The 251,331-nt window shown below is 41.3% G+C and overlaps 10 protein-coding genes and 3 long non-coding RNA genes across 35 annotated transcripts; 7 read left to right on the forward strand and 6 right to left on the reverse strand.

Moving 5' to 3' along the window:
- Positions 1-5,036: 5,036 nt before the first annotated feature.
- Positions 5,037-25,449, forward strand: SLC39A13 (solute carrier family 39 member 13). Of its 4 annotated transcripts, XM_053945175.1 has the most exons (11): positions 5,038-5,121; positions 9,622-9,720; positions 10,917-11,216; positions 11,653-11,766; positions 13,414-13,532; positions 14,773-14,916; positions 20,070-20,159; positions 20,699-20,749; positions 20,986-21,118; positions 21,253-21,352; positions 22,766-25,449. In XM_053945175.1, exons 3-11 carry the CDS (start codon positions 10,949-10,951, stop codon positions 22,839-22,841), a joined length of 1,095 nt encoding a protein of 364 aa, XP_053801150.1. In that variant the 5' UTR covers positions 5,038-5,121; positions 9,622-9,720; positions 10,917-10,948; the 3' UTR covers positions 22,842-25,449. The 4 variants fall into 4 exon arrangements, with proteins under 4 accessions (XP_053801151.1, XP_053801150.1, XP_053801153.1 ...); XM_053945176.1 differs by lacking the exon at positions 9,622-9,720 and having other exon boundaries at positions 5,037-5,121; XM_053945178.1 differs by lacking the exon at positions 14,773-14,916.
- Positions 25,450-27,290: 1,841 nt separating this feature from the next.
- LOC128789334 (transmembrane protein 178B-like) lies at positions 27,291-39,317 on the forward strand. Its single transcript, XM_053945179.1, has 4 exons — positions 27,291-28,210; positions 35,010-35,123; positions 36,380-36,517; positions 37,677-39,317. The coding sequence occupies exons 1-4, from the start codon at positions 27,691-27,693 to the stop codon at positions 37,919-37,921; spliced, it is 1,017 nt and encodes a 338-aa protein (XP_053801154.1). The 5' UTR covers positions 27,291-27,690; the 3' UTR covers positions 37,922-39,317.
- A 442-nt stretch (positions 39,318-39,759) lies between these two features.
- On the reverse strand, positions 39,760-46,873 carry PSMC3 (proteasome 26S subunit, ATPase 3). Its single transcript, XM_053945155.1, has 12 exons — positions 46,478-46,873; positions 46,320-46,400; positions 43,437-43,562; positions 42,602-42,706; positions 42,446-42,508; positions 41,855-41,992; positions 41,585-41,728; positions 41,212-41,360; positions 40,620-40,716; positions 40,326-40,471; positions 40,101-40,182; positions 39,760-39,979 (listed from the first exon to the last, which is right to left on the reverse strand). Exons 1-12 carry the CDS (start codon positions 46,775-46,777, stop codon positions 39,869-39,871), a joined length of 1,542 nt encoding a protein of 513 aa, XP_053801130.1. The 5' UTR covers positions 46,778-46,873; the 3' UTR covers positions 39,760-39,868.
- On the forward strand, positions 46,772-47,435 carry LOC128789335 (uncharacterized). The gene is made up of 2 exons (XR_008431382.1): positions 46,772-46,858; positions 47,232-47,435. It is a non-coding gene; the product is annotated as an uncharacterized LOC128789335 (long non-coding RNA).
- RAPSN (receptor associated protein of the synapse) lies at positions 46,836-56,497 on the reverse strand. Its single transcript, XM_053945174.1, has 8 exons — positions 56,282-56,497; positions 53,318-53,656; positions 51,940-52,098; positions 51,510-51,608; positions 51,291-51,413; positions 48,656-48,709; positions 47,864-48,063; positions 46,836-47,083 (listed from the first exon to the last, which is right to left on the reverse strand). Exons 1-8 carry the CDS (start codon positions 56,495-56,497, stop codon positions 47,011-47,013), a joined length of 1,263 nt encoding a protein of 420 aa, XP_053801149.1. The 3' UTR covers positions 46,836-47,010.
- Positions 53,595-122,480, reverse strand: CELF1 (CUGBP Elav-like family member 1). Of its 18 annotated transcripts, XR_008431381.1 has the most exons (17): positions 111,499-111,585; positions 110,640-110,724; positions 105,780-105,820; positions 89,326-89,513; positions 88,457-88,539; positions 88,008-88,056; positions 84,733-84,867; positions 84,457-84,536; positions 83,902-84,063; positions 82,472-82,553; positions 79,357-79,485; positions 72,902-73,015; positions 72,536-72,721; positions 71,507-71,650; positions 69,740-69,908; positions 59,268-59,371; positions 53,595-53,656 (listed from the first exon to the last, which is right to left on the reverse strand). XR_008431381.1 is itself a non-coding variant. In XM_053945158.1 (16 exons), exons 4-15 carry the CDS (start codon positions 89,501-89,503, stop codon positions 69,781-69,783), a joined length of 1,470 nt encoding a protein of 489 aa, XP_053801133.1. In that variant the 5' UTR covers positions 89,504-89,513; positions 105,780-105,820; positions 110,640-110,724; positions 122,327-122,357; the 3' UTR covers positions 61,027-64,023; positions 69,740-69,780. The 18 variants fall into 18 exon arrangements, 17 of the variants coding, with proteins under 17 accessions (XP_053801133.1, XP_053801132.1, XP_053801137.1 ...); XM_053945158.1 differs by lacking the exons at positions 53,595-53,656; positions 59,268-59,371; positions 111,499-111,585 and adding exons at positions 61,027-64,023; positions 122,327-122,357; XM_053945157.1 differs by lacking the exons at positions 53,595-53,656; positions 59,268-59,371; positions 111,499-111,585 and adding exons at positions 61,027-64,023; positions 122,220-122,293.
- Positions 122,481-122,583: 103 nt separating this feature from the next.
- PTPMT1 (protein tyrosine phosphatase mitochondrial 1) lies at positions 122,584-124,826 on the forward strand. Its single transcript, XM_053945449.1, has 4 exons — positions 122,584-122,812; positions 122,883-122,963; positions 123,500-123,691; positions 124,572-124,826. The coding sequence occupies exons 1-4, from the start codon at positions 122,642-122,644 to the stop codon at positions 124,701-124,703; spliced, it is 576 nt and encodes a 191-aa protein (XP_053801424.1). The 5' UTR covers positions 122,584-122,641; the 3' UTR covers positions 124,704-124,826.
- Positions 124,827-124,988: 162 nt separating this feature from the next.
- On the reverse strand, positions 124,989-133,019 carry KBTBD4 (kelch repeat and BTB domain containing 4). Of its 2 annotated transcripts, none has more exons than XM_053945446.1 (4): positions 132,936-133,019; positions 129,842-130,462; positions 127,207-127,313; positions 124,989-126,628 (listed from the first exon to the last, which is right to left on the reverse strand). In XM_053945446.1, exons 2-4 carry the CDS (start codon positions 130,431-130,433, stop codon positions 125,768-125,770), a joined length of 1,560 nt encoding a protein of 519 aa, XP_053801421.1. In that variant the 5' UTR covers positions 130,434-130,462; positions 132,936-133,019; the 3' UTR covers positions 124,989-125,767. The 2 variants fall into 2 exon arrangements, with proteins under 2 accessions (XP_053801421.1, XP_053801420.1); XM_053945445.1 differs by having other exon boundaries at positions 132,874-132,963.
- A 33-nt stretch (positions 133,020-133,052) lies between these two features.
- On the forward strand, positions 133,053-137,394 carry NDUFS3 (NADH:ubiquinone oxidoreductase core subunit S3). Its single transcript, XM_053945448.1, has 7 exons — positions 133,053-133,138; positions 133,246-133,308; positions 134,075-134,172; positions 134,438-134,587; positions 135,390-135,515; positions 135,802-135,921; positions 137,147-137,394. Exons 1-7 carry the CDS (start codon positions 133,093-133,095, stop codon positions 137,312-137,314), a joined length of 771 nt encoding a protein of 256 aa, XP_053801423.1. The 5' UTR covers positions 133,053-133,092; the 3' UTR covers positions 137,315-137,394.
- Positions 137,395-142,446: 5,052 nt separating this feature from the next.
- Positions 142,447-146,356, forward strand: FAM180B (family with sequence similarity 180 member B). Its single transcript, XM_053945826.1, has 3 exons — positions 142,447-142,513; positions 144,388-144,455; positions 145,015-146,356. Exons 1-3 carry the CDS (start codon positions 142,447-142,449, stop codon positions 145,456-145,458), a joined length of 579 nt encoding a protein of 192 aa, XP_053801801.1. The 3' UTR covers positions 145,459-146,356.
- Positions 146,357-148,068: 1,712 nt separating this feature from the next.
- On the reverse strand, positions 148,069-174,630 carry C1QTNF4 (C1q and TNF related 4). Of its 2 annotated transcripts, XM_053945749.1 has the most exons (3): positions 174,505-174,630; positions 169,643-169,774; positions 148,069-149,595 (listed from the first exon to the last, which is right to left on the reverse strand). In XM_053945749.1, the coding sequence occupies exons 1-3, from the start codon at positions 174,536-174,538 to the stop codon at positions 148,487-148,489; spliced, it is 1,275 nt and encodes a 424-aa protein (XP_053801724.1). In that variant the 5' UTR covers positions 174,539-174,630; the 3' UTR covers positions 148,069-148,486. The 2 variants fall into 2 exon arrangements, with proteins under 2 accessions (XP_053801724.1, XP_053801725.1); XM_053945750.1 differs by lacking the exons at positions 169,643-169,774; positions 174,505-174,630 and adding an exon at positions 168,560-168,711.
- Positions 174,631-189,607: 14,977 nt separating this feature from the next.
- On the reverse strand, positions 189,608-192,082 carry LOC128790208 (uncharacterized). Its single transcript, XR_008431662.1, has 3 exons — positions 191,999-192,082; positions 191,082-191,193; positions 189,608-189,874 (listed from the first exon to the last, which is right to left on the reverse strand). It is a non-coding gene; the product is annotated as an uncharacterized LOC128790208 (long non-coding RNA).
- Positions 192,083-192,128: 46 nt separating this feature from the next.
- Positions 192,129-196,166, forward strand: LOC128790209 (uncharacterized). Its single transcript, XR_008431663.1, has 3 exons — positions 192,129-192,203; positions 192,311-192,559; positions 194,319-196,166. It is a non-coding gene; the product is annotated as an uncharacterized LOC128790209 (long non-coding RNA).
- The last annotated feature ends 55,165 nt before the right edge of the window (positions 196,167-251,331 follow it).

A 251,331-nucleotide genomic window follows, 5' to 3' on the forward strand; every position in this document is an offset into this window, starting at 1 on the left:
AATAACTGCACTGAAAATTTGAGTGGTCAATGCTAATAATGGAACCTCTTGAATTTAAGAAGCTGGGAAATTTAATTCTGTCTCTGTTGGCTTGAGGTAGGCATTGTTCTGAACCATAGTAGTAGCTTTGGAGATACTTCATTACAACCAACCCCTTCATTATAGAGGCCTGATATTTAAACCTTCTCTTCACACCACGCCTTACAACCACTGCTCTTACAGCTCTGCCAAGTGATGGCTCCTCCAGTTACAGTCAGTAGCTCTGTACAGTGTGAAGCCTACAGTAATCAAGGTGAGTGACAGCACAGGCCTCACTACTTGCAGTAGCTGAGAGTGTGAATCTTGGCACCAGCATTCAGAATATGGCCCTCACTAGGGAGGGATGTGGATCACAAGCTTTGCAGAGACTGGAAGTGTGAATGGTTGTGAAGTATGTGTGTGCCTGCAGCACTGATACTGAAACATGCATACAGAACTGCAGCCTGTCCTCTGCCAGCTGAAGGGCAGGAATCAGAGCTGGGTCTCTACCCTGGAGGCATGAAGCTGTGCTAGGTTATAGAAATCAGGTTTTCCATTACTGAGCACTGAAAAACTTAAGGAAACCTTCTTTAATGGTCAGAACCCAGCATTAACTACATTTAGATCTAAGACAAAGACAATTGTGTATCAAACACAAAACACATACCCAGCTTGGTAGGGTAGTATTGTGACCTCTCTAGTTAAGTCTGAAACTCTAGTGAGGAACAAACACATGCTGGACTTCTGCTAGAGGTTTAGATTCTGCTAGACCTTCCATCACTGTTTGTTTTCCGTGATTGCATAGATTTCCCTCCCATTCATTGCTTACACTTGTTAAGATGAGGTAAATCAGCATGAATCTCCATTCTAACTTTTGTAAATTGTCTATTGTTCATCTGCCACATTTTTCCCATCTGCCACATTTCACTCATCTGCCCTAACCTGCTCTCTGGCTTTTTCCTTCTCAGACCACGCCCATTTTTTTTCTTCTTCCTCCAGAATGACACTGAATTCTGCCCAGATTAAACAGCACTGACCAGACAGTTCAATTATTCCTTACAAACACTGGTAAAGTGCTAGTTCTGAGCTCCCAGCTGGAAGTTGTGTGTCTGTGCATGGAATCAGGCATAAAAGGAATTTTTTGTCCAAAAAATTCCAGTTTGTCCACTGGGTCTAGTGGACAAACTTGAGGTGCACACAGAGTTAATCTGCTGACAGAAATACCGAGCTTTACATCTGAAAACCCAAATACAAAAATAATATGATGAGTAAGACTAAAATTCCCTGTTCTGAGCTTCCATGGGGCCAGCTCCCCTCCCCACCCCCCTTCAGGGCTCAGCAGTCACTTCTCCTTTTCTGCCTTGCCTTGCAGAAATGTCTCCTGGGATGAGTCAGAGCAGGACTTCCAGGCAACAGTGTTACTGCCTTTGGCCCCACCAAACAGTGGGCAAAAATGCCTCTGCTGGGGCCTCACAGCTCCTTTCACATACTTTGAGAGCTCCCTCTGATTCACTTACCCCTTGATACTGTTTTTTTTCTGAATCAGAGCATCATAGAAAACATTAGGTTGACATGGATCTTTAGGTCATTTTGGCCAGTCTCCTGGCTCGACACTTCACAAGCAGATCAAGTTGCTCAAGGTCAGGGCCAGCTGAACTGACTGAAAATCTCCAAGAGATACCACAGAAACCTTGGACATGTCTTCCAGTGTCTGACCACCTTTACTGGGAAATTTAAAAATCATTCTGCCCTGTCCACATTCATGTTCTGCCCCTGTTTCTCAGCTTGCCCATGCCCTCTGTCAGTGCTTCACATCGAGTCCTCCACATGCAGGAGGATTTCCAGAGATGTTTTGCTGTGATGTCTCCAGAGATTTTGCTGGGGCTCTGGTACCTTTTCTCTGCAGCAAGTGCAGTTTCAGGGCAGCGCTCATGCCCCACCCTTTTACAAAAGTGAGCTTCTTACTGTACCACAAGAAAAACTAAGTTTTAGATGGTTCTGGGGACAGAGTACAGAGAGCACTATTAGGTGCAAGGAAGCATGAACTTGCTAAGCCACTCTGACCCCTTTATTAGCAAGTTTTTTGGTGGAAATTCAGCTGTCAAAGCGTTTTTCTGGGAAAGATCATTCCCCTGCGGCGCCCAGGGAGCCAGGCTCCTCTGCAGGGCCCCTGTCCTTCAGCCAGAGCAGAAGCTTGCCAGGCTTTCTGAGACACTCGAGGCTATGTCTGGCTAGAGGAAAGCCTCCCATTGCACCGGAGTAACCTGGGGAAGATGACACCATCCCTGAGCTCGGGTTGTTCGTGTCCTGCCAGCACAACGCGGCGCGTTCGTGGGGACAGGGCACCAGCGGTACCGCCTCGCTCCCCACGCCCGGCTGGGCACTGCAGGGGCCGGTGCCAACCGCGGCTCCAGTCAGGTGCCATGAGCTCAGCGTTCACACAGCTGTAGCTGCTCGTATCCGACAGACGGGCTCCCACCCACCAGGCCACAGCCGCTTCCCGGCGGGCGGCATTCCCCGCACTCCCCGAGGACGCTCCGGGCCCGGCCCGCGGCTCCCGGCGGCGCCGTTGGGCGGGCGGGCAGCGCCACCGCGCGGGGCCCCCGCGCCACTGCAGCCCCGGGGCTCGGTGTCCTCCCGAGCCTGGCGCTGCCGCCAGCACCCCCCAGGAACCGGGACAGCGAGAAAAACTGATTCTGCGCGCTTCCTTTTGTAGTTTTTAATCTTGGTTTTTTTAGCCGAAATACTGTAAAAGGATTTTTCATATGGGTGGCACAACTAATAATATACTCCTTTGTCAATTAAAGTAGGGCTTTAAAAGATGATGATGATGATAATAATAGTAATAATAATAATAATAAAATAAAATATGTAGCATTTGTCATGAATTGACCAATACTTTTGAGTGACTTAATTTTCAGTAACCAATGTATGTACCGTGCTTCACTCCTATCTCTTGCCTTCTGTGGATGCATAGCATACCAGCCTTTGGGGGCTGTGCATGAGGTGCATGGCTCTGCCTTCATGGTGCCACTGAACTATAATGGGCTTACTTTACACTGAACTATAATGGGAGCTTCTGGAAAGCTCCCTCAATGCTTTCCATCCAATGATGGAAAGTTCCATCATTGTCCCGCTCCTGCGAGAATGATACAAGAAAACTACAAATGTTGTAAATAAGGGTAAGCATTGGAGGCACTCAGGTAAGGACATTAAGGAGGCAAGAGCATCAGTTACAAGTCAGAGAGAACTGAATATATAGTGACTGTTTTGCTAGTCTACCTTTAAAAGTGATCTGGTTTTTTTTGTTTTGTTTTTTTTTTTTTTTTTGTTTGTTTGTTTGTTTTTTACCCTCAGCTGGGGAAATAATTCAGTAGAGAATACAGAAACTTAAAAGTAATTTTCAGATAAATTATACTGAAGTGATTCTGTGGCTTGGAGGAGTCAGGTGAAGGTCCCAGATTCCTGATTTTTTCGTATGGATCTCTAGGCTATCACTAGAAATTTCACTGCACAGCCACCAATGGTGTAAAAACTCCATTTGATGCACAGAAGCTGACACCTGATGACACGAGGTACAGAGCGAACATTTAATCCAGAATACTTCCTGTGCTGACTTACAGCAAGATGTCATAAAAAAAACAAGAGCCTTGGAGTGAGTTCCTCCAAGGATTGGAGTGAATTGACAAAAGCAAACTCCCACTCATTTCACTGAGACCATGGTACCCCCACTGCTTGCAATAGTTGAAATTCTTGGTGTGGTTTGGTTTACCTGAGGGGTTGCCTGTTGTTACTGTGATAATCACAGCTATGATCCATCAGCACAGGGAACTGTGTCACTGGAGCAAGGCTCAGGAAGGCTGAGGATAGCAGTAGGAAGGCAGCTGTGGAACACAAAAACTATACATCATACAATTTGAGAGCAAAATGCTAAATACTTTAAAGTTTGCTTTCAGAATTCAGCTTCCTATATAAACGTTCTACTTGTAAGAAAGAAAGATACAACTTATCTTTAACTGCATTTGCAGCGCAGTAGCCTGGAGGACTGTGCTGCTGTTGCACGAATGCAGAAGGAGTAGCTAAACCATTGCAGGCGACTGCGGCTGACTTAATTCCTAACTCCTGCTCCAGGGCATGACATTGGTATGATGTAATGAGATCGGGTGAAACCGTAGCGGGAAGCACCAACATCAGCACTGCCTTCTTGGGAAATAGGATTCATTCCGAAATCTGGAACGAAAATCAAGTTCTGTGTCTCAGGGAAAATGGTAAGAGATGGAACTTAAAGGTACATCAATACAGTTTGGAAAGTGTCTGTATTGGAAACAATACAGGTCCAACCTAGCTTGGCTTGTATAAAGGTAAATATTTATTCTCTTCTGACCTAGTTTCCTAAGCACATGCAGTTTCTGCAAATCTCTGCAAGAACCGCGGGTAACCTTCACCACTAACAGGACACCAGCGCTTAAGGAGCTCTGGTGGTTCACAAGTTATCCTGAAGATTGCAATGAACCTGTGAGGAGGAAGCAAATTTGTTTAAAAGTCATTGTATCTTTCAAAAGCATTTCGAGGCTCAGTCCTCAGCCACACTTTCTTCTGCTCTAACAACTTCCAGAAATTCTGTGCAAACCTCGGTTTCACACTGTGCTTGTCTCTACACATCTGTAGCCCAAAGAATTTATAATCCATTTAGGGAAATTAAAAAATAAAGAAAAAAAAAAAAATCTCAGCAAGCATGTTCCAGAAGTCCGGGTCTCGCACAGCACGCGTCCCCGCAGCCCGCGCCGGAGATGTGCACAAACACCGCTCCGCCTACGAGCCGCGAGGGGCCGTTTCCCAGGACTTTGGTTCGCCGTGTGGCCGTGCCCGTGCGTAGCCCGGCTCCCGCCCCGCCGCCCCGGCCCGGCCGGACACAGCGGCGGCCGGAAGCGCAGCGCGACGGCGGCGGGTGCCCGGCGGGGCGGCGGCGCTGGAGCCGAGGAGGCCGGGACCGACGTGGCCGGCCGGGGGAGGCGGAGCCGAGGGGCCGCGGGCGGGGCAGGCCCGCGCCGAGCCGCGGCTGGATGGCAGCGGCGGCCCGGGGCACGGCGGCGGTGGCGCACGGTAACTGCGGCTGGCGGTCCGGGGGCGCAGCCGGGGGCGGGGGTGGCCGGGCCACGGCCGGCCGCTGCTGCGGTGCGAGGGGGGACGGCGGGGCCGGGTGCGGCAGCGCAGCTCAACTCAACCACGGGCGGCGGGACGGGGTGAGCGGGGGCGGGCAGCGCCACACGCAGCGCAGCCGAGTCCGGCTCTGGAGGGGTCCGGCCCGGCCGAGCGAGGGACAACTTTGGGAAAGACGTGGCGGGGGAGCGCCTGGCGGGGCCGCTGCTGCCGGCAGCCGTGCCCCGGGCCGGCGGGACCGTGGGCTGCCCGCCGCCCGCTCCGGGGCCGCGGCGGCCCCTGGGCTCCCGGGGCCGCGTCCCCCCTCGCAGCCCGCCTTTGCCGCAGCTCGCCGGGGAGCGGGGCTGGGCGGCTACCGCTGCGGGCGTGCCCGGAGCTGCGAGCGCAGTCCCCGCGGGACGCAGCCGACAAAGTTTTGGAAGTCCCTCCTCCGGTAGACGATGCCGCGGGGGCGGGCCGGGTCTGCGCGGCCACAGTGGCACAGGGACCCCGGGCGGCAAGTGATGTGCTGCTCCAGAAAGGTGCGTGAGCAGCGTTCATTACTAATTCGCCCCGCGGCAAACATGTCTCGCTTTGCATAGCTCAGCGTTCCTCTAATAGAAAACCCGCGCTGTCTGTCCCATCCGCCGCGATGTGACAGACAGTGACACGAGCGGGCCCGCCGCGTTAATCGCCTGCGGTGAGAGCGGGGCCGGAGCTAGGCCCGGGCTGGGCGAGGGCAGCGGGAGCGGGGCGGTCTGCCCGGCCTGTGCTTCGGGCTGCCACGGAGAGTAAGCTGGGAGGAGAGACGTCCCAGCTAGCCCAGGCGGAATGAAGGCCATTGCCTGGTCCTCAAACTTCCCTCTCATCCTAGAGATGAAAGGATGCAGAATGGGGAAGGAGTCGCAGTCTCCCAAGCTCCCATAGTGGTCAGTCGGTTTCAAATGCCTTACTTGCCAGCTCGTAGTTTTGCTACGGTCTGTAATCTGTTCTGATCTGCGACCCATTGTTTGTAATCCTGTGCATTCCCGGCCTTTAGCTGCGCACGCTGTCATTTGCAGAAATGTGCTGAGTGGTTTTTAATGAGAGGGATGGGGCAAAAGGGAAGGGTCCCACCATAGCAGTGCATTCCTTAGAGATGGGCAGTGATTCAGAGAGAAGGGAGTGCTCAGAGAGTACTGGAGACCTTTTGTGCTTCTGCCGAGGTCAGAGTTTCCAGGAGGAATTCAAAACTCTTCACAGGGGCTAATGGAGGGAGGTGGCTCATGCAGAGTTTTTTTGGCTGAAAATTATGCTTCCTCCCTGGAAAATAACTTTTTTCCATTCCATGCAGTACTCTTTTGCAACTGTAAGACCAGGCAACTGGCTTCCAGGGAAAACACTGGTAAAAAAAGCCTTTTATTTTAATTTTTTTCCTTTCAACAACATCTAAAATGTTACTATGTGGCAATGAGCAATTGCATGGAGAGAAGAAATTGTGTGGTCTGAGAAGGCAGAATGTCTAGGAAGAGAGTAATAGTTAGAAGCATGGTCATCATGTCAATGTTTCATTTTCTCTTTTCCAGTAGGTTTTTGCCTTGCCATTTTAATTTTGTCCATGTTTCCTCAGTCACTGCCTGCTACAGAGGTAGGGGAGGCCCTGGGAGCCTCATGGATCTCCTGGCTTGGTGTGCAGCTTCCTCTGCCCCTGCTCAGGAGCATGTAAACGACAAATTCTCATTTATTTGTTTTTTCTGGGCTGGGAAAAACTAATGGTTATTCCAGTCCTGAGGCCGTTGCAGGATGAGCTGGGCAGACCTGAGTCCTGAGTGCACACACACGTGGTGCTCTGGAGAGTGCTGCCAGTGGTCATGGTCACCAGGCTGTGTATCAAGCACAGCTGGGAGCTGTGATCCCAGACGGAGAATTGTCAAAACTGATAAGTAAATGACCTGCTGGCTATTTTTCTCCCAGAGCTGCATGCTTTTAAGGATGTGATAAACCCTACTTGAGAAAACACATCTCTAAACCTGCTTATGCCTCTGCTTTGTGATCAGACATGTCTCTGAGAGCCTGCAGTACTTTCTCTAGAAATTTCTCAAGACATTGTCTGTCTGGGTTCCTAAAACAGATGCTGTTGTCTAAAACTAAGGGTAGATATAGACTTCCTCTACCCTTTGCAACTTTTTTGACAGGGTATTATTTTCCTCTTGAGCAGTTTTTTCCCTGTGACTACACCTTCCCTGCTTATTTTCTTCCTCTTAAAGGAAGAAAATATATATTTGCCATAGGGGTAACCAGTTTGAATGTTTGAATTTAGAGACTTTGCTAATGTTCTAATGAGATGGAGAAGCAAAGAGACTGTAGAGATAAAAAGCTGCTTTTTTTTTTTTTTTTTTTTGAGCAAGTGGTTATGATGTGTTGGGAATAAGGAAATGCTGGGAATATGCTCTAAGCAATTAGCTGGACACAAAGAGCAGTTCAGGTGTGTCCTGGACAATACACTGAGTTTCTCATAGATGTTTTATAAACATGAGGAATTTATTGCATGAGATATAGGGTTGTTCTTGAGGTATGATGTAATGATGGTCTGGCAACACAAGAGTAAAGAAATGTGCTGCTTTTTCCTCATGTGAGTAACAGCAGAATAAAGACCTGTGGGCCACAGAAAGTTGACCAACACTAATGTGAGTTAGGGGAATCAGTTTTCTATACTGTATACCCATTTGTTTTCCACCACCATCCCCTTTTTGAGGAACCGGATCCCTTTTGTGGCTGGAAGAGCGACATGAAGCCAAGTATGCAAACCTTTTTCAGAGTCCTGGACATGACCTTTGTCCTGTGTGCTACTGCATTTCAGTCTCTAAGACCCTTTCAGGTGTCTCTTGGGACTTTTGTGGGTTTTGAGTGTGGAGAATGAAATGCAAGAAACCGACCTGTTGAATCAGTTGCAGTGTTTAATTTTCCAGATTGATTCTCAAAAGCTGTGACAATGTTACAGAGGAGATTTGTGCTGCTTCCCATCATTGCTGAGCTGTATGTGTGTGTTGCTTCTTCATAGGCATGTATAGTTGCATAAATTCTGATTTATTTTTAGTGCGTTCCTCACAAAGTTCTCAGTCATTTTATAGATCTAATCCTATCATAAAGGACGAGGACATCCATCAGGCCCAGTCCAGGGTTGGAAGGGTTTAGGCCTGAAGGACTTCAAAGAAGGGGTCTAATCTTTGCAATGAAATGGTATCTACATGAGCTGTTTCTTTTTCTCAAAATTAAAAAAAAAGCCAAACCAAAAAAACTCCAACAAAAATAGTGCTGGAGATTCTGCATCCTAGATCACCTGTTTCAGTATATCCCCACTTTGGCACTATATATATTTGTTTCTTCATATTCAGGCTATATCTTGTTTACCATTTGAACTGATGTGGAAGAATCGTTGAGTACCTTCCCCCTTTCTTGTGACTCTTAATGTATGCAGGCTGTTCTGTTCCTTTGGTGTTATCTTTTTAAGAATAAACACACCCAGGTCCTTTGGTCGTTTTTCCGGGTCATGCTCTCTATACTCTAGTTTTGTTTCTTTCCACAGCAGTGTCTCAGATTTTTGCATGTGTTTTATGAGGAAGAATATGTGGGGCTGGATGTTGTCTGTTGGCTAAAGACTCACCTGTGTGAGACCCACAGTGTGACTACTATTATGTCCCAGGATGATTTTTACCCTTTTTGTAGCAACATAAACCTGCTGGCTTGGAATTAATTTCTCATTCAGTCTGTGCCTTTTCTTTGTGGCGTGTTGGAATTACTGTTCTGTCATTTCCACTTGATTTCACACCTGCCTCCCCTGCCTTTAGTGTACTGCTTTGTACTGATCTTTACTGAGATTGGTTTGATAGTAGGTTACAGGTAGGTGTGGGGTTCCTGCAGCCACATCAAAACACTGCAATAAGATGCCCCAAAATCCTAAGCTGGTTTGAACTTGCTGTGTTGAAGGATATTAGTTTTTTTGTTGTAAGAGAAAAGTGATAGCATTAATGGTCCTTGCTCAACTAGCCAAGCCAGTGTCTCACTGATTCCTTCTTGCATCCCTGCTCCTGATGCCCATGGTCACTGTGCTTGGAGATTGGTGTTCTCCCTCAGAGAAGCCATGGGACCCGGTCCCTTTATTTCTTTTTGATTGCTTTTGATTGCAGCTTAGCCTTCCTGCAGTGTTTTTGTTCATGGACTGAAACTGGCAAAGGACAATGAGTTTAAAAAAGCAGTTTTTCCTGTTTGTTTGTTCTGATGCTGTTCACTGGTGGAGTCTGGTGTAAGCATGGAGAGGTGATGCTTCGTGAAGGTGGGGGGGGGGGCAAGGGGCAACACTGCCCTTTTCATCCACAGCCTTAGATTGGCTCCAGCCTCCTGAATTTTGTCTTGAGAATGGCAGGTCCCTTTCTATCTGGCTGTTACTTAATGCTTTGATATCTTTATCAATTTCTTATCTTATAGGTAACTACCAACTGATCATTTAATTTGATCAAGAGTCCTTCAGAGGATTGAAGTTACTGGTGTGTAACTTCTCCCACCTTTTTTTTTCCTTTTATAAAGGTAGGTGAGGCATGATGCTTCTCCAGCCTTCTTGTGGTCTTCCCATACTCCTGTAAATTTTCAAAGATGGTCACTGATGCTTCAGAGATTAGACTGATTTCTTACATGCTTTTGGGTGAATGCTGTTATTACCTCTCAAGAGCTGTTTTGTGAACATTTGTTAGGTCTATCTTTTTCTAACCCACCCTTTCCTCCCATTTCCAAATTATTTTTGCTTGTCACATTTCACTTTTTCTTCTGGAGATTGAAGGAACATTTGTACTTCAGCCTTTACATCATTTGCTTTCTTTCTCTCTTTGTCAATGACTGTAATTATCTTTATTTTTCTCTTCTAACATGCCCTCTTCTTCAGTTTTCTTGTGACTGCAGAGCTCTTACTAACAGCTGTTCTGGTTTTTGCTAAGAAACCATCTAATCCAGTATCCTTCTACAAAAGGATAAAAACAGGAAAAGTAGATATGGTATTTTTCAAGTACACTTCCATTCTCCCACTCCTCTCATATCAGGGAATTTCCTTAGTCTAATGTGAGCTGTTTAACCATTAACAATCAATATATTTGTCTTTCTAGTACTTGTCCTGTCTTTAGATAAGTGCATGTAAAATTTGTCATCATTTTTGGAGAGGCGCTATCACACAATTTAACTGCTGATGAAGGGTCATATTTGGGTGTTTTGAAGCTGACCCTCACTGGCTCCACGTGGATGGGTGTCAGCACTTGTGTCTGATGAGATGGTGAATAATCTACCCTGTTCCCCATCTTTTCACCACTCATGATTTTACAGACCTCTGTTATGTTGCCTGTCTTGCATCCTAATTTGTTACAGGGGTGCTGTTCCTTGCCAAAGAGAAGACTTACTTGGTAGCATCTCTAGTCAATACCTTTTGCTGAAGCCTTGGGACACTGAAGGGCAAGAACAAGGGTAGTTGGAGTCCTTGTCCAGCCCATCTGAAGGGAAATAGTGAAAGCCCGATGCTTTCCCAAGATGTCTCAGTTTCATGCACCCATTGATAAACAGCCTCTTTGTCCTTTAGTGCTGTGTTGAAATCAAGAAGAGTTTCAGGTGTTCCTCATGGGTATTCATACCTGTGCTAAGACATTGAAGGGAGGGCTTGGTGTGGCCAAGGTTGTTCCTCTGGGATGGTGGAACAGAGGGTTGAACATGTTTTCAGGACTTCTTTTCCCTTATCTTTTCAGAGATTGGCCAGCCCGGCTGAGACCACTTAGCAATGACAAAACAAAAATTCCTGCTTGATGGGACGCTCTCCATATTTCTGATCGTGGCCTGTGAAGCTCAGCAGCTCCCGAGGAGTCATGTTGCTGCTAGTTCTGGTTCTCTATGTGACAAGGAGGCAGAGTCTTGGGGACAGCTGTTCAGCAGCGAGCGGCTGGACGCTTGGATCTGTTCACTCATCGGTTCCTTCATGGTGGGGCTGAGTGGGGTCTTCCCCTTGCTGGTGATCCCCCTTGAGACAGGAGCCGCGCTGCGCTCCGAAGGTGAATCTGCCAACTGCATTGGCCTTTCTGAAGCCTCCTGTCCTGGGATGTGACAGCAGCACAGTGGTGAACAGGACCTTGTCACAGAAATGTTGTTCACTAAAATAGAAAGTCTGTTTTCGGTGCTTTAATCCATGCCTGTGAATTTGAAAGGGAAACCTTTGACAAATATAAGCCCTGGATGGAGCTTGTACAAAGAGTACTGTTTTTCACCCTGCATGGTTCAGGACCCTCCCAGACACTACTGTCCCAGCCAAGTGGTGTAAGGGCTTTTTCTTGCACTCCATTTGGTTTGTTCTCTCTCCTTCGAAAGCTTGCTTTGCAGATGCTTCAAGTTTGGGTTTCTTTACGCAAAATCTCAGCTGGAGATGTTTTGGTTCCTGGCTGAGTAGTGATCAGTTTTTTTCTTAGTTTCTTCTTTTTTTTTTTTTTTTAGCTGGGTCACACCGTTTAAAGCAGTTGTTGAGTTTTGCAATTGGTGGACTGCTGGGAAATGTGTTTCTCCACCTGCTTCCTGAAGCCTGGGCCTACACATGCAGTGCAACAACAGGTATGAAAGCCTGATGTGCCTGGAAGCAGTTTGTGCTGTGCCTGTTTTGAGTCTGTTCCACCTTGAAAGCCTAAGACCAGCCAGTCTGGGTCAGCCCAAAAACTGGCCTAGGCTGGTATCCTTTTTCAAATGATTTATAAAAGCAAATGCCTAGGGAAGGATGTGAGAATAAAAAAAACACACATGTAATACTTGATCTTTGTACTCAGCAATCCTCCAAAGACTTTGAAATTAGAGGCTTCCTCAGTTGGCCATGGTTTCTTTATGTTTAGTAATGGTTTAGAATGGTTTTCTTGTTTATCGACTTTTTCTGTCATTCCTTGGACTCCTGTAAATCTCTGTTGATTTTCCTTTGTCCCTTCTGTAAGGAAAGGGAATGCTTCTTTAACCTAATGGGAGGTTATGGTTGTGTATGTGGTCTGGTACATGAACATGTTCACCGTCTTATTTGGGGATCAGGTGCACCTTTTTTACAAATCTGTCCCTGTAACAATGTTACTCCTAGAACGTCTTTCTTGGCACTAACTGGGGCCCTTCTGTTGGATGCTTTGATTTATGGGAGCTCATGTGTTGCAGTTCTTGCTCCATGAGAAATCATGGAATATTGTCTATAGAGCCACAATTAAGATTGGAGGGTGGGGCAGGGGAAGAAAAAGGAAATGGAGGTGTAAGAAACTTGTGTTTGCCAGCAAACTAAGCACTGGGCTGGTATAGACCTTTTGGTATCAGTGTAGCTTCTTCATCCCTCAAATAGCCAGGGTTGCTGGAAACCTATAATGTTTGTATCTATCTGCTTCAGCAAACTGGTGTCATAGATGGCAAGTGCTGCTGCATCCCACCTGTTGAGAAACCAAGAAGTCATTTTTCTGCTGAAAATGTGAGAGAGGGAAGATGATGCCCTGGCTTTCCCAGACTTTCTTGCACCTATGTACTGGGGTTTCAAATCCCGGGCCTTTAGTCCTTTTCTTCATCACAGCTCTAGCACTATCAGCAGAACTTCCTGTACTTTTTTTCACCCTTTCTACAGTGTTTCCCAAATTACTCTGTCTTCCTGCTCAAGCTTGTTTGCTTCTGCCAGACTGTCCTGAAGTGTAAAGGTTTCCTTGACCCATGTAAGTCCTGTTACAGTAGTTCTGTTCTTCCATTGCAATGTAATTTCTATTTCTGGCAGTGAGGCTGAATGGATTATCTCACAAGCTTGACTGTAATTGAAAAGAAAGTTTATAGCTTTGGGCATAATAACTTACTGAGGTGTGGCAGAAAGGAGAAGGTGAGTTTGTAACTCCACCAATGGCAGATTTCTTGTCAGGGCTTGCTGCTCAGTAGGTACAGCTGCTGGATTTTTGTTGATACAATAATTCACTTGCCTCTGGAGCTCAGGGAAGTTCCCAGTGTTGTCAGGAAATATTCTGGGTTGAGCTGATGTGGAAAAAGGGATGGTAGCTCTTACTCTGAGTGTCTCGAGTTGATGATATCCGTTAGATCAAGAATGAGCAAGTTAAACTAATCTGTTTTGAGATGTGTTTGCTCCTCCTACATCGCAGGGAGTTTTTCCACTGTTGTTTATTTTTTTTTTTTTTTGTCTTGGAACGGCATGAAAAACTATGTATTTAATAGAGACATGAAGATTTCTCTTTTGTCCTTCAGGAGAAGGGCAGAGCTTTCAGCAGCAGAAGCTTCTGGGTCTCTGGGTGATCATTGGTTTCCTGACCTTCCTGGTGCTAGAGAAGATCTTCCTAGAGAAAGAGGAGGAATATCCTGGTGTGGTAAGTTAGCAGTCTGAGATGAGGGAGTGCTCTTATATTTGAAGCTCTGTACTAAATACCTCATGGGCCCTATCTGACAGTGTCAGGAAATTATCCTGTAGCTGTGAGTACCTTGTCATTTCCCTTTGGGAGATTTTTGCCACTTTTTTGCTACTGGTCTGTAGGAGTAGGTTTCATCTTCAGGCTTTTGTTTTGTGGTTTTAACTGAGATTTCTCACTTCTGGTTTGGTTTTGTTCTTTATGTGGTAAGTGTAAAAGAGAGCTCCTGTTCTGTGGGGGCTGGGAGCTGGAGGACTCTGCAAATCAGACTTTTGCTCAAGTAAGCTTTGAGGAGTGACAACTTGCTGATGCATGTTCCATGGGCCCATCGTGACATTCTCTTTCTGGGTCCTCAGTCAGGACAAAGACCAGTCTTCTTGAAGATGTTTCTTCTTGGTTATGTCCTGGACCAGATGTTTGTTTGGCTGACTTTGTGTGGTAGAAGGGATTTATAACTGGCTAGGTAATCCTAAGTTCAAAGGAGTCACCCAGCTGCAAAGAGGAGATGTAGATGAGGTAGCAGAAGGTAATTCCAAGACAGAAGAGAGCACCTAGTCTTCAGACATCTGCACAACTCCTAGTTGCAGCTCCTTTAGACTGTTCAGTCCTTGCTGTGCCATGACTTTTGAGAGGTGAAACTGCAGGTCAGGCACTACATAAGAGCAATTAGCTGTTAATTTTTACTCAATGTGAGACTTTAATGCCCGAAAGGAACTTCATCTTCTCATTTAGAGAGAGGCTGAAATTCTAGACAAATACCTGATTGTTTGGAAGATGATGATCCCAGCTATAGAATAATTCCGTAGACTTAGTTGTTCTGATGCACTGGGGAGAGCAAGAGTCTTTTCCCCATCTCCTGCCAAGATGGAGTTGTATTTCTCTGGGTAGCAGCTACTAACAGGAGGCACAGGCTCAGTCCTTTATCTTTCTAGTGGAACTTTACTCATGCCAAGGGGCTGTGACTCCAATTCCTCCTCTTTCTATTTCTCTTGAGGATTGGGAGGTCTTAGCTCTTGTTATCTTTCAGGACAGATGTCACAATGTTCTCTGAATCTGTCTCATTTCTGGCAGTTGTTATTAAACTGGGGTGTCAAAGCTGCTGAGTCACATTGTAAGGACAAAAGGATTATGGGTGAAGGTTGGATTTCTGATCCTGATTCATGCTTACTCTTCATTGACAAGTCTGTTTCCCCTAATTTAGGATTGTGATTCCAAAGCACCATCTGGAAAGATTCCCAATGGAAGTGGCTGCCCCCTGCCAAAGGGGTCCTCTCAGTCCCAAAGAGCACGAGCTCAGTGTAATGGCTCCTCTCTCCAGTCTGGTCCAAAAAACAACAGAATCAAAGTAAGAGGCCCACAGACTCACCTTCACTTGTTAGTCAGGTATTGTCTGTGGAAAGACTGTGCTTGAATGGAGAACTCAACATCTGAGTTGTGCTTAATTTTGCTCGGTCAAAGTGTGTCCTGGTCACAGCAGGGAGGAAATAGAAGACTCGGAGAAAATCTATGCTGCAGCTTATGTGGAAGAGGCAAAGTCAATATTATAAAGGCACAACTCCGATGATGTGTGTTTTGGCTGAATTCTGATAACAAAATACAGAATTTTTATGTTTTGTTACTCTATATTTTATAGTCAGTATGTCTTTTTTTTGCTTAATTTTTTTGCACCATGATTTCTCTGTTCTCCACTGCCTGCATTGTACCAATTCTGAGCTGCACTTTTCCTTTTAAGGCACCTTTTGGAAGTGTTTTGACATCTTTAGGAAGTGTGTTGAAGCTACCCAGTGTAGAATTTAAAAGTTCGGTTTCTCAGATTATCAGTTTACCTGCTGCCAAAGAGGACTTCTTGTCCACTTCTGTCTCCAAACCTGTATTTCCCATCGCTTCCTTTGCACTGGGTCTCATCTGACCTCACAGTGAGCCTATTCAGGGAGCTAAACAGGCAAAGAATTTGCTTGTCTACACCCACACACCCACCTCCCACCCCCTGGTCTATTTCTCTCCTAACTTAACTTCTTGAATCAGCTTGGCATGCAGACAGGCAGCCTGTAGTGCTGGGATAAGGGAGATCAGCAGGCTCATAGGACTGGAGATGGAGGAAGAGTCCTGCACCATGGGGAAGTGGATAACCTTTACATTGGCTTTACTTCCTGTTCCATGTTACTATCTTTGTATTGTGGAAAACCCTTTTCTAGATGAACATTACAAGAGAGAGAGTAAACAACCACTTTGGTGAAGGAGGACCTGCAATTTGAGTTTGAAAGCCCATAAAAATGTGCAAGATTGTATGAGAGTAACTATGGGCAAAAAGTGTGCTTGCATGAAGTAGCCCAAAGTTGGATATGTGGTCAGGCAGAGGCTCTTCAGTCTTTCTGTTTTAAATCTGTTTTGCTGTAACTTTATAACTCTTCCTACAGAACATGAAAGTTATGCTGAGGTCACTGAGTATTTTTACATCTGTCACATTCATGTAATTTGTACATAACACTGCACAAACTGCAAGGTGCCACGTGGATGTTTCTAGAGGTAATAGTAGTGAAGACACCAATATTACTGCGTTATGAAACATTGTGCTCTAATTTTGGAAGGGTTTATATAAGGAACTATAGACTACTGATTTCAAGTAGAAATGAAACACAGGTAGGGATACAGTTGCTCAGGGATACATAAAATAATAATGTAATTAATGCTAATTGATATGATTTTATATAAGATGAATTCTTATCAACGAGATATTTTTCCTGCCTCTTATTCAGGCATAAAATTGTTTCATAAAGGTCATGACAAATGTATGTAAAACAACTTTCTCCCCCATTCTAATCAACTTTGCTAATATTAGCTGTGTTAAAAATCTGTTATTCTATGTTATAAAATGGGACTAGTTTAATGCAGGCCCCCTCAAATCTGTTTGGGTTATGATTTTTCTAAGTTATTATTTATAAAAATAGTATATCTTCACATTTGCAGATACTGTGTTACATAAATGGCACATTGTGACTGCATGAAGTCAGCAATAGCAGCTAAACTGAGTAACTTCATCAGAAAAAAGTGCTGAATTTTTTAACAGGTTTTGATACATGCAATTATAAGGAATAGATTAAGAAGTATCTCAGATCATATTTACAAGATAGGGATAGTTTCTAGTTAGTCAGTGCCTTGGAAAAACACATGAGGATTACAGTAGGAAATTGTCTGAACACATTCTTCCCTCATGGTGCTACAGACAGGATGGGTGAGTAGGAAATAATATGTAAGAGGAGAGGTGAGTTCTTCATTCTGTATAGCAGTAGTGAAACAGCTATCTGGCTTTTTCCAGTAGTGCTATTCCAAATATCCAAAATACTACTAATAATTTGTAAAAGAGCCCAGAAAGAGATGAAATAATACTTTAAGTTTGCAGTACATAAGAAGTGGCTTTCTTTAGTTTAGCTCTGTAGTCATGGCAGATCAAGGGTAACTTAGAGTATACAAATGCCCATGTTAGAGGAATGACTAAATTTGAATAGTTACAGCTATAGCAAACAGTAGTAGACTAGAACTTAGAGATAACTCTCTGAGGGTAACTTGCCAGTGGGCCAACTTGCCTTAGAGATAGCAGATGTTTTTGGCACTTGTGAGCTGTAAGCTGTGGTTTAAGCTGCTCTCTACAGAGTACATGATAGCTTAAGAAACAATTAAATTTGTGCATAAATTAAGTTCTTTCAGTTGTGTTACGTGGAAGGTGTAGGCAACCATGGAGAGCCCTTCTAGCTTTTAAATCCTAACACATCTGTTCAATTTTACAGATGGTTGTTGATATGCATGAATTAGAAACTTAATGGGTGTAGTTTTAACTTTTTACCTTCTGATCTTTTAATCTGAATATTTTAATAGTCTTCCTGGTAGGGTGGAAATTATCAAACCTACCAAGATACTCCTGTGTTGTTAGCCTGTTTCCTTAGGCAACAACATAAGCAGTCATTCCATCTGTCTGTCCATCTGTTCTGCCCTTCATTTTCAATAACTTTTGAACCCATAATTAATTTTCCTTGAGTTCAAGAGAGGATAGGAGTCTTGAGGGTGATCAGATTTCTGCAAGTTCCATAAAAATCAGCATGACAGTAGAGGGGGAAGACTAAAGGGATGCCCTGTTGAAAGCCATAACTGGAACTGGGTGCCACATGCTGCCTGGCTGCAGCTGATGTGCCTGGCTGCAGCTGGGACAGAGCTGCTGTGCAATGTGTGCTGGGCAGGGCACGTGCAGGGAACTGGCGTTGCTGGGAGTGAACAGAGAAGGTACTCGTGAAGGAAAGAGTGAAATCCATAGCATGACAGATTTTCTTGGTTCCATTCACTCAGAAACCCCTGTTTCTTCAGCAAACAAAAAGGGAAAGATACTATTTAAATGAACAAAGTCACCCTTCAGGACTTAATTATTAGTAAGTTGTAGTGAGCTGACTGTTGCCCACGTATATATATTAGAACTTCTGCTTTTTAGCTGCTGCTAGAATTTGTCCTAGCTTGAAAATGGCAGATGGGAGGTTTCCTTTGCATGCAAACATAAATCAGTTCTGTCCCTCATTGCAGCCTTTATTCCCTCAACAGGTAAAAACATTGTGTTTGGTACTTTTGCCTTGCTTATTCTTTCTTTCTCCCTGTGGCACATGGGGTCCTGGTAGATTTGTGAAAGTATGTTTTGTTACACAGTGACATTAATTCTGAAGCATGAACATAAACACTTCATCTGCCTGTGCTCTTTATGAGCAACGAGAACATCCTATTAGGGATTTGCAGAATGTAAATGTCAGAGTCTCATAACTGTCAAATCAACCCAATTTATTTCTGAGCACTCCAAAGCTTTGCTTCTTTCAGTGACAGCTTTTGCCCAAGCCACTGACAACAAAAAGTCATAATGTTTTAATCATGAAGTCTATTTTTTCTCTATATGGTGGTATGGGAAAGCATTTTTATGTAAAACTTCTGTGAATAATTATTATTATCCTGTGGGGTAAACGCCATCACGTAAAAAAACAACATGAAAAGGAGAATTTTAGTCATATTTGACTGTCTAGGAATGAGAGTATGAAGAATGAGAAGTAAAACTGTTGCATTTTTGTGTCTTCCTGCATGCATTTATTTGGGTTTCCTTTCTTACAAAAACATGCAGGGATCTTTTTTGCCTTCATTGTGGAGATGTTACTTAGCTTATTACTTAAAAGTGGGATAGGCTTTGCTTAATTCTTAGTTTTTGTATTTAATCGTCAGTGCACTTTAAAAAACTTAAAGGCTACAAAGGTGCCCCAAGATAGTGCAGTAAAAGCGCCCTGCAGAAAGGTGGTGCTTTGGGGAGAGAGATTTGACAGAAGGCTCCTGAGCTGTGGCATACAACTGACAAAGATGCCCCAAGCAGACTTGATAGAAACAGAGAAGAGCACAAGACCAAAAATAGCTGATGAAGTCCATCAGCACTTGTGGTTGTCCAGCTGAACTTTGGCATCTGATACTGTGGTGAAGTAAGAGGTTAATGTTTCCCAGTTTCCAGACAGTGTCTCTACTCACTGGACACTACCCTGTATCTGGAGTTCTTGCAGTCCAGAGATGGCCTGATATACCTGGTTTGATAATAATTTAAACTGAAGTGCCATATAGTGAGCTGCAGTATCTCAGGACCAACATGCAGTAGTTTTTGTTAAATATGATGGAAAAATCCCCAAAAACATGTGAGCTAAAGAGCTGGGGTGGTACCCTTGTAAATGACTTTAGGTCAAATACGCAGATTTTGTCAGGAGATGACCTTAGTTAGGATGATGGGGAATTTTAACTTGTAGATGGACTTGTGAGGAAGACAGTTGCATTATGCTTATAATGTTAAGAAATGTGTTTATATGCAAATGCTGATACATGCTATCCAGCCTTCTAGTAGGTGTTTTTTTGGTGACTGTCATCACTATCTTCTCTTTTGATTTTTTGTTAAGGGAAAGCAAACCCACAAGCATGAACTTTTTTGGTACAATGTTTGAAGATTTATTTAGTTAGAGAAAGCAATTCCAGCAGCATTTGTTCTGTTGCATTGTTCTTGCCAGCTTTTGAAGAGGAGATATTTAACAGTTGGATATTAAAGTGCATGAGTTGAAAACAAGATCAAGTCATACTTGAATCCAGTCACCTGTGTAAATCAGTCAGTGTTACCTAAAATTGGTTTGACTGCTTTTTGGCTTTCTTCTTCTTTTTTTTTTTTTTTTTTTTTTCTTTTTCTGTTTCTAGAGCTCTTCATCTTTTGCATACAGTAATTATTCTAATCTCAGACAATACTTGCCTACCCTAAAACTTAGTTTACTCTAAAACCAGAAATTACATTTAATCCGTACTCAAGCAGTGACAGTTCAAGATTTTCAGCAGAAGCATTGTGCTCTGTCCTTTCCCATCTGACGTGGGACTGCATAACCCATGTCTAAGCCGTGTGCTTTTTTATCTTCTTACATCTCTTCCTTTATCAGGGGTTCTTTCTTCTCTTTGCAGATTAGTGGATACCTCAATCTGCTGGCCAACACCATTGATAACTTCACACACGGCCTGGCAGTAGCAGCCAGCTTCCTGGTTAGCAAAAAGGTAAGGTTCTGTCCCAGCTGTGTACTGAAATGAAGAGGCCTTGTCTCAAGTATGATACAACGTGCAGAACAGCCAAAAATGCAAGGAGTTCCTTCCTATTTGCTGGAATTTTCTGAGAAAATGCAGGCTACAGTAAAACCCAAACCTATCCTGATCCTCTGATGCAGAGCTTCTTTGAATTTGGGACACATTAGTCATTTGTACTGGCATTAGGGGATGGATTAGCTCATCTACCCTCATCTACTCAAAAGGCAGTCCAGAAATAACATGATGAGGATGGTCACCTCAGAAACTGGGACATAGACAAGGCAGAGACATTTATTACATTTTTGCTTTGGTCTTCAACACTGATGATGGGTTATGGAGTCCCCATTGCCCTGATCTGGAGCACCATGACTGTGAGAATTATAAACTCCCAGTCAACCCTGCACTGATGTGGTATCTGCTGCTCCAGCTGGATCCCTGTAATTATATGGGACCTGATGAGATTCAGCCAAGAATAGTGGGATTGTTTCCTAATCACTTTCTCTCTGCTGCAGGTTGGGTTCCTAACCACAATGGCCATTCTCCTGCATGAAATCCCACATGAGGTGAGAGGGCTTTGTATCCTGCCATTGTGAGGGGGATTACAATGTGCTTCATTTACTAAGAGGAGGTCTTGGTCTGGTTAACATCTTCTTGTCTTCTTGAAGGCTACTCCCTCTGGGGAGACTGACAGCATTGAAAACCAGGAACAGTCTTGAAGCACTGGCCTTGTTGTGAATGACCTTTGTAAGTGAGAAATTAGTATTCAAGTTCATTAACTGTCAGCTCTTGGTTTTCTTAGGTTGGAGACTTCGCAATCCTACTTCGGGCTGGCTTTGACCGCTGGAGCGCAGCCAAGATGCAGCTTTCCACAGCTCTGGGGGGAATTCTAGGAGCCTGCTTTGCAATATGTGCTCAGTCACCAAAAGGAGCAGGTAAGGCTCCCTGGGACCTCTGTAGAAATGGGGGAGGAGGTAGTGCTTGTCATCCTTCTGTATCTTCTTTCCCTTCTGTGTTGTGTCCCATGGTTCTGTCTCAGTAATAACTGAAGCTTTATCTATTTGTGCAGGAGAAACAGTAGCCTGGATTCTCCCTTTCACTTCTGGAGGATTTCTGTACATTGCCTTGGTAAATGTTGTGCCTGATCTCCTGGAGGAAAAGAATCCTTGGTAAGTGCTCCCTCCTGTTCTTTCCTCTTCTGGAAGTGTGTGAATGCCAGCTTTCCAAATCCTATGGACAAGGCTGGAATCAAAATAGACTGCTTGCTATCTATTGTATTTGTGGGACTACAAAGACCCTCTATAAATGAGAACTTTCACCTGGGTGAGTCCCAGAGATTGTGCTGGCACAGTATGCAGCAGGGCCAACTAGATCAAGTTCCTGGGAAACATGTCCAGTAAGGACACCACTTTCCAGTTTGTGTTTTCAGCTTCCAGTACATACTGGTGTAGGGACTGTCTGAACCAGGGCCCCACAGAGGTGTGTATGTCTGCTAACCACATGTGAATCTATCCTTCCATGCTTCTCTCATCCCTTTCTGACCCTATCCATTAATTCTCACCTCTGCAACCTCCTTTTGGCAGCAGTTTGCAGAGTTTGACTGTACTGTGTTAAGTGATGCTTATTTTTTTGGTTTTTACACTCTTGCGTATTGATTTTTTATTTTTAAATCACTGTGTTGCTGTGTGAGTAGAAAAATAATAGTTTTCTTCTCTTTATCAGTCAGCATTTCATAGCCTGTCATTGTATTCCACCTCAGACATCTCTCTTCTGCACTGGTGTATATATTCTAATGTATTTGGGTTTCTCTCATGTATTATTTTAGTTTCTTGCCGTCTAATTAAGGCTGTAGCAGGTCCAAATCCAGCTGTTCCACAGCAAAGGCCCTCTCACATCTGTTGGCAGAGCTGCTCCTGAATGTTCCCTCCTATTTTAGTTGTAATAAGACAAGTAACTTTAGTAGTTTAAATAAGATGCCTTGGTTCACCTAGTTAATTTTGACTGAAACAGTGCTCAAAAAAACAACTCAGTTCTTTCTGAGGAGGTAGGAACTTTTTGTGGAGAAATGTTCATTTGGGTTGGTAACCTCTTGTGTTGGCAGAGGTTGCTGGTAGAATATGCAGAAGTGGGAGGCACACAGTCACTTAAATCCAACATAAACCTGAGATAGTGCTAAAAGAATGGCCAATTTTTTTTTTTTTTCTGTAACTGTAGTTGTTAGCTGGATGAGGTCCCTAAAGTGTCTGTGCACATGCTGCATAAAGGCTGGTTTCCTCGTGAGTGAAAGGACATGAATATGTATCATGAATATCAAGCTGCATGACTGAATCAGCTTGAATTGTTTTGGAAGCCTGGAGTTTGGCCTTGCAGCTGAGTGGAATAAGTCCATGCCAGTTTATAGACAACTCCTTTGCTTCGGGTGCTGGGAAGGTCTTCTCATCTGTGTTAGTGACTTCATACAGCTGTTGTGCTCTCCACGTGGTAAATTTGGAAGGGCAAAGAACAAATCATTGGAGAGTTCTGTGCAGCTGCCTATGGAGATTGGTTTATGGCTCCTCCTAATTTTGCTGTTTCTTTCCCAGGAATTCCCTGCAGCAAATTCTGCTCCTGTGTACGGGCATTACAGTCATGGTGCTACTCACGCTCACAATTGAGTGACCTCTGCGCAGACCTCTTGATGCCTCCCAGAGCCACCACAGTGACTCTGAGCTTTACAAAGCAATAAGGAACACTAATGTTACTTCCCACGTGTGTGCGCACAGATCTGGCTGCTAGTATGAGAAGCGGGTGACAGAGAGGTCTGGTTGTGCAAGACTTCATTCCCTGGCTCTCCTATCCCTGTTCTGCTAAATTCCACACATGAGGGCTTCTGTTCTTTTTTTGCTTGGTTGGTTTTTACAGAGCAAAAGATACACTGGGCAGAAACAAACTGAACAACTGCTCCACTGTGAGTGAATGATGTTTCATTCGGTTCATTCTGATGGAACTGCACCTCCCAAGCTCTTGTGTGAAAACAACAGAGGTGAATCCTGTAGCTGATGAAGATAAAGGATTTTTCCTACTACTTTAAGGGGGCTGGAGGCAGAACAGGCATGACAAAGCTTTAACCAGAACCCCCTACCTATGAGAAGTTGATGGTGCTATGAGATAGAGGGGAAGAGACCCTTTCCAACTTGATCTCCAGCTGTTCATTGACACCACTTGTTCCAAAAGGTAGCATTGGCCTCAGCAGTCCAGCTCTTTTGGTCTATTTTGTTTACATTGAAATTGAGCCAAAAGCTTGAGGCATTTTAGGGTAGGTCACTAAAATTAAATGACTCAGCTTGGAGATTACTTGCTTCAGCCCTAAGCACTCCAGTAGCCAGCACAGCCCAACTGTTTATCTGATAAATGATCAGTAAATGTTTCTTCAGTTGCCAACTACCAGCTTGCTCATGTCTGGAGGGAAAGCCATGTAGCTGTTGTGACTGAGTTCCCTCTCCTCATAACCATTAGTTGAACATGCCTCTGAGCCTGCTTGTGAGACCTGATTAATGCACCATCTGCCCCACACCATGTTTCAGAGCTTTCTTGAGGTGTAGCATGTTAGACCTGCCCAGCATGCTACAGCACCCCTAGACTGTCATGGCAGAGGTGCTTGAACACTACAGCCTGGTCAGCAACTGATAAGTCCTGGTTAGCTTTTCCTCTGTTCAGAGTAGACGATTAAAGAGCATGCTGTAGATGGCAGCCTATTTCTGGGGTTCTTACCTCACAGTGGAGTTCATCTGTTGAGGACGAATGAATAAGAAAAAATAGTGACAGCTTTTAGATGGGAAGGTTGAAACTGCTGGTGAAAGTATTTTTAAGTAAGGTGAAAAAGGGATATGAAAGGGTGACAATATGTATGCTTTAAGAGGAGTTTTCTGTAATGTGATGCCTGGGATAAAACCTTTGGCAATTTGAGACTAATAAAAAGAAATAAAATTTCTAGTGCTTTCCTCCATCCCAGCTCACAGGGCTGACCAGGCCATAATTTCACAGGGATGTTTTATTGCCACGGAGATGCGCACAATTAATAGGTCATCCCTTTTGCAGAACTTTGCTTTGCTTAGATTTGTTTAAAAACAGGTCTAATTGAACTAAGAGAGTCACTGAACGCAAAACAGGTGCCACAGTGTGATTTACACCAACTTAGCTCAGTCTTATAACAGCTTTTGTGAAGCAGTACAGCTCTCCAGTCTGCCCAGGACCTTACCAAGAGGACTTGTGCCTTGAGAGGGTGATTTGGGTCAGAGCAGCAAGGCAGGTATACTGCCCACAGCAGAGGCATTACTTCCCTAAGAGATTCCTGAACTGTTGACACAGTTCTTTTTTATGACAGCTCCTGTCCTACTTTTCAGTGACTGCTGAGAGCTATGCTTGCAGTTCTGTCTACCCAGGAACTGCTGTCTGAAATTTTTTCAGCTTTCCTTTCCCTGGACTTACATTAGTAACTAGTTTCACTGCAATGAGGAGAGAGGCTTAGTGCAATTGTTTATTCCTCTTTTACAAATTTGCCTTCCTGTGCCAACTACTCTCTCCATCATTCAACTGTTGTGAGGTCTGAAGGTAGCATCCATTTCCTGCTTTCCTGGAAGGATGATTAATCCAGGTAGCCTGCAGGGACTGGGGGAGCATGCCAACCCTCTGGTTCTAGCTTTGGGGGTTCCTTCTGCCCAGGGACTGCAGCTAAGCAGACCCTTTAACAGAGCTCTGGAGCTCTGCACAGAAAGTTATGCCTGCTGTTTCTCAAGATGTCTTTCCCAAAATAAGGCTGGCATTTAAGTTGAGGCATTGCCAGGTGAGTGCCCATGAGTTGGCGTTGTTGCATCAGCACTGAGCCTTGCCAAGACTGAAAACTACAGTCAGGATTTTATACTCAGCGTTCAGGAATGTGAAGTGGATGACACTGAACAAAGAATTTCTGAGCTGTTTTTCTTGGCTGCTATCACAGGCATGGATAGTCTGTGGTTCTTGGGAAGATACCCTGGTAGGAGGTAGCATGGGGCTTGTGGGAGGGAGAGGTTCAATAGACTTCTACTGTGTCAGCCCTTGGGCTGAGGATTGAGAGCCTTGGGAGGAGATGGAGCATCACTCCATTACATTCGTCACTTTTGGAAATGCAGAGAGAATTGTATTTTCTAGCTCTATTTTTTCAGCTGCTCTTATGCATTTTCCCCCTTCATCTGTATTGGCCTGCTCTGCATGGAGACAATAGAGATGAAATAAATGGTTTTCCATGTCAGGTTGTGTTGTTGGGTTATTTTATTTGATTGGTTTAGGCTTTTTTTGAAGTTTCTACTTTCCTTTTATTTAAAAATTCAATTTAAATTCCATTTGAATTACACAGACATATCTCTGGGTTAGTCTAGAGTAGTTTGGACTCTGGGTTGCTGTCAGACTTTCCCCAGACTTTCACAGTTGAAAGAAAAAGTTCTATTCCAATTTCTTCTTTCTGCTGCCATGGAACTGTTGTCCAGGAGCAGTGTGGTAGAATTATAATTCTTGAACTGCTGCTCTGGGTTCTCTGAAAAGCATCACCAAATAAATTTCTCCTCTTTCAGGGGGGAGCTTGCATGGTAACTTGACTGTTCAGAGAGTTTTGTAATCATACTTGACTGTAATAGGTTATTTTTTAAAATCAAAAAGCCTCAAGGCCTGTCTGGTTTCAGTTCATACGAAGCTGGATACCTGCCATGTCACATCCATATGACAAAGGTGCCATCATGAAAGGTTGTGTGTTCCACTTGCCCTGAAAGGACTAAAAGGAAATTCTTTACCCTTCAAAAACATGGGTTCAGAAAATGTCTTATCCTACCCTTCATTTGGAAGATTTTCAGCTATAAATGATGCATTTATATCTCTTCTTACCCAAAGTCTTCTGTAGAAAGAAGGAAAACCATAACCCAAGAGCTGGAAAAAGATGAAAGTAGGTAAGTGATCAAGGGCATGATGTCACAGTCTGTGGATTTTGCTGGTAATCTACATTTTGGAATTTCTGTCCATGGATTTACCACACTGCACTCTTGGGCTGTGCTGGTACTCCTGCCCTTAGGACTGTGCTATGAGCTTTTCTCCCTCATCCCTTTTTCCTTCTCAAAAGTAATCAAAATTATCATCAATTAATCAGCTATCTGTTTCACGGGCTGTGGGAAGAATGGCTCTGACACAATTGCAGTAGCACAGAAAGGAGAACAATTAAGAATTTAATTTGTGGGAACTTTCTAAGATGATGGTTGCTGAAGCCCCTGTCTTCTGAAACTAGCCTGAGGAGCTCACATGGAGATTAGGGTGACATAATAGGATTGCAGACTTAGGAAATGTGAGTATTTGGATCTTTCTGGGAAAGAGCTATTACAATTGAAGGATTTTTCCATGTTAGCTAGAGCAGTGATTGTATTTGAAAATTATTTTTCATTCTTGCTGTGGAAGACTTAATTTAGCTGGTATGTGTAAGAAAATTCTTTTGACAGCAGCCCTTTCAATTTGTCTGCCTTGAAGGCACCAGTGTGCAGCTGCATGGATGGTAATCCCATCTGTCCAGTGCAAACTGCGGAAGAGGATCATGCAGAAATGTGGTTAGAACAAGCTTTAGTTGTGGCTGCTGCGTGTTTCCACCAGGCAGAGTGCTCAGGGGAGATAAGCAGTACTTTGTTCTGGGCAGTGTTGCTGGGAGGAGTGCTGGGAAGGGTGTTTAGGTTGTGCTCAGTGTGGCCAAGAGACCAAGAAGTGACAAGGGGGAGGTGGTGGTGGGGGGAAAGGATCAGAATCTCCTACAGTTGAGCATTTGCTCCTGGGAACCAATTAAAACTACTTGTAAAAAAAAAAAAAAACCCAAAGCTAAGGATTTGAAAATTGGACATTAAATTAGTAGTTTAGGCATAGCATTATCCCTAGATCATTTTATATGGAGGCCAGAATTGATGAGATGATGCCCTAACAACTGGCTTTGGGGACTGACTGATAGCACTGCAGCTGGAGGAACAAGTCCTATACAACAAACAGGATCAGAAAAGATTTTGTGCCCCTATAAATTCTGCATTTAACTGATGGCTTGGATTTAATCTGTTTCTCATTGCATAAAATAGATGGACATTTTTCAGGCCATATTTTCCATTAACTTACAATGAAGGGTGGAGGAGAAGTCAAAATCCAAAAGCCAACAAATGATGCTGCAGGTGGTGTTTGCATTTCGTGTACATTTGAAAAACTGCTGGCTCCCGTGGTCTGAGCAGAGCTGGTCTCTGCCCTTCTGCCCTGGGCAAGCCAGCGGGACGGGCGACTTCCAGGCCAGAGGAGGCCGCGGAAAGGCTCGGAGAGTCCGTTCACCCCTTCCTCCGGTCACCCATCACCCGGCAGGTGCCCGCGGCCACCCCCGCACCGCCTTGGACACGGGCTCCGCCGAGGGGCCCTCGGTCCGCGGAGCAGGAGCCGGACACCGCGGCGGGGGTGGGGTCCGGGACCCCCGTGAAGCCGTGTCCGGGGGATGGCGCGGCACGAGACCGAGCCCACCGCGGCGCAGGGGCCGCGGGCTCCGTCCCTTCCGGGGGCGGTGCCGCGGGCGGCGGCCCCAGCCGGGCTGCAGGGAAGCGCCCGCCCCTGCCGCCCCCGGCGCGGTAAGATGGCGGCCGCGGCTCAGGCGCTGAGCGGCACCGGGCTGCTTCTGGCCGCCGCCGCCCTCGCCCTCCTGGCCGTGGCCATCGGCACCGACTCCTGGTACGAGACAGACGCGCGGCGGCACCGCGAGCGCTGCCGCGGCTTCGGCCACAAGCGCAGCGACCCGCCCGGCTCCATGTCGGCGCCCAGCTCGCACCTGCCGCTCCGCGCCCGACCCCCGCGGGCGCTCCTGCCCGGGCGCCCCCCGGCCCCCGCCCCGGCCGCCGCCGCCGCTTCCGCCGCGCTGGACTCGCACTGCGGCCGCCGCTTCAACTCCACCGTCTCGGGGCTCTGGAGGCGCTGCCACCGCGCGGGCTACGAGCCGGACAGCGAGGAGCTCATCCGGAAAGGTGCGGGGGCGGGGGGCGGTGGCGGCCCCGCCGCTGTCCGTGGTGCTGAGCGCGGTGCCGCCGCGGCCGCGCTGGGGCTGCGGGCGGGGCGGCGGCAGGCGCTGCCGGAGCGAGACCGGGCCGGCGGGCGGGCGCGGATGGAGCCCGGCGGAGCCGTGGCTCACGGTATCCCTGGCGTGCGGGAAGCGGCGAGCGCGACCCTGACCCCATCCCGGGGTCCTGTGCGCCTCTCTCTCTGCTGGAAATGCTGCAGTGCTGGGTGGGACCACGTCCTCAGAGAGCCCCTTCGGGGGCCCAGTCCAGGGCCTGACTCTCGGTGGGCGTCCTCCTAACCCCGACACTTTCTTCTAATTGAGTGCTAAGAAACGTACAGTGTTGTTTATAACACTGTGATTTTTGCAACAAGGTGAAAGGGACCTGTTGTTCCCATTCTAGCATGAGGGAGTTCTCATTGCTGCAGTAGATTTCCAGGCTTTCATGGTGGCAGATGTCACTCAAGGCCCCCAGGGCGAAAGGAGAGAAAGCTATGGATCTTTTACTATTGTGGCACATGGTACAAAGCCAAGCAGGCCATGAGGTATAAATAAAAGTTCTGCATTTGATGGCACAAATAACGTAGTGGGCTGACCCATGAAGTCAATGGGTTATGTATGGTTAATGATAAATAACAGGACTTAGTGTTCCAGCAGGTACATATTAGCACAGAGAGAGTAGGAGTTGGGAAAAGTGCTTCCATTGAGGCACAAAATGGAAATGCTATCTTAAGAAAGCAAGAGCAGTTCTTCAGCTTGGCTTCCAACTGTGACGCCAGTCCTGCACAGCAGAGGCTGGATAGACTGGCACTGTGAATCTCAGCTCGTCTTTGTCCCTTCTTTCCAATGCACAGCAGTGACTCTTACTTCTCAAAACTCTAGTGCTGTGTGCTTAGCTTCTTTCTCTCTTTATTCTCCTAGGATCCATTTTATGTCATTTCATTTTTATTTCCATGCTGAACTTCTTCCACTAAAAGGGAACTCATTAATTTCTTTCTATTAATTGTGGCTGTCATGTAAAATATTCATCTATTTTTTTTTGCTTCACATCAAGAGAAATGCTTTCAGCTCCCACTGAGATTAGCTAAGATGGGGGAACAGGTGGGAAGAATACTAGTTTGGTCCTTAATACTTCTGTTTCTGAGGTATTTTCCCAACACCACCACAAGTCACATAGAGAGTCTAGAGTCTGCATTCTACATGCAGGCCATTACAGGGTGTTGAATGGTCTTTCTCAGTGTCTGATGGGTAAAACTAGAAGGACTCTAAATACAAAATGTTTTCTGTCTACTTTATTTCCTTTTTCCCCCCAGCTGTTCTAATAAAAGACATTGCCTTTCCCTACAAAAAGCATTGCCCCCCTTATATTCTTTGTCTATTAGGTCTGCAGTTGCTACTGTAAAGATTTATGTGTCATCTTATAGAGAGAAATTATTAATAATAGTTATTGTAGAATCAGATCTTTAAATAGCTGTGACTCTCTTATCCCTTCTCCTGACCTGCTTTACCAGCAGCCTCTCCTTGTTCCCACTGTGTCTGTCTTTTCTCTGACAACTGTGATTAAGCAGCCTTTTCTGACTGATGGTCAGGTGTGGCTTCATCTGAGCTGTTCTCTGAAGCATGAGACTATGTCTGGTGCTTCTGAAAATTCAAATCAGGTATTTTTTCCCCTGGTGTGACCTGAAGATTGCTCCTGTGCACTGTTGTAAGTCTTGCGTCCTCCTCAGTTTACATTAAGTTTTCAGCTAGCTCTTTGGTGATGTGTAATGCCTTTCTTTATTCCTAGTATTCCTTAATCTAGGTATTTTTATGGTCTTTTAGTGACAGAAGAGTAAATTTTACTTTTTCTCACAGTTCTGTGGTAATTTTGGTTTGGGTTTATAGTCTCCATTTTTTTTCTAGTCTCTCTGGAATAAGATTTCTTTCCTTTCTGCATCTCTCATGAATTCTGAATAAATGACTCAAGTCCATAAATACACTTACCCATATAGATAATTCCATAATTTTCTAGTCCTGTATTTATCTACTGCTATTAATACAAAGCACTTTCATGGAAACTTGCATACTTGAACATTGTAGGTAATGATGCATGTACAAGCATCCATTTATATACCTAGGATATTTAAAAAAGCAAAATATATTCACTTCATATATTTAAAAGGAAAAAACTAGTCAGAAAATGTAGTGCAAAACTGAGAGGTGGGAAACGTTTAAATGTAAGATGGGAATGATATGTGAGATTTTTCTTAAAATGCAAAATGACTATTCTGGAAGTGTGAAAAAATACAGTTTCATTTAAAAAAATACAATTAAAAGGCAAAAGAAAGAATTATGTAAAAACCACATGGGGAAAATGGAGATTAGCAAGAAGTAAGAGATAGAAAGCAAAGAACTGAACCATTTGGTGGGAAAACTGAGAGGATCTCTGTGCACATATGGGAGGTTCTCTGAGTGTAAGAACATGAGCACTACATGTCATCTTGTAGAGCCTGTGCTATGTGGATTCCACATTCAAAAACTGACGCTACAACAAAAAACATCTGCATGGACTGTTCTTAAGTAGTAAGGTCCTGCAGGGATTCATTATATCTTGTTTAGGGGGTCTTCTCTACCTATTAGTAGAGTAAAATAGTGTTGCTTACAAAATGGTGACAGTAGAAGATGATGAATTGGGAAAGATCCATTCTAACAGGCTGCTTTGGATGACTTGGGCTCATTGAACAACATGCACTTTAACATCTCTAAACTGAAGGAATTAAAAAATAAAAGGTTCAGCACTGTTGGTAAACCAGGGATTTTATTGCTTTTCAGGCTTGCTCTGAAAAGTCTCTGGGGTGGGACTGATACATCTCATATATACTGCAAAGACTTCTTGATACCACAGCGTAGCTGAGAAAGTGAGGAGAACCACTGGATGCTTAAGCAGAGGAACACAACAGTTTGGGGCCACAGTGAGGTCCTTGAGAGAAAACTGCTCAGTCATGGTGTCTGTACTTCCCATTCTTTCTGGCTGATGGTAAGTGGGAAGAGTTACAGGATTGCCTGTGAGGTCTGTAGAGGATCTATGATAGTGGTATGTTTAATAAACTTGATCTGTTTGGTCATTGCCCTTGGTAAGTATGTTCTGTCAGTGTGATCTGTAAGAGCTCTCGTGGTATTTTAAAGGAAGGTTGATTCATTTGATCTGGTGGCCTTTGGGTGACACTGTGGACAGAGTGAATGCTTGGCTGTGGTGCTCCTTACAGTCCTGGGCAGAAATGGGAGGAAAATGGCAGGAAGCTTCAATGGCCAATTGGTCCTGGGGCATGAAGGAGGGGAGGGCCAGGCCTCGCATGGTATTTAGTTGTTAACTGGCCACGGCTGCTCATGGGCAGGAGAGGGTCTCTCCCAGCTGTGTGAGAGTCGAACTGCTCTGATACTGGGCCACGTAGCAGAATTGAAAATGAACCCCTCCATTTCTTCATAAATCTGTGGCACATTGTATAAAGAAAACCCGCATGTCTCGAAGTTGGAGACAAAAAAACTGAAAATGAGGGTGTGCTAAGCCCAGGATTACAGACTGAATGTATCACAGCAGGATTGGTGTTTCCATGTTTCTGGTAGTTTAGGAACAAGGGGCCTGTGCTCTGCCTGGGTATCTGGCTAGTCTAGCAAATATCCTCTGACCTTTCCCATCCTTCATCTTCAATTAGGAGAAAGGACTCGTCCAGAGACACTCACATGTACTCTTCCAAGGGCTGTGTGAGTTCCAAGGGGAACCTGTCTGCAGTTACAGTCCTGAGGGGTAAAAAAAAACTTGTTGAAGACAAGGTGTTAGAAACAATGTTGGCTGTGAGAAGGCACAGGAATGTAGCTGGGCCATGAAAGTGTCAGTGTGACACTGCTGGATGCCGTTTATGTTTATTTTTTAATCAAGAAAATTGTACATGCGGTGTGACTCTCACAGTGTTCTGTTAAAGCCCTTAGAAACGCTGGCATCAGGATGTCCATCTAACCTTTTTCTTGGATGTGTGCTTTATGGTTAGCTAATGACCTGGAGAAGGAGGCACCTGCCTCCTTCTGTCCTGTATTCCCAAGGTACTCGTGTGCCAAAACAGACAACACACACTTGTTGTTCACCACACGACTCTGTTCTATTCAAGCCCTTGCCTGAAGGCAAAAGTTTTAATTTTGGCAGGCTTTCTTATGGTGCTTATCTGAGTGTGTTGTAAACAAAAAGGAAATCACTTTGCTAGCAGGTTTCTGAAATGGAGGGCAGGATTCTTTCCCTATTTTATAGACTGCGATTTCAGGTATGTAAGGCTCAGGTCCAAGGATTTAATGGAGTACCTTTAAAACACCTTTTACTTAACAATAACTTTGGAACTGCAGACCTGATTTTGATTTTTACTTTTTTTCTTGAGTACTTGGACAACAAGGTGTTATATGACTTTAAATACAGTCCTGTGGAGTACCTGGCCATATCTGAGTGCATGGCATCTCTGCAAGTAAGACCTAGAGATTCACTCAAAAAATGGGAAACACAGACTAGTGATGGCAAATGCAAAATCAAGGTTCTGAAGGTTGCCTGAGTGCATGTTAAAATTTCCTGGGAGTAAGTGGCTTAGGTATTCAGCTGAGATCACACTCACTGCTTCTTCAGGTCCCTGACTCTCTTGCCTGCCTATTTCAACTTTTCTAGAAGATCTGCAGAGCGAGGCCTCCCTTGTTTTGCCTATAGTGGCTCACATTAGAGTGGGTCCAGCCTGTGCTCTTGGGAAAACGGAATCTTGTTGGGAAAATGACTTGTGCTGGTGTAATCAATGGCTGTTACCAAGTTTATGGATTAGAGGTCAGCACTAAGCAAAAGCCCTGAAATCTGTGCACTCCTGAGCTTTTTTTTAATATAATTGTTTGTGCTAATGATATAAAATTAGCACTTTGAATTCTGGGGAAGAAGGAAGAAAGGATTAGGAGTACAGTTTTTAAACCAGAGGCAGAATTAATTGCTAGCCAAAAATTTCTAAATAACCAGTTTTGTATGGGAAGGTGGAGAGATTTTAGTTTTAGTTTGCATGTTAAACTCTTGGAATAATAAAGGGCAAATATTTTTCTTAGTGACATCTTAGCTGAGAAGTACATAGCTTTGATCATAAGGGATGTGTGTCTCTAGTCTTTGCTTTTTCTTTAATGAGCTATAAAAATAGTAATCCTTGCTCTTCTTTAAAATGCTGCTTCATATGTACTACTTTTATGATCAGGAAATGTAAGTGCATAAATCATACTTTTAATGAATGCAGTGCATTATAATCTGAAATCTGATGTCACTCGGTTGTTCTATATACATATTTCTCAACAACACATGCAAATCATGTCCACATTGAAATTGAGTTCAGTCAGCAGTCACAGGTGAAATTTGATTAGATACTGTGATGTGTTGTACATGGCCTAAGTTCTTAACCCAGATGTCTGCAGCCTTTGCAAATGAACTGGCACCCTCTGACACTGGATTGTCTTGCTGATCATTGGCTCATGTGGCTCCACAGCTTTGTTCTGAGGTAAGTGCGAGGAGGGAGCACTGCTCAGCAGGAGAGGGCCACTGGCTGCAGGTGAAGGGCAGCACCTCTATGTATTGTGTGCAGCTGGAAGTGCTCTGTGGTGCTGGGGAAGCAGCAGGGAGCCACAGCAAGGGAAGGGGTGGTGGGAAGCACAGCTGAGAATTGAAGCCCACTTGAAATGGGAGGAAATTCAGAACACCTTTCCCTCCCTGGCCTGATGGCTGGAATTGCCTGGGCCTCTCATATGCAGCTTCTGAACTTGTGAACTGGGGGCTTCCTCTTTGCACGTCCTTGCAGAAACCAGGTCAGTACAGTCCCAGTGAACATTGTTAGAGAACAAAATCAAGCTTCTCATTGCTGTGGGAGCCACAGAAAGCTCAGTTCTTCTGCTGGGTTTTCTAGTGTCTTTTGCAAAGCTGATCACTGAATCTGCAGCTCCCTGCTAGTGATTGTTTACCAGCTTAATTAGCTCACTGGCCAGTTGATTGTTTTTGAATGGTTCTTCTGCTCCAACATTCAAATAGCAGTAATGGCCCTGTAGCCAGTGTTTAAGAGCAACTTTTTCTACTATTTAGCTCTTTTACCTTTCTGGTTGCTCTCTTCTACTCCACCATCCATGTTTATTCTCCCTCAATTTCTAAATTAAAAATCCATTTCAAGAAGAGCATGCTTGTAAGTTCACATTTACATCTGGGGTACACTTTTCTTTAAGCTATAATGAAAACATAGTATTCTACCTGGATACTACTGTTCATTGAAAGTAAAGCAAAGAGCCAATGACTATTGGAGTGAATTCAAAAGGTTCTCCTATGCAGTTCACTTTCTAGCACTCATTCAAAATTTTCAAAGTGTTACAATTCTGTCTTCTTAGAGATGAAGCGGTCGTGTTGGTGCTTGGCCACGTTCTTGTCTCCTTAGACATTCCAAAAAAGATCATAGCAGTTCCTCTAGAAAGCTTTTAGAGATGTTTTTCCTGACTGTCATTACTGTTTAACTTCAGCTGTTGCTTCTTGGAGAGAGCATCTGGCTCCTGCTTTGCTGGTGTTTCTTTGTAAGTTCTCTCCCCTCCTGATCCCAAAGCCTTTGAAGTAAACAGCTCTTTTTTGGCTACATTTGCCCTGTTACTGAGTGAAGGCTTCCCCTGTGCAAGCTCTGCTGGGCTAGCCAAGCCAGCAGCAAGTGCAAGGCCAGAGGGGTTTCATGCTGTTTCACACTGATGTCTCTTTACAGGAGTTATTCAGCGCTGCACTGCTGTGAAGTACCACTACACCTCCAGCTCTCTGCCTCGCAATTTACCCATCAACATCACCAACACCATCCGGCAGGATGAGTGGCACGCGCTCCGTAAGTAGCCCACAGCAGGGCTCAGGAATGTTTGGATCACTAAATGCCTTAATGCAATGCCAGCTGAGAGCTGGGGATCACCTCATCTAAGCATGGCACTGGGCTCTAAGCATAGATACAGATTGATTAGTGAGGAAATGCAAGTAGCCAACTATATGATTGGAAGGGGACATGGGATTTGGAGGGACTTAAAGCTGGGAATTCAGGAATACAGATGTGTGTAGTGAATTGCAAGGTGTTGTCGTATTCTGGATCTGGGCACAGACAGTTCCTAGCTGACTTACAGCAAAGGTGCTGCATCACTGTATAGATCTGTAGCAGTTTTCTGTGTGCACACCAGTGACCTGATGCAACCCCCTGGTGACTAGTTCTTTTAGGGAACATCTCAGTTTGTCTTTGCACCAGCACCTGGCCCACAAGCTGCCTCATGCCCAAGTCCTTCCCACACAGATAACTGACCTGTAGCCTGTGACTGAGAATGATTTAATCAGTTTTTTTCTGCTCCTGATTCTCTCTGGTTTTGTTCTATTGCTCACATAATTCAAGATAGACCCTGTCATGTGAGAGTCAGCACCAAGGAAATCCTAGTTCAACTGGAGACTGAACTAGGAGGAGACAAGAACAGCAATTTTACTATGGATAGCAAAGTGCTGTTCATGACACTGGTATCCAGGCTTTTTTTTAGAGCTTGTTACTGGAGTTGTTCTCATAATACTGTATTGATATGCTGTCTGCTTCTGTCCTCCCACTATTCCTCTTTTCAGTTCACACTATGTGCCTTCCATGCACTAATCCTTTATTCCTCTCCGGTATCCCCTCTTGGTTTTTTTGTTTCTATTTTCAGCAGAAAATTTTCTCCCCCAACAAACTCTATCCCAAATAAAGACGCCACACCAAAAATGAAAAAAAAAAAAAAAAAGAAAAAAAAGCCCTTGCTGTACTAACATGAGTTTGTGATGTACCCCTTCTGTCCCATGCTGGGGAGTATTTGGCTGGTACTTTGGATCAGAACAGAAATGCTCTCCAGTTGCACAGTGGCCAGCACAATGGAGCCATTTTAGATGGATTCCTTTAGTTTCAGTAGTTTCAGTGTAATGGGCAAACTATCTACCTCAAAGAAGCTATGGGAGGAGCAGTCCATGGCTGAAGTATAAACTTTAGAACCAGTAAATCCACATCTGGCCTCTGCGTTGGCTGTTGTCTCTAGGTACTGCCATCTTCATGTCTTTTGTCTTGCTTTTCTCCTTTTCTTTCAGATCTGCGCAGGATGACAGCTGGCTTCATTGGCATGGCAGTCTCCATCATCCTGTTTGGGTGGATCATTGGTGTGCTGGGCTGCTGCAAACAGCAGGAGCTCATGCAGTACGTGGCTGGGCTGCTCTTCCTAATGGGAGGTGAGAGCCTTTCGCTTCCTTAAGTCACCACATTCAGTATTGCTGCCTTGTGCAAACAAAAGTAACGTCAGCCCACAACAATTACATGAAGCAGTTACTTAGTGCAGCAAGCTGCCAGCACAGTGCAGTTACTACTTCCACCACTGGGCAGGACCTGTGCTTGTGTGGGTACTGCATGTTTCTCAGTAGACCCTAATGTGTGTGTATGAGCCTTCTGCTCTAGAGAGCTGGTGTGTAGCCATGGGGACCATGTGCACAGTGAGCACAGTCCTCTGGCTTGCTCCAAGTGTGCAGCCTGTGTCTCCTGTCAGACAGCTCAGCCCAGCTTTCCCTAGGAATCATAACAAACGAACATAAGTTAATGTGGAGCACCTTTCTGATACTCAGAGATGCTTAGGTCTTCATGTAATGATGAAGTCCAAACCAGCCAAGCCTGGGAGGACATTTGGCCCAGTGATAAGGATGTGAGCTCAGTGCCTGCCAGAGGTGTTACATCTGTTTGTCCTGGGTGGGAGCAGACATTCTGTATGGCCAAAGGTTTTTCTGAACTTTGATTTTTCAACCTGAAAATGGCAGGATAGACCTGGAGTCTAGTGTACTAGTGTATATTAAACATACTAGAGTGCCTCGTGTCTTCTTAGGCTTTTTTATCCTCTATATAGGTGCTCAGCGAATGTGTAGCAGATTACAAAAATCTGGGCACGCTTTGTAGGCCTAGGGTACAGCTGGCAGAAGTGTGGGTGTTCCTAGTAGAAACCAAAAAGTGCTGCACTATGCAGCCCTGGTATTCAGTGAGCTAATTACCTTTCATAGGAGAAACTTCCCAAGTACTGTCTGGAACCTGATGACATTAGACACTGGAAATAAGTCTCAGGAGAATCAAAGGATGATGAACTATGACCGAGTTCAAAATTGCAATGAAAGGTGCTAAGGAAGTACTGGTTATTTGTGAAGCAAGGTATCCTGTAGTCCTACATATTTTCCCTTCTTTTTTTTTCCTCTGCCTTATAAGGAGAGTGGCTGGTAGGACTGCAGAAAAAAACCCAAGGGTAATTCTTGATTTTTAAAATTCATGACTTTGAAAATACTGAGGGAAAAAAACAGAGCATAATTAACCTGTCTGAGGGCAGTGTAGAACCCTCTTGCTTTTTTCCTGCAGGTACTTGCTGCATCATCTCACTCTGCACATGCGTAGCTGGGATCAATTTTGAGTTATCCCGCTATCCTCGCTACGTCTATGGGCTGCCAGAGGACATCAGTCATGGCTATGGCTGGTCCATGTTCTGTGCCTGGGGGGGCTTGGGCCTCACCCTGCTGGCTGGGTTCCTCTGCACATTGGCCCCATCACTCAACACCTCCCGGGCATCTGTACAAAAACCCAGACATGAAAATGGGGCCGTGTGACCCCAGAGAGAGGAGAGACTCTGGAAAGTGCAGCCTGGGCAGAGCTGTGGGTTAACACCAGGAAGAGGTGGCATGTCAGCGTGTGGAGTGCAGTGCCAGAGCTGTTGAAATGCCAGCCCATGGGATGCTGCTGCAGCCTCCAGTCGCAGACACGGACATTGCAAGTAACTCCAGGTTTGAATTATTGGCAACTTGATCATTGATGGTTTAAGGGAGACGGTTCTTTCAATTTGTTTTTCTTCTGTTTACAAGGGATTAAGTCCAAGATTGTGTCTTTTTTTGTGCTGTTTTTTGAACTGTACCTCCATGGTCCTGTTATTGTCCAGTTGTAAGGGATGTTTACGCACCAACTCTATTGCTGCAGGTCTGTGTAATTCAGACCCAAGTTAGGACAAGGAGCTAAGTGAAGTTGGCTTGAACACTTTTGCAACAGGCATGTCTAGTGTTGGCTCAGGCCATCCTTTCCCAAAAGAACCTTGATCTAAGCCGAGGTTTAGGCCAAAGAATTAGCCCATTCTTAGTATTAATTTATTTAAATCAGAAACCTGTGCTATTCCATGCTGTGGATTCAGCTATTTACTCACTACTCAAACTGTTTCCAAAAGGAGCTAGCTGTAACTGAACAGCCAGACTCCAAGAAAATTCTTACGGACTCTGGGAAAGCAGAGGAAGGTTTTTCTCAGCTTCTTACACCGTGAAGGTTACTCATTTGGCTAACTAACATACCCTTGTTTTAATGGGGAGATGTATGCAACATGCAGCTTTTAACTGTTCCACCAGAGATACATTTTCCAAAATGTGTCATAGTTTGAGCTGCCAGCTGGATCAACTTTCACTTCTGAACTAACTTCTGGGTGCAACTCCTGTTCTGTGAAAGGAGATGAGTAATTCTCCCTCAGCTCAAATAACGCTACTGCTAAAATAGCAGATGTACGGCCCCCTCTAATATTAGTGTCCAAAGGAACCACAGTGTATTTTCCTCAGGAATGTGTGGCTTCTGCCCCTTCCAATGTCAAATGCCCTGTGCGCAGCGTGTCAAGAACACGCGTGTTCTGCTGGAACAAGATCCCTCTCCAAAATGAGCACTAAGGACCTTGGTACCAGCACAAGTACTAGGGCTAACTCAGGAACATCAGCCAAAGTACTTTGGAGTGCATTTTTCTTTCATCCATCTATTCTTTTTTTCCTTCTCACATCCCTGCCCCTCTACCAAGCGTCCAAAAACTGCACAGGTAAAGATGAGATGGCCAGCATTTGGAGATGTTTACATTGTATTTAAAATACAATACAGTGGCATGTAAGATACTTAAAGCTAAAGTCAGTGTATTTATGAAAAGTGTAATTTTTAAATGGAAGTTGTAATTCTCAACTGGCATTAAAAGTACTGAAAGACTTGCTCAGTGGATGAAACCTCAAATTCTTTATGACTAATGACCTGACTGATTCCCCAGAGAGCTCACATACACGTACCAGCAAGTGTTAAAGCTTCAAGAGTCAAGTTCAAGTGACAAAGTTAAAACATCGTTCATGTGTGAATTATGTTCACCCTTGCAAAGTGAGTGGTCAAAAGTTTCAAACTCTAACCAGGCTGTTCACTGGCTGCACAGGCAAAAACCGGGGATGCTGTCTGAGCTGCAGGTCAGCAATGTCACAGTACACTTACTGCAGTATAGCCTCTTGGTCCTCATGAGGAAGTATCAGAACAGGGTTTAATCCAATTCTGGCTGGAGGAGGGTCCAAAGGCAGCATGGTGGGCACAGTGGACAGGAGGCTTTTAGCATCCCTTTACACAGATGTAGAACCACCGAGCAAGGGCGACAGCCTCAACACACCATGGATTTGTTTTTAAAGGGAAAAAATGCTTTATTTTTTCCAGACAGAAAGTAAGTGATACAGTCCAGTCTATTCCTGTCCTCTGCCAAGGCCACAACTTTGACTGGGCAGGGATCAGGCATAGTACTGCAGATTGGCTTTTTTCTTTGCTTGAACCTCCAGGATTCCTTCCATGTAGTCCTCGTGGGTGAGCTCTGTAGCTCCACGGCGGAGGGCAATCATCCCCTGCCCAATGAGAGGGTATTTAGAGAGGGAATGTGAGCACCACACAAGTTCCAAATAACTGCTCCATTCTAGCTTTCACATTTCCCTCCCATCAGTGCTATTCCTATGGAGGAATACTTACCGCTTCGACACACACAGCCTTGCACTGGGCTCCATTGAAATCATCTGTGCAGCGAGCCAGTTCCTCGTAGTTCACGTCAGGGCTGATATGAGCAAATGGGAAAAAAAGTCTGAGAACATGTACCAAACAGAAAAAGCAACGTAGGGAGTTTCCTCAGCCCCACAGTGAGCCCCCAACAAGTGACTGCCAACCACTTCTCAGCCCTGAGGTACCAGAAGGCCATACCTGACATTCATTTTGCGTGAATGAATCTGCATAATTCTGGCTCTGGCCTCTTCATTAGGCATTGGGAACTCAATCTTCCGATCTAATCGCCCAGAGCGGAGCAAAGCTGGGTCCAAGATATCAACCCGGTTGGTTGCAGCAATCACCTAAGCAGAAGTAGGATCATCAGTGTGAGGCACCTGGAAGACAGGCCTCTTCTCCCCAAAGATTCACCAAGCTTCTTCCCTGGACATTGTTTTCCATCCCCTGCTAGAGTGCCCTGGACCTCAGCAGCACTCCCTGATAGCTCCCAACCTTGACTTGTGTATTGGGCTGAAAACCATCAAGTTGATTAAGCAGCTCCAGCATAGTCCTCTGCACCTCCCGGTCACCGGCCTTCTCACTATCAAACCTGAGGGGAAACGAGTAAAACTATCAGTATGAACCTGACCACCCTCTGTCCCTATGTTTTTAATCACATCAAAACACAGAATGACTGCAGTTCATGCTCCTTGGCTGAGGTGTTCCAATTTTTTCCTTGAAACTACGGTCCTACCATGATGAGGACTGCAACTAGAATAAGTGTCAGGAGCACCTAAGACTTACTTAGTCCTTACAATGGGGCTTATGTTGTCCAGGCCCACATAGTAAATGAGGGTGAACATCTCCAGGTGCCTGCTGGAGTGATCAGAAAACAGTTTTATGCAGCAAAAGGCTATCAGACAGATCCCAAGTCTGACAGACTTTGCTCCTGAGCCCAAGGATTGTGGCAACTGCTATCCATCTGTGACTATGTTCACACTCTCTTTCTGAGTAAGCCATGCTTTAAAAGGCTCTGCTTATGTACACAGGCAAAGGAGGCTGCTAGGCAGTTCCCAAGAACTTTACAGCATGGACTACAGCTCACCTTTTAGTGCCAATTGCATCCAGTTCATCAATAAAGATGATGGAAGGAGCTTTTTCCTTTGCGAGAGCAAAAGCATCCCGTACCAGCTTTGCTCCATCACCAATGAACATCTGCACAAGTTGTGGACCTGCCAGCTTCAGGAACGTGGCCTGGGAAGTGAAAGAGAATCAATCCTAGGCCTCATTCCACAATAGGGTCACTTCTGAGTACTATAAGAAGCCCTTAATTAAAACAAGCAAGCAATCAAATAGACAAGAAAATCCCAGCCTTTGTAACACCAATTTGTGTGTATGACCTTCTTCCCCTGGAGGTGTTCTTACTCTTTGTCAGGTACTATTCTACAGCAGCACACACTTTCACAGGTTCCTTTTACCTTGGTCTGGGCAGCACATGCTCGAGCTAAAAGTGTCTTCCCTGTTCCTGGAGGCCCATACATAAGGACTCCTTTGGGTGGCTGTATACCCAAATTTTCAAATTTCTCCTTATGATTCATCGGCAAGACAATGGCCTCCACGAGCTACAACACAAGAAAAATATTAATACATAAAGCCATTCTTCTCCACAGATCCAGGCTGTCTGCTTTTGAGTTGAAGTTCAAAGATGCTGTCCTCAGTCACACCAGAAACTATACACAAAGTATCACCTCTTGGATTTGTTTATCCAGCCCCCCGATGTCACTGTACTGCTCCGTGGGCCTCTCATCCACCTCCATGGCCTTCACCCGTGAATCATACTCAGTAGGCAGAGTCTCCAGGATCAAGTAAGAGTCTTTGTTCACCCCCTGTAAAAACAAGTCCTTTGCTTTTAATAGGTTCCCTCAGATAGCACTTAATAAACATGCAATCAAAGCTGATTTACTAGACCTCAAGGTTGCAGGAATAACCAGCTTTGACACTGGCATTCATCAAACCACCCCAGCTTGGCAGAGTGGACAATGTTACGGTCACATTTTAAATGAGTGGTCCAGTTTATTTACAATAAAAAGACAGGGTTTAAAAAACTTACTAAGTGGTCTCTAAACTTTCAGCATCTAATTGTATGTATAAAAGACACACAGCCCAAACTGCTTTTCTTTACTACAAATTTAACTGAACCCATAATACCTATCTATGAAAATTTTAGTAGAGAAATGGTCTTGGGGAAATCTGGACAGATTTGTCTTCTTTCTTAAAGGCAAGACATGCACAATTTTCTGGCCACCATCATATCCAGCTATCACAATAGTATCACTCACCACCAGATCTCCAGGCTTCAACTTCTCAGCATCAACCAACCCAATAACAGGCAGGAAATATGTCTGTAAAAAGAAATCAGAGTGAGCAAAATCAGATATACCAGGAGAAGATCCTTTGCATCATTCCTCACACCTGGTTGGGCACATGGGTCTTACCTGACGTGTAGAAGTCTTGATCACAGCACACTTGCCCTTTCTCTGGGAATCCAAGTCAATGTTTGCTCCATCCTCCTCCTGGTCATTTGGGTCAACATCCAGTAGCTGAAAACCAGAGTGAAAGAGTTCATAACTATGTAACCAGGCGAGCAGGATGACCCCAGGATTAATGCTTCTAACATACATGCATTGGAAGAAATAAAACTTTCCATCATCCATCAGCAGTAGAATCCTGAAAGCATTAAAGCTCTCTTGTAAAAATTGATTTCTTATTTTCCTTATGAAGCAGCACAGAATAGTGCATAGAAAGACATTACAAAATTCAGAACAAAGTAGTAGCTAATGGCACTGATTCCTTCTCCCATACAGCAGCTCACATTAAGGCTTAAGCTCATTAAGTTTTAAAAGAGTAGTACAAAGCAATCCCATTTTTAATAGCAAACTATCAGCATTCTTTTTCCTATCATCAGAATTACTGAATTACAAAAAGAATGTGATAGACTAACAGAGTCACAGCCTTTCATTCACTGTTTCACAAGTTTCAGAGAGCATGCGTCCAACTTCAGATGCTCAAGTTTATGCTCAGAAGGGCTGTGCCACCCTCTGATGCTTGTTAAGTACAGATGAACAGTACCCAAAGCCTAAGGAATGACCCAGAGAACAAGTGGGCAAGAGACGTGCACTTAAAACCAACAGAAAAACCTGAAAGTCCTGGCACTGGCAGCATTGGTAGTCTGAGAGTATTCCATCCAGGTCTTGGATCCCTGATGAGTTCCCTGCCACAATAAATTGCACACACTTCTCATATCACTACGTAAAAGCTCACCATCCTCACCTCAATAACATTGGAGACAAGGTATGGCAGGGTTTTATTCACTTTGATCTTTTCACTGTTTTCTTTGATCTTGTCTTTCATGGCCTGAAGCTCGTGGGTCACTCTCAGTACCTCACTCTTCATGATCTGCAATTGGAACACAGAAGAAAGAAAAAGGAATAGTGTCAGAAAACTGAGGCAAGATAAAATTAATAGATTGTTCCAAAAGCAAATGGTTACAGAAATCTAAGTCTGAGGAATAAAAGGAAACGTAATATAAGAAAAAAAGCAAAGCCAGTGAATTAGCCAAAATTTGTTAGGAATCGAGGCTACACAGTCCATTCTGGTCTCCAACTAATCAATAACCCCAAATAATTTCTTCCCAGTGTCACTTGTAGCCTCAGCCTAATCAGTGCAACAGCTTACAGGGTTGCAATGTAACCTACATAACAATATGGCCCAGATATGGCAACTGTGGTTTGGTTTGGATGTGATCTTTTAATATATACAGATACACAACTATATATACACACCTATTTTAGTTATGTTTTGCAAGGTGGTTGGAACTAGATGATCTTTAAGGTCCTTTGCAACCCAAACCATTCTATGATTCAGCCTGGAGAAGAGAGGGCTCCAGGAAGACCTCGTGGTGGCCCTTCTGTATTTAAAGCTGTCTTGTAAGAAAGATGGGGACAGACTTTTAGTAAGACCTGTTGCAACAGGACAAGGGGTATGGGTTTTAAACTTCAAAAGGGTAGATTTACACTAGATATAAGAAATTTTACAGTAACAACAGCAAAACACTGCAACAGGTTGCCCAGAAACATGGTGGATGCCCCATCCCTGCAAACATTCAAGACCAGGTTAGACAGGGCTCTGAGCAACCTGGTCTAGTTAAAGACATCCCTGCTTATGGCAGGAGTTGGCCTTTAAAGGTCCCTTCCAAACCAAACTATTCTATGATTCTATGATCGTACTAACTGTAAGGAAAAAAAAAACACTAAGAAAGAAAATTCTGTACTCCCCATCCAACAGTGAGTACATTTACACCCAACACAGATGTCTGCAGTGCTGTCTGGCTGACACTGACAGGCCTTTTCCTCCCTTTCCTGGTTAGTCACACAGAGTGCAAATACACACTTTGTGATCCCCACTGAAGTGACTGGAACACCAAGAGATCTCAGGAGACCTGGTCACACCTGAATTGGGAGTGTGATTCTGTTCAATGGGGAAATCCACTCTTCAATAAGAAACTATCTTTTTAAAAGTCTTTATGCCTAAGCATAATACTGTGCTATAACACATTCACAGGACAGAACTGTTACAGGAGCCAATACAGAATCTGTTAAATAAAAATGCAAAAAACTTAATAAATTTGATTTAATAAAACAGTCTAGAAAACATTCAAGGAAAAGTGCCTGAAGGGAAAGTTCTGACAAACATTTTGCAATTATAATGCTCTTACTATAAAATGAAGAAGGGTACTTCTACTCCTTACTGTATTCTGCAATTTAAAAATAAGGCACATATTTACCTTTACTGTCTTTAAAGAATAATAAAGGACATTAGTAAGTCAAAATTACTTGTGGAGCCTGAAGCAGTATAGGATGAAGTTACTCTGTAGAATTTATGAAATATTTTATCTCAATACTGCTAACACTGGGCAGCAAACATTCTAAATTTGTAAGTGCTCTTTTATGCAAAACACGTCTATCTCAAGACAGGTCTATCTGTTTAACATCTTCATGAATGAACAAGCAAGGGGATGGAATGTTTTCTCATTGTGTTTGCAGATGACACCAAATTGGGGGCCATAGTCTCTGCGTTCAAAGGCAGAGCTGCCACACAGAAACCTTACAAAAAATGAGGACACGTGTAAAGCCCCGCTGCAGGGAGGGAAGTGCATCTTGCAGTGACACATGCTGGTGACTGTCTGGCTGAGGAATGGACCTGGGGGTCTCCATAAGAAAATAAAATGAACAGGAGCCAGCAATATGTCCTGACAACAAGGGTGGCAAACAGCATCCTGGGCTTTACTATCAGGACTGCAGGCAGACCGCAAGTGTTCAGTCCCCTTTATTTGATACTTTTAGATCCTACCTAGAGCACTCAGTCTAGTTTTGGTGTCCTCCCCCCCCACCCATACAGCAAAGACATGGATAAACTGGACTGAGTTCAGCACAGGGCTACCAAGATGGCTGGGGCCTGGAGCATGGGCCCTCCTGAGGGAGGTGGGTTTGTTCACCTAGAGAACAGAACAGCTGGGGAAAGAGGTATCAAAGAGACTGAACCAGACACTTCACAGGAGTACACAATGGGCAGATGAAATAACAAAGACTGAAACAGGTGCGGCTCAGACTGTAGCAAAGCAAATCTTCATCCTCGCGAGGTCTGTCAAGCAGCAGCACTGAAGACCGTGCGAAGCAGTGCAGTATGTGTCTTTAAAGGCTTTCAAGCTCCAACCAGACAAAGCCCTGAGTAGCTTTATCAAGGTTTATCAGGGTTATGGCTGACCCTGCTTTGAGAAGGAGTTTGGCCTGGAGGTCTGCTCAAATCCCTTTCAACCTGAATTACCCAAAGATCCTACCTGACTGAGGCCACAGAACAGACTTCCTTCTCCCTTCTGCCTACCAGGCAGGGAGGGCCTGTGTAACTTTAGCTAAAGCATCCATGGCTGCGACGAACAGCCGCCCCCTCAGCTTCCTCGTGTCGACGCTTTTCCAGTGATTCTTCCCTACCTTCGTGGTTCAGTACTCCTCAATCTGCTGTTTAACCGTGTTCAATTTTTTGCTGTCCCCGTGGCTGTGCTAACCCGCCCGCCGCGAACAACAGCAGCACAGAGCTCCCGGGAGGGCGGCCCGGCCCGGCTCCGCTCCCCGGCCCGGCGCGGCCCCCGGCCGCTACCTTGATCTCGCTGTCGAGGAGGCGGGTGCGCTGCACGATCTCCTCCGTGGACATCTTCAGCACCTCCTCGCCGACGCCGTCCTGCGGGGTCACAACGGCAGCGTTACCTTCAGCCCAGCCCGCGGCTCGCCCCGGCCCCGCCGCCCCCGGTCCCTCACCTCCGACTCATCCCACACCGACGCCATCTTTCCGCCGGCTCGCAGGCGCGCGCACGGCGCGGCGGGTTCGGGGCGGCAGATTCCGCACCGCGGCTTCCCGGCGGCGCAGGGCGGGGACAGCGCCACGGGCGGGACGTGCGGCCCGGGGGTTCCGCGCACCCTCCTCTCCCCCGGCGCTGCCGCCGCAGCCCCAATCGTGGTCCCCGCCGCCCGCGGCCGTGCCGAATCTGCCGGCGGGGCGGGGAGCGGCGGCGGGTCACGTGCCGCCCCAAACCTGCTGAGTGATGGCGGCGGCGCCATCGCGGGGCGGAGCGCGGGCGGTGCCCGGAGCCCGGCGCTGGCGGCAGACGGTGCGGTCTCCCGGAGAAAACCTTTATTACAGTCAGTGCCCGTACACAGTTGCGAGGGGGAAGGGAGCGGGGCCGCGGGAGCGGGTCAGCCCCGCGTAGGAGAGGCCGAGGACGCCCCCCGCCAGGCACAGCCCGAGGGGGCCCGGGAGCGGCTCCGTCAGTCCCCGGCCGAGCCCGGGGCGGTCAGACGTAGCCGGGCTTCACCGACAAGCGGCGGCAGTTGGGGCAGCCGCGGGTCCCGTTGGTCTGGAGGCACCTGCAACGGGAGGAGGTCGGGTCAGGGGGGCTCTCCGCGGCCGGAGGCTCCCCCAGGGCGGCTCCACGGCTATTGTACGCCACAGAGCTGTTCCCCGCGGGCCCTCCCGCCACGGGCAGAGACTGCATCTCTTTCCCATCCCTTCCAGGGAGGCACTTCGGCAAATTCCTGTACAAAAGTTTGTTCCTGTACTGCTGGAGACAAGTCCACAGAGCTCATCGGGCATATCTCACTGCCCAGTAGTTTGATGCTAATTCTGGTGTCAATGTGAGACTTTGTTTCTAAATTCTTAGTTTTCAGAGTGTTTTGTAACACTCGTGTTTCTGCTACAATAAAATGATGGTGCAGCTAACTTCTTTCATGGCAGTATCATGATAAGTCTGAACAACTTCTTCAGCTATGTGTGCCACTAGCCAAGGGAGAAAGTGAGGGGAGTCAGGAAAAACCCAAACTGCCCGTGGGAGTGAAGAACTGATTCCCCAGGAGGAATCAAATAAGAATCTGTGAACTGAGTTGACCACCTACAAAGTGACGACATCAGTGAATAATTATTTAGAGGACAAGTGGGAGTGTGATGGGTATGATGGCTAAATCTCACCCTCCAAGGCTGTGAGACTCTTAGCACTGCAATGGGATTCTGCAAGGCAGGATCAAGACAAAGGTAAGCAGTAATCAAGACAAAGACCTGTGGAACAGCATGCATAGGACTACTCTGGGCATAAGCAGCTCTTTCCTGTGACTAATGTCATGACAATCATTTTAGTACTTCCAGCTAATTACTTCAAGTGGAAGAAGTGGGAGCAAGGTAGTGCCTGGAGCTGGTTGTTCTTCTCCCCAATGGACTCTCCACACATGCCACAGTACAGCTCCATCTCCTCCACACATTCATGGAACTTCACTACATGGTCACGCAATTCTTGCTGCTGCTCCTTCGTGCGATAAATCCTTTCACACAGGCAGTGGAGCTTCAGCAGGCCGAGCTGCACGTGAAGGACAGAAACATAAGACAAGTGAACAACAGGGTGAACACAGACCAGAAACAGGAGTGGGAATGCCACAGCCCCATCAGCCAGCTGGAGAAACATCAGCAGGCTCAACAATTCCTGTCATTAACCCTTCTTGTTTGTGTCACAAAAGGTAAGACCAGGTTTGAGACTCTCAGCAGCTCTTCCACTCATGGTTTCCCTGAGCTACCTCTGACATACAGTATTTCACTTTCCTTTGCCTCCAGCCAGCACACAGTTCAGCAGCTGTTCAGGGCAAAAATGTTTTTCAGGAAGAGACCTCTAATCCTCTAGTTCTCTGCCTGTTTCACACCCCATTTTCACTGCTTCCCATTCTCCTTTGCCTATCCCATTGTGACTCCTCACTCACTTTTCAGACTTGCAAACTGATGATTATCTGTGCAACTGCCCACAACCAAACACTTCCTGACAAAGGAAATCCTAAACACTCACTGGTTAATAGGAATGCTAATGAGCAACAACAAGCCTGGATAATTCAATGTTTCACATCTTATATTGCCTGACACAAGACTATGAAGAGTGCTGAAAAGAAGCTGCAGGATCCTACCTTGTTGCCTAGTCCCTCTGCCAGCTCCTGTGCCTTTTCAATGCTCTCCAGAGCCTGTGAATTGAGAGCAATGGTCGTTAGTTCTCAGTCAAATATATGAAAAACAGGCTTGTATGAATGTCCTATGAGAATTATTTTAAAAAAGAGGTAAAGAAGTACAGAGTAAAATTTGGATTAACAAGTATCCTTGCAACACTGGAGAATCAAAAAAGCTTTTTCTGGGAGGGCAGATTTCCCTCCCCTCCCAAAAGTTAATCCATGAGAAAAGGTTGGTTTCTGAAAGACCACAAGTAATGCAAGAGCTACATTTCTGTCACAGACACTCAGTGTCAGTGTTGGCAGAAGCTGGTCCCCAAGCAGAGAGAATAGAGACTTATTTAAACTCAGTCCCACATGCTCATTTGGGGCTGGGATGGAGCACTAGCAAAGCAAGCCTTGTCCCCATCCTACCTTGAAGGCTCAATAATTGTTGGGTAACTTCAATTTCACTTGTATCAGAGGTGAGGAAAGGGATCACCAGCACCAATACACCACACTCATCCATTTTTTTCCCTGCTGTTCATATATCCACCTTGCCTTACTTACACATGGTGTGATGTAGGAGTGTTCTGGTATCCATTTTTAAGATCTGAAGGAAATATTTAGCATAGCAGCTGTCATACCAAATGACTCCCTGCTTTCATCTAGATGTCACAGTGTTCCTTGCTGTTCTGATAATTAGTCTCTCTTTTCCAGAGCTATTGAGATCTGCTTCCTATTTGTCCAAGGGGAAGAAGAGGTCTCCCTTGTGATGCAGTAGTTTTCAGGAGGAACATTATAAAATTTCTACCCTACAATTTGGCATTACTGCTATTGTAGGAGGAGAGGACCAGATGAGATGGAAAAAAAAGTGCTGTGAATGCAGAGGAGATAGCATTAGACTTGTGGTGGCAGCAACAGCCTAGGATAAGGAAATGGTAGGAGAGGGAAGCAGGAACTAAAGGCCAGCAGGGAGAACATAACTGGGAACTGTGCTTAGGAAGACTGAGTGTGTACTGGAAACTCCTGAAATTAATGACTGTGAAAAAGAATCAAAGTGAAATGTGTGGGGTAGGGGAAAAGATGTTGACAAGTCTAGGAGACAGTTTGTCTTGGACAGGAATATGAGACTGCACAAGAATGAGGGCAAGCAAGCTGTGAGCAGCCTGTGAGGATCTGGAATAGCATTGATTACATTACATGCAAATGAAATGGACTAACTGGCCAAAGAGACTGGGAAGATGGAGGAAGCTTGAGCAAAAATAGGGAATCTGCAAGTGGAAAGTCAGCAAATTGCTTTACTAAGTAACTGATATATAGGGATGAGTAGCATGAGAAATGGAAACTGGGCCTGGCAAGTTGAAGAACAGGCTTGGTGAATATTCAGGGATGTGACATCTAAGGAGGTCACATTTGGTCAACAGACATAAGGTTCCTGACCCAGCAGGGCAGACTTCTCTCTAATGCCTGGAACAGAATACAAGATTCCTCCACTTTCTTCTTCTGTGGGATTTGGTGAGATTGGAATTCTGTGCAAAACCCTCATCATGTTCTTACAAGTGAGAGCTGCTTGATATCACAGTGGCTTGACACAGAATCAGTGAATGGAAGAGTTTGATGAGTGCTCTGAATATTCTCTCCTGCAGAGGACTACCTGCTGTGTCCTGTCCTGTTCTTTTGATACTGAACTAACTTTTCAAGTCCATAGTTTCTTATCTCATTGCTAACACTGTGTTTACTTACTGAGATTGAGCAGTGTGTCTCACCCAGCTGATTCCCTGATGGGGGCACTCAGACCCTGAACTTGTCTATTCTGACATATACTGGACATACGAAGCATCTGGGATGCTTCATTTGAGCTAAAATTCTTGGTGTCTCAGTATGAGTGATAAGAGTGAATTTTCATCATATTTAGACCCAACCAGCATCTTGATGTGGTACTGTGCACAGTTGTTCAGAGCTAGTTCAGGGCTAACCTTTGAGCATTTAATTCTGTGGGTGAGTAATGTGCTGCCGTGCAATGTGCTGCATCTAGTGCAGTCTGGACTTTAACACACATACACACTGCTTAAGCATTTTCAAAATAAGTAACTTCACCCCTTTGTTCTATATTGACTGGTTGTCTATCCCCAAATAAATTCCCGCTCTCATTCCTCTGTTTCACATCAGAGTTTACAGACCGTCAAAGTTTCTCCAGGAATTTTATGCCACATTTGCCTGCAAAGCACATGGTGGAGCTGTAGAGCTGTCTAAATATCATTAGCACATCAATGAGCTTAGTCATCTAACCAAAAAGTAAGCAGGGGAATATATTTCAGAGCATAAGGCTTCCTTCCTCCAGTGCTGGTTTCTCAGCATAGAGCTTAAAAGTCATCAGGATTGACTAATGAAGCAATTATGTAATTTAGCAGTCTGACTCAGAATGGATGTTCCTACCATTAGTTACAAATTCCTGGCTGAGAGAGACCATTCAGAGAAATATAACTCTACAAGCAACGGACCCCGTTGGTAGAACCAAGGGGGTACAGGTCTCTTCTGAACTGTACCCTCACCACCATGCAGTACAAGACTGTAATCTTGTCCTACAAACCTCTGTAGAAACAAGTTTGCAACTGACCTTGTCCAGCTCCTTTTGAATCATCCAGCACTTAGTCACTCCTAGTAGCACCTGGATCAGGCCCAGGCGGTTTCCAATCTCTGTCATGATGCTCATGGAAGAATCATACCGAGGGAAAGCTGTCTGCAGAAGCAGGGAGGAAAACACATGTTTTGCTATGAACTGCTTTTCATGCCCTCTTGCTATTCCCCCATCCTTCCTGGCAGGAAGGAACTGTACCTGCACGTCCCTACGACTGCGATGGATATCTGCAAAGCAGAGCAGACACAGTGCTTGCAGTGGCCGGTCACCATGCTGCAGGGCAATCTTCATGGACTCCTGAAAGAAATTGCCTCTGGTCAGTAGAACAGCTTGTTCCTGGTTCAAAACAGCAAGGCTGGGACTTTGCACTCCAGCCACTGAAAGCTCAGCTCCAAAGAAGTGGCACCATCTTTTAAGGCAAGGAAAAAACTTTTCGCATGTTCCTAACCAAGGGCCATTCATAGACCCAAATTCTGAAGGCCTCTGGGCTACAGAAACCACAGCTCTAAGACTGGAAGGCAGCAGGAAGATCTAGAGTCAAGTGTGAATGGCAGGGTATCTCTCTTGCTCCAGTCCCGTGGCAGGATGCCCTGGCAGAGCCCCCCCCAGCTCTGCCCGTGCCCTGTACCTCACAGCAATCCATGGCGTCTGCCAGGCGCCCCAGCTTCCGATAGGCCACGGCCATGTGGTACTGGCTCATGGCACGGTACTTCAGGCTCCAGCCCTTCCCGTAGTCATTCACCAGTTCAGCAGCTTTACATGGGAAAAACAAGGCTTTCTCATAGTCCTGTAAGGCACACAAGCACACAGACAGCAGTTACAGCAAAAATAAAGTAGAAAGGAGAGAAGGAAAAAGCCCAGCTACCTTTTATTTACTAACACTGCAATAGTTACCAGATTTCTGTGTATCTTTAACTCATGCTGCTCCTCTTCCATGTGCAGTATTTCGGTGGATATCAAATTGTGAAAGATGGAATTGCCATATACTGAATTCTTATTATTCTCTGGGTTCAGGACACTGGGACAATGACCAAGCAAAGGAATTTGATGTAGTATGCCATTAACTTTATTCTGCAGGAACCATTTGCCCTCCTCTAAAAGCAAAGGCTGAAAACTTTCTCTGCTTTTACATCATCTCTACTTGTAACATCTACGTGGAGCCTTCATTTTCTCTAAACGGTGAATTTGGATCTCCAAGAAGCTCATTATCCATCATTGCAGGAAAGAGAAACTCCTGGCCTCATCAAATTCACAATAAATAATAATACATTTTAAACATATTTTTTTTGCATTAAAAGCATGTTAGAAATAAATCTTATTTTACAGTAATTATGTAAGCTATATTAATATATAAAATCATTCTCAAGTAAGTTATATGAGACTGCAGAAGTGAAAAAGTCCTTAATTTTTTTTAATTCTCCACAATACAGAAAGGAAACCACAGCTTCTCAAATTTCCTTTCTCCCTTATTTCACACCTGAAAAGTATTCAGCACAATGTTATTTTCTTTATTTTTGGTCACCACACTTCATGTGATGATCTTCTGTGAGTGAAGAAATCAAGACTTTGTGAGAAAAACCTATTTTTTGCTGTTTGTACCAGAAGTTAGAATTGGCAAATCACCCCTGTGCTCAGTCCCTGCCTGATTTTACCTACAGCTGCTTGCTGGCAGCTATTTGCCTACAATAGTGGTAGAAGTAGAGAATCCATGGGGTTTGGCTGCCAGCCCTGTGTCTCTGATGTGATCTTCTTTGAAGCTAAGTTTGATCTTTTCAACACACATATTCACAGCTGCTTCTGCTGTGCTGTGTAAACATGACACTAATCCTCCCATCCTTACTGTGGAGGAGAATACTCCATTTGGATTTTACAAAGGGATTTTAGCTTACAATGCTCTCTCAGTACTTCACTTCCTATAGGAAAGACAAAGGCTGAAATTCACGTGATTTCCAATGCTTCCCTGAATCTGTGGGGCAATCACCCTCCTGTCCCTTAGGTTACTGTACCTTTATCTGGGTGTAAAAGTTCCCGAGGCTGCAGCAGACTCGACACTCCAGCATCTTGTCATCGTTGTTGTGTGCGTAGCGTAAAGCTTTCTCAAAGCACTCCAAAGCCTTCTGGAAAATGCTGAGGCCCAAGAAGGCATTGCCCATGCTGAGGCTCACCTGGCCGTTCAGCTGCATGCTCACAGTGGTACCCTGCATGTTCAGGCACGTCTTACAGTAAGAGATTGTTTTCTGGAATTCACAGAGTTTCTCATTGCTGCGAGCCAGGTTTAGGTAGCTCTCTGTAAGGAAATCTGGGTCTTCCAGCTCCCGTGCTGTGTCAATCTGGACCACTGCAAACTTTTTGAGTAGAGAAGATAGTGTTTACAAAAGTGTGTAGTTTCTTTAAATACAGCTCAAGCCCCCACAGAGTAGCATCCTGTACTGGAGAAGAGGGTTGTCTCTGACCAGGGCAGACAAGGCCATCAGCACATGGAGAAGCATTGTATGCACTGAGCAGTTATCTGGTGGTTTAAAAGGCCTATGAAGACCCAGAAGAAACCTCTCTCCCTCTTCACACAGTCTCTGGGCAGGGAAGATGAACTAGGCTGGCAGTAAGGGGAAAATAGCTGTTAAATGGCCCTAAAGAGAAGCTGGTGAAGCAGGAAACATCTGAAACAACACAGTTCTGTTTTCTTTCACTCCGTGTAATGTATCCCACTTTCTCTGGAATTCCTAAACTATTAAAATACTCTATTAATAGAAGAAAGTAAGCTACTTCTTTAATGAATTTTCTACTAACAAATTGCAGCCTCAATATTGACAGTTTTAGTTCTATAACCTCCAGGATTTGATGAATACTATTCTCTTAAATGAAGTCTCTTTCAGGTGGCAAACTTTTCTAATCAGTAACTCTTATGTTTTGTGATGAAGCAAGCACATTGCTGGCTTGATTTAGTATCAGTAGCAAAGGTAAGTAGTTGGCAATTTTCATTAGACATTCTCAGTTAGGATTATGGAAGGCAAATTCCAAAGGAATCAATTACTTCCTTTTTATATTGTGGCTACACATAATAATTTAGGCTACTAGAACATTTTACATCCTTTGGAAACAAAAAAAAAACCCAAATAAAAAACCACACACACAAAATCCCCCAAAAAACCAACAAAACAAAACAAAACCACACCAAAAAACCCCACAAACAAACAAACCCCCCAAAAAAACAAAACAAAACAAAAAAAACAAAAAAAACCCCAAACCCAAACAAAGCCCCCAAACATCACCAACCATAAATTGTGTACATTGAGTTTGTAATTATCTTCTCAGTTTCATTACAGTTTAGGAAAGCTTTTATGTGGACTCAGTGATGCACACTAGCTCATGCTTCCCCACATTCCCTTAACTTTGTACAAGTTCTTCAGCATTTCCTGATTGCCACAGCCTCTTCTCTTGGTGTGAAGTAATTTTTCCTCTCCAAAAGAGGTTGAGCATCACAACTGTTCTTAAATCACTTTTTATTTCATGCCTTTAATTCTGACCCTTTTTGTCCTGATATTTCCTCTCTCAATGGCTTATTGCTAAAGTTCTCCTTTCTCTATCCTTTGATCAGTTGCTGTGTAAAATCTTCAGTTTGACTGAAGCCATTTTTCCTTCCTAATACTGTGAAGAACTAAAATTCACCAACTCTGATCCCACTTTCTCATCTCTTCTCAGGTAAGGAATTATGTTTGGGTATACTAAGCTCACTCCTTTGCCTTTTTTTTTTTTTCTCCATGAAGTCTTCAGTATTTCCTTCAGGTAGCTACAGTCTGCTGTTTTTGCCAGCACCTAATTTCACACCACTTAACAGAATTGTTTGTTTTCAAATGTTTTCCTAGTGTATTAATACCTCTCCTTTCTTCTTCATCCTAAGTATTTGGTTTCAATATAGGGCTTTGACATGTACATGGCTTTATCAGTAAGGTATACTCCTCTCCCCACTCCAATTCCAAACAGAGCTACAAAAAACTTTTCAATGAGATGTAGACACCCCTTTCATATTTTGCTCTAAATGCTTATAATAGCCAGTCTAGCAAGAGGCAACCCAAAACATCAGGACGAGAATATCAAAGCCCTTTAGTAAGACCCTATTTCAGGCTGGGATAGTTTCTTAAGACTATTACAACACTCTCTTGCCTTGTCTTACAGATTCTTGAGTTGCTCTCCCAAATGCTGCCTGCTGCTTTCTGTACACATGCTCGCTCTTCTCAGATCACACACCAGCTTCTTTTTATTCATTTAATTAAACTGTTTATCCTCATGTGCTTGAAATGTAACTTCAGCTGCTTGTTACCACTTTTCCATCAAGCCCCATATCCTTCCTTCTTTCTTCCATACTGTCCTGACAACTGGAAGCTGCTCTCTGACCTCAACTGTGAGACATCTGGGATGTCCCAATTACCTCACCAAAAGAGCATCTTCTTTTCCCTCTTAATCAGCCCCCTGGCGAACAAATAATTGCAATTAGAAAACCCCCATATAAGGTCTGTATTAGATATCAGCCAGAAGCTGAACAAGATAACAGACTTGTCTCCACAAGATCAATACTTATTCTACAGAATCCACTTGGAGTTCTACTTTTATCCTGACATACACACTGTAAACAACTTGTGGACAAAGGCTCTGTTCTCATATCTGTTCCTGGAGCCTGATAACATGGTGTGCCTGTATGTGGGAAATAATCAAGACAGCTTCCCATGAATAACTGGAGAACTTAAATAACCCAGGAATCCTGATGAACCAGACCCAGTGAAAAATCATATTCTGTGTATCTTGTGGGCTGAAGCTCTTGGTGAGCACAGTGATTACAGCAGCCCAGAACATGCACTCAATAGCTGCTATTTTCTGTTACACACAAAACACCCCCCACTTCAGGTTCTGATCTCCAGCCACATTCCATCGTGGGTGCGACACAATGGCATGCATTCATCTCCAGTTCACCTTACCTTCAGCATGTCTTTGTATCTGCCCATCTCTGCATGAGCAGTGATGAGGCAACCCAAAACCCGAAACCTGCCAGCAGGATCCGCAGACTTCTCCAAAACCCTCATCCAGACTCGCAGGGCCTTTTCAGTCTGGTTAGACTGGTAAAGATGGAGTCCTTTCTCTATCTGTTGCTTTGTCTGGTCCTGACCCATCTCCCATGGATTAAAAAGCCTCATACACTAACCTCTAAGGATAGCAAAAAGGACGTGCTTACAAGAGAACACAACAATGCCCCACTAGAAGAGGGCAGGTTGTGTGCTCAGAGGGCCCAGAGCCGTAAGAGCCCAGCCATGTCAGGGGGCTGGAGCTGTGGTAGGCAATAGCAAGAAGTGGTTGCTCAGCACTGAAGGCAGAATCCCAAATCCACTAGGCAAACATCTTGCTTGCTAGGCCTCCATCAGTGCATTCGTCTGTCCAATCCCGTAAACAAAGAGGAAAAGCACGACAGGGAGAGAAAGAGAAAAATCTCAAGCCACAGGAGTGAAACTCAATCTGAACAGCCAGTGCTGGTCTCCTCCCCATTGGCTGCAGCTGCTCCTGCCAATCCAGCTCACGTGGCTCCCAGGAATTCTAGTCAGGCTCCCCAGCTCCCAAGGTCATGGTGCCAACTGCCCACCCCTGCCCACCAGTATGTAGCTTATAAATACCCCAGGGAGAGACAATTGGCTGCAGTCACAGCCTCAGGGTGCCTCGGCTGTCTCTTTCCTCTCTGGCCATCCCCTTAGACAAGCACTGCTGGTGGTGGGCTAGCTTGGGAGGAAGCAGACTCAGGTAGAATAGTAGCTTTAGGAAAAATAGAAGTCAGGTGTGAACAAGGTAACTTCAGTGTGTACACATATGCAGTGTTACACTTGCAACAATACACTTGATATTTTGCTAGGCACGAAATCAGCCTCCCTTTTGAGGACCTCATTTGTATCATGGACTGTTTTATGGACATAGGTCAGCTCTGTCACGGATATGCTGCAAATACACCTTTGACTTCCTAATTTTAGGGACAAGGAGCTAACCATCCTGAAAACTTTTGTTCTTGACTGAATGTTGTTCCCTGTCATCAGATGAGTGTGGTAGTCCTCCAAAAGTTGTCAACAGCACTGCTTGAGTTCTGCATCCAGAACTTGATGATCTTTTATGATGAATAACAATAGATACAGAACAACAGGTATCTGCACTTTTGGTTGCAGGAGAGGTGTTAGCCCCATAGCTTTATGTCTCCTACACTCTGTTGAAAAAATCAGACTGGTTCCTCCAGGAGTCACATTTAATACTCTCACCAATGTGCTGCAGCCTTGGTCACATTTAATACTCCCACCAATGTGCTGCAGCCTTGGTGGTCTAGAGATTTATTCAGTCCTTCTTAAGAAGATTCACCAGACCTGGGAGGAGGGTGGCAGATGGAGAATGCTACAGGGATACAGGATGTTTTTCAGATGCAGAAGTTCCAGGAACCAGTTTTGTGATCCTTTTATTGGGCAAAGAGAAGCAATTTGAAGTTTTAACAGACCTGCCTGCAAAACCAGTCATGTCTCCAGCTGCCTCCCTGCTTCTTGGTGAGTTTGGTAGCAGTTCTTCAAAGGTAAATACCTACAGAATCACCTTAAAGGGTACCAATCAAACTATCCTGGTCTGTCAACAAAAACCCAAGGGAGCCTTCCTGAGGTAACATCCTTAAGGAAAGCAGGACGCAAAATAAGCAACGGTGGTCTACCTGGAGGTTTTACATCATAGCAGTCATGATCTTAAGGGATTACTTCTGTCCTTTATCCAAAATTCCCTCAGAAAAGTATTTAAAAAAGAAAAATGTTTTAAATTGTAGAAGGGTTTTGCTACAATAAGACTGATTTTCTTTTGGGAGCTCATATACACTATGATACTTGCATTATTTAACAACTTTGTTTTTCAGAGATGTAATATGGTAGGTGACATTTCAGCATAGACTCTATGTAGTCTCATACTCTGGAAGTAGACACTATGGCAAAATCTACAGAAGCTGAAGGAAACTAATGGTGAGGCACTGCTGGTTAATGTGCAAAAATCCCTTCAGCAGCACTGTTAAAATTATTAGCTAGGTACTTTATAGATTTGAGGACTTGCATAAAAGTCTGATTCAGAATATTAAAAAAAATCTCTCCTCCTTGCAGTAATTCTTTTACATCTCTCTAGATGTAAGTGGTGGGATGGAAACAAGATGCATAAGATCAGTCCCCACGGAAAGCATTGACAATGGTGAGGCCATTCAGATTTCTAGACTTGGAGAAGTTAAGAGGCCAGGAAAGCAGCCAATAGGAGCCTGCTCTGTAACAGAATCAAGCCAGGACTCAGGAATGGGGAAAAAAAAATTTTATCATTCTTGGTAGATCAGACTACTTTGCAAAATTAAACTTCCACAAGTGAGCTACCTGTAACGCAAACTCATCCTGAGATTCTTTTGGACCATGTCAGCAAAGCACTGCTCCCTTCCCCACACAGCATAGCCAAAATGAAGAGGGTGCCTTGCAGCCTGACAAAACCCATCTAACAGATGATCTGCCTTGCATTTTGTTAACCTCACTTTAGCTCCTTGCTTTTGAGCACTATGAAACAGTGCTTAGTTTCTTAGGAATCAATTTGCAACTCACCTGTTGAGATAAAAACACCCTAGTAAAATAAGGGCTAAATCCATCAAGTTCAAACTGGTCATTTTCAAAAAATCAGGAACATGCTCTGATATGGAACATATCACTCTGAGCCAGCTGCAGCTGTTTAAATAAGGACGGATAAAAGATGAACACTGCCTGCCTGTGCTACTTCAAAAAAGCAATGGCATCTGTCTATGGCTCAAGATAGTTGTAATTCATTCAATATTCAGGTACAGCTTCTACAGTTAACAATCCACAGTTTCTCCTCAGGAAGTGCAAATAAATGAGCCTGAATGGTGCTTGGCAACATCACATTAGGGAATCTTACCTGTCATACATGTAGCGTGGCTCATCACGCACTCACTTCTTCAGTGACCACACTGACCTGCTTCTCCTCCTCCCCCCTGCTCTTCATAATGTCTCTGGTGACTCCTGGCCACATGAAGAGAGCAGAATGTGGCAAGTAAATTCAGGAAGACTGGAGTCAAAACAAATAGTGAAAGGTGGAGGTGGATGTGAGAGGAAAAAGGTTTCTCCTAAAACATCCAGCATCAGGATTTCATCTACAACTTTGTGTATTTCCTACAAATGCTGATAAATGTAACAATTCATTTGAAAATGCTGATTATTTTCAGAGATTAATACACAGACTCTTAGGAGTAGATTGATTGTATACTGATTGGTGGTGGCCTTTTGCACTGAAGAAAAACCCTTCAAAAAATTAAAAAACACCACTGACCCAAGAGGGATCTGGTATCAGTTCTGTAAGATGTAGCTGGCAAAGCTTTGATTTTGTAAGACAAGGTGAATTAACTTTCTGCACAAGCTGGAATCTTCCATTCTGCCTAAACAAACCCTTTTTCTGATTCAATTGTTTCTCTCCATCCTTGGCCTCAAGTTGTATCTCAACTGAAATCCCTCCAGCCTCTCTTCTCAACAGCTGCAAATTAACTGCAGGGATCCCAGCAATCTGTAACAGGTGGCTCTGTGCCTCGTGCTGCAATTGGTGCGCTCAGGGCAAGGAATGCAGCACTGAATCCTGATGCTTTGCAAGTGCTCTCGGATTTACAATCATGTAGGAAGTGATGGGGTGAAACAGAGAATGTCAGATAACACAGGAAAAGGACATGGAGGAGAAACATAGCTGTCCTAAAAATGCTTGCAAGTCTCCAAGATGCAAGACAGCAGAAGGAAGGAATAACATCAGGGAATTTTAGGAGCTTTCAGAAATGCAGCAAAATCATGGCCATTGTGGTACTTTCCTTCTGAGAGAGAAGCAATATTCGTGTCAAACTTGTGGCAGGTTTGTAAATGAATTATGCTTTGGCTATGCCAAATACTTTTTATTAATTTGAAATAAGATATCATAAAAGATATCTTAGTTCTAAGAGCAAAGCAGGTAGCCTTTGGATATCACTAGTAAGTAATCCAAATCCATTTGCAGTTTCCCTGTGTAGTATTTCCAGGATCAGGAGCACTGAGGGCTGCAGGTACCTTGATGCTGCAGAACCAGGATAGATTCAGCCAGCTTGGCTGTTTTCCTGGAAGGGGAAGGAGGCAGTGGCAAGGGTGCAGCTTGTGAGAGTGGCATAAGCTGGCTCCTCTCTAATTCCACACAGCACCACACACTGGTGCTGCTCCTGCAGAGCTGAGGGCTGCTGCTCTGCCCAAGGTATTGAGCCCCTGAAATGCCCTGAAGCACAAGTGCATGGACAAGCAAGTGGCTGCACCAGTTCTGTGAGGCTGGATATGCCTACTCCTCACTCCCAAGTGTTGCACGTATTTGCATTATCCAAGATCCTCAGCTTTTCCATATCTAAAGGGGACTTAACTGTCAAATGATCCAAAATGGACGTATATCAACCAGAAAACCTTTTCCATTTCTACTCAAAGTAGCTCATTTGCACAGAAGTAAAAATCCAGGGTGATATTGTACATCCGGAACAAGTGGTATCAGGCCATGAATATTTTTGTGTCTCACAACTAAGAAACTGTAAAATAGTTCTCTCACCTCTCTCTTCATCTTCTCACCCTTGGACCCCCAAAAAGAACCTCAAGTTTAAGACACAAATACAACACACAAGGACTCTTCTCAAACAGTTTAATAGCAAATAAACAAAGGAAGGTACCACACTTGGCATATACAAAATGACTTGTTGTCGGTGTGTCTGTGCAATTAAAACAGCTTTAAGTTGCCCTTTGGGACAAAAAGAAAAAAAAACACACACACAAAAGGAAGAAAATTCCTTTAACACATACTCGCTTGTTCCAAACTTGTAACAAATCTTTTCATTTTTAAATCCACTACACAAACTCTGTGATCAGATCAGAAAAGCAACATGCGCTCCTCTGCTTTTTAAACCATTAAAGTAAAATCTGTAATTCTCTACAGAGTACAACACAATTTCACACAAAAAGACATTTTGTTTTGCAAATCAAAACAAGAAAAAAAAGGAACAGTTCAAACAAGGTAAAGAAAAGCATTTCTACGACTGAACCACGACTTTGAGTTGATTAAATCCTGTTAACTGCAGAACAGACTCTACATTTGGTCATAGTGGCAATTTGTTTTCTCGTCACATTGTGAATCACTTTACATTGTTTTCTAGTAGAAAAGGCAAAAAACTGTACAAAACCCCTAGTGTTAAATACAATGTTTGTACCAATAAAAAAGCCCACAGGTTTGTCTCCAAAATGTAAATTTTCTTTTTAAATTATTCACAAAAAGCAGCCAAAAATCAGAAAGGCAGCTGCTGCTCCACTGTCTCAAATCCATTAAAACCACCACAGAACAATTAAAACAACCAAAGGAAGAAAAGGAAAGAAGAAAGGAAAGAAACATCCAACATTTGGCATTTTGGTTTTCTTCGGATATTTTTCCACAGGTTTCCCCGAGGTTCCTTACGGAACCAAATGCACACGTACAGAAACGTACGGGCAGCTCCTCCACACACTGCAGGCTATCAGTGCCCCTGGCACACAGCCCTGTGCATTCAGACTGTGGGACTAACAGCAGCCAGCCCCCAACCCTACTTCCCAAATCAATGAGTCTCTACCCTTTTTCATTCAGCCTCACGATTCACTCCCAGGTACATTTATCATATTCAAATTGCTCTCTTTTGTAAGCAGATTAAGGACTGTCTACACAAGTCTGGTCAACACCTAATGAGAATACAGTATCCTCAACCAACTCAGAAGTAGGACAGAAAACAATCTTTGCATCTTTACATTATCCCAAACACTGGACAAAATGAAGTTTTCTATCCAATCAGACTCTACTTGTTTTCTCAGCAAAACCCCTTCTCCTGGAATTCCATTTCACATTATTTCAGCCGTTAAGATACCTACACTAGCTTGCTGCTGCTTCTGACTGAAACTTCATCACAGCACACCCTCTTCAGGTGCCTTCATTTAGAAGCTACTTCCCAGTTTCTACCTGTGCAGATGGGATGTAGGGCAGGGGAAGCCTGCTACCCAGAGAGCAGTAACCCATTCTAGTTCATCCTGCAAGCCATAAAAACTGCTCAGCTCATTACCCAATTAAAAACTAAACAAAAACTAAAAAAAATCTCCGCAGAGATTCCCCAGCTAAGGCCCTTGAAAAGATAGCTGGGGATGGTACCCTGTTCAGGTAACAGCTTCAGAGGCTGTTGTATTGTGCTTGTCATTTGGGAAAAGAGCCAGCAGTTGTAGGACCAGTGTTACAAACAAATGCTTTCTCTGGGAAATTTAAAAAACTTTATTTCATGAGCTAACCTAGATCCTTCCAGAATCCTGTCACCAAACTCTGACTGATGGTATTAGATTGGGGCTGGACTTCACAGAAATGTGCCCTGAGTTGTACAAAATGCTTAGTATTTGAAATGAGCCCTAGCTTCAGACAGCTTTGGAAACAGAAATATTGTGAGTTCCCCCCCACCTTCCTGCTCCCAGCTATCCCCTTCCACCAAAACTTCCACTAGGGGGACAGTGTAACCAAGCACCCTCAGAGCTTCTGACGGCACTGGAGATGGAGCAAGGTCCAGGTGCTCTGTCAGGCAGACAGTCTAAGTGCACAGGTAGATGGCCTCAGGTGGCTTCTGATCAGATATTTGTCATACCAAAACCACCAATTTAAAGGATACCTTTGAAACCCATTAAATTGCTCAGTTTTTGCACAAACTATAGAAAACAGAGAGGTGAAGGTGATATATACGAGGGTGTGAAGAAAACAGCAGGAAACATGCACAACATTTCTGGGCACTATCTTAGTTTGAAAGATTAAAACAAAAACATCACATTTTGCTGAAGAGATTGTAGTTACAAAAAAAAAACCAAGCATGCCAGAGCTTAACAAAATACAACATCAATTTTGATCAAATTTTCACTGCAGACTGATAATCACACAGGGAAGCAGGGGAAAAATAAAAATAATAATTAAAAAAATCAGTAAATATCAGGGCAAAAATGTAGCTACAATCAGAGGAAAACCTAGTTCAAGTGTTTTCTGTTGATGCCACTTCAAGTCACAAGTTTGAACTCATAAAAACACATGCTGTCTCCTCAAGCACAGAAACCAGATCAGCAAAATGTGACTAGGAAGTCTCCTGAAAGATTGCATCACACCATATAACTGACTTTTTCTTCAAACTGTGTTTTTAAAACTAAGCACACAGAAAAAACTAAGCCTAGGAAGTGATTGGCTGTATGTTCACAGAAATACAAATACTCCACAAGGTATGCTAGCAAGGCTGCTCTGAAGACAAATTACAAAGAATCAGATTCACAAAATCAAGTGGTTATCTTACGAAGGTCTAGAAAAATAGAAATTCTTTTATATTCAAATGCAAGTTTAAATATTCCCCTTCAGCAGTCTTTCTAGCAAAACCAATTTGGCAGCACAAAAAAAAAAAAAAAAAGAAAAAAAAAGAAAAAAAAAGAAAAGAAACAAACATAATAAAAATACACATCAGCATCAAAGGTCAACACAAGGTCAAAGGTGAGAGTTCAAGCATCAGAGAAGCTGAAGAGACAAGGATTTGGACGATGTACTTGAACGCCACATCGACATGCTTTAGGCACAACGATGAACAAACGGCAGGAATCTAGAAAAAAAAACAAACCAGAAAGAGGGAGACCCACTGAGTTACACAGAGCAGTACATCCAAACACGGAGAGAGAGAACAAGAATGGGCACTGTACAATGAGATCTCCTGGGGAAGGGAGTTGACAGGGAAGGGCAGCACATGCCAACGATGGACAAGTAAAAGTCAAAGTACATGAAGGACACCAAGTAAACATCAAACTGCCAGAAACCAAATGGAAGCAGAGGCCTGGATTTTCCTCTCAGCACCCAGTCTGTGGAGCATTCCACAGCCTAGTGACACACTGGTTAGAATGCATTCACCTTGCCCCGTGCCCAGTGTGTCTACTACTTCTGTTTAGAACAGAGTAAACTCCCTCCCCAGGAGACAGATTCAAAAAAATATGACTCCAGGGCAAACATTTGCCCACAGAGACTGAGACCATGAGACAAGACAGAGGACACAAGGGATTCACAGGTGGTTTGACGTTTGAGACTTTTCTTGCACTCTAACATGGGAAGTTCTTAGGCAGTAGTAGCCCAGCAAATCCACGTTTTTTCCTTTAGCTACAGTCTCTTCTCATTCCCTAGGAGCCCACGTAACTGGGGGTGGATGATTTGGAAAAGGGAAAAAAAAAAGATTATACAAGACAAAAAGCCCACACATCAGAGAAGAATTCCTTAAGACTTGACTGCAAGTTAAGACTTGTCCTAGCTGAGCACTTGTCATACCATTAGACCTGCACAGGGATTTTCCATTCCCAACCTTTTATGTAACAGCCCTCAGCTCCCTGGCTTCATGAGGAGGAGATTCTGGGCTCTGAGAAGCTCTACAGTCACTGTTGCCAGTTTGATGAGCAGAAAAAATGTGTTTCCTGAAATTTACTTGAAGAGTTTATAAAAACATAATTCTTATATTAAGTTGACATAAATATCTCTCTTCCCTCCCCTCAGCTTGTGAGCTGCAAGAGACAAGGAACATTTTGGGATCAGAGTGGGAGGCAGAAGAGAGAGGAAATGGTTTGTTTTCTTATTCTGCCTCCCCACATCCCCAACTCCCATTTAGCTTCTGTTTGTGGCCTTGATCTTCAGCACATCTCAAAGCTTCTGGTTACAGACTAGAACAAGGTGAGATTTGGATATTATGTAACATAATTTGAGACTAGTAAGTGTTGCATTCTTGTTCCAAAGCAACAAGAAACACATTGTCTACTAAATCAGCAACGCTCCTCTTATTAGAACTGCTGAGATTAATTTGCTTTTCATGCTTTCCAATAAAGGGAAAGGACTTTAGTACAGAGTTTAAACCAACTCCAGCAAACAGAGTACAATGCAACTCTTGCACTTGTTTCTATATTTCAGGAAATACTCTAGATAATTTGCAGACAGGTGCAAGATTTTACTCTTAAACCAGAAAAGCAAATTCATCATGAACTGAGGCATGAGAAACAACAAAAAGCATGAAATCAAGTGACATCTTAGCATGCACCACTGATATCCTCTGAGTGATTTGTCTGGGGATTTTCTTGATATGGATTTTTCAAATATTTCTCTCAGCTATGTTGAGGGCAAAGACTGAATTTTATCAAAGCCCTGTGGAAAGACTGGCCTATAAAACAGAACCATGAGATGCTGGACAAGTTCTTAATGACTTAGAGAAAGTTATTCCAGTTTGTCTTTGTTTTATTCTCACAACAGTGATAATTCTGCCTTCTGTGTTTTCTATTTTGTGGCAGGTATGCTAGGGATATCAATTATCTTTAGGTTTAAATGTCTGCAACAAGAAGCTTTCAAAGCATTTTACCTGTTCATAGTTGCACCCTTCATTTGCAATTTCCTTCATCCAAGTTGTTTTTAGGTATTTCCAAATAAAATAGGAACAACTTCATTCTGCTTTGTTGTTCTTCCCTAACCCACAGCCATTACCAGTTCAGTTGGATTCAGCATGCATGACAGAATTATCGTAATATGTGACTGTCAGTATTCAGGTGAAAAGCTTTTTCCTGATGTATTTGCCAGTAAGATTCTTCTGAGCTGGAATTTTTTACTAATGCCAGCTTTGTATTATAAAAAAGCTAAACTACAAAGAGCTATCCTATTTTGGACTGTTGTTTATCTAGGGGACTGAAGAAACGATGATTTCATTTACTTTAGTACTGGCACTAAGCAGTATCAGACTAAGTTCGTAATTCTTTCACCTTGTTACAGCAGTAAAATCAAATATCTCCTGAGAAAAAGAATAAATCTATGACGTAGACCATTTCCACTTTGTAAACTAAAAATATTTTAAGTATTTCCTGGTGGCACATGTAATAAGGAATTCTATTTCATCGAAAGTTCTTTTAGCTTTTCTTGTAGAAAATCAGGTTCTTTGGTTTTAAGCATATAGCATACTTTGTCCATGTGGCTGCTTCAGCCAACCTTCTGCAGTTTATTTGAACTCCCCCAACTCTTATCTTACTATCCAGGAAATAGGGCATTTGACACTGATTTGATTTGCACTTGAATGGGAGCATGATATGAACTGAAAATTTAAAAGCCCCAAGTCCCCAGAATCCCAAACTTTCCTGCTAATGAGTGAGGAAGAAAACTGGCTTAAGACTGAAAGGCAAGAGCAGCCTAAATCCCCACAATCAGCAGCAGCCACCAAACAGACACAGAAATGTTGACTTTATCTGATCAGTTTTGTTATCAGAAAAAAAAATCTGCCCAAGTCACAAACTTGATACATTTATTAACTTTGGCAACATACACATTGATATACCAAGAAAGGGAAATCTGAAACAAATACAAAAAAAGGGCAACATCTTCAGCTGGTGAAAACTCATGCAGCTCTACTGTGTTCAGAGAGCTGAACTGCATTGATTCAAACCATCTGAGGATCACATCTTTTAAAATTTAACCTGCATAGATTTATTTTCTTTTTCTTTTTGGCAATACTTATAGTTACGCCAGTAAGGCACAAGAGCTAGCCCAAGTTAGGTGTCTTCAGGTGATTATGTCTGGGAGGAGTCACTGATCAAACTAAGCTACAGTGTAAACTGGTGAATCTCCTAAAATTAATAGGAGTCACACCTATTTGCAACAATGCAAAGCTTGATCTGTAAGTTACAGTATTGAGGACACAGTACAGGATGAAGAAGCTAAAATATCTAATTTTGGGCAACTGAAATGACTAGTAAAGAGGCCAGAGCATCAGGTTAAAACAGGACGAAGGTCTTGGATAGTACAGTGGGGTAGGATGCAAAGAAGGTAAGAGTGACTGTAGAGACCCCAGAGCACAGTGCTTTCCTCCACTGGTTCACAGCATTCATCTTCCTTGTTTAGCAGTTGTTGGGCTGCAAACAGGCCACTGAAAATCAGTAGTTTCAATCATGCACATCATTATGTCTGTAAAACAATCACATTCAGGATTCTACAAAACCCTGGCCTTTTTTTCCAGTGAAATAATTTAGGCAATAAATATTCTCCACCCTGGAGTGGTATAAAACTTCTATAAAAATAGAAACAACATTCTTGGTTACAGCAGGCTGCACTTGGAGCAGTTGCTCCCAACTATGTTTTTTTATGTTTTTTTTTTCCTTTTTTTGAAAAGTATATAATTTATATATATATATATATATATAAAAAATTCCCATTATCACCCTGGAGGCCTTCACACTTCAACACTCTTTTCTCAGAAAACCAGGACACATCTTTCCTATGGTGCAGAATTCAAGTGTACATGGTTCACTTCAGTGTATGTTTACGTTTCTAGAGAAATTCAAATAATTAACATAGAAGGGTACCACATGCCAGCATAACTGGGAAATTTGGCAATCTGGCCTTTGAAACTTTGCCACCACAAAATTATTTAAATAATACTGACAGATTTATATGTCTGCCATCAATACGGACAGACTGACATCAACTGTTTGATTTTCAATCTAAAAACTGGAAAGGGCTCACCTCGGATGTTACGTATCAGGCCTTGTAATTCTGAGGTTTGAGATCCCAGGGGGCCCAGTCCCTGGAAATGCCCAAGATTCCCAACAGATCACGGCACACAAGTGGGGATTCGGACCCGAGATCTCAGGTTTGATGGGTTTAGTGCTCCTCCTGCTGGAGCAGAACACGAAGTCCTGACCCCATGTCTGACGGACACACATCATTTAGCAGCTGGCTCCCAGACTGCAGTGTTAGCTGGAGCCCTGGGAAACAGCCTTACAACTCAGGAGTACAAAGAAAACAAGGAAAAAGAGATATTATGAGGTAAATCAAACTTCTGTTAAAGACACAGAAATTGTAAACTTCCTCTTGTCATAGAGGTGGATTTTCGTAGTTATAAAATGGAACTCTACACAGATTTCTTCAAACAGCTCAGGCCAGAGTGTCAAAAGTCCTTTGAGCCCCCTAAAACCAGTGAATATCAAAGGTCCTTAGCAATGCACTAGCAATTTCACTGGTGTGCAGAAAGTGTGTTCAGTTAAGGGGTAAAGTTCCATTTTCCTTCAATATAAAAGATACCAGCTTGTACCAAAAGGCAGAAAAAGACTGAATGGCTCGATACTCTGGTTCTGCAGCTCCTGGTTTAGCCTGTTTAGCACTGGTACACACCACCTTAAAGGAAAACTGCAGTAGAGAGATACATCTAATTACTAGACCAAATCACTGCATGAATTTTGTTCATTTAAAAAAACACCAACCAAAACCCCCAACAAAACAGGAAGTTATCATTTCAATTAACAATCAGCACTTACATTATGCTTATGAAAAGGAATTCATAGCAATCTCTGCAAAAAAAGGACATTATTCCATAGAAATGGGCAATTGGATCAACGGTTAAGAAGAAAATTTTTCAAAAATTTCTGCAGGTTGCCAGGGATCTAAAGTTTATTGTTTCCAGATCCAGATGTATTCATCCAGACTAAGCTGCCTCTACCCTTCCACAAAACCTAGATGAAGTATATAGGTTAAGTTTTTTTATACATGGAGAAATTCACTGCATCTCATTACTATTCCACTGTAGACAGAGAGTGAAATTTTCTGGGCAGAGACATTATCTAACAGTTTTATAAAGCGCTGTGTACATTCACACTGCTATATAAACCCTAGTTTATATACAGCAAAGAAAAAATGATCACTGCAGTTTTCCTTTGGCTTGTTAATGTGTTCACCCTTTTAGCCCATCTCTTGCTTTAGAGATGATTTAATAAACCCCCACCGTGGCATACAGTTAAGGAAATTCCAAAGAGCGGATGGGGCATGACAAAGGCTACATGGAGTCAGTTCTTTCTCACCCAGGACTCTGTTCTCCTTGCCCATCTTTGTTTTCATCAGCTGTTCTGTGTTATTTCTGCTTTCCCTTCTCCTCTCTACCCCAAGGCAGTGTGGTGTCAGTTTCTGCTGCTCCCTTTAACTTTCTCTCCCCACCCTCAAGGAGCTGGCATTGGTCCTTCTCAACACACACTGGTTACAAACACAGCAAACTTCAAATAAGGGAGGAAAAAAAAAAAAAAAAAAACCAACAAAACTAAACAAAAAAAAAACCCTCAGCGATATGGCACCTAAACTCCAAAGTAAAACACTGGAAACAAAAGCACAAACTTGTCCTCCATCCGAAGTGGGATTCTCAGCAGAGGCTGCAGCAGAGTCTTCAAGGGAAGATGTGCCAGATAGAAGGCATGGATCAGCTTCCAGGACTGTAAAAACACAGCCTTAGGGCTTCGAATCACTAAGTGCGCTCCTCTCCAACTTACCAGAAGATCCTTCTCACTCCAGTCCCGGAGGGGAGGGGTGCTCAGTATGGCTTGCTGTCGTTCTTGGAGCGCTTGAGCTGCACTTTCAGCCGCTTCATGCCGATCTGGAAGCCATTCATTGACTGAATGGCAGCCTGCGCAGAGACAGGATTGTCGTAACTTACAAAACCTGAGGAGAGGAAAACACAATTACCCCATGCCAGAGCTGCCCACAACGGCTACTCACAACTGGAAATGAGGCACTCACAAGGTCAGAGAAGCTTGCATGAAGTGCCATTTTCAGAAGCTCACAACTGTTTCAGTCTCCTCATAATAGCTTCCAAAGGCTCTCAAACAAAGCATTGCTTTCTGACATATGAAACTTTGGCCAGAAGATATACACAGTTCACTTTATCAACAAAATAAGTACTGCTGTTTATAAGAACTCATACCTGGGAGAAAACCAAACCTGGAAAATGTTCATCCAGATGCAAAAGCTCATTAAAGATACAAGACGGAAATCACCCTCATGACATTATGGGAGCAGATTTGTTTGAAGTGAAATAGCTGCCAAGGAAGGGCAGCACTGGTACCACTATTGTGTTTAGGTTGCTCTCAGATGGGAGGTTGCATAGCATTCCTGGAAAAGATTATCCTGAAAATAAACTTCTCCAGTGTTTTGAAGGAGCCTATTTTAAATAACTCCATTCAGTGTCTGAAGTGAGAATAACTCCCACTCCAGTCAATGGCTATGTGTCCATATATAGGTGTTATAGATAAATGATCGGCATATTTTTGTGCTCTCACAAAGCATCAGAGCACATCTTTTGGCTCAAATAGGAAAAAAATCAGGATTTTATGTAGACACAAAGCTATCAAAACCATAGAGAAAGGCACACCTCTCCTATTCCATCACAAGAAATCTCCATCTATCAAAACAGTCACGAGATCTTATGGCACTACAAAAATGCAATATGGTACCCACAATAGTTATATCTATAAAGATATTAATAGAAATAATTAATAATCATCATGTACTAAGTAATATATACAAATTATTATTGAAATTATTGAAAAGAAAGGAAGAGGCAAGAAGAACTATCTCATTACAGTCTGCAAACACAAGTATCAATCACATATCATTCTGAGTTAGAAGGGATCCACAAGGATCAAGGAATCCAACTCCTAAGTGAATGGCCCAAAAGGGGATTGAACCCAGAACCTTGGCATTGTTAGCACAGTGCTCTAACCAACTGAGCTAATCTCAGGGAGAATTATCTAGGGCCAGAACACTATAATAGGGCACAATAGTTTGAAATTGTGAAAAGCAAAAAGGCACATTGAAAATCAGGAAAATACAGTTTATTGCTGGAAGCATTTGGTTTATTTATTTATTAGGAATATATAGAATTCCCCACTTCCTTAACAGCTAGACTAGACAATATACTGAAAAAGAGATTACTATAAAAGCCACCTTTTTACAGATAATGATTTATTAGAATGACAAAATATCCTGAGTTGGAATGGATCCACAAAGATCACTGAAAAGAGCACTTTCCAAACACTTCTTGAACTCTTGTCAGGCTGGTGCTGTAACCACTTCCCTAGGGAGCCTGTTCCAGTGCCCATGCACCCTCTGGGTGAAAAACCTTTTTCTAATATCTAACCTAAACCTCCCCTGACTCAGCTTCAGGTGTTTATCTCAGGTCCTGTCATTGGTCACCAGAGAGAAGAGATCAATGTCTGCCCCACTGCTTCCCCTTGAAGGCAGCTGTAGATCCAACATACCAAAACACTTGCTTAGATTGGTCTGCTTGTCAATGAAAACCTTGGCAGAGACGACATTTCCAAATGGCATGAACATCTGCAGCAGATCCTGATCCCCAAACTCCTGGGGAAGATGGTAAATAAACAGATTGGCTCCCTCTGGACCTTCAAACAAGTAGGAAAATAAATTCAGAAAGAGCATGGATACCACATACCCACTACACAAAAAAAGGTGGAAGAGCCAGTCAAGACAAATTTTCTAGATAAAACAATGAAACTGCTGTTTACAGTACTGCAGAGCACTTGATTCCAGAATAAATGAGCACGACCCTTTGCTGGGATTGATCACTCAAATAATTCTAGCTCTTTCTGAACACTTTTGTTTTTGCTTTACACATCGTGCCAAAACTGGTTCACAGATATTTGCTGTAATGACAGCTGAACAGTAAGTTTGAATGCTAGATGTTGACTGAACAAAAAAATGGCTATACAAAACCTGTGGTCCCAAAGCAACTAAGTAAATTTCCAAACAAAATACAAATAATCACATGGCTTGTAATCTGACAGATTCTCTTCTAAACATGCTACATTTTGCTGAAAACTTACTCCTACATTTTACATTACTTTACATTACATATTAAATTTAACCTGAATCTGAAGGAAAGATTTAACCTCAATCTGAAAAGACTGGCATAAGTAGCTGTTGGAAGAGGTGAAGGACCCAGAAAACAACATTAACAAAACCACATCAGATTCTCTGACAGTGGGATCTGTCAGGCTGTAGACTCATGTTCTCCTTCCCTCTGAGAACATGCAGGAGTATAATTAAGGAAGCACTTAAGACTAGACAAATCCCATGAGAAACATCCTGTATAAAAACTACTTTGCGCAGCCCTTAGTAGAACGATCCCACAGACCTTTTTTATCTTCAGTAACTCCTGGATTTTAAAAAATGACACCCAATAAAAATCTGCAGGTAAGGTAGGTGGAAGGGCTAAGCTTGCCCTTTTAAAAACCCGTCTCAAGTAGTTTCTACAACTTTCTGCCTACCTTCTTTTTGACTTCCTGCTGCACCAATACTCTGCTGTGTTAAGAGACTCTGGTTATAGAGTGTGGGCAGTGCAGCAGCAGCATATTGCTGGATTCCAGAATAAGCCTGTGTAAGGGCTTCCATTGTGCTACCTGTCCCATTTGAGAGACCACCACTGCCAAGTCCTCCATTTAAGGCTGCCATTCCTGTATAAGAAAGAGGAAATAAAAGATGACTGAGTGCTTCCACTGAGCCAGATCAATAACCTTTCAAATGCTCTGCATGATTACAAAAAGCAGGGAGCAAAAAAATCACCCCAGACAGATATCACAGGCTGAGGAATGAGAATCAGCTATTTTCCCAAGCCACCACTACACGTAACTTACCTGCTAAAGAGCTTACGTTGAGGCCTGCTGTAGCACCTGCCAGCGTCTGCAAAGCTCCAAGAGAAGCCATTGGATTAACAGAGGAGCTGCTACTGGAACTAGGTGAGGAACCTGCTATTAAAATAAAACAATTAAACTTCAACCAATATTTTTTAGTTTTGATAATTCAATTTCTTCATTAAGTTATTCCAGTAGAAAAAACTAGTAAGGAACAGATTCAGGCAACACAGGATATTTTATGTAAAAAAAAAAAACCCAAATCCACACAACTTGATTGATCATACTGCTTATATGTTCTAAGCACTTCCTACATTTTAAAAAATTTCTACTTCATCATAACATCTACTCTTTGTAGCAATAACAATGCCAGTAAGTGTAAGACATGTAAGATTGAGACATTATACATATGTTGGCTAAACTCTGTATCTCAACATAAGGTAACCCGCAGTGATGCCCTGTTTCCTGCTGCCTAAAGTAAGAGTCACTTGCTATGTATTAACATATATCCTTGAAACATCACTCAAAGTGACAAAGACCTGTAACATAGGTACTGGGGACATTAAAGAAGGCTGAACATACGGTTTTCCCATACTGCCAGAACAGGAACACCACATGCCCAGATTTTTTTGACACATTAAATAATTTTCTATTAAAAATCCTGCTGCCACAGCTGGGGCAAGGACTGAGAAAAGTCTTGAAATGTGCATCCAAAAATAAATAGTCTGTCCTCTATTCCAGCAACATCTTCAACTACGTTGACTCAGTAAGTCTACCAATACAGTACCTAGGACAGTAACAGCTTACATGGCACACCAAACTGTACACCAGGTTGCGTTAGTTTCACAGAAGTCAACGTCAAAATCATGAGACAAAAAAGTTGGTATGTCAAAAGAAAAAGAAGTTCACATTAAGGTCATCTACAAAGATTTATGGACATGATAAAATAAGAAATGCATAGTATTTTTATGATTATATAGCAGTGGTTTTTCTAACAGGTTTGTACATGACTGTAGAAAAAAGCTATATGTATTGCTATTAACAAAGATGTTTATATTTACTGCATAAGATGCACTAGAAAATATTTATGGCGGCTAAAAATTAAAAGATAATGAAGACTGATTCTGTAGAGGCATCTTGTAATCTGCTTGCAAGAAGAATTTATCAGTTTGACTAAGGAGGTAAGAGAAGAACTGAATTTGAGGCATTTTCAGTTTTCCTCATGTTTTTGTGATTCTCAATTATGCTGCATACATCCATAAAAATTTAAAAGAATTTTTAGCATCTTTCAAGCAGTTTCACACACACTATATATGTACCACTTCATGTTTGTGGCACAGTCTCTGCTGGGGTGGGATATTAGAACTATTTAAATGGAATACAACCTAACAACCCCCTAACTAAAGTAGTTGTACCTAACCAAAGCTGCATGAGAAACAGAGAGCTGCACTTCATACCATTTTTGTAATAACAGATGGAATGACAAACCTCCTCTAGTACATGTTAAGACAAACTGTCCTAATAAATCAAAAACCGAAAGACAAAATCCCAAACTATTTTAAGATGCTTATTCTGATGAAAAAAAGACACTTCCTGTCTTACTATCAGTAGAATATTAAATGTTGGGAAAACACAGGGAACAAGTTACAGTACAACCCTCAAGCTGGTAGAAAAATTAGCACAGCTGGCTGAATAGAAGCCAAAGTTCATAAACTGTACAGTTACCTTGATTGCAGAATATCACTTGTTTCTACAACATTTCATTGCTGATCTTTATAATTCAAAAAGACACTACATTTGATAGATGAGAACACCATTTAAAAACCCTTCCAAACCCACCCCCAATAAAGTAGCAGTAACTAAGGAAAAAAAGGCTAGAGAACAAAGTGAGAGAGAAAATGGATACCTCCCTACTTTAAAAGGCTGTGATTTAAAATAAATTAAGTTAAACCACTATAAAAAGCTGATCACACAGTTATTTTAGTTTAACTGCCTTTATCAGAAATTTCTTTAGACAAAACAAGAAATGCTTTAGTACTGAAAATGCCAAGAGAACTGAAGACTTGTCTGTATTTTCTTTATCCTGTGTACACAGGAATTGAAGATAGCATCCCATTTCTGATGATGACAAAAGGCAGATAAGTAACAGTAGAGCAGAAATACAGGGCAATTACAAAGGAATGCTTCCTATTTACAGCCTATATACCAACAGAGCCATCTGTGAATCTAGGATTTTTTCAGCCAAAGTTAATGTCTTTGTAATACAGTTACAATTTTCATTCATTAATTTCAATGCAATGTGAAAACCAAACTGTTGGACTTTACTATGTTCTACAACTTATGCAATTTAATCATGCACTATGCTAAGAAAAATTTGTTTTTTAATTATCAGGTGACAACTTGACCTGATATCCTGCAATTCTGTTCTTGGAATATCTAGTGTCTGTTTTTTCCCTATTCATTTCATTACAACACTAATGTAGGCTTTAATCATAGCCTTCTCACATGTCAGTCTTCTGTTTTTCAGACTATTCCTAATAGTGAAGGAGTTCCACTGTTCTAGTTATCATTTCTGTTCTTGTTTTTCTTGTGTTGTATTTTAGACCAGAAAAGAGAACAAAGCAATGAGGATGGAAAATCAGTATTGTTATACATGTTACATGTTACAACATGTAACATGTATATACATTATACATGTTACAACATTATACATGTTCTTTACTCTATCCCTAATTCTTAATGTTGTTTCTGTGCAGTTTTTGATGGGTTGTTGGGATTTTTTCTTGCTGCTAAGATTATGTTTTCTAAGATCTATATACTGAGTTATATCTAGTCAAAGAGGTGAACTCTAACATAAATAGCTGAAAATGCTTAAGAAGGTTTTAAGAAAATTTGAATATGTAATAAAGAACGGCTTTGTAGAAAGATATTGAAAGACATATTATTAGAAAGATAATGAAACTCAGACAAGGACATCAAGTAACAACTTGTGGAGGTAGGTAAACTGACAGAACAGTACGTCTGTCCTAATTCAGTCATGTAGCATCCAAGTAATGACCTGAAGAAAAGTTAAATTCAGACAATGAATCTGACTGAACTGTACCTGAATTAGTTCCAGTAAAACCAGAAATACTCTGCTGTCTCTGAAAACAATTTTGCCAGAGACACATCAAGGCCTGAAAAATCATCTAAGTTTTGAGGTTGCCTTTATAAGGAAGAGAAATGGAAACATACCTCAGTGTTTGCAACCATTCTATTTTCCTCTGAAGCAGATAATTCTTATTGGTGCTCAAGTCGAAAAGCTGGCAGACAAGACACTCCTAACCTGAGATACTTCTGTAGTATTTTCTTGGATGTTTCTTTCACAAGCTAGCAGTTTATTTATGGCCATGGTCTCTGCAACAACAACTACATAAAGCAGCAGATTGTTGTGTTCCAAGAGCTGATCTTCAGCAAGGTTGAAGGTTTTACTTCATCCCATTCTACATCAAAACACACAACTGTGCTTGGAACTATCTGAAGAAAGTTGTCTGAAGTGGGTTGGAAGGCAGCACAACAACATGTAACACCTCTGAGTTCCACCATTCCAACATGTAACCCATCGCTAAGTCCATGGACTACGCTGTGTGGACTTCCAAGCTCCTCAGATACAAATTATATCAGAGCAGATGAAAGAAAATCAAGAAGGCAACTATGCAGAACGACTGTCTGGATTTTTCCACCAATTATGCAATCTGTCCACATAAGCATCAGGTGAACATTTGGATGACAGATGGAGAGAAGTCAAGGAGTTAGTCACCTCATCTGCCGTTAGGTTTAAGAGGCTATCATAGTAGATGTTGCCATATGTCCCTCAGACAAGGCAGGCACTTACTAACACATGTACTGAACTGCTGAATATACTGAATTTCTTCAAGGTCTGGGTGTGGTTCAGGAGGGATAGATGTTTTCTGTGTGGACCCAAGAGCCTTCTATGTGAAGAGATACAGAGTGAATACACTTATGAATATTAATCAAAATAGAATCTCAAGTTTACTTGAAGACTAAAGAATCAAAAAGCTGTATAATTACAGGAAATATCATGGGATTGAATGTGTCCGTACTCATTGAGGCTTCCCCTCATCCCAGTTTGGGTGTAGTTCTAAAAAGTGAAGCATATTTATACCTCTAACAAAAAGCACTAGAACTGTTTCAGAATTTGATGTCAGTGACTACTTATAGACAACATGCCCTCCAAAACTTTTTAATTCTTTTGAACAAAGCTAATTTTTACTCTTTAAAATGATATTTGAAATTAGGTTTCAAGAGCAATACAATAGTGTCTGCTTCATGTTACAGGCCTGTGAAGAGTTAATTGATAAATCTGTATAGGATATAATACAAAATATCCACCATAACAACTGAATTGTTGACACACAACCATTTTGTGATATTACTGAGGATCAGAAGGTTATTTGAATTCAGTACAGAAAGTACTGGAAAATAGGCTGCTTCCCACCCCTGAGCCCCTCCACGAACATGATAAAAAATGGAACAGAGTCCTGAAATATGTCTCTCATCAAGGAAAAAGGAACCTGCATAGTTCTGTGGAACTCCCAAAATTCACAAAGGGGAAGCCAATTCCAAAGAATCAATGAATAGTAGCATAACCTCATTTGAAAGGCACCTCTGTAAATTATCCTAACAGTTTGCTCAAAGCTGATCTAACTTCTGAATTTCAAAATGTCCTTTCCAACTGAATTCTCAGCCTCTGAAATTATGGAGATTTCTCAGCCTCTCTGGCCCCTTGTTCCTGAGCTTGATCACTCTTGCCAATAATTTTATTTTTCTATCTAATCAGAATTTTCTTGGCTGCAACTTGTGTCCATTGCCCTTGTCCTTTCACTTCACACTTCTGAGAAGGGGCTGTCTCTGCTTTTTCTAGCACATCTGACATTTGCAATTCACAACCTGCCAGCCCTTCTCCACCTCAACAAAATAGAGAACAAACTTGATGCAGTCATCAAACGAGACAGCCAATAAGGAAATCTTAGTTCTAAATGCCAATCTCAACAAACTGTAACCTGACGAAGCATGAGGAAATATAGGAGAACCTGTTAGATATTTTCACCTTCATGCTTCCTTTCTCATGAAGAAGCATTAGTGGGTTATGAATGCAGCTCTTCTGTAGTCTGAACTCTTCATAGTTTTTTTGTTTTCTTTTGTTTTTTTAATTATAGAGTAGGATACAAACCTGTGAGTCAAGATAAATTTAAAAATTTCAATATTTCAAGGATTGCAGACCACAAAGTTTTTATGTAAAAATGTCCTGCAACAGAACACTCTTTGGACTAATTCTTTCTTGGGAATTTCTTTAAGTAGAAAACTGTGCAAAGCACCATGGTTTAACTCCCAATCATGTGACAGAAGGTTTTTTAAACAGCTTTTCCTTGTAATCTCTTTATAATCTCTTAGCCTGGCTCCTTGGTCCACCTACGTAATTCAAAATCTACCTGTGGAAATTTAAAACCCCTTCCCTCCAACCCTCTTTGGTCTGTCACCATCACAGGTGAGGATGTCAACTCTGTAGGACAGAAGCCAGAGATGCTGGAAAACTGACACCCTGAAAATACAGGGTCCCCCTTCTCAAGCCAGGATTTAGTAATAACTCAAAATAGGATAGAAATAACTGAGCAGAATACTGATCCTCATTTGTGATAGAAATTTAGTATGTCTGCCATAAGCACAATTGAATTTATTTTTAATTTTTTGCTTGTTCTATTTAATGATCACATTTAACAATAAGGCAGCAAAAGAACACTACTTGGAGATTCTAGTATCTCTGGTTAATGTACCTAACCTGTAGTTAAATAAACCCAACCCAAAACAAACAAAACACAAAAAAGCCAAGCAAAAGGAAGATACTGATTTTTATGTGTAACTTGTACACTAAATTCTAGACAACTACTTTCCAGTAGAACTGCTAGGTGTCTGTTTATTCTACTTTCATGAAAAAGTTATAATATCCTTGTCTTCATTAATGGAATATAAGCTGTACTGTTCTAGTGCACAGAATGCTTTATCTCACGCTAAAGGCATTTTCTCTTTCCATATTGAGAGGAACAGGGTGTATTTACCAGTGCCTGCCTAAAATCACAGATAAACCAAATATGTGACGAGATTGTAATAATATGACTGGAAGGAGGTCACCTACCTTTCTGCTTCACAATGACCTCAAAAATTATTTTTACTCTAAATTAATCTGACCATTTGAAGGAAGAGACACAGCAGGTAAAAAAGCTTTTGCTAGTGGCAAAGATACCTATCCTAAACAGAGGCCAGTGAATCCACTAGTAAACTGTTTCTCTATTAAAGATCAACATGAAAGTGCCAAAAAGGGACAGACAAACAGGTGACATCTATCCTGAAAGGACTTCCAGGGCAATGCACGCCAGGCTACAGCAGGGGCAGTCTCTTACCTGAGCTGGTGAGCACACTCAGGGGGCTGCTGGAGGAGGTGAGCGCAGCGGTGCCACTCGGTGTGTTCTGGGCTGCGCTGGCCGCGGCTGCCAGGGCGGCCAGGTTCTGTAACTGCATTGCGTTCAGTCCTGCAACACAGGGAGGAATGACGAGTGTCTCCTGTCAGAGCCACCATCACCCAAGTGCGACAGATCCAGCAAGCTCATCATGAGGGATGAACAGGAAGGAGCTCAAAAGCAACTGGCTTAATACTAGTTACTGATCTTTGCTACATTGCAGTTTCTTGCTATAATTGAAAATTTTTTTCTTTGCCCAGATAGATGTGGTTCTGGAAAAGGCCAGGTACTCATTACACCAGATGAAGACTCCAAAGGACAGAAATTTTCAAGCAGTGTTCTCTTCAGTCAACAAAACATAGGAGTTAAGCCAGGGTCTGAGAGCTCATGTGCACGCTACAGAACTTGCCTAGACACCAGGCCAGTAACTTCTCCCACTCTCATGTCCCTCCACACCCTTTGTATGTGGACAGCAGTAACTGCAAAATTCTTTCAACAAAGGCCTCACACCACAGAGGCCACAAAGTCATGGCTTCAACCCACCATCAGCTGAGCATCAGCATGTTTTGTTTGGTCCCCCTGGCAGGCAAGAAGCAATAGTCAATTGTGAGACAATTGTCAAGTGGCAACTTGTGACCACAGGATCAACCAACGCATGTGCAGGCTGGTCAAACATACTGGAAAGGAAAACAGGAAACCTCAGGCATGCTGTGTGTAGAGAGCAAGGAATACTGCAGGGGAGGAAGGGATACCTGTATTTATGAATTTTACCGGTCAATTTACTCATCTGACTCACCTTCATTTTGAGCCACCACTTTTGAATGAAACCATTTGGTCAGTACTGACTGTATTTTGCTCTCTTTTTCTGCCAGGGGATCCATTAAAATGGATCTCCTCCTGAATTCTGTATTTTAACCATCCTTTGGTAGACTAGCTCCATTCTTCCAAGTCTGCCTCCCTTCACTTTTCCCTTTTTGTCTCTACCTTTGATTATTTAAACAATTCCTCCTCTTTTCATCTGACTTCAGACAATTCCTAATATTTATTCCCAACATAATTAAAAACAAAACTAAATTAATCACCCTTCAATTAACAACATCAGAACATCCTAAGCAGAGGTAGTATCATCTTTTGGATAGTCAGTAAGACCTTGGGAGCAAAGCACACATCTCAAATAATTAAAACATCAGTTTTGTAATTTAAGCAGTAAACAGACAACATAAGAATGTGACAATGCATTATAAATGAATTATTTTCTAAAGTTCTTCTAATACCTTTAGTATAGTTTGCTTGTTTTTTTAAACTGTTTTTCAGTTGTTTTCTGTTTGTGGCAGGATCCGTTTCCTTTGGCAAATTTAGTTCCCAAAACAAGCAGATTCTTTCTTTATTTAGATTTTCAAGATTCCATTGTAACATAAAAGGATGAAGTTAAAATCAAGAAGTTTTCTATTTAGTTTTATTGTGCTACAGAGGGTTAAAAGTGCAAGCATTGGAGCTAATGAAGAATAGAGCAGCTTGTTCCTTACTGAAGCAGTTTGTCATTTGCACACTGCACCTGTCCTCTTGTCATCACACTGTTTTCCCATCTGCTTTCAAACAGCGTCGAGATTACATTTTGTCTACAAAGTCTGATAAAGTGTGGGATCTAATAACCTACTTAATTTTTCTTTCTATGAATTTCAAGAAAGGAGATCAGCTGAGATATTATCAAGACCTTAAAACTACAATTTTTTTGGTAGGGAATCACAGATTTGGAATAACTATGCAACATACTATTTATATGTCTGTTTTTTCAGTTTTTAAGGTGTGGTATGATTTTGTTTTGTTTTGTTTTTTAATAGTGAAGAAAGAATTACCCTGGAAACTTCTCAATCTCAGATAGTTACCCCCTTTGCTCTGCCCCAGTCCTTACTGTTGTACTTTCTTCTTTATTACATCTTATTTTTAAGCAGACACAAAAGGGGAAAAGGCAGGATCATGTGCACAACAAAATCCATTATAGATCACCCCCACCCCAGGATATTAGTGAAATGGTTTGGAAAAAAAAATTGCTTTTTGCAAGAGTCTTTGGTCTAAGAGCTCTGAAGAGGTCTAACATGAAAGAAGTCAACATAGCAAGCTGAATTTAGAATCAATTTCCAGTATAAATCAAAATTCTTATAAATGAAAATATAACACTTCACAAATGCTTGTAATTGTTACTGATGGGTGCACCAGCCAACACAAGTCAGATCTACAAAGACACTTTTGGATGAACTTCTGCACAGAAAGGGCACATGATATTGGCAACTACTGTAAAACTCCAGGAGGCAATTTGAAAAGTTCTAAGTCTTCAGTATTAAAATCAAAACTATAGATTTCTCTGCTGAAGCAGAAAAATTTAGAGAATGTGGTGAATGGAGTTGCTAACATGTGTTTTATTATTCCCAACTGTGTGAAGACAAAAGGGACAACCAATTTACAGCTCCAGGACTGCTACACTCAGTGAATATTCTGACTAGCAGTCCACAGCAAGGAATTTGGCTCACATCTATGAAGCTATTTTCCCTAACAGTAATGGCGTAATGAACTGTAATTCAAACGAATGAATAAAAGAATCTGAATGAAGCACTAGCTCACATTCCTAACAACAATGTATTTCCCACTTAAATGCTTTGTTCTTAAATGCACTGAAAATGCAAAAACTGAGAATCCGGAATCACTGAAAACATGTGCATTAGTGAGTGCTTATTTCAAACTACAGTTCTTCACATATGCACCTGTTTGGATGAAAACAAATACAGAGAGCATTCTTTTTGCTACCCATAAGGGAAAATAATTTTAAATGCCAGAGGTTGGGGAGATACCACCACTTACCTTGGGGACAATAGTTAAAATAAAATTAAGAAGGAACAGCCACACTTGTAGCAGAGAATTCCTATCATTTCAAAGGAGTAGGCAAACACAAGACTACTTATTTCAAATGAGATTAAAATGCCTACAGCCTTTTGGCTACTTTGTCTACCCATGTTCTCTTTTGTTTGGCACTGAATTTGTCTTCTGGTGGAAGAAAACTCACCTCCCATTGGGTGGAGGCTGCTCAGTGTGTTCAGGTTCCCAGATGAAGCAGCTGCTGTCTGCTGAAGGAGCTGCAAATAAAGCTAGACATTACACCAAAAAACAAAACAAGAGTGAGAGTGAGGGCTGGCTCTGCTTCTGGGAGAAACTGCATCACACCACAGCCAGAGCGCCGTCACAAATGAATTCCTGCAGCCCATGCACCACATCATAGCAAAGCGTAAAGAGAATCCCCTGAACAACACAGCCAGAGCACCACCACAGTGAAGCTCCACGTAGCCCATGCAGCAATTGCAGCCAAAGCAACAGCACAATGATTTCCTCACTCAACATCAGCAATGCTGAGGGAAAATTATAGCCAACACACCAAGACAAAACCAGCAGAATCAGTAGTGAGAGAGAATTCCTATTCAAAGCACCTAAGGCAGGATTGCCAACCCTAAGGATATGCTACCTAAAAACAGACTGTACAGCTGACACTGCGAGCATGGGACAAATGGCAATGCCATACCAAAATGAAAGAGCCACCAGGAGAGGGAACCTCTTCTACTCTCCTTATGCACAGTAGACATAAAAGATATTTCAAGCTTTAGCTCAGAAGGTTTTTAGAGATTTCCAAATCCTTTTTCTATTAACTAGCTGTTATTAAAAAAAATTTCAATCTACCAAAACTAAAAAAGTAGTAAGAGAATTGTCCCATTTCAACTATACAGCATACCAAGAATGAGCTGAAATTTTCCTTTTCTGTTCCTCAGACTTAATATTACATGACTACAGTTGTCAGAGCTACTCTGGCAACTCTTATGAGTCACAACATATCAGTTTTTGAAAAGTTCATCCTTTAGGAACCCAGCAAAATCAACTGAAATTAAACTGCAGTAACCCTCTGTTACATCATTTTTGCTAAACAGAATAGCTCCTCTCTGTCTTCTGTAGGGTTTGCTTTTATTCGGTTGGTTGTTGTTTGGGTTTATTTACTCTGCTTCCAATCTGATCATCCTTTCTATTTGGACAGTACCAAGTACTGTTCAAGTTTCACTGGAAGAGGATGACAGAAATAAAGGAAAATGATACAGGAATACAAGAACTATGTCATCAGATAGGCATGAGAAGGGCATTTATATGGTAAACACTGAGGTAGTACTATATAAAGAAAAAGCACATTCTACAGAACGCAGGAGAAAAACCCAAGGTTTCTGTAATTAGGGCCACTGTGACTGGGGCTTAAATCTTCCCGTAAAAGTATCCCAGCTAGATGAGAGCACATAACACGATTTCAGCCTTCTCATCCACAAAATGGGGATTAAGAATCCAGCTCCTATCACTCCTATCTACCAGGAGCCTTCTAAAAATGAATATATTAAACACTGCAAGACAGTCAAGACACTCCCATCCCTGAAGAGATGAAAAGAACCCAAATCAGAAACTCACTGCTAAGTACTGGGGTCCAAGTGTGTTGAGACCAGCCAGGTTTCCCCATATTGAGGCAGCACTGATCTGTTGCATTTGTTGCTGAAGTTGCTGAGCAATTCGTTTCTGCTCTTTATCCTTCTGCGTGTCTGCAAATTTTACAACAATGGGAGAAGAGCAACCCTGCAAACAGAAATTCAAACAATTACATACGTGCTATCCCCAGCAGTCAAAAAATACTGAATTAAGACCCAAGCATTGGAATCATTCCCCTCCTCTTCTATGCATACATACAGACATATATATTTTTTTTTTTTTTTTCAAACAGAACATTTCATCAAACGCTCCAAATCTTGTTTGCTTTTAATTCTATTTTGTATTTTGGTATTTTCTCTGCAGATTAAGTTTCTATCTCCAAGTTTTAAAATAGAGCAAAACAAACACAAGGGTCCAGGACAGTTTTTGTGAAGAAACACACAACTGCACTTGTCCTTCTCTCTGCTCTCTAGTCCCTGAAACTCCATAGTGACTGCCTGACAATTACATCTGCTCCTGACACCCTCTAAGTTGTTTTACCTCCATGGTTTGTGCTTGGTGCATTGCTTTGATTGCTGTTTGTGCCATGGCTCTTGTTGTAAAAGTCACAAATGCACAACCTAGGGAAAGAATAAAAAGGAATCAAATTGTTCACTACCTCCACAATTATTGAGATGAATACAGGAACGAAAATGCTTACTGGGTAGGGAGGGGGTGTAGGTGGGAATCACAGAAAAAGCTCAAATGCCAGGTTGAATTGCAAAAGGCTGCATCCAGCATCCTCAAACTGCCAAAAAAGCTTCTTGCTTTGCTTACCTCGGCTCAGGCCATCAGGGCCCCGTAATATCCTGCATTCTTCAATCTGCCCAAAGGGGGAGAACATCACTCGAATATCATTTTCATTGCACTTCTTGGATATCATTCCAATAAACAACTTCCTATCTTCTACTGCTAAGGAATCAAAAGATAAAGACTATTACCAGCAAATATGTGCTTACTAGATCTTAGGTCTTCTCTGTTAACTGCAGTTATTTTCATTGTCTTTAGGATGTGGGCTTATCAAAACCAGATTGCCAGTAATGGGCTATGTCTTAAACTTAAGAGGATGCATATGAGGTACTGCAATGAACCTGACAGATGTCTGTTTTATGATTTTATGTTTATGAGTTGCTGACTATTTTTAACCTGTAACAACAGGAATGCAAAAAAAAAAAAGGAAAAAAGTAAGACAGATTCAGCATTTCCCTGTATCTCTTCAGTTCTAGGTGAGAGAAGGCTTGAATGTGGATTATTGGACTACTTTCATTGTCTTTTCTCTGCTTATTCTATCTTCAGACTACCAACATATACCTAACTGCATATAAACAAGCAAGTGAACTGCAAAAAGCTTCTTTTTAGCCTCATGCCAATCACCTAAATTTCAATATGCCCATTTCCTCATGCTCCTCTATCAACAGTGGAAGCAACAGCAGTTGCTAAAACAGAACACTTTTACTTCTGTTAGTGATACGCCCATTCTGATCTGCACCAAAAGCACAAAAATAACACCTCAAATCAAACCATGGAATGTGTGGTACCATTTCTTGGCTCTAAATACTGATGCTAATATATTAGAGTTCAAGAATACCTTTCAGTGTGCAGACTCTTTTAAAATAAATGGTTCAGAAAGGCATTTCCCTTAACTTTTCAGTTAGTTGTTACTAATGTCAGCTAAAGGTCACTTGAGTGAGTGGGGTAAATCTGAATTCAGAGCAGATATTTATACTCTCAATTTACTTACTTAAGGATGCTGATTACCTCTAAAACACTTTCTTTTAAAGGATGAAGTGAATTATTCATAATATCACTTGAAAATATAAAACAGTTATACAACATCCATCACAATATAAAATGATGAAGACTCTAGTACATTTTGAAGCTTGAAAAAGTCTTCTCCTATTCAATGCTACAGTGAGGGGAAATCAACTTATTTGTTGAGTCTTCTACAATGCTGGAAAGGAAGACTCCAAGCTATTCCAGCAGACATGACTTTAACTGGCCATTAAATCTTAATGTTGTACCCAATCCATTTTCTTATGGTCTTAGAGCAGAAAGCTGCTTTCAAATCCTTTTAGCAGACCATTTTAGTTCAAGAGATCCAGAATTCCTTGTCTTGGTGGCAAGTTCAAATACTCTCATAACTAATGCTTTCTTATTTATTGTTGTCACCTTCACTTTTTACTAACACTCAGAGTTAAATAATAGCCTCAGAATTAACATCCTAAAACTCCATTGAATACTTTTTAAACTTTCCGTTACTTTCCCAGGATATTTGTATGTGTGTTTGTATGTAATGCAAGGTCAGTTGTAGTTCAGAGAACCTATTCTGTTCTCTTCCCAAAAATACTTCAAAAGAATGACTCCTTTCTAGACATATTTACACAGGAACGTGTCCTGTATACCCGTGGAGGAATGTGCAGATGGAACTGCACCTACTATATGTTACCCATACATTCCATCTTCTGTTTTCTATTATATTAAGAGGTAAGCTTTCTCAAATCGGGACTATCTTCTCCATGATGCAACACAAACTACTGCAAATGAAGAAAATAAAATTCAGCTGAGCCTAGAAAGGCTGAAACTACAGGATGCTACATGCTTTCTTTGCTTAGGTTGCAGCAATACAGATACATACATATTTAAACATGTATGTATGTATGTACATAAAGGAAAGGCATTTCTTATAAGGAAATGCATGGATAAATGATCATTTACCCAGTGGTAGATGACAAAATTCTTAATCCACCTGAAATGGCCAATGTGCAGAAATATTCAGGTTTTTTTCTCTGCTGAACTGCTGTTAATTCTCAAACTCTCTTGTATGCTACAAGTATTTTTGACTCCCACCCTAGCTGCATCGGGCCTTGCTTCACATTGGACAAACACTTGAAAAAGCATTTCTAGATTTCATAAAATCATAAAATAGATTGGTGTAGAAAGGCCTTAAAGATCACCTAGTTCCTTTGATTAGACCAGGCTGCTTAAAGCCCCATCCAGACAGGTCTTGAACACTTCCAAGGATGGGGCACCCATTTCCTCTGGGTAATGTGTTCCAGTGTCTCACCATCCTCACAGTAATGAATTTCTTAATAAAATCTAATCTAAATCTCTTTCAGTTTAATACTGTTATCCCTTGTGCTATCACTATACTTCTAGATAAACAATCCCTCCGCATCCTCCGTGTAGGCCCCCTTCAGGTACTGGAAGGCTGCTAGAAGGTCTCCCTGGAGCCTTCTCTTCTCCAGGCGGAATAACCCAGGATGCAACACAACCCCAACTCTCTCAGCCTGTCCTCATAGGGGAGGTGTCCATCCCTATGATTATCTTGATGGCCCTTCCCTGAGCATGCTTCCCACGTCCATGTCTTATGCTGGGGTCCTCAGAGCTGGATGCAGTACAATAGATGGGGTCTTACAACAGCAGAGGGAGAATCGCCCCCTCAACCTGTTATTCCCTCTTTTAGATACAGCCCAGGATATGACTGGTTTTCTGGGCTGCAAGTGCACACTGCATGTTTATCTTCATTTTTTCAGCCACCAAGTCCTTCTCAGGGCTGCTCTCAATCCACCCATCACTCAGCCTGTATCCATGTTTGCAGCACCTTGGCCTTGCTGAACTTCATGAGGTGGACACAGGCCCACCTCTCCAGCCATCAAGGCTCCTCTGGATGGCTTCCTTTCCCTCTAGGGTATCAACCACAGCACTCAGCTTGACATCACCCATGAACTTGCTGAGGATGCACTCAATCCCACTGCCCATGTCCCCAACAAAGAATTAAACCACCTTAGTACAAAGAAGAACTCACTGGATGTTTCCCTAACTGACAACATGGTTCTACCACAAGCAGCAGCGGGAGAGATACTCTGAGTCATGGAATTTGAGAGACATTACTCACACTATTACTGAAAACATACCTTTCTGCTTTCACTTTTTTTTCTTTTAAAAAACTCAAATTCAAGACTTCATCAAAAGCTGTTAAGCAAAAGGGAAATCCTCAAGCTTTCTGACTAGCACAAATGATGACACCAAACTGAGACTTTAGTAAAGCTTACCATTACTCTTTTCACTGTCAGCTGGTTTCATCTGGATAGGATGGTGCATCTAAAATGTAAAAAGATTATTTAATCCCAGATACATTCACTTCATACTATATGAGATACATCACATAAGAATTGTGAAAGAAAGAAATTACAGCCTAAATTGCTTCTAGAGAGATGCATATGTAACACTACAAAAATTCCAAGAAAAGGCTTTCCTAAGGTATGCCATCATTCCTCCTCAGAGTATTATAAAAGCCATGCCCACCCACTTCACTGCTATATCATTCTTTTAAGTACTCCAAAATTCCCAGAAGATCTGTTATTATACAGATCTTATAACACTGATCTTTTGAATAGTTTTTTACATTATTTTAGGGCAACATAATGTGTTTGTGCTTCAGTGGTGCTGGAGCTCAGAGAAACAAGACAAAGTTGTGAAGAAAGCAGGGCTCTACTCTTACCCCTGGGAGGATCTTCATGTTGTGAAGAGCATTCTGTGCTTCTAGTGCAGCTTTACGGGTATAAAATGTAACAAAACAGCACCCTGCAATTGAAACAAAATGTTACCCAGGAAAGAACACCCAGTCTTGGAGAGCTGTACAGAAATTACAAGCTCCACTTCTATCCTTCCAATGTAAAATGTATGATAAGTAGAAGAGGTTAGGCACTGAAACAGGTAGGTGCTATTGTTTATGGAAGTTTAAGAAAGATTTCCAACTGTAGTAAAATAGAATATGTTCAGAACTGACCCAACATCACCACTACACAATTAAAACACTTTGATAAATCTGTTGGCTACTTAATTTTCAAACTCAATTATTTCCTAGTACCAAAACCCTACCTAGCTTCACAGGAAATACTGCATATAACTGAACTGCAAATCCAGGCACAAAATTTAGTAAGGATTTAATGTTTATACGTATTCGATTAATATGAACAACTAAAACACCAATTTCATATTTATCTGAAACTGTGTCCCATCCAGCCACATTTTGATCATATCACAGCACCACAGTGATGCTCTCTGGAGTAACACAGTATTATTGGATGTTCTGCTTTGCAATTATAATTCATACTCTTAAAGCATCTCCAGCACTGCTGAGCTCTGAAAGAAATTATGATTTTTCTGAGCTCAGTTAATGACTGGATCACAGTTCAAGTATAATTAGCCAAACATTTAAGTAAATGCTTTATAAAGTCTGGGCTTGCAGGCACACCTGGTCACACAGAGCTCCTACAGGGCTGTTTGAATAAACACACAGCTAAGACTGGAACTATGTGAAAGTGGCTGAAACCCCAAGTCTCACAAGAGAAGTACCAAAGTTCTCACCTTTGCTTTGAGGAGGGTTTTGGCTCCTGTCCCGCAAGACATTGATTTCATAGACAGCACCATACTGTTCAAAAAGTTCTCTTAGATCCTTCTCACACCAGCTCCGTGGGACTTGACCCACAAACATTTTGATAGCATCTAGATCAGGTTGGTCTGGGTGATCCAGTGTGCCATTCATTTTCTTTGTGCTAAGAAAAACAAAAACGAATTTCTGGTTTATATCTTCCTACAAATTCTAAACAAAAGCATGCTTATGGCAAAATTAAAGAAAAAAATAATTTTCTACACATACATAAATGTGTATGATGAAAATATACATATAAAAGGGGACTCTTGCACATTCTCAGTATGCATACCAGAGTACATTTGCATTTACTGGCAAGCTATGTACATGGAAACGAAACACACTCTACACAGCTGTTTAAAACTCTGTTTCCACAATGTAGTCAACATGTGGGATTCAGGATATAAATCTGCTGAGATAACTGAAAAATAACACTAGTTCAGCCATGTAAAATTTTACAGAAAAAGAAACCAGAACTGAAAGGAACTTAAGCTCAGACTACCTACAATCCACTGAAGTTATCAGTAACCACTGGAAATGAGAGAATATTATTACAACATTTTAAAATGAGACTAATTGTAACTGTTGCCCAAGGTGAAGCTCCATCTTAGAACAGAGAAACAGAATAAACTGATCCAACGGTAAGTTTCTTTAAAGGTTTACAAGGTGATACTTCTGTGAATCTAGGGAGCTTTCAACAATAATTGGCAAATAACCAGGCTTAATTTGTACATGAAAAGGCTGGGATTGGACAATCCAGTTAGTCACAACCTGAATCAGGTTCAATAATGACAGGATTCTAACACAGAAAAAAAGGTCACTTAGACTACAACACCACCGAAGTTTTGAGTATGGGAATCCTCAACAGGTTCCAAGGCATTCTGTCTAGTCATATGAACTGTTTACAGCTATTAATAAAAGTTGTGTTATGCTCCACCCAGCCAGTTGACAAGCTCTACACTGCTCCCTGTATTGACTCTTCATAATTTGCTAGGTGCAGTGTGATGCCTGTTATGAGTACTCCCAGCCTGGTGCTCTAGAGCACCTCTCCCTGCAGAAGTCTGACTGTAACAACACCCTATTGTAGCTATAGTGATTAGCTGGTTAAAATTGCTGATCAATCCCTGCATCATCTCGAAAGGACACAGGGAGTGGAACAGCATCTGTACAATGATTCCCCCCACCCCCAAACTCTTTGCTAAAGGTGGTCTTCTTCCAGAGCAGTCAGTTCTCTTCATGCCTGCTTTGTTCCTTTAAAGATAGTTTGAATGGCTTATTAACTGCACATGATAGTAAACAGTATTCCTCTCACTGTCCATCTGAAATCGTATTCCCCCCTAAAAAGAACTAAAAAAAAAATCCAAGCCCAGTACTGTTTAGTATTTTTCCCATCAATACATTGGTGTTCAGAGCCTAAGGAAAAACTGACGTTAGAGAAAGCTCATAATTTTACAGCTGTATGAACAGACCTCAAAAACAACAAAACTTCTTACTAGAAGGAAAGGGAATCATCCTAAATCCTTTCGCTCCTCTCCACCTTTCCACTCAGAAAGGATCAGCACCTCTCCAAATAGCCAAGGGAAACATCACCTTTTACAAAGATGTAAACTACCTCTTTTCATTTCAGATAAGAACAATTGGAAATTGTTTACCCTCTCCAATAATTTCAGCCCTGCTTTCCATGTGCTTCAAGAGCACAACATGGCTACTGTTAACTGGGCAACTCTTAACATGACCTCAACAGTATTCAAGGAATATTTTACTCTTAATTAAAATGTTTAGTCTGGAGTCATTAATAGGGAAGAACAGAAACAGTTCTTCCCACAAGTGATTTCAACAATCCATTTTATAATATCTGCACCTGTAGCATACCACAAGCAATATAACTAAAAAGTTTTATTTCACCTTAGTCCTTTTTGCCACAATTATCAAACCATTTTCCCCCTCATCTAGAAACCAACATCAATCTTCCATGACCACTAGGATTTCTTCAAGAAAACAAACTGCAGGCTGTCCTATCTCTCCTTCCTGTCCCCCTCTGTACCAACAGACAGCAGGGGCTTGAGACAGCAATTCCAGCTGTCATTTTAGTTATAACTTAGACATGAAGAGAAAATACTTACACAGGGCTTGCATTCAAGGAGCAATGGTCCACCATCATCTCTGGGAGGAAATCCAACTTGAACGCAGCCATCACCTCAGTCTATGACAAACTACTAACACTAAATCAATGTACTGCCTAACCCCCCAACAAATCCACTTCCAAAAGTCCTGCAGGTCTTAACACTCAGCCACGCAAAAAATACTCAAACCACAGAAACAGAAGCTCAGGGAGACCAGCAATAGACACCACAGAAACAGGCTGGACTGGGAAAGGGACATGGAATCCCAGATTAAAAAGGGGATGTGACCATGTGAAGGGAGGCTCAGCTTAATACACAATGAAAATGCTGATGCACTGGGCTTGTTTTGTGCAATTTTCCCTGGCGAAGCAGTACTGAATGCACTGTCAGATAAACAGAGTGTCAGATCCATGAAGATAGCAATGGGTAACAGAGCAGAAAGAATACAAACTCCAGTCTTTCCAGCCCCAACTAACTCCTTGTCTCCCAAAATGGCAGACCAAGGCCTTGAAGTTCAGACAAGCACTTTCCAAATCAGCAATACTAAGGTGTGAAGTCGTGAAGTCAAGAGGTTCCTTCACCATAAATATTTTTAATAGTTGATTTCACTCTCTTCACCTTGTACTCTACTATTGACACTCTCAACTTCTATGGCAAAAAATGCCAAATACAATTTTTCTCCAAACATGCCAAAAAAATAATAGCTAGGAAGATCTGATTATTCAAAAATTCCCTAACAACCACAGAACATCAAAACCGATTCCTTTTATAGAAGCAAAACACACACTGTTCTGGAAACAATACTTTGTCTAAAAATCCAGATATACAGAGTCTATAAATGATCAAGAAAGGGAAAAAACCCAGTGATTTACTGAAAACTGTTTAATAATATTTGAGAACACCGATCAGAACCCCTCAGCTGCTTCATCATTAAAACAGACGTAGCACGTTGATCAAGGAACTGTGAGATGCATTTATATACACAGTGCAGGCTTCTTGTTAAATCTCCAGTACCCAAACTAATGGGGAGATAATGTGGCTAAAACTGAATACACTGTTGAATGCAGAAATATTTGAGTGGAGTGAGTGCTGCAGAGGCAGCTGGGTGTGTTGGAGCACTCCAGGAGGGATGGTTAATTGGAGGCTAACATGAAACCAGAAACCCCTATATACAGTCATTATAACCACAAAATAACCTCTCAAAGCATCAAGGATTGCATGCTGGAGCAGCTGTGATCACATCTTTCTCCTCTGTCAATGACTGCAATATGTACTTGCAGTTATTCCGACTGGCCAGTATACACAGCTTTATTTAAGCTTGCACAGTTACAGTATGTCAGTTGTTTTTTTCATAAATAATGTTTCCAACCTCTGAAGAAGAATTTTAAAAAGAGAACATTTCTTATCTTTTGCCAGCAGTGAGGTTAATTAAAAGGAGCTAGGCCTTGTAATACAAAGAGATATGCATGCACTGCAAAATAAGAGAGGACATGCATTTCTTACACATCAGATATTCAACAGTAACTACTTCATGCATGCTCTTACTATGTGATAAATGCAAGAAAGCTTTCTCTTTTAAAAAAAAGGTGAAAGTTATCTGCTAAGTAACATTGTTAAGAACATGCAAATAGGCATTAGGGAGCACAGGTCAATTTTTCAGCTTTCATTAAATGAAATTGTTCTGTTTACATATAGACACATATTACGGACTTCCCACTTGAAAAATGCCATGTTGAGTAAAGCCCATCATATTCATCACAGTCAAATGTTAAATTGATCCTAGAGCCCATTTAATGCATTTGTCTAAAATGAGACTGCAGAGAAAAACCTTTCAGATTTATATGATTAGAACAACAGATTACAGGGTGTGATTCCTAGATGACATGAATCTATAGACCAACACTGTAAATTCTGGCCCTATCCAGGAAGACCAGAACTCATTCCTTATGGTCTTTCACTCATCTTCAGCTTTTTCCAGTAGCCAGTAAAATGCCCCAGCTGCCATGCTCACTGTAGGTTCGATGAAAGACAATGCTGGCAAAACATAGTCTAGAAAATGGGTTTTAAAAATGTTACTGAGATTGATTAGTTTACTGAACAAAATCACTACACCATTACAATTTGATCCTATGCCCACCCTTTTCCCCATCTCTCTGCTCCTCAAAATCAGTCCTATCTTCTTCTTCCATTAAGACAAAACTGCAATGCTATAGGCGCAATTTGTTGGAAAGGAAGAATCAATACTAGAATGGTGAATAAATACCTGAAGATATGTTAGCCAAGACTCAGTGCCTCTGGGTGCCATAATTCTGAAGTAATGATGGCAACTTCAGTGACAAAACAGTGTACAAATGGGTTTGGTTTAGTGTTATTTAGCTGAAGACTTCAAGCTAGTGAAATGAAAAGACCTACAGACTTCACTTGTGAAAACATCAGGAGTGGAAAAAGATGGTATTTCACTACTGCACAAAAATAAGAATTAAATGAGGAAAAAGTGTTTCTTTAAAATTAGAAAAAAACAAAAGTCATCTTAACCATTTCTCACAAAGAAAGAAAAAAAAGGGAGCTAAACACACTTATTTTTTGCTCAGATGTCAAATTCCTGCTGGCTTCCAGAGCCATTCTTTGACTGTTTCTATTCAAAGGATAACAGAAACAATGTCTGAAATTCCAAGCTCCATGGACTGTAGCTACACATTTAAATGTGGTGCTCATCTGACAATATGAACATTAAAAAACTACTACGTACTACACATTAGATCTCAATTTTTGCACTTCTGAAGCCCTAGATGATGTTGCAGAATGTGTCACTATATGTGCTCCTCAGAGACTCTAGAGTACAAATATTGAAAGTTTTTTGCTTTTTAAGTTTACAGAATTACATCACATCCTAGGGCAAAAAAATCCCAAAAATTCACCACAAAACCAAAAATCCTGTATTATATTTTCTTTCCTAAGAAAGCCTAGTTTTAATGAGCAATTAACTCTGAAAGCTGAAGATAATACCATCTTTTATTTTATACATTCTGTACTCAGACAGCATATATAAGTCTGAAGCTGAGGGACTACTGGCATGGTGAGAGCAAGCTATGGGAAAGGATGTAGGCTATGGGGAAATCAGACACTGTGAAGTTCTGAAGGAGACAGGTCCTAGAATAAACTTCCCCTTGTATTATCTGTGCATATCCAGATTCTTACAGTGCTGCTGAATTGCAGTTTTGTTTTTAAACTGATAACCCCTAGGTTACATGCATCAAAATACAGTAGTTGCTCATTAATATTTTGTTGTTTCATTGTTGATCGTGTAAGCATGTGGTCAGAATGTTTTCTGCTTGTGTTGAAATCCAAACTGTCTCCCCATGCCTCACTGGGTACAAAAAGCCCCTTACCTACTTGCCAAAACTGCAGTTTCTTCCTCTGCCAATCTCTTTGACTGCTATGCACTGTGGGTACACAAATCTCACACACTGAGAATACTGAATACTTTTGGGCTGCCTACAAATCAGATTAAATTAACTGAAAAACATTTTATTTATGTGAACTTCTGTAGAATTTCCCAGGTGTAGAAAAGGGATAGGAGGGGAAGACAACTGCCTTTACCTTGGCAATACCAAAGTTTTGTGGTGCTCCCTCTTATGCATTTATCTGAGAGCAGACAAACGAGATCTAGACACAGATGAATTTTTAAAAATCAGGTAAATAAATTTAATTCTAATAATAGATTCTACTATAAGCTTTTTCCCCCCTCCCCTTCCTCAAAATATTTTTGGGGAAAAAATTTTGAGGTACATCAATACATTCCTGATCCACTTCTCTGGCTTGTGAATGAAGTCCTGTAGCTTCTACTTCAATTAATTCTGTGAAAGCTCAAAAGTAATGAATTATGAACTTTCATCTGACTGAAGAATCCCCAGGACTCCCAACTCTGCCAGCAGATGAAACAGCAAGTCACCCAGCCTTCTGGCTTACATGACAAGGCTTTCTCTGCCTAAGTACTCTCAGAAAGAGAAAAATGAAACAGCAGCTAAACATACCTTTTTTGATAGTAAAGACAAATTATAGCTGTAAATTATATAAAATTTATTTTGAAAATTTAGGGAATTACTTTTCTTGAAATGTGAGATGAAACTTTGCACTGAAATGAAGAAATTTGTTATTATAATTAATTCTAAACAGTGAAGCTTATAAAAAGACAAGAGACAAGAAACACATACAGGTACATTTTTCTCTCAAATTGTTTATGGGCCTCCTCAAATACATATGCTTATCTGTTCTATCTGCCATGCAACATACACTTCACACAGAATCTCCTTCCCCACAATTCACAAAGCAGTTGGAGTTCACAGGAGTAAAACAGAAGTCTAGCAAAGGCAAACTGAAACTGTTAAGAGGAAACACTTCTTACTAAATTCATAAACAAATAAATAGTGGTCGTGACTTCTGTAATCCTGTCAAAGCTTGACAAGGCTTGAACACAATTGGATGTATGCAGAGATATTTTCCCCACTTTTTTTCACTGCACATATATAAAAATCCCAACTATTTTTTTAAAGAGATAATCCATGGGCTACCTGCCTCAAAATACTGCATGTAAGAACTACACCTTCTAGTTAACATTAGGAAGGAACAACTAAGTAATGTCATCTTTAAACACAGCCTAATCAATAAAGATTTTAGACCCATTTGTGTAATGCACATTGTATTAGGCGTTATCAGAAAGAAATCAAAAACCAGAGTATGTCCAGTCTGGCAGTTCCCAGCATCTCTAGTCACATCTTTTTACATTTCTAAATCAACACATGCAACACAAAACCTTCATGTGAAAATAGATATGTTTGAATATATATGTTTGAAGACAATGTTTAAATTAAACACACAAAATTACTGCTTCTCTGTAACCACTGATAACACAACTATGAGGTGGCAAAGCATTTTATAAAGCCTGTGTAAGTCTGCTTGATAAAGTGGTTCTGAACTAAGCTGGTCAGGAAATCAGGAAAGACATGTTGCTTGAAAATGATGTTTCAGAGAGAAATCAAGAGATTGAAAGCTGTGGTAGAAGAGAAGGCTCTGTTCCCAGCTTTGTACCAATTCAGTGCAAAAATCCAAGCAACTTCCTTTAGCTCTTCCATTTGCAGATGTCACACAGACATACCAGGAGGCAGTGATGTTTTCCTGAGGGACAGAGAACTATGACTACTGTTTGCTATACAATACACCCATACATTAGAGAGGCAATCCATAACACAAATATGCCAATACATAACAAATGCAGAATTAAAAAAAAAAAACAAAACAAAACCTCTTTCTATGGATATGTTTTAGCTTAGATTAAATCCCATATATCTCAAGATCCTTCAAGACTTTTCCCTGTTTATTTATGTGTAGACCACAGCCAACAGACAGAGCACGTCAGAGCTACTTGCTCACTCATGGAAAAAGAGAGTTGAATGTTCTATTCTGAGTTCCCCTTCACTTAATGCTAAAATATCAGTAACTTCATGTCTTGATACATTTACTGGTCTGACAAATTTATTTGAATATGAACAATGGATTCAAATGTTTTCAAGAAGGAATCATAGAATTACAGAATCATAGAATGGCTTGGGTTAGAATGAACCTTAAAGATCACTTAGTCCAACCCCTGCCTGCCATGGGCAGGGACACCTTCCACTAGAACAGGTTGCTCAGTGGCCCATCCAATCTGGCCTTGAACACTTCTAGGGATGAGGCATCCACAAAGTCTCTCAGCAATCTGTTTCAGTACCTCACCACCCTCATAGTAAAGAATTGCTTCCTAACATCTGACCTAAACCTGTTCCCACTTTGAAGCCATTCCCGCTTGTCCAGTCACTACATGTCCTTGAAAACAGTCTCCATCTTTCTTGCAGGCTCCCTTTGAGAACTGGCGATGCTGAACAGTTCTGCTTTGACTGCCATTCATTTATTGGTCTGAACAGTCTAGGTGTCTCTCTTGCTTTTACTTCAAACACCAGGCAGTGAAGTGAATGCATGTGACTGCACAAATTGTCAAAGGGCATGTGTGGCTATTACTTTAGGCAGCTTGTATCTCCAAATCACCTTTTCATATGACAGCAAAATCCTAATGACTGATACAACAGCATTCCCCCTCTGAGAAAACGAGAGAGAGAGCAAGAGAGAGAGAGAGAGAAGAGAGAGAGAAAGAGAGAGAGAAAGAGAGAGAGAAAGAGAGAGAGAAAGAGAGAGAGAAAGAGAGAGAGAGAGAGAGAGAGAGAAAGAGAGAGAAGAGAGAGAAGAGAAAGAGAAAGAGAAAGAGAAGAGAAAGAGAAAGAGAAAGAGAAAGAGAAAGAGAGAGAGAGAAAGAGAGAAAGAGAGAAGAGAAAGAGAAAGAGAAAGAGAGAGAGAAAGAGAAAGAGAAAGAGAGAAGAGAGAGAAAGAGAGAGAAAGAGAGAGAGAAAGAGAGAGAGAAAAGAGAGAGAAAGAGAGAGAGAAAGAGAGAGAAAGAGAGAGAGAAGAGAGAGAAAGAGAGAGAGAAGAGAGAGAAAGAGAGAGAGAGAAGAGAGAGAGAGAGAGAAAGAGAGAGAGAAAGAGAGAGAGAAAGAGAGAGAGAGAGAGAAGAGAGAGAGAAAGAGAGAGAGAAAGAGAGAGAGAAAGAGAGAGAGAAAGAGAGAGAGAAAGAGAGAAGACATATTTCAGACACAGGTTAGTACATTTTTGGAACTTCTTGGCAGGATAGTGCAGATGCAACAAACTTATGTGAGTAGAAGAAGAGATTAGACAAGTACTTGGAGGAGACTCACCAGAAGCTACCAGACAAATCACAAGAGGTGAGGTTCTGAGCTTAAAACAGAGAGGCTGAGTGGCCACCGAGTCAGTTTTGTGGTGATAACAAACACTAGAGGGTATTAGCCTCTGTGAATGGCAGTGATAGGCCTAGAACATGCTAAAGAGCAGGAATTTACCTATGCATAAGCTATTCAGGAACTGAATTACATACATATGATGTAAATGCTCATTAAAAACATCTGTACTATATTCAATTGCTTTAGTAAGTAACACTAAATCCTCCCCAAGAGCTCCCCCAACACCACAAGTTACACAACAAAAAAAAAACCCTAAACCTCTGGACTTCAGGAAATGTAACGGCACAGACAGCTATATATAAACTTTATATACACAGCAGTATATAAACTTTCCTTTCTTTTTATAATGCCTTGCAATTGCTTTCACTATACCACCACACAACTGATGAACAAATTCAATCTGTGATATACTCAATATCTGGCTCACTCCTGAGGACAACTTACACCAAATGGCAGACAGCAGCTCTGCAATATGAGAGCTTATCTATCAGGAAACAGGTTACAACATCTGTTCAAATCCAAGAAGTCAAAAAAAACTCCACCCCAAACTGCAACTAAGTCCTGCTCTGCCAGTAACTGCTACTGACAGCACATCTAACAAGAACTTGGAAGAAGCTGAATTACCAGTCCTAGGACCCTCTTATAACACATGTATGAAGTCCACGAAGTTTAAGGCAGTGGCCTACAAACTTGTTCAATTTCCCTCTCATCTTCTGATACACACTGCCTCTTCATCTGCTTGCCTGAGAGGGGATGCAGGATTGCTGTGAATATCCTGACAGGGCTGTGGGGTTTGGAATTCTGCAATGTGAGCAGCCCACAGCTCTGCAGACAATGATCTGCTTCTCCAGGACAGAACAGCTGCATGATGCTATCCTGAGTTTTACTCTCCTAGTGCACAGCTGTCAGCTACCACAGCAGCATGAGGTTGCTAACCCAGTGCTTGAACCGCTGCAGCTGTGTCTGCTGCTTCAGTGATGATGCTACAAAGGCTTGCACAGGCACTACCAAAGAGAGAAAAATGGAATAGCCTGGCCATGAGTCTACCTCCTGACAGGGACCTAAAACATCCATCTGACTATAAAATCTTTCATTACCCTATTGTCAATAAGGAGTATGAAAGCTGATAGCCTTCACAGCATTACCTTGAGGTATATCCAGCTATTCTTTCCAGAACCTGTATCTATTATTTTTTTACATAAAAAACCTCCAAAGAATTTCAAATAGCTCAGTCTGCTATAGTGTTATGTACAGAGTGACAAAAAACTTCAGTTAGCATATGTGGATTTTTCCAAAGGCATACAGTATGTACTCACCCTGTTTTCAAGGAGAGTACTTGTGCAGCACTAGGACAGTAGACTACTACATTAGCACAGTGAAATAAGGAAAAAATAAGCCTATATGTAAGTAAAATCTTCAAATTAAGACAGTTTCCTAGAAACTTCATCTTTTCTTTAGTGTTTAATTATCTCCTTCATATACCCATTCCCCAATGATATATTACATACTTACATTCATCTTCATATAAATATAAGAAGAGATACCTGGATTGTTTTCTTTTCCTTATACTGGAATATATTTTCTTCTAGCTTTAATTTTGTAATTAAAGTTCTCAATGCAGTGATCTGAAATTTATGTTACATTTCTGTCTTTCCCTGATACATTTTGTTTATTTTGCAGATTTCCATGTTTTTTTTCAGACTATGGGAACAAAGAGGGAGTTGTGAACACAAATCATAGTTGTGAATTTAAAACTAAGGTACAGGACAGAGGAAAACTTATTGTGATGCAGAGAAGTATGGCTGAGAAGACACTGTATAAAAGGGACCAGACACAAAGCATATAAGCAAACTGCTAAAAGACCAAATAATGTATCTGAAACAATTAATGCAAATCCCTTAGAGCACCAATACCTGTAGAAGAGATAACAACAAGCCATAATGCAGGCTCCCTAGAAAAATTAATTTTGTCAAATCACAGACAAGGAGTAAACATCACATGGTTAACCCTCTTTGCAAGACATTTTACAATTAATAATTGATATTAGGGAAAAGCATTGATGGGCAATTGCTTTTAAAGCAGACATGTACAGGTTTCTTCCCCTTGTTCTAGTATACTAGTTCTAGTATATGTTCTAGTATACTAAAGACAACAATAACAGAAACAATTTTAAAAAATTAAGCTTTTTATCCTTACCTCTAGGTTTTGGTCTGTTTTGTTTTGGGTTTTGTTGTAAACAGATGTGAAATGTCTATTTCAGGTACTGCTTAAGCAGTACAGTAAGGTATGTAAAAGAAAAATTCACTTTTAAATTGTGTGTTTTAAAAACATATGCAAACATTCCAGTAGTTTGATTTTGAGAAGCATTTTGAATTTTTATAATCACATTGCTAGAACATAAAAATGCTTGCACTCTGCAAGAGACAAAAAACTATGGAAACCTTAAGTACCTAAGAGAGATTGGGAAGACCTGTAGACACTCTGGCACTGCAGGCAGAAAAAACTTCTTGAGAAAGTAGGAAAAGTGGCTTGGTCACAACAATAGTAAGAGGAAATGAAGACAGCTGTATGACACAGGAGACAAAGCAGGAAATTAGTATAAGAAGAGAGGACACACATTTCTACCCTGTGGAAGGACAGGGGACAGGATGAAACATTTTAGGCAGCGGCAAGGTTCGAGGTTTCCCCTTGCACCCTTTTTTTTTGTTTATTGAATGAATTCAGACCCCAACACACAGAAATACAGAGGACAAATCACACTTGCACTTCCATGCTCAAATCTTTACTGGAAGAGAACAAGAATGTAATGCCTGCAAGCAATCTTGTGCTGAAGGCAAGGTACAGATTCCACTTAAGAGTGTCTTTGCCCTCTTTCTCTCTCCTAAATGTTGCCTCTGAGTTTGTTTTTTTTTTTTTTTTTTTTTTTAAAGATGGAAATAGCTGAAAGTAAACTCCTGGCCATCTTTTTGTGCAAGAAACAACCCTGCAAGCAATTCTATGTAACAGAAAACTTTGTTTCAACTTTTTTTACCTTGTCAATACAAACACAGTACCCAATAATCTCGTTTCAGGTATTCCTGTATTTTCCTGCCATTTCCTGTATGACATGAATCTGCAGCTCTGTACTTAGTCAAAAAGATACACTGGAAAAAACGGTTTTGCAATCTCTACAATATTCGCCAGATTTTTAAGGCTTCATCTACATGTTTTAGGACAGTCTTCTGACACTGAAACAGAGCCAGAAGTTATTCCTCTAGTAAGGACCTGGAAATCCAGTCATTCTTGGAAAGCTCTCAACAGTCTGCTTGTCCTCAAGCCAAACATGCCATAAAGCATTATAGCAGGCAAAGCAACTACATTTACACAGAGAAGGCTATGTGGTTGCATATTGGACCCAGGGGGAACAACAGAACCAGGTATACAATTCCAAGACGATACCATGTACAAAGACTGTTATATTTTTATATTATTTATATTAACCTGCAGGAGGAGAACCTCTGAATCAAAAAAACACTTTTAAGTTTATGGCAAGCAACACATCTTGTGCACATGTAAACGAAAACCTTAAAGTAAGAACTGGCCAGAGTCACTTTTTTTTACTTAAGAAATGTAACATGTTATCTTAACTCAAAGGAACAAACTACAAATTATTATTCTCCTTACTGAAATGTCTTAGAATAGCACTTAGACACAATTAATTTTTTTTCTGATAGTCTTTTTTTTCTTCTTCTGAGTTTCAAGAGAGCTTTTGGACTAAAAGCAACAAGTCTCAAGTTTCACTGTCCTTTGTGGCCATCAGAACAGTTGGACAAACCATTTTGAGGAGTCCTTTAATCTCAATTTGTTTTTATGAATAGTACGAGATACAAACAATACTATACTACAAAAAGTCACTATTTCTCATTTCATTTTATCCAAAGGAAAGCTTTTTGTTGCATGCTACCGAAAGAAAGTTGAAACATAGCTTAGACAGGGGCTCTCAGTTGAGTGGGAGGGTCCCAGTTGACTGGAAGTTAGCAAATGTTATGCTCCATTTACCATGAAGGGTTGAAAGGAGGATCTGGGGAACCACAGGCCTGTGAGCCTGACCTCTGAGATGGGGAAGGTCATGGAGCTGATCATCCTGAGTGCCATTACACAACACGCATAGAACAAGCAGAGGATCAGGCCCAGCCAGCAGGGGTTTCTGAAGGGCAGGTCCTGCTTGACCAACCTGATCTCCTATGTCAAGGTGACCTGCTGAGTGGATGAGGGAAAGGCTTTTGATGTTGTCTACCTGAACTTCAATAAAGCATTGACTGAGTTTCCCACAGCATCCTCCTGGACAAGGTGACTTTCCATGATGTGAATGGGAGTACTCTTTGCTGGGTAAAAGCTGACAGGATGACCAGGCCCAGAGTGTGGTGGTGACTGCAGTTACATCCAGCTGATGGTTGGTCACCAGTGGTGATCCCCAGGGCTCAACATTGGGGCCAGTCCTGTTTAATCTCTTTATCAATGATCTGAGTAAGGAATCGAGTGCATCCTCAGCAAGTGTGCAGGAAACACCAAGCCGTGTGGGAGTGTTGATCTGCCAGAGGATAGGAAAGCTCTGCAGAGAGATCAGGCTAGGCTGGATCCACGGACTGAGGCCAGCTGTGCGCAGCTCAACAAGGCCCAGTGCCAGGCCCTGCACTTGGATCACAACAACCCCATGCAGCGCTACAGGCTGGGGGAAGCGGGGCTGGAAAGCTGCACAGCAGAGTAGGACCTAGGAAGGTTGGTTGACAGCAGCTGAACATGAGCCAGCAGTGCCCAGGTGGCCAAGAAGGCCAATGGCATCCAGGCCTGCATCAGCAATAGTGTGGCCAGCAGGACCAGGGCAGTGATTGTCCCCCTGTACTTGACAATGGTGAGGCCGCACCTCAAGTGCTTGTGCTTGTGTCTTGGCCCCTCACTACAAGGATCACACTGAGGGGCTGGAGCACATCCTGAGAAGGGCAATGGATCTGGTGAACGGGTCTGGAGCAGAAGTCTTACACGGGGAACTTGAATGAGCTGGGGTTGATCAGCCTGGAGAAAAGGAGGATGAAGGGAGATTGTATTCTCTTTACAACTAACTGAAAGGATGGCGTACTCAGATGGGGGTCAGTCTTTTATCCCAAGTAACAAGATTAGACAAAAAATGGCCTCAAGTCACACCAGAAAAAGTTCAGATTGGATATTAGGAAGATTTTCTCCACTGAAAGGATTGTTGAGCATTTGAACAGCCTGCCCAGAGAAGTGTTAAAATCTCCATACCTGGAGGTACTTGAAAAATGTGTAGATGTAGTGCTTAGGGACAGGTTTAGTGAAAGACTTGGGAGTGTTAGGTTAATGGTTGAACTCAGTCATGGCATCATGTCAAGAGTCTTGTCTCCATCTAGACTCTAGTCATGGAATCTTTAAGGTTGGAGAACACTCTAAAGATCACAATCTACAATGTTTTAATGCTCATTTTTATCTCCATGCCAAAGACTTACATTTTGGAAGGGGCTCATATCTCATATGCAGAAATTTTATTTGAACACAGACATGTTTCAGCATGGTAAATGTGTGTATGACAAGAGTCAAAACAGAGATAGGACTGACTCCTTATCTCAAAGCAAAGCTGACTCCTCCTCATTTTTATTCTCTGTACCAGACTAGAAGCAGAATGCCATCAATTTTATTCTGATGTATCTCCGCAGTGTTAATCATGATGAGGCATTTCATACTGGGAGGTATACAAACAATTTTATATACCATTATTAGATGTTCAAGAAAAGACTCCATCCTCTTCCATTTGGACACCCTTTGCATTCACATTTAGGCAGATGAATTCAATTTTACTTTGCTCTTAAGATGAGAAACCACAGATCTTGCACCAAATCAAAACAACTTATTTTCATCAACCAAAAACTTGGTGATTATCTTGCTATTTAAATATCTGTTTGTTTTGTTATTTAAGTAATCCAAATATATTGATTCTAGGCCTGGGTTTTGCAATTGGAGAATCCCATGAGTTTGAAAAACTAGGTCTAATCAGTTTAGTCTGTCTCAAAAGATCAAAATTCTTCAGAAAAAAGCCACTAACAATGATCAGTATTCTCTCTTTCCAATCTTCTGTATGGTCCAAATGGACAGCAAAGGAGTAGGAAGTGCAAAACACAGAACACCACTCATTAGAAAAGAAGTTGAGTGTTTTGCAACCCATACAATGCCTGGAGACAAATGTCCTCAAACTGGTACTTCCAAACACAGAAGTCAATCACCAATTCTCTAAAAAATCACTTGAAAATGAAGGTGTTCCTGGATTTCTTAAACCAACTTTAGATCTTTCTACCCTGGTGAGTAACATTTGGAGAGACAGGATATCCTGAACTTCAAAGACAAATTTATTTTTCTTTCTGATATAGACATAACTAAATTCTTCCCAATGTATTTATGAAAACTGTAGCAAATGTCTGTCCATAGCAGAAAACAACTCTTTCCTCAAGACAATATAAAATCTCAATTTTCCCTGGTTGTGTACAGATCAAAACACAACTTAAATATTTCTCCCATAGCAGAGGTAATTCACTGGAAGAAGAAAAATCACCAAACTTTGGTTGTGGTGATACTGATAGTGTTACTTAACACAGCAGTTAGAAGTCAATTGTCTCTGAAGTGAACTGAAACTCTTGAAGTGCACAGTACAAACAGTCTGATATGTTCTTTTGTACTCCTCTGACCACACAGTAAATCATTCCAACTTCCTAAACCAGAGAAACAACTAGATCACAGAGGAGCTTTTTACTGGGTTGTCAAGCTGACTCCATCTATAATGCAAGCTACCATGAGAACCAAACATAACCAAAGGACACAGCACTAAACCCTCAGCTGGAAACTGAGAAAGGGCCATTGTCTCAGCTGCCACATGAAACTACACCCTTACTGGACTTCTAGCACAAAGAAAATTGCACCAAAAGATCCTCACATTTGACTCTATGCATTTTCATACTGGACTGTGTTCCCGTTCTACTGCACATAATCAAATCTGTCTCAGCCCAGAAGGAGTTGTTCCACTAAAACTCACCTTTAGGGTTTCATGTACTACAGAATACTACAGATTTGTTCTGGTCAAGAAATTACTATGAAGACATGCATTTCTACTTTGCAGTTATGTTTCTAAAATTATTAAATTACAGATAGAGTTAAAGACACCTATTGACTCAGTACTTGCAGTCCTGAACTGTTAACACTCCCAACCCCCTTTGGCGGTACAAAGGCAGGAAACTGCAGAGTTTAAGGTTCAGGGAGCACTGCTCACTGCAGTGGAAAATGACTGCTTTCATCACTGAATGTAAAAACAACACCTCTCTAAACCTTTATAAGGAAGCTCTACTACACAACTGAGGGATACAAACTTTAGTTGGTTCATACCTGCAGCTATGCACCTCTGTCCAGCCGTTCCAGTCTTCAGTCTAAAAGATAAGGAAAAACACATATTGAGGACTCCAGAATTAGCATCAGATAGTAACAAGCATTATATGAACTCTACCTGATAAAGCACTGAGGACTGGGAAAGTGAGCATATTTCTAATAACAGAAGTCATCATGAGGGTAATAACCATCAATGCCATCAAAACTGAAGCAGCATATTTCAAATATACAGGGTAAATGAAAGGGTGCACAAAAATGGACTGCAAACACAACATGGCTGAAAACAGAAGTCTTAGAGCTTCCTAGCAATGTTCAGTGGACCTATGCCACCTATCTGGCCTTTTGGCTGTCACAACAGAAGCAGCTACCAACAGCAGTAGCCACAATCCTGAACTCCTATATGGCGTTATTTTGACAGCTGTAGCACTAACAGACGACCATGAACCTGCAGAGGGGAACTCTAATGTATGACTGCATAAATGGAAATGTCTCAAAAAGCACTCAATTAGGGAACACAGAATTGAACAACACAAGGGAAAAAAAGTTATTTCTACATCTTAAGCAAATCATCAGCCAGGAACCATACAGATTTTCTGTACTAGCACCTCATATCTAGGGGATGCTACTTCATGATTCAGAATTCTCTTTTTGCAAACTCAGTAACAGACTCTCAAAACAAGCTAGTCTGCATTTAAAAACAAACTTGGGATTTTTTATTTTGAGGTTTCTTGACTTTTTTTTCTCCCTCAAATAATTTCTTCTCTGCCTCCTCCTGGGTTATTTTGCAGAACTACACTCATGTCAGTCTAGCAGTATTTTACAGAAAATCCAAATCTATTTACTTACCTATAGTTACCAAACTAAAAACTGCATCCACCAGCAAGCAGCATTATACAAGGCTATCTGAGCCTGTATAATTGACTGCTTTGCAGGCCCCTACTTAACCTTTGTTCTATATTTTTTTTAGTAAGTGAGAATAAGCGAGCCACATCCTCTTCTAACTTGCCATGTAATATACTTGGTTATTTATCACATGTATTCATGCCCTCTTTTTTAAAGGGAGCTCTCTTGAGAAATTTCAATTCTTCTAAATTCTTCCTGTTTGTTCAATTTATTTAATAAAGTGCTAACGCCTCTAAAGGAACAAAAAATCCTAAACACAAGAACAAAATTAATTTTCTTATAATATTTGTTGAAAACAAAACCCAAACCATGAATCCTGACAAACATAAAGCAGTTATCTGAAGTGTGTATTTTCAAAATTATGATTTTTTCTTTCTTAGAATATTACTCAAAACTGACTATTGTTCAGAGAACACTTCACATATTTATTTTGGTTCTGTTTCAGAACAACATTCTGGATTATGAAGCTCCAATTTGTGATTGAGACAAACGTTACCTTAAGACAGTTCTTCCACCTCAGCCAGATTCCTCTGCTTTTCTGTAGTTTAATTACAAAATATTTGTTTACGGCCAAAAAAATGGTCTTAGATTCCTGCTAACAGACCTTCTTTATGCCCAACTTCTAATATCTTCAAAACAGGTAACATAAATTTTTTGCTTACATGCTAAGTTATATTCTTTGATAAACAGCTTTCAGATAAAATGAATGCTTAACAATATCTATATAAACAACTTTTTGATGGTAAAAAGAAAATCTTCACTTCACACATGTAACTAACACTCTAGTGAATTTATTTTAAAACTTCAAAGAAACCAAAAGTGCAGCTAACATAGCCAAAGGAACCCGTAACTCTTGGATACCTTTGGGAAAAAATACACTTCACTGAATCAAAGGCAAAATCCAAGACAATAAAAACTTCAAAAACCAAGCAGCAAATCTGACAACCACCTGTAGAAAGCCTGGGAGAGTGCTCTTAAATCACAAATTTTTTTAGTATAGTTTATTTAATTGCATGCAGAACATAAAAAACACTGAATAATTAATCCAGGTTTATACATAAGACAAACCTGGCCCAAAGGCCAAAGAATCTGACAACTATGTTTCTTCTCAGGAAAAACTGGGTCTTGGATCCCTCAGACTAAGGTTTATACATACATACAGCTGGGTGCCGCTAGCCGTGTGTGCAGCATGGTCACTTCTGTAATTAACTGATGGGGCAGTAAGCTCTTGTGCAAAGTAGGTTCTCCGCAGCCAGGATTTGACGCTGATAGCCAACTGTTCTCATAGCTGCATGAGTGTGCTTAGTGCAGTCAGCAAAACAATTAATGGGGTAAATTCAGATCTCTCATCATAGCTTTATAAAAATTTTCCTGAAGTCGTCCCCTGACTAAGGTGTTGCAGCTGAGTACAGTTGTTACTTTCAACTACTGCAAAGCTGGGAGGAACTACTGATACTACCTGAGTACTCCATGTAGAAAAACAAAGTTTTAATGCTTAGATTTAATGGCCCTGCCAGATCTAAAGGTGATAAAATATACTCTCACTGATGAACACTTGCAACTTTCGATATGCAATATAATATAAATAGAACTGCAGCTGGTAATGAAAACAGTGGCTCTATCCACTAAGTACTAGACAATGGACATGAGCCCAATAAATCTAATAAATAAAGTAATACTGCTTTTCTACTAAGTGGTAAAACTTCTGTCTCACCAGCACCCGGGACCATCCAAGAGAATACCAGATCATTTAATGGATTCTGATCAATGAAATTACTGTCATAGTCAGCACTTTGTCTAGACCAGTTCTGATTTCTCATTACACTTTCCAGGAACTAATGTTTATGGGACTGTCAAGGTTACCATTGGCAATTAAAGAGGCCAACAGATCAAACAGACCACATAGGTCAGCCTCGGATACATCCTGGCGTCAACAGTCTCTCACATAAATCAGTGTTCAGTCTGCAGATTTACATACTTTTAGGAACCCATGTGACTAATAGTGAAAATATAGAAAGAACTATTTCTTTGGAAGAAGTATTTCTTTGGAAGAAGTACAGGAGGGAGATAAGGATGCATCAGAGCGCAGTGGAGCAAGTACACTACACGGGTTACGAACCGAGAGTCCTACACAAACCAGAGGAAGTTTCAATTACTGCACAGCTCAGGCCACAACCCACAGAAATGTCACTTTGTAGCAACCCTTACTAATGAGGCAACACCACCACAGAGATAGCAAGGGGAAACTCCTGCCATATAAAAACCGTACCAGAGAAGGAGACGTACTGTTTTATCTGAGAAGTGCCCTTCTGCTGCAATCTTTACACCACCCAAACCTCTCAGCACCAAAAGCTACTTGTTCAATGTGAGGCCACAGCTCAGTCACTGTGCCAGCTCAATTTATTTTGGCAGACAGAGCTGTCAAATACCCTTTTTCTCAGCATTGCCAGCACAAATACTAAAGGTATACAGGATAGCAGACAAATTATACAGTTAGCAAGTTGAATTACTCATGACAGTATGTTCTACTATAAGAATGTAAGTTTTTTCAACTTCAGATGTAACAGGAAGAACAGAATGAAGAATAGAACAGGTTCACATTTTGGGGCCATTGCAGACAAAGATGAAAAGACAAGAAAACATTTAAAATGCTATGCTTCCAAGATACTATAACCAGGACATCATAAGATACTTAAGATTTGGGATGCTGATCATATTTGCAATGTCTGTTCCATGTCTAGTCAGCATTTACATTCCAAACACCTCCAAAACTGATCATTAAGTCTTACAACCCAAAATGAAAGCATTAAAGACACACTTTAACAATACAAACCAATCCTATGATTTACTGTTGAAAACATGCGACTCCGGCTTAGAAGACATAACTTATATTATTAACTATGTGGCTGAACAGTAACTTTTTGGTCCTAAGAGTTTCCATTTGTACAATATGGACAAATATGTTCAAAGAAATAATAATCTTATTTCTTTGTGAAAAGGTATTTTGAAAACTAGTGACAGAATGTATTTAATCAGTCAGGAGTATCATCACATTGTTACTCTTGCATTTGAGCTGAAAACCTCATAAATGACTTCACAAAAAAAAAATTCTACAAAACATATGTTCGTTAATAAAATCCAAAGAATCTCACCAACAAAAGACTTAGCTTACTATCTCTCTCCAGATCAGGTATTAAGCGAGTTGCAAAATATACCAGGAGTTGCAAATAGAGAAGGTACAAACTAAAGCAACATTTCATTTACTTTTTGAATGAAGGTCAGAAAGCATGCATTCATGTTTTGCTTTATGGAAACTCTACATGCCACAGGTAGACCTCTCACATACAGCAGAGTTTGGTCATCTTTTGGGTAAAAGATGGAGTTTTAGTGAACACAAACAATATTCTCAGTTTAACCACTAAGCCTACTCCTAGAAACAACTGAACTTTAGCTGAACTTTAACAACCTCATCCATCTCAGCCACAAGATTCAAACACTAACACTTTCTACTTACCTATCTTTAAAGGCAAGATAAAAAAATCCCAATGGGGAAACCACCCCTGTGCAATGTTTAGATAGACACAGCTTGCATAGTTGTGTGTTAAAAATTCAAGATACTTGCACACCTTTTTTTCTGATTGTACAAAAGGGAATAGATTCTAAAGCAAACAGCATAAAGATGTATTGCAGATCTCCCACAAAGATCCTCAAATACAATCATTATTCTGTATTACCACACCTAAAATGCCAAAAGAGGACACAGTGTACATGGCTGTTTCCAGCATCTACTGCTAGCTTCAGGAGGAAAATAATTTTGAGGTGTCTCAATTTTGAAAGATCAGAACTGAACTGTATACAAAATTATGAGTAGGTCTGAAATTCTGCATTTGCAAAATGTTGAAGCATAAACATTTATATTTTATTTCAAAGAAGCACAACTAAGAAAGACTGATTTACCTGAAGCTTGTATGTGTCTTGCTTGGCTTATATTAGACAAATACTTGCCATGAACTCTACCGTGCAGAATTTGCCATTGCCACGCCTGCAAACCAAAAAGTAAAAATATGCTCAATTATTTTTATCTTTATTTTGTAACTGGCACACGGTAAATCCTTTGCAGAAGTAAACAGGTACAAATTACACTCGTTTACATCTGCAAAGAATTGGAGTTACTGCTCTGCTATAACCAATGAATACTGATTCAAATCACTTTTAACAGCAAATAATTTTCATTAATACTTGAAGAGATTTAAGTATTATTTGGTGCATAGAGCTGAAGCTTTAAAAAATATTTCATAATAATTCTTTTTCTCCATCAGAGGCAAATGCTGGCATTGCTGTGGGAACATCAACTTAGGAATGTTCCACTTTTGCTCTAAAACACAGATTTAATAAAATGTAACCATTTCACTGCAGTTCTTACTACGCTTCTAGTCCAGATCTCTGAAGGTTTCTCATTTGTAACATCATTTGTATATACTTCGATTTACTTTTTGCAACATTTACTCCCCTCTTCAGTATCTTTATATAGTATCTGAAATATACAACTGTAAATAATACAGAAAAACTTATTAAAAAAAAGTGCATTCATTTACGATCTACTAAAAACACATGAATACATGAACACATGCCATGAAGCACCTTTTTTGTGGGACAAATGTAATGCCACACTTCAGATGAACTTTCCTCTGTCTGAAGACGTTTTTATACCTCGTTACAAACATGTGAATACAACTAATAGAATGCCTTTCCTACTGGTATCAGCAGCTTTTTACTCCACAAGTACCCTCATGGTCCATTTGTGACCCTGACACACCCTCTCCAGGCTGCTCATCTCCAGTGCCTGATGCTCACTGATTCCTGCGTCAGCTAGCTCTGCTTGCTCCTCTCTCTTCCCAAGGCCTCAGAAACTCTCCCTGCTGTACATGGCTGGATCCATAACTTGATCTCAGATTTTAGTTGGATAGGTGGAGAAGGATCAAGAGTGTCAATGTACTTTGCCAAGAGCTAGAGGTTCAATACTTGCTTGAAGTCTGATGCATGTATTTTCAGATGTTCTTCACTTATACACTCATCCATCAATTCATTTCCATCACTTTTACTGAAAGACACAGTATGACACCTGCTAGCAGTTTTCCAGTGCTAGCAGGAAGAGACTGCATAAACTTTATGGCAGAAACAAGTGCTATAATACAGCTTTGGCTTCATGAGCATGCAGAATGTACAGAAAATAATTATCTTTCTGAATTCTCTATACCTCGTACCTAGATCCTGGAGGCACCTTATATTTCCAAAACCTTACACGTGACAGTCTATGTATAACATAATTTTTTCTCTGTCCTCACATCAGAAAACCTCACCAATTTCTTCCCAAATGAACAGTAGGCTTTCTGCAGAGCAGCATCAAACACAGTGTGTACCAAATACTGCATTCATTAAGAAGTATGTTAAGACAGCATTTAGGACTTCCCTGTCTAGAACCAAATTTTATGTGCCCCAGCAGGCCACACAAGCAAACAATTCTCACTTAATATTTTCAGGTTATACAACTGAAAAGACTGGATATGAGCTCTCCATAAACATTCAATAGAAATGGGGAAGAAATACAAAGGAATAGACTGAGATACTCCTGCTATAGATCCAGTTTAAGCTGGTGCTATTGCCAAAAGAACAGTGCACAACTCTTTCCTCACCAGCTGTCCATCCCCATCTCTGTGTAACAAGCCTGAGAGAGGAAATGATCAAGGTGTGATCTTGTCCACTACTAATAACAGGAAAATAATAGTTTTAACCCAGACATGCTCCTAGATTCAATTCACTGCACAACCACACAGATGCTCTTGGTAGCACAAAAAAAAAGGAAAAATGCATCAAAAAGAGGCACAAGTCTCTTCCAGAGCAATACTGGCAGATGCTCATTTAAATTACTCATGGAACTAGATCATCAGATTTAGGTACTGAATTTCACACAATTAAATCTTTACTGATTGATCCTTTTTAAAGGCCTCAAGTGATAAACAAGGCTTCCACTGCTTCTGTTAAGAAAACACTATGTTTGTAAGAACTATATACATCTCCTTCCATATAATAACCTTCACTGTTCCAATTCTTTGTCAGTGAACTGTTTCAGATATTAGAGACATGTCACTCCATATTCTTGATTAAACAATATGTTTTAACTTCTTAAAATCACAAGTAAATGTTTTCCAACTTTCATTTACTCTTCCTGGAGTTGTAAATACTTCACAACATTAGTTTTGAGTTTCATCAATTTGAAATGCACACTGGACTTAATTCATCCCATACATCCACCCATAACATAACTTTATTATTTAACTGCATAATTATAGTATTTTTTAAAAGGGCTTACTTTTGTTAAAAAAAACCAGTAGGGCAAGAAGAAAATAAAAAATCATGCCTTCCTGTGGAATTTCAGTACCTTCAAAGGACATTAGACAAAAGTTAATTTTTCATTTGACTCGTACCCTGATTAAACCTTTTCTGCAGACAGGGTAACAGTCAAGATACAATGGATTATTGGGTATTCTCCCTTAAACACAAAAGCATATATGGCAAACAAGATTTCCTGTCTTGACAGCTTGGCTTAGTTCTGAACAATGTCACTTTCTCATATATTGCCTTTAGGAAGATTCCAACAAAATGGCATGATTGAAATTCCCCAGTGCCCTTCTACTACTCAAATGCCTTTGGTGCACATATATTTATTATTTATTCAGTGTTCTATCCATTTATCATGGCATCTTTCACAGAACAGACACACAGTACTTTTAAACATGCAATAGTGTACTTCCAAGAGGCCTTTGAAACTGCCTAACTATATTCCCGCTCCACGACTACTTGGAGGAAAAGGTGAGTATGCTACAAGAAAACACTTGGAAGCTGAGGAATCATAAAACTCCAATCACTGCCTCAAACAGTACCAAGAATTGCTTTTAACTGGTAACTCATATAAATGAAAGGTTGTCAGCTAGGGAGTCAGCAAGTGGAAATGTGGGAAGACAGGCAGATAGAGGACCTAATTCTAGCAGAGGATGTCAGAATTAGGCAAAATACCAAGATACTTCAGGTAACAAGTTTAACATCCCACAGGCTACATATTTGCAACAGATTCTGTAGAATTTCCACATGAAGAGGGAAAAAAACTACTGCAGTGTGTCTCCATTAAACAAAGAATGATCAGAAAACAGCCACACAACTAAGTTGCTTGAGTTCAGTCAGTTCAAGAAGATGACCCTCTGTCACATATCAATGACAGGTCCCTGCCTGCAGACATCAGTACAATCCAGACACTGCCAGGCAACTGAGATCCACCAATTTGCCTCCAAAATGTCCTTCTTCCAAATACAAGAGACACACAGCTCTCTCAGGAAGAAATACACTGAACACTGCAGTGGTAGTAAAGAAAAATAATTCAAACTGAGTTTATGGAACATGGTCCTCAAAAAAAAAAAAGGCAGACTCTAGCTAAAATCAATTTCACAACTGAAATAATGTTTTCCTCTCTCAAATTCCAGAAACAAAAGTCTGATGCCTATTTCCAAAGATATTCAAAAGACAGCAGAAATTTTAAGGGGACAGTATTTCTTGAAATTTAGAAAAAGTACCCTATAAACAATTGCCCTCTTTCTCCCTCTCAAAAAATTATTGCCACAGTTAGTGGTGTATTCAGTTGCTGCCACTATTTTGAGCACCTTTCCGCTACTCGAAGATTGTATCAACAGTTTACTACAGTGTAGCAGCTAACAGACATTCTGCACTACTTGTTCAACTGATCTACTATTTAAAAAAAACAATTGTGAATAGTAATTCCAATGTGTGCAGTGCCTTAATACAAAGTTTATGCAAGCACACAGTCACGGAAGGCTTAGCTGCAAGTTTCCAGCCCTTCCTAACAAGGTATTTCCTACAAGCTCCATCCCTGAACACCAACTCCTGATTCCAAACTAGGCAGGCCAGGGTCTAGCTCCTCATTAATCCCCATTGCCCATAACAAGCAAACACAGCACTCAGACCTTCCAGGACAGGATCTAGCTTTCATTAATCTTCAAGGCAGACAGTGACAACAGACCTTTTATGGAAGGATACAGGCCTTGGCTAATCACTCCCCAAAGCAGGAAGGGAGATTAAAATCCTCATCCCAGAAGACAGCAGCTCTTTTGGAGGTTAAATCTGTGTCTTTCTGATGCCACTGTCATCCATTACAAATTGCCCCTGCAAGACAACTCCTCCATTTCCAGTCCCTAGACTCCCAAATTTGGATGAACTGCAGTTTACAAAAAAGACAACAACAACAAACAGATTGCCTTTCACTTGGAACACCAGTTGTACCCAGAGGCGCAGAGACAGACAGACAGATGGACATAACAGAGACTGTAAGCCCTGGCTCTCAATTCTGCTCAGCAAATGCCCACCAGGCCAGCCACACTGCCTGGTGAGCCAGTGTGCTCTGCTGGACAAATATAGAAAGCAGAAAGTGGAACAACCCTTTCAGCAGAAGAGATTCTGCTCAGCTCCCCGAGAGGGAGGAGCAGGAGCTGAACCAGCCGAACTGCTTTAGCCATACATGGTCTCTGAAAGAGTCCGTTGCTAAGACAAGTTCCTTTACACACACCCTCATTCACTGTCACACTGTGCAAGGAGAGAAAAGAATTAAAGCGTACAAACCTAAAGGAGTTACTGATTTAAAATGAGTTCCAACTCCACTTTGCTTGCACCCACCTTAATAACACACAAACATCTAACACTATTCACCAACAAAATCTGGCCAGCTACTCAGAAACAAGACAAAAATCTTCCTTCCTCCCAGGGAATCCCCACAACCACCAACATTTCAATAACTACTGAACTAGTGAAGTCTTCCTTATTGCTTTTGGACACACACAACCACATATTAAGTTCTTGGTTTGACCTTCTCCCCCCTCCAGCCCAAATTGAATTACAGAAATCTTTTAAACCCTTCTCCCTTTTCAAGTATTGTCCTAAACCAGGAAGCATGACCTTTTTCATTGGGTGACACTAATTACTATGGTGATCTGCCATATCTTGTCTGCTATCCTTGTAGTCCTTTTTGCCAGTGTTTAAACACTAACTAAACCTTTTCCTATGCATTCTTCTTAAAAACAGAAGAAATGCGCTTCTGTGCTGCATCCTCTTCTCCCTCCAGCCACCCCACCCCTTTCACATTCTGACACAGAAAGAGCCGAGTAAGTCTAATTGAAGACCCAAATCCATAAGTCTTCACAGAAAAAAACCTACAAAAACTATTGAAGTGGCACAGTCTATTTTTATTTTTAGTACACAAGTAAGACAGTTTGCAAATTCAAAAGCAGCTTCATTTATATAAAAAAAGCATCATTATTCATAAATTATTTATTACCGCATGCTGCTGCCTATTGCTTCTCCTTGGTGTATCTCACATTTATGTGGTGATACCAAACTACTTTACAGGAGCTACTAGGAAAGTTCTTTCATACAAGTTAGTGGAAGTTGCAACTTCTAGCTGTATCAGGAATGCAGCAGCCAATTCAGAACTCAGAGAAGCACACTAGTCAGGGAGTTTTGTTAATGTCATGTGCAAGTAGACACAAAAGTGCTGGCATTAAAACAAACAATTCCGATATTTTTTCAAATTTCTCATTACTGAGATAATGGTTTAGGCTCCCTGCAAATTCAGGAAGATAACAGCATATGCACAATTAGCTCTATACCTAAGCACAGCCTAAATTATTTTTCTTACAAATAAGGATCAGGAATATGTGTCCTAGTCTTGCTCCATTTAACTTAGTCTTGAATTGCCCATTTAACTTAGTCTTGAATTAAATGAAAAAATAATTTTAAACCCAAAGAAATTCCAAAGTAAATTTTGCATCAGACAGTGTCATAGCAGCTTCCACATTGTGACATACAGACAGTACCACCTACAGCCAGTCTCTGATAGTGATCAAATTCTGGCACTGAATGCATAATTCAGAGTGTAACATGGGTGGCTTTAGTCCATAAGTATCAGAAAAAAAACACTAAACTCTTAGTAAGTCTCCAATGCATACAATCATGGATTTCTGAGCAGTCAAAACTGCTCAGATACAAATCTTAACTGCTCAATATAAATCTTAAGTAAATACATATATCTTTTTCTTCCCCAAAAAGCTTTTGCATATTGATATTTTCAAGGGTATCACTTCTAATGTGACTTAGGACCCTGCAAGGAATTTTTTACTGTTTCAACTCAACCTCAATTGTTCTCCACACTGCAGTCATCGAACAATCACATGCAAGAGGAAACAACCAACAAAAACCCAAGAAGAAATACAACTCATCACTAAGTTGACCTGTCATCCAAATATTTTTTAATTCAGAATTTTAAATGCAAAACAGAAAATTTTTGAAGACAAATAACAAAGAAATACAGGTAAGTAGGCAAAAAAAATATTTTCAGATGGTGCTCTGCTTTGGAATACAAAACTAAAAATCAGAGAATTACTTTTAGACTGTATTGTGCCTACACAAAATGCAAAACCTAGATGTGATGTTCAAAATACATTCTATCTTCCTGAAAGATCAATATTTCATTGCCTTCTGCAGAAATATTTATTAAAAGTCTATCTAGTAAGATTTTGCAGAGATAATAAGATGCCTGGTGTCCATCCTGCAAATCTCTACATATATTAAGATAGATGCTACTGTTTTGTTTTTTCTTTTTTTTTGTATGTAGACTTGGACATTGTCTGCTAAGTGCTTGATTTGAATTACAAACTCCTCTGCTTTGGAAAAAGCAGACATGAATATTCCCTTTCCAACAGAGTCTAAAAGATTTGTGGATTGCATGCCTACATTGAAATATCTTTCGAACTGTATAGTTTGGGACAAAATTAGCAGAGGATATGCATGGGTTCAGTGAAAGCCTGAATTTTAAATAATGTTTGAAGGAAAATAGTTTTACTTTGACATGTGAAATACTGAAATCTAGTGGATAACAACTATGTTATTTTTGTGAAAGATGCAGTACAAAACAGCCAGTAGACAGAAGTGAAAACTACCGGAAAGGACAGTTTTGATAGGGGTGAACAAAAGAAGCCACGGTCCTGAAAAGCTCAAATTAATTTAAAGTAAAAACAATGTAAGACAGTCACCTGGGTTCTTATACTAATTGGGAGAGCATCCAGTTCTGAGAGAACACAGAGCATGCAAGCATTAAAAAAAATGCTCTGCAAAGGAAAGCCCGCCAGATACCACACCTGACATCAGATATTCAACAAATACCCATCCTCTCATCCACATGCTCATTCAAGATCTCCTTGAGGTGTGCTGCTGAAAAGGACAAAGAAATCAAACTGCTTGCTCATTTGCATGGATTTCACCAATACTCAAGCTAGTTATTCCATGCTATATTACAAGCAATTTAGTCAAACCAATGTAAAAATCCCAGAGCAGTATGGTTTTAAGCCCAGTTTAGATAATCTTAAATCTACCTGGGACTTTACCACTGCAAGCCAAGCCATTAAATCAGTCATAAATCTATTCTAAATTGGTAAAGACTCATTATCAAAACCTGCAGTTTGTCAATTTGCCACTAACACTCTGCCTCTAACAGAGCAGCCAGTAAGCCAGCAAACCTTTTCTAAAAACAAAACAAGAAGACAAACCATGCTATATTAAGGATACTCAAGATACAAAGGTAACATGCATACATGGGACAGACAAGACAGCTTGTGGACAAGGATTCCTCTTCTGGCATAAGGCTTTCACTTACATATACCTGTGACACAAACCACATAATCTAAACTGAAATTCTTCACTAAGAGTTGGAAACTCCTGAAGATTTCTGTTCAGCCATCTAGCTGCTCATTGTTCATCCTGAATTCATCTAGCAATGATGCATTTTCTTTAGCACAGAGCTAAGACAGCTGGAAGTTTGAAGCTACTCAGTATGTCAAAGATGACTTCCTTTCCTTGGGATGATGACTGTGCTGCACTCCATTGCTGTCACACAAATAAGCCTGTTCTGTCCATCACCGCTCACTCGTGAGCTATTCCTCCCTACAGCAAAGCATTTGCAAGACTAAGTGGCACTGCAGCTTTGACCCAATGTGTATTTTAGTTCTATTTGCTTGAGTCTCACATCAGGTGCAAACAAGATGTTCAGTTGATATTTGGGAAATCTCCTCTTGAAATGTGAATGGTAAAGCTCTCTCTTTTCATTCTTATGCCCCAAACACAAAGTGTCTTGGGATCTTTATAAAAAACTGTTGTAGAGAACAATAGCAGAAAATGTGGTATTTTGCATTCTTGCATTTATTCATGTAACAAGTATCTCTGATGACTGGAAGAAAGGCAGTAAAACGACTGGTTACTTTTTCCAATCAAGATGATCTCTGTTGCCTCAAGGAATCTTGTAACAGGATCACCACTCAAGATCCTGCTCTGTGATACTTTGGGAAATACCCACTAGAGGCCCTAGATAACTTTCCTCAATTTACAATCCCCATTCTAATAAATACTGAAATATTTTAGTCTTCTTTTCTTCTATACTATTTTTTTCTCCTGCCGAATATCTGATCAATGGATAAAAATCATACCTTCTTGCCTGAAGGCATTGAATAACTCTGCACATAGTCTTGGAAGGACAAGCAATACTAAACATGCCCAGATAGAAATAAAATATTTCAGACATTCATGGCAAGACTGAAAAACAAGAAAGCAGAAATATAGATCTGAGTGCATTTGACTACTGCAGCTGTCTCACATTACATCTTGAAAAACTGGACATATTCACTTAAGAACAGCCTCCAGTTCAACAGCCAGAACAGTGGGTTCTTGGATCTTAGTGCTAAAGGCTAATAACCAGGAAATCTCAAAAACTATGACAATTTGTCTCACTTCCCACCTACTCTGAAATAGGCACTAAAGGAAAAATCAGAGTGGGCACTCTGAAGAGATTTGTGGCAGATGACTCAGCAACTGATAATCAATAGAACAGCCACATTCCAGAAAAATATGCAAGAAATAGTTAAGAAGCAACCTGCTTCCAGTTTCCCAATAAGCTGAAATAGATACTGGATTTCAGGTAGAATCTTACTTAATTCAAAGTTAATCTAAATATTTAAGAATCACATAAGCATCCAACTTTTATGAAATTCAACCAATACAGGATACTGTTAGTGATTTTAGAAGAAAATTTACACAACATCATAAATATTTCCCTTATTTCAAAGCATCATATTTTGTTTCAACCAATGATTCTTCAGCTGATGTACAGGTTACTTGGCAAGGCATGGATTTATTATTAATGAGATAGACAACTATTGTATATCAATGATCCTGCCACATTTCCTGCTTTCCCCTTTAGAGGAGTGGTGCCAGGGAGCATGTTTTCAGAACCCCTACTTGTAGCAGAAAAACTAAAAGAACCTTCCCCCTGCCATTCAAAGATAATCCCTACAAGTGCATCAAGTTTTGGAGGCCTAGCAGAAACATGGATACAGTAAGAAGTACACAGTAGTACTACTATGGATATCTTTACCCTATCTCCCATAGTGAAAGATGGATACATTCTTCTCACTTTGTAGGTAATTCACTTTCAAAACAAAACTACCTAAAACATAAATCTTCATGTTTTAGTGTTCATGACTTCAGAACAGTCACTTTTCAATCGTCTGCTTTTCTGTAGATGCTGTGTTCCTGCTTTCTTTTGCATTAAACAGAATGTCCTAGGCTTGCATCAATTATTTTGTTACCTATTAAAAGAAAAAAAAAAAAAAAACCAGATACAAAAAGGGAAAACATGTAACACAGCAGTTAGGATCAGGCATTGATTTTCCCCAATGTAACATTAGAAACTTAGGGAAAGGAAAACCAGAATAAAGACAGCTATGCAAGAATGATCATTCAGAAATGATGAATACACTCCTCAGAATAGCGTACACCTTCCCAAAATAAGTATCAGCAATAATTTTGAATGTGAGCAGAGGCTGAAAGAGAACAGTAACCATCTAAAGAAAAAATAATTCTTTACATCACCATATTTAAAAAATCCTATTTAGGAATTTTAGTAGTATATACATGTGCACCCATATCTCTGAGCAGGTATAAGATTTGTGCTCCTGTCCTGGGGGCTCTTCATCAGCAGGAATGCAACTGAACATATTACACTGCTAGATGCAAGCTGTACCCACTCTAACATTTCCTGGCTCAACCTAAAGACATATGGATTAATTTTAAACATCTACCACAGCAGCAGTATTTCCAACAATGCTGCTTCTTCAAGACCTAGGTCCAGACACAATTCTAGGAAGATACAGTTTTTCATGTTATGCAGAGATCCCAAGAACATAGCCGACGGGAATGGAAAAAAGAATAAAAATGTGATGGGTTTATTATGGCTGTGCAATGCCAAGTCAGTGCAGTAAAATCTATCTGATGAACTAACCTAGAGAAAAACAATAGAGGAGACAACAAAATACACTAGGAAAGAGTTCAGCAATTTTTGTGATCACTGGTACAAAGAGTAAGAAAGGACAGAGATACACAAAAAATAAAAACACAAATTCAAGATAGTCAGAAAACACAAGCTCTTGTAAGCTAGAAGTTGGGTGTGCTTCATGATATAAATCCCCACCAAATACTTTTCTAAATCCAGCGAACTGGTGAAACACACCCAACGACCACACTCAAGCAGGACATACAAGAAAGCTGCAATGCTTGAAAAATGTTCCCTGACAACTTCTGGGAGAAGAGAATGCCTGTGCCTTAAAGGTGAAAATGTCTGGGCCACAATTCCTCAGGAATGTAAAGGAGTGTATTCTAAGGTATTCTCAACTTCCTTCTCGTAACAGTCCTATTAATAAAGCATGCTGTTATCAACCTTTACTCTTCTTCACGTATTTATCATCCATTTTACGCTCCGTCTCTCCTGGTTTTTATATTCCTCTTCCTGCTTCATTCCAGTAGTGTCTGTCACGCCTTCTCATACTTGAGGACTGCAAATCCTCACACTGTGACCTGAACTTCAATTTCCCTGATCGTGCTTCTCGTATGCCTGACTCGCCTCCACCCCTGGTGCACCAGCACGCATTTCTGCTCCAGCGGACAGACCCGCATCATACCGACGACAATAGCAACCGCACCCCAGGTTCCTCTAAGTGCCCGGGGCGCCCAGCCCGGCAGGCTGACGGCGGCCGAGCCCGGGGTAGCCGCTCCCCCGCCCCCAGGTCCGCCCGGCCTCGCCGCAGCCCCCCCGCCCCCAATGGCGCCGCCGCCGCGGGCCGAGCTCGCACCCACAGCGCCACCGCCGCCGCCCGCGGCGCTGTCAGCGCTCGGATCAGATACGACACCCGGCAGCCTCCCGCTCCGGGCCCCGGAGGGGCTCCCGGCGGGGCGGCGCCGCCCCGGGATGGCGCGCACGGGGCGGCGGCGGCGGCTCCCCCACAGGCCGGAGCGGGGCGGCCGCCTCGGCCCGGCACGAGCGGCCTCGCGGCGGGAGCGCTGGGGAACGGGGGAGAAGGGGCAAGGAGCCGTTACCTGCGCGAGACGGATCGCGCTTCCCGCCGGCTCGGCTCGGCCCGGCCCCGCGCCGTCCCTGCCGTGCCGTGCGCGGCCCGAGCTCCTCCCGGCGGCGCCGCCCTCACCTGCCCCGGGATCCGCCCGCACCCCGCTCCGCTCCCTGCGCCGCCTCGGGCCGGCTCTGCAAGATGGCGGCGCTTCCGGGAGAGACCACGGCGGGCGCGGCGTGGGGGGGCCGGGGCGGTGCGCCCGCCCCCCCCGCTCCGCCGGTCCTGCCGCGCCCCGCCCGGCCCCGCCCCGCTCCGGCCCTGCCGGGTGCCTCCCGCCCGCGGCCCGGCCCCGCCGCGGGTGTCCCCGCCGGTGACGCTCGGTACGCGCGTCCGCAGCGGTCCCCCGCCCGTCGGCCCGGCCCGGCCCGGCGCGGCGCGGCCCCGGCGCGCATGGGGGTGGTGGAGGCGCTGGGCGCCGGCGCGGCGCGGCTTCTTTTCTACCCGTCGCTGCTGTACACGGTGGCGCGGGCGCGGCTGCCCGGGTCCCGCCGGCCCTGGTTCCACCGCATCGACGAAGTCGTGCTGCTCGGGGCGCTGCCGCTGCGGGGGCGCATCCGCAGGGTAAGGCGGGCACAGCGGGGCGGGCCGGGCCGAGAGGATCGGAGGTCCCTTACGGTGCCTGTGCCCGCAGCTGGTGGCGGAGGAGAACGTGCGCGGCGTGGTCACCCTCACTGAGGACTACGAGACCCGGTTCCTCTGTTTTTCTCCCCAGGTGAGCCCCGGAATTGCTGGTGTGTCCCCCCGCCCCCGTCCCGCCCCCCCGGCCCGGTCTCTCATCGTAGTCTGTCCCGGCACAGGTGAGGCTTTAGCCGCCTCCTGCCGTCATCCCGGCTGGGACCGCCAAGTTCTGTGGCAGCAAAGCCGGGACTACTCGTACCTAAGCTGACATTAAAAACTACGTGTCAAACCAGTAAAACGTGAACATGCGAGGGAACTGCTGCTGCAGTGGCAGGGAAAGACAGGAAGCATGGAACCCACATACATCACTATACAGGAATGCCTTTGGGTTGGGAAGAGATCCCAACCTCCTCTTTTCCTTTAGCTGAAACATATTTTTTCAGTCCCCTTTAACTACTACCTTCTGATGACCAGGACTGAAATTTTCATACATCTGATTTGAAGGATTGATGTTCAAAGTCTGTTTACAGCCTCTCTGAATTTCCCAACTGTCTCAACAGGTTCTGAGTTTCTTTCAGTAAAAAAACCAACCCAAAAGTTCAGTGACCAAATCTGCTATGTCTGTTACAGGAATGGGAGGCAATGGGAGTGGAGCAACTGCGTCTTAGCACTGTGGATCTAACAGGAGTCCCCACCTTGGAAAACCTGCACAAGGGCGTGGAGTTCATCCTGAGACACCGAGCCCATGGTAACAGTGTCTATGTGCACTGCAAGGCAGGACGCTCCCGCAGTGCCACCATGGTGGCAGCATACTTAATTCAGGTCAGGAGTCTCTGCTAAATGGGGTGAATTTTCATTTAAAAATGGAAATAAAATGCAGACAACCTTTATAGTTTACTTTTGCTCAGGACATCTGAGCATGTACAGGTTAATATTCCATGATTTTATAGAGCTTGGACACCCATTTTAAGAGAAGTCTCAAACTTACCTTGTTTTGAATGCAAATGCAAATTTTGAATTATTCTGCTTTTCTTAATTCTTTCTGTGGAGGAACAGATTGAGGTGGGAATAACAAGTCACTCATGAATGTAGGTTAACTTAGCAGATAAACATACGTTTTTGTTGTTTTTATTTTATCTTTGGTTCACTGGAGCGGTGAGCCTTCCTACACTTTTCCATATACAATTCAGGATCAAGAGAACTGACTTGTTTTCTGAGTTCCTCTACCAACCCAACTGGGGAAGCCAGCACTAAGAACAAAATCCCACCTGTGGATTCTTCCCTTGGTGTTACTAAGAGCTCCCTAGAAAATTTTCCATTACTGTTGAAAAGAAAACTTTCTCCCTAAGTGCTGAAATGCAATGGGACTACCAGTAGAGTTTAAAAAAAAATTAAAAATCAAGCTGCATTTTTGCTCTGGTCTAGTAGGGCTAGGACAGGAAACTGTTCACAACAAGAAGGAAGAGTGAGTGAGACAGAAAGTGGAGGATACAGGCAGCAACCATTCCTCTGTAACTGAGGGACTCATTTCATGAATGTGTGGCTTGCAGGCCTCTCTGAGAGGAACATCAAGTAAACCTAAGGGACAAAGCAGCAGCAAGCTTTCTAACACCTCTAATATTGCCCATAGCCTCCAGGATGGTTCCATTAACTGGTGCAAAGATGGAATGAATTTTCACTTGCTGGGTTTCTGCCTTTTCAGCTGCATCACTGGAGCCCTCAGGAAGCAATAGAGGCCATTGCCAGGATTCGTCCCCACATCCTCATTCGACACAAGCAAGTCCAGGTCCTGGAGAAATTTCACAGGAACATGATCACTGGAAGAACTGCATAAACTAGTAAGAACTAATCAGAATCAAAATCCTCATTTCAGCTGCTATAAAAAAAGTTTTTATGATCTAACAAAAGCTTAAGGGTTTTCATTCTTGACTATCAATAAAGAATGTTTTACAGTAAAGGGGAAATAGGGCTGTTTCATTAAAGCTTTCTTTCCTTATGGCTAATATCCTAGATCTCTTGGAGCCCCATAGTTTTTTTCTACACATCAGTGCTGAGCAGAACTGCAATCCACAGGAAGTTCAAAAATATTTGTATTTGAAGCAAAGAGAAAAAACCAAAATACTTTGTCTCAGTAGAGACTTTATTCAGATTCTTACCCAAAGGGTTACAGTGCCAACAGAGAGGGATAGGAGGAAGCGATCTTATTCCTGTCTTTTCACCAACACTATGCTATAATTACAGGTGGGGATTTCCTGTACAGTAAAGGAAGTCAATGCTCTAAAAATGATCTCCCTCTTCTCTTTATACTAGGTGATGACAGAGCAGTAAGCAAGTACTCAGTTGGTTACCACTCCTCTAGGAGAAGTGCTGAATGTAACCTAAGGGTCCTGGGGTCAGTTCTGGAATCTGTCTGCCAGGCCCTCCTTCTGCAATAGGACACAGGAATGTTTAAATGGGGGCATCCCTGGGGGACACAGTGCACGTCTAACTCTGTGACTGACACAGCAGCAACACGCAGTCTCCTAGGCAGTTAAAACTAGCAGTCTGGGCCAAGGAGAATGTTCTCCATATGCCACAGGATTTTTTTAGTGGTGGATTTGTTCCAGGCTAAAATAGCCATTTGCTGCTGTTTGGGCCTCAAATGCAAGCAGCTTATCATCAAGGAATCAAAGTAATAGTATTTAGTCCATCTGAAATCTAAGATACAACAGTTCAATATGGTTTCAATAGTGCTATGTAAAAGAATAGGTCCACAGTCAGAAAGCCTGTACTTCCTCTGCACAGGTACAGAGGATGGGGTCTTTACTGGATGTTGTGAGCTTGTAGTAATTGGGACTGGTGCTGAGGCTTGTAGGTGTAGCACAGCAAGACACTGTTGCTGTCTATCACTGGGCCTGCTTAGGCCAGGACAAACTGCAGGTTAGTGAGCAGCACTTTGATGCCACTTGTGACTGTGACAACAGAGGTGGCTGGGTTAAGTTTAAAAGTATTTGCATCGCCCTTTTTATAGCGGTCACGAAATACATAGATGCTGCCATTGCAGCTGGCAATTTTCCAGAGGGATGGTACTGAGCTCCAGGCATCTGGGAGGCACAGCCGGGTGAAGCTATCCAGCAGGGGATTGTAGCAGAGCAGTGAATCCCCCTCGGCCACAATGAACACCACATCCTTGTGCACAGCAGCGTGCATGCACCCTGCAAAAGGCAGTACGTATGGCTTCACGTGGCATTTCTCTGTGTTGGTATCATAGCACTGAATGAGCCGAGAGGGCTTGGTGAAGAAGTCCAGGTCATTTTCCTCTCCACCTAACAGGTAAATGACACCATTAAGGTTCACCCCTGCAGCTCCAGAGACTGCCACTTCCAACTGGCTGGTCTCTGTCCAGACGTTGTCTCGTACTCTGTAATATATGACAGCATTAGAGAGAGTGTCCTGTAGAGTTTTCCCCCCCAGTGAATATATTGCATCCTTGCTTGGCACAGAGACGAGGGTGTGCTGGAGCCGGTCACGGGGCAGAGGAGCACACCATTCCCAATCTATAGTCGCATTGTTGCATTTCCACATGCGCCGTGGAATGGAGCCACCAACAACATACAGGTCACTACCGTGCTTGCAGGCCGCAGTGATCTGGTGACACAGGCTGTTCTGGCCACTCACACTGATGGAGTCATCATCAGCACAGTGCAGAGAGACAGCGAGGGAGTGTGTACGTGATGACTCCTTTCCAATCAGGTAGATGTGAACATTTTCTCCAATCACCTGAGCGAAAGTAGAAGTGTGTCAGCAAAATTAGATCTGTTCACACAAACATCAGTGACGCTCAAGACTGAATTTTTCAGTTTAGGACCCACCTGTGGGCCTGAGTTGTATAACCTCCTTCCCAAGTCCTGCCACCCTAGAACATTCAGAATTCAGAGCCTCAAGGCCTTTTCAAGATACCATTCATATCTGACACAGTAAAATAGCCACCCATGTCACTGGAATACAAGGGCTCATGATTTAGGTAAGGGCAAGTTACATCACTGACGGAGTACAGTTGTTACAAGGCAAATGTCAAACAGATTTCTGAACAGTTTATTTGGTAACTGAGGTGAAATAAGTTATTTGTGGCACTGCTCCAATTACTAATGAAAGCAGACTCAGATTAAATGAAAAAAAGGCTGTCAGTGGGGTTGCTGTTTATGACACTGAAAGTAACCTCTCACAAGCACCATGAATTTCAATGACATTCGTGTTTTGTGACTTTCAAGTCAGACCTGTGAGCAAAATACCCTGCCCTGAGAAGTGTGAAACCAGCAAGTGCCACATCAGCCCCAGAACACAAGGTCTTTTTATACCTTCAGACTCGATCGTAGAGTCTCTGAAAAGCCCACTCGCTCCTCCTTGTTGAAGTTGATCCAGGTTTCTATGGCAGCTGTTGGATTCTGAGAACATGGAACGCCATCTGCAGTTCGGGGACAGAACGGCATTTATGATATCTAGAAAAGGTGTATGTACACAGGAACACCCTTTTCCTGTGGCTGCCTCCCCCCCACTCCCACCACAAAACCTACTTTCTAGGGACGAAAAATAGACAGAGGTGTTTATAGATTTTGTCAGGCATGATCAGCACTACCAGCCAGCCCAATACATTAAATTAATTTGGGTAACTGTAGGAGAACAGCTGTAGATCTTAAGCACTTTGGATGAGTTTCAGCAATCTATTCAGGAATCTATGACCAAGAGAAATAGGACAGGAAAGAGAACTTACATGCTGTGTGACGATGACAAATACTTTCTTATTTAATCATTTAGGCAGAAAGATTCTGTTCTTGAGAATCTCAGCACCTGCCTTTCTTTCTGGCTGGTCCTAGAAACCTGTCTAACAAAAGTCATCTACAAAATACGTCTGAGCACTGTCAGGCAGCTGACCCTCATGACTGAACATCTGGTGTTGCTGCTATCCTCTTAACATGTGGAAATCCCCAATGAGCTACTAGAGTTTTTTTTAGCTGTGTGACAGTAAGAAACATTCCAGAGAATGCATCAGATTTAAATCTCTTTTGAGACGTAACTGGAAGTTTTGGTTAAACCACAAAGTCTTACATCATCATCATCATCATCATCAGTACATTACCTAAAAGATTTTAGGTATTTCCTTCCAGTTTGAAAGCCAGCAATTATGCCTGTGTTCATTGAGAAGCTTCCCTATGAAGACTCTGATTTTGTAGTCTGTTCTCATGACAAACTCTGAATTCAATGATGCTGAAGGCACCAGACAAATTCCAATGCTTTTCTCTATAGTGGAAGGGAGCAGAAAAAGTGTGGCACAAAAACAGATATTTCAACTCTGTTTAAAAGGATTCCCAAAAGCTAACCATCACACGTAGCGCCTAAATAGAATTTTTTTTTTAAATTGGTCCTAGAGTGCAACAGAAGGTAAACTTAATAAATTGCTATTTTATAAAATTAATTTTAATCCTTGCCACTAAAAGTTTCCTCTATTTAATTCCCCATTAACTAAACAAAGATGAAGGAAAGGCAAAATAAAAGGATTTTTCCTACCAGCAGTAGGGAAATAATTAATGGATTTTAATAGGGAAGTAATTAATGGATTTTAATCCATTTTATGAGCTAAGTTGTGGCAAAAATACTTAGTAATGTGATTCTACACATGAAAATAGATAATGCATGGAAAAAAGTTATACTGAGCAATTGTATTAATTTAGGACCACAAGTGCTAAAGTCCATAGTCTTAAAACTGTTTTTTATGTGGAATCCCTAGGAAATTAAACGTGATTGACCTCTACAGTTTTATTTCATGATTTTAGATGTTTTTTTAAATGAACTTGTGACTTATTTTAAAACCTTTAGCTAGATAGTTATCAAAATTACTCTAAGTTTATCACAGTTTTTGAGCTATCAGTACATATACTCAATAGGTTCTTGACTGTAAATTTCTTTAGATGCAATAGAGATAATTTAATGCAATATCTGTAAAGACTCTCATATGCATAGCATCAATTCTAAAGTCTAGTTTAAATCTCATGGATAGATTTGCCAGTGTTCCAAAGGAGCCAGTCATGATAGTTTTATTTTTGCGACTGCATATAAAACACATGACACACAATGTCTCATTAGTTACTCAGTTACAAAGAGTAATTAAAAGCAAGAAAGAGGCACATTTGGATGTATGAGCTGCTTCTACATTCTTGCTTCCTCTAGCAATCATACATTACTGCAGAGGAATGGGCTTGTGATGCAGCTTCCTGGAGAGGTTAACAAGTACTGACGGTACCTACTAGGGCAGCAGATCTTTAAGGATTGGTGGAAGCTGGACTAAGTTGTTTGTGTGTTGATGGGTCCTTTACAACTTTGATCATGGAAGGCTATTAACTTTATAAGAAGGGCAATTACTGTATTATTCCATTTCAGTCAGTTGAGTGCCTAACTAATCCTAACAATTATATACAATTGCAAATAACACTAAAATAGTCTAAAATATGTGCTCAAGCCTTCTTACAGATGTTGAGTTATTGCATTACTATGTTAAATGGTTATGAGCTAAAGGGATAAAAAATACTTTCATAAGATGTGTATTTTTGGAGTGCTGAGCCTTCACCACTCCAATGGTGAAGCCAATGCTTCTTTGTTTTACCTTTAATGCAAACAAAATTACAACAAATTGTTGGAAGCTGGGTTTAAAAAATGTGTAACACTTCTAACCTGTTGACTCAGGAACTGCTGTGAATTTCCAGCATCCTGTATGTCCCTTTTCTATAGCTTAGCTGTTTCATGTCCAGTAACAATTAATAGTTTGGGGCTTTTTCTGATAAAGGTGTCCAGAATGTTTTGCTCTGCCTTGCTTAGATAATCTGAATAGACAGTTATTATGAAAGTTTGTACCTTTCCATCTATTTCATTCACTACCTGATCAGACTCTGAAAGTCTCTTTGTATATCCACATCCTAGGTAGTTTCAAGAACTCCTTACCTGTAAGGATGTCTGTCAGCAGGCGGAGAGGCAGGTGTAGGAACTCCTCTGTCTCCTGCAGCTGAGACAAATGTGACTTTGCACAGTGTTTGGCAGCTGTGTAGAGCTCCATGTCACTGTGTTGATCTGCCAACCACATGACCTGCAGACAGTTTCTAACCTGCACCGTACGGGCCAGAAAACGGGAGCACTCTTCAAAAAGGGCAGTCAGCTGGTACATGTCTGCCACTTCATAGGTTTCCTGCAACTCCTCTGCCCTCAGCTTTACAGTTCCATGGTAAATATAGTCCACAAGGAGCTGAAAGACACTCTCACTGACATCCTGCAGCTCAATCACCCGGTTGTGGGCCTCCTTTAGGTTGGAAGTGAACATAGAACGAAAAAAGCAGCTCTGAGCTGAGAGGACCAAACGGTGCAGCTGGAATTCTTTGCCTTCCACTGATATTGTAACATCGGCAAAGAGCTCATCCTCCAAGCATAATTTCATAATACCCTGGGCCACGCGGCCTGAGTGGGAGCGGTCAGTGAAGGTGTAATTCACAAAGTAGTTTTCTTCTGCAGAGGAGCCTCCAGTCTCTTCTGACGAGTCCATGGTGCTGCACAAATCAGACCTCCAGCAATCTGTAAAATCACAATAATTATACAGCTTTCTCTCACCACTAACAAGATTATGCAGTACTTCAGGGTACAGGGAAAAATCAAACATATTGGTAGGAGTCCAGCATATTTTAGACTTAACATAAATAGCACAGCCAGAAATTTGTGCTTGAGCTTCAGAATCTCAAACAGCAAATGAGAAGTTGGCATAATTAAAATTGTAATATATACCAAACTTCCAGTACAGTGAACATCATGTCCCAGCAGGGCTGGGAGACGTGCATATCTGTTCACCACTCATTTTACTGACACAAAGAAATGCAGCAAGTTATTCAAGCGGAAAGTCCAGTAACTGCCCTAGGAAACTTGCAAAGCCAAAAAAAGCAGCAGCAGCATAGCTGGACTAGATGTGAAAAGGATTACAGCATCATACTAAAAAAGAGCACAGGCAGCGTTTCATATCATCAGGAGGTGTTAATTACTGTCAAAACCCAATGATGAATCTGTATCAAGATGAACTAGTTTTTACCAAAAAGATGCACGAGATGTTGGCCTGACATAACCACCAGTCCTTCAAGCCAACCAAATGAGATAACTGATGGTTATGCTGTTTGTTAATGTGCCAGTCAACTTCAGCATGCAAAACAACGTTTTAGATGTTGTTAGTCACTGCTTCCCAAGTGGAAAGGGGATCAAAATTTAAAAGAAAACACCTCTTAGCAGGTACCATGGATGTTTGTAGTGCTCCAGGTAGTTTGTGGGTCAGAAAAGCTTCTGAAACACAGAAGGACTACTACAGCAAGGAGCTCATTTTTACCATGGCTCTTGGCAGCATTAGGAACAGTTGCCTACCTGCATTCACTTTAGACTTATTTTTACAACTGAACTTCCAGCCATGGTGTCTAATATCAGAAATTTCTTCAATTAATAATGAACATTATTTCAAGAACAATGTTTCATGAAGATGTGATTTTTTTCTCCAGCAGATTCTTAGTTACTCTTCCATGGTTTATCTTGTCAAACATGCATTTTCTTACAATTACTCTGCTTGATCAGGAGGGCTCCTAAGTTCTTTGCTCCAATTCTGTTCATGAGAAGTAGTGTCTACATCCCAAATTGGCTCGACAAATCCATCTCATCTCTGGTGATACTCTGCCTTAATTACACTCTAATCTCTATTTTACAGTAGTTCTGGTCTGTCTGAAAAGTACCTATATATTAGTCTATAAGAGACAGAGGAACTGCAGTCAGCATAGAACACATCAGTACTATTTTTCCAACTTTACGAAGCATGAGCCTATCCTGCAAATTGGCTTCCACTTCGGCTAAAGCTCTTTATCCCTACAGTCAAGGTGCTTAGGAGCTTCAGCCCAGAATGCAGAAGAGACCACACAGAGCACCAGGATATGGACAGATGAACTACTTTGCCCCCTTGGCACGGCAGAACTAGCTGCCCACACTGCCCTGCACAACTCCCAGAGGACTGATGCCAGGCCACAAAAGAAATGCCTAGAAGCAGCTAAAGACTAAGCAAATCTCACATCTTCCTTGCAGACACCCAGACAAAGCTCCCCTTTGCACGCATGGTGTCTCGGCTATAAAGAAAGAGGCATACAGGACAGCTAACTATCCCATAAAGCCAAACCGTATGCTCCATGCATTCCATAGGCCTAGCTATCAGTGACAGTGGTTTAACCAACACCTAATATACCTCCTTCACAGAATCACAAAATCACTTAAGTTGGAAAAATTCTCTGAGACCACTGATGCCAACCTATGGCTGAACACCACCATGTCAACCAGACCATAGTACTGAGTGACACATCCAGTCTGAAACACCTTCAGCAACACCACCACCTCCCTGGGCAGTCCATTCCCGTCTCTAATCAGCGTTCCTGTGAAGAAATTTTTCCTGATGTCCAGCCTAAACCTCGCCTGTTGCAGCTTAAGCCTGTGTTCTCTCCCCTGTCGCTGGTTGCCTGGGAGAAGAGACCAACCCCCAGCTGGCTACACCCTCCTTTCAGGCAGGCAGTTGGAGAGGGTGATAAGGTCATCTTTGAGCCTCCTTTTCTCCAGGCTAAACTAACACAGCTCCCTCAGCCGCTTCTCATAGGACTTGTGCTCCAGCTTCCTTCTTTCCTTGCTCTTGACAGGGTCGGGGATGCCACGGCGGTGCCCGGGATCGGGGAACCCCTAAGCACAACTTACAGCGACCCCACGGTCCGGGGCGGGGAGAAGGCAGGAAGGGAGGCTGACCCTCGGAGAAACGCAGATTCCCCCCAGGGCCGCGCTGACGCTGCGCAAGGCTCAGCGCTGGCTCAGCCCGGGGGCTGCCGGGGTCCGCCGCCCTCCGCGCCCGCACCTCCCGCGCTCACTGCTCCGTCCCCGGGCCGGCGGCCTCGCCGCTCCCCCCGGCCGCGCCGCGCGGCACCCACCTGCGGCGCCTCCCTTCATGCCGCCGCCCCGGGCTGCCCCACCGGCTGCTCCCGGCCCTCACCCTGCGCCAGGCGCCGCCGGGTACTCGCCGATTCCGCCCACCGACCCGGAGCTGTCCCCGGGAAGCTCTTCGCGCGCTTCCGCCCCCGGGGGAAGAGCGGCGGTGGCGGCGCTTTCCGCTTCCGCCCCGTGCCCTTGCCCGTCCGTGTCCCGGCGGGATGTGGGCGGCAGCGGCGCAGGGCTTGGCGCGGGCCGCGCTGCGAGGTGAGGCTCGGGCACTGTGCCGGGGCTGTACCGGGGGTGTACCGGGGGCGCGGGCCGGGCCGGGCGGTTGCCGGTGGTCGGTGAGACGTGTCCGTTTCTCTCCGCAGCTGGCGCGGCACCGGCGGCGGCACGGGCCCGGCTGGCGGGGAGCTCCGCCGCGGACACTCGCCGTAAGTGCGGGGCCGGTTTGGGGGCGGGGGCCGGAGAGGGCCCGAGGCGTGCGGTTGTGCCGCTGCCGGCCGGCGGGAGGGCACCGAAGCGGCCCACGGACGTTCCCGGGCGGTGGAACCGCTTTAGCGAGCTTGTCGGGAAAGGGTTGGTCCGGTCACCTGAAAACCCCAATTGCGCAGAAAAGTGGCTGTCTTGGTAACCGTGCTTGCTCTGGGTTCCTGTCTGCATCCTTTCTCAGATGCAGGGCCAAGCCTGCTTTTTCTGTGCAAAGCTGTGCCTGGGCAACAGCTTCATATGCTGCCTAAAAGCCCTGACTCTTAAGGGCTTTTAGTTGTAACAGTGAAAAAACCCACCCCAACAATGTGAGTTCCTAGAGTGTTTTGATTACCAGGGCCTTGCTTAGATGTTGACACGTCCAGCAAACCCAGAAAACAAGGCCCTTTCTAGACAGAGCTTGAATGACATGCACGATTCCTAAGTTCAGATTATTTTGTCATCTCTGCTGCCCTCTTTTTCATCTGGCCATTTACTTCTTCATCATCTTGTTGGACAATTCATGCTGCTCTTAGTTGACAAAATTTTAGCACTGATACAAATTTCCTTCATTATCAAAGTATCTAGTTCCATCTTTTGTGTAACACAAGGACGTTGCTATAGCGTAGTTTCTGACAGACAGCTAGACTGGTTAAAGGGAGTTACTACTCTTCTTTCTGTAGCTTTCTGTATTCCCTGTCATAATCTTGGAAACTTTATTTTTCTCCTTAGCTACTGTCAGACCAAAAAATGAAGTAGAGCAGAAGCAGCTATGTGCTTTTGGGGAGTATGTGGCTGAGATTCTGCCCAAGTATATCCAGCAAGTACAGGTAGGTGCTTTTCAAGAAATTGTTCTTGTGGTGGGACAGGATCCAGTGAACACACCACTTTCTTGTTACCTGTTCAGAGAAGCAGTTTTGGGGAAGAAAAATGGTCAGAATTCCAGGAGAAGTATTGCTGGTTTTAAGCCCCTTGATCTGATGCCTTTTTGTGTCTGTTGTGTCTCTTTGTTCGAGTGTTCTCCTGAAATCAGCATCACGTTTGGTCCTGTTGGTGTTTGTACTCATGCTCTTCCCACTGTTCTGTTTTCATCAGGTGACCTGTTTCAATGAGCTGGAACTTCTGATCCATCCAGATGGGATCATTCCTGTCCTGACCTTCCTTCGTGATCACACCAATGCCCAGTTCAAATCCTTGGCAGACCTGACTGCTGTTGATGTCCCGTCTCGGCAGTACCGCTTTGAGGTAGGAACTGCTCACAGGTGCAGTACTTGGAGGGCTTCACAAGTGTTGATGGCTGTGGGTGCTGTTGCAGCTCTGACCACTTTCTTTGGTTTCTGGCAGTGAGAAAAAATTTCGAGAGTTGTAGATAGAATTCTTGAAGTCAAAGGGCTTCAGTTGCTGAAGAAGTTGAATTTGTTTTCATTCAATATTTTTCTTTCAAAAATCAAGGTAGCAGATTCATAGAAATAATAGAAATAGAGAACTTAATTGATTCATCTTTTCCAGTCACCAAGGCAGTATCAAACAAGGCTTTAAAATTCCTTATGAATTTTTGGGATCTTCTTTTCAATCTGCTTGTAGTATGTCATAAACAGCCTTTGTACTAGACTTCATCACCATAGAAGTTGGAAACGTTCCCTGGTATCCAACTCTCTTGCTGAAAATTAAGTGTATTTTTTCTTAGCTTTTTCCCACTGATAGTAGCTGCAAGAGTGATTGATGGCCATTTTCTTTGAGACAGACCATTCATTGTCAAGTGTTTCCATCCCTCCAGTAGTGTCTATTTTTAAGATTTAGTATCTCTCTTTATTTCTCTGTCATCAGTCATGATGTCTAAGTCTCTCATAGCTTTTGTCACACTTCTAAGAATCAAAGTGATAAGCTGTTGGAACCTCAGTTGTAGGAGTGTCTTGTAGTGGCCAGCTCTGAAGTGCTGAATGCGATCCTGCTCATAAAGAATATTTGAAATGGTCCTTATGTGGCTTTGCTTAGGCAGTGGTGTACTGCAAGGAGATCCATAAATGCTGCCTGTCCTCTGCTTCAGATTGTGTACAACCTCTTGTCGCTGCGGTTCAACAGCCGGATCCGTGTGAAGACGTACACCGATGAGCTGACACCCATCGACTCAGCAGTGCCTGTGCACAAGGCAGCAAACTGGTATGAAAGAGAGGTGAGTGCTGGTGTGCTTGGGAACAGAGTCTTTGTGGAGAGAGGCTGTATTTTCCCAATTAAAATGATTCCCCAACACCCTCAGGAAGAAAGAAGTGTTTTCCTGGCTGCCTCTTCAGAGCGGGAGGTAAAATGGTGTCTGAATTGCTTTTGAATGAATTCCTGCATCAGTTTTGCTGGCACTGTACAAAGCCAGGCACGTAACTGAAATTTTATGGACATAACACATGCATGTTTTTGGGTTTTTTTCAAATATAATTCAACTAACTTGGCTTCCTTTCATTTAGGTTTGGGACATGTATGGCGTTTTCTTTGCCAACCACCCTGATTTAAGGCGAATCCTCACAGATTATGGGTTTGAGGGTCATCCATTCCGGAAGGACTTCCCACTCTCTGGTTATGTGGAGGTAGGAGAGACAGTCATGTCTAAAGTTACCAGATCTCTCCAATGCTCTTTTCTGAGTTCCAGTACAAAGATGTGACTGCTTTACAATTACTTGTCTGTATTCCAGAAGAGTTGTATAAATCTGCATAGAAATTTGAATTATCACACAAAATATCATCCATAATAAGGCTGGAGAAATTGAGCAAATGTTACATCCTGTAATATGTAATATTACATCCTGTTACATACCAGAGATACTTGTCAGGCAAAGGAAGTGCTTCTGTTTTCAGCATGTTTTCTGGAAGATTAAAATTTCCACTGCAAAACTGAGATGTCTAGAAGGATAAAAGACTGAACTCTTCTTGATTCCGTTGGAACTTCACTTTGTTGTGTGTTTGTAGGCCCAGATTATAAAACTCTGATTAAACTGACTCTTGCTGTTTACCATTTACCTCTGTCTGCCCACCACAGGTGAAATGAGAGTATTCGGTATCTGTCTAGTTTGAAATGACTGCCCTGTAGAAGCAGGTGTATTTGGTGCAGTGTTAAAACTGAATAGAGTCTCAGAAGGAAACAGTCAAGTTCTGCAAAAAACAGACTGTTTTAAGAAATGTAGAAATAAGAAAATCTTGCAAGCAAGGATAAGGCAGCATCTCCTCAGCTGAGGTTCAGAGATCTGGACTGGCACAGTGAGGATAAAGGAAGCCAATCAGAAGTGTCTGGATTCCATCCTGGTTGTCTTCTTTTTCTCCCCTTGTTCTGAGTGTTAGGCTAAAAATTAGAACAACTAAAACCACAGAAGTGCCATATTATAAAGATTCATGAATGTAGTCCTCAGCCATGCAGGCCCAGGGTGGGCCATCTTACTTCAGTGACTCAGGAGAAATTTCTTTGTCAAATGACAAATTAAATGCTCTATTGCACGTGAACTTCATGTGGACTGTTAGGGTGGGTGCTCCTAATTCTGGGTGCTTAGTCACGACACCAAAGGGGCATTGTAGCAAAGCAAAGAGGAAGGTTTTCTCGGACACTCCAGAGATCTCAGTAGCATCTAGAGAGCTCTTGTTAAGTAATGAGAAGAACTGCAGCTGCGGCAGAGGCTTGTGGGCCTGTGGTTTTCCCATGGATAGGAAGTAGAGTTGTCTGCACAGAGGGTGGTCTGGGTCAGTAATGGCTCACTGTGCACAGCAGACGTGCTGCAGGAGCAGGGTGCAGATGACTGGCCTGTGTCCTTTGTGCTGTTCCAGGTGCGGTATGATGATGAAGTCAAACGGGTGGTGGCAGAGCCTGTGGAGTTAGCTCAGGAATTTCGCAAGTTTGATCTGAATAGCCCGTGGGAGGCATTCCCTGCCTATCGTCCAGCTCCAGAACCCCTGAAAATAGAAGCAGGAGCCAAGAAAGAAGATGCCAAATAGCAGCAGAAGGAAGCAGATGTGTAGCACCATCCTTTCTCTTCCAATATAATATTTATAATAATAAAAATTGATATGAGATACTTGCCTGTTGTGATCTCGTCAATAATGTTTTCAAACTACATGAAAAGCACATCGCCTGGGAATGCTGATTTACAGTCCTTATGATCCAAGTGGTAGATGTTTAGCTGGTGCTTTGAATTGTAAAACAGGGGATTTGTCTTTCTGGTTTGCAAATTGAACAGCGTGCAGGCATTGCCTGTGGCCTAGTGTTTCCTGAACACTTACTTCTGCCAGCAGTCCCTGCAGGTAAGCAGGTAAATATCAGAACCTGAGCACTCCCAAGAGACTGCACTGAAGCAGCTGTAGAGTTTGGGCAATGGGACAGCAGTTTCATAGCTCCAGGATGAGTGTTGGGAAGACGGTAATAATATGGCAAAAAGGCAAAGCCTGTGTAAATGGTTCTAATGCAGTTCCTGTCAGGACAACACAAATGTATGTTGGTCCAGACCAAAACAATTATGGAAATCTCTATTGTTTCCATGGGAATTAGGTCAGTGTCTTTTTGCCCAACAGAAGGAGCTGCAGGTAACTTCTGATGTGACACTCCCTCAGTCTGGCTTTTTCTTCACAATCAAGCAGTCTTTATTTTCTCCAGCACCTTCAGAGTGTGTTTTCTTTTTCCTGCAGCCAAAAATATACCCCTCCCTTGTTTCATAGACAAGAGTCTGTGTCATTCTGTCAGTATTCCAACTATTTTGAGCTCTATGATACAATAGCATTACCACTTCCTTTGCTCTTGTGGAAAATCTTTTTTTTTTTCCAAAAAAGCTGGAAGAATGCTGTAGTTCCAGTCCACCCACCACCTGTTTGAATGGGATTACATTACAGCAGTCACCAATTAATAACGTTCTTGGTCCAGAAAATGCATAATGCTGTTCTGCATGAAAAAGCTGCCAGACTTCATTAAGATCTGAAAACTGTTGTATAAGAGACTTCATAAAATTATTCACAGTTTGCAGAGATTCCCTGAATCGCTACTTAAGCTTTTAAATTGTAAAATCACTAATTAAAATAGGAGTTTGGGGGAGGTTAGGGTATGGGATGGAGGAAGGGATCAACAAGAGTAAATTCAATAAAGAAAAAAACCCTACTTCTGTGACTAGATAGTGATCTCTTTTCAAGAGTCAAGAATAGAGACTGAACTGTATTCTAAGAATTGGGTTTCATATTTGTTTCTGCCCCAGCCTTGTAAGCATGGACTGGTTAATTTTTTTTTTTTTTTAATTTTCAGAATTATGTTTCAGCTGCTGTGGCCAGCAGTTTGGGATGTGAGTCAACAATGTTTCTGGTTAAAATAAATAGCATTTGCCACTCACCTTAAAAGTTACAGCTCTACATGGGAAGGAGAAGTGAACACAGATCAGCAGAAGTTTGGGGTTTTATACAATTCTTAGCTCTATTTTGGATCTGTCTTCAGTTGAGCAGATTAAATAGGAAGTGAACTTTAGGTTCTTCCTACAAGATGTTCCACAGTTGGTTGTTTTCTTTGCAGTGGCTCTCATAGCATCCTGATGCTTATTGTGCAAGACAAAAGTTCCTGATGCCACTTCTATCACCATGAGGATTCTTTATAAATCATATTTCCTCTCCGTGTTCTCCTTTATCTCAGGTTGCTTGAGACACCACACCAAGACTTATGGTCTATATATTATAAAAATATGCATTTCCCAGTACAATAAGTCAGACTGATGGTAGCAGGAACACTAGGAAATTTACCTTTTAAAATTAATATTTGTGCAGAGGCAGAATTTGATCAACATCAAGAAATGTCAGACATGATTAGACATGATTGTCAAGTTAGACAATATGCAAGGTTTGCCCAAGAATGTGTGAACTGGAAAAGTAGCCAGCCCTGTGGGATCAGGCATTGGCTCCAGCAGGTCTTCAATATGTGGAATAGTTGCAAGTGGACCTGAATCTCTTCTCATTAGGGAAGCCTGGGAGATCAGGAAGGCTGTAATTTACTCACCTAAGCTCATTATCCCATGGCACAAGAGGTTGCAGAGCCTCACAGAATACTTGTGCACTCCGCTTCCTCGACTGCTCCTGAGCTCCAGAGGCCATTTTGCTTTTGGAGCCTGCTCACTCTGGGTTCCTTGTGGCTGGTGGACACTTGCTTTATGCTGGACAGGGCTGGCCAAGCACAAAGCTGTCTTCCAAATCCTCTGTCCCTGCCTGTTGCATACTGCCAGCTTCTGCGGGGTTTGGATTCCCCAGAATCCAAATTTGGGTTGGATTCCCCAGCTGCAGGAGGATGTGGGATGAGATATAAGTCAGATGTAGCTGACTTATAGACACGCTATACAGAAGAGATATTTTCTGGTACTGAAGGGACTTTATAGACTTTATAGACTGAATAGACGTTAGATGATGACTCACAGTCACCACATTGAGCTTCTCCAGCTAAGTAGGTTTTGCTGGTGTTTTCCAGAATCCTGGCATTTCTCCCTACAGCCAGGCAAGGGGACTGTCTTCCCTGAGGATGTGGCTACTGACAGTGTCAGGGTGCCCACCTACCTCATGTGCAGTAGGTGCAGTGGGATGGGGCCCTCCCTGTCACTTTTACACAGCTCATTACTCCTTCAAGCAGTAGATGCTGCTCACAAACTGAAACCAAAGGACAAGGAAAGCATCCTTGTAAGGACTGGCAGCTCCATACCTGGAAGATACCAGTATTACAGAGGTCCTGTCTGGTTACAGTCAGGGCTTCACTCCTGCTTCCCTCAAGGTTTTCTTACTTCTTCCACTCCAGTAACTCAAACATCACTTTTTCTGGGAGCCACATATGTCCTTCTTCCTTCCCTACTTTCTTCAATCTTCTTCCTTCCCTGAGCAGCTGCCAGACAGCCCCAGGCTAGGGAGTAATCTCCCCAAGTTCTGGGCGAGATGATCGAAGCAAGAGGTTTCTTCAATTCCATAAGCAGGATTTCCCTTTTGTGAACACGCTGTCTCCCTGAAGTCCTACTTCAAAGAAACTTCTCTCCTAAAGAGGCTCTTCTGGCACCACACCTTGTGCGTCAATCAGCATCCAAACAGTTCCTGCAGTTTTTGACCTTTTTTCTCTTGTTCTCATTTCCCATGTTCCTGCTTCAGGAGGTCATGGTGAAAAAGAAGAAACCAGTCAAGTTGTCCCTGCATAAACCTGGCTTGTGATGTTTTGAAACTGCTCCAACAACAGATGGTACGGCCAGGGGAGTGCAGAGTGGCAGGGCTGTGCGCAGCTGTGAGTACCTGGCAAGGACAAAATCCTTCAGGAGGAGCAGGTGCACTGCCTAACATAGCAGTCGTACATGCAGGGACTTTGTGCAGCTATCAGAAACTCAGCATTGTTTCTGTGCAAGTATTTCTGCTGTACAGACAGCTACATAATGTTTTTATCACTCTGAAATTGCCTTTCTTTGCGGGATAGTGAGGTAATTCTACAAAATTCCCCTAGCTCAAGGCAGCATCCACACTGATGCTTGTCCCTCATCTGCCACTGTATCAGTCACCTGAGCACAGCCCCAAAGCCTCCTCTCTTCTCCCTCCCACCAATGTGGCTGTACTCCTCCAGGCACTTCAGCTGCAAGCTGTTCCTAGGAAATTCCCCTGTTGACAAAATCATGTACAGCTCTCACAGATGTTGGCCAAAATCCTGTTGGGCAATCCTCTTCATGTCATGTGCTGCAAGTTAAAGGGAGGGTGTTTCATGGGCTGCAAAACACAGGGATTTTTCCATAGTGGCTTCTAGACAAAGTCATGTGTACACTGTGGCCTAAAAGGGACTCTGGCACAAAGCAGAAGGCACATCAATCTCACTGCACAGATCGACCGTAAGTGTCTGCCTCTTGGGTAACTTGTGATTCAGTTTAATAAAAGAAGAACGGAATGCAAGTGAAGAGTAAGCAGCGGAAAATAATGAAAAACAAAAGCAGTGCAGTGTGACCTGCACATACCTAAGCCTATGACAGAAAACACAGGTCTTGCTTTGAATCCAAACTGAGGGGAAGAGTGGCTCTGGATATTGTGGGCCCCTCTGTGATGCTTCCATTATGTGCAGGAGGTAGTACCAACCAGCACATCATCCCAGCCCTTAGTACACTATCTGGTGACAGTATGTCCTGACTGATATCCTGTAACTTGCTGAGCAAGAGATGCATTTCAGCTTTACCTTCTCTCTTTTCTAGGCAGACTTCTTTCTCCCTTTAACCTGAGAGAGTGTATTAGTCCTCATTTATACATATTACTGCATATTTGTATAACCCTGGCTTTACATTCTGTGCCATACAGAGTAGAAATACAGAACCGTTTGACTGGGGACTTGGCACTAATAAATACGTCAAGATTTGTAGAGAACAGATACCTGCTGTAAAGTGAATCAAATGAAGTTTTGTCTATGTAATTTAGAACATCTAAAGCAGACTGTGCTCACTGTAACCCAGAAGTCCACTTACAGGAGAGGATGCTGAGGTGCTAAAGCCTGAGCCACTTTGATACTTGGTGTTTGTTAGGTCACTGTACTGAGTTCTTCCTCCGGGGGGTTTGATACAGAACTGAGCCAGTGACATTTCTTCTGCCTGCTTGTATGTTTTGGCTGCTACTGCACTTCCATGAATCTGCAGTCTGCTAGCTTTATCTGTTTGTGACATTCCAGGATTGTTTTCAGATTTTTGAACCCAGGAAAAAGGTAAACTGAAACGTGACAGAAGCATTGTGCAGAGATGGAAGGGACTAGGGGGTCCTCACTTCTTAAGAGGCAAACATATGTAGTGGAGTTTCTTGCAACTAACAGCTTCCTATAATCATTGCAGTACAAAGTCAATCTTCGAAAAGGAAGCTTGAACAATTCTGCCAAAAACATCACAACAAAGTTTTCCAAGTTTCCAAAATATGACGGAAAATATCCTTCAGGGTCAACAAGTTGAACTGCAAGCCCTTCCCAGGGCTGTGACCAGAAACACAGAAAGATGGATCCATTCCAAGAGAGGCTGCTGGGATCTGAAGCAGCACGGGAAGACGCCCCAGGCGAACTGCTGAGGCTTGGGGTGTGGCACTGTCGCGGAGTGGGTGGCAGCTGCTCCGGCAGCGCTGCCATGGCCCAGGCACAGCTCAGCTCCTGGCTGCTCCTGTGTGTGTTTGCTGCATCCCAGAGGCCGACAGGTAGGGAGCACATCTGTTAGTGACACGGCTCCTTGGCTTGGCAAACCTTTGTGCAATGCCATTTGTGTGATGCTTTGCTGCTCCCTCAAATGCTGCTCCTCCAAATGCCTGGCCCGAGGCCTCAGGCAGCTGCACTGGCACGGGATAGAGCTGGAGTCCAGCTGGGGGGGGTGGGTTTGCTGGTGGGAGCACTGGTACCTCCTTGCAGGTTGAAGACCTGCTGCTGTGTTTGGTGGTAAGGGGAGGATTTTCTTGGATCTCCACTGAAAAAATAATCTCCTGCAATACTGTTCGTGGATTTTCTATATGCTTTTTGGGAAACAAAACCCCACTCAACCCTGTTGAGTGATAAAATAAGTAAGGATTTTTCCTTCCCCAGAGGATACTTATGTTATTATTTCAATACATTATTTGTTATGCTTTGTTAAATTTTTCTCTACTCAAAAATCTGCCACTCTGTATATTTATGAGGCAGTTACTAATAAGGGCAGTTTGGCACCTATTCAGCAAATGCACTGACTTTGCAGCCAGTCAGACATCTCTCAGGAGAGGGATCTGTGAGCCAAGAGCATTGGTTATTAGAGACAATACCAAGCAAAGAAATTTTCAGATGATATAATGCTTTCACCTGAGCTAAAAGCCTTGCTGGTACATCTGTGGAGGAGTAGGAAAAAGAAGCTACATCCATGCTCACATTCCAAAGCCACAGCTGGCTTGGATCACAGAGCTTGCAGCTGTGCAGAGAAACAAACCTCTGCAGCCTGCAGGCTGGCAGTGCACTTCTCCAGGCAGCTCGTGCATCTCCCTGAAAAGGTCTAATCAAAAATGGAGATTTGGAAGTGTCTTTTGGTAGCAGTCATCACACATGTATAGTACTAAATAATTTTTCTACTTTTTATATGCACCTGCTGACTTTAACTCTGAAGTATTCAATGTAAATCCTCACTTTTTCTTTTTAATGTATATGAAAAAGCTTTCATCCATTTAAAATGAAAAAAAACCCCATAAATATATCAGAGAGCTTACTATTTTGTATGAGCCTTTTCCATTTCATATTTCTTAACCTGATGAGTCTGTAAGAATCGAAGAGAGTCTTGGCTACCTCAGGACACTGATAACACAGAGGAGGGAGGGGATGCAGCCTCTCTTTCACAGTCCTGGACCAAGACTGCTTGTGTCTCCTTTTTCATACACACAAAGAAATAAATGCAGACAGTTAAAGCACTGTAAGTATTATGAAATGAAAACGGAACAATTCTTAGGATTAATGTGACTTTCACATTCAAAAATGGCCATTCCTCTGGCCTCATATCCATTTTTCCCAGATTACATGATGTCATGGGTCCCAGCAAGTAATTAGTTGGACATCAAATGAGCCATAATGGATCTGACAAGATTTCTTTTATCCTCACATTCTTCCAGCAGCAGAAGGGTAGGGAAGAAGTAGATAACCAGGATAAGCATCAGTTTATGTTTCTAGCAGCAGCTTGAGGAGCCTGGCAGCACCCTCCTTTCACTGGGCAGCATTACTTTCTCCAGCAATAACTGCTAACCAACCAAACCCCATCGGTTCAAACCCCATCCATTCTTGGTGTGAGAGGCTTCCTTGCTGCCTCTCAAAGCAGTGCCTTTGCTGCTGTATGCTTTAACTCTGCTGGCAGCACTAAGGGCCATGATATCCAAAACCTCGCCTCAACCACTGCTGCTTCTCTAAAAAAGCTTGTTTTGCTTATCAAAATCCCGTGGTCAGCATCTGTCATATTTGGCAAGCTGAGTGGTAGCTCAGGAATGTTGAAGACATTATTGACAATCAAATGGCAAAAACAGTAAACAGGAAGGTCTTGTGCTACCAAGCTCTGTCTGATGTCTTCCAGATGAACATCCTCACAGCGGCACCAACAGAGCCCGTCGTGGCCCAGAGGACGCTGGCATCATGTTAGAGGTCTCCTGAGCACTGGGGGCCCTGGGCCGAGGCACTGTTAGTGGCCATGCTCCCACCTGCCTGCACGTAAAAACTCACCTGTTCCGTTTGTTCTCATCCCTGACGGATTTCAGGAGCCCCTGGAGAACCTCGGCGATGCCTAATGGCATTTGTGCTCCCTCCCAGTGCGGGGTGCCGCCCACGGCGGCTGTGCCCCACGCCGTGGCGCCTCACGGGGTGCCCCCGCTGGGACAAGGAGCCATCCCCGCTGGGTTTGGGGACGGCCCCGCAAGCGGCCCAGCCCCGCCCGAGGCGGCCGCACCGGGGAGCTGCTGCAGGCGGGACTGCGGGGGGATAGCAGGGCGGGAGGCAAGAGCTGCACAGGTCCCACGGGGAAACGAGGTGTGGGGCTGCTCAGAAACGGGGTGTGGGGCTGACATGGAGCGGGACTAGGGAGCGGCCGCCGCTGGGCCCGCCCGAGGTTTGTTTGGCAGCGCTGCGGAGGGCTTTGCTTGCAGCGCGTTTGGGAGTGATGCAGTTGTGCTGGGCTTTGCCTGACAGCGCTGCTCCTCTCTTCCAGATGCTCTGGGGAAGGCTGGATATTCAGGCCAACGGGACAGTCCGGCTGCTGGATGAAGAGCTGGCCTCCCTACGCCCGGCACGGCGCTTCCTGCAGATTTTAGAGGAGGAAGTTCCCAAAACACGGGCAGAGATTGAGCAGCATCTGAGATATTTTTCACTGACTGACGCTCCCTTGCCTCCGACAGAGTTTGACCGTCTCCTTTTCACCAGTGTTTACAGTGCCTATCAGGTTCGCTCCATGCAGGGTCTGGATAAAAGCCCCTGGATTGGCTTTTTCTCTCAGCTGGTTGATGAAATCTTTCGTGACCTGTGCAAGGGGCTCTGCCCTGCAAATACCACTCTCCTCCAGGCTTCCTGGCCTTGGAAGGAGAAGCCTTCACATTTAGCATCCCTGAAACATTTGTATCGCTCTAACCTGGCCAGGACCAAGAGAGACACCTAATGAGGGAGCCCACCGTAGGAAAGGGCACCTGGCTTCAGCTGCCTCCTTGGTTATTTTCAATGCTTTCTACAGTGTGCAGGACTTTGAATAAATATGCTACACCCCTTTGTCCTGCTTTCTGCACTGTGCTGGCAACCCCCTCAGGATTTATGCTCAAGCTTTTATTTTTAAATGAAAAAAGGTCAAAAGTGCATTTCTCCCTTTTCTGATTTTGTGCTAAGTGGGCTGTGCTGAACGGGGCAGTGCTATTTAGATGTCTTATCTATCTTGATCACCGATGCTCAGGAGAGATGGCTTGGAAGTATTTTTCCAGGATATTTTTCAGCTGGTGTCACAGCTGACTTCATTTCAGATAATTCAGTTCACTCTCCTTATATTCTCCCTGTGGTTTCAGACAAATACAAGAACTTTTTTCCTCTCCAGTAGCAGCTAAGCAGGTTTTGTTGTGTTTCATATATAAGTCACATATTTAATTTAATTTTTCTCCTCATGTGGCACCATATTTTATGTGTCAACAGCAATTCCCCATATCATGTATTCATTTTTCTTTAAAAGGCAACCTGAAAATGTATGTATTCCATGAAGCTTTCTAGTATTTGCATATCATATTTACACATATACACAGCTTTGTTTCAGTTATAATTTTGGAATATACTTCCTGAAATCTCATTTAAATTCTGAAGGATCCTGACCTAGTTATTTCTTCAGCAGATTTTGCCTTTCTTCTATAAAGTTTTTTTTTGTACAGCTGTGGCATTTTACAAGCCAAACATAATAAATACATAGTCTCTATCAGAAATATAATTATTTTACAGAAAGACATCATTAACATTTGTCTGTCTTAAACACTGCGGTGTGAAATTAGATAAATGTAATTATCTCCTCAGGAGGGTTTTAATTTTGGTTCTTGTTTTTTCTACCAGATTTCCTGCTGCCCCTATAGGTACATCAATTTTGAACATTCATTGCTTGTGCTTAGATGATGGGATCCATAATTCCCTTTCTATCAATATAATTTTTCCATGTGAGACAAAAGAGGCATGTGTGACCTTCAGAGTGGGAACTGCTAGCTTCTGACCTAGTTAATCTTATTCCAAGCCATTGTAGCCCAACAGATGGAGAGGGAAAATAGTAAGGCAGGTACAAGAAGCCTGGAAGCAAGATGCTACAGACAATGGTTTTAGAGGTCAGTTTAGGGTTATGACAGGAGATAGATTTAAAGCAGGTCGTTTGTTGTTGGATTTTTGTTTTGTATGTTTGTTTCATTTTGGTTTGTGTTTTGGGGTTCTTTTTGTTTGTTTCTTTGTTTGTTTTTCATCCCAAAGGATATAGGAATTAAAATTAGAATTCTATTTGAAGTAAAACTTCTTGTCTCACCTAATGTTCTATTATTCTTATGCTGTTTTTTCACATACTTCCAATCTTTACTCTTCACCCTTTTGCCGAATATGCCCCCAGTCTTTAATGTCTGGGACATGTATGGAGTGACAGAGGCAGTGAGTGGCTGCGTTGAAGCCAAATTTGAGCAGAGTATCATCAAAAAGCTGAACTGAGATGGCACTGGTGCATGAAAATATTGTCTTGCTGGAGAAAGTACAGCCTGAGCCATACGAATATATGGAAAAAGGCTGAGGGGGTTGGCTTGTGACTCAGATGCCAACACACTGCTTTGAACTCAGGATTTTGTTAGGAGCAGTTTTAGAGCATTGCTGCCTGTTGAACGTATTATAAATTACACTGAAGTGGTGTCATGAAACTTTGTACATGCTTAAGATGATGCACTTTTGCAGTTTATGTATTTTTGGGATACAAACCAGGGTTTAGCTCAACTGAAAAGCACCAGGGGTGCTATGATGAAGCCTCCTGTGCTCCAACTGTTTCCTCAGCAGATCCCGCCGGACGCCCGCCCCTCTGTTTGTTGGACTGTAGGAACACAACAGTATCCTCTAGAGCCACAGCAGCCTCTCCACAGGGCAAACTCTCTGTGGAACTCAGCACGTACAAAACCACTGGGACATGGATGCTGAAAACATCACCCGCAGTTCCTCTGATCCCACCTGCAGGAGGCTATCAGTGCAGCACGCGGTGGGAAAGCTGCACCCTTGTGTTCACGGGGCTCATTTCTGGGGAAGGTAACGCCCCTGCGGTCAGCAGCGCCACTGCTGGCGTGGTACTACTCACACTTGGTTATGAGCCTGCTCCTGATCCAAATGTTTGCAGATTTAAAAACACATTTCTTATTCTTCTTACTTACCTTGCTTCTGGGCTTTCAGAGCATGGTCCATTCACAGATTTGAGCCCTTATCTTTCACGACAAGAAGCCTACTCTTTTGTTTGTTTCTAAATGTAATCTTTACATTACATGGAAGCTGAGATTCTCAACCACTGCTTCTTGACTTCATCTATATCAGATAAAGAAAAGCACAAACCACTGTGAAACTTGAAATAAAATCCTAAGAGGTACCAACCCTTCACATACACAATTTATTAAAGAGTGGCTCAGTAACACATCCTCAGCTCACACAATTACCATGCTTCTCTCTCACTTGAGTTGGTACCTCAGCCAATGACAAGCACAAGTCTCACAAAGTAGCATAAATTCCAAACTGAGAACATTCTCATCTTTTGTATTTTTATTACATTCATTTTCATTACATTTATTCCCTCCCTGGATAAACAAGGAAAGTCACCACACACTTTTCTCTCTGGATGCTGGAGATCTGCAGTATCATGACTGCAGTAGTTCTCTGATCCTCAGCATCTCACTATAGTGCCCCACCCCTGCCCCAAAACTACCTCATGCTTTATGTTAAATCAAACACCAACACGGGACACACAGCTACAACCTGAAAGGCCTCTCTACGGATGAATGGCACACACAGCAGTGGCCCTGCTGACAGGGCACAAGCGTGCAGCATAAGGAAAGCACTGGACACATGACAGCATGCTCAAAGCTGATGATATTCAGAGAAGCTATACCCAAGTTCATGGCACCTTGGCTCTTCTTATGCTCCTTTCACATCTGCATTTAATTGTTTGACCCTTGAGGTGAGCTGGCACCTGGAAGCCACTTTGGCTGAGCCTCTGAATAGATGAGGAAGCCTGTGAAAGTGATGTACTTGCCGTGGTTGCTGTAGGCACCATAGCCATCATGCTGATGGCTGTAGAGCCAAACGGTGTCCCCGTATTGCAGAGGCAGCATGATGCTCTGGCTCTGCATCTCCCGTCTCTTGGAGTGGTTGTCATCATAGATCATGGCCTGCACCTCATTGTGGTTCTTCATCAGTTTCACTGACATAGTCTTAAAGGGCATTTTGCCAATGGTGAAGGAGAAATAGTATGCACCAGGTATACGGCATGTGAAGACGCCAGTGGAGGAATTGAAATCTTTTCCAATATTCACAAATTCTGTATCAAATGTGATTGGCTCATGCTGGGTTTGCTTCTCATCTGTCCCCAGGAGACTTTGTGAGCGGGCAACAGAAAATGCAGAGCGAGGGTCTTGCAACCTCTTTGGTTGGTCAGATAACACACGTCGCTGTGAAGCTTCATTCTGCTCTCTGGGAAGTTGCTGAATTGTGTGAGGGTGTGGCCCGAGCTCTTGAGAGTCAAGAGCATTCTGGAAGAAGGCAGAAGTGTCTGGATAGATCAGGTAGCCATTGAAAGTTGTATAGGGTCCCACATTGCTGTAAAGAGCATACTTGGGATCTCCATGTAAACGCAGCCACACTGTGTCCCCGTAGTCAAGCTGCAGCATGGCACTCTGGCTGGCCACCTTGCGTTCCTTGCGGTGATGTTCATCATACACAATTACCTGCACCTCATTCTTGTTTCTCATCAGCATGACAGACAAGTTTTTCTTTGGGTATTTCCCAACGGTAAAGGAGAAGTAGTAGGCTCCTGGGATCCGGCAGCGGAACAATCCAGTCTTGGGGTCAAAATCATTGCCAATATTCACATACACTTTGTCAAAGGTAATCACCATCTCAGAGCTCCCTTCCATGCTGCTGGTTCTGGCCACAGAGAAAGCAGAGCGAAATTCAGTACTGGTGTCTGCTTGGAAGCCATCTGTAGGAAGAAAAATCATGCAGCAAAGGAGGCCAAAGATGATCTGAATGTTCAGTGTCATCATTGTATCTGGAAGAAAAAAGATGCATATTTTAGCAGGAATAGCATTAATTTACAGCTCACACATGAGCTGAACTCCAGACCTGAATATTGCTAAATAAACATGAAGATCTATGTCCAAATATTGAGAAAATCCCAGTGTGTTCTCTGAGAAGTGTATGGGACCACACCATAGTTCAGATCCCAGCACCACTTTTATATTTTCCTAGTGAAACCTTTTTAACCTGTACTCATGGAAAGAAAAAACATATTCTCCTTTGAAAGCCTGACTATCCTAAAGTTTGTCTGCAAAAGACCACGTTGCTCACACTGCAGAGGGATCTCAGAGCCTGCTGGGGATTTGCCAGGGCTCCCTTTTGTTGTGCCTTTTTTTATTCATAAGACCAAGGATGAAACAAAGCCCTACATAAACCCTGTATTATACAACTGAGACACAGCTGAAGGGCAGGGAGAAGAGGACATATGCTCTAGAGATTCCCATGCAGATGCCATTGCCTCACAGCGCAGTAGTTGTTTCACAGGATGTGGAAGCTGGAAGCCAAGTAAGTTGTTAGATCCCATTATTCCAACATGAATCTGTGAAAAGTATAACGAAATATGAAGAGGAAGGAATGTTTAGGGAAGGAAGACAATGGGAAAAAATGCTGAAATAATTTAAAAAAAAGAAGGAAAACAAAATGCTAAATAAAAGGAAAGTCTCCTAAAGTGTACAATTCCTGAGAGAAAACTGAAGTACCAAAAATGGTATAAAGGAAACAACTCCCTAAATGGATAACAAACCAGACATAAAAATTTCTTTGACCCCAAAAAAAGTTAGGAGCTAATAGGATTTTCTGCAATTTTTTTTTTTTTTTTGGACCGAGGCCAAAAATTATCTATTAGTGCTTTCAGGCTGGAAACAAAACTGCCAGTCATTCCAGTGAGAAGCTTCTCTCTCTGTCACCTCTCTGTGCTTATTAAAATATCATTCAGGCTGGGAGGCAACTGCCTGGTTTGCAGTCTGCTCCATCTGTCACCCCAAAATTGGTGCCTTGCCAGCCTGCAAACAATGAATTCACAGACCAGCAGAACAGAAGCAAAACATGCAACTCATTGGGGGGAAGGTTGAAGACAAATCCTGCATTAAAAAGGATAAAGGGGTAAATATTTGAATCATTTGAGATGGCCTAGTAATAGAAGTAAAGCAGACAGAATGCACATAGACTGTGAGGTGGCAATGGGATCCTGCTTTGGCAAGATGTGATACTTATTCTTGTATCGAGAATCACTCACCACCAGAAATTCAGCTTAACCCTTGCTCTTTCACACTTGAAAATAAAACTGAAATCTGAGGTGCAACTTTAATACATAAGAACACGAGAATAAATTAGATTCTCAATTACATGAAAATGGCACACTAGCAAAGACTAGCAGAAATATCCATCCATGTCCCAATTTTACCTTAGATCACTTCTCTCACAGACATCTGTAGCAGGGCTCTCAGCCTAAGCAGGCTTGTAAGTTTGTTAGTGAAGGGCTGAGCAAGGAGAATTTGCTGTTCAGTGGAGCAAGGATGGGCTGCTGATCAGTGAAAACACTGAGCAAGGATAACTGAGTGATAACACTGAGCAAGGATAACACTGCTGTTCTTAGTGCTGAAGAATGCTGAAACCAGCTTGACCAAACTCTCACCCCCACCACAAGGACATGCAAGACTGAGGCTCCCTGACCGAGGCTGGGAGCATCAAGGATGTGCGGGTCCTGATTTGGAAGTTGAAGAGAAGAAACTAAAAAGCTGCCAACATATTTTCCAGCAGAAAGCATATTTTGCTGAGTAAGCCTGAGAACACATCATCTAAAAAATGCCTATTTTGAATGCATATTAAAGTCAATCACTTTATACTATAAAAGGCCAGCATCACTTTTGCAGAGCAAAGATTTCTAGCATACCTCCCTAAGGTGTGTGAAGATCCTTCCTTTCAATGGGGACACTCCTCAAGGTTATTCCTTGAGGCTGAAAGACAGAGATTTTCCCAGTTGTTGGTGTGGGTGAGTAACATCAATTTCTGCTTAACAATTATTCTGCTACCTTGAATATAACTGCTTTAATATAATTGCTTCAAAAATAGTGCACTAAATCGGTAGTGATAGTGATCCATACTGTGTAGTAAATGATTCTGATTAAGGTTTTTTCCCCCTAATCATTATTGTAATAAATTAAAATAAATAATTAATTTTATTTATATAAACATATCAGGCTTGCCATCCTTAATTCTGCAGGATGAAGTTGTATAAAAGCTCAATTACACCTGTGCAACTCTTTAGATATAAACCATCAACTAACTCTGGGGCTAAGATTGTATCCAGCTGTACCTCGGCTCCGCTCTCAGAAATAATTTAGATGTACCTTGTGGCTTCTGTTTGTGAAGGGAGGGCTTCTCTAATAAACTTTATCTGAAGCTCCCGCTCTGCATGCGACATCTCAGTATTTTCCTCCATGCTCCTGAACTCAGAATGTTTTTCCTGACTTAGCCTGCTCCTCCAGGCCCCCATGGGCTGAGCTGAAGGTTGCTGAGAGAGCTGAGTGATGTCATTTTGAGGCCACTCTCTGTCAGCTTTGAAAGGTGATGGAGATTAGGGGAGGCCCCTGGTGACTGGAGATAGGCAAATGTGGCACCCATCTTCAGAAAGGACAAGTGACACTACCTGCAAAACTACAGGGTAGTTGACCAGTTAGCCCCTCACTTTGGTCCCTGAGAAACTCATGGAATTTCTTCTTAGAACACATTTCTAGTCAAAGGACATGTAATTTAGCACACGTTATTTAACTGAGCATAGATTAATCAAACTGATTGCCATCTTGTGGGAAAAGATCAGTGGATGTCACCTGCATTTTAGCAAGGCTTTTGTTTCAGTCTCCCAGAGCATTCCTCTATCCAAATTGTGACGTTAGATAAGTGGACTACTAGAAAAGTGAAAAACTGACTGGATTATCAGGCTTGAGAACTAGTGTTTAATGTTTAATTCCAGATGTCCTCTTCAGTATTATTAATCAATGTCCTGAGAAGCAGAAAGAATGCTCACAGATCAAGACTGCAGATGACACCAAAGGAGATGGTTGACCAATATACTTGGAGGCACAACTGTTATTCAGAGGGACCCAGACAGACTGGTGGAATGGACTGAAAAGAAATTCAGTGACAATAAATGCAAAATACTGTACCTGGATGGACTAACCTGTGTGTTGGTAAAGACTGGTGACTGACTGGTTGGAAGTCTGTCTGAAAAGGATCTGAAAAGGATCTAGGACTTGAGGAGAACAGAAATTTGTACCTGAGATAGTGCTGTGCCCTGCAGGTACTGAAAGCTTACAGCACTCTGGGGTGCAGAACAGAACCCAGCCAGGAACCACAGACTGTGATTATCCCTCTTTAGTTGGCACTTGAGTGACTCCAGAAGAGGGCAGCCAAGATAGCTGAGGTCTGAAGAACCTGCCCGACAAGGAGAGTCTGATTGAACTGGGCTTGTTTAGCATGAAAAAGAGAAAACTTTGGGGGGATCTAGTAGCAGCCTTCCAGTGCCTTTAGTGGTTCCTGACAGTGTGAGGTACTGCACTGATGAGCATGGTGGAAGAATAACAGACAATGGTCATTAAATCCAAAGGGGAAGACTCAGACCAGACATAAGCAAAATAATTCCATGATGAGGCAACTAAGAATGTAACAGTTCGTCCAAAGAGATTGTGAGATCTCCATCCTTGGAAGTTTACAAACAAGACTGGATTAAGCTGTGAGCAACCTGGTCTGCACTCAGTGTTGGCCCTGCTTTCAGCAGGAACTTGGACTAGAGACTCCCTAAGTCATGATTCCTGCTTCTGTAACTGAATCCCATAGCTACTACTTCTCATATTTAAAATTCACTCCCTAATAACCCTAGCCTTGGCACTTACATGGAATTAACCAGCTAACAGCAGGTCTAACAGACAGATTATTTTCCATCCAGCAAATTGAAGCATATTCAATGAAATGATTAATCCATACCTAAGTGTCATGCATCTGCTTCCATGCTGTCTTTATTTTTCCTTACTTTGTGTGTTCCTCAGGGCAATGACTGTCCTCTCTTCCCATGTCTGTACAGCACTTGGCTACTGCTGCCATTTAAACAATACTAGTAGACCCTAATATCCCAGCAAGAACTAAATCCCAAACTGTCACACTCGTGAACCCAGCTGCTGGTTCGGCAGTATTATTTTTGCAGTGATACATCTAGCATGGCAGGCTCATTCCAGCTTCCAGCTTAGAAAACCAAGCCCTAAAGGCAAACTTATAAGGGCTGATGTTCCTGGTTCATACTCATTCAGTGTTGTTCCAGTGATCACCATGGTGTGGCTGCATGGAGAACCAGGATAACTGTGACATGGCTGCGTGCTCTTGAGACAACAAATGACAGGAAAAGATTTGGCATTTGCATTTTTAGCAACAAGCCTGCTTTTCTGAAATGCTGCCTGTGCTCCAGACCTTGTTGAGCATATCCAGGAGCCAGGGGGAATACTGAAAGCACATCACTGCTGGCCAAAAAGCACAGAAAGACAAAACAGACCAAATTTAATAAAGTGTGTAGTGAATCTGACCTTATGAGCCTTCAAATGACCAGTATCCTTGTTTCTGTTTGAGAGCTAATTTCTCTGTAATAAGGTCACTTGTTGGATCACTCAGTACAGTTGCAAAGACCCTCTGCTGCTGCTGTCCCTTATTTATCAGCTTTTTCCAAAAGCAAGTTATTTAAATAAGGCAGTTAATTATGCTGCACTTCCATTAGCAAGTTGTTTCCTTGACAGCTCCCACTCACCACTTTCAGCACTATTTAGGTTCTTTTAAAAATAATGTGGAAAGTATCTAATAACTGCCTCTCAAACTAAACCAGTCTAAGAATAATTTGCCAATCATTAGGAAGATACATCCAGCTAAAGGGGTTCTATAAACAGAGGCAACTCGTGACAGCTTTTGGACTTGAGTATTGCTACAGTAATTCTGAAAGATAAAGCTGTCAAAATGCCCTGTTCCTCCCCCAAAAATTGTTTCTGGTGCCCAAGTCTCTTTTACTGGTATAGTTTTCTTCTGGCAGGGAAGAGATAGCACCGGGGAAGTGAAGCTGGCCGTGGACACTGTGGCATCAGCCTTGAGCTCATGCTATGATCGAAGTTTTAAAACTGAAGGGAGAGGTGAAAGATCCAGGCTAGAGATGGAAAATGGGTCTTCAGCATGTGGCAGCTGTGTTATTCTCATTACATTTACACACAAATCAGGGCCCTTTGTCCCCTACCCTGCCATTCCTTATTGTCCCAACACCACAGAAGCACAGAATGAAGCTAAGCAGACCAAAGGGATAAACTAGGTAGGCTACTGCTTTTACTTGAGGTAGTACCAGCAGGGACAGCAGCCCACAGAGAAGTCAAGAAACTAATTTTGGAATAGGAGGTACAAAACACATGATGCGGCTAAACAATTCTCAAAGACACTGGCATTTAATTAGTGACCTGAAAAGAAGGGGCTAAAGTGGTACTGACTCCCATAGTAGAACAAGAGCTGCAAAACTTTCTTGAAAAGAAGGTCAGAATTCACCATTTGCATGACCCAGGGAATTTTAATAGCTTTGAGTTTGCTGGAGGTGATTTTTCTGTCCTGGAACAGAATCAATCCACCAGTGAAAAGACAATTAGTTTTACTCTTCTATTGAAACATATGGATTTACAAAAGGACATTCAACAATAGAAAGGTCACCCCATTTCTACACTTGCAGGACAGACCTACTTGTGAAACCCACAAGGGTTTTCTTTTTATTCCAAAATATTAATTATCCACATTCCCTAGCCCTACCTTATGCAAGAGTCCTTTAATTTCAGTGGGAGTTTTGCCAGGAATATCACTGAAGAATGAGATATGAAACAAAATTGAAGCAGTACAATTGGATTAGCTGTTACTAAAAGGTTTTTTAAATCCTGTAAGCTACAAGAGCAAAGCCCTGTTCTCCCTAGCTCTCAACCTAATATTTAAGGACAGCTGCAAATGTTTCAATTATTTGAATCAGTGAAAGCCTGTGTAATGAACATCCTTCTTGGACTATGGTTAGCCAGATTTCTTTTCCCAATATACCACATACTGTCTGTTCCACTCATCCAATGCAGATTAAGAACATCAGATAATGATGCAAATGCATCAGTTCTTCCAACATCAAAGAGAAAATAATTATAGCACATCCTCAAAAGCAAAATCTGTATAAGACTACATGAGTAACAAAATCAGTGATTCACTTATGGCTCTGGCCTTTCTCTGCTTTTGATGAATGTGTTGTTTTTTTTTAACTCTGACACAACCCTAGGAGGTAAAACATTGTCTGAAGCATTCAGGATGCCTTTTGAAAACTATATGTCATACCTTGAATGACAGACATGTATGGCATTAATATAGAAAATGCTTAATTTTGAATGTTTCCTTGAGTCAAGGGAGACTCCTTTAACATAATAAACCAGCTTCTGTGTATTCAAAAATCTGTGAAGAGGCAAAAATTATTTTCAAGTGTCTCAACTCCAGCCATACTCGGGAAATGGAAATGGAGAAACTTTTTTGGCAGAAGCCCCTACTGTTACCCTGCATTTCAGAATATGATGAAACCTGCAATTTCAACAAGTCCTAACAATTCTGATTAAGCTAAAGTGATGTTATGTGAAATGATGTAAATTCACTGACCAAAATGAAAACATGATTGTTCTGACATTAATATTTTTCTTCTTTAACATCATTTAAGAAAATTTTCATGCACATTTGAAGTGCCAGGGTGACACAATGCATCTGCCTTTTTGGCTACCATTACATTTTAAAATATATTAATTTAGACAAAATGGTGTTTTAGTAGAGAAGATGGCTGAATAAATTCTAGGTGAGAGCAAGGCGTTATTCCAGCAAACTAATGCTTTAAGATTTAATAATTTTTTGCATTCTTTTCTAAATGAACACATTACACAAGTCCAACTCTCCACCATGTACACACTGCTCAAGAAAACAGGACTAAAACTTCAAAGCAAAGAAACATACTCTGACCAGAAGTGGAAGAAGAGAAAACACTGCTAGAACATTTGAGCTTAAACTGTAGTTCATAAAATATGTTGAATACTGTAAAGTTGTTTGGTACATGCAGTTAAACCAACCGTTGATAAGCAATCATCGAAATTACACCAGCAGTAAACAGTGAAAAAAACTAGCCATTGATGGGAAGGAGTTCAGTAATAAATAGCTTCTGTGAAAGCAGAGGCCAGAGGAGACTGGAAACCACATCTTGAGAAAACCAAGACTGCTGCTGTGCAGTGTTTATTTAACACTGCTACCTTTAGACATAAAACACTGAGACCATTTCAACAGTTGGAATTTTCACATGGATTCCACTACAGTTACAGTAATGCCAAAGTTTAACCATCTCTTTTCTCAGCCCCAAGCATTTTTTAACCTTTTTTAACCTGGTTTATGTGTGCATTTCTTTTTCTTGGTGTGCACAAGAGATGCTGAGACTGTGGAATAAGGCGCTATTGGAGCATTTCATCTCTCCAAGCAGGAATCATACTGCTGCACCAGAAGGCAGATCACACTGGCATAAAGGATTAACAAAGAGTCTGGCTTGGAATACCAGGAGGTATTTTGATAGGCAAAAGAAAGCATCTGACATTTTGGCAGTGAATACCATAAAGTTAAGAGAGTGAGAGAGGAAGGCCCCAAAGGCAGACTGCACACTGCAGTCAGGTTCTAGAGAGAGAGGACTCAGAGAACTCAGAGGATGGAGTAGAGGGCAATTTCCTTGTTCCAGGTGGCTGGGCTAGAAGCTGTATAGCAGGAGGACTTTCCCCCAAAAGTCCTGGGTGTTTTTGCCTGTGAAGGCAAAGCCACATGAAGCAAAAGGACACTGCCAGTGAGGGTGGTGAAGTACTGGAACAGCTTGCCCAGAGAGTTGTGGATGCCTCATCCCTGGAAGTGTTCAAGGCCAGGTGGGATGGGCTTGGAGCAACCTGGTCTAGTGGAAGGTGTCCCTGCCCATGGCAGGGAGTGTGGAACTAAATGATCTCTGACGCCATTGAGCAGGACGGGAACAGAGAACTCCAGATCAGCAGGCTAAGAAAATGAACTCTCTCCTTTATTTCAAATGCACCGCTCTATATATAGAGAACATCGAGAAGACTAATTTCATTGGTCTTAGAGTAAAAACATCCCACACCATTGGTGTGCAGTGAATGACGCACAGTAGCAGAACATATCTATAAACAATGTGAATAACAAGATAGATTAGAGAATTATTTACATTCTTTCCCAACTGCTTCCCAGGCTCTTGCCTGGTTAGAAAACCTTTCTCTCTGACTGAGCTGAGAATGCCCACAATCTCTAAGGTCCCTTCCAACCCAAACCATTACATGATTCTATGAAATTAAATGGTTTTATTTCATCATCTGACAGAACTGGAATGAACAAGCATGACCCAGTTAGTGCCACAGCAGTACTAAAGGAGAAGGTGAAGAGGAAGGCTATGACTATACAAATGAAAGACTCTTAAGAGGTAATGAGGAAGAAAACTTTGAAGTGTTTACGAAATATTTTTCTAGGTTGGAGACAAAAACTGGGAACCTTAGGAAAATGCAGATGGATTCAGCATCCCAGACTACTGCTGTAATTTTTCCCTTTTAGTAAGAGTTTTTACAGGAAAAAGATAAATAATTTTTCCTAATAACGTAAGAAGGCTGGGGACTTTAAAGGGCTCATACAGAAAGAAAAACTATTTGGACAGCCTCACTGATCACAAGCTTATTAAGGCTTTCCTGAAGTGGCAGGATAGTTCAAATCCTTAGGGACATTAAAAAGAAATAAATCTCTGCTTTAAACTCAGTTGGGTAAACTGAGCTGTGAGTGACAAAGGGGAAACACTAGGTAGGCAGAATGGCACTGGAATCAGTACTCTGGAATCAACTTGAATTCTTACCCCTTTATTCTTTCTGTTTTATTGTTACACATCATACCTTTTCCTAGCAGTTTTTATACACTACTTCCTTCCAGTGAAGTAACGTTTAGCTCTGAGGAAAATCTCCACTCCCTCTGCTAACAAATGAAAGTCCAGCAACAGCTCAGAGAACATCAGTAGGTGTTTAGTATAGATAAATATACCTACAGTATAGGCAGATATTTGACTTTTTTTGAACCACACTTTCCTCTATGGACCTAAACAACAGTTTGCTTCAGTGCAGCTGAATTAATATTTTCATCCTCCAATCACCCTCACCAGAAGAGGACATTCCTGGGCTCTTCTCAGAGTTAATGCTGTATTTGTCGATTTTCTTTAATTCCTCAGTTGTAACAAATGCTTAGAGACATTAGAGGTCATCAAGATGAGAGTAAATATTCCAGTTAAACACAGGCTGTACAGGCTTTCCTTCCTGTTCCCTGTTGCCTTCCACTTTCATTCACATTCCTAGTCATCCAGCAACACGCTATGGTACCAGTTGGGCAAAATCTTGCAGTGATTCTTTCATGTTCTTCTCTCATTTCCTCACTAAGAATGGAAACAACTGTAAACAGTAGGTTTATTTGTTCAGGAACTAATAGGAACCTGTAGGACCTGAGCCCCACAAAAATGTAGCAAATAGGAAAGCAACTGACATTACAGGAATTGCAACTTCTGTGTTACACCTTCCTGTTGAAGACTGTTGTCCTGGAAATTGTGATGATATTACAAGAGATACTGGAACCTGTGATGTGCTCTCAAGGCTTGTTCATTGTCCTCTCTGTAATGGTTTTATGTCCTCAATTTTCCTTCTGTGAGTTTGTGCTTCTGCACTTTGTATCAGCCAATATATATGATTTTAATTTAATTGCAATGTAAGATCCTAATCAAAGAACAAGTTTTAGATTTTTCTTTTCTTTTTTCTTTTGTAGCTGCATAGCCATACCTTCTCTCTCTTCCTTACTTCAGTGGGCAAATAATCATAATTTTTTCCTGGAATTCTGCACCTGCAGAAGTTGTTTTCAAATCCCTCCCCCACTCACTGGAATGCTGTCCTCCAGCCAATTCTCTAAGACCTGCCACATCACCCACCTGAGTGGCTAAAGGGAATATACTGGTTCTTGCTGGTTAATCATCAAGTCTCAAGTTAAGATAAACCTGTGGAGTCCAGCAGTGGTCCCCTATGGGAATTAATGAATAGCTGAGTGCCAGCTGGGATTACATGCCATGACAACAAAAACCATTTTTGTTTCATCGTTATGTCTGAACTCATTGTCTGCTATGAGCTGATTTAGCAGTCCAAAATTTTTCTCAAGGTAGGTAAATCTGGTCTCCATCCTGACAACCTGCAGTTAACAGAAAACTGTCAGAAAAGATGAGATTAGTTTTACTTCTCTTGATAAATCAACTTCTAATGCTATGTTTTATACTGACTACTGTTTTCTGACAGTAGGCTTTGCAAATCTATCTGAAAAAACTCCCAATGTACTGGGGTATTTTCCTACAGGAATGCTGCTTTCTTTGTGAGTTTTTTAGCGTGTCTTGACAGGTAAGTCAGGAAAACACGCTGTCTTTTAACATCTGCGATTGCACTCAGCCAAAAACCCACATTCATTTCTTTTCATCCCCTGCTGTTTCATTACTGTTAAGAAACTCAGAGAACACTGAATTGCACTGCAGTGCTACTCTACACTGTCAACATGCGGCAACATCTCAATTTGGAAATTCACTGAGCTCTAGTTTAGGGAAGGTGATAAAAGGCATTAAGATCCATTTATCTTTCATCTCTGCTCTGGCACTTTCATTTCTGCCCATCTTCCTACTGGGTCAGGCCACAGACCTGAATGAAGACTCTGTATGGTGAAAAAGGGGTGTCAGTCGAAGTCCACATATGCTAATAAGTCTTTTTTTCTGGTCCTGTTCTCCAGCTGTCTAACTGGATCATAGAATCATAGAATGATTTGGGTTGCAAGAGAACTTAAAGATCACCTAGTTCCAACCCTCTGCCATGGGCAGGGACACCTTCCACTAAACCAGGTTGCTCAGAGTCCCATCCAACCTGGCCTTGAGCACTTCCAAGGATGGACATTCATAACCTCTCTGGGCAATCTGTTCCAGTGCTTCAACACCCTCACAAGAAAGAATTTCTTCCATTAAAAGAAAGAATTTTTTTTCTTTCCTTGCAATAAAAAATTATTATCCATGATAATCCTGTTGCTTTTGTACCCAGTGAATTGGTAGACAGATCAAGAAACAATCATTGAAAGAATAATCACTGCCTGGGACTACTCGCATTTTTGTCACCAGACAGTTGAGACCCCTTGAGATAGAGACTTCCCCTGGTATGGAACAGAAGTTCTAGATGAACACTGAAATTCTTCAATACATATAGTGATCTCCAATATCAAGTGCTTTTAATGAATCAGGTTTATCCAATACTTGGCCCACTAGCACTCTTTCTTTTATATCTACAAATACACAATTAAAAGCAGCAAAGTAAATCAGCAGGATTCATAATTGTCATGCTTATTAATACTGACACTTCACAACTAGCCAACCAGCAATGTGTAGTTCCCCATTTTCAGTCTTACCTGCCAAATCCCTTGTGACCAGACCTCTCTGAGGAAGATCTATAGACAGCTGGAACCTGAGCTCTTTCAATTTTTTAGCCATTTTACGAGCAATTATTTCTCAGAAGGCTATAGCTGTTGCAAATGAGACAACCCAAGACTGTGAATTGATATTTGATATCTTCAGGAAAACCACAGTTTCTGATTCCACTTTTAAAACATTTAGTATATTTTGGTTCATTGATTTAATCAGCTTGTCATCTTTTTCAACAGGGAACTGTGAAGTTCCTCCCCAACACCCTGCATAAGTCAAGTTTTCACTTCACAAGTTTTTGAACCTGGATTTTTCTGTGACAATCTGACACAGAGGTGCTGCCGCCTACAAGACAGAATCTACAGCCCTGGATGGAGGCACAGAGAGAAGCATTCCTGAACAATGCCCTCAATACACACGTACCTTTACAAGGTTTTCCCAATATCTGCTTTCTATGTTTATATTGCTTCCAGTATTTAAAAAAACATCAGTCCCCTCATCATGGCAGCAGAAATGCTTGTGTGACTATTTCTGCAAAACTCTGTCTGCACTGGGGAGCTGCTGGAAAAAGGATTTGGCATTGCCAACAAAAGACGCTGCTGGACGCTGCTGGACGCTGCTGTTCACTCATCAGCTCCTCATTCACAGGAAGGAAGCTCTCAGTGCCCGTGAAGTGCTCACAGATTCCCGGCTCATCTCCGTGACCAGCCAGGTTCCTCCCAGGCACAATTGCCTTTGACAGCTTGAAGCTGATGACTCTGATTTTGCTCATAGGAAAAGAATTTTGTTAAAATATTGAAATAACGATTGCAGCAATGCATTGGCAGGTTTTACTTGACTTTTAGACTCTAGTTGGACATAATATAAATAATATGAAGGATATGGCTGCTCTGAACCCAGCTATGCAGATGCTTCATTTAAAGCAGTCTTGGATATCATTACTTTGCATTAAACACTCAGCTCATACTGAAAGAAGGGCCATTTGCAACAGCCTACACAATTTCCTTACAGCCACACTGAGAAATTCCAGTCATGCACCCTAAACCCAAACATTCATATTCAGTTCATATTTCAAGACACTGCATCCTCTATTCAAATTCTTTCATTCCCCTACCTTCCTTGTAGCTACTTCTCTCTAACATCCCTCCTTTTCAAGATAATTATCAACATTTTCCACCAGGAGAAACATTTACCATCTGCAGAAGCCCCTCCAGCATGTTCAGTATTTTTCTGCACAGCCTGTCTCAGATTTCCTCACAAGTTTCCTGGAGAATAACCCTTTCATCTTGTTGTCTCCTCCTAATAGTAAAAATAGGATTTTTTTTTTTTTTTACATTAACTATATTTGCTTTATCTCCTTCCAGAACCACCTTGTTCCAAAGCTAAATTTCCTTTAGCAATGGATCCCAGTAAGCCTTCTTTTGGATACCCTTTCTGTCTCTCAAATGAAGACTGTTTCACACACTCATCTGAGAAGTAAAGACAGTAAAAGCAAGGATGGGAAAAGGAATGATGAAATAAACTCAGGCAAAGTGTCAAGCACTGCTCAGTCCTTGGGTGGAAGGGATGTGAATTCACTTTGAAATATCTGGGCCATCAAGTGACTGGCTTTCTAAGCATATAATTATTTTTCCCAAGGTGTTTCAGCAGTAATGGAAGATGGAGGCAGGGGGAAAATCCATCACAGCTTATATAGTGTCACAGTTTGTGCTCATGTGTCCCAGAGTAAATAAAAAAATCAGGATTTCCATCAATTTATGGATAATTCCAGTGTAAGAGTGTTTAAATTACAAGAGATTATTATGCTAATATGTTCACTGAGCAACAGCTCCATGAAAACAGGCTAGTAAAAAGTGCAGCCTAACTCTTTATTTTCTCCTTGTCTTGTTCATTCAACACAGATTCTTTCCAGCAGTTGCTTTGCAGCCTTTCAGTCCTAGAGAGTACCTGTTTTCACAGAAAAAAATCCCTATGCCTACTTGCTATAAAAACACTTCCACTGCTCCCAGTAAATCTTTAACTTCTCTAAGAGCTTTTCTTTTTGTCTGAGTGAAAAGCTCTAAAGCCTGAGGAGAGAGAAAAATCCCTCTCCCTTTAGAGGATTAAAAAATTATTTGGTTTGACTCAGAATGTATTGTATTCAGGATCTTATGTGCAGCCCACCACTTCAGCATCCCAAAGTGTTGATCATTGCTCTCTTTTTTCTTTCTACCTGTCTCCTCACAGAGATCCAGGATTTTTCACCATGCACAGGGGACTGTCTGTTCCATTTATATTAAACAATATATGTTAAACCATGAGTACTACAGGACCTAGATTTTCTCTCCCTGGATAAATGCCTAAAAATATAAATCATAGGACTATTATTTATTTTATTCCTATTCTGAATTCCATTATTTTATTTCATTTTACCTCTAAAAACCATTTTTGGACTACAGCCTTTCATTCAAGGAATAAAATACTAGAAGAGTTTGTGTTTTCAGTTTAGACAATTTTACTAACTGCTAATCTTGATTAATTTTTCTTCTTCCATAGCAATATTTTCAGCATTCATAAACTCAATCAAGCATGTGCTCTGGGAGATCAGAATGTCCCATTCCTTCCCCTTTCTCCCAAAAAGAGAGACCTTTTCTAACTGTCTTCTAGAAAGCTCTTACTCTTCTTTCAGGCTTTTTTCAGAAAGAGCTGGTCTGTGGTCTTGGTGCTGTGCTACCCCTGGATATCAGACAAACATCAGAACAGGGCCAGCAGACTTCTTTTATTTCATTCAATGAAATGATCACCTTAATAAAATGATAGAAAAATGGTCTAGAGGAGAACTGAACAGTCCAAGGTGCTTTCCCATTATAGGATCACTAGCCTTATTTGATTCTTCACAGATGATTGTCTAACCTGTTCTTAAGATGTCTTCAGAGCCTCCCTATATCAAATATACAATTATTTTTATTATCCTGGGTCCTAGAAAATTATTCTAGTAGTTGAAAATAATCTTACTTTCTGCTGCTTCTTGCTTTCTCCTCCATCCACCATGAGCCTGAAGAAAAGATCATTCCCTCCTCTATTTTTTATCTGAAGACTGTTGTATTCCCCTGTCAAATTTCTGGTCTGAAAATTACAGTTATTTCAAATCATCTTGCAGGTCACATTTTTCTGACCTGCGATGAGTCCTACTGCCCTCCTCTGGACTCCCTCTGATTGAATTACACCTGTCTCAAAGTGCAACAACCAAAACTTTGCACAGTCCCCAAGCTGAGGATTTGGCCTCAGAGCAAAAGGATTGCTTCATGTCTTCCAGACTTCCATGTCTTTTACATATCCTAGCAAGATGTTTGCCTTTATTTGCAACAGCATGACATTGACTCATATTCAGCTTGTGATCTATCATAACATCTTCTTTTCTGTGGAGTTGCAACCTAGTCATTTACTTCTGTCTTGTGCTTATTTGGTTGGTAATTTCTGCCTTATTGTAGTACCTTGTGTTTACCCCTACTGAATATAATTCAGCTCTTTTCCTAGAGAAAGTCTTCCAATTTATTGGAAAATTTTTGAATTCTAGTATTTTCCTCCTGCATATTTCAAGTATCACAGTTTTATGTCCCTGGAAAATGTGATATACCCACTCCTTATATTACCATCCAGGACCTCTAGGAAAACACTGAATAAAAGCAGATCCAGGTCACCCCAATACAGCTGCTGTGTCGGTGTTAAGCAGCTTGTGGCCTCTCTGAAGGACAGGCACATACTAAAAGCATACATATTATGAACTCTCAATCTTCTGATATTATTTAAAGAAGATCTGCTTGTTCAGATAATCATGCTTACCCAGTTTATAGCCTCCTTCACCTGCTATGCCCCATGCCTCACCAAAACAAATATTTGCATTAATGTGCTAACCATAGTCATAAATCTCAACTTTTACATTAAAAAAACCCAAAACCCAAATGAAATCTCTCACTCTTTTTCTACAAATAGCCTTTAATACATAAACTGAACAGAAGCCAATTCTGTTAGAACCCGCTGGAATACTGACAAAATAATTGGGAAAGATGTGACCATTTCTCTTCATAGATTTAGGGGTATGATAGAAATGTCCTAATTTATTACATTCACTGTAGTTACAACAGCAGCATACACTTCAAGGGTAGCACCAAGGCAGCTGGTTGATTTCAATGGACTAAACATTTCCTTTGCATCTGCTCTTGACCAATGACTGCAGGATCTTTTCCTCAGAGCTAAAACACCAGCTATGACAGTCACAAGCAGGCACATTGCAAACAGTAAGCTTTTGTGTACACTGGAATAAAGATGATCTGGTATTCCTCCTGACAACAGAGGCTTAACTCTCTTGTCTAGCCCTGACTCTTATTCCAGTAGTCATTACCACAGTGCCCCCAAATTCCTTAGCCCAATATGGACAGTTTTCCTGGCACCATGGCAGAAGCCCTGGCACAGCAGAAAACATGCATGGTGCAAATTAACCAGCTGGAGGGTAAAGAGGGAGAAATTAGGCTTTATAAATTTTCCCTGTTTCCCAGTGGGGCCTTAGTAATCAATTATTAGCCCCTGGAGTAGCCACTTACTGCTTGCTCTGTGATCATCTGATTCTGGCAGTGTTACCTCTGCTGGAAACCTCAGACCTTTGATTAGATGCAGCAGGAATTCCTCCTTTGTTCTCTAACCTGTCTGGAGGAAACTAGAGAGAAGCTTTACAACTAGAGAGAAGCTTTACAGGGACAAGAACCCAGGGGTAGACTTGGTATTCACAGAGCACCAGCAGCACAGCAGTTGTGTAATACTGGCTTATCTCATTTGAACATCACTCAAATGTCCTTATCTAGGAGAGGGTCAAAGCAAAAGGTACAGAAAAGCTGAAAGGAAAAACAAAGTCCTGACTTCCGCTCGGATTGGATGGCCAACGGGATCTATACTAAATTTCTGAGTGCCAAACGAGAAGTAAGAGGCTTTTAATTTCTTCTGGGTGAAAATCAGAGCTAGTATTTCAAACACTGTAAGATGAACTATCAAATTGCCAAGCCTTAATGTCTTGGAAGACAGTACAAAAAAACTCACCCCTATAGATTAGTCAGTAAACTGTAATTCAGTGAAACATCATCTTCTTTAACTGTGTGCCTTGGAGTAGAATGCATGCTTCATACTTTAGTGATTTAAAAAGGTAGCTGCATCGAAGAGTTCAGGAGTAAAACCCACCAAATCCTAACATCTGACCTCAGATGCTGATAACAATGCCCTAGACTTCAGCATAAGACTATGTAAGTCTTACATAGTAAGTCATAAATAAGACTACAGCAATTTTAAACCCTATTTTTTTCTCTATTCTTTTGCCTAAAAGTCAATGCAGAGATGAGGATCTCTTGGAGAGAGACATTTCTCAGCTGAAAATACTATATTCTCAGCTGAAAATACTATATATACTCACCTCCTTGGAAATCTACTGTCACTACCAGTATCAGTTCATTTCAATGATTTCTGCCTATAACTAACCATAAGAACGGGTGAAATTCTGGCACAATAGCAGTGATCACTCAGAGGCTCACTACCTGTCCATTTTCTGCTAGCACTGGCCTCTTTTTCTTTTGGTCTTTGTATTACAGAGTGCTCTGCACAGAAGGTTCAAACCATCTTGTCTCTTTACACCTTTGATATATAATTTTTCTCTGTGTGCCTGTGTTCATCTAGGTTACTTTACACAAAAGATTATAGGTTATTTTATACAAGACTAAGTCTTCCAAGAGCTGGTGATGAACAGGCAGCCTTGCTGCTCTTCCAAATACATCTTTTATTAAAATGGAGACTATAAAAGCTATCATGCACTACATGACTCCAAGTCACTGGATAGTTATCCTGTTTTTTCACAAGTATAGCTGCTGCCATTGTGGGCCCACCCAGACTTCTCTATTTGGAAAATATGAATAGTTCACAGTTTATGAATGGAGAGCACAGCACAATGGATAGGTGATTACACAAGTAAAATATAAATAACAGCAACACAACTAAAACATAAATAACAACAAACAGGGTTCCGAGTTTTGGCGCCAAATCTCTGGTTCCAATGTATTCTATTGCTGCAATCTGTTTCTTCACCTACAAAACAGCAAATGTCTATAACACCAACAAATTGTCATATTTAAACCAATTCTATATTGAAGCCATTGGTTCTCCATTATGGTAACCAAATGCCCTCTGAAGGCATTGCTTCATTCAGAGAGAAAATGCAAAACTCATCTGTAGAGCCTAGTCCACGAACCATTCAGCACTTTGAACTATAGCTTTTTAGAGGGAAACAGAAGAAATGCACAGGGTAATGCTGCCCTATTGGGAATCCTCATTCTTCCTTGACATACCTCCTAGAGCTACAAATTAACCCTTAAAAATGGCTAGACAAGGAAACAGCTGCCATATGCCAAGATAGGATTGCAGCCTCACTGGTGTGTTTCAAACTCTTGTTACACATAGTGTCCCTGGAGAAGTGAAACTGCAGAAGGTTGCAATAGCATCAGAATGAATAATTGAAGCTCGGCTCATTCAGAATGTGCACAAACGGAAGGGTCACAATGCTGCCTTCTAGTCAGCCAGCAGTGCAGAAACACACCAGTGTCTAATAGAAACATCATCTGGAGATACTGACCTACTTCCCTGGGAGCTTTTACAGAGTGGGTTGAGGAGACGACAGTGGAATGGCCAAGCACACAGAGAATTAAATCATATTATCTAACAGAAAATCGTACATTACAGACTCAGTTGTATATGCTACTCTTGGTAAAACCCTCAAGACTTTGTTCCACCGAGAAACAAGAGATCCATGCAAGATAAATGCTATTTCCCACCTGAGAAACTGTCCCTGTGGCAATTTGCCAGGATGCTGTTCCCCATTGTGAATCCCTGGGAGCTTTTCCTACCTCGACTCCATGACAAGTGAGGCCAAAATTTTATACCCTTTCCCACATAAACTCTACAGCCATTTAATATTGGGAATGATAGGTGTGAGGGAGGGTAACTCGGGCATTTCCCGCTATTGTCCAGCCGCTCGGTGGGAACGGAGGGAGCGCAGCCCGCCCGGGCGGCCGCCCGCGCCCTGCCCGCCGCCCCGAGGGCCAGGGACTGGGATCCCGCAGGGTGGCCCGAGCGCAGCCCCCTTTCTCCAGGACCGCGGCGGCCGCCGCCAGAACCCCGACGGTCCCTCCGCTCCGCACCGGCGGCCACCCGTCAGGAGCCGCCGGGCCGGGCCCGCCCGCGGCCCCGCTCCCATCGCCCCTGTCCGAGCGGGGGATCCCATCTCAATGCCCGGCCCTGCAGGTGCAGCCCGGCCCCAGCGGCGGCGGCTCCCCCGGCACGGTACCTGCTGCGCCCCGCGGCGGCGGCTCCGCGGCGGCGGGGTCTGAGCGCGGTGCGGAGCGCGGTGCGGAGCGGGGCCGCGGCGCTGCCTGCGCACTGACAGCTCGGGAGCCGCGGCGGTGGCGGGGGCCGGGCTGGGAGGGGGCTCGGGCACCCGGGGCTCCGGCGCCGAATCAGTGACGGGAGGAGGGCCCGGGGGCGGGCGGGAGCAGGGAAGGGGAGGGGGCGGCGGGGCGAGGGGCTTGGAGCCCCCGTCACCGCCGCAGCCCGGGCGGCCTCCGGGAGGCGCCGGCGCCCGCGGGCGCTGCGGGCCGGGGAGGCGTGTGAGCGCCCACAAGGACAGGGGTGACCGAGCGATGCGGCGCTGTGAGACAGCCGGGCCGGGCTCCCGCTGCCTTCCCGGGAGGAGAGGGCGCTGGGGGACGGGCGCCACGGGATGATGCCCTTCATTCAGCACAGCGGCGGCTGAGCGAGGCGGGCGAGCTCTCCGCGCCGCTCCCCGCCCGGGGCACAGGGTAGCGGTGTGGCACCGGCCGGACCGCAGCGCCCTCCAGTCCCGGGCTGAGTCACCCGGGACGGGGCTCCCACCCCGGCCGGCCTCGGTCAGGCCGATGAGGGAGAGGAAACAGCCTTAGCTAGACCAAAAGATGTGACTGGGGGAAGTGACAGGCTTTTGGCTACCCAAGATCGTGTTCGTGTCTGACCTTCTGCTCTGGAGATCTCTGTGAGTCCCAAAGCGTGTCTATAGACTAACTGTGTTATTTGGCTTATCAAAAGATTGTATCTCTCTCTAGAAAGCTTGGCTTGCCTTAGATCATCACCTAACAACAACAAGGCTACTACTTGTTCCTTTGAAGGCTGGCATTGATTTTTGCTGGCAGCAAAATAGTAGGCTTTTCCCATGCCTGATCTGAGTTGAAGGGCAAATTTGACGTTTTGTAAAGCATGTTTATTGTTAACCCTGTAAAATCTAATGTTGACTTCCAAAAAGAAGATTGAAAGATGTGGATGTTTTAAAAATGTTCTGGCTCTCCAACACTAAAGCACCCACTTGCTATGGGAGGAATTTAAATACCAGTGTACTCACTCAGTACAGATGGGGCACCCAGTAATGTTTCCCCTTGTGGATTCTCCAGCCGTTGTTGCCCTGTGCTGGCATGCTCTGCTATCCAGTCTCCATCTCCACTTTCCCTCTTGTGGCAGACACCAGGACTTTCTCCTGTTGCAGCAACAGACACATTTGAATCAGTTTTCACGTATGACATGTACCAGTCACAAGGCTGATTCTTTACAATAGACAGAGAATGGAAAAAAAAAAAAGAAAACAAAAAGCTTCCTTCTGAGAGGAAGAGGACTGACAGATGGAATAACCAGAAAGTAATTTACTCTTTGGGGCGAGGATGCAATTTATGGCATAACAAGAACTTCCTACCGCTTGTCTAACGTGGTGTTCATATCAAATTAAATACCTGCCACCCTGCAAATCCTCCCTAGCTCTGTACCCACCAGGCGCTGCATTGTCCCCATGTTATATTTTTTTCCTTCTCTCCTACAGAGCAAAACAAAGGCGTTGATGACAGGCAGAATGAGACATGAGAGAGTTAGACACTAACCCTCATGTGGGTCTGGTAACAGCTGTCAGATGAGCAGAGTATATCCTGGATGGGCTCACATCCAGCTGCTACTGCTGGCTAAACATATTTTGTGCTCTCTTAACAACTTCTTTACACATTTCAAAGGACAGATTACTCAACACTCAATTCACTGCTTCTGGAGGAATGAATGGACTACTGACTCCCAGGATATGAGAATGCTCATCTTGGACATAAACTAGAAAAATCCCTTTTAATCATCTAGCAATGATAGCAGTGATGAGTAATTATCAACAGTATGATAAACTATCCTTCGAAATATCTATGTTGCCACTGGGGTCAAAGTGATTGAGTACTAAGATACTACAGTATTATAAAATAGATGTATATTTTGCATTGTCCTGTGCAGTCCAGATGAGCTGTGCTCTGTTCTGCCTCTGCCAGACAGTTTTTCTTTCTCCGTGATGCAATGCTAGTACATGCCTCCTGTGCCCCAGCTAAGGAGAAGCAGAGGGCTGAGAAGACAACTGTGCTTCCACCCAGTAGCAGCTAGTGTATTTACTACATCTCCTTGGAAAAGTGCTATAACAGAGCAGAACTGCCTTATCTGTGGGTTCCCAGGAAAGAGGCAGGAGTAGGTGGAGGTTTTGTGGGGGGAAAGGAATACACTTCCCAAAAGCAGAGAGTGGAAAAAGACCTGGTCCCACCTCATACTGTTGCCTTCACTGCGGTTGATAGTCCTCCCCACAAGGACATGAAGCCCCACGGCTGCATTGGAATGCTTTTTCCGTGTTAGTATTCTGAAAATTCTCATAGCATAACTCATTAATAAATGGCAGCATTGGAAGTGTAATAATCAGTGTTATAAAGTTCAAGACTGTGGAAGAGGATGCTTATACTTTTATAAAATGAAACTGATTTCAGTCACTGGCACTCATTCACTCCTATTTCACATATTCAGTCATAGTACAAGCACCAAGATATGTGTGTGTGTAGTCTGATCATGGCTCTGTGTGTATGGGTATGTGTGACACAGAGGACAGGGGACAGTAGCTCCTGAGTCCTTGGGATGCCTTTTAGAGTTGTCTTGATCAGGCATAAAAAGCCACAATTTTGACAAGCAATTTTATGACCCCTGGGAGTCAAGATGTCATGGCATGACTATGACCTCAGTTTTACATTTTTCATCCTCCCTAATTTGTAGGCAAGGTTGCTGCCCATCATCTTTGTTTTCTCATTCTGAGTATCTTTATTGCTGCCTTCCTGTTGAGAGAAAAGGGATGGGCCATCTTTGATGTGACTGTGTCAGAGTACAGACCTTCTGGTCTTGATGTATGTATATTCCTTATTACCTGCTCTATTGTTGTTCTTGTACCCTTGTTAAAAAATATGTGCCATATCTTTAAACCTTGATCTTTATTGTATCACTATAAAGATACAAAATGTCAGAGTAAGTAGTGATTCAAACAAGCCTAAGGATTAAAAAGAATGCCTCAAGAATATATAAAGACTCACTAATATGTAAACCAACTTACAGTGTGAAGCTAAAAGAAATAAAGCTTTGTGGTCCATGTGTCAAAAACCCTGCATTAGGCTGCTGCTGTTTACTTATTTATTACAAACCTGGAAATGGAATGATCAGGTCTTAGCGGATGTTATCACCTGACTTACAGTGAAGTCTCTCAACAGCAAAGGACATAATTAATGATTATCATGGGTGAATAACTAAAATTATTTTTTTGAGACCCCACCTGCAAATAATGTTCTTGGAAATTAAGGGATTTGGTGAGCTTTGTTCTGTTTTGTTTCTTTTCATGGTCTGGGTTTCTATGATTCTGAATAGACTACTTAAGAGAGATATGTGTATCATTTCCCTTAGAAGAATTTAAGCTTGAGCCTTGAGGGTCATTGATCATATCAGGTGTCTGGAGTGTGTTGCAATGGAGAAAACCAAGTGTAGAGAAATTTTGTGTTGAAATTTGGAGTATCTCCATCTAGAAAGGTAGATCAGAGGGCAACTATGATCACATCTCTGGAGGAGTAGTTCTGTGCCACGTGTGTGAATGAGGAGGGAACAAGAGCTGCGGTCAGTGCTGGGTGTGCTGTGTTTTCCTTTTCTTGCCAGTTGAAAGAGATGCTGGGTGCATGTGGTGCATGCCAGCAGAAATGCAGCAAAAGTTATGTTCATGTGATTGAAATGCAATTCTGTGTACAGTGAGAGCAGATTAATATTTCTTGAAAGACTATTTTGGGAGTCACTGGCAGGGGCCACAGAGAAAATAGCACCAGGAAAATGGAGAAAACCTTTGTGACTGACTGGAAAAAAAAAAATCTGGTAAACACTCAACTTAATGAATAGGTATTAGACTCCCAGCAAGACACCTACTGAGGAACTTCTCCGGCAATATGTAAGAGAAAAATTCAGGAGATATCTGATGGAAGTTCTTGCAAGAAGGTGAGCAGTAGCTGCTGGTGACACCATGAAAAAAAAAAAAGATGAAGCCAACAGCCCAGTGATAACAGGGCAGAATGCTGCACTTTTGATGCACTTGACAGACACAAATGCTGATCTTTCCACCAGAGAAGCAGCTAGGAACACAAAAATATTGACAATAAAAGAATGCATAAAAATATATTTTGAATTAGTGTATGGAACACAATAAGGTGTCAAAGAATTTAGAGAAATATTTCACTTGTTTGTCTCCTAGATCCTGAGAAGAAAAATAATAAAATACAATTCTTGATGATAAAGAGAATTTTGATATAACTCACAACACAGGAATTTCAGAATGATTCTATGACTAGAATGTTGATGGTTCACATAACCTCTGTGGGAAGGGAGGTGTGGTACAATTCCATGAAACTTAAAGTCCTGACAAGCATTTCACAATGACCAAACATGAAAAGAATGTCAAAATTTTCCTAGAAGAAACAAAGTATTTTCCTGTATATTTGAGGAAGCTGACATATGTCAGAGTTGTACAACTCTGAATTCCACTGGGACACTTGCAGAAACATGTACAGGTTTTGTATAAACTCAACAAGAGATCACCTGTCACCACAATCAAATCTATCTCACCCAGTTAGGAGAAACAAGCAAGCACGCACAGACAAAAAGAAGCCCAAACAACAATCACCTTAAAACAGTTTGCCTAACAACAAGTTAGTTCCTATCCAACTATCAGAGAAGAAAACCATCTTTACAGGTATAAGCTTTCCTCTTTCCTCATGCAGTCTTTGTCCTTTTTCCTTAGAAATATTCTGGAAAATTTATTACTTTCACATATGACTAGGATACAAGTTAAATATCATAACCAAGACCTTAATGTCGATATTCAATAATACTGACCCAGTATCAACTTCTAAAGATGAAGATAGGTTAGCATATGCAAGCAGGAAACCTTAACAATACCATTGTAATTGGATCCATTCAGAATCCCAAATAAATCCCTAAAATTTGTAGATGGTAGCTACATAAGCAGAGGAGCAATTATTTCCTTAATGCATAAATATTTTAACTAAAATCATATCCAGTGACAGCTAAATTCAAAGTTTTTTTAGTGATAATAAAATTTGCCTATTAAAACTCACTGATTTTTTTTTACAAAACTATCATATCCAAATGAAGAAAATATAATTTTCAATTTTAGGCTAATAATAAAACCATTTTGAAATCTTCCTTTCCACAGTGTGTACCTATATCTAAGTATCTCTGTTTTTCCTCCATGTCGCTTGAATTAAATTCTGAATTATGTGGGCATTTACCCCCAACATCTAAAATTACTTTTCATCTCTGAGCTGTGTTCCTAACAATCTGAATATTAAACCCTCATCCTCACTCCAAGAGACTAATCAGAACATGCGTCAAAGAAGCTGAGAAAAATCTTTACAGAGTTGATCAATCTTTTCAGTAACTAAGTTCTTCAATGTTTCAATTTGAAAACGTGCATATCCTCAGAATTCCAACATATTCCTCATTTCTATGTGCATTTGAGTTCTCACATTTTTAAAATTCTGTAAATTGACACGTTTTTATTACTATCAGCTCTCCTTCAGGCATCCTTGGGATTTAAGAACTCTACTTATTAGTTGAAATTATAGAACAAACACGTTGCCAAGCTATTTTTACCAATAACAACATGCTTGGAAATTCTGAACCTCTGTGAATATAACTCAGCAAATATAAACAGCAGTGGTCTGAGCAGTAACCTCTAACCTTCTGCATTTTTTCTTGCCCCTCAATTGTGCTCTCAAACATTTCTGAATCAGCACATAAACTGCCATGTGATAAATCCACATTAGGAAATGGATATATCCGAAAAATAGTCAAAGAAGAAAAGAAAATGCAATTCATCACCTGGATGAGGTTCCTGGTCCTGTTCATTGCGCATTTCCACACACTATTGCCGTGGCATCTGTCAGAAATTGGACATGGGCAAGGACAGCCTAAGGCAGTAGAAGAAATGCTTGTCAACCAGCATCCTCTAGCACATACACAGCCTGCTGCAAACACTGTGTTGAGTCTCTTCACAGGGCTTATATAAACCTGGCTGTGCTTAGGTAGTTCCTTCAACTGTCTTAAATGCCAGTAAAATCCCCCTTTCTCGAAATCTGAGCACAGCCAATAATCATATATAAACACCCCAGCTTTTCAAGATAGCCTTTTTCACGTCCATGGTTCTCAATTTAGCACTTAACTGTGTCTGTTGAAATAAGCTACCAGTCTGCATGTGTGATAAGTGACATTATTTTGAGTGAATTATGACACAACAGAAGTGTCTGCAATAAATCACCCATCTACACTACCCTGCCCACTCAACAGAACACAGCCATAAAGTCTCATTTCTTGAGTGATGATTTCTTCACTATTTTTTATTTCAAACAGTGTTGGAAAAAAAGCCTCCTATTTTCATTCCCTGTTAAAGCCAGCTTTGATTGAAGCCCAAATCTTCAAAACAAAGTCCAAGCCATTAACTTTATGTATGTTTCTGAAAAGAATCAGTGATCAGAGAGCAGCAGTGTCCTCAACTCATTTAAAAAAACAAATAAACAGTATATATTTTGAAGACAATTTCTACATTTGGAAAACACCTTCTCTGTCACTCTTGAGACAGGTGTTATGGGAGATGGCTCCAAGTTGCTTTTATCACTCCAAAAGTATTTTTCCTTCAAAGAATTTCCTATCCAACTGCCATTTGTGTTATACATATATAACTCAATAGACAGAAGAAGGTACTTTTGTGTTTCCATCTGTGCCAGGTCCTTTGTCTGCAAACAATGAGCTTGGCTGTTTGAATAAAAATATTTTCCTGATATTTACGTATCTAATTGAAATTATAGGTTGAACCTAATGCACATTCAATTCATTATAATATATGAGTAATTTTCTTATTGCTCCTTGGAGTAGAAATATTGATGTACAAAACTGCATTCCATTTTCTTCTAAATACCATACATAACTGGACAGAAACTCTCATCGTGCCCTACTTTCTTTGCAACTTTGCCCCTATTCCCTGCTTCTCTATAGGAAAAGTAAATTCTATCAGATTTCTATTATTTGGTAGTTTCTAACTCTGTAAATACTCTTTCCTTGCATTAAGCTGTTTAGAAAATTTACAGTTCTTCTTGAGATCCCAAACGTTCACATTCTAATGTGCAATATCTTACCCAGTATGCTCCAATCCCCCTGAAGTCTCACAAGTGAATCATGCAGTCTTGGATTACTAGCTGTACAATTTGCTAAGTAATTTAGGCATGCAGAGATTGCATACAAAAGGAAGTGATAGAAATGAAAGTTTTTGTACTTTTATTGTGCACTGTTCAATGTGACAAGGAACCTGGTATTCCTTTGGAATGCTAAGTACTTAATTTTGAATGCAAGCCTTGTAAACCTTTTTTTCAGTAAAAATTCAGTTTTTCCTAAAGAAATAACTAATACCTTGAAAGAAAATCCTTCCACATTATGGCCATTCTAGATAACACCTCTTGGATATCTGCACTCCTGCTAATTGTTTGGAAATTAATTTCATTTCCCACTATCAGCCTTTTTTAGATGCATCTTTGTTATACCTAAAGGTTTCTCCAGACCCAGGCATTCAGCCCAAAAATTCATGTTTGTATACCCTAAAGCTAAATCATTTTAAGGCAAAATTGTTCTACTAAACTAAAAAACACCTGGCTTAATGCATACAATGTAGTGCACATGCAAAGCTGTGCCTACTACTCTGACCACAACTTTATGGAGGCTGACTACAACGCTTCTTTCCTGATTATCAACACACTCTAAACCTAGCTTCCCTGTAGTACTTTGGATTATTGTTCCAAATTATTTTAATATGATGGCCTATAAAGCTCATCCTCTTAACCCAAATGTATCCAGTGAATTAAAAACAGCCCCCTCAGTAGCAATCAAATGTCTCCTGTGCCTACTCATCACAGGAAGCAAAGTCATCCTTGATGAATTCTATCAAGCTAAGCTACAGCAACCAGCAGCTTCTTTCCTATCATCCAGCTGTACTTCTATGTTAAAACCCCTGTCAGTTATACAAAAAGTCTGCCCCTCTCCAGGGTGTAGGTGTATCAAAATTCAAATTGAAAGAAAGCACATCCAGTTCTTTAATATTTGTCTCTCCAGTTCTAAGGCTAAAGGCAAGGTCCCTCTGTGTTTTCTCATTCCCCTTTCTTTCAGATTTCAATAAAATGTTTTTTACATCTCTTGCTTCAGAGAGGCAATCACTGAACAGCAGAACCTAAACACTTCTATTAAGCCCCCCAGCTCTCTACCTAACAGGACCTTGTGGTAGGACCTTACTTAGATTGTTAAAGATTAGTGTTCGGCACTTATTCTGTACTTCAGTGATTTACCTCTAGCATTAATATAGTATCTTTGCTACACTTGCATGAAGTTCAGGACTCGCACATCACAAAACCAGATTTCAGGCAGGTTTCTGGCCAAGTAAGTGGTTCTTCTTCAAAGGAAATGAAGTGTTATTGGCTGAAGCGTTATTTTTTTCTCTTTTCCTCTCTCACTTCCTCCTCTTCTCCTTTCACATGGTGCTAAAGTATGTTTATTGGTGACTGATGCCAGGGAAACAGAAAAAGCTCGTGTGACTCCTGTGTGGTCTTTGTTCTATTTGCCCGCCCACTGATTTAATGTTTTCCTTTGCTTTAATGACATTACAACAATCAATCACACAATTATGCCCCTAGGATTTACAGGACTAAATAGGCTTCTGATTAAGGGTTTTGTGCTGATTTACTTGTAAAAACTTTTCCCCCAGTTGTTACCCTAAGACGCACAAGCCATAAGGCCTACACCTTGAATGTCCTGTCTGCTTCATGCCCCAGATGATTGTTGGGCAGCCTATTCTTAGATCTCCTCTAGGCTGCCAAACTCTTGCAATACAGTTATCAGCAATGGGTTTTGCCTGACCTTGAGCCTGCTGCAGAGTGACATGAGAAGCTTCAGCTTTCTCATATAACTCAGCCCTCCTGAGGGGAAAAGAGTATAAGAAAAGCCAAATGGTCTAATTAGTCTCAGACTCACAGTCTGGAAAGGACAGACATCAGCCCTCTGCACTGCAGGAAGCAAGATGGTTCTTTTTCCTTCTCCTCAGGGGCCCATACTTTTTCCCAAAGGAGCAGAGGTAAAAAAATAAAGAGACAGGAAAAGAAATAAAGGCCAAAGAAAGACAGCTCAATTTCTTCTTTTCTAGTTTTTATTTTCTCCTCAGAAGTTGAGATGTGGTCCCCTTGGCCCATCTCTGAGTAGTGCAGCAATTCAGCAGGCAGGTAACAGGATACCATGGCTGGAAGGACCACAAGTGCTGGTCTGCTGGTCACTAGTGCCTAGCTTCTGGAGAGGGCTGGCTGTAATCCCACCACTTCAGAGAATGAGGACAAGATTGAGCAAACAAAGAAAATACAATTCTTTTCCCCCTGCAACCACCTTGGAAAACCTGTTCTTTATATTCTCTGTTCCTTTTAGCAGCAAAAAAACCCCACAATATCTATAAATGCTATTCAGGCACTGTCACTCTGAAAAATCTTGGGTTCTGGTATATATGATTAGTAGCATTTTCATTCTGCAAGTAACTCCAAATGCCTCTGTGGAGGCTTCTTGTGAAATTAGGAGCAAGTCTCACTGATTAAGAAAATCAGAATACATCACAAGGTTGAAGTGATTATAAAACTTCCTTTCATAGTCTATAATTAAAGTGTGGTTTTAGATTAGAAAGCTGAGTATCCTGGAAGATTAATGGAAACTCAGTTCTGCCTTTCTTATTCGTATACATGAATGGTATATTTCCCTTTCTAGTTTTTGTCTCTTTAGTGCAAGGATTTGACTTCACTTATTTACTGCAGTCTGAAACCAGGAATAAATGCCTGACACAGCAGAAAACCTTATGGTGTATGTCATAAAAAATGAATAAAGAGATGGTAAATATAGCCAAAGGACTTCTGAAAATGGTCAAACATATATCAAACACACTGGAATGTCAGAGGGTTATGAAAGATTGGTAGGTGCTACTTGAAAAGGTCAACCTTTAGTAACAAAAAGTTTTCAAAAAACCAACTCATCTTGACACACAGACTCATACATTTCAGGAAAGAGAAGAATTAAAGAAGACAACTGAAAATTTTTAAGAATGCCTGGCATGTGGCAAGACTACATCTTGTAGCTGGTCATCTTTCCTCTGACTAAAATTGAACAGAGAACAGTTTGTAATACATTAGCATCATCTGCTGGATAGTGCAAGGAATACAGTTTGGAAACTGCAATACTAAGTATGATACATACTATTTTTGCATTTGGCAAGCCATGCAGAATAGAAAGAACAGTTCAGACTCCTTCTGTTTTAGAACACTTCACATTTTCTTTTATTTCTGGAATGTTTTCCTCTGTTAAAACCTGAATATTTTTGCCTAAAAGGTCCTAGCTTCATGTAGCAGAAAGTGCTGTGTGACAACTGTAGGAACAGGATATTGGTATACAATATTGGCATTAATTGCAAATGTAACATTTAAAAAAAGGGGCTTAATTATTTTAGCCATAGAAAAATTTGAACATCTTGACAATGAAACCCAAAAAAGAACTTACAGTCCACAGGCAGCAGTCCAAGACACCTTAAAGAGGAAATATGAATTAGGGTGGTGCCAGAAAAACATACAGCACTGTGGGAAATCAAAGTCTTGAATGTCTTGGCTGTAAGAGATACCAGAATTAATTTGGCAGAATGGGATACACCTTATATGCATGGAAAAGGCTGTTCAAAAATTACATCAGCAGTACTCTATAGTGATTGTTCTAAATATCTCCAAAATGGAACAGATGTTGAGAACCATGAACGGCTATAATGACACAGATGAGTTGCTGTTTAATTTACTCCTGGCTCCATTATTTTGCAAGGGTGGTGCTGCGCTCTCAGCAGAAGGCCTGGTGCCTGCAGCAGGGCAGCAGTGCTGCGGGCTGGACAAGGGCTCCCACCCTGGGTGCCACCTGCCCCTCTGGAGCACAGCAGACACTGTGCAGGCTGAGCCTGCATAGGCTGAGTCTGCTGCACCATGAGGATGTGCTGATACTACAGAGGAGCCCCAGGAGTGCTGATTCTTTGCATTAACCACCCAAAAATCAGGAAAATGCCAAAGCATGCAGCATTTTCTGAGAGCTGCTTAGGAGTGTGAAACTTTTCTTTTGACTTCTTCTCATGCCCATATTGTGAGGACTCATGGATACTCAGAGAAAGAAATACCTCATTTCATGAACACAGGGTTGTTGCCACGGTACAGATGAGGATATTTTTAGTTTACTATTCTCTGTGACAGAAGACAATCAGAATTGCTATATTTTATACTGAAATTGCATCTAGTATATCCTACATAGTGGGTGTAAAAACCCACTATGAAGCAAGTATTTCTTTTAAATACTCTGCTTTCTAAACAGAGGAAAAAAGGAAACCCATAAATACTGGAAAAGCAAATGACGTCTTACGAAGTCATAAAGTTGCATTATATAACACTGCACCACAGCCCCAGCTACTGATGATCTGTGTCTTGAAAAAAAGCACCATGGTCTTTTAAATGCTCATGAATATACATAAACAAACCCACTGCCTTTTTCTGCATCTTGCAGCAGGAAGTTTGAATATATAAATATATTGTGCTGTAATAAATGAATTTTGGGATGATTTTAACTTTTATTTTGAGTAGTGTTTTCTTATCTTTGATGTGTTTATTTGTATTTATGTATGCTATTATTAGTAGCAAAAACGATAATATGTAGGAGCTGAGAATGGTGGGTATCCAGGTTCTGGCCATTTAAGTCCAACACAGATCCTTGTAAGCCTCCCCAGTCTTGACTGGTCAAAAGAATTGCTCTTTTTCAGCACTTTTGCTGCTCCTTCCATTTATATCTTCCTTGCAAAATTCATAGAAGCTTCACAGAGATGTTTATATTCAGCAGTGTAGCAGGCACACCATCCCAGTCTTGAAACACTTCGAGGCTGCGATGTTCCACCCTTGAGGGTAAGGGAACACCCAAAATTTTAGTTGCTCATGGTCAAAAGGAACAACAGAAGTTAGAGGGTCTAAGCTAACCCTAATGCTAATCCTCACCCTAATGTTAGTCCCTGACTACTACATAAGCACATGGCAGTGGGAGAAGGAAAGGAAAGGAAAGGAAAGGAAAGGAAAGGAAAAGGAAAGGAAAGGAAAGGAAAGGAAAGGAAAGGAAAGGAAAGGAAAGGAAAGGAAAGGAAAGGAAAGGAAAGGAAAGGAAAGGAAAGGAAAGGAAAGGAAAGGAAAGGAAAGGAAAGGAAAGGAAAGGAAAGGAAAGGAAAGGAAAGGAAAGGAAAGGAAAGGAAAGGAAAGGAAAGGAAAGGAAAGGAAAGGAAAGGAAAGGAAAGGAAAGGAAAGGAAAGGAAAGGAAAGGAAAGGAAAGGAAAGGAAAGGAAAGGAAGGAAAGGAAAGGAAAGGAAAGGAAAGGAAAGGAAAGAAAGGAAAGGAAAGGAAAGGAAAGGAAAGGAAAGGAAAGGAAAGGAAAGGAAAGGAAAGGAAAGGAAAGGAAAGGAAAGGAAAGGAAAGGAAAGGAAAGGAAAGGAAAGGAAAGGAAAGGAAAGGAAAGGAAAGGAAAGGAAAGGAAAGGAAAGGAAAGGAAAGGAAAGGAAAGGAAAGATCACCAGTCCTGGTTCCAGTATCAGTCCAGCTGATGGGGTGTCCAGCACGCTGGGGTGTGCACCCAGGCTTGATGAGTTACCACTTTATGGATAGTTTTTTTCCACCTTGAAGACAGGTTTCTAGCTTTCTCTTCAAATGAGTTATCATGCACAGTCTGTTCTTTCAGACCTTTTAGGAAATGGGTCAGAGGGCTTCAGAAATCTTTGGTGGTCTTGATCCCCCCTACAGTCCATTCCAGCTTGTCAGCCTCATTCCTCTACTTGTGCTGAACTGTGCTGTGCTTATCTCCAGTAACAAGGACAAGGACTTTTGTCACAGAAATTGCTACCCTACTTCTGCATGGCCACCTTCTCCAACCATAGCATGTTATTACCAGCAATCCCCGGTTACTGCCAATAAACCTTGTCTGTTATTGCCAGTGATCCTTGGCTGGCTTCACAATCATTCAGCTACCAGCGTTTGAGAATCTTCTGGGATTCTGCAGAGTCCTTTTGACAATGCAGCTTGACAATCCAAAAGTGAATTCTACTAAGAATTGGTCAGAGGTGAAGAGCAAGGAAGGTCAAGTAGTAGTAGCATGAGCACATTCTGGTGATTGTCTGGGATTCTGTGTAGATTTCTATTTGCCTAAGTGTACTTGGATTCTGACATGTAGGGTGTGTCCTGATCTCAGCTGGGGTAGAGATAATTTTCTTCCTCGTAGCTGGTGCAGTGCTGTGTTTTGGATTTCATGTGAGAACAATGCTGATGCTTTAGTTGTTGTTGAATAGTGCTTACCCTAAGGCAAAGATTTTTCAGTTTTCTAGGCTTTGTTGGTAAGGAGCTGCACAAGAAGCTGGGAGAGAGCACCTGACCTGCACTAAGGAAAATTCCACACCATGGAACGTCACAGGCAGTATATAAACGGAGGGGAGTTGTCTGGAAGAGCAGATTGATGCTGAAGGATGGGCTGGGCATCAGTCAGCGGGTAATGTGAAATTGGATTGTGAGGGCATGGGAGATTTTTGAGACCCTGAGATGAAAACATGCGACAATGAAAAGAGGCATTATTCTAGAAAAGAATAGCTTTGGATAATAGCTGAAAAAAAGGAAAGGAGAAAAATTATTCATGTGATTCAGACTGTGAACTAGAAGGAAGAATCATTAGGGAAGTAAATTAAGGTGAACAAGGGATGGCAGGATTTCAAGAAGCAAGGAACAGAAGTCTTAAAGGTTCAATATAAGATGGATGGGGTAGGAGTTGAGACCCCAAGATTTCCTTAGGACAGTTGATCATTTGAGGCTAGAACACCAGAGCTTCACTTAAGCATCAACTGACACCTTTCTAACTTTTCTGAGGGCATGACCTAACCATTCAGTCCTTCCTTTTTTTCTGAGAGGAAATCAGCCGGAGAGAACAAAAAGAAAAATAACTAAAAATATACAGTGAATCATGGAAAATTATATCTACTAAATTTCACAGTGTACTGCTATTGCCATAGTAACCCTGGTTGGTAGATTACTGCAAGCTGTTTCTTTGCTAAATTTTCCTGGAAGCTTTGCCAATTCTCAGTTTGGTTTCAACATGAAGTTTAATAAAAAGTAACTCTGAGACCTCACATTGTCTCCCCCTATCTCTCTTTTGCCATCTTCCCCTTTTATTCCTCTTTATAAGAGACAAGTCCTTTAGGGAAGAGTTTTCAAAGGCATCTTTTACCAAAGTTGTAAATGGACTTATAGTAGGATTTTTGCGGTATGTTATGTTTCTGGTTCTTGATTTCCAATTCAGTGAAATGTAATTCTTTGTTGGAAAATGAAGTATTACTTATTGCTGCTTTCTTTGGTTGTTTTTCTCATTCCACCTAACAGAAAAGTCCAGCTGATCAGTGATACAGCACCATATATTACAAAACAAGAAAGTAAAAAACAGCATGGTAGGGAAAACATGAAAAGGGACTTTACCTCTTTTTCCTACCTTCTGACACTTCAGCTAACACTGACACTAACAGCTTCCAACTGTGAGAACAATCCCCAACCTGAGAGAAGGGTAGGAACCATAAAGAAAGAAGGCAACCCAACCAATGTTGGTTTTTTTTTTTTTTTTTTTTTTTTTTTTTTTTTTTTTTTTTTTGTGAGAGTTTCTTTCTCAGATATTGCAGAAATGCATTTCTCGTGTGCTTTGACAAACAGAGCTTTGCATTCTGCCTCCAGGTAAGTATAGCTAGTCCTCTTTTTCTCTCTTGTCTAATTTCAGAAAACTAGGATAGGTAATGTACAATGCCACAACAGAAAATGAGCTGACTAAAATCGTTGGGAAAACACTGTGAGTTAAGTTCATCGTTGCTTTTGATGAGTACTTGGTAATACACAATGAAACACACACAATGTCATTCTTGCAGTGCAATGCTGTTGGCCTTTTCCATACAGAAGTAGAAACATGTCCAAAAGAATGGTATCCTTCTGGCAGATGTATAGGAAATTAGCATGTAGCGTCCTATAATTGCCATTCTTTGGCCAATAAGTCATGAAACCATGATGGGCAGAACAGATCACATTTTAGATTTTGGAAGCACACAGATGATCACTTTCTCCATCTGATATAGCTCAATAGAATGTAAAAAAAATCCTTTTTTTAAGAGGATAAATAGTATAATTGTGGACATCTAGAAGGATGAATTATGTACTCCTGGAAGAATAAAACCAGTCTGGGGAAAAGTCTTGTGACAATTGAAATACCAGCTTGTTAGAGACAAGGGGAAAAATCCTTTGGTGTATAAACAGGAAGTTCCTGTTTGGCTTGATTCTTGAGCATTTCAAGCCAATGGCTGAGTAGTCAAAGAAACAACTTTATGAGTCATCAGATGCAGAAAGAAACTTTCATGTTTGCCATCAGCAAACACAGAAATGTGAGAAAGATGCACAAGGGATATGCAACCTCTTTTGCTCTGAGAAAAAAAGAATACTAAGTTAAAAATAAAGCTTAAGGCAATACTTCTGGTACAAAAAGCTTTTAGAGCCAAAGCCCTTAACCTCTTAAAATATGACTCAGTCATCTACATAAACTTTTCTTGGGCAATACAAATTTAATTCTTGCTGCTACATCAGTCCTTAGAAGACCCAGTGGTTAAGTTATAAACTACTGTGTTTCATCTACAAAACAGGTCAGTAATTTCCTTTTGTTGCTGCTCCATCCTTCTGGATAGTAAAGAGGAACTCAGTAAGTTCTCTGAAAATGATATATTTTCTTTTTAATAAAACACACAGACCTATACCAGAAATTAATATGAGGAAAGACTGGCAGAATCAAAGAGTGTAAAATAAAACAGGAAGGGAGAGCAGCTGTGCAAAATAAATGTGTAGTGTCCCTTGAAATAGTCTCTATACAGTGCTTCTTTTGGTGAGAGAATTGTTATCACCATGCAGGTGTACAATTGTAGACTGAGAGAAACAATAGAGAGTAGGAGTGTGACTGGAGACTGACAGAGTTCTGGGACATTAATAAAATACTGAAAAGATTTTTAAAAAGGAAGAAGTCAAAAGTTGTAACCAGAAAGCATATTCATGTGAGCTCTTTTGAAGGGAGAGCATGGTACACAGACCCAAGTAGGTCAGCTCTGATTCACTAAATTAATAGTCAGTACTGGGTAGGGAAAAATATTTCACATCTTTTATTTTTACAAATCTCTGGCTTAACATACACAAGTCAGTTTGGGATGAGCTATCTCAAATTTATCAAAGAAAGTTCAGTTACCCTTGAGCAGCTGATATACAATGGTTTGTTGTTCCAGTGCCCACACACTGGTTCTCTCCTAGGAATAAAGCCTAAGAAACATCTTAACATAAAGATCTAAAATGAACGCTCTTTACTTCATATAAGGATATTGGAGAAACCTGTCGGATGCTAATATTTCAAATCCTATTAGAAGTGAAAGACCAAGATTCTCTCACACTTTGATAGTCTCTGCCTTCTTCCTACACTGTGCAGACACATAAAATTGTTGCAATCCCTCACACATATTGATAAATATTTCTCATCAAACTATGTGACCAGATGACACACAGTGTGCTGTAAAAGAAAAGGAAGATTTTCAAGAGAATTATCAGGGCAATAAATTGACACTCCTCCTTTGTCTTTTAGAATTGTGGTGATCCTGAAGGGGAAATCCTATTTATGCAAAAGATAGCATAATAACATTTTTCAAATCACATATTGTGAGTGTTATGAAGGACAGAAATGAGGGCTTACCTTATTGGCATTATCCCCAACAAATCTGAGTGTGGTGACTTTCCCTACAAGTTACTGGAAAGGGACAAAATAGAGGACCAGTAGTGTTTCTCCATTTGACAAAACAAGGCCAAATTTCAAAGTGCAGTAATTAAAATAAAAGCCTCCAGCTTAGTGACTGCTTTGGGGTTTTTAATCTGGTTTTCTTATGCAACAAAGACCATGTGGTCGTGAGGAGAGACACATTTAAGAGGTGTTAGCTGGCCAGGGAGAGAGCCTGGAGGTCCTGAGCAGAGAGTCAGTGCAAACATAATTGCAAACTAGTAACCCAGCAAACCATGCTGCCCTTTGCTCAGCCAAGCAAGTAAAACTGGGGGAGCAATTGATCTGGAGCTACTGGCACAGTGGAAGAAAGGAGGAAAATCTAGGGACACAGTTCTGGAGGTCACTAGGGCTCATTATTTCTGCTACTGATTAAACAACCAATTTGCTAGAAAGGGATTTTCTTGGCTCTTCTCTCACATTTTAGAGTTCTTTGTTGCAGAGGAGAGAGTGGAATTGCAAAGCATGTTCTGTACTTAATTGATGGCCCTTACTGACATCCAAAACCATGTAGAAATCCCAAAGCAGCCAGATTACCTCTTGAACTGCAGGACAAATACCATGAACTACCTCTGACTTGCAACTTGTGTTTTTTTCTTTTCAGTCCTCCAGTTCCTTGGGTTGCAAATATATGAGACTTGACCTGTTTCAAAATGCTTCCATCATTAGAGGACAACATTACTTTCATGCAGACAGACTTGCACACACTTACACACTCTATTGCAGCATCAAAAAAAATTTACTATTTTAATAGTGATGAACAAACATTGTTCATGTTTGAATTTCATCCACCAAAACAAAGCAGCAGCTGACTTCTGAGTTATGTTACAATTTTTATCATGCTGATGGATTTTAAATTGGTTTTCCTAGTTGTTACCACTTCCCAATTAAATAAAGTTAGTCAGTAGGTCTTAAGACAAGTTTCAACAATGTTTCTTGAATTGCTATTAGTTTTTAGCAGTTACAGAAATTACAGGATTTATAGCTTGATTAAATGCTTGAAATGCAGACATTTTAAAAACAGTATGGAAAAGGGAGACTATATTTACTAAAATTTCATCTAAGAAACTTTAACCTGGAAAGGTTCTTGCAAGTTCAGATGTTAGAAATTATTCAGAATTCAATTTCTCACTTAGTAACTAATTTAATTAGCAAAAGTCTGCTGTTCACCTACTATCTAAAATTTATTGTGAAACACCATTTCATAGTGAAGAGAATTCAAAATATAGAGGAAACTGGGACATAAGAAATTCTAATCTTCTTGTCTTTCTTAGTCTTGAGAGAACTGTAGTTTGTTCTTACAATTTCCTGACAAGGCCACGAGCAAAGACTTGATAGACCTTAAGTCCTTTTGTGTCTTATGCACATAGGAATCTCATTTTGCTAGAGCCAGGGAAAAAAATGGAGCCTTCAACAGAGTCTAGCCTCGACCCAGGAAGAACCACATCTGCAGCTATAGCCACTTTTTCACTGAATTGGTTCTTTAGGGATGTAGTCAGTCAAAATATATTAAAATTTTACCCACAGACTTACGGCAAGCTTTTAGAGGAAGCACTTGCAGCAGAACATCTGATGCCAATAGGTATCACCGAATATTTCCATCATATTTAGTGCAATATAATTTAACAAAAGGCTAGGTGAGAATTTTCTGATCTCTGAGTTGAAGAAATCAAGCTGTAAGTTGAAGGAAGAATCATAGAACAGTTTGGATTGGAAGGCACCTCAAGGCTTATTTCTTTGAACTTTGAAAGGGAGATGCTGATCCCCCTCGTTCCCTGTCTAGAAGGGGCAGAGGGGATTTGACACAGCAGTTTCAGAGGATTTGTGCACCTTGTGCATGACCCAGAGGGTGACCAGAGCTGCTTGGTCCCCAGGGCACAGGGCTCCGAGGTACAGGTAGCCCAAGGCCAGCAGGGCAGAGCCAGGCAGAGCAGCCAGGGAGAGGGGCAGGCCCAGCTGGGAGCCCAGGGCACCGGGAGAACTCTCTGACAGGCCAGTCCCAAAGCTGGGCTGGAAACCCGCCTGGCACCAGCCGTGACAAACTGGGAATGGGCACAGGCACGACAGAGCCCGGGCTGGGGCGGAGTTAAAATGCAGAGCCCGGGCCCGGCAGGGCAGCAGGGCCCAGGTGAAGCCGGTCAGAGCCATTAGGGCTATTGGTGCTACTCCCAACAGTGCCCCAGCCCTGACAGAGACACCTGGATCACACCGTGTACATCCCTGGACACAAGTGTCCTGCCATCTGCGCCTTGCATACCAGCAAGAGGGATTCTGGTGTCTTTCTGCCCGTTTGGGTGGTTGTCAGCCTACCAGCCTTGGAAATCATCCTCTGACTTTCACAATAACCATCAATTAAAGCTGGTTGAAGATGGACAGGAGTCACATAAGACAGTTATAGAAAGGATGCCCACAAGGATATGAAAATCTCCTGAGAGGTAGCATATTTAGGCTGGATCCCATTAACCAGATTACAAAAAGTTGTTGAAATTAATCCTGTTGCCTAAGGCAAACACCCTTTTTTTAAAATAGCGTGTGTCTAAATAGTACACAGATGTTGCCTTCTTTACTAAAAATGAAGTTCACTGGGGCAATGGTTTCTGAACTGAACAGTGTTAAGTGATCTTACGGGTGCTTCCCTTAGTAGCTGATGCATTTCTAAGACTGATAGCATGCAACTGAAGCTTGCTTTGAGCAATATTTCTGAAATTAAACTTCATCAGCTTGCTGAACAAAAGAAGCAGACTCCACCTGTGTGCTCTTGTCTTCAGTGCCAAAAAGAAGAGACGTGGCTGTAAGCAGCCTCACTACACCAAAGGCTCTCTATGTTCTATCTTCAGGACAGCTTTGTCCAGACTTCACCGCTAGTCTGAAGTGGGGTGCAGATCAGGTGCAATCAGTCTGCAGAGCTTTGATCCATGAACATAATCCAAGGTGACTGCTGTTCCCCCCAGGACTTGTGCAGCCTTACAGGCTGTGGGCACTTTTTTAGTCTTTGTCAGCCTTTACACGCATCTCGCATCAGAGTACCACAGTGACTCTGATGTGCTGAATGAAGGTTATGCTGGAAAACGTTTTTCTGAATACAAAGAGGTGAGGAAAACATGTCATGCAGGATATTTAAGCTTTGAAAGTGTTAGAAATTTGGGACAATATTTATTACATGTCAGCAAATACACTTTGCAAGGTTTTCACATTTCTATGCTGCATTCCCTACACCATGCAGTAGATGGCAGGAGCCAATAAAAATTTCAATGCAGTTTTTGTAGAAGTAACTAAGTTGATCAGACTTATCTTTGTTAGATTCTCATGTTTAATTTAAAAGAATTTTAGAGCAGCCTTTTTACATATATGGACATTATTAATACACATAATAGTTCTCCTGTTGTAAGATTTATTTCTTTATAATATAACTTGTATTATTAAACAATTAGTCTTTCAAAATTATGTTGATGTTTCAGGGTTTTTTTTTAATGAGCTCTGAGATTTACTAGACAACTTCCATAAGTTTCCTAACTTAAATTACACTTTAGGTTCTGTTTTTGTGACATGTGAAATATTTACTTCCATGTTATTTGCATTTGAATACATCAGTCATACTACAAAAAACAGAAGAGGAGCATGCTCTAGGCATTAAAAAACAAAAAACAAAAAAAAAAAAAAAAAAACAAAACAAAACAAAAACAAAAACAAACCAAAAAAACCCCAATGAAATAAAACCCGTATCAGAATTAATCAAAACAAGCATAGGTTCAAATATTCATTTGCAAGGATGACTCCTCCTTCCTAAATTACTCCTCCCAAGTTTAATAAAAAAGAAAATATTTTGCTTTGACTGTCAATCAAGATTTCCTATGAAAATGTTAATATTTTTTTTAAGTGCTGAGCTAAATTGTAACTATGAGGGACATAACATTCTGTTGTCAGAATCAGTTGCTCACTATATCTTATAATCAAAAGGGACCTAGCAGAGAAACATAAGTAAGCATTATGAGAATTTATTCTTTGAATTCAGTATGGTCCAGCCCATCTCTGCTTCCTGAGTGGAGACAAGTATCTGTTGATAGCATGTGCTCTTTGTCCACACAGCTGAACATCTCAGCTTGTGCTTGCAGAAGTCGGGGGCTTTAAGATTGAATTTCCATGGGAGAAGAAGAAAGAGGCATGGCTGCAGCTGTGCCTCCTCTCCTGTAGGAGTGTGTCTCAGCACTTACAATCCCTGTGTGTAACTGCTGCCTGTCCTGTGTTGCTGAAGGAAATGAAGCATATAGCTTTAAGATATCAGAGAACAGACAGTTAATTGTGCAAATGTGGAACCAAGCAAGTATTGTTACTTTAACTGAATCTGGAAGTCCTGTAGTCCACTATTTACTGCTATCACTGTCTGGATTATCAATTATCTCAGGTATGACTCATAAACATCTAGCTAAAAGGAAGAGCTACCACCACAACTTTTTTTTTCTGTGATAAAAAAAAAAAATTCCCATGAAAATGGATCACTTGGGGATATAGACTATTGCTGTAAATTTGTCAATGCAAGTTTAACTGATAAATCTGGTTTAAAGTGGATGAAGCACTCGAAACAATTTTGACCTCTATTAAACATACTTGCAACCCTTGTCGATAAGGAAACCCTCTCTATCAGCCCTCCTGTGTAGGCACACAGTTTGTGGTAGTTCGGAGTGGGGCTGCGGCTGAGCCTCATCCCCAATGGCTACAGCTGTGAGAAGCAGGTGAGCAGCATTGACAGCAATGAGCCATGGAGTGCCCAGGTGCACTGACCAATCACCAGGGGGAACAGAGGGCACACAGGTGCACTGCATTAACAGTGAGGGGTATGAAAGGTTGGGCTAAAGAACAAGCAGGGATTTCTGAAATGATATGATGTTACTCTGTATGGGCAGGTGCCTGAAACCTTCTGATGTGGTGTGGTGCTGCTCTGTTTCAATGAATGCTTAAAGCCTTCTGAAATTGTGTGGTGATACTCTGTGTATCATGGTTGTCTCAATTGTAGTATGTGCTGTGATGCTCCTGAGCTTCAGTTGTCCGAGCCCTGGGCACAGTCTTTCCCTGCTGTGAGGACTTTGGCTGCCTGTGCCATGGTCAGCACTGATTCCTGCACCTGTAACCAGGAGTGAGGCTGCTGTGTAAGGAACTCTGTAAGACTGGGCTGCCAGGAGCCTCCCTGGAGGCATCCTCTTAGGCTCAAGCCCTTCCATAGTCCTGCCTGAGCTATGTTGCTGTTTTGTAGTCTGGTCATGTTCCTTCCTGAGCCAGATCCTCTGATCTCAGTGTCTGGGTTGCCTTTGATCTGTTACATCCCTGAAGACTTGTCTGGCAAGCACTGGATTGTCCTCTGACCCTGTGTAGTGTCACCAGACCTGCTCAGGTAGGGTGGGACTTCACCCTTGCTGGTGAGGGCATTGCCCTGCTGTCACCCTTGGCTCCCAGCTCACCTTGCCTTGCAGAGCAGCTCTCCTCTGCTCTCTCACACCAGGTCACTGGAGCCACTTCTTAAGTAAGGATCTTTTCTAGTGAGCCAGTGAAATGAAAATATGATCCCAGACCCTTGAAGAAAGTGTAGTTAATTATATTTAATAGCTGGAATATTTTCAACAGTGCACCAAAGCAAACTGGAGTTAGTAAAACTAACAGTGTTCTCAACAGCAATCTGAGTCTGCTAAATCCCTATGATAAACTGGAAAACTCTGGACTGCATTGTTTTCCATCCAGAATCTCAGTACTGTTTTGGTTGTTTTGTTTTTCAGCTGCTGAAGGCAGAAGTAGAATTCATCAGCACTCTCGCTGACATACAAAGGTACTTGTTCTCATTCCTATCCTATAAAGAAGCAACCTGTTTCATCAAGGCACAAGGCAACAGAATATAAATATTTGAACCCATGATTCCTCCTCTTCTGACCATACTGGGTTTGGAAAGAGGCCTTTTATTTAAATCCCTTATGATAAATTTATTACTTGTGCAGTGTATTATTTGCAGAATTAGCTTTAGCAAGAGAATTTAGGCAAATTTGGAAGAGGAGAGAGTGATTTGGGGAAGAGTTCATAACATGATACAGTGGAGCAGAACTGAAGGCAGACCTCAAAAGGCTATGGGACATGTAATCGGTGACAGTCATGTTTACTGTTCTATTAAACTTCAATTCAACTTCTACTGTTCTATTAAACTTCAATTAATTTTTGAATGACTTGTCAGCTTGGGAAGCTACTGGCCACTGCCTGGTACACTGGGTTGTAGGCACTGGTTAGAAGGGACTTCTCTCAGCTCCTCTGTTCTAATGAAGCTGTATGTGTCTCTGGCTGTAGTACTTTCAAACTCTAAGAGCATATCCCTCAAAGTCAAGCAAATATATACCTGTTCCCTTATGGTCTGTTCAAGTATGGGATCCATCTCCTTAAAAACCTCACTGTTGCTCACATTGGATCTACTGCAAGAGTAACCATGTTACTGAGGCCATTATGATGGGAGCACCTGTGGAACTGAGATGCTGTGAAGTCTCAGAACTCCAGGCTGTTCACCTGCAGACAACTAAAGCCCAAGCACATATCAAACTTGTTAGGTAAGTCTTCAGACTGTGAATCTGATGCCATTTTGGCTTGGGGGCCACTGGCTTGGTTCTTGTTTTTAAGATAGTCTGGATTGAGAGCTGTTTGATGTGTTCCCCAGGAGTTGGTACTGGGACTGGCACTGTTTAACACCTTTGTCGGTGACATGGACAGTGGGACTGAGCACACCCTCAGCAAGGCTCTGACAGCACCAGGCTGTGTGCTGTGATGGACACTCTGGAGGGAAGGGATGACATCCAGAGGGACCTTTGCAGGCTTGAGAGATGGGTCTATGTGAACCTCATGAAGTTCAACAGGCAAAGTGCAAGGTCCTGCACATGGGCTGCAGCAATCCCAATTACAAACACAGGTTTGTCCACAGGGAAAAGAATGGATTGAGAACAGTCCTGAGGAGAAGGACCAGGGGGGTTGGTGGATGAGAAGCTCCACATGAGTCAGCAGTGAGCACTCGCAGTCCAGAAAGCTAACCATGTCCTGGGCTGCACCAAAAGCAGTGTGGCCAGCAGGATAAGGGAGAGAATTCTTCCCCTCTTCTCTGCTCTCATGAGATGTCACCTGAGTACTATGCCCAGCTCTGTGGTCCCCAGCACAACAAGGATATGGACCTGCTGGGCAGGGGTTCAAAGGGGGTGTCCCAAAAATGAACAGAGGGCTGAAGTATCTCTTTTGTGAAGACCAGCTGAGAGAGTTGGGATTGCTCATCCTGGAGAAGACTTCAGGAAAGACATACAGAAGCCTTCCAGTATCTAAAGTGGGCCTACAAGGATAGGGAGGCATTGCTTATCGGGGAGTCTAGGGATAGTACAAGAGATAATGGTATTAAACTGAAAGGGAGTAAGTTTAGATTAGATATTAGAAAGAAACTCTTTACTATGAGGATGGTGAGACACTGAAAAAGGTGGAAACTAAAGGATCTTTAAGGTCCCTTCCAACCCAAACCATTCTATGATTCCATGGGCATGTCTGGAAGTGAAATGGACATCTCATCCTGACCACTGGTGTGTAACTGCTGTTTGTAAGCCCTTCAGCATGGGCTGGGATGAATGTGATCCAAAGGGTTATTTCCTCTCACAGGCAGGAGCCAGCCCACTTTGGCCTGACCAGATGCTAACTATTTGCAGGTTTAGTGCCAATTGTCTGAGGCCTTCTAATAATTACTGACTGGGTACTGTTATCTCAGTTTTACTATTTTATGCAACTATATTGAGCAAACAGATATTTCAAAACCTTTTGTTTTGTGAACTGAACCAAGAACTCTTTTGGTGTGATTGGGTGTAAGGCAAATAGGCCTTTTTATGCTACAGATCCTCCCCAAAACCCATGCATACATATTTAATTTCCTTCCTTCGACACTCCATGAAATACTCTCTACTCTACACTTTCTTCTTCTGCTGCTTTCTCAAAACTACATTTTGCTTGGATATAAGATATATTTTTAAAAACCTTTTAAAAGCTCTTAGCTTCCCAAAGCCCTAGTGGAAGTGATGCAAACTGTTTTTAATGAGTCCTGAAGGCAGCCTAGAGGCTACACTGACTGAAATATTACATTTTTAACAGTACTTACTTAGTACAGCTGTCATCTCTCCATTGTAAACATTCCTCACCTATACTCAGACACTCTCTCCCCATCTTAATCTACCTTCATAATTCCATCACTTTCAGTTGCAAAACAATAGTTACTAAGTTTGCCTGATAATTTTCTATTGAAAAATAGAAAAAAAATTCTATTTTTAATTTTTTTTTAATTATTTTTATTATTATTTTTCTATTTTCTAGAAAATATGTTTTTTGTTTTCTGTCAGACTGACAGCATTTCTAGCCTTACATCATGAGATATACTGGCAAATCCTAAGAAACTTAGGAAGATATTATCTGGGGGGGTTATGAGTCATTAAGTATGGCTCAGGTCCTGTAAGCATTGAGGAAAAAAAAAGAAGGGCCATGCGCAATGTGTTGGTATCACTGATTATACACAGAACTTTGTAGAAGCAAAACTAAAACACACTACATTATTTTCAGACAAAAATATTTGGTTTAAAATAATTTCTTAAATCTCTTTCTACAAAACTGAAAGTCTAGAGGAAAATTTTACCTTATGCTTCCCTCAGGTGACTGCTATTCACACAGAAAGAGAATGAATAGAAGACTATCTCCACTTCAGACATTTTTGATTTCTAAACTATCATTAAAATGTCACAATCCCACTGCAGTCCTCTTCACTTCAGGATTTTCTCTCTTATCACAGCAGTCAGTTGGTTTGGGCTCTTTGCTTCTCTTGCCATTGTGCACAATTTAATACCACTGTCAGAGGAGGATAATGATGGCGCACCACAGAAAGTTTTTGTGTTTTCAGCTCTGTATGCTGGAGTGTAACTGAACCTGTTGATGATTTAAATTCCTCTAACTTTTTGAGGTTTCAAAATGTTGCCTGCTCTTCCTCCAATAATTACATGCTATGGCAAATAATTCACTTTCTCTGAGTGGGCCAGAAAAACCATATTGACAGACAAATGCAAGAGAGAAAGGACTGATAAATTTCTGTTACATGTTCACACCTCAGTACTCAGAAAAGTCACTGCCCAAATTCTAAATAGAAATTCATCATCAAAGTTGGTATTAATAAGTCATACACCATCCCCTGACAGAGGCCAGAAGTTTAACAGATCTTGGAGAACAAACTTCTTTCATGGTTCTACAGGTGGTCTCTCCAGATCAGTGCAACAGCTGAGTATGACTGATGTGGGGACTTCCCATCCCAAGGGTCAAAGAGAATAACCTGGGGGGGACCTGGGCAGGCATATTCAGTGGAACTACATGCACCAATCTGAGATTCGAGTAGGAGCATCCAGAATAATTTTAGGAAACTGGGAAATACTTGCTTAAAATTTCCTTATGCTGTTATCTTGCCTTGGAACTCAGAAGACATTGGACACCTTCTCAACACCACAGGTGGCAGGGATCATTCAGAAGACTTCAGTACTTATCTCCAGATTTGTAGGTGCTGTTTTCACATGGTGAGACAGAAATCTCCTGGATGCTTCTTTGCCGTTTGGAGGAAGTTGGAAGTCCATGCTTCATCGTGCTATAGACCTCCTGCTTACAAGCACAGAAGGGCTGATGGCAGATGTAGCGGTTGGAAGCTGTCCGGGGTACAGTGACTGTGAAATAATAGAGTTTTCAATATTTGGTGAAACAAGGAGGGGCATCAACAAAACTTCTCCACTGGACTTCTGGAGAACTCACTACCAGTTCTGTTATGATAATGATGTGGATGTTTACTTTCATTTATGTTTTATTTCCAATTCCAAGCTCTAATTGATCTCTCACAAAACCTTTAGATACCTAGTTAGATGCAAACCACCTCTGTTTGCTTTCTGATACAAAACTCTGCATTGTCAATTGGATTATTCTTGGAATTCTGGTTAATGGAAGGACCTGTATGTTCCTTTATAGCAGTCACTGTCCACAGCTTAGACTATGACTCTTCCATGATGAATGCCTGTTGTATTAAGGTGAAGCGGCCTCTAGCAAGTTGACATTTGTTTCCTGTTCACTGAAATCCTGATGACTCAAAAAGCCCTTTTTTCCTTTCCATCCTCATCAAACACTCTTACATCAAATGAGTTTATTTACTTCCACCTAGGACTAAAGCCCCAGCTTTACAAGGGTCTGGTTCAAAAAACACTTTTACAAGCATTATTTATCCAAGGGGTTTGATAGAAATGCACTACAATGGACACCATCCCCTTTCATTTTCTTCCACCATGTAGAAACTTAAAAAATGGTACAGATCAACCTCTTCTTTTACATTTTTTTCTTCTTCCTGTTCTCACAGAAATATGGGGCCATTTAAATTTTTCTGCATATATTTGTGGACAAATTTACTTTTTTAATTAAGCTATTATATTTTAAGAGGATGTCATCACTATAAAAGATGATAATAAAATGTTAAAGTTACCACCTACTACTGAAAGAATGAAAATTATTTATTGCTCATTATTAGCAGTGTTTGGCTTGTCACTCATTTTGGGGCATACATACTAAAAACAGACCAGTAAGTTTCACTTCTGCTAAAGATTTTTTTGCATTAGAACAAGACCACTTTGAATAGGCTGCAAACACAACAGAAAATTATATTCAGATTAGATTCTCCATGGAATTCAGAGTAAGAGTTAGTTCCCAAAGACTGTTCCATATATTTTGGATTTTACAGAACCAAAGACTTGGCATTCTACCAGAAAATTTAGGTTTAAATTATCATCCAAATAGTGCAGCCAGCTGCCTGTAGCTATTTTTTTTATTTTACACAAGGAAAGAAAACAAAGGTAAAGTTAAATATATTATAAAATTCTCTTTGATTTCTTGTATGTGTCTAAATAATGAGATTGAGTGTCTACATAAGAAGTTCCTGTTCTTTAGATGCTACTGAGTACAAACTTGTACCTCATTCAGAATAATCTCTGCCTTAATCTATGTTGGTATTAATTATACTTTTAGTCTGGCTTGCAGATGTTAAACCTTTGGTGGTAACTTGGCTGTATAGTAGGGGTTTATCCAGACAAGTAAACCGAGTGGCAATAACACCTGTGTGTTTTGTGCTGTTACGAATGGCTCATTAAATGTTGTAATACACTTCTGATCTTAAGAAAAGGGTTGGACAAAGACTGTTGTTACAGATATAGATTTGATCTAAGGCTGACTGTACTAGGGGCTTCCTGGAGCAGCATCTCTTAGGTCTTCTGGCTGATCTTTGCTTGCTGTGAAGGAAAAATAACGGAGTGCTGCTGATAAGAGAGATATTTTCCTCTGATTTGTTAATTTTGTACATCTGCTCACTTTCTACCCTGCCTGTCCTGCAGCTGGCCTTGATATCTTTGTTACTGAGTTGCTTCCCACCACAAGGAGAGCACCACAGAAACTTTTTTGAATCATCACTTCCATTCAAAGATAGTCACTCCAGTGCCCATGGAATCCAGGGAACCAAAGTAGCTTAATAAACATCTGTGTAGTTGGTCAGCAACTAAACACCCTGGTGCTCCAAAACTTCTGCTTGTGAAAATAAAAATCTCCTCACAATAGAAATATTAAAACAGGTTTGTCCTTATAGGGCTTTCTGTGGTCTTAGCAAAAGTAACAATCTCAGATGGCATTTAAACCAGTGATGGAAGTGCTGAACAATTCTTCCTTCGCATTTTTTTTCCCCTGCTAAGACTATGTGTTTGCCCTCCCATAGGTTACTGGAAGGGTGAGATCACTTACCTGACCCATCTTATGAACTGTATTTTCAAAAGCACATTTAATAAATTAATTCTTCATTTCCTTGTATGGAATGGAGTCATCACATACTGTATTAGGAGCTTTGTTGATACTGAGAACAAAATGTAAGATTTACTTAACACAGGCAAACAGCAAGTGCAAAGGATCTGCTCCTGATGTGTTAATTTTCAGTACAGGCAGAAATACAGACCTGAGTGTCCTCAAAAACAGATGCATATTCCCTGAGATCTCCTTTGCTGTGGCAGAAAATACTTCAAATTTAAAAATTAATTAGTTAGAACTGGTTCCAGTAAGGAAGATTGAAGTGTACCTATCAAGCCTGCAAGAGTTCCAGATTTGCTCACATTGTAGAAACTTTTCTGTTTGCTACCAGCTAAAGTTGTACATCTGATCCTGAAGCTACAGGGACAAGAATTTTCTGTAGAATATAAATAAGGGCGGAAATATGGATTTCTTGTGCAGGTTGATAAACAGATCAATACTACATGAAAGAGATATCGATGGGTATGACACTTATGTAGTGAAGCATGCTTCTTTTATAATTTCAAAATTAACAGAATTTTACACATGAACTTGCATAGGTTTTTTTTTAGCATAAGCCCGGAATTGTACAAGGATGGTTGGAAGAAAGCAGAAATTTAGAGCACAATGTCAGCACTTTAGGAAAGAATTTATTAGATGGGCATTTTACTAATAGAAGAGTGAGTGATTATCCCAGTAGCACAGAGAAAGAAGTAGCTGCTGACATGTAAACTAGCCATCTAGGAAAAGAAAAATGCAACCAAATGAGAAGCAGTATTTCGTTCCACTTGGAAGGAACATTTAGATAAGATACAGGGCAATTCAATATGATACACATAATTGCTTTTGAAGGGAATAAACAAAGAACTGATGTATAGTAATGAATACCTGCACAAATCCAAGCAAATTTTGGGGGGGAGTGGGAGGAGGAGGTTTATTTTGAGTACGACAAAGAAAAGTATCTATGATTAACCAAATTATATTCAAAAGTCATGAAGCTGTCAAAGCTACTGGATGCTGACTTATGAGATAAAATCAAAGTTTGCAATGCAGGAAATCTGGGAAGTTCTGACAACTGACAATGAGTACCAACTCTCAGGCAGACTTTTAGACATGCAGTAAAATCTGCCAGTTCCAGCATAGGCTTTCCTTGTTGAGGTAACCTAATAACAATGAGAAAGCTGAGAGAAATGCCACTGAAGGAAAACTAGACATGACAATATAAAATTCAGATCTACTACTGTGTAGATCTGCAAGATGAAGGGGTGTTTTACTTTGCAAGAGACCTCCAAATACTAAATGTAAACATAAAAATTAAACAAAGAAGACATGAAAAATCTTCTCTGGCAGATAAACCAAAACTTTAGTAAAACACAGAATTAGAATGAGTTTTTCCAAGAGATACAGAATAAGTAGAGTAAGTCTAATTTCTCATGATTCTGTATGATTTATACCCCTAAGTGCTATCTCCCAGCAACAGGTCTAGATGTCCCCAAGGTCTGTGTCTGTTCAGAGACTGGCTGACTTTGAGCCATTTGCTGACAAACATCAAATGTACAATGGTTCAGTTCTCCTGCCCCTCCCTTGGGTTTCACCTGCCTAGCCCAAAACACATAGAAAGGTAATTATCCTTAATACGTCCACCATATTTTAAAATTTAGATGGTACCAAACCTGAGTCTCACCTTTTGTAATAATTGGTGGGAGATGGGTTAAAAGGCAAAGAAACAGCTTAGGGAATGAGTTGAAAAAATCTTGGATCATCATAAATGTTGTAACGTCAGCTATTGTTCCTGTTGTTAATTGAGAATGTCAAGGATTATTAGGTACCCAGGGAATAAGAATTGATTCCTCAGATTCCTGACTGTAGGAAAAGCCCAACAACCCACTTTGCAAATTCCTGAGATTCTTGGAACAGAGTGTAGGAAAGCAGTGAAAATGCTTACTACATAACTGCGTAACGATATGAAAAGCTGTAAGTGCCAATGGCTTGTGTTTGTCTTTTTGCATGCTTGCCAAAGATCATTTTTCATTTCAAGGACATTACTGAAAAATGTTGACTATGAATCTTAAGTCCCTACAGGTATTGCTCAGAGGAGCAGGCAGAGTAGCAAAGAAGAAGTTTAACAAAATCAGTTAATGTCTTGGCTGTTACTTCTACAGAAATTTAAGGAATTTTGTAGTGGGATGCATGCATCATCTTATCACCCTTTCATAACATTGCCAGACTGACCAAGAACTTGTTTCAATAAATAGATTTTATGTTGCTTAACTTTCAGTTATTTTGTGGGCTGTTTCAACTTATATGAATTTTCAGGATGTCAAATATCATGTTAATAAATTACAGTTCTTCTGCCCACAGATCAGTAAGTATCATGAATCTCTTACAGCTGATTCAGTTTCTTGTTTTGTTTAACTGAAGAAGTATTTTCTATTGCCCCTGAGTTCCCCTATTGGGAAAGAAAAAAAAAATCAGGATTTACCAGGTGTGTCACCAGTGAACATAAAGTTCACAACTGGTTAACATTGTACAGAGAGACATTGGTATTAAAATCTTCAGCCAGTAATAGTTTGCATTAATGAAGGACCCTGATACCTGAGTTGATAAAGGACTGGTCCAAGGCAGATTTTGTAGTGGTTATGTATGTACCTTTGGGTGTCTTGCCATATATCACAGAGCTAAGCTTTGTATTTCAGGAGCTATGTTTTGATGTTGCAATTGCACAGGTGTTAGTAAATCATTGCCTGTCTTCTCCAGAGAGACATACAGATGACAGGCACCATGGGATGAGGAAAAGCCTACTCTATGTTACATGTAGTGAATGCAAACTGCTTTGAAAACTGCTTGAGTGATACAAGTACTTTTCATTCCCATGTTTTTACAAAGAATGGTTAATCTATAAATGAAATATCATGAGATGTTAAAATCTAGAATCATAGAATCATTGGGCTTGGAAAAGATCTCCAAGTACATCACGTCCAATCTTTGAATGAACACCACCATGCCCACTAATCCATATCTCAAAGTAACACATTCACTATTTTTTGAACACTTCTAGGGATGATGATTCCACTGCTTCCCTGGGGAGCCTGTTCCAATGCTTAACCGTTCTTTCAGTGAAGAATCTTTTCCCTAATATCCAACCTGAACCTCCCTTGGCACAATTTGAGGCCATTTCCCTCTTGTCCTATTGCTGGTTGCCTGAGACTAGACACCAATCCCAACCTGGCTAAAACCTCCTTTCAGGTTGGAGAGAGTAGTGAGGTTCCTCTTGAGCCTTCTTTCCTCCAGACTAAAGAACCTGAGCTCCCTCAGCCAGTCCTCAGAAGGCTTATGTTCCAGACCCTTCACCACATTCATTGCCCTTCTCTGGACCTGCTCCAGCACCTCAGTGTCTTCATTTTTGTGAGGCCTCCAAAATTGAAGTTAGTTTCAACGTGTGGCCTCGCCAGTGCCAAGTACAGGGGGACAATCAGTGCCGTGACCCTCGTCACTGCTGGTCACTATTCCTCATAGTGTTCTTGGCCACTTGTCCACTGCTGGATCATGTTCAGCCACTGCTGACCAGCACCCCTAGGTCCTTTTCTGCTGGGCAGTTTCCAGCCACTCTTCCCCCAGCCTGTAGCACTGCACAGGGTGGTTGTGACCCAAGTGTAGGACATTCATTTTGTTGAACCTCCTGCAATTGGCCTTGGGCCATGATCCAGCTTCTTCAGATCAGTCCTCAGAGTGTTGCAGTCCTCCAGCAGATCAACAGTCCCCGCCAATTTGTAGTTGGCAAGCAACAATAAAATCACCAATTAGAGCAGGGTGCCTATGTACCCTATAAAACAAAGTTTAAAAGTCATTTGGAGCTTCCTGAGTTTGCAACGGATACCCATCTGATGTGACACAGCTAGGCCTGGCTGCGAGAGAGAATCCCCTTGCAAATGAAGGCCATTGTGTTGCCTAGAGCCTGAAAATGGGATTCCCCACACTAGGGAAAAAAAACTCCAAAAATAAATGTCAAATACTGAAAAGAGTTGCTATTGCGTATATTTTCACTGGAACAGTGCAATCCAGAGCGTGGTGGTGAGAGATGAGGGTGGCAAGGGTGTTACTCACAGATGAGCATCGCAGCTAACATAGTATAAGCCCTTGCCATGAGACCAAGCCATACCAATCTGCTTAGGGCACTTTCTCATGGAGGACCTTTTATATTCCTCCCAGCTCTCCAAATTCGTTGAGCTTATGCTGTGCTGATCCCACATTGTCTTGTGTCACTTGGCACAGTGCTTCACAATGTACTTACAACTCAAACCATTTTTGCCTCTCTCCTTCCCATTGTCTGCTTAATGTCCATGGTGCACCTGGTGTGCCCTGTTCCATTTATTTACCACCTCTCTTATGGGGCTTCACCCTCCTCAGGCTCATATGTAGGGCTTGCTGGGGTAGGAGTGAGGGAGGAGAGTGAAGATGCTCCCTCTTGGTTGTGTGGCGTTGTGAGGGAAGGAAGAGGCATGGATGAAGAGGCAACAAGACAGAGAGAAGAGCCAACTCCTTTTTACCAGAGGAGAGAGAGGGAAGCACTCCTCCAAGCAACACGGCAGTTTCTGCTCCCCTTCTCTCACCACGTTGTCAGGAAATACTCCTGTGCCATGTGGGGAGCAGAGGGGCTGGGCAGGCCTGGAGCAAGGTGAGATTGCTGCAGAAATGGTAAGAGCGCTGTCTTGTTCATGGAGACATCTGGTGAAGCTGGTATGTGCACACTGTGCCCCTTCTCTCAGGAGGCTGGGGTGGCAGGAGAGGAGAAGTCACCTCTTGGACCCTCCATGCAACTCCCTACCTCATGTAACCTCCTGATCCCTTTCCTTCCCAGCAGATCTGAAATGCTTTTCTCAGCAAAGATCACAGAGAAAGAAAGAGATTGACATAATTAAAGCAGACAAAATTTCATTGCTGTTTCTCCCCTTTCTTCCTGGAGCAGCTGTCTCTGAGGAAGACCTGAAACCAGACATGCCTGGCCACACTACTGCCTTTGATGAGTGGCTTGCAGGTTACTGCTGGGAACCAGGATTTTCACTTCAGAAATTTTGAAGACATTACTTTTCATTGCTAGCCCTGAGACAATGTGACCAAAATAGTGTCCTTGTTCCTGTAGCTCTTGTAGCAGGTGAGCTGTGTCTGGCTGAAACAGGTCCCCCTCTCCTGGCTGATGCTGAGTGCACTGGGTCAGCGTTAAATGAGCTCTGTTAAATCAGTGTGGCAGGCACTTCTCCCCAGCTATGAAGAAAATAGGAGTGTGCTATAATAAGTTGTGCAAAGAAAGAAATTCTCTGAATGGCCAAGAATGGGTAGAGATTTTGGACTTGATTGAGTTATTGCAAATCTGTTAATAAAATGAAGCCCAGTGAGAGAGTAGTGAGTGATAATGTGAGTTTAGGAGAGGTAGTTACTTCCTACTAAATGAGTTTCTGTTAAAAAAATAATTGTCATCTGTTTTCTGCTGCTTTCCTACTGAGAGGGAAATGTGCCAATGTTATGGTATAAAGCAAAAAAATGTTCCTGACTGAGTTGAAGGTTTGATTGCCAGCTCTGTGCAGCTGATTGGTGCAGACAAGCAAAAACATGCTTAGCATTGTGTTGGCAAAAACCAGGCAATTGATGATCTACGACACAGATCCAACCTGTCAGCACAATTTACTTTGCTTGCAACTTCATCCCTAATATTTCTTTCCTGAGGACTCCTTTCCCCACCTTATGGAGATGTGCACCCACTTGGCATAAACACATAAGGACATGGATACTTTGGTTTTGACCAGTCAGGTATCAGAAGGGTGTATGACAGCTAGTTTTCCACCCTTCAGAAACATATTTCATAATGTTCTGCTAATAATGACACCATTTTTGTCAAGATGGATAAAAGACATGCTGCTGACACACGGACATAAGAAAATGTCAGGGAAAGAAATGATCACACTCTTGTTGCTTGACTCACCTAATGGACAGTAAATATATTGCAAAATTATGCCATGTGTCTTCAGTGCATTAAATCCCTGCATCAGAAGGGTGCCATGGGCAATCTTTTCACTGTGCATGCTGTCTTTGAGACATGCAGTCTTGACACACGGAGTAGGTTCAAAATCTCACATATAGACTTTTGTCCTAATTGAGAACAAGGGTAGTAAATGAATCTGTGTCTCTCAGATATCATGTTAAGTATCATGCTTCTCCAAACTTTTCTATCCTGAAACATGAAATGGATGGAAAGTGTTACTCTTACATCTTTGGGATCTGCTGCTGACAGCTGCAGTTTATCTTGAGTGGGACCTCAATGATGGGTAGAAAAGGAAACCACAAAAATGCTTTCTGTGTAAAATGTCTCCACAATCAGTGTAAGCCTGGCTTGATAAATCTTCTCCAAAACCTTTGACCTAGTTTGGCAGGGAGAATGTGTCCAAGGTGAGAGAATATAGTATTACAGTAATTCCCTGTTCCTACAGGCCTGCAGGGACCTTAATGTGGGGGACAGCAGCCCCAAAACAGAGCTTATTTACATCTTTGGAAGTGTGTGGTTTAACCCCAGCCAGGAACCATTCCCCACACAGCCACTTGTTCACATACACCCACCTCAGTGGGATGGGAGAGAGAATCACAGTAGAAGTGAGAAAACTGGTAGGTTGAGATAAAGACAGTTCAATAGGTAAAGCAAGAGCCATGCACACAAGCAAAGTCAAACAAGGAATTCATTCACTGCTTCCCATTCCCAGTCAGGTGTTCAGCCAACTCCAGCAAAGCAGGATTGCATCACACATAAGAGTTACTCAGGAGACAAAATGCCATGACTCCAAACATCCCTGTCATTCTTCCTCTTCACCCACGTTTATGTGCTGATCATGCTGCCATATGGTGTGGGATATTCCTTTGGTAAGTTGGGCTCAGCTGTCCCAGCTGTGTCCCCTCCCATGTAACTTGCACACCCCTGCCCTCCTCACTGGTGAGGTGGAGTGAGGAGCAGAAAAGGCCTTGGCTCTGTGGGAGCACTGCTCAGCATTAACGAAGCCATCCCTGTTATCAATGCGGTGTGCAGCACAAATTGAAACACAGCCCCATACCAGCTGCTGGGAAGAAAGTTAACTCTATCCCAGCCTAAACCAGCACAGAAGGTAAAGTCTTCCTGTGCCCACACAGAGCAAGCTCATTGCAATCAACAATACAGGAATGAAATAATTGAGATTGCAGGCTTTTGGTCACAGCAGGAAGTACAGGAAATTTGCCCCCCTCAGAGAACCTCACCTGTCATTTGACATAAGTAGTTTCAGAGGCAAGAAAGCAATTCGCTCTCCACAGTGCCTCACAGACTTCGCATTTTTCGAGATAATTCTAAAAATTGGACTAAATTGTCCTATGTGTAAGACATGAATGTTCATCAGCGTAGGCTCAAATGAAGTCATAATCTACTTGTTTGTCATCTTTGGAGGGACATTTTGTGCCCAAGCAGTGCAATAGTGGAGATACAATAGTTTTTACAGCCAATAGCACAGAAGGGACAGAAATCCAGACATTTGTGCAAGAAAATAGTAATTTGAGCAAACCAGAGATCACATGGACTGACACATATTCTCGGCAAATCTCTGCTGATGGAGATTTCCATATATCAGGCATTTAAGCTTCCCGTCACAGTACTGGATCAGTCCCTTGCCCTGACTTTTACAAGCTAAAAGACTAAGAAGGTTCTTAGAAGAAGAAGTCTATATTAGAAGGCAGAGCAGTCTAGAATTGCTAACCAAGTAATTGTAAAAAGAATCTCAATATATTTTATAGAAAATCCACATTAAATTCATATTTCCCATCCTTGCTTTCAAGGCTGTAAACAACTCTGCCCACACAACTTTCTGCCCACAAATTCACATGCGGTTTTTGGCAATATTGTCTCTCAACTGCTCCTTTTGTGTCTCTCCCACACAGAACTTTTTGCTGGGATTCCTCTCCACCTCCAGGCTTCCAACATCTGTGATAAATATCTGTGTATGTATTACACATTATTGTATTTATGTATGATCATATGCACATATAAAATGTGATCTCCCTTTCTATTTTTCCTTAAATTGACATCTTGCCCAAAAGGTGAAGGCTCCACTACACCCTTCGCTTCCTTTGTAATATATTAATTTATCCCTGAATGATAATTTCATGTGTGTTTTGTAACTCTGGAGAAAGGATTGCATTAATTTTTTCTAAACTGTCATGTACTCTTAAAGTGACATATACAGGATTAGGCATAATAACAGATGCAAGTGAGCAGCCCACAGTCCCTGAACTTAGAAAAACAACTAGCAGTAGCCTGGAACTAAAAACCAAACTGCTTAGGCTACCTGTCAGAGAAAGTCCTTAACAAATATATGTATTTATGTATGTATGTATGTATGTATATAGCATTTTTGTCATATAGAGAATATGATGGCAAATGCTCCAGGAGGAATTTATAGAATAAGAAACTTGAGTGCAAGAATCTGTGGTGTGCTTTGCCAGGGACATACTGGTGATGCCAATCCTGATGGGGTGTGCTGGCAGGGAGACTACCAAGGTGTTGTCTGTATGGTATTTCCCCACATACACAACTTGTATGAAACTGAAAGGGCTGCTGCCTGCTCATAAGGTTTTGGTTTTTTTTTTTTTTTTTCCCTATTGTATGGAAGCAAAGTGATCTACAGTTTCCCACTGCAAGACCATTTGATTATACAATTCTACCTGAATGAATTCACCTGATGCTAAAAAAAAATGAACCAGCTGACCGAGAGATTACTAGTAAAAAGTACCTCCTCTCACTAATCTTTTCCTCTTCTAGTTTGGTAACACTTAAAATATAATTATCCTTACTCTTTGACCTCTACAGTCATTTGTCTTTATGACTCAAAAAAGCGATTGCTTTTTAATTTGTGTGAGCCTCTCAAAGGTAGTGAACAAATGGCAGTAAAGTCAGACGTTAGAGAAGGAGTCAGAAGTTAGAGAAGGAGAAACCAGTGAAATAGCTGAAATGTTCTCATTGTGCCACATGAAGTTTACTGGAGGCTAGGATGATAGTTTCCCTTTCATGGCATTGAGAAATGCTAGAAACGCTTTGTGTTAGAGAGGATATTGTGGGTTTGGCTTTTGCAGAACTATAATTGGTTTTATTTTTTCTTGTGAAATGAAAACCATGTGAAAATTTGAAGCTGGGTTATTTTGCATCAGTGCCCTTAAAATTTGTGCAGACTATTTTAAAATTACAGTTTGGTTTTGGTCCCTTTAATTTACAGTTTTTCCCCTGCCATCATGCTTTGCTATGGTATCATGAGGAGATCTGTTCATATGCAGTCATTGTTTTGATGTCAATTTTCAATGAAAAATAATTTTAGAGTTGCAAAGCTAAGCAGAATTTAAAAGTGTAAGATTAAATGGACAAATATTTTTTCTGGAATATGAGTCTCCTAGTGCTGTCCCTATTTACTCTTAAGATCTCTTCCTTTTAAATTATGTGTGAAATATGCTCTGACTCTGTGAGGAGAAATGTATATCCATGTAGAGCTGCAGTGAGTCACTGTCAAGAAAAATGCACAGGTCTCCTAAAAACATGGCATCTATTTTTTTGTAGGGTAGAGAAATCAGAAGGAACTGAGAATGTTAATGTGAGAAAGTACATCATGGAAGGTGTGCCATTCTCTTTGGGAAATTAGAGGAAATTCTGGTGAAGGTGACATGATCCTCTGCAGTGTTTGCAGAGGATGTTAAGCAGCAGTGCATGCTGCATTCCTGAAGCAATGCAGGGTGCAGCATCCTGGCCCACTCCACACAGAGATGCACATTGCAGTAGCTCTGTTATGTCAAAGACAAAGGCTTGATTGTGCATCTGTTGGTTCTCTGCCTCCTGCAGTCAAGTGGGGTGTTTCATGTTCCACTGTGGCTTAAGAAGAGTTTCACTTAAGGAGCTGTCATGCATACCAGAGGCAGTGAGACAGGAAATGTAAAAGATAGGTGTCTGACAGCAGTCAAGCTGCTAAACTGGCATGTTGGGAAGGTTGGTTCCCTTACATGTGCCAAAAAGATTAATAGATAATCCTTCAAAGTACTAAACATTATTATTAAATTATCAGAAAGGGCTTAAATTTCCTGCAGAGCCAGGCAAAAGAAAATAGGAAACCCACAATCCACCTCATCAGAACCATCAGGAATATCATTTTCTGCAAGGGTAGTCAGAAGAGATTGAAATTTGACTTCTTCCTGGAGGTTTCTGCTGTCTCTTACTGTATAAATTTATCACCAACTGGCAGGTGGAAACAGTCTGGCAGATCTGAGTTTCAGTCCTCTCACCAAGAGCTTGTAAAGCTGATACTGTAGAAGCTGGTACTAATGTACTTCTTTCAATGTGACGCTAAACAGAAAGCAGTCTGCCAAAGGATACATGGCTTGTCAAACTCTGAAAATAACAAAGGCAAAATATACAGGTTCCCCTAAGATCATTCCTTTTCTTTGTGTCTTGTAAGCAAGGACTGAAGAAAAATGAGGGGACTATCACAACAGTTGTTAAGGAAAACTGAATAATTAGAGATCTTCTTGCCCATGAAATGCTGAAACATTTAATGTCTTTAAACTGGAAACCCCAGAGTTATAGCTAAACTGATGGAGTAATTAAGAGCATGTTGTGGGTGTTTACACACCAGAGTGGTATGTATCTACAGCTCAAAACACTAGAACTATTTCAAGAGTGGGAGAGACATACAGGAGACTCAATTAAGAAGAATAATACTTTGGCTGGCTGTCTTTCCTGATGAGCTCTGCTGTGTTGTAAGGAGCATTCGAAGGGAGGCATGGCTTCTTGCATCTAGGACTTAAAAAGCTTTAGTGGCCTGGAGGGATCAATTGGAAATGTACAATAGAGAACAATCTCACAGTAGCAGTAAGGTGGAATGCATCAGCTAATGACTGTTTTCTCCCTTTCTGAAATTGCAAACTGCCCACAAATTTTGGATGGGACTGTTAAAGGATCCCTAATAGAGTGGTTGCCTCTGTAGCTAGTCAGTTTGCTCACTTAATAATGATAAAGGCATACAAAAATTAAATTCTCCATTACATGTCTGATATTTATCAGCTAGCACAAAGCAACATAGATTTTTGCCACAGAACTACCATTGCTACAAGAACTGTAGTGGTAGGGAAAGGAGTAACACTTGGGGTACTAATCCCCAAATATTTAAGTGGATTTTAAAAAAAGGGAATATATCTAACATACCTCATTTCTTCTTGTTTCCAAATCAAAACTTTTTTTCTGTAATTGCAAAGAAACACTAGAAATTCTACATAATGCTTAAACAACTAATTGACCTGACACTGTAGACTTCCCGTGTGCTTTGCCGAGCTATGCCTTTGAATAATTTACCAAAAGAATGGTAATAAACCATAAAATATTAAGCAGGCTTTCTACAGAACATAAGTTGGAGGGTTTTATTTAAGTTGTGAGTCTGTTAATTTCTCAGACAATCAGTGTAACTCTGTCAACATGACCAAACGTGGTTTGCGAGTCCACGGTCTTTCATCTCTAAGAGGCTTTTTGCTGATGTAGTACATTACAATATTTGAGCATTAATGCTACTCCTGCTCCACTGGGATAGAGCCTGCTGTGTCTGGAAATAAAGTGTTGAGTCTAATAGTGTAAATCTAATAATGTAAACCCAGTCATACCTGATCATACCAATACACAATATAGATCAATATCTTGTCTTCAACAGTCATCACAAACAAGTTTTACTTAGGACAAAACTCAAGACCAATAAGCTTGGAGGCAGTAGGCAACTGAATAAAACAAATATACAGTGATAATTACAGTGATAAATTAAAAAAAATCTTTAAATATTTCCTCTATTTGTAGAACTGTGTTTGGTACAATAGCTGAGCATCTTTTTGTGTTTTTCTGTTATGGAAAACACTGTTTTAATTGTGGTCACAAATGAATGGATCATTGAAAAGCTGCACAAATGGGAGTTTGTTAGAATGTTTGTCTTTAATTCTTGAATGCATTTAGAACTCCCCATTTTTAGTAATAGTAGCCACTTTCTGTGGTTTGCTAAATAGAGGCTGGATGCTAAGAGCATTTTTGGAGAGATCAGTGGATACTGACTTTTAGAAAAAGGTGTCTTGAAATCCCAATCTCCGAAAGTAATAAAGACAGTTCTTTATGAATTTACTTTTTGTGTGAATTCCCAAAAACAACTAATGAGAGAGGAATCATAGAATCATAGAATATCCTCAGCTGGAGCGGACCCACAAGGATCATCAAGTCTAACACCTGGCCCTGCACAGGACAGCCCCAAGAAGCATACCATCTGCCTGAGAGTGGTCCATCTCTTAGTGAGAAACTTTTTCCTGATATGCAACCCAAACTTCCCCTGACTCAGCTTCATGCTGTTTCCTCTAGTTTTGTCCCTGGTCATGAGATAAAGAGATTGGTGCTTACCCCTCCTCTTTCCCTCACAGGGAAGTTGCAGACTGCAATGAGGTTTCCCCTCAGTCTCCTCCAGGCTGAACAGACCAAGTGACCTCAGTTGCTCTTCATTCAGCTTCCCCTCCTGGCCCTTCACCATCCTTGTGGCTCTCCTTTGGATGGTGTCTTGTATGTGTTTGGTTAAAAGATAATGCTATCAAAAGAAGTCTGCCCCCTCATCCCTTATCTTAGGAAATTTTGAGAGGGAAACCTGCTTTCTCAGCAAGATAACTGATCTTATGGATTGGAGGCATCATAACCTCAAAAATTACTATTGTGTTTAAGAAGCTGAATCAACAATCAGTAGTAGGCCTCTCCAAACTGAATTATACTGGAGAAGGTTGAAATTTAATTTATTTGGTTTATAATTCTTGGCCATTGTGTATATTTGAGTTCACATTTGATTTCTTGGATAGTCAAATACTTTGCCTGCATTCTGTTCCCTACCCATTCTTTCTCAGACCCCACAGGAACAGAGCTGTGTTACTGACTGAACTTCTAACCAGTAAACATTTTCTCTCTTTTCATACATGTAGCCTGGTAGCTTCTCTACCAGAGTGTGCATGGAGACATCAGGAAAGGTAGTGAGAATCTGAAACCCAGTATTCTGTGGATGCCCCCACATTCTAGGCTGTCTCATATTAATTGAAACCATTATGATCTCACAGCTTTCAGATGCCCTGAAGAGATGTCTAGAAGTTAGATAAGACAGTAATAAAATGATGGGGGAAAAGTGGCCAGATGGAAATGCTCCTCCCCAAAAGCAATCACTCCCATTGAATGCAAGCCTTAGGGTCCACTTCACCTGTACTGCAGTCAGTAGCTGTGGAGGTGAAAAATGTTAATTATTACCTGTGGCTGGCAAGAAGATTGTGCTGGGTCCTATTAATGTTAAAGTGGCCAGTGTGAGTGATATAGGTCCAACATACTGACTGGAATTATTGTAAATGTTAATATATAGGAGTAATTTGTCATGGAATGAAATGGAAAGTCTGAAAAGGGTGCAAATTTTTGAATATGCAAAAATTTGCAAGATGAGGAGACTGATTAACTGAACTGTATTTCCATTAAAATTGTGATAGAAAATTATTGTGATGAAAGAACCATCTTAGAGGGAAATTAGTGATGAGGCGTCTGAAGGATCTGTTCTGAGACCAATCCAATTTATGGCTCTTCTTAAAATATTGACACAAAACCAAAATTATGTTGATGAAATTATGTCTGGCCCAAAGTAGGAAGCTACCATCAGATGACAAACTGGGATGTGGTACAGAAAGAACCAAATGACCTTAAGAATCAGAGTCTGAGGGATGGGTTGATTTTTAATATTTCAAAGTATTAGGATCATGCATGGAATTAATAACCAGAAATTTTGGGACGTACTCAGAGTTCATGAGTTGAAAATTGCAAAGAGGGAGAAAGATGCAGGGTATCTATGAGATGTCAGTGCAATACAATCATAAAAAAGTAAGTGCAATCTTAGAACTTTTCTCAAGCAAGTGAAAGAAGAAATAAAGTACTAACAGCAAGATAACAAGACATTGCTCGTAGGCATCTGAATAAGCATATTTAGGAAACAAGAACTAAAGCAGAACAGATGATGTTGGGAATGTAGTTTTTTAATACAAAGGAAGTTAATTTAATTTGGCTGGTTTAGTCTTGGTAATCTGAGGATAAGTGGGCAGAGGTTCTGGAAATTCATATTGCAGTCTGGGGAAGGCAGGTGGGAGAGAAGAAGAGGTCTTCCAGCTGAAGGGCAATGTTGGCTTTAGAGTAGAGCGAAGAAATACTGAACTTCCTTCTAATTTTCAGACTTCTGGCAGTCAGAGCAGTGACATTCTGGGACAGCCTTTTAAATCAAATTGTGGGAAAAGAAACACAAATGGTTTTACAATGGACATTTTAAAAGAAGGCTATATTATAGGTTTCTTGCAATAACAGGAATCATTAACAGCCTTTTTTTCTCTCACTTGACATTAAAAACTCAAATAAATGTTTCCAGCAGCAGCTGAATAAATAAAACCTGGTTTCCCAGAGGATTTTGTCTCGGGGTAGGGCTCTCTTGTAGATCCTTTGATGTTTGAAGAGAGGCTACTTGCTTCCCATACCCCAGCAAGGGCATTCCTGCTCTTTCCTACCTGTCTGCCTAGTTCCACAATATTAGTGAGGAATCTACCCCCTCTGATGAATTTGGTTCAAACTGGCTAACAGGTTTTTGGAAGAGACGTGTAACAGTATGAAGGTATTGACTCTTTTCCTTCAAAAAACTGACCAAAACCCCAAAGCTGTTGAGGGAATACATTTCTTTTCTTATGTTAGAGGTGATTCAGCTACAAGGCTTAAACAACATCACACCCAACTTGCTTTCCAGTAGAATAAACACCTCATTGCTCTGACAGACTCTCTGGTAATGGGAAATTGTGTAAGCAGCCTACTGCTCCCCACTGAAGTCCTTGTTCTGTCAACTTGGTTGCTCTTCAGATACACAAGAAGAAGCAAACTATTCCATAACAAAGCTGAATAGATTACTTTCTTGACAGAGGAGGAGTGGTACTGTTTGTTCACTGGCTGATACTTTATCTTCAGGCCTAAGAAAGACAAAATCCAGGAAATACAAGAAGAAGAAGAAGAAGAAATGCATAAGTTTCTGTAATTGACTCAATTTATTACTTACAGGCAAAGGCTTGTGAATGAAGCTGCCCAAAATCTGGTACTATTTTCAGTCTGAATGAAAAATAACTCCTTTTAAAAAATGATTTTGTTATTTTCCTTATCTTTGTCCCCTCTAATTTACATAGGACTGGTTGCAATTTACATTTATGTAGTCATAGCCTAAACCCCAAATTTTCTTTTTTATGCTGTTACATGGAGCCTCTGTTATTTTTCAAATCTCCTGGACTATACACCAAGGGAAGCAGATGGATAAAACATTACTTCAGAAGTACTGACATCCAGCAAAGACACTGAAATGTTGAATCCTAGAGATATTCACATTTGTGTTTTTTCAGTTTGCTGCCCAACCTGTCTCCCTGCTTCATTATTTATCCCTGTAGTGAGCACTTTCAGCCATAAACTCATAAATGTATGACTGTCATATGTGAGAGAGAGTATGGAAGGAAGGAGTGGTTAAAGGAAGTGTTTGATGGGACCTAAATTTATTCTTTTGTTGGTGTAACTGTGGAATGTAGGAACTGTAGATGAAATTCAAATTATAACAGAAAGAATGTAGGTGGAAAACCAAATGGGGTTGGTAGGAATGGTTGAGAATACAGCCTGTGTGTTCATGGCTCGTGGATTACCAAGCATCCTGAGGTCTTGTTCAGTCAGGTGTTTGTGATCTGGTAATGCTGCTGATCTCCTGTGTCCTGGGCAGGTGATGACACCAGGCATAGTGCACAGCAATGGTGCTTGCACTGTAACCACGGGAACTTTTAATGCTGGTTGTGAGCAAAAGCAAAAGAAACATTTCTGCTCACACAGCGAAGGTGCTATATGGATAGAGACGATATGCCTGTTTTAGACTGCAGTTTCTAAGCCTCTATCCATAAGACCTCTTCCTATTCCCAGTATAATTGTGGTAAAACACTGATTTTGCTGTAGGAGCAAGGAATAATGCCTTCTGAGAACCAAAAGAATTATTAGTGAATTTGCACTCAAACCAATACAAGCAGATATTATGTTTCATTCTCCAGTTTACACAGCAGTCCAATTTTGAGATGCGAATAAGCAACAACAAGCCTTGTAATTATTTTTTTCTGTCATTAATTTGGAATCTTGTTGGAGCACAGTAATCTAGTTGTGGAAGACCTGGGAGATACTGCAAAATTATTTACAGCCACAACAGACTACACTGGTTCCAGTTGGTGCCAGAGTCTGACATTGCTAGAATGCCCCTTGCTAAGGCCTCCTCAAGCCCCTTAATTCTAGTATCTTTAGTAACAGCTCCAGATCTTGAATCAGCTTTGTATCCACATTCTGTCCTTGTATATCAGCTCCCCAAGAAATGTGTTTTAATCAAAGGCTCATCTCAAAAAGAAAAAAAAACCCACCAGTAATTTTTTCTTTCAAAGATAATTGCCTACATGTAGGCCATGAAATGTCACATTACCATACAAAAACCCTTTAAGAAAACACTGAGCCTTGTTGAAAGGACATTCTGTTAAGGAATTCAACTGTCTACTGTGTTTAATAACATTTAAACCTTGTTCCATGAATCTGAAAATATTTTAGCAGTGCCCAACTTGCAAGCCCTGTTTTGAGATGGAAACTGAACACCCTTGGTCAAAGTGCTGTGACAGTGCTGGGTAGACAGATTTGGGGTATTGACTGGAAATTCTGTGGTTTTATTGGAAAGACATCCCTTCCTACTGATTTCTCAGCATTCCTCTGTCTTTCTCAAAGGACTCTTCATAGAAATAAGCTAATCTTTTCAAATTCATTCATTCCTGCCACTGGGTGCTACCCGCTGCCAGAACCTTCCTGGTCACATAATTATCCCTGCAACTGCCAGCAATGTGCTGCAGAGGATTATGTGGGAGGAGCAGATGAACTGCTAAATAAATCCTGCTTTCTTATAGATAGTATCAGAAAGGAAGGACAAATAGTAAAACAGGGGAATATCACAGAAAGGAACATAGCTGCTCTTGAGCTCAGATATCTTTTGATGGTTTTGGGTTGGTGGCTGCAATGCTGTATATGCAGCTCAGAATTGGAATTACCTCCCCGGAGCTGTAAATGAACATTCATTAGGGCTCCTTTGCAATAAAATGGGATCTCCTCATCCATTTTAAAACTGGATGAGTCAAAGAAAATAATCCCTTCTTTGGCAGAGAGATAGGCAGGTTGTTAATTAATAGGGCTTGTAATTTTTATGATTCTTTGACATTGTCCTTCAAACCCCTGCAGGTTTAATGGGCCTGTAGTCTTATTGCTTGGGAGTTTTAGAGAATACTTTTTCTGTGTATGCAGGAGGGAATACCCAGATGTGAATGCTTCATCAGCAACTCAGGAATACTGCACTCTTGCTTTTGATTCTGCCTCTGAGTTTTCAATCTGAGGTCAATATTTTTCAAGCCAGAAACTAATGTTGAGCACCTTACATTCAATTTTGAGGATTCTTCTTCATGGAAATGTGGCTATTTTTATGTAGAAGCCTTTCAAACAGATTTAATGTCTGATACTATGTACCTAGGTGTTGGCACAAGAAATTTTTTCCCACAGTTCACTCAGATTAATGATGGCATTACTTGAATATTTGCCATTCTACATATTTATGGTTGGAGAAATAACCTGCTACCCTGGCTTGGAGAACTGAAGGGCATTAGGAGCTTCCAGGCATTAAGGGTTTCTTCTCTTGATGATGACTCTCCTTGAACAAATAAACTCTCCAATAATAATACTACCCTGCGTGTTATGTGAGATCTCCTTTAATAAGCTTGTAAGGGTATGTACATACTCCTCAACAGACCATGGTGCAGAGATCCCCAGCTGATAACAATAAATCTACTAGCCCTAGAACTGGAAGAGGTACAGGTTTGTTCTCCACTTAATAAAACATGCTAAGATTAAAAAAAAAAAAGAAAAAAAAAGCAACATACAAGGCTCCACAGTTCCAGAGAGACCTCTCTGGAAAGAAAATAATTTTTTAGTCATACTTCTGCCAGAACTCTACCTTGTGGGACAAGTGATGTGGATTGCCCCAGGAGGAGCTGTGGAAGGAAGATGGAAATTTGTCCAATCACATGTGCATCTGTGAGTGAGAGGGGGAAGAGGTGAAGTCTCTTTGTCCATTGGGTGTACTTCAGCCAGGATATGTCTACACTGCCCTCAAGCTAGTGGCATGTTCAGAGATGCATCCTAGCTAGATTTGAACTTCCTCATTCTGCCATTGGTTTAGTGCAGCACAGAGCCCAGCATAAGCTCATTTTCTTCAGCTCCTTAGCTGGATTTTGCTCCCATTCTGATCTTCACTCTGTGAGATCAATATTGCACACTGTACCCAGTGCAGCTAATTTTAAACATGGACACATCTCTGTGCTGTACAGTAGTCAGTGGGATGGCTGTATACCCAGCATGACAAGAATACCATCCCGTTGTCACTCATCATGCTCAAATCTCTCCACGAGAACAGGATCTTTCACAAACAGGAGGCAAACCTGAGCTCTGTTGTGGTTCATTAGGAACAACAAGCCCTGCTGTGCCCACATCCCATCTGATGTGTTGCTCTTGGGTTCCTGTTGTTTCCTGTTTTATTTGCTGTACCTGATGTGGTGAGCAGCTGAAGCCTCTGGGCTTCAGTGGCACCACAAGGTCAGTGCTGTGAGGTGTCCAGCAGAGTTTGGGGCATGATCAGATACTGTGCTTGAGCCTTCTTATGGTAAGAAGCTCAGCTGATTTCTGCTTGTTTGCTGCCAGGAGTGTGAAGGTTGAGCTAGGTAAGAAATCTTTCCACTGGGAATAACTATATTTCAAAAATGAATTACACCTGAAAATAAAAGGCCACATTTTCAGTCCCCAACAAGATCCCTTTGAAGGCAAGGAGTGACATGTATATATGCCCTCCACACCAGCCTCACAACCAGTTCTTGAGCTGTCATTGCTTGAATGAACACAATGGGTTTATGTTCTGATTGCTGCCTTTGGCTTGAGGTATATGTTGAAGATAGTAGTGGGGGGAGCTAGGACCCAATGCAGTCCATCAGTCCCAGGTTAGAAGAATGTTTTCAAAGGAATATGTGGACAGAATGCCCTGAAGCTTTTTGAACAGAAGCTGACCCCTGCTCACTTCAGAGTTAAAAGCTAGAAAAGGCATTATCTTCCTTTGATTCCCCTGCCAAAGTAAAGGCTCATGCACCAGACAGAGTCTTTAATTTCAGATCCAGGTCCTATTTTGTTCAGAGCAGCACCTGGAGAGTCAATATTTTGACTAAAATGTCAAAGGCTCTCATTGCCTGTACTTGGCTATAAATGTATCATCAGCTAGAGCTGTGTTACTGCCTAAATTACATTTTCCCATGATGGGATTTAAAGGACCCAGTGGGTTGATGTAATTGTTTAAAAATTATTCTGATGGGGGATAGTTTGTTGTTTTATATGTTTTAAAACATCAGGTTGAATGAAAACTGGCATCTGCTATCCATGAAACAAACCCACAATCCCCCTTTTCAGATCTCTTTCTTCCTGATTGAAGTCAGTGTATTCTTTGGTGTACAGCATTTCTGCAGTGAGGTAGTTCCTAGTTGTTTTATTTCTTTGAATCTAGACTGAGAGCTGAGATAAAGTATCTGACTAAGTTATGCTGAAAGAAAAGGAAAATCCCTCTAAGTTGGTGGTAAAAGATGAAGGAAATTGACTTTTTCCATAAAGGACTGGATTTGTTTCAAAATGTTGTGCTAGTGTCTCCTACAAACCATGTTCAGCAATGAAGGGGAATATCATCCTGAAGATAACAGTTCTTTCAGAAACAGTTACAGTGTTATCAGGAAGCTGCAAAAGGCTTGGATTTTTGTTACAGTAAACGCTGGAGCTGGTTTTGCCAACAGCTTAAATAATGGAAATCTTTGTCTCGCTTTACAGGTGAAGATCATTCAGATATATCTGAAGATGAATGCAGATATCATCTTTCTTTGCATGATAGTACCAGCCATTTAAAGACTCAAAAAGATGATGGTGTGGGAAGCTATTATCGAAGAACTTCCCTCTCTACCTTTTTCCAGACTGGTCAAGAATGAGTGCTTTTAAAAAATAAAGCAGATGGCAATATTGACTGTGTTTATGAAGGGCAGTTTGCAAAGACTGCAATTCCCAGACTGTGATATCACACACATGTTCAAGTGGAGGATCTTTGGAGTGTAGCAGAGGAGGAGCAGCCACATGTACCAGGCGTTAGGCACAGAAGCACTTTTTTCCATAACCCCAGTGGAAGCTGACAAGTTGGTTTCCAAACTAGGAAAGGAGATCTAAATATTCTGTGTGAAAATAGCTTGATGCATTGGTAAAGCTGAATTTCCTTTCTCTCCTGTCATGTCTTATCCTGTTCTGTCCTGTCCTGTTCCCCAGCTGTTATGACACCTTAGCAGTAAAAGCCTGTATCTAAATAGGGTAGAAATAAAAAAAAAAATATTTTACTAGAAAAAAAAAATCTAGGGCTTACATACAAAATCTAAAGGAAACACCTGATGGAGAAAAAGGTTTCAGCTGAACAGATTTGCTAAAAATTTCTTTTTGCGGACAGCTTTCATTGAGGGGGAAAAAAAATCAAAGGGTTGAACATTTTTTCAAGCCATAAAATGGATTTAGAGAGCTATTTTCAGTCCCTGGATTTGTCTGTCAAACTTGATGGTACCTGCATTACGGAAAAGAGCAAGAAGAGAGGTCACTGTGCCTCACAGAAGGTGTAAGCTGAAGGAGAGCTCAGCCTGCAGGGGAGAGTGTGGGCATGAAGCATATGCCAGTCTAGGGAGCTGTGGTTCGACATTATGCTGAGACAGAGAGCAAAATACTCTGCTTCAACTTCATGTATTAGAACCTAAGATTTCTCTTGGAACACTGAAAAATGTAATATTTTCATATTTAAGGGGAAAAAAAGAGCAGAAATATTATTAGTTTGACAATTCTGAAGGTCCCAGTTACCCAAGAAAAAACCTCAAACCCCAGTATGTTTGTAGAAAATGAGCCAATGAGAAAAGAATGCTTTGTCCAGCCTTTATTCCAGTAGGAGTCTGTTATGTTACCTTGTGGGTAAGAGATGAACTGAAGGTCTTTCAACTTCAGAAAGTGTTTCTACAACTTGGACAAAAGCACCTTGGGAAAATATATGGAACTAATAGGCAGATCTTAGAAAAGAATCTGGCAACTTTGCACCCTCTCTCCCACCCAAAAAAAGGAAAAAGGTAAAGAGGTACAAGGAAAAAGAAGGCTTGTAATCAAGTTTTGTCTGCATGGTATGACATCTTGTAGAAACTGGATGGACCACCAGCATCGTAACCAAAACCCAGTGAGGCTGTTTTTCTGAGAACAAAGCTGCTTTCAGAGGGCTATTGTTTCTGTTAGAGAATATTGTGCTCTGGTAATGAAATCTTCATGTGTTTTATGCATTCTGCTGTTTTTCAGTGAAAGTGCTTTATCACATGTTTGTCACCTGGCAGGATTCAGGCCCAGATCTCTTCTAAGTGACTAATGCTATCACCTTTCAGCCTGCCACTGACAAGCTCACAATCCCCTATTACTGTCAGCATTGTGGGCATGCTGAAGTATTAAAAGCTCTTTCTTGTTCCATCAAAGGAAGAATTAACCTTTTGATCTACTTTGCAGCATTCTGAACCCTGGGTTGTTTGTTTCATGTTAATGAAATTCAATCTTTGTGCAACAGCAGAGGCTTCTTAAGTCTTACAATTCTTCAACAGAGGCTGGGAATAGAAACCTGATCTCACAAGTATGGTCTGAAGTCTTGCTGTCAAGGTCATTCAGCCTTTTTTGAACAGAAAGGAACTGCAGGGAAAAAAAAGAATATAAAATGCTTTCTGCTTTATTTTTGACCATTTATTGTTCAAAAGATATTTTTCACCTTCATCTTTAATATTAGGTCTAATAACAGTCCTATAAACAGCCTTCTGACAAACAATTGTCTCAAAGCAGTGATGTGAAAATGTCTTCTTTTCTTAACTCTGCATCAGAGGATAGCTGGGAGGTAAGTGCTGAATTAATTATATTAAAGATGATTCTAGATATTTCTAAGACTTTGGTTCATCTCTATATATCCAGAACATGTCTAGAACAGCATTACTGGTAGCTTTTTTGAAGGATACTGATGGATGGTCTTTAGTCCAAGAGCTGAGGATGACACAGTGGAAGAGTGGTAATGACACTAGATTCTGTCATAGATCATTAAAATAGTGGAGCTGGGCAGGAAGGATGCTGGCACTGTCTGGCTGGCAAGGCAGATTTGTTCTTCAAAGCATAGTTTGCACTGTTATGCCACGTCATACAACATATGAGAAAAAGAGGCTGCCTTGCTGTTTGCAGCAATTTTCCACAGCCATTTTTCTTGTTTGGATCCCTTGCATGGAATACATGCAATTTCCATGACTCCAGAGCATGTTTTTCATTGCTTGAAATAAATCAGTTCTGTGCTCATGAGGGGAATGCACTACAACAGCAGAACAGTGATGTCATAAACCTTTTTAATTATTTTTCTTGTTTTTGAGAGGCTGTAGGATAGGCAACTTGCAGCTCATGCGCTCATAACTCCTTGTGCTTGTAATAAAATTATTGAAACAAATCTTTCAGATAATACCACAAAGATAATACCAAAGATTTTCCCAGCAGCTTTTTTGGAACTTCCTTTGAGTGCCAGACCAGTGCAGACAGGTGGCTTAGTGTGCATGTGTGTGAGAGGGGCAGGGCTTTTTCATGTGACTGTGGCCATCACCTGGTTCTGTGCAGGCTCCAAGATCACCTTGTGTCCTGATGTATCGGCACTTGCAGTGTAAACTCTAAACACAACTACAGAGGCACAGCCAACAACAAAACCCTTTGAACAGCTACAAGACAAAAATAGGATTGGTTTTGTGTCTACATGAATAAGCAGCAAGATCCACTGTCTACCTTACAATTTAAAATGTAATGAATTGTACAAAGTATGACTGCCATACTACCCCTTGTGTACCAAAAGAAATTGAGGCCACAAAGAGAGAAAAAGCCTGGCTTGAGATGATACAGCAGTTCTTCAAGCAGAAGCTGGCAATGGAAACTTGATCTCACAAATATAGTTTGGAGTCTTAATGTCAAGGTTATTTAGCCTTGTCTGTACAGAATGAAACTGCAAATCAGAGAACACAATCTATTTCCCATTTAATTTTGAACTGTTTATTGGACAGAACTACAAATTTCTGTCTTACCATTATTACTGCTTCCTCATACTTGCTTTGAAACAAAAAATACTTCAAGACGTGGAAACTGTCTGAAATTGGTAAATATTTTGTTATCTAGTCCCACACTGTATCACTATTCTTTTTTCCTTCTTGGTTTCTTTAGGAGTGAAAAAAAGACATCTAAAAGCTGGCATTGATGCTTAATTTGTAGACTGTAAAAACAGGAGATGTTTGGAAAGGTACATCAATATTGATTGGAATTGTGTCATTCCCAGTGCAGTACATTCTTGTGTAGAAGACTGAACTCTAAATTCTCTGTTTCACTGATTACAAGATTTTGCAGTAATCCTAATAGCATGGCATTTAGCCTGCAAGGACCAGAGCTGCAGTGCAAGGGTACCTCCCTCACCTGTTTTAATTCCTCTTCAACCCTCTGCAAAGCAAATGTACAGGTAGAAAGTCTGGACATGGTACAAACACCTTCTGCTCATCTCTGCTCTTATTCCAATGAGAGAAATTGGAGTAGTCTTTTTCCTGACAAGTGTCTAGCTTTCTGACCAGGCTGTATTTTCTTCCTTATTTTCATCTATCATCTCCATTTCTTAAATAATTAAAGAGCTTTCACTGACTTGATCTGTACTTTAATGCTTTGAATGCATATATGCAGCTAGAATTTTCACCTTCAAGCATCAGGATAAATAAGGATGCTTTGCCTCTGAACCGTTCCACCCTTGTGGTAACAGTTGTAAAGTAACCTGAATAGCCAAGATGCTGAAGGAAAGAAGTTGGTTTTGATCTGTCCCACTAAAGTCATTTTCCTTTGCATCTCTTTGCAGATTAGTTATTTGTCCTCTGTAAATTAAAGCACTTGAGTAGGAAAAAGAAAGAGAGAAACCAAGAAAAGAGTGTTTTTGTAAAAAATTTAAAACAATGTCTTCAAAATTAAGAATATTTATTTTTATCCATTTGCAATAAAAACATTTCCATCGGAGTTATTGTGGTAGGCATTAGGACAGCTTTCTATGTGACTAAGAACACATAACTGCATATTGAGTGTAGCTATCCTCTGTTTTTAAATGTTATAGATAGTTAACCTTTTCCAGTAGCTTTTACTATGGGGCTGAATATTTGCTAGGATGGAGGAGGTGAAAATGCTTTGGAAGGAAGACAATTTAGGAGATTAGAGAAGGAGAAATACCCAATTAAATTATTTTTTCCTCGGGATGTTCTTTTCTTCTTTCCTTTTATAAGATTGCACTATCTGTATCAAAGCTTCACCATAAGCTCAGTTCTTCTGCTGTGTCATCTTTTCTCTGCAAGGTACACCACCCCATTTGTCCAATTTTGAGAATTTTTGTGGCACTACTCTCACAGAATATGTCAGGTCTTCCATTATTAGATACTGCACTGACCATTTTTCCCCCCAGTGATATATAATGGGAGCAGTTCCTTGGGTCCATAGTTTTTAGATTGCTTTTTTTTTTTTTTTTTGCCTACAAAGAGCAGCAGCAAGGGTAGCTTCCTCATGCCCATCTTAAATCTTCTGAATGGACCAAATCCCAATGCACATGTCTATAAGTCCTGTTCAAGTTCTGTCTCTAACAATTTTTTATTGCTTTCAAGATGGATTTTCAAAATATTTTTACCATCTAGTATTCCCATATTGTATGTATGATGGAAAACCAGACTGTTTTGCATTTCATACAGACATCTGGGGCAATATTACGTATTTTGTGAGATAACAATAGGGAAATACACATTCTGTAAACTAGATTGTACTGAATCCTGCCTGACAGTTAGTTTTGGAGCAAGTATTTATCATGTGCATGATCTCATCTCAGTCTTTTGCTGTTATTTCATATTTACAGCCCAGACTAAATAACTTAATAGTTTTTATGCAGTTTGTCTTTTAAAACCAGCTATGAATCATATATTCTAGACATAATCTTGATCATGGAAACTTCAGCCTTTGCATTATACTTTCTAATGAAGCTAGCCTAGTTTGTCTCTTGTCCGGAAATATTATAAATAACATAAGCAAGCAGTATATAGTCTTCTACTGAATGGCCCTTTCTCTTTCCCTAGCTCTCTCCCTTCCTTCTGGCTAGAAATCATCTATTTGCTACAATTTATTTTTTTGAAGATGTGAAAGAATTTTTATTTTCGTTCTGATTAATAGAAATTTCTGAGTTCTTTTTTTTTTTTCCTTTTCCTTTTTTTTTCCTTTTTTTTTTTTTTTTTTTTTGACTATAGCTTGTCTCTTATGTGACCAATTAGTAAATATAGTTTCAATTACCAAGTGATATTTCATGGGTGCCAGAGTTTTGGGGGGAAAATCTTCTAAGTGCTATAATGAGAGTTACTTTGCCATTTTATGACTGGGTCATAATTGCCTTCAAATACCCCATCCTCCAAAGGTTCTCATACACACGACCCTAACATGTTTTAAAAATGTTCTCAGTTACTGTGTTTTAATCTTGGGCATTGGAATATCTTCTGAAATGTTTCTTTGTGCTTTTGGCTTTGTTTGCTTGTTTTGGTGAAAGAGGGACAAGAAGTTTCTGAATTTTACCAATAATTTTGCCTGCTTGAACTACCACACAGGGCTCTAATTAATGTCTTAATTTATACACAATGATTTGTGTTTAGTTTTTCAACTTTTTTCCCCTCCAGGATAAGGCAGATGATATTTATAGATAATTTTGATCCATTTGAAAATGAATCACAAAATAATTTCTCCAAAATATGACACACTTATCATTGATGGCTAAAAATGCTAAAGTTTTCTTCTTCATATTCTGGGTGTGCTATTCCATATGGAGAAGTCTTCTTTTATATTATTATATTTATATATACCAAAGAACTCCTTCTTTTATAAAGCCTTTTGGGTGCTGCTTCACTCTTGTAAGTATTTCTGTGCACAATCCTCAATAGTAGCATTTTAAACTCTTTCATTTACATTCAAGAAGGAGGTCTATAAGACTCTGGATTTAAAAAAAATCCTTATTTGATTCAAGTTTTAAAATTGCCTCTTTGTGACAAGTTGATGATCAGTAAGCCTTCTGTTACCAGAGGGAAGTATTCTTACAATCATGGAGGTGACTGTATCTCAAACATTATGCAGCATTTATGAGCACATCCATTTGTTCAAGTCTCCTTAATTTTTAGGAATTTCATTGTTTTGCTGAGTTCACCAGGCTCTTTCCTTATATTAGTATCAGACATTTTGAAATCTATTTCATACTAGCTCTTGCAGCAAAACAAATTATCTTGATTTTCTTGTTCACTAGAGCTTATTTTCTAAAATGCTCTGAAGTTGTAAACAGCCTTGCTCTTTAAAGATACCATTTTTGTCTTTAAAGTGTAGTGTGGCTGGCTGGACACATTCATTTGAAATCACTCAAATTCCTATCCTCTGTGACTTCCCCCCTTACAGAGTCTGTCTTTGCCAAATAGATGAGCTGTCTGGGATTTTCATGATATCAGTGTTTTAGATGCCATTTGCATGTTTTTAATCTCTTGAAGAAAGTCTGCATCATTCTGTAGTCATCTTGCATTTTCAGGCAACTCACAGTGAGGTACTGGGAGGTTCTTAGAGAGCACCTCACCCCCAAATAGAGAAAAAAATGGGACAAGACCAACCACAGCCATGAAAAAATGCTAGTATATGTGAGGTTTAACTGAAGCCTACTGTTTATCTGTGAAATTACTGAGCTTTCTTGCATGCAGACAGATCATTTTTGAGAATCTTTATGTCTGGTGTAGTGGTGTAGCTTTATTTAAATAGCATTTGTGAACGCTGACAGGGAAGAAAGGTGTTTACGAACAGGAAGCACTTAAGTTCATTGGTATCTAGTATTTTGGACCAAATATCTGATTAATCACAATTGACAAGGATGATAAAAATAATCCAGAAGGCTGAAATTAAAATATTTAGCATTAATCAGTAATCACTGTAGTGATAATTAAGTGATTCTGTCTTCAAGTGACAGTTAAATGGACATGTGGCAAAAGCTACCCATGAGTTTCTTTGTATTATCTTCTCTCTGCCTCTGTTGGATAGCTCATATGGATGGAGAATTTGCTTTTCTTAACTAAATATGATTGCAAATGAAAAGTGCAAGCTGCTTTGTTATGCAGCTGTGGGCTTGTCAGTCAGTTACTGTCAGATTTCTTTGGGAAGTTCAAACATGAAGCACATTAAGCTTCAAGTAAAGACCAAATTGGGGTAATCAGTTTGGGTAAATCAGAAGAGCTTATTTGACTTCAGCTAAAAATCTTGCTGTGTAGGTCTGATTCTCAGCGATACCCTTGTATTTACATATTTAAAAACTGGGAGTTGCAGAAACCTAACTTGTGATAGCAGCATTTTTTCCCTGTTAAATGCAAAACAGCAGAGAATTAGGTCCCAGCTTCCAGTCAAATTTGGAAAAAGAGAACAGCAGTGGGAGATAGCTTTTAAATATATTACAAAGTAAAAAAAAAAACCAAACAAAACAAAACAAAAAAAAAACACTATAATATACTCTTCATTTATTTTTCATCACCTTCCTTGTATGTGTGAATAGTCATACTGAAGCACAACTATATTTAATCCTTGTTTAAGTTATCTCCTGTCAACATAAGCTGTAATTGAAGTCAATACAACCTCACCCAGGAGCGGAAGCAATTGTAGCATGAATTCCATCAGCTCCCTGCCTCTCAGGGCACAAAAACAAGACAAGTGCTGTGGTGCCTGGGACCTGACCAGGGCCAGGGCTAGAGACACCAAGGAGGGCATTCTTCAGCAGGCTTTTGGTTCCTCAGACAATGTTGTCTCCCATCAGGAAGTAAGGTAACAAAGCCAGCTCCCACTCTTGTGAGGGCAAATCCCCATGGATGACCAATGCACTGTTGACAGCAGGAGGTATGACTCACTCTTTGGGTTTGGTTAACTGGAATACCAACAGGGTGACTCTGGAATTGTGTTGCTGTTGTTCCTACCACGGCAAAGACTCAAAGTGTCAGGAACTGTCTAGGTCTCAGAAATGTTTTCATCTTTTTACACTGGTAAGTGCATTAGAGATGTTATGAACTGAAAGTCAGTAATTCTTGACCCAAATAGGTAAGTGGTAAATTATATAGGTATAGAAGCAGTGTAATAGATCCTCAATGCAATGTACAATTATTATGAGATATACAAAGAATAATTGACTATCTTAAATTTGCACCTTTGTTTTTCATGCTCTCCCATGTGAAATAGCATGAAAATATGATTACCCAGTGAATGAGAAATTAACGGAAAGAAAATGTCATAGATCTGAGCAAGGTGTTTGAATTCTGCTGCATTTATACAGAGCCTCTCACATCCTGACTGATGTCATTAAGTGACATCACAGTGGAACATGACACAATGCTCTTTTATATGTATGTCATCAAGTCCAGAACTTTATGGCATTCTAGACTAGGTGAGAATAAAACCTCAGGGCATCCAGTCATATTTTTTTCCACTGACTTGTGGAAAAGATCCTTTCAGCTCTTTTTGCGATTCTCTTCCTAGTTTCCTTTTCTCATGCACCATGAATTGGTGAAAATGCTATTTAATGTATTAACATGGTCCTGAGGATACAGATTGGTGAATGCTATTGTGCTAATATTACTTTGCATCATCTTCCTCTTTTATCTTTCAGGTTTGTGAGTTTGTCTCTTGCACAACTCTCCCAAAATAGTTAAGGGTCTGAGTGCCTCTGTGCCCTTGTGAAATCTTGCCATTGTTTCTCTAAAGGTCATTACATTAAATAGAAGCTGCAGTGATCTTTATGAAGGCAAGAAAACCTGCCCAAAAATGATAAAAGAGCAGCCACACACAAAGCCTTTGGTAACTCTGTTATTGAGTGAATGAGTTCCTTGACCTCTTGGGATTACTTGAGTATATTTTTGCTTTAGACTGAGTTTTTGTTTAAACCATAAACTAGTTTTGTCAGCACAGTTACTCAAAATGTAGGAAAAAAAAAATCAGAGACATAATCCAGTCAAAGAAACAGGGCTACTGAAAACCTTCACAGCAGTACACTTCTCTGTATGGGGAAGGATGCCCGTTTTCTTCAGCTGTTGCTAAGGCTGATGAGACTGGTTGCCTTCCCTGAAAACAGCCCAAGGCATAAAGCCACTGGCTCCCCTACTCCTTGTTCATATGGATGTGCAGATAGACCAGGAGTCCACAGAACTGGGTATCTCTGGTCTTCCCTGTGAAATTGCTTTCAAACCATGGACTCTGATCCATGGCTTCAGGCTTTTCAGGCTATGACAAGCAATGGCACAGCTTTCTGCTTTCATGCCTATGAATCTGGGACCACTGAAGGCCTCAGGTGGCCACTGGGCCACTTGAAGGCCTCCAGGAGTACAGACATTGATTGCTGTATAGCCTAAAATGTTATAAGCAACTATTTGTTGATAATAAATGACAATGTTTCAATTTAAATGTTGTTTTGTAATGAAAATGCTGCCCTGATGAAGTCAGCTAGACTGCCCATATGAGTTGTCTCAAGCTGGAGACAGTCCCTCAGAGCGCAGATATACTGGAGCTTGTTTGCTTTCCTGACATCCCACATTAACCAGTGTTAAGGAGCAGAAGATAGCCACAAGTAGGCAAGAGTAGGTCTCCTGAATTCCATCTTGTCTGTCATGTGTCCTGACATCCAGGCTCCTGGTTCACTGTTTGGTCAGCTTGTGTGCACTTTTTAGAGAAGATATGCAGACAGCCTCTCTAATCCAGCTGCAAGGGATACCAAATTCAGAACTCTCTTCCAAAGAGGACACTCAAGACTTTTGACTTCTGCAATTTCAGGGTAATGTTTACCACCTTAAGGTTAATAACTTCATGCCTCGGTTTCTACCTTGGTTGTACCTCCAGTACAAGTCATCCAGCTCTTGGATTGGTGCTAATGGATACTTCAAATGATACAGAGCAGAGCTGCTCTAGAAACAAGGACTGGAAGCTTCACCATCTCCAGAGTAGTGTCTGTAGGTAGTAAAGGCTCCCCAGCACCTGGATTTGAACTTGGCATGAGACAAGGGCTGCTACTGATCATTTGCCTTTAGGAGGCAAAAATGCTGTTGAGCTGGTAGCAACATGCCTGAACTAAGATTGGAACAGCTGATTTCACTGCAGCTATAAAGGTGAATGAGGATTTTTCCTCTTCCATGCAGAATGGGACACTTCACATAAGGATCTGTAAAGTAAAATTTCAGAAGTATACCACTGGCCAAAAAGTGTAATCAAAACAGCTTGGCAGTTAAATGTCTGAAAAGAACATTTTTTTTGTGAACTTCCAAATTTCAGTAAATATTCACCTGGAAAATGTAATAAAATGAAAACTAGTTTTGGAAAAATTCATTTCAGAATTTTGATATTTCAATTTAGCTTAGGATGTTTTACTTTAATGTGTTTGTTCCCTAAGTTTTTACTACTAGTGAATGTTTTATGTTACTACTGCCATATTTGATGGTAAAAGAGCTGTGTTTATTTAAAAAATAATGAATTGAGTTTGCTATTTTGTAATGGTTGAGAAATTTTATCTGTTTGCTAGATCAGAGTATCTTCTGTTTGTATCATAATGAAACTATTAATATAAACAGACAGCACTTTGATCTAGAAAAAAGTACTTGTTTCAACTTACTGTTGAGTAACAACTTATTGTTCTTTCAGATTTTTAAAATGAAGGAGTATCTGTGTTTCTTCAGGAAACTCTTCCTGACTTCCTTTAGAATTCCACTGTAAAATAAATATATTTTTCTGGCACAGCATAATGCCAATGAGACAAAGGTTAGGGAGAATTTTACACTGGTACAAATGCATTTGTAGCTCCTTTCAGCACTCATGTGGGAAGCAGGCAGGGAGATGGAACTCCAATGTCTTTTCCTGGAAAAATGCATGTGACCAAAGCCCAGGTATCTTGAACTTTGACATCCTGCCTGCTGTTGTGGCAGAAGGGATGTGCTGCATGTGTGACTGAACTGTATTGCCCAGCTTCCCTGGGCCACAAGGTAGGGGTGGGGAGGGATGGGGATTGTTTCTGTTTATGAACGAGCACAAACTGGCTGACCATGGTGTTGGGTACAAAAGGCTTTCTGCTATGACTGCTTCTGGCCAGGGGTTGCTTACCTTGCTCCACTGGACTCTGAATGCAGCCTTCTGTAACATGGGAAAGGGAGCAAGGGATTGAACAGGGTAGGAAGGAGAAAGGGAGGATGGATTTCTGAATTGCTTCACATGGAGGAAAAGGCAAATGTTACTCTTGTTTTGGTGAAGGAGAAGGTAATTTCTGAAGCAGGAAATGCAAACTGAGACTTTTGTATCATTCTGGGAAAGGGAATAAATTGTTTGGAAGAAACTTAGCTTTAAAGAGGTTCTTGAATTTTGGCGATAATGGCTATCAGAGAAAGATTACAAGATTTTGTGTGGAGAGAACTATGAGACCCAACTAAGCAGAAAAATCACAGAAAGTGCTGATAGAAAAGATATGTACAAGATTAAAAATAAACACTTATTTTTTTCTGGATGACTTTTGCCAACTGCTGGAAGTAGCTCTCTATTCCTGCTGGAAAATATCTCACTGTGTTCTCTACTACTTCATTTTATTCCAGCAGGTTTGATTACTTAAGGGCATACATTTGTCTTGGTCTATGATTATGCAATGCATTTTCTAGTGTCTAGAAACTAGAAGTAGTATCAAGGTCACACTTGGTAATCAAGGAAATAAGATGCCAAGGTTTATAGATATATCTTTCACTTGCAGAGTTATCTCATGCAGATCAACGGAAAATAACGATAATGACAAAGTCTGGAAGAAGTTTGTACCATTGCTGTTGCAGGTTTGTGGCTGCATGGAAGATTTCAAGCCTCAGGAACCACCATCACCAGCATCTTCTCCACCATTACACAACACATCTTTCCTTTTGCTCAGACCAACCTGAGCAAGGTGCTTTGTGAAGAACTGTGTGTGCTATTTGTAGGTAAAGGACTTGCACAGTCTGGTCTATTTATAGATAATACAGTTAATCTCATCTTGAAAACAAGGAGAGAAGTGATATAGACAGTGGCAGCTGTGACACTAATATATTATATTTAGCCACCACATCCTCTTCTAACCTGCTGTTTATTGAATGTCATGACTGCACACAATTAGTCACTGTTTTGTCGTTGCTGGTTGTCTCCTGCTGGTCTCCTCCATTCAGCTTTGCAGACTCATTAATAGTTAACTTGTGATTTTCTTCAGGGAGCTTAATCCAGTTTATTCAAATGTTCAAACCGTATTTAGCTGGGAGTTTTATATTGTTCCAGTTTCATTTCCCACACAGCTGTACGTGCTTCTTGCAGACAAAAGAACTGTACAGTTCTATTTATTTATTGATTACAAGATTCACACTGCTTGGGAACAGGAAGAAAACAGCAGCCAGTGGCAGGTGGAACACTTTTTTCCAATTAGAGTTGAGAAGTCTTTATCATTAGTCCAGTTATACCCACCAGAGCATTCTGGACTGACCTGCCAGAACATCTTCCTTGGAAATTACCCCATCCAAAGCTGTGTACTGAACAAGATGGTCAAGACTGCTTCCAGCATTGTGTGTTTCCTTGGGCTAACCACTGGTTAATACTGATCTTTTTAAAACTATGCTAAACACTTCTCTCCTATATATAAGAAATCCAGAGCTACAGATTAAAGTTGACCATGAGACCCATGAGAGAAAACAAATGAGGTTATATCAGCAAATTATCTCTTCCAGATGGCCATGATTCTACAGTTCCTTGCTCAGAAAGGGCTTGGTCATTATTTTTGTTTTGTCATAGACCAGAAACTTGCTATAAAATCCTTGTCCCAAAGCTCATCTATGTATAACAATAAAAACACATAAATAATATAGAGAAAATTTTTATATCTAGAAGGATGATTCTATCTTATAAATACTTGAAATGTGAGACAGTAATGGTACTAGTAAAGATAACCTTACAGTTACATAGTACTCACAGCTGAGGGTTAAATATTTTTTTCTATATTTTCCATTTTATACTTACATCCTAAAACCAAATAAAGAAGGCTATTTTTTCTTGTAATACAAATATTTATTTCTAAACTACAACATGTGACATGATAAGGTGACATTTTAGACTTGGTTTATGTCAGAATGATACTGAAAGAACAGTTAAGACAGCAGCAAGGAGAGATCATGTTAAAGGCAGCTAGCTTCTTTCTGATAAGTAACAGGGAGAGTAGCTCCTGCCAGCTTGTCACTGCAAGACACAAACCCTATGATCTTAACCAGTTTCCAGTGTCTGTGTTTCAGCAGTGGCTGACAGAGAAGCAAATCTGCTTTTTATCGTCCTCGTGCAGGCTGCTGTAACGTCACTGTGGCTAACCTCTGATTGTGTGAAGGACAGGACATTGCAGCAACCTCAGAGAACATGACAGAGAAAGTCAAGAAATGGGATACCATAAATAGCAAGAGGGAGGAAAAATTAGCTGAAGAAACCTTTTGGAAGAAAAGTAACTCTTTTTAGTTTGGTGTCATCTTTTGTGTGTTTAGAAAGCTTGGGTTTTAGTGAAGCTGTATCCAAACAACAACAAAAAAATTCTCCTCCATGCTGTCCACAAGAAAAGATCCACAGGCATCTTCTGGTCTATGTATATACTAAAATTATAGGGATTGCACCTCAGAGTATAGAAGCCTGTTTCCAGTTTACAGATGGTGAAATACAAGTGCAGTAAATCATAAGTTGAAATTTTTGAAACTTCTCTTGAGTTGAGGAACAAATATTCCCTCAAAAAAACTCAATGATGAATGTTTACAGTTTATTGACTCAGTTTGTATTTGTCTGTTCTGCACCTTTGCTGATCCGGAACAGCGTCAGCTGAGGGTCTCTTCCCTTTTGCATGAACTGTATTTGAGAAGACTCAAGTCATGCCAGAAAGATTTTATGTCTATTATTAAATCAGTGATGTGTGTTGAAGAATGATGCACAAATTTCCAAGTGCAAAAACTTTTTAATGATTCACCATGACTCAGAAACCTTTGATCCTGCAAACAGCAAATATATGTGGCAAACAAAGTTGGCCAAATCTTAGAAATACAGATATATTTTATTTAGACTGGGAAAGAGACAATTTTTTGATGTTTCCTGTAAGATGGAATTTCTCTTGAAAAGATAGACTGCAAATACCAACACATGGGATTTCTGAAATGAAGTATGACCTCTGGCAGCTGCTGGCTGAAATTGGTGTGGTGCTCACTAGGCTCAGTGCTGCCCACCTCCTGAATAGCAGCTGTGACTTTCATGATTGTGTTAATTTTGCTCAGTGTCTGCTCCCTTCCCAGGTCTGGATTGCTGGGATGTGTCTGCCCTCTGGAAGCAGTTTCAGAGTTTCTAGGCCCCCAAGCCAGTTGGCTGCCTTGCTTGTAGTGGCTGGATGCCTGGCAGTCCTTTGGAATCTCACTCCATGATTCATCAAAGATGCTGGTGGTGTCCCAGTGATGATACCAGCGTGCTCTGATGAAGCCATGTCTTATTGGAGAGTTCACAACTATCTTTGACTGGTAAAAATTATTAACTGATACTCCCAGAGACACTGATACACAGGCACATCATTATCATTAGTTCCCTTGCTGTATAATTACCAGACATAATTCAATATTTCTCCCATGAACAAAGCATTTACCAGTTATGCTCCACCTGCCCCTTTGGCAGTATCCACAACACAGAGTGGCCGAGCAGGCCTGCCAGCCCTTTCCAGCCTTATCCTCATGCTCTGGCACACAGTTGCAAGGCAGAAGTGATCTAATGCCCATTACCCAATTGTCTTCACACAGTTCCTCCTTATGTCAGCCTATCCTTCCCCCGTATCCACATCTCTATCCTTGGCTGCCTGGGCCCACTGCCTTCTGTCACTTCAGTAAGGTGGCACTATTTTATTTTCCAGTGCTGCATATGCTCACTTTTCTTCTCATTATCTCCTCCTTCAGTTTGCTGAGCTCTCTTCTGCCTTCAAACCTCTTTTCCCATTTTGCCTATCACTGGGGAGCCAGAGCTTCCTCTTCCCCTTCCTACTTCAGAAGCAGTCAGACACAGCCTTTTCACATCCTATCCCTTCCTCTCCTGTTTTTCAATAAACAAGTCTCTTCTGCCTTCTTCTCAGGTCTCCATTAAACACTGTCTCAATATGTTTTACCTCCTCTTTCACCATTTTTCCTGGAGCCATGACAAAGTCAGTTTTCTCTTTTTCTTGCCTCATTCATCTCCTTTCCACTCCATAACCCCAGCTCTTCTTCCACTGGGATTTGTTCCACCCAATTTGTCTTATTTCTTAAGGCATATTTGATTCAGCTATGCGTGTGTTTATGTGAGCATCTAAACCTAATGACCCATTCTTTAACCCATTGGTAAGCTGAAACCTCAGCAATAACAGTGAAGATCTTAAAAATACCAACTTCCTGCAGTTTTCATGAAGATTGATGACTGGATGAATGAAAAAGATTTGCACTTGCCTTTCCTGCTGGAAAGGCTGCAGCATGTGCTCCTTCTTCCAGTGAATGTACAATTATTAATTATTATAAATTGTCAACACCAGGAAAAACTTCACTCAGAGTTTGCATTTTCCTTGAAAAAGAAAAGCGGAGTCATAAGAAACAAATTTTTAAGAAATCAGACAACAGGAATTCTGTTGCTCACAGAACTGCTCCTTTTTCACTGTTTCACTCAGTGTCTCATTATTTGACTTTAAAGTTTTACTTTTTTATTTCGTATTTACTTTTAGTTACTTTTATCTTGGTATTATCAAAATGTCTCATACAAATTTTTAGTTGCTCATGTTTCTGGTTTGACTTCCGTTTGTGAATCTGTTCTTTCTGCATCTTGACTCTTCTTCTTCAAGGTATCCCTCTTCATGTCTCCTTTCACCTTTATGCATTGTCTTCTCCCTTGATGCTTCTATTTACCTTGCTTTCTGTCTCAGGACTCTTCCCACGAATGTCAGTTCCCTAGTTTTGTAGCTGCTGGTGACTGCCACCATCCTTCTTTAAAGTCTTTGCCTCTGTATGCCTCAGTGAGGAGAAAATTGCCCTTTAAATGCAGAACCAAAAAAAAAAAAAAAAAAAAAAAAAGGCACATTGATTTATCTGGAAGAGAAGGGAAGAATATAGAACCTTTCTGAAACCTTGTAAATTAATTCGTAGCCACAGTGAAAACTGATTTGCCCTTTTATCCTTTTATCACACTTGATAAATTTTCATATAAGTACTCACAGTTCTGTCACATGCAGAAGAAATCTTTCTCATTACAAGCTGAGATGCAGATCTGTTTCTGAGACATGTAAAGTTATTCTGCACTATAGCTCATGCAATGAGAAGGCTGTATGGCTTTCAAGTCATACCAGTCTTATTTTGCTTATTTTATTCTCAATGACCTCTCAATAGTATTTAAAAATAGTGGGAAATGAAGTTGGGACCTTCTGAATAGAAGAATATCAATACTTGGCAAGGAAATCTATTAAAAAAACAAGACATGAAAAAAAAAAGGTCAGGATAAATTGTTCCTTCATCCTAGAATACCATCTGAATTGTTTCATAAATACCAACAATGAATTAAATTCAGCATTTCAGAGGTAAGATCCTAAATCATATACTTGCAGAGAGAATTTCTTACAACCTGAAATACAAATATAACTGATGCAAGAAATCAAGGATAGAAGTCTTTTATAATTGAGTGACAGATAACGAGAAGCAGCAGAGAATAGATGCTCTCTAGTGGGCCTGGTTATGAGGGATGCTCCTCATTTTCAGTCCAGGAGCACACAGAGCAATCTCTCCAGCACAGTTTTCAATCACTGTATTTCATAAATCCCAGAGACCACACACAACTGCCTGCATAGGAGTGAAATTAAGATCCTGTACTAAGTGAGAATTTGATTTTGCCCTAAGCAATTTCTGCAGAAAATTTTCTTAGTGCTTCAGCCTGTGAAGTATTACAGGTACAGCGTTACGACAGATAGCTTCATTTCCACAACCAGTAAGAGCTCCTGAGTGACAGTAGGTTCAACTCCCAGTTTCCTACCTAAATGGAACAAAAGGAAATCAAGTAAATAGGAGCAAGGAAATTGCAGCTTGCTTGTGTACCATCAGATCAGACCACAGCTCTTACACTAACATGAGATAAATGGGCACATCATGCTTGACAGGCAATAACCTCAGTTCTGACCAGTTGGTGGAGAGTTTTGAAATATTTTTTTTTACCTGGATTTTAGATTTTCAGTCAGGCTAGAAAAAGAAAGCTTCTCAAAATATTATTTTATATATGTGTCAAAACCTATTGTGCAGAGAGCTGTTTATGCTTTAAATTTGTAATAGCTGGCTGCCTTGTATTGCACTACCATTCATGTAATTGCCATCAAATTTTAGTGTTTTGGTCAAATAGTTATTTGCTGTTAAGTCACAATCTGCTTCTTATGTACTGCTTGTAGGGAACTACGAAATTATCTGTCTATGATAAAATAGTTTATGGAAGTGGGTAGCAGTTGAGGCTAATAGTAATGGTTATGTAGTTGCAGTGAAATGTGGAGAGATCCTTCAGGTTTTTTTCTAGAGTCTGTGCAGACAAGTAGTTAAAAAGAGCCTGCTTTAGTTACAGAAAACATTGTATGAAACACACAGGAGAAAGGGGAAGCAATTATGGGTACATATAAAGATAGTTAAACAAAAATAAAAGTAGGCCTGCATATTTTGTCAATGAGAATCTTCCTCATATGAACATTTCAAGTGGAATCCAGCAGACGTTGCAGACAGACTGAATCAGCTGCAGGAGGAAAAGGGTAAATTGATTAATATAATCTCAATTGCATTGATTTTGTACCTCAGATATCGCAATGTTCATTCTTTGCTCCAGACTATTTTAGTGAAAACAGTAAAGAAGCATACTTGCCTTATTGCCTTAATTCTTAAGTCTTCTCAAAATCTCCCTTGCCCCTGGATTAAATGCCAAACCTTTCCTCACTTGATTTATTTTGCTTTTCTTCAGTTTTATATTTGTTGTTGATTTCAATTTTCTGGAATTTCCTTTTAAATTTGTGGGGATTTTATTCAATAAAATTTATCCAGGGAATTGAGTGAAATGCAACCACTTTGGTGGAATATTTTCCCCAGATTTTCCGTAGCAGAAAATAAAAACAGTGTAAACCTCTGCCATTATCTCATTTAAATCTGCTTCTGCTTTCAGATTATAGCCTCACTAAATTAGCATTAGAGAAACAGACCTGTATGTTAAATTCATTGCAGGGTTGTGCCAGCAGTACTAGTTGCATTTTAGTGGTCCCTCATTGCCTGTTTGCACAAAATTATAGCAAAGCCTTGAACAGTAAATTAAAATGAAACACAACCTTTTTATGTTGTACTTCGAGTAGTTGAAAGCTTAAGCTTCTGTAGAACTCCATTACTATTGCATAAAGCATGTTTCCCATATTTAAAATTCTGATTAATTAAAAATGCTTGCAGTAATTAACATGCATGCTAGAGGAAGCTAAAAATTACCTACATAAAATTGCTTGTGGTTTATTTTGGTGTACATACAAGAAACCTTGATATACAAACTCTTTTCCTGGACTTCTGACTCCATGAAGTAACACTGTCTGGGTGTCTGGTTTTATGTTAATCCTTATAGTAGGTTTTTCTCTTACAGGCAGCTCTGTCTCTTCGAGCAGAGTTCTGTCTTGTGTGTATTTCATGTCCCCAGTTTGTGACCCAGCAGATTGTGACCAGTTCTTCTCTTGCTTACTACCACTATCTTTTTTTGGCCAATGAGCCCTTCTTTGTCTTCTTCACATGTAGTACTGTATTAATATAATATAAGACACTGTAGGAAATGTAATAACTAATAACTATTGCTACAAACTGCAGTGTAACCAGGGTTGTTGAAAGACGTTGCCAAATGAGGTGAACTCAATGGCACTTAACAGTATTTAAGCCAGGATTTTGCCTTACCTCCCTGCCATATATTTCTTTCCAAACAAATGCTCTCTGGGTCATAATCCTATAAAGATCCATAAAAAGATAAAGTGTCTATATATAATTTAGGACTAAAAATTGCTAAAAGGATATAGTAAATACCCCAGTTTTATAGCACTGCATCACAGTAAGCTCCTCTTTTATTTTACAGTTGAGCAAGAACAAGAGTCAGCCAAGCCCATCTAAACAGTAAAGATACAGTGCTGGTTTTCATGGAGACTTTTAACAAAATCTACTCTGAAAAACAGATTTTACCTGATAAGTAACCTGCAAATGCATACCAAATGAAATGTGAAATTACTGAAATAGCTTTAATTCTTTCATAAATACAAGTAAGATCCATATCAGCTTCTACCAGAAGACAGGCAAAATATTTAATCCACAGTTTGTTTTGTTCTTGTTTGTCTGGACTGTTCGAAACACATGACCACTATATGTGGACCAGACAGACCTCTGAACCTGCTTCTGAACCATCACAACATCTTTTTGATTAATCTCCATTTTGAGATTTTGATGATACTTGTAAAAGATACTGTAGAGTCTGTGGGTGATCTGTTTATTCAGAGTGCATCTGTGTCCAAGCACACCCACTGAATGGAAATTGTTCATCTCATAAAGCTGGCAGAAGACAGATACTGAGTCTGCAGCTCTGCTGAAAACTCACCCAGAGTTGCAAAGGTGAGCTCACCTACCAAGACTGACTTTGTGGATCTGGTTTTTCTACCTATTCCTAAGGCTGTGAATTCAGTGTGGTGCTGTTCGTAGATGTTATTCTTCTCACCTGGTTTACTAAGCAAGGAACCACTGTGCTTCTTCATGGATGTGCCACTTGTGTATGAACAGTCTGTGGAAGACAAGCTCAATGACTTTCAAAGACCTATACTTTCTTCCAGTGAAAGCCAGCACAGCCCCCCCCCCCCCAATTTACAATTAATAGCTGCAAGTGTATTTGCTGCAAAGAAAAATGTTTCTTCTGTATATGCAAAATTTCCTTATTAATATAACCTCTGTGCAGTGCCTCGTATGGGCAACTGCAATGTTTTCTGTGTGCGAAGGTGGAAATACTTCAGGTGACTAAAGATGATTTTTAGACAATAGAAAGAAGGTTTTTAGCAGTTGGAGACCACAATACTTCTCACAGTGTCTGTCACTTATAACTTTGTGTAAGTCTAAGTTGTCAGGTATAAGATACTGTAACATTAATTTTTTCCTGCATGTGGAAATAGACTATAATAGTTATTGCAAGCTGGCTGAGATGCTGTGGATTTATCTCCTGCCTTATTGTGCACTGATTACTCCTTCTGGACAAGCCCATTAGTCTCTGTTAGTGTGTTAAAGGTTTCCCCAGAACACTCTGCAGGAGGACTTGTGATGAAGAAGTCACCACACTTTACAGGTAAAGAAATTCGAATGAAAATCAAAATTGAATCAAAACTTTCCTAATTGCTTAGGAAACTATTTCCTACTTATTTATCCTTCTTCGCTCTTTCTCCTGTTAGTACGTGAAGACAATTTTATACCACACCACCATGTAAGTTTTTGTCATTGTTTGAGTAATTGCATAACTCAGTCAAGAAAAACATGACCAATATAAATTCAAGGTGGTGACACCTTTCAATACCAACAGTTATGTATTCTGTATATCATATAAAGTATGATTAACTGCTTGGGATTACACAGAAATCAATTAGCCAGAGTGTGAGGATGTCAGACTAGTAGGCTACATATTTGCTGGTATTTCAAATTGGCACTAGTTGGTAATTTATTTGATTAAAAATTAGCATATCCAGATTTTGCCATGCTGTGATTATGAGGGCTGATTTACCAACAAATTGTAAACCAGGCTTATTTGGTCATGTGCTGCTCTAGAATAGGAAGAGATGGTTAAGCTTACTATTACGTGGGGTTGAGAAGGTAACGCTTCATTTACTCTGAAATGCGTCACTGATGTTTTCATCCAAGAACCTGAATCATCTAAGAACCTGTACTGGGTGTACTGGGTCAGACAAAAGGCCCAGCTAGCCCAGTGCCCCATGTCCAGCACTGGCCATACAGAGAGGCCCAGGAAAGAAGCACAAGGCAGGCAGGAATGAAGCCTTTCTCCTAATACATTCCTGCACTCCAGCTGTTTCCAGCCGTCTTTCCTTGGGCTGAATGTTGTTTGGCAGTCTTAAGTAACCCTTAGAAGACCTCTCTTTGTGCCCATGTGAGCTTTACTATCTGCAATTGTGGCAAGATGTTGCACAGGTCCACTACCTGTCACATGAAAAATTACCTTTCTTGTTTGCTTTGAACCTGGCTGCTGCTAGCCTGTTCTCTAGATGATCAGTAAGGTCCCCTCCAATCCAATCCAATCCAATCCAATCCAATCCAATCCAATCCAATCCAATCCAATCCAATCCAGTCCAATCCAATCCAATCCAATCCAATCCATTCTTTTCCAGACCTGGGAGCTCTAACTAATTTAAATCATGCTCTAAATTGAAATATTTCCTTTTGCCTTTCAGCATTTCTGATAGATTAGACACTTCTGCCCTTTCATAATAGAAATTGTTTGGTAGCTTTTAGAACAGCTGACTCCACAACTTCTATTGCATGGAAATATTTAACTTCTCTATATTTCTGTGTACATGTATGTCTGATTCTGGAATGGTGCAAATCTGTAAATGTGTTGTTTCCAAAGCAGCTCTATCTGTTTAGACCAAATTAAGCTGTCACTGGGGATTTGCCTTTCTGTTTATTGATGATGATATAAATTTAATAGGTGTTTGAAGATTTTTACAACTTTTGTAGCCTACCTTAAAGATAATCAATAACCTGAATCTTCAATATAATTTCTGTACAGAATTAAAGAGAAGTGTGTAAACAAAGTAGAGCTGTGTTTTCTCCTTTTTGGATTTAGGCCTATTAGCCAATTGATTTTGGTTTGATATTACTGATCTGGTGAGAATTTGGATTATGGAAACAGGAATGCCTTATGTAATTTATTCCATGGGTAGTATGAGAACACAGCATATTTCAATAGCATAATTCAATAGCATATTTCATTGAATACTTCAATGCAAATCTGACAACAGTGATTGGCGTGGATGAGTAGCCTCTATAAATAAAAAGTCTTTTAAATTGTGCACATTTAGAAGAAATATTCATTAGCATTCAAATTAAATGTGAACTGTAATGAAACAAAGGAGGATCATAAAATAAGCAAAGTGAAGCTGACTAAATGCTTTATTCAAGGAGTCTGTGGAAGAAACAGGAAAAGGTGTAGGCACAGTTTGCCTTTTTAATTACTGTGTTAAAAATCAACATGCAAATTGTTTATGCGGAAGTCAAAACCAAACCAAGCAAACTACCTCAGAGCTGGGCAGCATTCCACCCGCAGAAGATTTGTTACATCATGCCTTAAAACTGGCAGCAAGAGCTTTGGGGAATATTAGCATGGCAATGTTGCAACAGTCCAAGCACCACCCAAGGAACTGGCACACTGAGCGCACAGCTGGGCTTTGCTTTGTAGGTCTGGTGCACATTTGTGCACTGAATTCATGCACTATACATCTAGTGCATGAATTCAGTGCACAAATATTAACTTTGAGCCACACATATGCCCCTTTTCATTAGTTTAAACAGTCATCTGAGGCAATAAAGCAATAAAGAGTTTGTTTACAATTTCTGAACAATATAAGATTTTACAGGAAGCAAGTCAGATAACTGACTTCTGCATTCAAACCTGTCACATGACAAACTGTATTTCACATTTAAGATATAAACCAACTCTGTCATTCCTTGTTGCCTTTTGAGCCATATTTTATGCCCTTTATGAGAATGGATTTTAGCTTCTTTTTGGCTTAGTAAACTTTGGGTAGAAGGTGACAGCCTGAAGAATTTGCTGCTATATGATAGTTTCCTTTCCCTCAGAGACACAGATGTCCGGTTTTAACCAGCTGATTTTGCTAAAGCAATGAAATTAAAGGTTGACCAGGGATATAGACTCTCACACAAAACTAATTAAATGCCTTTTATTACTGAATAGTGGATAGAGACATTTGCTGTGGCAGACAGGTTATTTGGTAACTGCTAATTGCAGACCTTTCTTTGCTACTGCTCTATTAGTCTCAGCTTACAGGGAACCTTCAGCAGCGTCTTCAGAAGACACAGGGAATGCTGAGAGGCTACAGCAAGTCACAGTAGAAGCAGAGCCCTGAATGCTGAATGATGTTTCAGCTACCAAATCCTCTGAAACTGTCAGGATAAATAAGACTCTCTTAACACTGTCTTTTTAGAGTCATTGAGTAAGGCATTACTTTATTCTTAGCCTGGAGGTGTGTGTGGTCAACAAAATTCTGGCCTCTACACAAATGCAGATACAAAACTCATTCACCTATTATACATTTTTAACAAACAAAGAAATTAATGTTCATTGGTTCTAAATTACATAATTGTCCTTCATTAATCAGTATTATGGTTTCTATTGGTTATTGATTTCTCACTTCTCATGCTAATTAGTTTATATTTTTCAGTCTTTTTAGTATTTTTTTTACAGGCAGGGACTTCTCGGCACACATATCCTGAGTCTTTTATTATCTTCTACTCTATCTTCTGGTTTCTGCAAAATGTCCTTGCAGTCCATAAATTCTATGCTTCTTGTGTCCAATTTCAACAATACATCACTGTCTACCAGGCCTTGTTCATTGAAGCATATCAAGGTTAGCTTAGCAAAACTTAAAACTTCATTAACTTTTCCAAGCTCTATTCCCACCCTAGCTGCTTATGACAACTTTGCTAAATACTGGCTAAGAGTAATTTAAGAATAAAACACTATTTGTAATATATATAAATTTTACAATTAAACAATAATTAAAGTCATTAGCTAAAATTATTAAGAGGTTCTATTGTTTCAAACACTTCCAGAATAATTTCACTACTTCTGTGCTATTTCATAGTGTCAGCTTGGGACATCAGTGCCTATGCTACTATCTCTTAGTTACTTACACAATCAGCTGATTTATCAAATAATAAGAGTTTCTACCAGTTTCCCTAAATTATGCATGGCACAGGATGTAAACCTTTTCCAAACTATTCGTTACTCACAACCCTCAGTGTGGATTCTGGGCCATATCTTCCTCTTGATGCCAAGGAAAAGGACCAATTCCTTATGAAATTACAGCCAGAACCATACCATTAGCTGGAATTAAGCTGGTTAGCCTCCTGCAATGAACTGCCTTCTGTGCTACATGATCGTCTAATTTGTGAAGCCTTATTTAAAAATGCACACAGTGTGCCAGGTGGAAAAAAGCTGCACGGAGCTTGGCGCTATTCACACTTACATGAACACAGGGATTATACTTATATTGTTCTGTGTCCACATTTCTGACATTTTCCTTTAGAAAATTGGTAGCTATGGAGAGTTCCCTTAGTGTGCACACAGCAGCATTTTGGGAAGTGTGGCCTTATATTCTCTTTCAGCTTTTAAACTGGCTCTGTTGTACCTGAGGTCCATTATGCAAAGCCATATATGTAACAGGGAGTATTTTCCACTCCTCACTCTGCAGGATCTCAGAGCATTTTCCAAAACAATATACACGTGTCATTTACTGAGCACTGTATGGGGCTTATTACAGCTCAGTAAATATTGCACCCGTTCAATAAAACCTACATTCAGAGCCTACATAGGGTGGCTGTCTGTAAGAGTTCAAGAGTTGAAGAGACATGGCAATACCAGAGAATATAAAATCTACTGAAATAAAATTTGAACCAATAGGACTGCTAACAGCCAAAATATCCCCCAGGAACAAGGTGTGTGATGAAATCTTATGATAAAAAAGCAGCTTGCCTGCATTCACTGAAGGTTTGAACTTTAAAACAAAACACTCCAATGCAATTAACCTCCCCAAGATACCAATAAAAGAACATCTTTGTCATGCCAACAGAGAAATAAAACTTTGCAATAAATTCTGATGAAAGTCCAGTGTCCAATAATATTAAAAAAAAACCCCTGTAGCATCGATATTTGATACATTGCATTGCTGTCCTGTGAGAGCCACCTTCTTCTATCTGTTGATTTCAGATCTCTTCTGCACATGTTGGCTCACTGCCTTTGAGAGAGTTGTTATCTCACCGTTCTTCAGATGAGAGCAGGAAAAGTAATGTTGAGTTACAAAGTGATCAAAGTTCACACAAAAAATCAACAGCAGAGCTGATAGGAGAAACATCTTCATTCCAGTTCATCTACTGTAATCACGTTTGTCTACATTTGCAAGGTATATCTAACAGCAGGTTTATTGTGCCAGGTCATTGTATACAAAATGTGTCAGGTTTTGTGTGGCTGCCCTGCTGGAGGTACGGGTGAATAGTTATAGGGGGTGTATGGGTCATAGTGGTGTATGGGTTATAGTGGTACATGGGTTAGAGTGGTGTATGGGTTATAGTGGTACATGGGTTATAGTGGTGTATGGGTTAGAGTGGTGTATGGTTTAGAGTGGTGTATGGGTTAGAGTGGCACAGCTACACTCCAGTGACACACTCCAGCGCACCAGATCCACACCTGTCCATCGGAGTGATGGAGTAGAGTTTTACCATTTACTTGGCACAAAATTTCAAAAGTAGACAAAGAACAAATTTAAAATCTGGGCAGAATAATTTGGAGAAGAGTGGATTGGATAAAAAATAAGATTTAGACAGGAAATCCAGATCAGTTTTACAGTGCTGGTGAAGCTCATAGGTACTTCAGCCCAAGGAAGCAGTTGGTCTTGGTGAAAGGCAGATTGCATGAATTGCATGATTATCCAGCAAAACTAGCAAAAGCCACTTCACATGTTTATCTTCCAGCCACTTCACGTATTTATCTTTCTTCGGAAAGAGACTACCTACACCCAGAGTAACAGAATAACATGAAAGTTTCTCTTCACTAGGGACCAATAATAATTTCTGGCAATAGTAGCTACTTTGTTCATGCCAGTGGATATTTTGAAACATTTCAAACTATTACAGTAGAGATTTAAAATGTTCTTTTACACGTGCATGTTCTGATTCAGAATATTTAGAAACTTGTTACGAAGAACAGCTCTACTATTTTAAGAGGTGAAATGGTCAAAGGTTTTGTACATATTTTTACGGCTGTATTGATGATGAGAGTGAGGTATGGCTGACTGCCACACAGAACTCAGAGAAGTAATTGGCAGATGAAACATGACCCGCATCATTTGTTTAGCTGGGAAAAGAAGATGCTTTGCTCACCCTGGATATGTAAAATATAATGTCAGTCAGATGGGCAGGCACATTTCTTTCCATGATCTGCTGCTGGTCACCCGCTGGGACTCTGTCTTTAGAAAGTACTCCTAAGTTACTTAATGCATCCAAATCCTTTTTGAGTTTTGACTGACTGACACATTTGCAGTTATTGGAAATACATGTACAGGTACTTCACAAGAATACAATTTATTATGTAATTCTCTAATTGCATTATTTTAGCTATGTAAAGTTTTGTGTTACTCAAGTGTGAAAGAGAAAATAATAAAAACCAAGCTTATAATAATTACTACAGGTTTGAAGGCCTTCTGGATTGTGATTATCCTTTCTGGCGTTGCTATAGAGGAACCCTGGAATGATTGAACCCTGCTATATAAATCTTTCTGCTCCATGATCTGTGCTGCTGTTAATGTGTTTTTGTCTCCTCAGTGTTTAAGCTGTATCTACATATGTCAGTTTTTACCAGTTCTCTCTCATGGCATTCCTATTTCTCTTATCAAATATGAACTTGGCTGTAGGATCAAGAGGCAATAGAAACATCAAAAGGAAGTAATAATTTGTATTAAAATATGTGTGTAAAAGATTATGTAAACTTTTCACCCTTGATGTCTCCAATGACAAAGGAGCTAAGCTTTCTTCAACTCTTCCCTGGAGGCAACTCTTTGAGTTCAGACAAATAGCAAGCCTTTTTTGAACACAATATAAATGTAGACCATGTTGGCTTTATAAGATTGCTTTGCTGCACTAGCCATCATAGAGGGTGGAGTAAAAATTCTGTGGCCACCCTGCAAAGATAAATTCAGTTAGATGGAATTAGGAAAGAATTTTGGTTTACCTCTGCTAAGATAAGACTAGATAGATTATATATGTGTTCCTAGCTCAGTCTATCTACTATCTGCAGCATACAGGGGGAGGGAAGAGCACAAAAAGAGGCTCACCCATTTTGAGTCCTTATGAGGTAGGATTCTGTACTTATGTGTTGCAGACTTTTGGGCATAATTCCCAAATTAGTAAACCACTTCTCTCTTGATTCCCTGTGCAAATTAAAGTTTTGTGCTACCAGTTTATATAATATAAATTTTAATCTCACACATGCACCATATTCATGTCCAAATTTTACCTCAGAATTGGAAAAAGCTTGCAAACAGTAAATTGCTTATGATTAGTGCAAATAAACACTACTACAGTAGCCAAACACATACTTGCTTAGAGAGCAAAAGTGTGTCTTTTAATCCTCTTTCAACACTGGCCAGATGAGTAACTGCCTTTGGTAGTAACCAGGAACTAACCTGGGCCTTGCTTTGCTGCTTTCTGTGTTGTTAAAAGGGTTTGCAACAGCTCAGCACAACTGAGGAGAGAAGGCTGCCTTAGGCAATGCTCACATACTTAATCTAAGAACTATCAGACTTTACAAAAAGTGTACCTGTATATTACAGGAATTGACCCCCCCGGCTGATTGTTAGGGATGCTCTGAAGTAATCACTTGGATGTTAATTCAAGAAAGGTGAAAGGTTAGCAAAGAAAACAGTTTCAATTCTTCATATCATGCAATATAACATTTTTCAAAATTACTAGAGAAGCCTTAATTATTTGGCTTTTCTAACTATATTGAATAATTTTTCTTCTTTAAGGTTAGACATAAATTGATTATCAAAAGAATCTAGAGAAAATTATGAAATGAGATAGCCAGTTCTAAAGCCTGGTAACAGTGCAATGCCTCTGAGCATTACTGACAAAAGCTTGCTTTCTCTCCACTAGCTGACAGCTTTGTGATTACAGTGGGACACTAAGGGAGCTGCCACCAAGTGGGAATGCTGGATGTCAGAAGCAGAACTTAAACAACTTTGGCATTTGGTGGAGAAACAACACAGATGGGCATACCAGAGTAGGTTGCTCACAACAGCCCTTCATTCCCTACAGCCTTTCATTCCCAGCAAAGAGCCTGGTATGTTTTTAACCATCTGGAGGTTGGTTTTTTTTTTTTTTGTTGTTGTTGTTTTTACTTTGTTTTTGTGGTTTTGGGATTTTTGGGGTTTTTAATTTTTTTTTTGTTTTGTTTTGTTTTTTTCCCCCCAGGGATAATGCAATTTAGTAAGTTAGAAATAAAGTCTTGAGTACATCTATCACTGTAGCAAGACCCACTTCCAGAGTTGCAAGTAGATGCTTTGCTTCAACGGTAGAAGAGCTGGTGGAAGTGAAGGCTTTATTTCTCTCTCTCTCTCTCTTTTTTTTTTTTTTTTTTTTTTTTTTTTTTTTTTTTTTTTAATGAGATACAAAGCCATACTTAATTGTTAGCCACAATCTTTACTTTGTTTCAATGCTGCTACAAACAGGCATGCTATTCTAGTGAAGGCCCTGCATATAACTTTAAAATTTCCAAGTGGAGTACAGCATCTGGTTTATCTGGAGCCTGCTAGGAGGTAGATCCTTTTTCTTAATCTACTTGCTAATGGAAGGAAAAACTGGTTGTTCAAGTTACATGTGGGACATGTGATGTGAGAATGGTCTGATAAGTAAATTGCGCCCAGAAATTGATTTGCTTGCTTATTAGCTGTTTTTCCATTTGCGCCAAATACTGATAGACCCAATAACAATGAAATGCCCTTGGGAAATTTAAGAACTATTTCAATTGCAGCTACTGATGCAATAATAAATTCACAAAAATTAGTCAAAAAGAAAACAAAATAATTGAGTCTAATGAAAGCTTAATTGAATAAAATGTGTTGGTCTTGCCTGATTTTAGTTTACAGAAGTATTTGTGTCCAGAATGCAGCAGAGTTCCACGTGACATGCCAGGCCAGTGCAGCAGACTGTCCTTCTCCAGCAGATCTTTTATTGGTTGCTCATTCTTTGAAAGCGTGTGCATAAACCTCTTGCAAAGGCCGTGCTGAGAAAGAGGACAGCTGGGGTTATTATTTGAAAAGCCGATAGCATTCTCTCTATAGCCACAGATAAAATGTTTCACATTTCTATTTCAGGTTGTAAACAAGACCGGGCTGTTCTTGAGTGTAAGTTTACCTTCACAGGAAATCCATTGTTTGGAAAGCTAAAGGAATCACCACACCCTGTGAGCACACAGATGAGACTCTCAGATAAGTTCTTGTTCTCCATGAATACCTAAAAGTTATCTGATAATGCTATTGTTAAATCGAAATATTGAAAATCTTACAAGAAATGATACATTTATTTACACAAATCTGTTGGGGTTGGGAACTTAATCTGAGAAAGGAAGCAAATTAGCAAGTAGGAATTTTCATGTCCAGTCCAATGCAAAGATAAATCATCAATCTGGAATAAATCACAGCAAATTAGCAAGAACCTAAATTCGAGGGCTAAGAACTTAAAGCAAGAGCTTGACCTGTGTACAAAAACATTGGCAACTCAGTAGCTTTATTTATTCCCCTCTAGATGTATACAAACCAAAAACTACTCTGAAGAAACATTCTTGCAGAGTCAAGCATTCAAAAAAAAAAAAATTATCACTTTCCCCTTCCCTCTTGTGGCAGAAACAGGAGCTGAGTAAAGATAGGAAATTTTCGTGTAAAAATGTGTTTGTGATGAACAAGTGCATTTTCTCCCTAGATGGAAAGAAGTCCAGAAGAGACAATTAATACAGCTGTAAAGTAGTATGAAAATAGTGTAGACACCAGCACTCTTTTGAATGTCTTGCATTCAGTTCTTATAAAATAAATCTGAGCAAGGAAATCTTGAAATATTGAGGCAATTAGCATCTTAGCAATACCACATTGACATATTTAGAAGTTTGTAATTACTACTCAGCTCTAGAAATGCTGCTTCTTCTAGTATTTTACAGTTGAAAAAGTGATGAGTTTGTCTGTATGTAAGGATATCCTAGCTCCTCCAGGGTAAGAAATGCATGGAAATTATGTGAAACATGAAAGAGAGGACTTCCTTCTTTTTGTCTCCATACACAGCCAGACCAGAAACTCAGTTTCAGATTAGGTCCCATTAAAAGAGCAGGCCATATACATTAGCATATTTGGAAAATTTGATAAGAAAATCTAGTGGCAAAACACGATTTGTTTATATGGCAGTTCTGAGGGTGTTAAACATCTGATTTTTAAAGTCATATCCTCCCCCTTGCTCCTTATAGGCATCATCTGGCTAAATACACATAGATTTTTAAAGGAAAAACTAAAGGCACATTTTTTTACCTGCATAATCCTGACAAATTTGAAACTGACACTCTGAAACTTAAGGCACTTGAGAAAAAAAGGGACAGAGCTTTAAAAATGCTGGTCCAAGTGGCTGAGAGTTTATGAAAACAAGTATTTCTGCTGTCAGCAACTGAAATGACATCTTAAAGTGGGAAGTGCTGGGCCAACTTCAGGTGTTAGTGTCTACATTGCAGCTCATCCAGCTTGTAATGCAAGTTACATTGTTGGATTTTAATTCTGAAGTAGCTTTTACTGTGCATATTTTTGGATAATCCAAATCACAAGTTTTGGATACTCTGTATTTTACTTACTCATCAGAGACAAATGATTGTGTTTACACAGCTGTACTACTTGAGGCTCAATTTAAAGAAAGAATGTACACATGGAGAAGATCCTTTTGCCTTTGCATTTACGTTACTGTCTTTCCAACATAACACAAGAATGGTCTCTGTTCTGCTGAGACGTATAGACTGCTGCTGTTAGTGAAGCTGTCCCTGCTTCATTTCCCCAGAAGAGATACCACTGTGCAGCTGTATTTTCCACATAACCATAGGCATCTCTGATGTATAATGAACATCCACAATATGATTTTTGATTACACAACCTACCCAATACATTTTAATTGTGTTTGCCCTTTGCTCCTTTTGACCTTTAAGCCTTTGCTTGCAATAAAACCAGTAAACAGAAACAAACTTCTATGTCACATCAAATCGGACTACAATTCAAGGAGAAGAATTGTAAATGTGAAAGTGTCAAGAAAGAATAAGTTTGTCCTGATTAGTATAAACACTTTATTCAAATGCTTTGGGTACAGAAAAACAGTCCTTGTGCAATGTTTGTTATGGTTTCACCTGCTTCAAGAGGGAAACTGAAAGTGTTTTGGTTAATGGGACAGAAAAGTTTCTTGAGTTGCTCTGCAGCTGCGAGTATTTCTGTATGTTATGCTGAAGCACTCTCTCACATCTTTTAGCAGCAATGCATCTCAGTAATTCAGATTTTTTTTTTTTTTGCCCACAGAGGAGGAACCATTGCTTTGTAGTGCACTTACAGTAACTGGCTGTACCTGCTGGCATTTCCTGGAAAAGCAGAAATAAATTTTCATTATAGCCTTTAATGGACATAGATATAAGTCTTAGTAAAAATGTTTTAATTTTTTTTTACAACACTACTAACTTGGGAGAGGTGTTTCAAGTATTTGAAATTCTTTTCTATATGAAGCTGAGACCTAACAAGTACAAGATCTGATTTCAAGCCAGTGGAAAAAGCAGGAAAAATTCTGAGGGCTACAACAGAAACATTTGATGGATCCTTTAAAATGTTCTTTAGAATTTAAGAAATTTGGTTTTATATTAAATGATTGGTAATAGTCTTAGAATTTATTTTTAAAGTTTTATGTAATATTGGCAGTTTCTGTAATCTCATTCCTATTGTGTATTGAACTACCTTTAACCCTTATGACATGTTTTCTGGAATTCTTATATTACAGTTGCATTTCTGCAGTTTCCTGACTGGTGCAGTGTCTGGGTACTCATAGCATGTTGACTTCTACATGGAGGAAAAATTGACTGATATAGATTTTTTTTTTTTTTTTTTTTTTTTTCCCAACTCATCCTCCTCAGTATATACAGTCTTTATTTAAGAGGGACAAAGGCATAACATCCTTACACTACAGTTTTTTCAAACATAATTTCTACATTTCTTTCTTGAATATACTGTTTTTTGAGCCATTTCTACACATTTCTTCTTCCTCCTTCATATGACAAAACAAAGCTTGGAAAATGATGCAAGAAACTGCATCTATAAAATTCTTTATAGTAAGCAAAAAGAAAAATACCTGTAACACTCTCCTGTTATGATTTTAGTTTTAGTGATTCTTGAGTATTACCATTTTACAGTGGTCGGCAACAGGTAATATAGACTAGTTGGTATGAAATAAAGCCAATTTGCAGCACCAAGCTGAATATGGTAGGATTCAGATAAGTGTGTGGTTTAACTCTGGTGTCACCTGGAGAATTGGATGTCTTTATAAGTGAAGTATTTCCAAGGTACAGTTACCTTGCAATAAATAAAAAGTGTCCACAAAACCTAAGGTAACCAAAGCCCCTAACTGACACTTAATTAAAAAAAAAAAAAGAATTCATTTGAGAAGTACTTTTTAACATCCCTTCCAGCTCTGGTGATTCTTTATTTTAAGTTTACTTTTACTACTGTGATAGATAAAAACTGAATGTGTTTCTAATCATTTAATATAAAGGGATAAGGATTTAAGGTATTTTTTAGAGGAGTTGTTATCCATTAAGACTGCTTAATGGCTCTGGGGTTCAGAGACAGTGAAGAATGAGAGACAACTTGTTAACACTGCACAGAGAAATAAAAAGTTCATGATAGTAGAATTTTATTTCTAGGGAGGTTTAAATGTGGATTTCAGTATGTTTTCATGTAAAAGTCAAAATACCTTTACATTCCATTTTAACTCACATTGCTACTCAGAGGAACTTCTGAGACAGGTGGCAGGATGTCTCATCAAAGTGAAAGAGTTGCCCTGCTGAGATTCCACCTGCTATGTGAAAGTGCTACCACCTTTTTGCCAAATGGAAAGAATTAGCTGACTCCAGCAGATTTTGGGTCTGTATCAGGTAAAAGTGATTCATTAGACTGTGAGATTGAGCACTAGAAACTGTACACTCCAGAACTAGAACTAGAACCCTCCACCTTATAATTGTTTAAGAAAATTAATTTCCTAACCATGGTAGTGAAAAAATGTCCCATATTCTAGTGTAAATTTCCCTTCCCAAGCATTTCAGAGCACTAACAAACTAGGGCTCTGCCCCTTGGTCATGGAATGAAGAAGTTGTTGGAGTCACAAGAGGCATTTTACACCTAAAAATGAGCTTTTTGTGATGAAAATAAAATTAGCTGATGGCCTTTCAGTATAATTTGGAAAATGTACTTCAAATTGTATTTAGCATTTAGCATTTGTAAAAAGTTAGTGTCTGTAACAGCACTC

Source organism: Vidua chalybeata, chromosome 6 (genome assembly GCF_026979565.1).
Source record: "Vidua chalybeata isolate OUT-0048 chromosome 6, bVidCha1 merged haplotype, whole genome shotgun sequence".
NCBI lineage: Eukaryota > Metazoa > Chordata > Aves > Passeriformes > Viduidae > Vidua > Vidua chalybeata.

Excerpts from the sequence above, each read along its gene's own strand:
- SLC39A13 (XM_053945176.1), top strand. The coding sequence starts at position 10,949 with ATGACAAAACAAAAATTCCTGCTTGATGGGACGCTCTCCATATTTCTG. Across the intron at positions 20,160-20,698 it reads GCTTCCTGGTTAGCAAAAAG|GTTGGGTTCCTAACCACAAT; the intron begins GTAAGGTTCTGT and ends TCTCTGCTGCAG. Across the intron at positions 21,119-21,252 it reads TCAGTCACCAAAAGGAGCAG|GAGAAACAGTAGCCTGGATT; the intron begins GTAAGGCTCCCT and ends CTATTTGTGCAG.
- LOC128789334 (XM_053945179.1), top strand. The coding sequence starts at position 27,691 with ATGGCGCGGCACGAGACCGAGCCCACCGCGGCGCAGGGGCCGCGGGCT. Across the intron at positions 28,211-35,009 it reads CGAGGAGCTCATCCGGAAAG|GAGTTATTCAGCGCTGCACT; the intron begins GTGCGGGGGCGG and ends GTCTCTTTACAG. Across the intron at positions 35,124-36,379 it reads GGATGAGTGGCACGCGCTCC|ATCTGCGCAGGATGACAGCT; the intron begins GTAAGTAGCCCA and ends CTTTTCTTTCAG.
- PSMC3 (XM_053945155.1), bottom strand. The coding sequence starts at position 46,777 with ATGGCGCCGCCGCCATCACTCAGCAGGTTTGGGGCGGCACGTGACCCG. Across the intron at positions 43,563-46,319 it reads TCCTCGACAGCGAGATCAAG|ATCATGAAGAGTGAGGTACT; the intron begins GTAGCGGCCGGG and ends TTCCAATTGCAG. Across the intron at positions 40,183-40,325 it reads TCACGCAAAATGAATGTCAG|CCCTGACGTGAACTACGAGG; the intron begins GTATGGCCTTCT and ends TGCTCATATCAG.
- RAPSN (XM_053945174.1), bottom strand. The coding sequence starts at position 56,497 with ATGAGGCTTTTTAATCCATGGGAGATGGGTCAGGACCAGACAAAGCAA. Across the intron at positions 52,099-53,317 it reads ACTTTTACACCCAGATAAAG|GACTATGAGAAAGCCTTGTT; the intron begins GTACAGTAACCT and ends TGTGCCTTACAG. Across the intron at positions 48,710-51,290 it reads TTCAAAAGGAGCTGGACAAG|GCTCTGGAGAGCATTGAAAA; the intron begins GTCAGTTGCAAA and ends CTCAATTCACAG.
- CELF1 (XM_053945173.1), bottom strand. The coding sequence starts at position 89,503 with ATGAATGGCACACTGGATCACCCAGACCAACCTGATCTAGATGCTATC. Across the intron at positions 88,540-89,325 it reads AAACCCTCCTCAAAGCAAAG|GGTGCTGTTTTGTTACATTT; the intron begins GTGAGAACTTTG and ends TTTCAATTGCAG. Across the intron at positions 72,722-72,901 it reads CAACGTAAGCTCTTTAGCAG|GAATGGCAGCCTTAAATGGA; the intron begins GTAAGTTACGTG and ends TTTCTTATACAG.
- PTPMT1 (XM_053945449.1), top strand. The coding sequence starts at position 122,642 with ATGGGGGTGGTGGAGGCGCTGGGCGCCGGCGCGGCGCGGCTTCTTTTC. Across the intron at positions 122,964-123,499 it reads TCCTCTGTTTTTCTCCCCAG|GAATGGGAGGCAATGGGAGT; the intron begins GTGAGCCCCGGA and ends TGTCTGTTACAG. Across the intron at positions 123,692-124,571 it reads TGGCAGCATACTTAATTCAG|CTGCATCACTGGAGCCCTCA; the intron begins GTCAGGAGTCTC and ends CTGCCTTTTCAG.
- KBTBD4 (XM_053945445.1), bottom strand. Across the intron at positions 127,314-129,841 it reads GCTGACAGACATCCTTACAG|ATGGCGTTCCATGTTCTCAG; the intron begins GTAAGGAGTTCT and ends CCCGAACTGCAG. Across the intron at positions 126,629-127,206 it reads CTCTACGATCGAGTCTGAAG|GTGATTGGAGAAAATGTTCA; the intron begins GTATAAAAAGAC and ends ACTTTCGCTCAG.
- NDUFS3 (XM_053945448.1), top strand. The coding sequence starts at position 133,093 with ATGTGGGCGGCAGCGGCGCAGGGCTTGGCGCGGGCCGCGCTGCGAG. Across the intron at positions 133,139-133,245 it reads GGCGCGGGCCGCGCTGCGAG|CTGGCGCGGCACCGGCGGCG; the intron begins GTGAGGCTCGGG and ends TTCTCTCCGCAG. Across the intron at positions 135,922-137,146 it reads CACTCTCTGGTTATGTGGAG|GTGCGGTATGATGATGAAGT; the intron begins GTAGGAGAGACA and ends GTGCTGTTCCAG.
- FAM180B (XM_053945826.1), top strand. The coding sequence starts at position 142,447 with ATGGCCCAGGCACAGCTCAGCTCCTGGCTGCTCCTGTGTGTGTTTGCT. Across the intron at positions 142,514-144,387 it reads TGCATCCCAGAGGCCGACAG|ATGAACATCCTCACAGCGGC; the intron begins GTAGGGAGCACA and ends GATGTCTTCCAG. Across the intron at positions 144,456-145,014 it reads ACGCTGGCATCATGTTAGAG|ATGCTCTGGGGAAGGCTGGA; the intron begins GTCTCCTGAGCA and ends CCTCTCTTCCAG.
- C1QTNF4 (XM_053945749.1), bottom strand. The coding sequence starts at position 174,538 with ATGCGCAATGAACAGGACCAGGAACCTCATCCAG. Across the intron at positions 169,775-174,504 it reads GGACCAGGAACCTCATCCAG|GAGAAAGTCCTGGTGTCTGC; the intron begins GTGATGAATTGC and ends TTGCTGCAACAG. Across the intron at positions 149,596-169,642 it reads GGGTGCCCCATCTGTACTGA|ATACAATGATGACACTGAAC; the intron begins GTGAGTACACTG and ends TTTTTCTTCCAG.